Source organism: Heloderma suspectum, chromosome 2 (genome assembly GCF_057233095.1).
Source record: "Heloderma suspectum isolate Gila_16-S chromosome 2, 16-S_ref, whole genome shotgun sequence".
In the NCBI taxonomy this organism is placed as follows: Eukaryota; Metazoa; Chordata; class Lepidosauria; order Squamata; family Helodermatidae; genus Heloderma; species Heloderma suspectum.
The window spans coordinates 105,443,171-105,731,528 of NC_139459.1; the positions used below are offsets into that span (position 1 = coordinate 105,443,171).

The 288,358-nt window shown below is 41.9% G+C and overlaps 5 protein-coding genes across 13 annotated transcripts in view; 3 read left to right on the forward strand and 2 right to left on the reverse strand.

The window, feature by feature from the left end:
• The first annotated feature begins 10,943 nt into the window (after positions 1 to 10,943).
• Positions 10,944 to 35,430, forward strand: LOC146352595 (programmed cell death 1 ligand 2-like). Its single transcript, XM_084834455.1, has 7 exons — positions 10,944 to 11,083; positions 17,735 to 17,803; positions 19,520 to 19,882; positions 21,665 to 21,949; positions 30,442 to 30,573; positions 31,568 to 31,603; positions 33,598 to 35,430. The coding sequence occupies exons 2-6, from the start codon at positions 17,749 to 17,751 to the stop codon at positions 31,585 to 31,587; spliced, it is 855 nt and encodes a 284-aa protein (XP_084690581.1). The 5' UTR covers positions 10,944 to 11,083; positions 17,735 to 17,748; the 3' UTR covers positions 31,588 to 31,603; positions 33,598 to 35,430.
• An 18,288-nt stretch (positions 35,431 to 53,718) lies between these two features.
• On the forward strand, positions 53,719 to 116,087 carry RIC1 (RIC1 partner of RAB6A GEF complex). Of its 2 annotated transcripts, none has more exons than XM_084834459.1 (26): positions 53,719 to 54,337; positions 64,557 to 64,664; positions 72,031 to 72,107; positions 80,925 to 81,032; positions 83,719 to 83,861; positions 84,080 to 84,213; positions 85,586 to 85,677; positions 88,474 to 88,562; positions 94,340 to 94,484; positions 95,442 to 95,490; positions 96,238 to 96,390; positions 96,710 to 96,913; positions 99,468 to 99,506; positions 99,739 to 99,849; positions 101,677 to 101,766; positions 102,534 to 102,694; positions 103,444 to 103,582; positions 105,520 to 105,636; positions 106,455 to 107,183; positions 107,703 to 107,861; positions 109,452 to 109,588; positions 109,855 to 110,141; positions 110,890 to 111,084; positions 113,449 to 113,626; positions 113,778 to 113,966; positions 114,553 to 116,087. In XM_084834459.1, the coding sequence occupies exons 1-26, from the start codon at positions 54,197 to 54,199 to the stop codon at positions 114,839 to 114,841; spliced, it is 4,263 nt and encodes a 1,420-aa protein (XP_084690585.1). In that variant the 5' UTR covers positions 53,719 to 54,196; the 3' UTR covers positions 114,842 to 116,087. The 2 variants fall into 2 exon arrangements, with proteins under 2 accessions (XP_084690585.1, XP_084690586.1); XM_084834460.1 differs by having other exon boundaries at positions 54,096 to 54,337; positions 85,589 to 85,677.
• Positions 116,088 to 125,380: 9,293 nt separating this feature from the next.
• Positions 125,381 to 182,092, reverse strand: ERMP1 (endoplasmic reticulum metallopeptidase 1). 4 transcript variants are annotated; one of them, XR_014787776.1, is made up of 16 exons: positions 181,765 to 182,092; positions 170,386 to 170,687; positions 167,125 to 167,252; positions 165,373 to 165,478; positions 157,125 to 157,271; positions 155,296 to 155,388; positions 154,347 to 154,559; positions 149,569 to 149,786; positions 146,712 to 146,886; positions 145,106 to 145,296; positions 141,158 to 141,310; positions 138,744 to 138,946; positions 138,167 to 138,209; positions 136,215 to 136,330; positions 133,732 to 133,898; positions 130,010 to 131,132 (listed from the first exon to the last, which is right to left on the reverse strand). XR_014787776.1 is itself a non-coding variant. In XM_084834461.1 (15 exons), exons 1-15 carry the CDS (start codon positions 182,055 to 182,057, stop codon positions 130,968 to 130,970), a joined length of 2,670 nt encoding a protein of 889 aa, XP_084690587.1. In that variant the 5' UTR covers positions 182,058 to 182,092; the 3' UTR covers positions 125,381 to 130,967. The 4 variants fall into 4 exon arrangements, 3 of the variants coding, with proteins under 3 accessions (XP_084690587.1, XP_084690588.1, XP_084690589.1); XM_084834461.1 differs by lacking the exon at positions 138,167 to 138,209 and having other exon boundaries at positions 125,381 to 131,132; XM_084834462.1 differs by lacking the exon at positions 138,167 to 138,209 and having other exon boundaries at positions 128,326 to 131,132; positions 154,347 to 154,376.
• Positions 182,093 to 199,486: 17,394 nt separating this feature from the next.
• MLANA (melan-A) lies at positions 199,487 to 216,799 on the forward strand. 4 transcript variants are annotated; one of them, XM_084834466.1, is made up of 6 exons: positions 199,487 to 200,065; positions 208,869 to 209,149; positions 211,188 to 211,282; positions 213,491 to 213,587; positions 214,388 to 214,492; positions 216,670 to 216,799. In XM_084834466.1, exons 3-6 carry the CDS (start codon positions 211,209 to 211,211, stop codon positions 216,736 to 216,738), a joined length of 345 nt encoding a protein of 114 aa, XP_084690592.1. In that variant the 5' UTR covers positions 199,487 to 200,065; positions 208,869 to 209,149; positions 211,188 to 211,208; the 3' UTR covers positions 216,739 to 216,799. The 4 variants fall into 4 exon arrangements, with proteins under 4 accessions (XP_084690592.1, XP_084690593.1, XP_084690591.1 ...); XM_084834465.1 differs by lacking the exon at positions 199,487 to 200,065 and adding an exon at positions 207,765 to 208,019; XM_084834464.1 differs by lacking the exons at positions 199,487 to 200,065; positions 208,869 to 209,149 and adding an exon at positions 207,765 to 208,019.
• A 5,366-nt stretch (positions 216,800 to 222,165) lies between these two features.
• The window catches only part of BRD10 (bromodomain containing 10), a 66,672-nt gene continuing 479 nt past the window's right edge, over positions 222,166 to 288,358 (reverse strand). The window contains exons 1-8 of one of the 2 annotated variants that reach the window (XM_084834457.1): positions 286,792 to 288,358; positions 254,317 to 254,517; positions 243,143 to 244,542; positions 236,843 to 236,919; positions 233,092 to 233,181; positions 227,920 to 228,035; positions 227,580 to 227,758; positions 222,166 to 226,697 (exon numbers count right to left, since the gene is read on the reverse strand). The exon at positions 286,792 to 288,358 is cut by the window's right edge and continues 479 nt beyond it. In XM_084834457.1, coding sequence (XP_084690583.1) covers positions 223,030 to 226,697; positions 227,580 to 227,758; positions 227,920 to 228,035; positions 233,092 to 233,181; positions 236,843 to 236,919; positions 243,143 to 244,542; positions 254,317 to 254,517; positions 286,792 to 287,408 — 6,348 coding nt within the window. In that variant the 5' untranslated portion in view covers positions 287,409 to 288,358 and the 3' untranslated portion in view covers positions 222,166 to 223,029. The remainder of the gene's footprint in view (positions 226,698 to 227,579; positions 227,759 to 227,919; positions 228,036 to 233,091; positions 233,182 to 236,842; positions 236,920 to 243,142; positions 244,543 to 254,316; positions 254,518 to 286,791) is intronic. The other variant, XM_084834458.1, reaches the window with a different exon arrangement.

Here is a 288,358-nt window from a genome sequence, read left to right on the forward strand (position 1 = left end):
CTCCAAACTCAATGGTTGTCAAGGCAGAGCAAGGCAAGACTCTTCGGGCACATTCCGCCCCAACTGACAGAGAAGGCATTGATCTACTTCGGAGGAGATTATGTTCCTCCACAGTGATGAGTCTGAAGATCTGAAATTATCAGGCAGTGATGTCTGGGTACCAGCTATTACTATGGGATAAAGTTGGCCATCTCCTAGACTATCTTCCAGATTACAAGAAGGAGTTAGGTCACCTCTCCCAATCCAAGGCTATGAAGCTGTTGAGACAGCAAATAAATAAGTAATGTCACCAAGTCAACTGTGACTCAAAAGTATTGGCTGGTTCCATCACCCTGCATCACCACGGCTGGTTGAGGTTGGCCGGCCTCTCACATGAGACTAGAGCCCATATTGAAGATTTGCCCTATGATGGACAAAAGTTGTTTAACACAAAAACTGATGATGCATTAGACTCAGTCCAAAAAGCCTGTACCACAGTGCGTTGTATGGGTTTTATATCCCAACAGCCATCCAGAGAACAGCAGTCATTCCAAGGTTCTACCACCAGATATCTACCCCAACGTCGCAGCAGCACCGTTCTCAACATGTGGCATTGGGAAAGTCTTTCTTGATCTTGAAGCTGCACAGCTATTGCTTCAAATCTGACAATAGGAATAGGTGGCGTCTTTGACTCAGACCCACTTCCTTTTCATCTCCTGACCCATCCTCCCATTTCCTTCTGTTCACCTATCATCAGACCTGGCACTCCATCACAGTCGACCCCTGGGTGCTTTCCATTGTACGAGGGGCTACAGAATCTGGTTTCATACCCTTCCTGCTTGGTACGTGAAAGTCACAGCTCTATCTCCCATCCTTCACCAAGAGGTCGATACTCTTCTCAGGGAGGGAGCCATCATGCCTGTGTGCTTTTTGGTGTGCTTTTTGGTTTTAATTTTTGTGAACCGCCCAGAGAGGTTCGGCTATTGGGCAGTATAGAAATGAAATGAATACATACATACATACATACATACATACGAAATGCACAGTAGCTGTTTTGCACAGTTCATACTCTCATTCTGATAAGAATGTTCCTTTCTCTGCTGTGAGAAATGTTCTGTCCTGCCCAGAAATTAAGCCCCCCTTTCTCCTCCTTGGTGAAGGGAGGGAGGGGGATGTGTGTCTTGTGACAACCTGTAACTCAGTGAGACAAATCCTATAAATTCCTGGGCCTATTGGCCTGCTCCCTGTTCTCACCTGGGAGGGAGAGGCACACCACTTGCTCAGGAAAACAGCCCCTGGGGCAACACCTGGTCTTTCAGGAGAACTGGAGCAGCTACAACTTCAAGCTAAGGGCTGTGTGTAAAGTTTCCTTAGCTTTTATTACCTTCATCCATTTTCCATCAATAAACTATCATTCTTTTACACAAGTGGACATGAATCATATTGGTACCTTTGAATCTCTTTAGTGTGGGTCCTGGTCGGATCAGGTCCAGGTTTAAGATACAGGAGGCTCTCCTCTTCAGACAGTTGTTCTCCATGTGCAGAGGGTGACGAAGGCGACGACAGAGGGGGGTGGGACTGGGACACTCCCTCTCGCCTCGTGTTTGCTCTATTCAGGTACAGAACACCTGATGAGGGCTTCACTGTGGGTTGTTTCAGATGTTAGTCCTACTTAGGCAACACCCGTTGAGATGAATGGGACTGAAGTTCAACTAACAGTGAATATAACCCATTGGATACAACCCTATATCTGCATATCCCCTGCCATCTGATTCTCCAGTACCGTTTTTCATCTAGATCTTTTTGTACTTGATCCCACCCCTCTTCCATCCTAGTAAGGGTATGATTGATATGGCCAGAGCTCAGTAAATGCTATAGTTCAGTGGTGGAGCCAATAATTTCCATGCAGAAGGTCCACTATTCAATCACTGGCATCTCCAGGTAGGGCTGGGGAAGAGTCTTGTCTGAAACTTGAGAGAGCTACTGCCAGTTGTATACACCTGCCTTGCTTAACATGGAGTCTTCCAGATGTTCTGGACTATGTTACACATGCTGTCTGGGGATGATGAAAGTTTTAGTCCAGTACATTAGGAGGGCATCAGGTTGGGGAAGGCTGGTGCAGACAATACTAAGCTGGATAGACTGACAGTTTGATTTAGTGCCATGCACGTGAACCTTCTGAAGGCAGATTCTATTCTTTCCTCCTATCTTTGCATAACATTCTATTGTTTAGAGACAGTTTAGAGGAAAATCCATAAAGCTGTCCAGAATCCCTATACACTGATGCCCTTTAGTATCTTTTATCCTTGCCCTGCAGAGATAGTAATTTAAAGTTAGAAATTAGGAGGGCCTTTTCTGTTGTGGCACCCCAGCTGTGGAATGAGCTCCCTAGTGAGGTTCGCCTGGCGCCTACACTGTATTCCTTCTGGTGCCAGGTGAAGACCTTTTTATTTTCCCAGGCATTTTAGCATTTTAGCTTTCTAGTCTTTTAGCTTTGCTGTTTTAAATATGTATTTTAAATCTCTGCATTGCTGCTAGGTTTTATTCTGGTTTTATTCTAGTTGTATTGTTATATTGTGGTTTTAATGCTTTTATATTTTATACTATTTTACTGTGTGCTTTTTGGTTTTAATTTTTGTGAATTGCCCAGACAGCTTCAGCTATTGGGCGGTATAGAAATGAAATGAAATAAATAAATATGGTATCTTTAGCAAAGACATTGTGTCCTTTCTGAACACGTGTACCCTGAAGTCTTGAAAATGTTCGGCGTACCTCATCATGTTGACTCCAAAGGGACTACCTGTCAAATCTATGCAGGATTAAGGTCTTGGCAGTGTGTGTACAAACCTTTATTAACAGTTCTTATTAACAAGTTATGCATACTGCTGAATGAGCTGGGAACACAATACATTTTAAAATAAATAAATGCATAGTGTTAATCTGATGGTAACATTATCAATGTTAACTTGAATGATTTCACACACAAAAATTTCTGTCCCGGCCAAAGCAGTTACTCAGACTGAGAACAAACTCTGGCTTGGGATTCAAATTTGAAATCCCTTTACTGGGCCCTGAGACCAAAGTGACCTTTTGGTCAGGATTTGGTTTTCAATATGCATTGTCAATTGCTTGAGAAATAACACCTGGCAATGAAAGCTGAAAGCCAAAGCTGAATATTCACAGTGTAGTGGGGGGAAGTGAAGGGGAGGCAAATGTCAGTCCATCTGCCCACTCTATCTGAACGAGAAACACAGGATGTGAAATGTAGGCTTCTTTCGGTTTGAGGAGATGGAAATGTGCAAGCAAATGTCCTCTTGTCCATCTCGAAATCTACTTTGCCATTCCTTTTTCTTTTCTTACCCTGGAGCTGCCTTTGGTTTTCTTTGCTGCTCATCACACACACTACCACCTGCTCTATCAGATGCTCTTGTGGGAAGTCTCTTATAGGCAGCAGATCCCAGAGGATCAAGCAGTAAGCCAAGGATGAGCTCACTGTGGTCCTCCAGATGTTTGGCCAACTCCCATCACCCCACCCAGTACAGCCAATGATGAGGGATAATGGGAGCTGCAGCCTGGAGACCCACAAGTCGCCCATCCCTGCACTAAGCCATCATCTTTTCTTCTTCAGCATCTGTCATCCAGGACTGTGTGTTACATACCTCTGCAGAGTGGTGCCCTCCAGGCATTTTGGACTTCAACCCCTACCAGCTCCAGTCAGCACTTATTTATTTGTCCTAAGAGTCAGGGACTGGCCAAAAGACACCAAGTGAGCTTCATTGCTGAGTGGGGACTAGAACCTAGGCCTCCGCAGTCCTAGTCCAGTACTCTAACCACTATACCACACTGGCTGTCATGACTAATGGTCAGGAATTCTGGGAGTTGTAATCCAAAATGCCTGGAAGGCACCAGATTTGGGTATCAGACAAACCAAATCCAGACTCCAAACCCTTGAATGTGCTTATGCGGAAGAGCTTTTGGTTGCCATTATTTTCAAATTAAATACTCTTGCTGTGGAAAAAGCAAGGCCAAATATACTACTGTGTTACGAAGTAGCGTATGGATGTGCATATCACATACATGTAAACCAAACAAACACACACCTGAGGGATCTTTTGGCGTTGAACTCTGGGTGCTTAGGAAAACCTGATACCCCCAAAAGTTGAGAGTCAGAGAACACAACAAAGTCTTTGAAAGCAATTCTTTGATTTATTAAAGAATTTAAAATGAATTAAAATCACACATCAGGGAATTAGAACTATACATACATTTGGGAAATTAGAATCATACATTAACACTCAGAAGGTTAAAGATAAGCATTTAAAGTCAATAGAGTCAACACTTGGATGCATAGAAAATCATGTGCGCACACGTGTGTATGTGCATGTTTAAAAGAGGTTTGATAGAGGTCAAGCGCCTCGAAGACCAGTTTTAACTCCCAGCTACGTAGGTGTGTGTAGCTGATCATGGGGGGGGGGTGTATGTGTGTGTGTGGGGGGGCTTCTTGGTGGCGGCCCCACAATTATGGAATGATCTCCCTGATGAGGCCTGCCTGGAGCCAACATTGTTATCTTTTTGGTGCCAGGTCAAAAGTTTTCTGTTTTCCCAGGCATTTGGCAGCATGTGATGAGTTTTAATTGGTCCTGGATTTGTTTTATGGTTTGGCTGATTGCTCAAAGTTGTTTTTAGATATATGTTGTCTTTCTGTATACTGTCTGTGTGTATCTTATATTTTTACATTTTGCATATTGTATTTTTAATGTTTTCATCTTTGTAAACCACCCAGAGAGCTTCAGCTATGGGGCAGTACAGAAATGTAAAATGATGATGATGTTGTTGCAGCTTGGGCTAATCTGAATGGGGGAGTAGCAGACTGTTTGGGGGGATTGTGAGAGAGTTTTAGAGCAAATGCATGGTTTTGGAAGAAAGTAGATGGAGAGGAATAAAGACAACAGGGAGCTCTAAAGCCAAGTGGTTTTGGAGTTTGGAATGCGATGGACTTTAGGAAAAAGGTAGGAAAGAGAATAATTGGGGTATAGACTACTTAGAAGGAAAACAGAAGATAATGCAAAGATTTACTTCACCATATCAGCTGACTTGTGAAGTGATTGGAGGCTCTGTTGAATTCTTTTCCTGGGAAAGAAGGGGAGACAGGAGGAATGGGGGAGGTGTTTGCTCTCCTGAGCAGAAAGAAGGAAGGAGTCCTCTTTTCTTCTCTCCTTTGCTGAGTGTTCTAAGAATTTGGGTTGCTGTTTTTATCTCTCTTCTGTCAGGATTTAGGGCTTCTTCACATGGAGCTTTTATCCTGCTATTGAGATTGCTCACTCATGCAAGTTTGCAGGTCCTTTAGATGACATCAGCAACCTCCAGGGCATCTCCCTCACTAAATGACCTTTATTCCATTTTTTAAAAGATCCGGAGATAATGGCCTGTCATATTACTGTGCTTGAGTTCACTTGTAAAAAAGGAAAAGCCGCAAGAAGAGGAGCTAGACCACAGCACCATCTAGTGGCTGTATAATGAAACATATGAAAGACTCAGATAAGGGGCGAAAGGAGGGGGAAAGGGGGGAAAGGAAGCATGCAAAGGGAGTCCCTTCTGATCCTGCATTTAAAATGGAAGCAGAAAGTCCTGTTTTAAATGTGGGATTTTAGGCTGGTGTAGAGATGCTCTTAGTTATCAAAATAAAACAAAACAAGTCTTTCTTCTAAGACCACTCATGGATGTTGGAACATGGATTTTTGGTGTCAGACATTAAGAGAAGAAAGAAGACAATTGGCTCCTCTTTCTTTCCTGATATGAGGAAAAGATGGGAATTGATGGGTGCGTATTTCTGGCTTCACAGGTCCAGGTGAGCAAGACAGCCAGGGGGACTTTGGTGATGGTCTTAAAGAAAGGTGACAAAAGTGTCATATAGGCATACACCTTGTGAGCCTCATGTGGCGCAGAGTGGTAGGTGGCAGTATTGCAACCGAAACTCTCCCCACGACCTGAGTTCGATCCCAGCGGAAGCTGGGTCCCAGGTAGCCGGCTCAGGTCGACTCAGCCTTCCATCCTTCCGAGGTGGATAAAATGAGTACCCAGCTTGCTGGGGGAAAGGTAGTCATGACTGGGGAAGGCAATGGCAAACCACCCCGCTATAGTCTGCCATGAAAACGCCAGCGCAAGCGGCGTCCCTCTAGGAGTCAGTAATGACTCGGTGCTTGCAAGGAAGAACCTTTCCTTCCTTTTTCTAGGCATACACCATTGGGTTTTCAGGATCTTATGGTTGTAAAAGACATGGAATTCTTTATTTTTCCTTCTATTTGGCTTCAACAATAACGGTAGAAATCAGTGTAAAGTATTTCATGGTAGAGGCTTCTCTGTTTATCCTGAGGCAAGATCTGAAATTTGCAAGTGTTAACTGAGGAATTAAGGTAATCGGAGCACAATGGTTGGCCAGAAGGTCTGCATCTGCATGTGGGTTGTGCAAGACTTCAATATCCTATATCCAGTATCAAGACCTGTTTTTCTGCTCTTCTCAAGTCCCAAAAACCCGAGTACCCTTCCAAATACAGGCCACAGCTTCCCAGAGTAGCAGAATTTGGGGGCACCTCATAACAATTCTCCCTGTTGTTGAAGATGTAGAACTCACTCTCAACACTAATATCTTTCTGGTGGCTGCCATCTGCATTCCTCTCTTGTGGAGTTTGCACACTTGGGCTTCATCTAGCAGGTCAGATCTATCACACATCCTCCTATAATCACTTGCATAGTCAATAGCACCACAATGGTGTGGAATACGATGCTTAAAAATTCTTCTTGCCATGGGGCTCCAAATAAGAAGCGTTTCTCACCAAGAACAGTTAGCAGCTGTTTCTGCGTTTGCTAAAATTTGATTAATAACTTGATTGACTTCTGACACTGCATTACTTAATTTTTTTACTCTAAGTAGTTCTTCTTGTAAGGAAGAGTGAGAAGGAAATGTTTTAAGGATAGGGATACTACAACTAAAAATACAGGGGTGAGGATGGTGAAAAGAGAGGGAAATACTATCATGTCTAAATAGACACGTAGAAAGAAAACCCACCTCTTTGCACAAAACTAACATTACAAAAACAACATAGTAACATATCTTACTAGTACAATCTTCTTTTTGGATCACATTAAAAGAACAATGAGAATTGTTTGCAGGTAATGGAGAAAAACAATCTTTACAAGTTTGAAAACTATTAGTTTTACAATTTGTTTACATTAATGGTTCTAGCGTTCTTTCTTCGTAATGGTGACTGCGAACATCATTGTCTGGGAGCTGGATATTTTGAGTGTTTGTTGTGAGTCTTACTTGAAGATGTGGTCCATAAGCAAGGCAATGCTATAATTAACTCTTGTTTTGTGGATGTCGAGGCATGTTGTCATGTATGGCACAGCAGTTTCTCATGGTCTCTCTTTTGGGAAAGCAGGTTTAAAAGTTTACATGGGCCATGGTATTGGTATTATATCTCAGCCATTATTCTCAGCCGGCATCTGTCCATGGCACGCTTTTATTTTAATATTCATCAGCAACAATATGGGCTTCTAGTAGGGAGCATCTGCTAGGAAGCAAATAGAGAAAGATGTTGTTTTCCCCACCTCCCCCCATTGTATCCCAACTGGGGTACTTAAGGGAAGTAAAGCCCTGGGTTCAAAACATATAGTGGCCAATGTGATGAAGGGGAAGCAAGATCAGGGGGCTCTTCCTTCCATTCTTTTAATAGGAGTGTTTGGGCCTTCACCATGGCACAAGAAAGGCTTCTACAGTAACAGGCATCTTTGTCTGCTTTCATTGTGGGCCACCAACTCATGTTTTTTTCTTGTTCGTCTTCGTGCCTTGACTGGTGCATCATGTGGTTGTACTCTTCCCATGCTATATCAAGACTGTCCAATGTCTGTAACCATTGGGAGCTACTGCCTTCCAACCTTTTTTAAATTTCGGAATCTGGGGTCTGCATGTAGGATCCTTGCCAGCTGCTGCTTGCAATTCAGCCTTTGGATCTTCTTCCTGTAAGGCATCTGAATTCGATCTGGGGACTCCAAGGACAGCATTAGGAAGAAAAGAAATTGTTAATTCAATTTATTGTTGCTTTTTCTTTCTCTGGATTTCTTTACTGTGCATTCAAAACACAGGAATATTAATGGCATGAGTATGCAGTAATTTAATAGCACTCTTACTGCCTGCTCTGCAGTGGCAGGGAGTTCCATGGGTGAGCATTCTGTTTGCAAACAGATTGCTCTGGATTCTTTTTCACCTGTGCTGTTGGGAAGCAAAAACATTAGTGTTTGTACACTCATGTCACAGATGCACTTTGGTTTAGCACCTTGCTGTTATGTGCTGGCATCTAAAGGGAAAATATTTGGGTTCACACAGACAGGTTGCACAGGATGATAGGCTTCCAGATCTTTGTCTAGAATGTCATCTTTGTCTTTTTTCACAATAGACAAAGAGATATTTGTTTCTTGTGAATGTCATCTGAGACTACTTGATGGTTTAGGAAGAAAGCTATGTTAATTTTTAAAAATTCAGGTTTCAGGTAGACACTTCTTGCAGCTGGAGGCTCTACATCTGAATTTTTTTTTTCTTGTATTGAAAAACAGTTTGTTAGCAAGCAAAATAAACTGTTCATTAGCAGCTTGTAGAACTTGTTTGTCAGTAGGCACAAGAGAAACAATACAGTTACTATTTTCTTTTCTTGGACTCAGAGATTAAGATTTTAAAATCACACAGAGCTCTTGATCTTGGTTTTTAGTAGAATCTTCTACTTGCAATGACATTATTTGGCCATTAGACACAGAACTGCTTCTATATTTGCACATGTGGGTTCTTGTTTACTCACTGAGTTTTTACCCTGCAGCTCAAAGGCACGTTCTTTTCTAGGCTCAATAAATCCAACGAGTTCTTGAGTTAAACACATTTTTTCGTGTTCCACAAAATTAGGCTCAACATTGAGATCATAAACCAACTGTCTAAGGAAAGTTTTCTTTTTGTTGTTGTTTCTATCTGTGGATGGGAGTTTTGTGCCAGGGACATTTGTGTTTAGAAACCCAATTTGAATGTAAACCCTTGTTCAGCATATTTGTTTCTATCATTAATTGGACTAGGTTCTCCGGATATCCCACTTTAGCTCTCTGAGTGAATCTTCTCAAAATACCATGGTTAGCAATCCTTAGGGAAGATCCAAGAGAAACCTGACCTCCCTAACAAGGCTGTTTACCAGGTTCTTGCTCTGGGGAAGGATTTCTAACTGCATCCACAGGTGCTGGAGCCTTAAGGGCTTGTGCTTTCTGTAATTCTGCCAGTGCACTCAGAAGCACATGTGTGGGCTGTAGGTAGTCTTTATCCACATTTTCCTCCACATTACGAAGTTCCTGCCAAACATGATTCCTTAAGGGATTCACACTGGGTCTGTTTAAGGGCTCAAGTGCAGGATGTTGTACAGGGGTGGGGTATTAAATTTCCCATAGAATACCACCCTTAAATCCACCCATATTACAATGGTACGGACTAGATCGACCAGTTTGGTCATGATCAAAGGGGATTACTGCTGTAACAAGGGGTATCTCCTAATCTCAGTCAGCTGTGAATGCTGGCTCATTTATAACTTGCAAAATGATATGGAAGGAAGACTGGGAACAGTAAGCTTCCTCCCCCCTTTTTTAAACAATCATTTATACTTACATTTGCTTGACAATCACAACGGGCAAAAAGACAAGTGAAAAGCAGAATCTTAACATAGCTAATGATATGAATGATGGCAACAGTGGCTCTGATGGGCTGGAAGCCAGGGTCATCCATCCACAGCATCAGTAACAGACAATTGGCTTTCCTGATTTTGGCTCTGTTGTAACTCTGGAATGTGTAGATTAAGGTCCTTTAGCATCTGGACGCCTTCATTTAAATTAATAACATGCCAAGTGTTGTAAGAGACCCTCTGCTAAAATGGGTAGCCCCAGCAGTAGGGCAAGCTAGCCCCTCATAGAATTTTTTGTGATTTCACAAAGCGATGCTCTGCATCTTAGGGTATCTGGAGACAGATCTTGATACACCTGAATTATTTTGTCTTCACATTTAAGCTCTGTACAAGCTCTAGTCGATCTGAGGATGAGATCATTAGTCTTCATGACCACAAATGGGGCTATAAGGTCCATTTTGACTTTGCTAGGGGCTGTGGAAGCCTCAATCTGCGTGCCCAGTCTATTAGCAAAGCATGAGGAGGGATGTCTGGAAAATTCATAGCCAGCCATTTCTGGAGGAAGGGTTCAGTATCCTGCCCCTCCACTCTCTCTGGAAAGCCTCTGAATCATGTAGATTAGTCCTGCAGCCCCAGTCCTCAAGACCTGATATTTTAAGCCTTAGTTCATTTTCTCTTGCTGTTAAGTCTTTAACCTTGCTCTGGACCTGTGTTGCCATGGTAGCAACAGTATTTGCTATCTCCTCCACTCCCTTCATATACTCAGTAATAGTGTCCAAGCGCGCTGTGATAGGGGTGAGACAAGCGTCTATCTCATTTTTAACATCAATCCTTACAGCTCTTAGCTGAGCCCGGATGTCAGCTATGTAGGCCGGAATGCTGGGCATGAACTGGTTAGTTAGGCCTTCACCTGACTGTGCCGTTGCCATATTTTGAATTGGGCCTTGGGGCGCAGACGAAAAAGTTGTAACTCTGCTTTTTTACTTTTGAAGTAAAAGTAATTACTTCAGGTGGGAACTTTACTTTGCTGTGCCCTGTCCTTTCTGGTATCTGGTCGTGACATCCAGAGATGCCAGCAGCCCTTCTAGCTCTCGATTTGACTGAACGACTGAACAACAACAACATTGCTGTCAGCAGAACAAAAGGGTTAATAGTATGCATTGTCCAGAAAATACCCCCACTTCCCAAAATGAAAGAGAAACCGCAAGTCTGTCATTTCCCTCAGAAGGACGCTGGTTAAAGCAGGCTCAGGATTTTATCACAAGAGAAGAAGCTGGCAATGAAGACGCACCGCACCTCCTTCCTCTCTGTCTCAAGCCACATGAGCGGAGCCAGCGCTATTCTGCCTGGGGAAATTCTGAACAAGTCTACTGTGGAGGAGGTCTGACTTCTCTCCTGAGGTGAATATAATTCTGAAATAGGGCTGTGGCATTTCTGTTGTGTTCCAGGACCAGTATTTTTGTCTGAATTGTCAAAGAACTCTGAATAAAAATAATGAGACATGTGAAGGGAATGGCAAATATTCAGAGCTGCTAAGCATGGCTTAGCTGCTGTGCTTCTTTCTTTCCAGGAAAAAAAAGTTGTGTGCCTTTGTTTAAAATATAGGTAATTATTTTACATATTTATTTGCATTATTTAGATGCCTCCCATAGCAGAAGTTCTTAATGTGCCCCATTTCAGCTTTAGCTATGCACAACTAGCTGCATACACCACATTATGGCTCCAGGTGACATAGGATGCACTTTTCCATCCATGTCAGACTATGGACAGTGGGCACATTGGCCAGTTCACTGCTTATCTGCAGCCACATTGTCTGCATGCAAGGAAGCCTGGTGTCTCTGGATGTGCAACAACTTTCTTTAATTCTGTGGGCTGAATTAAATGGATCCGCTATCATGCTCTATGAATGTTTTCTGTGTTCAGGTGATAGTATTGTTGAAGCATTGGGAATGACTGACTTCCCCAGTAGCACTCTGATGGAGCACCTCTCCTTGTATGAACCTATCTGTACACCTCAATCGACATCTGAGCTCCTCCTCTGAGGGAGGTTTAGAGGAGGGCAACAAGGGAAAGAGCCTTCTCTGTGGTGCCCCCCCCAACTGTGGAATGCTCTCCCCAGTGAGGTTTCTCTGGTGCCAACACTGTCATCTTCCCGGTGCCAGGTTAAGACTTTCCTCTGCACCCAAGCATATGACGGGATATGATGGGGCATTTTTTAAAATCAGGTCCTGATAGTTTTATTGTTAATTGTTTTTAACTTGGTTTCTTAAACAGTTTTACATTCTTTAATGTTAAAAGTTTTATATTATGGTTTATCATGCTGTGAACCATCCAGATAACTTTGGCTATTGGGTGCTATAGAAATGGGTATGGGCCCGAAGGGTGGTGGTGGTGAGGTTGCTTTGCTGCATGGGACAGCCTGTTTGCCTTTTTAAAGAGTATATTTTAAAACAACAAGAGTGAAGGAATTGTGGACTGGGGAGGGGAAGCATATATCTTTCAAAGAGCTCATAGGAACATAGCAAGCTGCCTTATACCCAGTTGGATTCTTGGTCCATCTAGCCCAGTATTGTCAACACAGAGGGCAGCAGCTCTCTAGGGTTTCAGGCAGGAGTTTCTACAGCCCTACCTGGAGATGCCGGGGATTGAACCTGGGACCTTCTGCATGCAAAGCAGGTGCTCTACCACTGAGCCATGGTCCCTCTCTTTCTCCATTAGCCCCTCCCCTTTGCCCATTGTCACCTGGCAGCAATGGTTCCATCCAGCAGTAGCAGGGGGAAGCAGGGGTGCTGCATCCACTCTCCTTATAGACGAACTGTCTTTGGCTTCTCCTCTCCCAGCTGGTTATTGTATGAACTTTGTAACATTAAGATTCACCTCAGTCATTGGTTTCCCCTTCTGTGTGGTATTAAATGAGTGCTTGAAGGGCAAAGATGCATTTAAAACTGGGGGGGGGGCAGAGCCATGGAGGGAAGTGGAGGACTTGTGGGGGGCCAGACCAAACTGGGCAATTCCAGATTTCATTTTAAAAAGTAAGTCTCTAGTCCTCCTTGTTTCAGAGATATAAAGAAAATATGCAGACAGTATTCCACTCGAGAATAGGCAAGAGGAAGCTGCAGCTGAATGAAATGAAAATGTCAGTCTAGTGTGCGGCCATTGTAAAAAAGGCAAACTCCATGTTAGGCATAATTTGAAAAGGAGTGATAATCAAACTGCCAATATCATACTGCCCTTATACAAATCTATGGTGCGGCCACACTTGGAATACTGTGTACAGTTCTGGTCATCACACCTAAAAAAAAAAAGATGTTGTAGAGCTGGAAAGTGCAGGAAAGGGCACCTGAAATGGTCAAGGGGCTGGAGCATCTCCCCTATGAGAGAAGGTTACAACAGCTGGGATTGTTTAGCTTGGACAAGAGGAGGGTAAGGGAGACATGATAGAGGTCTACAAAAGTATGCATGTTGTGGAGAATATGGATAGGGAGACATTTTTCTCCCTCTCTCAAAATATTAGAATCCGGGGTCATCCTATGAAGCTGATTGGTGGAAGATTCAGGACAGATAAAAGGAAATACTTCTTCACACAGCGCATAGTTAAACTATGGAATTCGCTACCACAGGCTGTAGTGATGGCCAATGGCTACTAGCCTTGATGGCTATGTGCTATGGCCTATGTACATGGCCTATGTACACCAGTTGCTGGGGAACATGGGGGGGGCACTGTTGCGCTCATGCCCTGCTTGTGGGTTTCCCGTGGCAGCTGGTTGGCCACTGTGTGAACAGAATGCTGGACTAGATGGACCCTTGGTCTGATCCAGCAGGGCTCTTCTTGTGTTCTTAACTGCAAGACAGCTCCCAAAGCAGTCAACCAGTTAATGACTGAGCTCATTCTGATATGCTCTGGTAATTTTCTCTCACTTACCCCTGGACTATTCTCTCTCTCTCTTAATGTCAGTAGTGACCAATGACAAGTGAGAGTATCAGGTAAAAAGTTTGAGTGAGATGTATACTATTTTGGGGTTATCCCTTCTGTTTTCAGTGGAGAATTTGACTAGAGTGTGGGTTGGACTGTGCAAGGGGGAGGCCAGGAGGAGGAAAAATGAGTGTGTCCAAGCTTACTCAGCCTGGTGGTATTCAATTTTAATCATTCATTTCAAGCCACCTAATTGCAACTTGCCTGTGTGAAGAAATACGTGCCTCTGAGCATGTCCACAATGTTTATCTGAACATTTATCTGAACATTGGACATCTGGATGAGATCAGGAGCAGACTTGGGATGTCATTAAGACTACCTTCCTTCTAGCGATGTAGGTTTTCTGGAAAATTTTGAACTGAGAAATTTTCCTATGCAAATTAGGGTAATTTGTACTGGTAATTTTTCAGTGTGGATTGTAAAATTTTCAGCTCTAGTCAGTGATTGAATTTAGCATGTTTACTTGTATTTAGTTAACAAACATCATCATCATTATTATTATTATTATTATTATTATTATTATTTCCCCAATACACCACAAGTATTTGACCTGAAATATCTGAGGGGGGAAATTAAAGCACACAATGTGATTTAGAAGTTATATTACATAGACTTTTTTTTACTGGAATACTTCTAAAAATTTAAAGACAATAGCATGTGTAAACCCTTATATTGTTTAAATTTAAGAAAAGAACAATGCTACTGAAAACCGTGATGCACTTATAAAGAACTGTGCATGGTATGCTGGCCACTGCTCATTTATTTCAACAGAGTTCAACTCTCTTTTCACTGAGGTAGTTGGGCTTCAGTTTCACATGTATAGTATATATATTTCAATGACATATATGTCATTGTCTCTCACATACTTTCTAGGAATAATCTACTGGAAAATATTAATTACAACTTTGAAACTGCCACACTTGCCTAATACTGCTTTTTAGTGCAAGAGTAGCTCGATCGTGTGGTGAGCTGAAGGCCCTGCCTCAGATAACACATTTGGGGTATGATTTAGAGGTGGAAAATGTTGTAAAAATATTCTACCCCGTGGTCCTTAATGCTTGCAGCTCTTGCAGTGGTGATGAGGCTCTACCTTGAAATTGATGTTTAGCATCTGTATCATCCATTTTGTCCAAGATGTCATTACTGCCATCTGTTGATGAGACTTATACCCTGCCTTTCTTCAAGCGCCCTCAAGGCAGCTTACAAAGTAAATCAGCATAAAACATAACAACATGTCCAACTAAGACACTAATTAAATCTACAAATGATAAAACAGCAAACAAACTGCAAGGTAAAAACAGCTGCCAAAATGGGTCAAAAGATAAGTAATACTACTATGGACCCATAAGAACAGGACAGACATTTGCCTATCACCTAAAAGATAGTCATGAAGGCACCAGGCAAACATGTCTAGGGAGAGAGTTCCAGAGTTCGGGCATCACTACAGAAAAGGCCCTCTTTTTAATAGCTATCCACATTACTTCCCAAAGTAGGGTAACACAGAGAAGGGCCTCTGAAGATGATCTCAGTTAATGGGATCCAAACAGCATCGTGGATCCAGGAACAAACTGGAAGCCAATGAAGATCTTTTAACCATACAGCCATGGCAACCAGGACCACTTACCCATCTGGCTGTTGCTAGGTATATTTGAGGAATTTACTCTTGGTGAATTACCATGCAAATTGACCTGGGCCCCATCTACACAAGCTATTTACCCCAGAGCCACTGTGATTCAAGGTCCTTTGGGACATATGACATAGTTGCCACTTCGCAGCCTAACTATGGTTTTCACCCGGAAAATGCGGATTTCCAAAGAGTGCAATTTTTTTGTTTTGCTGCGGATTTTCTGCAGTTGCGAGCTGTCTGTCCCTTCCCTGAACCAACTTCACATTTTGTGATAGGCATGTGGTAGGCATGCCTAGTGCTTCTGTCACTCCGTGATGCCCCTTCACTCTTCCCAGTTCCTTCATGGCTGCGCAGTTACAGAGGCACGGGAAAGCGTGCTCATTTCTTCAACCACACTTTCGCACACCTTCACAGTTTTGTATCTTCACAATGGCTGCTTTGGAGTCAGTGGCCAAGGGCCGGGGAGGTGTCAGGGGAGCAGAAGGTCCAAGACCAACTTCACTCCAGCCATCATTTTGGAATGCTGGGTAGGCACGTACCTCTCATGGGCACACACCTTGGCGTATGCAAACCATTGTGAGAGTCTTAGGCTGGAGAACTGCCAAACAGTTGGCATGGTAATGAAGGAGCAGCCCACCCACATCTTACCAAAGAGCAACAGACAGACACAAAAGAACCCCTAAAATACAAAACAGCCACTAAAACCCAAAGTGTTGCACCCTTACTCTCACATGCCTGTGCAGCTGTGCATTTAAATATAATGGTATTTGTTTAAAAAAGGGCAGTGCAACTGCCGCAATTTACTTTGCTTCAACAACTATGTGTCAGGGCACAGCAGATTTTCCTGCTGGAGAAGTCCAGAGTAAATCGCATGTGTACCACAGCAGCAGCTAATTCGCAGCTGCAATGCTGCGCAGTTATGATGGAGTGAAGCTGAAAGTGGTGCCGTGTAGATGGATCCCTGATCTAAACCTCCCAGACTAATGTGAGGGTCAGAACTTTGTTACCCATCGGCTTTTGCACTTCCCAACTGTTCCAATGCAGTTCTTGGCTCCCAAAATGTATCAAAATGCATTTTAAAATGTGGATATTGAGGGAAAAACACTTAATATGTGTTTGTGTGTGTGTGTGTGTTTAAAGAAAATGCATTTAAAATTTAAACATAGTCTTTTAATTGAAAAAAAAATGATTTTATGGGATATTAATGTGGAAATGGGATGGAACTTACCTATGAATGAACTCATACAAGAGTGAGATGGACAAGAAATAGACCAATTCATCCATCCCTTTCTGTCACATCCTGCATCAGCTGAAGTTTCCAGTTAAGGTTAGTACAGTTCCTATTGAAGTTAGACCAATTGGTCTCAGCGACCTACGCGCAATGCACGTGCCATCTTGCAGCCAGCCACATGTATGTGCGTGGAGGTGTAGGGAAAGGCTGCTAGCTTTGTCACCTTAGTATTTAATAGGGATGGGGAAGAATCTAATTTGGTCCACATTTTTAAGTGAACCAACCTAACTTTATCCCTGCCTGATCTTTGTGATCATCAGAGGGAGCACATCAGAGATGCTACTCACTAGAGCATTAGTGTGGTAACACCCACCTGCTGGAACACTTTACCAATTGACATTAGACAGCCCCCCCCCCCCAGTTATGACGTTTAGACCTCTTCTTAAAACCCGTCTCTTCACACAGGCTTTCCCTGAAGCGCGACCCAGCCAGCTATAATCTGCAGCACACAGAGTGTGCAGTTTTATTGCTGATTCATTTTGTACTGTGTTGTTTTTATTGTTATATTTTATTATTGCTCTGATGCCCCTGCATTTTATGATCACAACTTTGATATTGCTGTGGAAAATGATCTATATATTTGAGTAAAAATATAAAATAATAAATAAATTTGCACTTCCCAAATTAATATGCAGATCACAACACATTTACCCTTTGGATTGTGCAGTTCTTCAAACATTGCAATGCAATGTTTGGTTCAAAAATGCATTCAAAAATACATATATTAGGGAGAATTGCATTTGTGTGTGTGTGTGTGTGTATGAGAGAGAGAGAGAGAGAGGAAATTGCATAAGAAAATATGTGCAAATTTTTGTGCATTAAAAAATACAGACAGATGCAGAAATTGAACAGAACATATTTATGATTGAATAGATACAAAAATTACATGGACCAGATATAGAGTGATTCATCCATCCCTAGTACTTAATTTGTAACCTTATGGCTTAACAGAATTGAATGGTTTGCCCTTGAAAAGCATATCACTACTGAATCAAAGAGTCACTTTAGGTGGGGGAAAACATTTATATGCTGAAATAACAACTGCTGAAACAAAGCCTTAAATTGCTTGCTTTTATTGGCAACAACATTGCAGAGCACCTTCGCATGTGTCAACCTGCAAAGTATCTGAGAATATTTATCATGTTAACATTGTCTTTTAGATACATCTAGAAAAATGTTCAGGCTCCTTTCAGCTCTGCTACTTCAAATCCAGATTCATTTGATAACAGGTGAGAGCTTGTACATAGCTAGTTTTCAGTAAAACTCCCAGAGTTGTATATTTCACTTGGAATTTGCCCAAGAACTTCAGAACTATCTAGAATAGGGGTGCATAACCGCCACCCACAGGACAAATCTGACCTGCAGGGCAATCCAATCCAGTCTACGTTGCCTCTTGGGGTTCCTCCAGGGGGCGGGGCTTTGGTTCCCCTCGGAAAGCATCCCCACTGCTTTTTCTGATCTGAGATGGGAGAGAACAGCAGGGATTCCTCTGCTGCTGCATGTCACCAGCGGAACCCCGTTGTTATCTCCAATCTCAGACTGGAGACAGCAGCTTGGATGCCAGGCGGCCTGGGCCTGACTTGCCCATGCTGTGGAGAGTGACCACTCTTCCCCACACAGGCGAGTCCCAATGCCCCTCAGAAAATCTCCTGAAAAATTTCCAATGCAAATTAGGTAAATTTGCAGAGGAACATTTTCAGTTTGCCTTACAGAGATCTAATTTAGCATGTTTATTTTACTTGTATTTAGTAAACAAAGATAAAAAGGGACCCCATGTTCATTTTTTGTCCCAATACACTACAAGTATTTGACCTGAAATATTTGAAGAAAAATAAATAAAGCACACTTAATCTGATTTAAAAGTTATACCACATAGAAATTTTATTGGAATACTTGTAACAATTTAAAGAAAATAGCATGTAATTTCCCTTACATTGTTTACATTTTAAGAGAAAAAAGGGACTGAAAACTGTTGGCACACTAATTAATTTTAGCAACCCAAAGAACTGTACATGATGTGCTGACAGCTACCCATATATTTCTACAGAGTTCAACTCTCTTCCATTAAGGTTGCTGGGGCACTTTCATTTTCACTGTCATTATATATTAATTCCATTTCATTCTGAGACATACATGTATTTCAGGGCACAAGCCTATTGCCTGCTAGTCAGTGGCTAGATGGCCATAGGATAGGTCAGGTCCTGGGAACCAACCTTGGAGCCTGCTCTCTGAGGTCAGTTCCCAGAGAACCAACCCCCATCCCTCCCGTGCTACCTTGTAGGCAGTGTGGATTGGCCCTGTGCTCCGCACTCGGAACAGCAGCACGGAGTGGTGAAAATGGGGCATTCCTGGGGGTGGGGCAGGGAGGTTGGAAATGCCAGTACAACACATCCTATGTGTCATCCAGCCACTGCTTCTCACGCTCTGAGGTCCTGCAGCTAGACAGCCGAAATCAGCTGTCTAGCCACAATAGCGGGGGGGGGGTGAGGAGGAGATCTGCTCCTCACCACTCCTCCCACCCTGTACTGGATAGGCGGTCACCCCTGGGGTCAGAGGCGACCATTGATTCACATATGATTGTTCCCTCAGTGTCATATATGTATTTCATCTCACATACTTGTGAGGGATAACCACCTTAAATACATTAATTAGAACTCTGAAACTGTCAAGCTTGTCTAATATTGTATCTGTATTTGGCATCCATTCATTGTTACTAATGAACTTATGAAATAGAAAATTTTCCACAGAAAAATAAAGCACTGGAAAATTTTCTGCCCCACATCACTGGTATACCATCCAATGGAAGAGGACAACAAGGTCAAGGCCTGCTATTGACTAGAAACCCCTACACTAAATATCAGTATCTGACTTATTGAACTCTTTCAGCTCCACAAAAATGTCCGTACTTTGCTTGATGGATTATTGTGCTTTGTTCTGTGCCTCAGCTTTATTCATAGTGGAAGTTCTTCAGCCAAGTTACCGTGCAGAGCTTGGGAGCGATGTGATAATGGGATGTCGCTTTCCAGCAACTGACCCATTAAATTTGACACACTTAAGTGTCTTATGGCAAGTGAGACTGTCACGGGAAGATGCAGAAAAGGAAGTTTACAAGCTCACCAAGGGTCAAGAAGACCTCACGCAGCAACACAGAGATTTTTGGGGGAGAGCCACAGTGCTGCTGGAGGAATTAAAAATGGGACGTTCTATGCTACATCTCACCAACATAAAACTCAGAGATGCAGGAACTTATATTTGTCTTGTTGATTATAAAGGAGCCGACTACAAATATATTAATTTCGAAGTTGAAGGTTAGTAGCCACAGAAAAGAGGACAGAAAAAAAGGTTAATGCAATCCCTCAGCAGTGAGAATTTCAGGGCAGACTTTGCAGCATCCATTTCCTGTGGAGGAAAGAGCACTCCAGACTGGGTCCAATTTCAGTGTTCGAATCCCTCCATGTAATTAGAATTGCATGAGAGACACAGAGGATGGGTATGCAAGCTGTGCCCCCTCCATTGAGCTTCCCATAGCTATTTCCTTTGCCCTCTGCAAGGCTGTAGCAGGAAGCTTGCTGTTCTACTTGTGTAGGTTTCCTATGGAATTTAGAGCCCTGGAACATCAGGGCTAGAAATAATGTGGGGAGTCTACACGAGTAGAGCAAGCTTCCTGCTACAGATGTTCACCCTCTGAGGGCAACAGGGGACAGCAATGGAGTGGGTGGAGCTAGTGCGTTCATTCCCTCTTTTTCTCATGCGATTCTAACTATGTGGGGGACCAGAACGCCTGAATAAGACCTGTGTCTTTGTAGCAACTTGTTTTTCAACAAATGCACAGATTAGCCCTTTTCTAAATCAGGACTGGGCAACTTTTTTGGCCCTAAGGGCCATCTCCAGAGCCAGGTGGTTGCACAAAAATATGCAAATACACACAGAACCCCAGATCACATGAAATACCCTAATTTAGTGGTAGGTAATCTGGCATTCTCCAGATGTTTTGAACTATAATTGTCATAATCCCTGACCATTGGCCATGATGACTGGGGGTGATGGGAATTGTAGTCCAAAACATCTGGAGGGCACCGGCTTGTTTACTCCAGCACAAACACATATGTAGCTCTATACACGTAGGGACTTCTTTCAGATCTTCATCAAAATGTGCAGAGGGTAGAGCCAGAGCCCTCTTGGCAACCACTGGAGTTTCCTCCCAACACATATTAAAAAGCAGGCATGTTGAACAAAAAGGCACATTTAATGAGGTGTTAGTTTGGTCCAAAGTCAACACATGGTTGCCTTATTTATTTATTATTACATTTATACCCCGCCTTTTCCCCCCTCTTGCAAAGAACCCAAGGTGGCTTACGTGGTCCTCCTCCTTTCCATTTTATCCTCACAACAACTCTGTGAGGTAGGTTAGGCTGAGAGTCAGTGATTGGCCCAAAGTCTTCCAGTAAGCTTCATGACCAAATGGGGGGACTAGAACTAGGGATAGGCAGATTCCCTACCTGCTGGTCCTCTGGGGAATCCGCCCTTGCGGGGAGGCGATCCGTCCCTCCCCTTGGAATCCTCGCCAGCTGGCTCCGCTCCATGGTGATTCTGCGGAGCTTCCAGCCGGCTCCAGAACGCCAGCGATACGGCCGCCATTGCCATATAGCTGGCTGAGGCTGACTGACTCCAGACACAAATGGCGTCCACTATGCTATTTGCGGCCATAAAGCCCTTAGTTTAAGCTAAATGCAGCCATTTGCGTCTGGAGTCAGTCAGCCTCAGCCAGCTATATGGCAATGGCGGCCCTATCGCTGGCACTCCGGAGCTGGTGGCAAGGGGGATCCAGCCGAAATACTCCGTTCCTCCTCGGACTCTGGAGGCCGGATTCAAAAGAATCCGGCCTCACTGGGGTCTGTGGAGGAATTCTCCGCCATCCTTAACTAGAACCCAGATCTCCTGAGTCCCAGTCCAACATTCTAGTCACTACACCACCACACTATACCACACACGATTAACATGATGACTGTGTGAGCCAGCCCCAAGGAAGAGAAAATGAAATAGTGCAAAAGTCTCAATCTGATTATTGTACTCCACTTCTTTTCATGCAGCACACTACAAGAAAATAAGGATCCAGGAAACAAGAGAAGAAGAGGACATGGCCTTAACTTGTCAGTCAGAAGGCTATCCTCAGGCTGACGTCTCTTGGTACAATGAGAATGATACTAATTTCAGTACATTTGCAAGCACTATATATGAAATGACAGATGATGGTCGTTACAGCATAACCAGTGTCTTGAGAGTTAAACCAAGCATTCGTGAAAACTATACCTGCATATTCTGGAATAAGGAACTGAAAGAAAAAATATCAGCTCACAGAACAGTGTTTCTGTTAGGTAAAAACTTATGTGTGGCTTCATATTAATCTTTTGGGATTTGATTATATAGATGTATACTTGGGGCTATTCAAATTCCATATATCTACATGTATATGGAATCTATATTGTAATATGCCAAGGAAGTTTGCAGTGCTAAAGCCTCTAGCTGTGATTAGCTGAGCTTTGATATCATGGGATGTTCACAAACTTTCTAAAGACTGAATTAACCATAGGGTGTTATCAAACGATTTCATACTCTTGTGAGGAAAGTGAAAGTTTGGTTGGGATAAAACTGTCTAAAAGACCCTAAGGACAGAATGAGTTGCTTTGTGAGCAGACAGGAAAACTGAAGAGTGGAAATACGATAGGTAAGATGTTATAGGAAAAATGCAGTGCCCTGCATTTGGGCCCAGATTGCTCAAATGCAGGGTAGTTAAAAGAAAGGGGCATAGTTGGCAGTGGATTAAAATGCAGGAATATAAAGGAAGAGTAATTGGATAAAATAGAGGCTTGAGGAAAATATGTGTGGAGAGGGTGGGTGGCAACTCTGCAGTCTGAGGCAGACATGGTGAGGAATTATTCTGGTGCAGTCTAATCACCTTGCTCTCTTTCTTAGGATGACAGACCACATCTGGGCCATACTTGCAGCCTTGTGTGGAACTTGTAGATTTTGGATTGCTGAGAATCTCAGCTTTCTTTTTATAAAAGAAAATTTCTAGTCCTTGTGATTGTGGACAGTGCTTTTAAAATATGCTGAGTATCTCATAAGCACTTAAAAACCAAGTATGTCATTGGACAGAATTTCTGTGATCTGCATGTGAATCCCTCTTCCTATAGCTCATTTCCCCAGTTCTTCGCTCATTACTCGTCCCTCGCCTTTCTTTATGGTCTACCATGCCAGCCCTTACCCAAATATTCTTACTTTTGCAAAAAAATGGATTAGGCAATCTGAATGTATCGCACAAATTGTTTGCACATTTCCACGATACATTCAGAGTATAGTGCCGGGATTTCTTTGGAACCATGTTTTAATTTCCATGCCGAGGTAAGTACTGTACCATATGTACTCCAGTTATGGGTATGTTATATGCATTGTGCATGAGCACAAGAGTAGCTAAAGTGTTGGCACACACACCTCAGTGGGGTTTTTTTTGTTTTTGTTTTTTTAATGCTAAGGGGTTCCCATGTCAAGCAGGGCACAGGCAGACAGGACAGCCTCACTTGGACTGGAGACATATGACACCACTGTTTCTACTACGCAGTGCTACCTGGTGAAGCCTAGCAATGGCTAGCTGCTAGCAAGGGAAGACCTGCCTCCTCCAATAAGGGCTAAGTGACTTCTAGCATCCAGCTTCCCTTGTCTCAGTGGTCCGCAGAAGGATTTGACACCTGGGCTGCTTCCACACTGGGCATTTACTGTGGGAAACCATGTACTTTGTTACTTTTTATGGGGCATCTACAAAATGCTGTGAGCAAAACATCCCCCACCCCCGAGTTTCCCCATTGCAGCTTCTGTATTTTCTTCTAGAGCTCAGAAAACCCAACAGCTTTTAACACAGTGAAACAGTTGTACAATCTCTCCAGGTGCAGAAGAACTATCGCACTGCCGTTCAGTAGCTATTTGGGGCCTGGGTTGGGTGGGTGCTGGTTATGACCTGTATAGATTGCTCTCAGTGGTGCAGTTGGTTAGTTTTTAGACTTTTAGGATTTAATGGTCTTTCAGGAATCCCTCTTTAGATGGCCATGTGCGGTACTTCATTTACCTCAAATGGTCCTACTGAGACAGCCCTCCCTTTGGGAATGTGTATTACTTCAAAATGTAGTAAGCTAGCTTTGCTGTATTTGGGAGCCCTCCTTTCCATTCTGCTCAGTGGAGCGCTGGACTTCTGCCCCAAAGTCCCACCTTGATAGCACAACTGCTGTTCTACCATTTACTTCTCAATGGATTGGTTCCTCCTCTCTAGGAATCAATTCTATCACTTTAACACTTCCCTTTCCAAAGAGCAGGGGTGTTGCTAAGCACTTAAAAGAATCAGGGCACAGGCCTATAGGATGCAAATCTGCATAGAATTTGCATATGATAATTTATAACTATATATGCAAATTTAGAAATAATTACTAGGATTTATTTAAATTTCACATAAGGCTAAGCCAGCCAATTAATTTCTCATCCCAAATCACCTCAAATAAAATGAATTAATGAATTAATTTGCATCCTGCCCCAGCTCATCCTAAATCAGTAGTTCCTCTTCAATTAAAATTAATTTGTAGTGGTGTGGGAAAAATGCAAAAAGGAGAGTGACTGGTTATGAGCCCTCCCTCTGTCTCACCCTGCGCCCCATAAAAATAACAACTTTTGCACCAAAATGGAGTTTCAAAAATTAGACAAGCATGCTAATCCAAAAGAAAGCCAAGAGCAAATCAGGGGGTCATTCCCAATTAATTTCCAATTCTTGCTGGGCTACACAATTTAATGAATTCCCCTTCTGCTAATTATCCCATTCATCAGTCATCATTACCTCCATAAATTAGATTCAAAATAAAATAAAGTGGTGCACAATTCCATTTTGCAGGGTTGGGGAAGGAGTGAGAGCTAAAGAGTGGGGTACAGGAGGTAGAGGAATGGGGGCAACAAAGAAGATTAAGAAGGAAAGTAGAGGGGAAGTTTGGAAGGAAGAGAAAGGTTTGGGGGTGGGGATCAGAAAAAAGGGAAGGATGGCACCAGGACTGGGCAGCATGGAGGAGACAGAGGAATCCTAGAGGGAAAAAGGGGAAGAGGTGGCAGAGACATGAGGGCTGTCCTCACAGGGGATTTGCTGTGAATTGGGAGCATTTCAAGGTCATTTGCACCACATGACATCATAACCAATCTGCAGCCACCCCGAAGATTTCCAGTGGAAAAGACAGATTTTCTGAGATTACTTTTACTCCGTTTTATTTCTTTAATTTGGGTTCACTGTGAACCTGGTGCTGTGTTCCCCTGTCCTCTGCATTTACTTCTCCATTAGACTGCTGCCCAGGGGTGTGTTTTTCACCTGGCCGTGACCTCACTGAGCCTTTCCAGACTTCAGAATCACCCTGCACTCCCATTTTGCCAGTAATTAGCCTCCATGATGATGTACTTCTCTGATGTTTGCATTACTTCACTTCTCCAATGTTGTGTTAAATTGCATCTCGGATATTGTGTAAAGTCGCTTCTTTGATGTTATGTAAAGTCACTTCTCCGATGCTAAGAGCTTTATTGCAGTAGCGATCTTGTGAGGTGTTGGGATCCTGTCATTGCAAGCAGGGAGTAAGTGCCCAGATAAGGAGAAAGTGGTGGTGCTAGGAGCAATAACTTCATGACAGTTTGCTGGAATGGTGTCAGGAGCACCTTAGCTGCCTCTTACAGTCCCCTCCAATAGCCAACTCAAGACACAGACAAAAAGGATTCTTTCCAAGGCTTTATTCCTTTTACAACTTAATGATTCTTTCAGAGGCTAATCACCAGTGACTAAGCAAGGAACTGCACTGGGGTAGTTAGCAGAGTAGCCTAAGCTCCAGGTAAGGCAGTTGGTCCCCGTTTGAAGGAGAAGGGCAGGAAGACTCTGAACTTATGGGCTATGGAGAGGTCCTCCCTCTTACCCTTGGGTCCTCGGGACACGACCGTTGTTTTAGCACCAAGCGGGCAGAGTGCCTCCTCTCGGCGCTCTCCATCTGGCGCCACTCCCTGTGTCTGCGCGGAGCGTCCAGCAAAAACCCCTCCCCCGCTCTCTCACTGCCAGGATCACTATCTCTCTCAGGAATGCAGGCAGGAGGAATCTCTCCCTGCTGCTGTGCCTGTGAGAGATGAGTGAGCTCCTCTCCCACGGGTTGTTGCTCTTCCTCAGAATCAGAACTGCTCTGGAGCTCTATGGGCTCAGTTTCCACCCTGACAAATGGGGCAAAATGAGGGGGTGCTCTCAGGGGGAGCCTTCAGATGCTGCACTCAAGAGCTGCAGATTTTGGCTTCTTCAGGGAAATCTACACACATTGGGAAAAATGGGGTGGGAGAAATAACTCCACAACGGTTTGCTGGAATGGGGCAAAATAAGGGTGGTGGGCTGCTCTCATAGGCAGCCTTCAGATGCTGTACTGGAGAATCAGGGATTTTGGCTTCTTCATGCAAAAGGGGGGAGCCTGGATAGGGGCAGGAAACAAGCCTTTCTCATTGGTTGACCAGCCCCTGCCAGGTTGATGATGTGTTCTACTCTCACCAAACCCGGAAGTATGTTCCTTTGAAGCACCGTGTGACCTGTGAAAATTGGATTTTAAAGGTATGGTACACTTGGCTTTTCTTGCTTCATGTGTCCCTGACGGATCAAAGCCAATTCCATGAAACTCTGGATAATACTCCAATGCGCTTCTCATTCCATTGTCGTGAAGATCTCCCCAGGGAGGGTGTGGAAGGAAGGATGGCTTTCTTGCTTCCCTTCTCTGCTCTGCAGTTTCTAGTGTTGTCTTTCTGTGTGGGGTGGATTTATGACTTTTCCTCCAAACCCGGTCACAGACTCATGCACACAGAGGAAGACAGAAGCAGAGGAGGCTAGGAAGCCACACACTACATATCATCTCTCTGTGTGCCACAATGCAGGGCACGCAAAGACCAGAAGGAACCATAGCACACATACGCATGTGAGCACACACACAAGACGATATCTAACACACATCTGGAGAAGGACCTCCTACCAGATTGTTTCATTTTTTAGGAGGGCAACCCCCTCTCTCTCTCTCTCTCTCTCTCTCTCTCTCTCTCTCTCTTTCTTGTCCATTCATTCCCCCCACCCCGCCTTCCTGCACACACATACTTCTCTCCCCCTCTTTTCATCCTGGAGGAAAACTTCTCCCACCCCATGCAATAAGCTTAGGAGAAAAAAACCTATTGACACCACTGGAAGTCCTGCCCCCTCCCATTTAATAGCCATGTGGCAATTAAACATTGAACATTTTTTAAAAAAATCATTAAGGGAGAATATTGTGAAGCACCAACTGACACTTAGGGATCTGGGGAATGGATTCTGATCCCTGAGAAATGGACCTGTGGGGCCCTGAGTCTAGGTCTAGCAATACCCTTGCCAAAAAGTGTTTACTTTACATCTGTTTCTTTCCCCACTTCCCAAATTATAGCGATAAGGCACCAATCACAATTAAGACTGAAGTGAAGAGGTACTGAGTGTTTAAACCTTTCCATCAATGCCCTGGCCCTGAGAAAAATCCCGACCCAGCATTTGGGGCTGAGGAAAGTGGGACTTCCTATCTGGCTGCAGAATTACCTAGTTTACACATAACATTAACCTGTGGTTTATTTAAGCCATGGTTTATGAGTTTCTTTGACAGACAATTGAACAAACCACGGTTTGTTTTCTCAATCCTGGGTTGTTTGTTTCCTTCCTCCGCTCCTTCCCTGTATCCCAAATGCCTTTGTGGCATGTAGAGCAGCTGGGTTTTTTTTTTTTACCACTCCTGTTGGCTCTGTAACCTGGCAGAACAACCCTTGAACAACCAATGGTTCTGGGTTCACATGTAATTACAACAACCCAGAGTTCACAATCCATCAACAAACCATGGGTTCTTTTTCTGGGTTGTTTGTGGTTAACAAACCATGATTTGTTAGCATGGCTGTGTTTGCACAACATGACAACCCAGAATTCAACAACCCATACCATGGGTTAGCGTTGTGTACAAACCCAGCATATGTCATTTGGATACTAGAATTCTGGAAAAAGAACTGCTATTCCACTTGAAGCTTGAAGTGTAATGATTAGGTACTACCAAATCATCCTCATCTGTATGCAATTGGGCATGGGTGGGCAAATTCTAGCTGCTCAGCCCCAACCTCCCTTTCCTCTCAGGTTTTCAGTAGAGGCCATTACATAAAAGGTCATGGAGAAGACTGAGGTGAAGATCCAGGCACCACGTGGAAACCATGTTGTTTCTGTTCCTGGTGCTGGTCTTGTGTGGTGGGTCGTTGGTTTTTTTTGGGGGGGGGGTAAGCTGCTTTGAGAACCTCTTGAGGCTATGAACTGAGATGTATTTTTTTTTAAACTTAAACATGTTTTTGTAAAAGCCTAGAATGTACACATTTATTTACTTATTTTCACTTAAAGTATTTCTTGGCTGCCTTTCCAGGCAGAAGCCCTCCCAAAGTATGGGAGGGCTATTTATGTATTTTATTTTACAGCAATAAAATACATAAAAACAGTTAAAATATTAAAAGTAATAAAAACATAACAACAATAAAAACCAACAATAAAACCAGCAGTGTTAACAGCAGCACATGTTTCTTTTCCAAACCAACATCTGTGGTCAGATTTCCCAGCTTTTTGAAGTGCTACAAAATCCTGCAAAACCTGTCTGACTAGAAGCAACAGCTGAATGGTAAAAGAGAATATATGCATCATGAGCAAAGAGGCCCCACTTTCTGTTGCACCACTTTCAGTGCCCCGCACCCCCCATACTTCTGAAATGAAAAACAGCTTGTGTGTGTGTGGTGGTGGTGGTGGTGGTGGTGGGAGTAAGCAGGCATGCATTTGTGTGTGGAAGGACTGTGAGCTCCATTCAGTTCTGGTACCCAGAACAAATTTCTGGGCTCAGAATTTTTTAATTCCGCAATCTTATATTAACCTGAGAATAAGTCCCATTGAACTCAGTGGGGCTTACCTCTGAGTGGACATGCTTAGGATTGCAGTACATGTGTATGCCTTTTGTACCAGGCTCTGGATCTTGGGGTGCTAGTAAAACAACACTCAAAGTAGATCCCAGAAGCCTGAAGGATGTCCACCTCTGATTACAGGATTAGGTTTCCAAATGCATAATATAAATAAAACACTTAAATGTGTCATAGGTCAATTTCTATTGGTCCTTTATGTGTATTTCCTTTGAAATCTGAAATCTGTTGCTGTAAATTCACTGGTACCTTCTGTGCTTTCTGTATTGGTCAAAGAAGATTATTCTTATCGGGCTGATTGCTGGAGATGTGGAGAGAGAGGCTGACTCTACACATAGCACTTGTACCATTACCATACCGCAGTGATAACTATTGGTGCCCATTGGTGTCATGGGCACTAATAGTTATCATTGCAGTATGATAATGGTAAAACTGCTATGTGTAGATTCAGCCTGAGAGGCTAACACACATATTGAATTTATAGGATAATATGTGGTTTTGGGAATGACATCAGAGACAGAATCAACCACACACTAGGCACAATGTGTGCTCACTTGGTGCTGAGTTACATTCTGGCCCAATGGGTCATTAAAATGCATGTGGTTTGGATTCAGTGTGCCACCTTAGGTTTTAAAGGACCATTTTATGGGTTTGGAAACTCTGCTCTCCACCTGATTGATATTAATGAGTGGTAACAGAATGCCTAAAATTGGCATCTCATGGGTAACATATATACAAAGACTTTTAGGGTGCAATCCTATGCATGATTAGAAAGAAAAAATGGCCTATAACTCCCAGCATGCCACAGACAGCATGGCTGGCTGGGGCATGGTGGGAGGTGTAGGACTTTCCCCCCACCACATAAACATGCATAGGATTGTGCTCTTAATGGTGTACGGAATAACTTTCTAGACTGCTATGATTACAATAGCATTGTCCCAAAGCAGCAATTGTTGTGACCTGGTACTCTGAGTCCTTATTTGGTTGGCCCATGAAAATGTACTCCCATTTTCCCACTTTTCGTTTCCCTTTTATTTTCTTGTTTTTTCACTATCTTCTTATTTAGCTGAATGGAAACAAAAGGCTGGCTTTTAAATCATTCTGCAGAGGCTCGAGACTGTAACAACAAGGACATCATTTATTAGAAAGTAATTCCTCCCCCTAGTTTTGCATCACCCACAGGGATTATATATGTTTCCTCACCCCTGAAAATTTTTGTTGCTATTTCCGTTTTCTCACCCACACATGTCATTTTCTCTCCTTCCTTTCTGTTATTATTCCTTGTTATAGAGAATGAAAAATATTAATGATATGGAGATAATCTGAAGCTTCGAAGGGAATATAAAGAGTATACACAGGCTTTGCTTTCTTTGCAGACAGCTAGAATTATCCAGAGCCTTATTGCACATGGGAAATCAGTTTTGATAACTGTCAGCCCAATTCATCATGCAGAGAAATGGAAGAACTCGGAATGGGAAGCACTGCTTGCTTAGAGCTGCCATGACCACGAGAGTAGTATGGTAATTGTGTGAGATGGCCTGCATGGAACTTTGCATGCACTGATCTTTAGCATGCCCCTGCAATCCACTGGCATCGAGCATTTTCAAGGATGAGTTAAATGCCTATGCGCACCATGTTCTGGGTGTACCACCAACCCTCGCAACTTGTGCTCTTGGTAACATCAGCTCAAGTGGCTGCCACAGTAGAAAAGATTGTGAACATGAATATTTTTACCCAGATTCTTTTGCCTAACTGAGTAATGGATCAGGTTTTGTGTGAAAATCAATAAAATTGTGTTTTTTTTTCTTGTTTACAAATCAAACAGATGAATCCAGGCTTGGGGGAACATCTCCCATTTCATTTATCCTACCAATTTGTCTGCTGGCACTATTTTTCCTAATAGTATTCATCTTTAAAGTTCGAAGGAGAAAAACATCCACAAATGGCATCCCAAAAGGTAAGAAAGTATTGATTTGGTTCTATCTCCTGGTCTTATTTTCCAGTCCAACCATCATTTGATACTTACAGGTCAATCCTATCTATTCAGAAGTAAGCCCCATTGATTTCAATTGGCTTTACTCCAAGGTAAGTGTATAGGATTGCAGCCTTAAAGCGCTGGTTTCCTGGCAGCTGTCTAATATTAACATCCTTATAGGGAGGGTTTAATCAACATATTGCATGAAAGATAAATGTAATATATAATTTTTCATATATTTCAGCTAATGTCCATTCTCTAGGCTGGTGTTCTTTTCATATTGTATTTGTAATTAAATGTTAAAGACTGTCTCCCCCTGTATCAGCTTCTCCATCCACTGCTCCAGAGAAAACTCTGCTCTAAGAAATCAATGAAACCAGTTAGTAATGACTAACTGAAATCCCATTGCTTTTAGTGGAATTTAACGACAACTAACTTTAGCTGGATTGGGGCCACTCCTTTTGATAACAAGTGCTACAATACTGACACTCTAGCAATAGCAGTAGTCCAGGGAGTCCCTCGGAACACACACTTCCTGTTGTGCAGGTTCATAGCTACATTGGTTTTTGACACAGTGGTAGCTTTACTAGCCCGTCTGGATTGGTTTTCAATATGCAGCTTTCAAGTGGTTGGTGTTGAATCTCATGCAAAACCCTGCTTTAGGAAGCTCTCTTAATTTGTTTTTTATTCATTTTGCAAATGAGAATTCAGAACGCCAACAGCACTAGGAGTACAATTAACAGAAGAACGTTGTCATAAGGCAGTTAGTGTTGAGTCAGTACAGCGAATTCTGTAAGGTTGTGTGTGTTTTAAATGAAAGTTACATAAACTGACTTTGTTCAGATAAGTATACCGCTCCAAAAAGACGTTTGAGACTCTGCCTGTACAAATATTGAAATATTTCATGTTTCTGGGCAAGACTGTACCAACATTTTCTTCATTCTTGTTTTGTTTTTGTTTAAACATTCCTTACCAGGCAAAAGAAGAAGGAAATAGTGCCAGTTACCAATGAGTAAGTGTTACAGTTTTGATATACAGTGTTACATTAAAAAAAAAAAATGTTTCGGCAAATGAAAAGCTAGACCTCAGAGGATGTATAAAGAGGTTTTATAGCTGCAAATGATCCTCATGCTACTTATTTGGGAGATGCTGAATGGAGTTGGACTGCTGGAACCTCAGGAATAGCCATTCAGGCTGTGAACACTCAGGCTGTTCCCCTTTCTAAAACAGGCTCCCCACTTCCAGGTACTTCCCTTATATGCTAGTGCTGTTTCCTTGATCTCTCAAGGACTATCCTGACACCCTTTCCCTTGCTCAATAGATCCATTTGAGCAGACCGCCAGGCATATGGGAGCCTACATATAGTACAGTGATCGGAGAACTCTGTAGTACAGGAGTGGGGAACTTACGGCTCTCCAGATGTTGCTGGACTACAACTCCCATCACCAACTATTCACCATGCTGGCTGGGGCTGATGGGAGCAACATCCAGCAAGGTCTGGAGGACCACAACTTCCCCATCCCTGTTCTAGTACATATGCTTGTTCTCCTCCCTGTACTGGACACTTTTAGAAGTTCCTACTGCTCAGGAAATCCTGTCTGTTGCCTCTTCGCACCAAGTGGGAGCAAAGGCCACGTTCCAGTTCCAGATAACTGAATAAATGTATCCAGCAGAAGCAGAATTATTCTTTGCTATATTGATGTGGGTTTTTAAAGAAATATCTACTGAAGTACGTTACAGGCATACAGGAATGTATTTATTACATTTCTGTCTCACTCTTCATCCAAAGTAGCTCAGGGTATAGATGGTCTACCTCTTCCCATTTTATCCACATAGCAACCCTCAGAGGCAAGACAGCAACTGATAAGGAAGGTCACCTAGTGAACTTCATGGCTGAATGAAGATTTAAACCTTGGTCTTTCCAGTCATAGTCCAATATGCTTACCGCTGCACCAAACTGGCTCTGACTGGAAGGAAGATGTCTGTGTTGGTTTGTGTGTTTGCCTATCTCTATTTGTAAATGCTAGTGGAGCTCTGAGTGTGGTTTTCAAGTTTGATTTGATTTACCATAAGGGCCATTGGTCCATGAATCAGGTTCTGCCCATATGCATCCCGACAATGCAACATGGCGTGGGAGCAAGAATGCTTATGCACGTAACGTAAAAGGAGACCCAAGCTATGTGCATAGATTCTACAGATCTTTCTACAGGGAAGGTTTCTACAGATTATATATAGCCCACATCACATCTTACAAACATTTCTCCCACCCACCCACATACACACATATGTATAGAGGGCCCATTCTGCTAAATGTGTGAAATGGCCCTGGTTATTCTGATGGTCTGAAGTGATTTACTGATTGATAGATTGAAGAATGCCTATCCACAATTTAATTCACCTACTCAGGGGCTGGTTGCCACCAGAACTGGCTCCAGCTGAAATAAACTATGGAATGTTTAGAAATATGTCTTCATCACCTGACCCATCCTAATACCGTGTTTAGCTACATATCATTTTTGCTAGGCTTTATTGCTAGTGAAATTTACAGCATTGTTTTCCTCCTACACTGTCACTCTGCTGCTTAGCTCTGGTGACTTCTGAAGGGAGAAAGGGCAGATTTAGCAACTTTCCTCTAAGGACTGAAAATGTGTACATGCAAATGTGTAGTCATGCATGTAAAATGGCAATAGTAATTCTAGTATTTCACTTTTAAGCAAAGCAGCTCTCAAAAGAAACATTTTCTCGAATGTTTCCTGTATTTCAAACCTGAAAACTACAGTTGTGGCTTTGGGAATTACCTCTTCAGTTTGAGAAATTGCAATTCTTCATGTGCTAATTTCTGAAATAGGAAGTGTAATCTGTAACTGTAAAAAAATGACAATTACTGAAAACTTTGATCTTGGGATCTCTGGAGTAATGAGCATCGTATTTATGACAGGAGACTGTAATGTAACACATGCCTATTGGAAAGTCTAACACTTTTTGTCTTTCTGCTGCTTCTCATAGGAGATTCAGCTCTTCGAATGAAGGATTGTGCAGTGACTGTTACACACTGAAGAGCTTGAGCAAAGATAGGAAACTTTTCATCTGTGCTGCTTGCAGTTTTGCACTTTGCATTTATTCCCCTTTTAGAAACATATAAGGAAGTAACAGCACTTCAGAGGTAAATAATGCTGAGGGTTCCGCTTTTTGTCAGTGCTGCACCATGTTCTTCATGCATTTCAGGACTGATTTTGTGCATTTCAGCACTATGAAAAATGTGTTGCTGGTCAGCAGTTTAAAGGGTTTTCCAAGTACATTTCATGTGTTCTGTGACTGTGTATACTATTCATGGTTTTTCTCATTTCCAAGAAACCTGTGTTTATAGATCCAGTTTCTAAATACAATCATTTATGCATTAAATGTCTGATTTTATAACAGCTGGGTTAACATTTTTGCCAGTAAGGCATTCTTACTTAAGGCCTGCCCTAACATTAGACATAGTGAAGCAGCTGCCTCAAGTCGATGGATGTTGTGGGGCAGTGGTGAGATGTTGGAGGACACAGCTGTGTGTGCTGTGTGGTCTGCCCTAAACCCTCTAGCTTGCTGTCCTCAGGTATGGCAGAGGATGCTGTCCCATTACTAGTACTGAAGTAACATCCCAGTCGGCTTCTGTATGTGGAATGGATGTGCAAGCAGTGGTGATAGTGACCCTTTTGACATGTCCTCTACTCCCTCTCCATTGCCTTGGCATACCAAGAGGAAAGGTGTGGTGGCCCATGGGATTTGTAGTCTTGCTAAGGCTACAAGACCCTTCTTTCTGGTCAGCTGCATGCAAGGGCATCACAGGAAGGGGCAGACCTCCATGTTCCTCATGCTCAGCCCATGCTGTTTCCACCACCAGCACTGATGCCAAAACAGAGAGAAGGGGGCTAACCTCTCTCTTCTCCTCTCCTTGCTGTTGCTCATGCCACCATTGGTCAGGCAAGTAAAAGGGAGCTGGGAAACATGTGCAGGAGGGTGCTATTGCACTCTTGTCCTGCTTGTGGGTTTCTTGTGGGCAGTTAGTTGGTTGGCCACTGTGTGAACAGAATGTTGGACTGGATGGACCCTTGGTCTGATCCAGCAGGGCTCTTCTGATGTTCTTATGAAGGGGAAAGTTGTGTTGGGGGTAGGGGAATGATAGGGATCATGTTTTGGGGATGGGAGCTCATGTTCTGAGATTTAAATTAGCTTGGAAAATGATCTGAGTTTTTTCTGGTTGTTGTTGTTGTTGGTTTTTTTTTTAAGAACTTGAAACATTTCTGAATCAGTCCAAGGTGAGCAAGGGAAAGCTTACCCATCTCCGTTTCTTCCCTGAAATGCACCAGCAGAGGGATGCCGATTTGTTTGGAGCTTCAGTGGGGGTGTTCGATCCTTCCAGCCCACATCAAAACTTCTCTATCCAGCTGCGCCAAGCTCTTGTGTGTCTTGTGGAAAGAGAAAAATAGGGACAATTTTGATGAGAAAATAGTGAGGGTGGGAGAAAGGATTAAATACTGTCACCACTGCTCTGAACAAATTGGCATTACCATGCAGCTTGTTCTCAGTTTAAAATGTGTAGCTTGGCCACAAGTTACACCCTGAGCCTGTACATTTGCTTGGCAAATGTGTTCTAATTGAAATCAGATATGCTTTGGAATGAGACAACTCTTTGGTTTCAGGTTAAAAATCCAAATATAAAAGTCCATTTTTAAATAAATGTTGTTTTTAGTGAATTAGGATGTCATGAAATAAAATACACGGCATCACATAAAACTATATCACAATTGTGAACTTGTTTGTTTAGTGATTAACAGCATAATCCTATGTATGTTTACTAAAAAAAAAAAAAACACCTCCTAATGAGTTCAGTGGGGCTTACTCCCAGGTAAACAGGCATAGGATTACAGCCTTAAAGTCCTGTTTGGTTGTTAACATGAACTGCAGGTCATGCTCATTGTGGATGTATGATTCTTTTTAAAGTCCAATATTTTCCAATTTTTTAAATGTTCACTTTCTGTTTGCGAAATGGGAACAAGCACCGAACACACTAATGAAATCAAGCCAACTTCAATTATTACTTAGCAATTACATATTTTCAAAACAGGAGGTTATAAACCATTAAGGTTAGAGGAATATTCCATCTCAGTTTTTGTAATTACACAGTATTTGTATAACCTTAAGGGTTTGTTTATTTTATTACAGTAATTCATATCCTACTTTTCTACAGAAACTATACTCAGGACGACTTACAATTTAAAAAGAACAAAGCTATGAAAAATAGTACATTATTAAAATAGGAGCACATAAACATTATAAAAGAAGTGGTATTTAAATAAAAGGATGCGGAAATAACACAGTATCCACTGCCTTTGAAAGGTGTATGTTCCATTTAGAGAGTAATCTGGTTTTCCATGCAAGACCAGACCAGTGACTCCACAGAAATTTAAGTAACAGGATGACAGCTCCCAGGCACTAACAAGGCATATTTGGAAGATGTGTGTGAATTACCTAGACTTGTGCTCTGCTCCCATCTCCCTACCAGATTCCATAAATTAAGTTAAAGGTGATGCAGAGAGGACAAAGGTCATGTCGGTCCCATCCGTGTAATCAAGGAACAGAGAGACATGGCTGAGAGATCACCTTTGCTATAATCCACATTGCTCAGTCCTTTACAGCAGTCAAAAGAATACAACAGGAGATGCATTTGAAATTATAGCTAGGAATAATTCAGATTGCCTAGATTATGTTCATTAGTGTGTTTGGTGCATGTTCCTGTTTCACATAGCAAAAGTGGAAGTAAACTTTAAAAAAAAAACCTGCCAAATACTGGGACTTTTTAAATGAACCGCATACCCACATTGAGCATAACTTGCAGTTTATCTTAACAACCAAACAGAACAAATGTCTATCCATTTCTTTCAGAAATGATTATTACATTAGGGGAATTCAGAGGAACTCCCTCATGGGAGAAAACGATGCCTGAGGGAACTAGCCCCGCCCTCTTTCAAGTATGTGTTTAGCAAGCGTGAGATGGAGGCATATGCATATATATGGTTGGTCCTGGGAGAACCATATAGGGTGGCCAGATGTCCTATTTTTCAGAGGACAGTCCTCTATCTGAAGAGCTACCAGAAGAGAGCCCTCTGTTTGAAGGTGTCCTCTATTTGAAGGACTGTCCAGCCCAAGTCCAGTTTAAAGATAAAGAACTGTAAGAAGGGACAGCAGAGGACCTGAAGCCACTCACCAAGAGTACCTGGTGGCAGACTAAGCAAGCACACAGCTCAGTCTTCCCCACTATGGTGAGATGTGTTGTACCTCTATTTAAATTATAATTATTATTTCTAAATTTGCATCTATACATATTAATTAGTATATGCTACTTTGTGTCCTCTTTTTTGGCGATGCATTTTCTCTTTTTGGCTATGTGGAAATGGACTCACTAGCCAAAACAACAAGGAATTTGGAGACCCTGGTGGGGATGTTTGGCTTGACATAAGGTCAGAAGTTGAACAGGCCCTGTTTGTTTTCCATGCTGTTTGTTAACTGGCTCTTCCATATAACCCACATGAGCCTATAATGAACCCTCCCTCCGCCACCTGCCAAGAACTAGCAGAATCTATGGGGTATAGCAACTGTATCACAAACACAGCCATGGCAGAACAAAACCACTGTGCTAGCTGGTACTTTCTATGAGGTACTTTTCTTTTTTGTGGTACTTCCGGTTTAGTAGCTGACAACAAGGTATCATCTCAACATACCCTATGGGAGGAGTGGGCAGACTTCAGGCTTGCAGGATCTACTGTGTTTTTCAGTAGAACCTGAAGATCCACCAACCAGAGCCTGAGGCAAAACAGCATCTCAGGAAGGAAGACATATGTTAAGAATTCAGGTATGCCTCTGAGCCATGCTTAGTCCAGGAATTTGAGAACCAGAACCAACTAGGGCTCACAGTCCTTCCCACAAAAATCCACTCCTGGTTATCCCAAGCTTTCTTCATTTCAGTGGTGTAATTAAACAATTGGGAGTCAGAAATCTTTGCTGAACGATTGCAAATCACCCAGAGATCCACCAGTAGAACCCAAGCTACCTTGTGCCCACCCGTGGCCTGTGGCGACTTAAATGCCTTCCAAGTGCATTTAGCCATCAGTGGCTGCTGTACTGCCAGAAGTAAAAAAAAGAAAGAGAACTGTTGTTATTTTTAATTTATTTCTAAGAATAACATTTGCTGCATGAGTTCATTTTGCATCTTTTAACACCCCTGAAAAATGGATGCTGCTGTTCCTAAAGAAGAGTGAAGCAGCTCCAAGTTTTCAGCCACTGGAAGTCCCTATACCACCTCTTTCTGGTTCTGTTGTATTTACTCGGATGTTTGCTCCATCTGCAGTGTCCTGTTACAAGAGGGGTTTACAGCAAGCTTCTGTACTTTCCGCTTCACATAATTTCACACAAGCTGACGCTCTGGATCACCCAAGGGAAGCATTTTCTGTTTAGACCACATAGATGAAAGCCAATAATCACAGGAGAGGTTTTTAAATGACAGCAGATTGGCAAGTCCTAGTTCCCACTGAGATGGGGAATCTCTGGTCTGTACAACTTCAGATTGCAGGTTGGGGCTCAGATGACTGAATGCTCCTCCATACCAAAATGAAATAAAACAAATCCTTTACACAATAGAAAACTAGCATGTCAGGGAGCAGACTAGAACCTGTTTTCCCTAATATCTAAAATTCTACTTGGAGGGATTCCCCCCGCTCTTTTATTTTTTTGGTATGGAGGGCCATTCCATCCTGTGAGAGTCCACCTGGAGCCAGAAATAGGGCAAGCCAACACCAGTTTACCACCTCAATGCAAACTAGGCCTAAGAGGGCACTTTAGGACAAAATTACATATGGCTTGTAGCAGGGGTTGTGGGGTGGTTTAGAAGCCACCCCTGCCACGCCATGTGCCAGGTCCAGACTCTACAGCAACCCATGACATGGTGCGGGTAATTAAGCAAATGCCAGGCACATGAGCAACACACACAGGGGCGGGGGAAGCAACCCACAGTGCGTGATTTCCCTCTGCGACTGTGCAAATCTGGCTATCGTGAAAGACAGGCAGGGTAGAGGGCATTAGCAGTGGAGATTCAAGCAGGCAGGGTGCAGGGAGTGCTTAACCCTTCTCCCACCCACCAATTATTTCCTGTAAATATAACCCCGGCCATTTTATGCTTTTTTTAACCTGGCTAATCTCCAAAACCGGAAGTAACCCAGCAGGAGATGGGATGGGGGGGGATCGGGGGACTGTATTTGCAGGAAAAGCATTAAGCACCCCTTTCTCCCACCTGCTAATGCTCGCCTGGAAGCAACCCTCCCCCCCATCCCTGCATTTGTGTTATTTTGGGCTGAGCTAAGTGAACTGTTAAGTCTGTCCAATCAGGTAGCTCTAGGGTTGCTAGATCAGCCAACTGGGGAAATGTCTTGCTTTTCAATCAGCTGAGCAATAGCCAAGGGACTGGGGGTTGCATGTCCTTATCGGAGGGTGTCTAGAGACAGCAAGGGGTTGCTGGGTCAAGTCCATGCAGGTGCATTACTTATGTAGGTTCTGACTGATCTGGAAGAGCCACTGCCAGTTTCAGCAGAAAGTACTGGTTTTGAAGGACCTACATTCTGCCTTGAAATATATGTACATCAGCTTCATTATAGGTTAAATATAGTAAGGAAGAGGCAAAATGGTAATCGGTTATGGGTTGGAAGCTTCATTCGCTACAGGAAAAAAATCAATTTACCCACCATTTAGAGGCTATCTTGCTGATGTTCACTGTTTTTATATTTTATTAATTTTGTTTTTATTAAGAGATTTTTATACCACCATTCATCAATGATTCCAGAGTAGTTTACCCCCCCCCAAAATCACACATAAACAAACAAACAAACAAACAAACCAATCCTGGCCTTAGTACCTACCATATGAAACTAATCTGGGATCAGTGTTGTTACAATTAAAACACCAAGGACCAACTTTTATGAGCAACTGTATGATTATCTGTACTGAAATAGATGGTTTCTCTTTTACAGCTATGAGAAATAGACTGTTTACAAGCAAATATTTCCTCAGTGCACTTATTCAAAAGCTCCGGGGGTTTCCAGATAGAACATCATGTAAGAACCCCCCCTCATTTGCTACATTGTTGATACGTTGTAATAACATTGCACAATAATTAACCAATGGTCTTTATATGTTCTCCAATCTGAACTTGCAACACCCTTGATTACCTAATCAAAATTCTGAATATCTTGTAAGGTACCAGTCACCTCAATGAGACATTTTTCACCTAAGGAGAATGTGCTTTATTACAAAGTATCATAATTCCCACAAAGTGTAGCTTGAGAGACAGCTTTCTACTCTCTTTACAGTCAACCAGTCATGCTGTCCTCCCTAAACTCTCTCTGTCTCCCTCTGTCTGTCTGTCTGTCTCTGTGTGTGTGTGGTGTGTGTGTGTGTAAGATTATGAAGAAGTGACCATGGTCGTTGGCCTGCAGTTCTTGAATTCTTTCCCATGGGAGAACGATCAACGTCCACAGATATTAAATGATTCTAAGAATGGTATTTCAACTTCCCAAGACCTTAAAACAAATAAAAGAGCCACATAGATCAGAATGTACCGTGATTTAAAAATAGTTCTACAATATCTCAGATTGCTAGGTTCATAAATGTCACTTTAGATATTTGCAACCCAATCCTATACATGATTTCTTCTAAAGAATTTCAGTTGATTGCAGTAATTTCAATGGATTACAGACCTAAATGCTGTAATGGAATTTATAAAGCAAAATAGCCCCACTATTTGTGTGCCATTTAAGAAATCTCTAACAATACCTCATCCCTTTCTATCTTTTCTAAACAAATGCAGTTAGACCTTGAGATGAAATGACATTGGAGAATGATGTTTTTTACTGGAGCAAATTTGTCGGGGGTAAAGAAGAGATACACACATGACTGTGCAGATAGTTTGAGAGAATGAAGTCTGTTCATTTGCTTCAAACACTGTTTGACAACTGGTCCTCCTGTAATCCTAATTTTAAATTACTAACTAGAACAGTTTGTTCATGGGAGTCCTTGATAAAATGTGTCACACACCAAAGGAAGGGATAGGAAGAGGAAGTTGTAAAGCACAGTTAATGCCAAGGAAGTAAAGAGGCATTCCTTGAAATGTGATGTCCCATGGCTGTTTGCTTCTCTTATTCAATCATTTAGCACATAATAACTTGATGAAAATAGATTAATTTCCTTCCTTTCCCTTGGCTGTCTCACATTTCTCACGACCTTGCATTTGACTTAGATAGTTATTCACTGTCAGGCTTCTTATTTGTCAGTATAAATGCATTTCAATCCTTACATATAATAAATGGAGTTACAATAACAGGCATTCAATACCATTGAAGCTGCAGTCCAATACACACTCACCTGAGAGTTGTTCCATTGAACTCAGTGGGGCTTACTTCTGAGTACATGTGGGTAGGCTTGCACAGTAAGGGTGCAATCCTATTGAGATAGACAGTCGCCTCTGACTTCCTCTGAAGTTGGAGGTGACCACCTATCCAATGCAGGTGGCTGAACACTCGGAGTAGAGGATTCCTTCTGTGCTCTGGCTGCCCTGCAGTTTGCCTTAGACGCCTGATTTTGGGCATCTAAGTGCAGCTTCAGGGAGCATGCAGGAATGGGGCTGGAGACTGCATAGGAAGCAGTCTAAAACAGCTTATGTGGACTCCTCCCCTCCCCACCCTGGGAATGTCCCCTTTTCGCCCTGTCCGTACTCTGTGTTACAAGCAAGGACAGGCATGGAGGCGCAGTTGCGGTGGTTCTCTCTGCCCTGGCCTTGCAGGTGAGGGGAGCATGGTTTCCCAGCTACAAGCTCGTAGCGCTGTCTACCACCTCATAGCTGGGAAACCAAAAAATCCACTGTCTAGGGGACATAGGATTGCTCTCAAGGGGTGTATTATGTAGATAATAGCAAATGTTTTTAGGTAGGTGACAAGCACAGGGGAGGTTAAACTTCTTCAGAATGTAAATTTAAAGACATTCCCATTTTCTGGATACTACATGTGCAACATGTTCCTGAATGCTAGTGTCTGGTACAGAAATTATTTTTTTAAAAAGAAACAGGAAGGATCTCTTAATAAATATGGATCCACTGACTTCCGGCTGGGACCGATATCGCTCTGGCAGCTTCCTACGGATCTCCATGGGAGCTTTCTCAAACAGCTTTTTAAAAGGTTGAAAAACCTTTTCATCTCCCCCCTGGAATTGAAAGGGGGGACAAAGCAGCTCTGGACAACATCTTGGAGAAAAGTAACCCGCACGAGATAGTCGGGGGGCTGGATTCCAGTACTATCTTCCCAGAGCTTTACCAATGCAAAAAGCTGTACTGAGACTCCTATTTTATAGGAAAAAACAGGGCTGACGTGTTCCATAATAATATATGCTTTAAGAAATATCAACAATCTCTGAGGGATGATTAAAGAAACTTTAACAATATTTGAGAACATCTGAGGACCTGTAAGATCTGTTTGAAAGAAACATGTCTGCGCCGAGGAGAAGAAGGGAGCTGGCATCTACTCCCCGCACATCCTCTGTGTCAAAAGTGTCGAAAACAGAAGATATAGGGGAATTATTTACACTGATAAAGACTTTATCTTTGCAATTTATGGAACAAGTCAAACGGTTGGATTTAATCCAAAATTCCATCACTGCCCTGCAAGGACCTGTAGATTTAATTAATGCCTCACTGCGAAAAAATGGAGACAAAAATTAATGAGCTTGAAGACCGAGTGGCAGGAAATGAAACTATGACACAAATTTGTTTTAAAAATATCTCTGATAGAATCTCTCAACTAGAGGCCTTCACGAGAAGATCCAATGTATGTATTATTGGGATTAAAAATCCACCTATGATTTAAAATGATGTAAAATTGCCTATTTTTGTGAATAAACTTTTGCAGGAGATACTCCCTATTCCATCTGATTATTTACTTGATATTGAGCAGGCATTTCGTGTGCCAAATGCTAAAGGGGCTGATTACACGATCATAGCTCAATTTGCAAAAGTCTCCACAAAGAATTGCATTTGGCAAGGGAGGCTGGAAGCCTTTCCTGAAAACAAGATAAGTTATGTTATTTCCAGACTACATCAAAGAAGTGGTGAATAGAAGAAGGCAATTTATCAAAGCAAAGAATATGGCAAAACAAATGAATTTACAATATTACTTAAAATATCCTGCTACACTTTGTATTGTGTTTGAAGGTCAGATGAAGAAGTTTCTAAATCATGAAATGGCGGAGGCATGGCTGAATGTAAAAATGTGTGAGAATTCTGTTACAACCCCATGAACTGGAATCTTTAAACAAGCTTTATTAACTGTTTGTGTTTAGTCTACATGATCCAGGCTAATTCAGAAGATAAATGATTATATTTATATAGGTTTACTCTCTTTCATCTTTTATTTTTTCTTGCTTTTCTTTATATTTTTTTATTTTAAAATAGATAATATATCTAGTATAAAATATATTACTGATGGTTGAAGGTTTATATTAAGTTTTATTATTATATAAGAGTATATATTATTATTATTATTACTACTAATAATAATAATATAGGCTTTTGGGAATGAATTGTAGACCTGTTTCTTTGATATAAGATTGATATGATATAGAAATGTAAGGTTGTTTATTAAACTGTAAGATTGTTAAGGTTATATAGTTTTTTAAATAGAATGGCATCAGAGGCCGGGGGGTGTTAGAGTTTAAACTCAGTTCTTTAAGGGGGAGGGAGAAGGAGAGAGGGAGGGAAGGGGAAGGGGAAGGAGAGAGGGAGGGAAGGGGAAGGGGAAGGAATTTTTATTTTTTCTTCACTTCCTTTCCTCCTCCCTTTTCCCTTTCCCCCCCCCTCTCTTTGTTATTGTGGTGTCCTCATCAGAATATTGTACTGTTGGGAAATTGAAGTATTGATTAGGTTGTTGTTAATTTTGGTACTGTTTATTTCATTTTATAAAAATAAAATAAATAAAAATATATTCAAAAAATAATAATAAATATGGATCCACTGAGTTGCTGATTATTTGCAAAAATTATCTATAACAGAGCTGTGAAAAGTCCTGTAATGCTCCACTATGATATAGATCCTGCAAAGAAAGAGAGACTGAGACAGGAAAAAAGAAGCTTAAATATGTGTAGAGAGGAAAAACCATCCATCTAATCAGAGGTCCCCAACCCGGGGACCTGTTAGGACCTGTACTGGTCCGTGGCCTGTTAGGGACTGGGCCGCAGTAGGGGTGTGGGAACACCCCCTTACCTTGGGTCCTCGGGGGGGAGGCGATCCATCCCTCCCCTCCGCCCCGGAATCCTCGCCGGCCCTAGCCAGCTCTGTTCCACAGCGAGTCCGCAGAGCTGCCGGCTGGCTCCGGCCCTGTTTTTTGCAGTAATAGCCTATTACTGCAAAGAACAGGGATGTAAATGGCGTCTGCTATGTGGACGCCATTTGTGTCCCAGCGGCCAGAAATCCTCCCCCAGCCGGCAGCTCCGCAGTGAGTCCAGGGCCGATGAGGATTCCGGGGGGGGGCAGGGACGGATTGCCCCCCCCCGCAGACCCAAGGTAAGGGGGGTTCCCACACCCCTACTGCAGCCCGGTCCTATCCCCCCCCAGGTCCATGGAAAAATTGTCTTCCACGGACCGGTCCCTGATCCCAAAAAGGTTGGGGACCGCTGATCTAATCCATTCTTCTAGATGTGGATAGAATACTGCATGAAATTCAGACCACTGGAGTGAATGGGATTGTCACATCCTGTAGGCCTGCTCCTATGCCATTAATAACTCTCCAGCTGTAAAAATGTAATTTCTTAAATGTAATTTAACAACCTTTTAGTGGAATAAATTCCACTGCCTGACACAACCTCTTCACTTTGCCTAATGGTAGGGCTAACCTGGACTTAGGAGAAAGCTGCTAGTAGTATATTGGGGGGAAAGGATAGGAGCTTAGAAGTGCTTTACAGATAGTTTCAATCTATAAATCTGAAATGTGCATAGCACTTAGTAGAACCCAGTTAACAGTGCAATCCAGTGAATGTCTACTCAGACGTAAGCCCACTTGTTTCCAATAGAACTTGCTCCCAGTTAATTGTGTATGGAATTGCAGCCTAAGTCTGCTTTTTCTTCTACACTCCATCTTAAGACAGTGACTTCATGCAAACCTTTATGGCTTCAACTTCAAGCCAACTTTTTAATCTCCCCCAATTCATTATTTTATTTTTAAAGCATCTCCCCTGCCTTTTTTTCAGTTGAACTCAAGGTAGCTTATAACAATTAAGCAACCTCTAGTGGCATCTAATAGTATTCTAGCATTAGCTTTTGTGGACTATAGTTCACTTCATCAGTTGCAAACAATAACACTTGAAATAACAATGAGTTGTGTGCAATGGTGTCCTTCTGTCAGTGGAATGGATGCTCCCGGTGGATTGAATTTCTCCTCTCCCTTAAAGCCTCCCGTGTGTTCCCCAAATATGCTCTATAGGGTTGGGGGACCCCTGGAGCAGATGTGATGTGCTACAGGGGAGACAAGGGGAGGGGAAACTCTTGTTCCTCGAGCAGACGTCTGCTTATGTAATGCTGGATTTACCCTAATAACAATAAAGCCAATTCTTCTACCAAACAGCACAAAACAGCAATTCATAAAAACCACCACCAAAGAAACAAAAAGAGAACAGCATAACATACCCATAAAAGAGAAAATACTCAGCTAAAACACTCTCTTAAATAGTCAAGCTTTGCTTAACAACTGGGCTGATGGAAAAGTTCTGGAGAACTTGAAAATGTGCTTATTATGTTGTGACCTTTAATAAATGTATTGCCCAAGCATGGATTCTGCAATCAGTAAGAGAAAGCGAAGAGGATCTAAAGAGCCTCTTGTTGAGGGTGAAAGGGGAGAGTGCAAAAGCTGGTTTGAAACTCAACATTAAAAAAACGAAGATCATGGCATCTGGCCCCATCACTTCCTGGCATATAGAAAGGGAAGAAATGGAAGCAGTGACAGATTTTACTTTCTTGGGCTCCAAAATCACCGCAGACGGTGACTGTAGCCATGAAATTAAAAGACGCTTGCTCCTTGGGAGGAAAGCTATGGCAAACCTAGACAGCATAGTAAGAAGCAGAGACATCACCTTGCCAACAAAGGTCCGTCTAATCAAAGCTATGGTTTTCCCAGTAGTAATTTATGGCTGTGAGAGCTGGACTATAAGGAAGACTGAGTGCCGAAGAATTGATGCTTTCGAACTATGGTGCTGGAGAAGACTCTTACGAGTCCCCTAGACTGCAAGGAGGTCAAATCAGTCCATCCTAAAGGAAATCAACCCTGAGTGCTCATTGGAAGGACAGATACTGAAGCTGAAGCTCCAATATTTTGGCCACCTAATGCGAAGAGAAAACTCTCTGGAAAAGACCCTGATGCTGCGAAAGACTGAAGGCAAAAGGAGAAGGGGACGGCAGAGGATGAGATGGCTAGATAGCATCACCGATGCAACGAATATGAACTTGAGCACACTCTGGGAGAGAGCGCAGGACAGGAAGGCCTGGCGTGCTATGGTCCATGGGGTCACGAAGAGTCGGACACGACTGAACGACTGAACAACAACAACAGTTTTTCATTTTGTATCACCTCTTAAATTACAGGATTTTCCACTGCTAAACCCAGAATATATCTCAGAAAACATTTAATTTTGCCAAGGGTCTAATAAAAGCTTTTAAGCTTTTAGCAACTGATGTAAATTGTGACTACTGAAGTGTAGGATGTAAAAGCAAAAATTCAGTAACTTTTCAATTCAGCTGCTACATATTTCCTTTGAACATTTGACTCTCCATCGAGCTCTATAGCTCCCCCTTGTGTTTTCTATTATTTTCAAATAGTGCAGGACATATGTTTTATTGAAACTGTAGACAGTATGGATTGTGATCCTGTTAAAAGGAAGCACCTGATCTCAGAGGCTTCTGAGTATCCTATGCGCTGCTGGGCCGCTGCCAACAGGGTGGGAGGAGTAAAGGAAGTCATTTTCACCTCTCTGTCCTCCTTTTTATGCTGTCCTCTAGTTGGGCTTCTGAGCCTGTCTAGAGGAGCTGTGCTGCCAGAGGTGGAGCTGGGGCTGGAGAGGCCACAGGATACAGCAGATCCCAGTGACTCCTTTCCCCACTCACCAGAACACCCCTTTTTCCTCTCCCTAAATTCACATATGCAACATCAAGAAGCAGCCACCGCAGTTCTTTCTGTGGTGGTTGTGAGGGGGACAGATCAGAACCCAGCGTCCCCTTCCCAAGGTTGAAGCAATCCAAAAACTCCTATGGACTCTAGTATGCTCTCCCAGGGACAGAGGATTGCTCTGTAAATGTCACTATAGCTAATGATGCATTATTTATTCAGTGTAATTTTACTTGGGATATGTGAGAAATTTGCTCTGGCAATTTTTAAACAGATTTTGCTGATCTGCATTACCTGGAAATTGATGCAAACTGGATGCATTTTGCATTCAGAAATCCATGCATTTCTGGACTTGCAGTGTATTGTGCGGAGCAGAAAAAACACATCTGATGAAATGTGCACATCTGAAAAGCGCACAAAGAAAAACGCATACTTAAAAAAAATGTATACAAATACACTTTAGTAAATGGGTGGATAGGCAGAGGAACTAGAGATCAAATCGCCAACATTCGCTGCATCATGGAGAAAGCAAGAGAATTCCAGAAAAACATCTATTTCTGCTTCATTGACTACGCTAAAGCCTTTGATTGTGTGGATCACAACAAACTGTGGCAAATTCTTAAAGTGATGGGAGTACCAGACCACCTTACCTGTCTCCTGAGAAACCTGTACGAGGGTCGAGAAGCAACAGTAAGAACCAGACATGGAACAACCGAGTGGTTCAAAATTGGGAAAGGAGTACGACAAGGCTGCATATTGTCACCCTGCTTATTTAACTTATATGCAGAGTACATCATGAGAAATGCCGGGTTGGATGAATCACAGGTCGGAATTAAGATTGCTGGGAGAATTATCAAGAACCTCCGATATGCAGACGATACCACCCTAATGGCAGAAAGCGAAGAGGATCTAAAGAGCCTCTTGTTGAGGGTGAAAGAGGACAGTGCAAAAGCTGGTTTGAAACTCAACATTAAAAAAACTAAGATCATGGCATCTGGCCCTATCACTTCCTGGCATATAGAAGGGGAAGAAATGGAAGCAGTGACAGATTTTACTTTCTTGGGCTCCAAGATCACCGCAGACGGTGACTGTAGCCATGACATTAAAAGACGCTTGCTCCTTGGGAGGAAAGCTATGGCAAACCTAGACAGCATAGTAAGAAGCAGAGACATCACCTTACCGACAAAGGTCCATCTAATCAAAGCTATGGTTTTCCCAGTAGTAATGTATGGCTGTGAGAGCTGGACTATAAGGAAGGCTGAGCGCCGAAGAATTGATGCTTTCGAACTGTGGTGCTGGAGAAGACCCTTACGAGTCCCCTGGACTGCAAGGAGGTCAAATCAGTCCATCCTAAAGGAAATCAACCCTGAGTGCTCATTGGAAGGACAGATACTGAAGCTGAAGCTCCAATATTTTGGCCACCTAATGCGAAGAGAAAACTCTCTGGAAAAGACCCTGATGCTGCGAAAGACTGAAGGCAAAAGGAGAAGGGACGGCAGAGGATGAGATGGCTAGATAGCATCACCGATGCAATGAATATGAACTTGAGCACGCTCTGGGAGACAGTGCAGGACAGGAAGGCCTGGCGTACTATGGTCCATGGGGTCACGAAGAGTCGGACACAACTGAACGACCGAACAACAACAAAATGGGTGGATGTGCACAAAAATGCAGGGTGTTTTTTTTCTTTTCTTCAAAATATGCAAAAAAAATCTATACAGATTTATTTCTGAGGAAAAATATCTACATGGAACTGGCATGGATGGAACGGACTTGGATGTGTGGAATAGAGGAAGTCCATGGAAATGGACCTGGCAGATCTGTCCATGATTTATTTATTCTACTATCTCAGAAACTTTGTGTTAAAAAAAAGACTGGAAAAGAGAATTCCCTATAGTTTTTGATACAACATTTACTTTTTGTATAAAGATCCAAACCAAGGGAGAATAAATAAAAATGATGAGCAAAATATCTTGTATGCTGAATTTCACTACAAGCATTTGTATCTACAGAATGGGCATCTAAAGGAAATGGGCTGCAGGAAGCTTTGCTGTTTTCAGCAGTTTTCACTGTCAAAGAGTGGAATCTTCCGCAATGAAAGAACAAGCACAGTGTTGGCTGTTCTTACATTAGAAATATATAAAAACCCTTTCACCAAAATATGTAATACTCCTAACTTCACATACATCACTACACTCTAGAAGATACTCTCTGACAATCACCCTACACCCAGGGTCCCAACCTTTTTGGGCCAGTGGGCACATTTGGAATTGTAAGTGTCATGGGCACTCCCATTTTGAGAGCCCTCCAGTGCTGTGAGGGGGCAAAACCGGTCGGCCAGGAAGGTTCTGGCTAATATTATGCCCTTTTATTATACCTGTTTCCCAGAAGATAAACTGGTAAGGTTAAAGAAAAAGTAACCTGTCCAAGAACCTTGTGGTTTTAATGTTCTATATATTTTAAATTGTTTTATTGTGTGCCGTTTGGTTTTAATTTTTGTGAACCGCCCAGAGCGCTTCGACTATTGGGCGGTATAGAAATGAAATAAATAAACAAATAAACAAACAAACTTAAGCACAAGGCAGAAGGGGGGCATGACACCCACCTACACTACACAGCCACATCCCAAAAAACTAAAACCAACCAACCCAGGCAACACACACATGTCCCACAAAAAACTCCACGTAAGGTAAAACACACAGACATAAAACCCAGACAAAACACATACCACAGATACAACAGAGGTGAATAGAAATGGAGGCAAACACATACACTGCATCAAAAAAAGCTAACACAAATACCAAAATGGCAAAACACCTCCCATCACTCCCTGCGACTCTGCCTGCCCCTCCCCCCAGCTGATCTTTTCCTTTTTTTCTGGGTAGCAGGGCACACTTCAAAATGAAGGACTGGGCTGAAGCCACTTGCCAGGGAGCCTGGAGGGCACCAATGGAAGTATCGGTGGGCACACGGGTGCTCACAGGGACCCCAGCACAGATTTAGGCATCAGTGTCATATTTTGTGTACCACAGTACCAGGAGAATTTTATTTAGAAATATTTTTAGGATGCCTTTAAGGGTGGAACTATCCCATAGTAGTATACAAAATGAAAGAAACAATACAACACAATAAAATTAAATAAAAACAGCAATTACAAATAAAACCAGTAGGCCAAAAATTAAGAAAAAAGCCAGCAAAAACAGGCGAGTCTTCAGAGCTTTTCTGAAGACCTGCAAGAAAGGGGCCTGACAAACCCACAATGGAAGCTCATTCCAGAGAAGTGGTGCCACTACCAAGAAGGCCCTTTCTTGTACTTATCAACTTAACTGCCCTTAGCTGTGGGTGTGAGAAGGGCCTCTTTTAATCTCATAGTACAGACAGGCTGGTATTGGTGCAGGCAGCCCTCCAAGTAATTTGGGCACCGTAAACATCAGAATAATTTTGTGCTCTTTTAACTTATTAATATACATGGATGCTCCTGCAAGAAAAAGAAGTAACTCAAAGCAAATGCAGAACAGAAAATGGCTTATGATAAGTTTTCAGACTTTGAAAATTGCCTAATAGGGCTACCAGATTTCAAGCCTGCTGAGAAATATTGCTTTCTAAATATGAAATCAGTACATGCCTGATGAATGAACTTCGTTAGGTTTTCTTGGGTACATCTTGATATGAACACATTTCGTGGTTATGCATGAAAAGATCTTTAATTTATAGTCGAATATGAAGGGGAGTTCATGACAAATCTATCTAGGTGATACCACATGGTTTCCTAAAGTTTATAAACTGGCAGAAAAGCATTATGAAAATCCGAGTGTGACCAGGCTCATTCCACTGGACTTCTCAGCAACCTTGACACCATTGATCATGGCATCCTTCTGAATGAAGGTACTGCGTTTCAGTCATTCCATTCCTACTTAGTGGATTGTCCCCAGAAGTTGATGCTGGGAGGCTTTTACTCAACCCCATTACAATGACTGACATATGTACATGTGAGTAGGCACCCCTTTGCAGACATCGTGCTAAATCCTTCTTCACAGATATGGTCCCACTGCATGTTATCACTTACCATTTACATTGCTGCATTCCTCAGCCATATATGCAAATTTGTAGAATGTGATGAGAATTCTTCACCTTCTCAACTCTCAAGTCTTTCACTCTTGCACCACATGATTGTAAACATAGTTGAGTTTTGTGCATAAATATAGTAAGCATTTGCCAGTCTTCTTCGGGAACAGGATTCAGGATTCATCTTCAGGATTCAGAAATGGCAATACACTTAACATTGGCCTTCAGTCTGTAATGTGTGAGATCTCTTGCTTAAAATAGAAAGTATGATAAAAAAGCCACATTGACTCACATAAAATGCATTGGGTCTTCATCATTAAGTACTTCTGAGATTGGTTTTGACAGTGACAAGACCTTCTGCATGCTGATGCAGCCTAGGGTTGGTGCTTGGCAGCCTTTTTCTTTCATTTGCCAGCACTGGCCTTTCTGAATGTTTTAGCAAACCAAGCTCCTCCATTTTTACCAACCGTAGCAGTAGGAAGCTTTCCTTCTTCATGTGCTTTTTTGCAAGAGGCACATTAGTATCCATGTTTCTTAGCTTCAATAAATGGGGAAAGCTTGACTGACAAATACTGAAAATAGTCTTTTGACTGCTGAGATGCTGTTTCTTTAGTAAATTATTTGTACCTTAGGCTGTTCTGATATAGATACACCAGACCAGTTGAACCTACAGATAATATGTTGTGTGTCTGTGTACGTATATATATGCCTGTGTGTGTGTGCGCGTGTAAGAGTTAATACTGTCCAGGAGCCCTTGGGTTGTATCCAATTGTGTCATTCTGCCAGCAGGAGGAAACCCCTGGTGGAATGGATTTCTGCCCCCCTCTGCAGCCCCCAGTCCACTACCTCGAGGTTTGGAGGACCTTCCGGAGCAGATTTGAGGCATCAGGGAGGGCTGCGGGGGGGGGGGGGAGGATGGGGAAGTCCCATTGCATGAGTGGACTTCCACTCATGTGAGGGCTGGATCCACCTCCTTATCTGCTGTCCCTTTCTTATTGGGGTCAACCGCTTGGGTTCTTTTCCCCCCTTAGCTTCAACAGCCCAGCAGGCATTAGGTATGCTTTGAGACATTTATAAGAACATACAATTAATTATTTAAATAAATGAATAATTAAGAAACATATACACTGTTGATCCACAATCAGTTTAACAGTCTTTGTTTAGTTTCTCCACTGCCTCTCCTGTCTCCTTCCTCCAACTCTCTCAGAATCTTCACCCCCTCCCTTGGGATAGCAGGCACTGGTGCATTGTTTTGCAGGGAGTCTCATCACTTACATGGGTTATACTTATTTTTTGCTCTTGCTCTATTTTTCCTGTGGTTAGTCCTTCTAAACTTTTGAATTGTTTTTTGTCTTTTCATTTTCACTTTGAGCTGGTATTAATACATTAAACATTGTGTTAGCATAATACAAATTATGCCCTAACAAAACACTTTAAAAAATGCTTATATTGTCAAACCTATTATCCTTTTGCATATACACATCTTAACAAGTTGTTAGGAATGTTCTTTATACCAACAAATTAAGCAATAAATGACGACAATGGCCAAACAGGATTTAGAGGAATGAAACTGCCATTTCAAAAGATGGTAAAGCTCAAGATGGACAGTGCCATTTCAGATTGCAGGAGAGTTTCCATTTTTTAAAAGTGTTCCTTCTGCTAAACAATTAAAAAAAAACTTGCCTGCAAATAGAAAACTAGCACATCAGTAAGAGTGGGCTAGGCTTGAATCTTAAAAACTGCAATTGAAGTGTGCATCAAGTGTACATTAGTTGCTGAGAAGAATACTCAACAGCCTCCTATGACAAATGGAACTCTATGGCACGATCTATTAGAATGATGAACGATAGCTTTATCAGATAATTTTTATTGTACTAAATAGAGATCCTGAGTAATCAGAAAGATTGTACAGAAACTGACTCACATGTGGTGTCCTTAAATTTTTTACTGTTCATTGTTGCTTTGAAAAATGCAATTAAAAAGAGGAAAAGTGTGCATTAGCATTTCCATTTCGATTCACATTTTCAACCGGTAAGGGATGTTTTTTCCCCCAGCTAGAAAATGATAGCACTGAGTGTGATCTGTCTGTTGTGGGGGTTGCTCAAAGAATCGTGTGCATCTCTGTGTGTGTAGGGAATCTTCGTTCTCTACTTCAATACTAAAGAGAACTCCCGTTTTACCAAGTTACAGAGAAAAACCGGGTATTTAGATGTTTGCAAACGGGCTCATTTCGCTGTGTCCGTGCGTGTCTAATCCAGTGGAGGCTGGTGGCTCCGATTTCGGTGGGGTTGCGATTCCATTCTGGGTTTCAGCCTGAACCAGCCAGAACGCTAAAGGAGCCATCCGAGGTGCTGGACGCGTTTTGGGGGGGGGGCGGGTTCAGCACCTTGGACAGCTCCTTTAGAGTTCTGACCACAACCCGGAATGGAATCACCGCCCCGCCGAAATCGGAGCCACCAGCCTCCACTGATCTAATCAACCACAGTCACGTTGATAGCTGTGCAGCGACAGAGATCGGGGGTGGGGAAGCAAAGATAAATCTGGCCAGCCCCCGCCTCCCGCAACATTACCCCGTCGCCGCCCCACCAGCCCCACGCTCGGTGGTTCCCCATTCGCTCGCGTACATTCGGAGACACGTCACGCTTTTTCCTCCCTGAACCGTGAAAAACGCCCTCAGCCAGCCCGGAAGCCAGAGGGCGTGTTTCCTCTAGCCTTCATCGGCATCTCCCTCTCTGTGGTCCCTCCGCAACGTCACTTCCGGATTTTCCGAGGACCCCTGAACCAATCGTAGCGCCCGCTGCTCCCCCGCTCCCGCCCCCATTTTCCAGCAGCGCCGAGTTGCCATACTGACGCTGCCGCCGCGGTTCGCTCCCTCCGGCTGTGCGCGCGCTTCTCCCCCCCCCTTCCTTCGCCGCGCTGTTCCAACCACCGGACGCCGACATAGCACCGGGGAAGAGATGGCGGCGGGCGAGGCCGTAGCGGGAAGGGCGCGAGGCGTCCGGGAGCCCGAGCAAGCGCCGTGAGGGTGCCGTCTCGAGCTGTAACCGTCCCTCCGCCTCCCTCCTTCCCATTCCCCTCCGCCAGCCCACCGGAAGGGGAGAGTGGCCCCCCTTCCTGTCCCGAGCGCCCCTCAGCGCTGTGAGGGGGCAAAACCGGCCCGCCGGGGAGGTTCCGGCCATTATTATGCCCGGCTGCTCCGTTCCTCTCCAGAGCGACCCCGCCGCTCGGGGCTGATGCTGAAATTCCTTCTGGCTCCGGCCGCCGCTTCTGGCTCCTAGTGCGGCGCCGGGACAGAGGGTCCGGGCTGCTCCCCAGACATGTATTTCCTTAGCGGGTGGCCCAAGAGGCTGCTGTGCCCCGTGGAGGCTCAGCAGCCTCCGCTCCGTATTCAAGCGGACCCGCAAAGGACTTTGTTCGCCGTGTTGTCCCCGTCTCAGCTCAGCATCTGGTACAACAGGGTGAGTAGGAGCTCCTGCTGAGTTGTCATTCCCTGCTTATCTGCTCCGAGCTCCTCCAAACGCCCCCCCCCCGTTTAAAATCCCCCTGGATCCCTCTGTGATTTCTAACTGGGCTCAGCGAGATTGAAGATCAGATGCTTATCAGATACGACGCAGAGCTCGAAGGCTCGAGGTTCAGATCCCTGCTCTGTCATGATTTCAGTGCGTGGCGTTGGCAAGTCTCTCTCTCTCTTTCATCCTCTGTTATCCAGCAGCAAATTTGGGAGTAGTTGATCTGCCTCACAGGTGTGTTGTGCTGGATTAATAAGAGCTGGGTTCTGAAGTGCTCTGCGCATTAAATTGGCTTTGAAAAGGGGAAAGCGAGAAGACCTGTGGTGACTACACGGTTGGGGTTTTGTTTGGTGTGGAAGGTATAGATCTTGGTTCTGAATTATTGCGGGAGGGCCCTTTAAAATGTGGGCTAGCCTTATTCCTTTAGTCTTCAGGCTGACAGACTGGTTTTTACATAAGTAGCTCTGAGAAAATAAAAAACTTGCATAAGACGATGCTTATTTAAAGGGACAGTGCCCAGTAGTTTTTTTGCAGAACTTTTTTCCCTAGTAGTATAAATAGTTGCTGGAACTGAAATCCTTGTGTTTTTTCCATGTTGTCTCAACCTGTATCTACATTTTTATGCCAAATGATGGCTGCTCTCTATGGATGTTCATTTTGTGTATGTCTGGGTATTGTGATAGCCATTTAGGCCATATACTTGAAGGTTCTATAAGTTTTATGTTCATTAATTCCTAATCCTGTAATTTGTGGATATCTGAATCCTGTGGAGGAACAGGTGTGTTTGTGTAAGTTTGTGTTAAGAAGCAGCTAAGTAGCATTTACTAGATATGAAAGCAATATTTTGTTTCAGTTTTACACAAGGACTCTGTCTTTCCACCACAATTTTGCAATGATGATCCTCATGCCTGTGTCAATATTACCAGTTTCACCATATGGTGTTCATGCCTTAACAAAACACTCTAGCATTAGGATTTCAAAGGCCATGATGCAACGTGTTTTTCCCCCTGACATAGGAGTTGACTTTTAGTCTCCTATCAATCAACAGATTGATTTAGGTTTACATTTTGTCAAAACTTTGATTAATTTTAAAAAGCGCAAATTAGGAAGCTGAATTTCATAGGCAGTTGAATTCAAAATGCTTCCGCTTCAGTTGATGCCTGTGATGCAACATTATTTTATGGTGGCACTCTGTGACCTGCTGTACTGGTTGGTCACCTACAAGCCTTTGAGCATGTTGTCATCAAAGTATAGACTGCCAAGTAGATTGGCATGAGTCTGCCTCTTTCCGATGCTGTCACATTTCAAGGCTATAACCCTTGGTCATTTTGACCAGCGCCCTAATACAAATCATTTGCAATAGTGTGAGACATAATTGCAATTTTTTTTTAATAATGGTTCTGCTTGCTACACACCAAATTTTTTTAAAAAGAAATTACACAGCTGGAGAAGATGCAGGGAATGGCAAATAACATTAAGGCAGATGAGACCCCTTCCCTATTAGGAAAGGCAAGTGGGGCTTTTTAGTTTAGAAAAAAGATAGCGGTAGGAGGGTGTGAGAGAGACTTATAAAATTATAGCATTGGAGAGAATTTTTCTCCCTGTTGCAATGCTAGAACCAGGGAAACTTGTTAATCATAGGTTCAGGATGGGCAAAATATAGTATAACTTCATGCCTTGTATAATGAACTGGAACTTAGTGTCACAAGATGTGATGATGACCAGTGGCTTAAATGGCTTTAAATACGTTTAGGGTGCAATCCTCTGCATGCTTATCTGAGAGCAAGCCCCCCACTGAACAGAATGGGCTTTACTTATAGGTAAATATGGATAAGAGTGTGCTGTTAAATGCTTTCTTGGGCTGTCAATACCTATTGGACATTGTAGTTAAATGTGATGTCTGTTCAGGTGCAGTATATCTGATTGCCAGATGTTGGGGGACAAACAAGCTTATATCATACTTGTGGACCTCCAGTAGTATACTTTTTTCATTTTATTAAAGTTTTGTATGCCACTTTTAAGGTGAAAATTGTCCCAAAGTGGCTTCCAAAGAATGCAGATAACAAAACACCGAAACTATATTGCTGGACGCTACTGGGAATTAAATGCTGGGCTTGATGAACCATTGGTCTGATCCAGAAGGCAGTTCGTATACCAAGTGTAATATGTTCCTTGTGATGAAGTGCTTAGTACAAAAATATTTTGCTTCCAGTTACCAGCTGTATATTGGTGTGCTTCATTTTGTTTACAGTCTTAGTACTGGGCTGCTGGCAGGTGAGTGTACGCGTGTAGACATTTATTTATTTTTTTGCAGTAGAAAGATGTCTAATCTCAGGGCCTACTTGAAAGTCACTGTTAGCCCTGAAATGCATGCCTCTTCTGGGAAATCTAAGCTTTTAGATATGGATAGCCCAAAAAGGAATTCCCTTTTGTGAAAAATCTTAAGGCTCTGTCTTCAAACTGTGAAACTTAGCTATTAAACTTAGTCATCTATGAACATTGATAGCGTTATAATAATTTTCAGCATAGAAGTGGTAGCAGCATTAGTAGTAAGAAACTACTGTTAGCATCAACAAGAAGCATTCCATTTTTTATTATACAGTTGTGAAGCAAGTTTCCTTAACCTCCTTCCACCATATCAGAGACTTTCTTCTCTATTGCATGCGTCTAGCTAGGATATTAAACACTAGCATCCTCAAACTCCTAACAGACCTGAAGGTGTCTTCAGTGTGGTCTCATGCAACAGTGTATGGGGTAGTATCCAGTGGGGGCTGTAAGTACATGGCTAGCTATGTCAGCCCCAGTCCACATGCGCCCAGCCTGCCCAGCCCAGGCCTGTGCGCAGCCACAGTATAGCTCTTCTGGGGAAAAGCGCTGACATGAGCGAAAACACTCATTTCTGGAAGAGGTGTGACCTGCCCCCTCCAGAAATGTGTGTTTTTGCTTGTGTTGATGCTTGCCTTTGGAAGCGCTGTATCACATGGGCCTGGGCGGGATTCATGTGGACTGGGGCCTGCCAGGGCTGGCCACGTACCCATGGCCCCTATTGGATACTGCCCATGATGTGGAAGGGGCCACAGCTCAGTGGCAGATCACAAGTTTTGAGTATTTACAATTCATGGCTCAATCCCAGTTTATCTAGTTCAAAAACTTTAAAGAAGCAGAACAAGGAAGAAACTCTGTATACCTTGGTGAACCACTGATATTTAAAACTGACAGTAGTGAGCTGTATGGTCATTATTCAGAAGCAGTAGGAGCTATTTGGTCCACACATTGGGTTGTATCCAATTGGCATCACTCCGCTGACAGTATGCCCTTTGATCCAATGGAACAAGGATGGACATGATTTTTTCTTATTCCCCATTCTTCCATGACCACCCAAAATCTGCTCTGGAGAGTTACCTTTTGGAACAGTGTGGGGGGGCTGCAGGGTGAAGGGGACTCATCAGAAATCATGTTCCTTCCTGTTCTGCTGACAGAAGCCTCTGCTGGATTGGAGAGCATAAGTAGAGTGACATCAACTGGATATAACTCATGCAAGCAAATCTTCACCTGTGTGTTCCAGTGCAAAAATTCAAACTAGTTCTACATTATATGAACCAGTTTTTCTCGAGTGGTATATCTGCATTGCCCAAACAATTTTGCATGTGTTGTTGGTACCCTATAGCTGGTTAAAGTGTGGCGTGTCCCATGTCTGGATTGCTGGAAGAAACATTGAGGTTGTCAGTCCATGACCTGAAAGCAGAAGAGCAGAGGGTGGGGGTGGCTGTAGGAGCTCAGTGGTTATACCTAATGTGGATTCCAGGTTGCAGGGAGTGGAAGTGCTAATGACTTTGTGGGTGGGCTATGACTTCATAAAGTCTGGTGTGAACTTGGATTGTTTTAGCTGGCATACTGAAGAATGTAACTGGCTTAAGACAACACATGATATTACAGGCATACAGTGACTGCTAATGTGAATATTACCATGCTGCTGCTACCACTCCGTATTTAGATGCTCAGAAACTTTCCAGCCATAAATAATGTATGTGTAATTCACTATACAGTTCATGGAATAGGAAACAGCCACGAGTGGGGAAGCTTATAGACTGATTTCCATGGTTCACTTCAGTTGCAGCAAATAGTAGGTTGGGGGTATTGCAGATAAATCAGCAAGGGAGACAAAAACTTACATCTGTCATACTTGCCTTTAAAATCCCTAGAAGTCCCATAACCCATTCAGTTGAGCTGATATGCAAAGTCACTGATAGCCAGCAGGATGCTGTATATGGGGCTTCATATAGTTTAACTACTCGTATAAGCCTTTTGTGCAGCACAGAAGCATAAATGTAGCAATGCTGGCAAGTGGTGCTGTGCTGGGATCAGAGGGGAGATCAGCTGGCAAGAGTGGGACTAAGTTATATCTATATAAGGAGCTGAAACTTTATCATCAAATCATACAATCTGTTGTGCATGTATGGGGTCCTGTAGGAGTGCTCATAAGCCCTCTGAAACCTCACTTTTCATGGAGTGTTGACTTCAGTGTCTGTTTATGAAACCTGCTGACTTAAAAAAAAAAAAGATGTTCATTTTCTGGTTCTTCAATTAAATAATGTGTTTTACAGTTTTGAAATACTTCTGGCAGATCTTTCAGCAAGGCCAGAAAATGCAAGACTTGGCAGGTTAGGGTTGTATTTAAGTTATCTAAGTATGTATGAGTTTTGAAAGATAACATCAAATTAGTGCAGGGGTTCAATATTCATCATTTAATATTAAAGTGGTTCAGTTGGTATAGCATTAATTATATTGCCTTTCATATGTGGAAATATTGGATCAAAGACTCTATAGACAATCCCTTGGGTAAATGACAAGGAGGAACAAGCTTTCTTGGAAATAAACTTTTAAAGGGGCAGTATATAGAAACAGGTAAGCATGTGTGTTCTTTCTACCCCAGCTTTGTTGCTGAGTGGTTAGTTCCGTGAATCAGAATATAATAGTCTTTGTTTAGAAGGGTTAAGGGTGTGTAGTGAAACATGATTTTAGGTTTACATTTGTAGGTACCTTTAGATGACTTTGTACCTCTACCAAGCAATATTAGCTAGGAAGGTTGATGTATGGATTCCTTGAGGGTTAGAAAAATGAATTAATTATACAAAGGCAAATACTCAGAGCACAGTTCATTTTCTTGAATACCTTGTTAGTGCTGTTTTGGATGGTTTAAATTAAATTTACTGATGCATGAGAATAGATATTTCCATGTATAGCTTTGAGAGCAAACACACTGTGGTAGACAGTGCAGCAAATTGGTAAATCAAGACTGTCTGAAATAACCACAGCCATTCTAATATGGGCAGATTGTAGCAATGACAACATAAAATGGATGTCTTGTTGGCTTTATGGAGGTATAGCCTTGATTTGAGATAGGGACTTGTTCTCTTTTTTTTAATACTTTTTATTCTATTTTTTTACTTTATAAATGAAATAAACAATAAAAAGGTAAAAGGTAACGGTGTCCCCAACCAGTCGTGTCCGACTCTAGGAACGCTGTTACCTTTCCCGCCGAAGTGGTACCTATTTATCTACTTGCAATTTCTTTGCTTTCGAACTGCTAGGTTGGCAGAAACTGGGACTGAAGACGGGAGCTCACTCTGTCACGCAGCACTCGGGTCTCGAACTGCTGTCCTGCCGACCTTCCAGTCTGCAGTTCAGTGTCTTAACCACTAAGCCACCGCGGCCATAAAATAAACAATACCAACAACCTAATCAATAACTACAATTTCCCAACAATACAGTATTCTTAAGAGGACACAGCAATAATGAAAAAGAAAGAGCAAACAGAAGAAGGAGAAGGAAGGGAAAAAAATGAAAAAAATAAAATAAAGGATTATTTAAAGAAATTAAATTTAAACTCCATTACACAGAAACTTCAAATTCCATTCTGCTTAAAAATTATACCTACAGCATTGGCAATATTACACTTCAGTACAGCATAAATAATTAACCTAACATTTCAATATCATATCAGTCTTATAGCAAGGAAGCAGGCCTACAATTCATTTCCAGTAACCATATATTGCCCTTCAGCTAACATATAGTAATAAAGCTTAACAATTTAACCAGCCAAAGATCTTGCTAACCAGTAATAATGGCCATAATGATTAAAAAAGATTTAAAAGGATACATAATAATAATAACAAATCACTAATAAATTTTATAATGTTATATAATAATAAAGCTTAAAATCAACCTCACAACAATCACTAATATATTTTGTACTAGATATATAAATGAGTGTATACATTGTATAGTATATCATGAAGGATTTAAAGAAAAGAGAAAAAGAGAGAAAAAATAAGAAAGGGGGAAAAAAACATCTGGCCTAGCCTATATCTTCCAGACTAAACATAGTCAGTTAGCAAAACATATTTGTAGATTCCAGTTCATGGTGCTGGAACAGAAATCTCACGTGATTTTCCATTTAGCCATGCCTCCACCATTTCATGATTTAGAATCGTCTTCATCTGACCTTCAGAAAAAATGCAAAATGTAGCAGGATATTTTAAGTGATATTGTAAGTTCATTTGTTTTGCCATATTTTTCGCCTTGGTAAATTGCCTTCTTTTATCAGCAATTTCTTTGATGTAATCCGGAAATAGCATAACTTTATTTTGTTTCCAAAAAGGGTTTCCAGCCTCTCTTGCCAAACGCAGGATATAATTTTTTGTGGAGATTCTTGCAAATTGAACTATAATGTATAACGATTATATGATTTGTTTATATGATTATGCCCTTTGGCATTTGACACACGGAATACCGTATCTCATGCAGGAACTTATCTACGAAAGTAGACAGATTTACATCAGTAGGTAAATATTTAATACCAATAATACGTACATTTGCCCTGCGCGCTAACGCCTCCAGTTGAGAAATTCTGACAGAAAAATAGTTGAAAAAAGCTTGTGATATAGTTCCATACCGTGCCAGCCGATCTTGCAACTCGTTAACCTTCACCTCCATTTTTTGCCAAGAAGGGTTAATTAAATCCACAGTCCCTTGCAGGGCAGTGATGGAATTTTGGATGGTATCCAGCCTCTTAGCCTGTTCCGCAAATTGCAAGGACAAAGTTTTTGTCAAAGCAAGTAACTCCTCTGTATCTCCACTTCTCGAAGCCTTTGCCAAGGGAGGTGTGGGGGTGGGTGGGCAGAGATCCTTTTCTTCGCCTTAGTGTAGTCATCCTTCTCTTCAAACAAATCTTGCAGGTCCTCAAATATTATTGATATTTCTTAATCCATTCCTCAGATGTTGTTGGCGTTTCTTAATCCAGAGTACGTCAGCCCTAGTTTCTCCTAATTAATTAGGAGGCTCAAACAGCTTTGAGCGATGATTATTTATTTATTTATTTATTTCATTTCTATACCGCCCAATAGCTGAAGCTCTCTGGGCGGTTCACAAAAACCAAAACCAAACAACACACAACAAAACAATTTAAAATATATAGAACATTAAAGCCACTCTTTTTAAAAAAAAAAGCTCTGGCAGACTAACCGCGGAGTTCAGGCCCCCTGCTACCACGCCAAGAGAGCTGTTCTTCCAGAACCTCATCCAGAGCTGCTCCCACCTCCCCTTTTAATTCCAGGGGGGAGAGAGAAAGGTTTTTCAACCTTTTAAAGTCCCGCGGAGACCCTGCGGGAAGCTGCAAGGGCAACTTTGGCTCCGACCAGAAGTCAAGATAGGAACTTGTTCTGAAAGGATTAATCAGTTTAGGCTATGCCAGGCAATTTGTGCCCCTCCAGATGTTTTGGCCTATAAGTTGCCCACAGCTGAATTGTAAAGGCTCATTTAGAATACTTTTTAAAGATGTACTCTTGATCTAGACATCACTCCTTTTTCTACCTTCCCCTGGTACCCTCTCTGATTGTTGCATTCCAAAAGCCATTATGTTCCTAGTATGCAGAATAAAATCAAGAGGTAATTGAGGCTAATAGTGTAATACTATACATGTCTACTCAGCAGTAAGACACATTGAATTCAATGGGACTTACTCTCCCATGAGTAAATCAGTAAATTCCTCTTGTCAGTAAAATACTAAATGCTTTCTAGTATCTTAGGACCTACACAGTTAATTAATCTACTTTCAATTGTATTTATTATTTATTTATTACAATTATTTATATCTTGCCTTTCAGGATACAAATCCTACCAAGGTGGCTTACAAGTAACAATAAACAATATTAACAGTTTTAAAACTATTGGGATCCTTCTCAGGGGATCTACTCAGTTAGTAGAAGATGGCCCTGGTTGGGGAGAGTCCAGCTGGTACAAGAGCAGGTGTCCAGTGTCCAGTATCGTCATCTACCTCCCTCTCTCCTAGAATCCTTCCCAGAGGGCAATTGGTGGTAGATGGCCTTGTGGTGATGGTGGAGCAGGAAGGCTAGCTGGAACAGGCCCGGAGGTGCCTTGTAATTTAAAAGAGACAAATGTAAACAATTTGCACATACCAGTTATAAGGCTTGATAATTTGATATCCTGAATTGTGGCATGGCAGCACTGTAGTGCTTGATATATTCTTATATATAAGATATATTCTTATACATGATTCTTGCTGTTACTTGTCAGGCAGAAGAGGACAAGTGTTAACATATTCTTGACTTTCAGTGCCACAGTATACTGGGATGAGGTAGTCTGCATAATTTGCTGATTCCCAAGTATGTTACATTTGTTTCTTCACAAATCTTGGCTTTCCTTATGGGGTAAAGAGCAAATATTCTTTGTATGGAGTCCATGATGTTTAAAATGTATGTAAATTATTTTAATTTGCATTAAACTGAATCCTTGTTTTTAATCAGTTTTGAATGCATTTGCCCTCTGAATATCAAAATACCATTTCAGTTACTTTTGTAAATGTGAATTGGATTAAAAGAATAATGTAACTGAGCATGTTGTAAAGGGTGGTGTGTGCATGAGTATATCTGAGATTTATAAATAAATAAATAGATCAGTTATTTCCATGGAACAAAAAAGATTTCTACTTCCATGGGAAGTAGAAGAGCTTTCTACAGTAATATAGGTAAAATGAACAGGACAAAGATGAAAGTGTAAAGGAGGGGGGCATATTCCTGTGTAGAGCCATCCTCATATTTTTCAATTTGCAGAAAGAATTTTGGAATAAAGAATGGTATATGAATATAACAAAAAATATAGGACGGGGTCCCTAATTTTTTGACCCATAGGCACATTTGGTAATTTGGGAAACTGCTGTTGGCACCACCACAAAATGCCCATTCAGTTGGTCACCACTTTGGCATCTACCTGTCACATCTGCCCTATTCGGCAAAAAAAAAAAGTTTTGTGTCTGTTGGACATGGCAACATCTCTTCAATAAGGGATTGTCTAGTTCAGCCAATTGCTAGTGGCGCAATACAGAAAATGCTTTTTTTAAACATATGTTTTGGTAGTGTCCGGTAGTTGCTTCTTTTTGCAGTGAGGTTATTCCACAGAAAGATTTTGTACTGGAACAGTGTTTAATACTCACTGATGTATATGTTCTTTTAAATTATTTCTTTGCTTCATGGAAATTAACCAATAGTCAGTGTACATGGATTCTCTGTGCCCTTTTGACAGCTAAAATTTTACAACATTGCAAGGATAAACATTCATCTCCTATAAAACAATGAATTGAGGACCTTACAACACTTTTGATATTTGAATGGTGGCATATAGACACCACCTTCAAATAGATACTTATTTGGATATTTGGCATGCATTTGTTGAAGCCTGTGTATAATTGCTACAAAATTGTAGGCATTTCATACACACACACACACACACACACACATATATCTATATATCTATATATATTAAAAGGGGGGAATTCAAGTGCCTATGGGCACCAGGTTGGGGGCCCCTTCGTGGGTGCTATTGGTGGTGCCCATGGGCATTGGGGACCCCGGTATAGGATATGTTCAGCTTCGCAAGATAAAAATTGAGAATAGAATGTTTTTTGTCATGTTAACCCCCTTTTTGAAAGTATAATATTGTTTTTGTTTCAGTTACATAGACTTCCTGCAGCTGTTTGAGTTTTATGTATGAAAGTAATATCCAATAGATTTAGGGTTTTTTAAGTTAACTTTTGAAATATAGGGAAATGTAACTGTTGTGTTCTCTCCTTCTGCTACCCCCCCTCCCCCAGCCCAGTGTGTTAATTGTAAGCTACAAAGAATCCCTGAAAGCAGCATCGCAATTTGGACACTATGACCAAACTGAATGGAGGCCTGACAGCACCATGATAGCTGTTTCGGTGAGTAAAGCTCCTGTGAAGGTATTTTATGATGTTAAATAGATAAATGGTTTGGATAATATTAAATGGATCTGCCTTATAGGGATATTTTAAGGATTACTGAAATATATGTGAAGTGCTTTGAACATACTAAAGGCATTATACAGTACAATAATAAACATACAGATGTTTATTATGGTTTTCAGCAGAGGGAGAAATGGTATAGTAGGGCCCACTTCATTGGCTCAGCTGAGAGGTCAGTTACCTGTTGCTCCACATCTCCCTAAACAGTCATCTTTTAGATGCCTTTGATCTGAAAAATACATGCAGCAAGACGGGAAGGGGGGGAGGGAAGAGAGATGGGACAGCAAGGTCCTCTCAGTCAGCTCTGCTGAAAGACCAACTCCATTTGCCTCCTATACCTGAATAGTTTCCATTCAAGCTGGTCATTATACAAACTTGTAAGAACTGGTATCTGAGTTTGCTTTCCTCTAACTTCCCCATCCATCCCCTTTTCCTTTTGTGTCATTCCTTTTAGATTTTAAACCTGCAGACAGGAACTGTCTTTTTTTTAATCTGTGTACAATATTTAATAAATTGTAGGATTATTATTATTGATGATGATGGTACAATAATAATTAATGTTCAAAGGAATCCCGCTTGCTGTAAAAATTAAAATACATATTTAAAGGAAAGCTAGTATTGTACTTTTTCTTAGATGGCTTTGCTGTATGCATTGTACAAGGGCTTCATATTGCTTGGGTATTACATTTTTCTATTTATGAATTAAAATACATGTAGAAAAGTGGCTGGACCCAGAGAATGGTTGAAGAGTCATGTATTTTAAGCATGACCAGACAGGAGTCTGAAGATAAGTGTTTGGCCATGCAGCTTCTATTTGCCTTAGCAAGTACTACAGTTGAACCCTAGAAGACAATAGTATTGATGATTAAAATTGAGCTGTTGTGTTACAGAGACATGTATTTTGAGTCATTTCCACCTGCTTTGTGCAAAAGTGAGTAGGAAAGGGTAATATAGGGAACTGTCCTTAAATATAAAACTATTCTCTGTCCAAGAAATCTTCAAATAAGTCTTAATGGATGGATAAGACTTTGGTGCACTTTGGACGAACATATGCATGTTGTAGAACACATGTGGCCGGGCCGTGGATGCCCTCATGAGATCCTTTCATGCCTCATTTGCCCATCTGGGAGAACAGTGTAGGCAGTGGGGCCTGCAGGGGGCAGTGGTAGTTGGAGAAAATCTCTTTCTTTTAGCATTAGTGGAACTCCACAGAGTACAAGTCTGGATCCATAGAATCATAGAATAGTAGGGTTGGAAGGGGCCTACAGGGCCATAGAGTCCAACGCCCTGCTCAGTGCAGGAATCCAAGTCAGAACATCCCTGATAGATGGCTGTCCGGCCTTGTCTTGAATGCCTCCAGTGTGGGAGAGCCCACCACCTCCCTAGGTAATCCACTTCATGATATATATTTTTTCAAAATTTAGGTGTGCTACTCTTGTCATATGAACTTGAGCACACTTCGGGAGAGAGCGGAGGACAGGAAGGCCTGGTGTGCTATGGGGTCACGAAGAGTCGGACACGACTTAATGACCGAACAACAACAACTCTTGTCATATTAATTTTACCAAAAAGCAGTACTGATAGTAGGCTTGTCATTTGTTGTTATTCAATTGAGTTTTTAGCCAGCTGAAGTAAACAAGAGCCCTGGTGTTGCTAACTCTCCTTAAGATCAGAAATCCGGCTTTGGGTGCCCTGAAATTGGTCTTAAAAATCCATAATGTAGAAGTCTTATGTTCTGGACCTTTGAGAGCATGCTAACATCACACTCAGTTTCCCCCTAAATATGTGGGTTAAAAGATTTCTAATTTAATGGCCAAGATTCTTAGGGTTCTACCAAGAACTTGAGGGCATTACAGAAATGCTTTCTGAAATTGATGTTTACCCTATTCTGAATTGTCTGAAACACACATTTTTTTGTCCCTTGTGTTGGATAATGCACCACATCTGGACTAATGGCTGCCATTACCAGAAACTGCAGTTCCTGTGCTTATTTCAGTTCTGAAGTATGAAGGGATATAGGCTTCACTTCAGCAGGTACATTTACAGCAAAGTTAATACTATGAGAGGCTTCAACAACTGATATTATTGGAAGATGTCCTTTAACATCAATGGTTTAAATATTCACAGAATGCACACAGGCTATTGATGGTTTTACATTAAGTATAATGTATTTTGGAAGATTTTATAAGTAATATTAGCCAATAAAATATAGTTTGCTTTATGCACTCATATAACGGCTTATGGTTAAATCTTTGGAAAGCAAGGAAATCTTTAAAACTGACTGTGATCTTTAGAAAGTTCACAAGCTACCTTTATTTAGAACCAAAGCTGATGCTGATTACATTCCAAAGTACTGTTTTTATTGTTGTTGTTCAGTCTTTAAGTCGTGTCCGACTCTTTGTGACCCCATGGACCATAGCATGCCAGGCCTTCCTGTCCTCCACTCTCTCCCGGAGTGTGCTCAAATTCATATTCATTGCATCGGTGATGCTATCTAGCCATCTCATCCTCTGCCGTCCCCTTCTCCTTTTGCCTTCAATCTTTCCCAGCATCAGGGTCTTTTCCAGGGAGTTTTCTCTTCGCATTAGGTGGCCAAAATATTTGAGCTTCAGCTTCAGTATCTGTCCTTCCAATGAGCAGTCAGGGTTGATTTCCTTTAGGATGGACTGATTTGACCTCCTTGCAGTCCAGGGGACTCGTAAGAGTAGCAGGTTGCAAATTTGAAAGTGCATTTAAAGTTTGGATTGTTTTCTTATAATTTGTCTGGATATAGAACTTTAGGCTAGTTGTCGTCTGTTTTCAACCTTTTGATTATAAAAAATGTGTCAAAAGGCTCTTGCTATTTGGCTTGTGACTGCTGTGCTTGTTAAAAAAATCAGTATTGAGTACTAGATTGGTAATATAGCAAATTCAGTAAAATAGAGGCTTAATGAGGCTGAAGTATGATTTTTAATTAACTTCTGGTAGTTTGTATTTTTACAAACAACTTTTAATTTTAATAGCATAGTAAAAAGTGTGTGTCCTTCCTGCCATGTCAATGTACATTTATTCATGTAGTGGAAATTCGAATCAGTATTAAGTGACTGAATATGGAGCCAGGAACAATGATGACTCTGGATTGATTAATGGAGTACAAGGTTGTGATCATATGCATAAGGCTTGAGAGATGACATAGTGGTCTTTAAACTTTGCAGTATTCAAGCCGTTCCTCTTAAAGAGGTTGAAATTAGCTCCTTCCGTTGTACCTGGAAGACATTGGGGGATCATGTCAGTCATAACAATGGTATGTTGTTAGCGACCCACCTCTTCCAGGACTTGAAGCTTTTGGACAATCTGCTCAAGCAGTTCCACATACAACATATTACAGTTGTCTTGAGGTCACAAATGTATGAATGGTATCTTCTTGAAAGGCACCCTTGGCCATCATTGAAGGCTGGAGAGTTGTTGCGTAAGTGTGAGAAATTGTTCTCTAGAGACTTCAAACCAGTGCGAAATGTTGCATAGAACTGGCTCAGAGAAGTAGACTTGATATCAGGAAATCTAAGGTGACAAACCTTGTTCTCCCATGGACTTGAAACAGGATGCAAGTATATCTTCCTCCACCCTTGGTTGCGGCAGCAATAAAGAGGCAGACACAGTTATTGCATGAAATTCTGTCAAAACTTTTATTAAATCCAATTCGATCGATGTATTGATCCAGTCAACAGACCTTACAGTGTAACGAAGGGTAATTGTGATTGGTGAAAAAGTGAGGGTGAAAGGATGCATGTGCCCTTTGGATGCCATAGTCATATTCGAGGCTAACATTGAGTAGTAAAGTTTCAAGTACCATGTGATGGGCTGCAAGCAGGCGCTGTCTCCAACTGCTGCCAAGATCAGCTGGCCTGTCCTTGCTCTGCTTCCCTGCCCACAACCGAGTGTAGATGTCTTTATCTCCCTGGGGGAGCCTCTCCTGCCTATGGGTTACTAGGACAACAGTTCATGCTTATGATAAAGGTGTTCTATGAATTTAATATCCTTGAGAAGTTTTGCCAAGAACAGTGCAAGTATGAATACAGTTTCGCAAACTGCAAAGGGGGGTATACCACAATCTAGACTGCAGACTGGGAAGAGAGGGGACTCGAGGCTTCTTATACAGTTCAGAGAAAGGCGGTGACATTACAACTCTGATGAGCCAGATACTGCTCATAGGCACTGGAAATGGTGCTACTTACTATGGGATAAAGACTTGAGTTGGCCTTCTATCCCATATAATGAAAGAGGGGAGGATGGCTGTACTTGCTGGAAACAAAAGCCCTACTTACTATCTCTTACTCTTTTAACAAAAGATGACCTTGCATGTTAATGACTGTCTTAAAGACAGATGTCAAGGCTGGAGTTCAACAATGGGAGCATATTGCAAGTAGTTGACTAGGTAATTTACCAGATATCACTCTGGCTGTCAGCACATTCATGTTTTGCTGAATTTTTACCCCCCACCTTTGCCTTTGGGGAATGCATTTTAAGAAGTCTATTAGAAACTGAATTGCTTAATCTAGCCCTACATGATGCTCTCAACCCCATTCCTGTGCCTTTTTCCCACCTTTGCTGAGGCTGGGGATGAAGATGCCTGGCGTTTTGGCTGTGTCTCAAAATGGAGTCAGTACTGTTCACTCAAAAGAGAGCTACTTCATAACAAGGGCGTTTGCGAGATTTCAGCTCTATCTATTATTTCACAATGGTTGGGATCCTCTAACCTAGTATTGTCAACACTGACTGGCAGTAGTTCTCCGGGGTTTCAAGCAGGATTATTCTCTAGCCTTACCTAGAGGTGCCAGAAATCGAACCTGGGACCTTCTGCATGCGATTCACGTGCTCTACCACTGAACTATGGTCCCTCTCCATAAACTGGAAACTAAATTTTCTCAATTGCAAGCTATTCCTCTTCTCTCATAAGTCAATGGAGCAAGTGTGCACAATTTGCTTGGATAGAAGACATTTGGATGAATGCTTTGCTAATTCTACTAACGCATACGGGGATTCGAGGCTTGGCTTTGACATTTGCAGAAGTTAGGTCTTTGACTCAAATTCCATAGTGACTGAAAATTGGGGGCAACTCTACTTAAAACGATTCAAGCTGGTATAAAATAGGAGCATGATTGAACTAAGTTGTCTTCACAAAATGTAGGTTAACAATGGCTACTTCAGGCTATTTTTGATGGCGGTCTGGACAGAAATGAGCTTTGTAACATTATCAACTTATATGAATGGTGGAATTCAAGAACGTCTTTTGTATGCTAATGATAGGACTATCCTTTTGTATAGTGTTGTCTTGCTCTTTCTGCTGGCATAAGGCAGTCAGTGAGTGTAAATTATTTAAAGATGGCTAAACAGTAAAGGAGGCGAGTTAGGAATAGTGTTAAATTTCATTTTATATTTTTTGTTCCGTAAATATTGAAATTAAATGGAAAGTAACCCCCAAAGTGTAATAACAATACTTAATTTGCATTTCCAGAAGAAATGTTAATAAATTATTTGTCTTTGATTTTTAATTCTAAAACTGAAGAGAGAAAAGTTTCTAGGCAGAACAGCTAGTGAAATAGGCTAACAAGTGCATGCCTTCCTTCTGCTTCTATATCCTTAACTGAAAAACAGGAAACCATGCCTGGAAAGAAATCTGAAACCTTTAGTTTTCTCTTTCAGTCTTGCCGCCTTGAGAAGCATACTTGGCCAGTATTAAATTACTTAAATGGAAAAGTCTAGTTAAAATGCACTTTCTCACTTGAGCTGCTCTTGTTTTGGGGTCCACTTCAGAACACATGCATGAGTCTGAAACAAATTTATTTTCATGTCTCATTAATTTCATTGGATTTACTTTCAAGTAAGTGCAGTTAGGGTTCATCTAAGACACTCAAAATCATGATTAAAGTGGGGAAATAGGGCTAGATGAACATAGTAATACAATTTTTTGTAATAGAAGAATGGTTATTGAAAAAATATGTTACTGTTTGAACTATGCCAGTGTTCTTTGTATTTCTGAACTCTTACCCCATGCCTTTCTCTACATTTGAATCTTCTTTGTGGATCTACCCTGCTAGAGGTTTAAAAGTTCTGTTAAGTCATGAATAGAAAGTGTGTGTTCCTCTTCTGAGAACAAATGGTAACATATTTAATACTACTTAACAAACTTGACTACTGTAAGAATGTGTATTATATATAATTTAGATTAGAAGTTAAAATTGTACTGTGTGATATATTTATGAAATTTAAAAGTATAAGTCCAGGTTCAGATGTAATGGGAAACCATAGATTCCTGTATTGTGAATGAGCCATGATCAGTAACGAGCTTTTGCACATCTCCTCTTTCACACACCAGAGAAGAAGATCAGAAGCGTTCATTCTGACTTTAAACAAAGCAGAGTTTCCCATTTTGTTGGAATTGTGATTTTTTTAACCTCAGCCTGTTCTCATGTAACATCAGGAAATTATGGGTTACCTAATGACTTGCCCCAGTGTGAGGCCTCACCATTTTGAATATGCAACCTATAATTGGTGCAACTACTAATTGTAGGAAAATTGTGGGTTGTTTAACCCATGATAATTGGGGGTGTTTGGATGATCATGGGGGTAAAAGAAGCCATAGTGACTTTTCCCCCTACCCCCTTGCATGCTGCAGATGTGACTACAACTTGCGTACCTGTGATGCAGCACGGGTTGCATTGTCACCCAAACCCAGTGTGATTGATGGTGGGGGTGGCTTCTTACGAACACCACAACCCCTACTACAAGCCATGGGTTGTTGCATGGGTAAGAAGCCTCCGCTGCATACAGTGCTGCGTTCGGACAACACAGCAACCTACTCTGCATCACTGGTAATTATGCAAATTGCGGTTTTGCGAGAGGAGAAGCCACAATGGTTTATTTTACCCCCGTGATTGTCTGCACCCAGTCAAAGTATCTGAGTTTGGACATCATGGATCAACCTCTGATCGGGTCAGTTGGAAGTTGCATATTTAAAGAGGTAGTGGCACATAAAACTAGGTCAGTGGAACAAACCAGCATTAAACTACATGTGTCAGGGTTTAAGCATCTAGGTTTGCCATTAAGTAAATGTACTATTATGTACATGTGCTTGTGTATGCATGCTTTTATTTTAACAAATGCCCTTATGTTCATGGTAGTACAGGAAAACACGTGTTGGGTTTTTTAAAATTATTATATTCCATATGTTTTAAATATACAATGCCTGCAACTAGCTCTAGCTCAGATATACGTGAGAATCAATGTTTATACATATGCATCTTTGATTTTGTATATCTTTCAGACTGCAAATGGATACATCTTGTTTTTTAATCTTCCTTCAGCAAGAGACAAGTATCTTTATGAGCCAGTTTATCCCAAGTAAGTCTTGCAATAAATGCTTAATTTCTGTCAGTTGTACAGTGCTAAAAACAGCTTCAGATTTTCTCATGGTAAAATGTTTGCTTAAGAGTTATATAAAATACCTTATACAGTGTTTTGATGTATTATTGAGAACAGTGTTGCAGAATCTGAATAGCTGTTCTTTTGGGAGGTGGGGCGGGATTCAAATAATGGAACCATTCTATCTTGCATGACATACAAAACATGACTATCAGTAATGTATCTTGCAGAAAACATGCTAATAGAATTAAAGTAAGTTTTACTTTATTTAATGCAATGGTATGTGCTTTGTTATAGGAATAAAAAAACTATCCTACTGCTTTCATGAGAATCTTTTCAGCTTGCACATTACCCTGTCTTGAGGTAGCTAGGAACTCTAGGGCCATGTTTGGATAATGTTACAAAGCTCATTTAAGCCAGGGTACTCACAGTAGCTCATTTTTGAAATAGCCCACGGTGCCCTGCCACACGATCGAGCTAAGAAGTTACTCTGCATAGCTTATTGAGCTACTGTGCCTAATCTGACAGTGTCCCTTGTCTGGCTGCAGCCCTTCTGCCCAAGCAGTGGCACTGTTTCACCCATTCATTACATTGCAGCAGGGGCTACAAGGAGCGAAATCGTGGTGAGCACCAAAAAGGGTGTGGCACAAATAAACCCTTGGAAGTTTGCAGGATTGGTACCAAACTTCACACGCAGCCTTTCCTGGCTAGGAGGCACCTGATGCACCATCAAATCCCTGTGCAATTACCCCTACAGGAGGGAAAATCCCAGGTGCACTGAAAAGGGGGTGGCGGCTATAACACCTTGGGGGTTTGCAGGATCAGGACCAAACTTCAAACAGCCTCTCTGAGTCAGAAGGCACGCATTGCGCCATCAAAACCCTGTGCAATTACCCCAGAGGAAAGAAAAACCTGGGTGCACCAAAAAGGGGGTGGCACAAATAAACCCTTGGGGGTTTGCAGGATCAGGACAAAAGTAAATAGGCAGCCTCCCCTAGTTGGGAGGCACCCGATGCACCTGCAAAACCCTCAGTTGCACATTTCCCCCCCATAGCCATTGTTGGCTTAGATTCCCTTTCAAAGCCATCCAAACTGGTGGCCATCACTACTTCCTGTGGTAGCGAATTCCATAGTCTAACAATGCGCTATGTGAAGAAGTACTTCCTTTTATCTATCCTGAGTCTCCCACCAATCAGCTTCATAGGATGACCCTGGGTTCTAGTATTTTGAGAGAGGGAGAAAAATGTCTCCCTATCCACATTCTCCACACCATGCATAATTTTATAGACCTCTATCATGTCTCCCCTTACCCTCCTTTTTTCCAAGCTAAACAATCCCAGCTGTTGTAACCTTCTCATACGGGAGATGCTCCAGCCCCTTGATCATTTTAGTTGCCCTTTTATGCACCTTTTCCAGCTCTACAATATCTTTTTTTAGGTGTGGTGACCAGAACTGTACACAGTATTCCAAGTGTGGCCACACCATAGATTTGTATAGGGGCAGTATGATGATGGCAGTTTTATTCTCAATTCCATTTCTAATTATGCCTAACATGGCGTTTACTATTTTTACAGTGGCTGCACACTGGGTTGACATCTTCATTGAGCTGTCCACCACAACCCCAAGATCTCTTTCTTGATCAGTCACTGCTAGCTCAGATCCTATCAGGCTATGCTTGAAGTTGGGATTTTTTGCCCCAGCGTACATCACTTTACACTTGCTTACATTGAACCACATTTGCCATTTAGATGCCCATTGTCCCAGTTTGGAGAAATCCTTTTGGAGCTCTTCACAATCCCTTTTTGTTTTAACCACCCTAAATAATTTCGTGTCATTGGCAAACTTGGCCACTTCACTGCTCACTCCTAATTTCAGATAATTTATGAACAGGTTAAAAAGCATTGGTCCTAATACAGATCCCTTTGGGACCCTTCTATTTACTTGCCTCTATTGGGAGAATTTAGTATTTATTCCTACTGTCGGCTTTCTGTTCATTAACCAGTTACTGACCCATAAGAGGACCTGTCCTCTTATTCCATGACTGCTAAGTTTGCTCAGGAGTCTTTGGTGAGGAACTTTGTCAGAGCCTTTTGGAAGTCCAAGTAAACAATGTCTACCGGATCAGCCCTGTCTACATGTTTACTGACACTGTCATAGAACTCTAAAAGGTTAGTGAGGCAGGACTTATCATTTAGGAAGCCATGCTGATTCTTTTTCAGCAGGGCTTGTCCTTCTATATGCTTACTAATTTCATCTTTAATAATGTCTTCAAACAATTTACCCAGAACAGACGTTAAGCTAACTGGCCTGTAAGTTCCCGGATCCCTCCTGGATCCCTTTTTGAAAATTAGTGTTACATTGGCCATCTTCCAGTCCTCTGGTATAGAGGCTGATCTTAGGGACATGTTGCTTATTTTGGTTAGAAGATCAGCAATTTCATATTTGAGTCCTTTGAGAACTCCAGGGTGGACATCATCTGGGCCTAGTGATTTATTTGCTTTCCATTTATCAATAAGGTTGAGAACTTCATCTTTTGTCACCACTATTTGCCTCAGTTCCTCAGACTCCCTTCCAGAAAACATCAGTTCAGGCACAGGTATCTGTATTTCAGAAAATAATTGTACCTCCAGTGACAGAGGTTTTGGAAACACTTGTTATAGATATAATAAACTAGGGAATTATACTTAATGAATAGTTTAATTGCACTTAACTGGAAACAGGTGGAGCTCGTGTCAACTTAGGAAATCTTACTTGAACAATTTCTTTTAATTCTTACCCAATTATATTCAAGTCAGGTCAGTTATATCATAAGGGTTACCCATATTTGTGCTTTAAAATGGCAAGTGAAATTAACGTGTTTTGCTTATGTCATTAGCAGTTAACATGAAGTGGAGAAATTTTATTAGTGCCCTTATTAGAATAAGAAGTAATGATAGTTCTAATCATGGCGCTCTACATAAATCAGTGAAGTCCAGCAAATACTGAAAAGCTAGTTCCATAAATGCATTGGTATTATTTAAACAAGAAGGATAATCAAATTATAGTGTCAAGAAATAATTATCCATGAAATACTAAATTTTTCTCCTTTGCTATTTCTGTGTGAGGCAAAATGTAACCTATACATTTTTTTCCTTTAAGCTAAGTTTCACTTTAATAAAGGAAAGCCTTCGCCTCCATGCTAGGCTGTTGGTATAGTCATGTTAGGAAAGGAAAGTTTCCTCCTGTGCAAGCACCGAGTCATTGCTGACTCCTAGAGGGACGCTGCTTTCGCTGGCATTTTCATGGCAGGCTATAGAGGGGTGGTTTACCATTGCCTTCCCCAGTCATGACTACCTTTCCCCCAGCAAGCTGGGTACTCACTTTACCGACCTCGGAAGGATGGAAGGCTGAAGGCTGAGTCGACCTGAGCCGGCTACCTGGGACCCAGCTTCTGCTGGGATTGAACTCAGGTCGTGGGGAGAGTTTTGGTTGCAATACTGCCGCCTACCACTCTGCGCCACATGAGGCTCCTGTAGTCATGTTAACAGTGTGTTAATTCAGCCTTTTGAGTACAACAATAGCATGAGAAAATAGCAAACAGAATTAAGGATATTCTCTCCCGTCCTTCTAGCTGTGGCCTGCTATTTTGAAAATGTATTGTTCAGTCTTTTGCAAAAAGTGTTAAAGTTAAGCTACTGAAGGGAAGTGTACATCTACTCATGTTTTTTAAAAAGGGGTGGAAGGAAGCAGCACATCTGTCCAACTATCATACCTTAGAAGACTATGTCCCAATCTATTACATGCAGGTGGGATGATAATATATTCCCATTTAACAGAGATTTGCGAAAGTATCGTGTAAAACCAGACATCCTGTTGGGGAATGTTTTGGCTGATGGTTTGGAAAAGCCCTCAGACTTGATATAGAAATTTATTTCTTGGAGTGTTATGAAGAAGTGTTGCTGGCAGTTATAGTGTTAGGCCTTAAGAGATTGTTAACTTCTTCAGCTAGACTATTCTACTCAATTCATTGGAGTAAAACCCAGGAATACATAGAACTGGTATTTGAATGGAGCCAAGACTATAAGTGGCACTGCTCCAGCTGCTCAGTCTTTCTTCCATTTCAGAGTGGAACTTGGAACATTGTCAGTGTTGGCCTTAAGCCCATTTTCTGTGATGCTGTTCCCAAGTGCGTGCATAAAGAACACAGTTCAGTCTTCAACCTAAATTTTAGTGTGGTGATGGAAAACTGATTAAAGTGTAGTAAATGAAGCCAAATAAAAATAGCATTAGAAACTAATAAAAAAAAGCATAAAAATGTGTAAGCAGCTGGTATGCAGATTTCCTGTTTGGTATAAGGCTTGTTTTAAGCAAGAATGCTCTGAGTCCAGCATGTGTAAACTTATGAACAATATGTAATATCCAGGTTTTTTAAATGATTTTTATTCAGAAAAGATCCACAGGGATACATTATATTGGAGAAATGTCTTTGCTTTTGTTGCAGTTGTAATGCAAAGTCCTAATTAAGCTTCATTGTCATTATGTCCCAGTTAGTATTACAGTTTCTGTAGATGTCAGCAGCTTAGGACCTTATTTGCCTGCTGTAAGCTTCTTGTTCATGAGGAACAAGACTTGAGACCTTCTTCTTGTCCTCCCTCGCCAGCTTTTAGACAACTTTGAGAAGTATCAACAGTAACTTACTATTTGGACATATTTGGATTTGTATAGCAGTTGCCGATGTGGCAACACACATGACACATTCCTTCCTGCTTCTGTCACCAACATACGTTCATAGTTTAAAGGTCAAAGCAATTGAAATACTGAAACAGGCTCGCAAGGATGTGTGTTTTATCTAAGCACTTTGAATTTTTGTGACCACCTTGCATATGCCACGTGCCTCTCTCCCAGGTGCTGCTATCAATAGAAACTGAGGGATCCCACTTCCTGGCCCATGTATTGCAGCACTACTGTTGTCCAGGGCTGAATTCTGGCTTGGTTCCCTCATAGTCATGCTGTATAGAAAAAGCAGCTGCTTTCAGGCAACTGCTGGACAACAGTGTAAAATAGGTTTGGACATTTGAAGCACCTTCAAGGTTAAGACTCTTAATTTAAGAACTTTTTACAGTTTAGATCTTTTTGAGGTAGACTGCATTTTATCTGGGAGAGAAAATCACTAATTGGACTTGTCAGTAGGTGAAGTGGGGCCTGGGGCTGGAGGGGGTTTTATGAGCAGGGCAGGAATGATTGTTCGATTTGACAACATGCATGGGTTGATAAGCTCAGGAGGCTTTGCAGGCTACAAAAAGAAATGGGAGTTAGGACAAGATGGTGCTTCTACTTAGTTGTATTCTAACTCCACTTCAAGCCTATTGGTCCCAGAAATATCTCCTTTACAAAATAAATGTAAAATCCATTCACTGCTAATCTGGCTACCACAATAGTCTACAGCAATTATGACATACATTGACCCAGGTCGCACAATCACCGCAGCTTAAACAAGCTACAGTGGCTTTGCATAGTAGTATTTGCATTGACTACATTATGGGTAAGGAACTCTTGGTCCATATTAGGCCCGCCAAGCTTCCTCACCCAGCCTCCAGAGGCCCCTTCCCACATAGGCTCTGTGTGTCCCTTGTCTTTCCTGTTTGAAGCATTCCATCCACTGCAGCACACAGCCCTGACATCCCTCCTTGCTGCGATTGTGGCCCTTGGTCTAAAATCTGTTCTCCACCCCTGGACTATATGGTCAATTACTGCTTCTGTTCTATCTCGGAAACTTTGTTTAACTTAACTGCAATTTCAGACATACCTGTTTTCAGTTCAGGTATGGCACTGAGACTGCTTGTGTGACTCTGGGTTTCTGGTTGGTGATGGAGGAAATTAAAGTATCCATCTGCTTGTCCTGACCAACCTGGACAATACTTGTTATCCTAAAAAGAAGTGTGTTCACTTTTTCTACACACTGAGCTGTCTTGTTTCCTTGTAAAGATAATCCTAGAATGATGAAACTAAGGGGCTACTACACATATTTGAAAAAACCTTCTTAACATTGTCACTTTTCTTTTGAAGAGCAACAAATTGCAGTGCAATCTGAGCAATGAAACAGTAAATAGCAATCTCTCCTTCTTTCCCCTACCCTACAGTAGAAGCTGGAAAAGAGCACTCCCCCTCCTTCCATAGCCAGAAAGCTTCCCTGAAATCCACCCCTCTGTGCTGCCTCCTCTTAGTTCTACCACTGGGAGAGGAGGACGGGTGAGGAGAAGTATAGAAGACAGCAGCAGCTGCTATCTCCTCTCTCTTGCTCACCCTCTCTGGGCACTGTGGCAGGATGGATTGGGCTCATAGTGCTACCTGGAGGCAGGGCCTGAGCATCTACTTCTGTCTGCTTACATGCCCTCACTGTGTCCTGTGGAGGACTGAGCTAATTGAGCCAAATTCCCCACCACCACGAACCCTCTGCTACACTACCCAGAGAGAAAGGTTGAGCAACAGAAGCAACCTCTCTCTCTCTGACATGGTTCACATGTCACAGTGGTAGAACTAAGAGGTTAACCCAGGTTAACCCTGGGTTGTTTAACCCATATACAACTTCAGAGTGTCTGGGTTCAGTTGACAGGCTCACAACCTACAACTGGACATTTGTAGGTTGTTCAGAAAGTGGAAGTGGCTTGCACATGGCATGCATCCCAGCTAATTGTGGGTTAATTAACCCAAGATTTGCTGCCGTGATGGCAAACTCACCTGTCTTCTGTCTGTCTCTCTCTTTCTCTCTTTGGGCATCTCTACACCAGCCTAAAATCGTGCATTTAAAACGGGGCTTTCTGTTTCCGTTTTAAATGCAGGATCATGACTCCCTTTTTCACCCGCTTCCTTTCCCCTCTCCCCATTCCCCCTCCTTCTCCCTGTATCTGAATCTTCCATTATCTTTTATTGATCTTGCTCCTCTTCTTGCCATTTTTCCTCTTTTCATGGAGGGAACTCAAGAACTCAAGCAGAACACAACCGGGTAATTTGATAGCTTAGTATCTGCGATCTATTTAAAAACAAAACAAAGGGCATTTAGTGCAGGAGATGCCTTGGAGGTTAACAGCATCATGTAAAAAGCCCACACATTTCTGTGAAGAAGCAATCTCAATTGCAGGATAAAAGCTCCATGTGAAGAAAGGCTTTCTCTTTCTGTCTCTCAGCAGCATTGTGGGCGCAATCCTCCTTGCCATGGTGTCCAGAAAGGATGAGCAAGAGGAAAAGTAAGAGCAGCCATTGGTTTCTCTTGCTTGCACACTTCCCTGCCTGCCCCTAGAAGTGGCAAAGCTCAGAGGAAGAGGAGCTGCTGCAACCAGGGGGTGGGTGGTCTGGGAAGCCCGCGGGCTCCCTCTCTGGAGAGTTCCTCCCCCTACTTTCCAGCCTCTGCTGAAGAAGCAAGGGAGCAGAGGAGAGAGTGCTATTTACTGTTTGATTGCATTTCCTCATCCAGTTGGCTGTTTTATTTTGAAACTAAAAGTGGCACTGTTAAGCACCCTTTTTAAATAAGTTCGATTGTCATGTGTAGTTAGACCCTCTTTCAGTTCTTGGATTCTAGTACAAAGTGATTCATTCTTATGGTTTATCTGACAAATTAGCAGTAAAAGAAAAATGATTATAGTTCACTCTTGACAGTAATTTATTGAAATGCAGTGTTCTTTTATAAATTGTTATAAATAAAAACTGCAAAGTGATTCAAGGAAATACAGTATTTTAGTGCTTGTATGCAATAAAAATCAGATTAAATTGTTGTGGCAATTACTTTCTTCCTTTGAACATTTCTAGACAGTTCTGAGTTACTTTAGTGTCAAATATTGTCTTATAAACTAGCAGGTATCTATAATTCATACTTAAACACAGAGGGATCTTTTTAGCATCCCAAGAACAACATGGAAAGGCCCTGCCTCAAGGTGTGTTTTTTCTAAGAAAGACAAAGTTGCCATATTGTAAGATGAACAATTAAGATGTAAAATGTGGATTTTACAGATGTAATTTTACAATTATTCAGTAAAGCAACATGGATATTTATTGCAACTAGGTAGTGTCTTCTGCGCTTGGACAAACCTGTGACACGATGAAACTAGGACTGCCAGACGACTTACTGTGGAGCTTTTGTGCCTTTGTCAGTAATCTGGGAAGTTTTTACCTTCCTTACTGGTAGCATCATCTTGACCAAATTTCAAGGTCATCCAGATTGAACACATGGCTATTGTTGATTATATGGTAGTTTCTTTCTTAGCATAAAGTAAACTCTGGATCTTTATCATTCTACTCTGCTACCCAGATCATGGGATCAATTTGCTAGTGCTCAGGAGTGAAACTTCATTGTTGATGATTTGAGACCTGCTTTATATAGAATAGCCAGGAGATCATCTCTCTAGAAAAGTCTGTATTTGGTTTTACAAGAAATGTGACAGTTTTGAAGTATCCATGATCATGTTTCACTGTCATTACTAATGATGCTTAAATGCTTGCTTTTGCATAGAAATTTAGCTCCATGCAGGAAAAAAAATCTCCTGTGGCACATAGCCCTTTGGGGTTAAAGTTGGGGTAAATGTTGACTTTCATGCTCTGACAGTTCCCATAGTTTGCTTTTGTGGTTGGGGAAGAGTGGGAGCTAGACTATTAGTGCCCTCAACCCTTCTCTATCCAGGATTTCTATCAAGATCACAATGAGAATTATATTGTGTATTCAGATTATTTTATCACATAGCCTCTCTTCAGGTCAGAATTTGTTGCTTTATTTCAAGAACTGACTAAAATAGGCTGGTAATGTTAGTACATAACACATTTTTTCAGAGGAAGCCCCCATATGAAGGGAACGCCACACTATAAGGAAGAACAGTGTGCCCCATCATTAAATCTTGAAAAGAAGCAAGTGCTGGATTTGCAGGCATCTATAACCAGGTATGGTGAATCATAATTTATAAATTTGCTTTCAGTGCCAGTGAGGAATGTGAGATAGCAGTAAATAAGGAAATTGCAGGTGCAACACTTGAGGCATAAAGAATATGGGGTTGTGTGATAATGTCAAGCAGGAACACAGGGCAGACTCTTTGGCCATCCTCTCTGACTGGCAGCAGCTCCAAGGTTTTAGCCAGAGGTCCTTCCCATCATCTGTTACCTGATCTTTTTCGTGGAAGGTGCCAGGGATTGAACCTGGGACCTTTTGCGTTCAAAGCATGTGCTTGCCCATGGGGTCCCTTCCCCAAAGAAACACGTGTTTCTACCTTTTCTACTGGTATAGAAATGAAATAAATAAAAAATAAAATTTTCATCTGGCATACACATTTTTATATGCATCAGACTCCAAAGGAATTCTGATCTGCCAATGTCAAGATGGGTTTTAGCCATAGGGAGACGTATGTACAGGGTTCTTATATGGTTGCTCACTTGTGGTGGTTGTGTGTTTGTTTCAAATGTAGCAATTAACTTTTGCCACTAAGATGAAATGCTACTTCATCTCAAAACGTTAATTACCTAATTTGGTGGTGTTGATTTTTCATTGAGAAGTTCAGTCTGTTTAACAGACACAGGAATATGCTAATACTACGCAATCTGTAGCTGACTTCTCTCCAAAAATAGCAATACATTTTGATAAATAACAGATCCAAAGCAAAACACATGGCAACATCCAGTATTCATTAAAAGAAAAGTCCCCTTCAAAAAATCATATTTCTCTGCCTAGAATGATGCCAAATTTTGGTTGGAGCAAATGGAAACCCACTGTAGAATTTTAAACAACATTCAGATTAGCATTTTTCAGTTGACAACACTTGCCCCCTCTAACTTGTGTTGTATTTGCTGGTAATGAGGTTTAATGCAGAATTGGGTGAATAAAGTATTTTCCAGCTCTATCATGAATATGTAACTCTGTCAATATCCTTAATTAATTGGCTACTACCTTTCTTGTCTCAGTCGCTGTGTTTAATCAGCTTTAATCAGCTTATTAACTAGGATGTTGTGAACCACACAGCTTTAAACAAATGCTGCTAGTTGGTTCTAGTCAGTGTATTAAAATATAACTTGGATGCCTCCATTTATTCTGCCTCTCAAAAATATTTCCTTCATTCAGCAGAGGTTTGTTTTACCCTGGAAGATAAGAATATCGTGATAATTTTTTTAATTTAAAATATTTTTTGTCACCCCATCTGCTCAGTGAACACTCAAGGTGATGTACAATAAAAACAATACAAAAAATAAAACACATGAAAATACAAAACCTAAAACATTTTTAAAACCAGGGATGATTAATAGAAACAGAGAGCAGCAGTAACTATTAAAAGCTCAGCGGAACAGTATTTAAAGAACTTGAAACACATATTCTTGATATGTTGAGGAGAAAAATGATGTTTTTGGAAGTCACCTAAAATAATGAAGAAAGATGTGCATACAGACCTACATCAGTTGCTGGTTCACCTGGAAATAAACATGTATTGCTTGTTTGCAGTTAGTACAGCACTGGTATCTGCAGCATGTTCTTGTTTGTCATCTATTACAGAATTACTTCACAGAATTACTTCACACAGTAATACTAAGAGCCTGTCTAATAATCATAATTATAATGTTATAATAAACATAATAATATTAAGTTCTGTTCAAATTCTGTAAGAATGCTATAATAAAAATAAGCTTTATAATACCATTGACCATCACTCAGGTTTTTTAAAGTCCCTCAAGCACTATAGTTTTGTATGCAGTGTGAAGCATGAATAATTTTATGTTATATAATACATTATTATAAAGAAGGTTTTAGTAATTCGTCTAAACTTGGAAGTTCTTATATGCATTAATTTTATTTTTAAAATATCTCATACCCCATAAATCTTTGAAGAACCTAAAAAGAGAACATTAGGATTGCCAGTACTATAGATCATAGAATTGTTTGAACTTCTCAAGATGTTTTTCCCCATCATGCTTTCGTCATTTTCACTCACTGCTACTTACAGTTATGAAGAAACACTTATTTAGCTCAGCCTGTATAAAAGTGGCCTAGTACAATCTGATGCTGGTACACTCCTTTGTAGTTCCAGTATTTTCATCTTCCACCAATAAGGTCAGCTCTTTACTTATTACTGCACATTTTTGTGCCATTTTTGTCAGAAAGGTGGGCTATAAATTGTATAAATAATACATAATTTATGAATGAGCAAAACCCCTCTTTCTGCCTTTTGTCCAAACAACCATTCGTTATGGCTTGTTTGGGAAGGTTTAGGGTGCAATCTATCCTTCTGAAGGTATGTGGGAAAAGATATTGGAATAAATCAAAGAATGTTGACAGAAGCAGCTCTTCAGGGGTCAGTGTTACAGTTGGGAGGGACTGATAGTACTCTTGAGAGGTCTGCTCTTAGATACATTCAAGATGATGGGCAGAATCCAACTAGTTTTCCTCTGCTGACAGAAGCACCCCACCCCCCGCCAAAGTCTGCTCTTGTGGGTTGGAGGACCCTCTGGAGAATATTTGGGGGGTGGGCGGGGAAAGTAGAAGGGATGAAGGGAAATGAAAAATGTACTAAAAAGTCTCTGTATGCTGAGCACATTGACCCATTTCTTTTGTCTTCAGCTAATGGTGAGTAATGTGACCTTCTTGTAGTTTACAGTCCATGCTGGAGGATCTACTTGTTGCTACTGCTGATGGTCTACTCCATCTTATTCACTGGGATGGCATGACAAATGGAAGGAAAGCCATAAACCTCTGTACAGTACCATTTTCTGTGGATCTACATTCTTCTAGAGGTATTTCCTACTCCTCTGTTGTGCATAAGGTGATGATTGGGGGAGGGGTATTTTCCACTAAGAGCAACCTACTTTTTCATGTCCTTATGGTTGGCAAGAATATATTTTTTATATTTATAGTCCCACTTGTATGATTTTATTATGTGGAAATAGATCGTTAAAAAGAGGTTGCAATATGACAACGGCAGTTTTTAATAATTGATCCTGTTCATTACCAGGTTCATTTTTGGGATTTGAAGATGTGCACATAAAAGATATGGAATACTGTGCTACTCTTGATGGGTTTGCTGTTGTGTTTAATGATGGCAGAGTTGGTTTTATTACACCAATGTCAAGTGGATTCACAGCAGAGGTAGGATTTCCTAGCACTTCATCAGTTCATAGAATCATAGAATAGTAGGGTTGGGAGGGGCATATAAGTTGCTTATTTGCATGTCCAAAATTGTAACTGAACATCCCCTCCCCTGCCATAGACTATTAATTAACTATGACTGGAAAAATCATGAAAGTTCATATCATTAAACTGGTATAGGGAGAGAGGATTATTTTAGGAGAATATCCATAACAAAATTAGTTCCTTTAGACTGTCCTGTTTCTCATGTTCATCATAGGCTAAGCAAGTCATGGTGGCTTGTTCAAGCCACAGTGCATGCTGGGTACAATTTGCTTAATCACTCACCTGCTTTGGCATGTTGTGTCATCCAAACCTGGGTGGCATGGCTTGTTTAACTTTAAAAGCCAGTAGCTGAAATAGCTTCCACATTTGTATTTTAAAATGCAGTTATGAATTAATAATTCATAACAAATATGAATTTGTACCAAACTGCCATTCTGTAATACTTATAAAATTATACTAAAAAGAAACACAATTATCAGATTATAATAACCAGAAAACACAGTGCAACCAAGTTCAAAATACAACTGTTGGATCTGTGTGGTGCTAAGAGGCATGTTTCTTTAAAGTGTGGTATATATAAATACTGTACAATAGAGGACAAAACATTTTTAAAGTAATCAATTTACAGTGTGCAAAATGTGAGCAAATATACAGCCCCACTGAGAGATAAAGTTGACATGAGATCCCAGATTCAGAAAAATTTCTGAAGAGCCACCTCACATGTTATAATTTTTTAAAATAGAGATAATTTCCCTCTTGAAAAATAGGGAATGTAAAAAGGAACCCTAAATACAATGCAACTTGGTGGTTATGTGTTTTGACAAATAAATATTGTACGTTTGTGTATGATGACTTGGATCCAGATTTAGGTGCATGCAATGACATTCCTTCTCCCTCATCCCCACTCTACCTGATTTCCAGGGATCCCCTTGGTCCTGTACCACAGCCTACCCTATTGGGCAGGGTCCCTGACCTTTGGTGTCACATTTGTGTGTGTGTGTGCAGGGGTGCCATGTGGAGGAATGTGTGGGGAATCCCACGTCTACCAGCCCTGATACACATATCTAAATCTGAGGCCAACCCAATATGTATAATATGCATGCATGTTTTAAACGTTGATCAAAATTAATGACATTAATGTCTTAAATACGGAATATGGGTTTCACTTTTTTTGAGGCTCATATTGGAAGGACCTTATATGTGGGATCCCCAAAGCTTCACTAAACTGAAGAGGGAGTGTACAGTATGCATGGCTTCAAGTTACAGCACAGTTTCTTCAAGACCAAACAAGTATCTTGTATAAATTCCTTTGTAATATGTCTTGCAGCAGCTCCATGGTGTTTGGGCTCAAGATGTTTTGGATGGAACCTGTGTGGCAGTAAACAACAAATACAGATTAATGGCATTTGGATGTGCAAAGTAAGTTAAGTCGGAATCTGAATGGGATGAACTTGATATCTTTATTGTAGTGTATCAGTGCTTAAACCTATACTGAAATTTTCTGAATTCCTGGTTAGCAGTCTTCCTGGAGAAGTATATTATACAGTTCTTTTATATTAAAAAAATCAAAACATGTCCTGTCCTGAGGAAACTCCCTTGGGATGCAGTTATTAATGAAGTGGAGCACTTTGCAAATCATATACTAGACTAGAAAAAACACTGAGCTATCAGTGGTTTTCTGTAGATAATCTGGCCACTGTAACACTCTTAACATTCCTTGCACAGTTATATTGTCTAAACATGTGAAGTATCTGATCTGGAATATAATTTATTTTTTAGTACTGGCAGGTATGTGGCTCTGCTTTTAGTAAAACAGCTTTCTGTCCTTACTAGATTTGTTATTACAATTCTATTTTTAGAGGACATTTCAAGTAAATTCCTCATTTTGTCCTGAAATGTACCTGCCTGAGCCTGCTTTTTTAGTTGTGCCTGAGATCATATCTGCTGTCTTCTCTCTCTGTGCTCTCCTTTCACCCAAAATTGAGAGAAAGCATCTGTCAGAAACATTGTTTCAAGGTTACGTGATGCTGCACTTCTTTCAGATGGGTAAACTTCTGTTCTCAAATTTGCTGACTGGAATTTTCTAAGGACCACTGGTTAGGGTGCAGTCATATTGGGATGCCTGTCAGCCTCCGAACTCAGAAGCTGATGGGCTTCCTATGCAGAGCGGGAGGAGTGTGGAGGCGATCTTCGTCTCTGCGCTCCTGCTCTGCATTTTTCCTAGATGGGACCACAGAACTGCTGCCTTTCCCTCCTCTCTGAGGTTACCTTTAAACATCTTCTGTCTTAAGATGTTCTAGTAAAGAGGTAACTTTGCAATGGCATTGCAGCAGCATTGCAGGTAGATAATTTGGAGCTCTTAATTTCCAAAAAGAGCAAAGTCTTGGTTATTAAATCAAAAAGCAATATGATATTCAAGATTGGTATCAAGTCAACTCCTTCTCTGATAACAAGTATAGTTGAGTGGTGCTTCATATTACATCTCAAGGTAGCATTAACTAGAAAGACTGAAAAAGGGAAGTCAGTAAAAGCTTCAACAGCTTCATTCAGTAACAGACTGAAGAAGGGCAACTGTCAGTACCAGTTTGTATTATTGTTGTATTTTTCAGTTTGCAAAAGCTTGTAAAATCATGTGCTGTTTTCCACTAACTTTGAAAAAGGATAGAGTAGACCCTTCTGAAAATGTCTGTTCTTATTAATAATACTGTTGCGTGGCTTGACATGCCAGAATTTGAATGCAATTGATATAATGGTTATTTGAAGCTGGCATGTGAAACCAAGCCAGCTTTGCTTCTGGAAGTCCAGCAGTGCTTTTGTTCATCTTCAGCTAGTATAGCAACTGCGCCCATTCCTGGAGCAGTCAGATCTGGCCATGGTAGCATATGCTGCAACGTGCTTTATGTGGTGCTGTCTGTGAAGACTATTCAGGAACTTTAACTAGTGAAGGATGCTACTACTAGGATGTTTGCTTCTGCCAAATTTTGGGATCATGTTACTCCCTTGCTGTATCAGTTGCATTGGTTGTCAGTCCATTTCCAGGTACATGATACTTGTTGTTACCTTTTTAAAGCCCTGTATGGCTTCAGCCCAGTGTATCTAAAGGACACCCCCACCCCGAGTCTGCCTGATCTCTGACATAATCCAGTGAGTCCCTTTTGCACATCTTGGGGATGCATGAAAGGATTTCTTCCTCTGTGGCATCCAAGCATGTAGAACTTCCTGTCCCAGGAGGTTAGGTTTTCTTCTGCTTTGTCAATATTCTGTTGCTGCCTGAACACTTTCTTTTCCAGTGAACTTCAGACAAAAGGCCGGTTTGCACAATCAGACAGCCCACCATGGCTTAGTTAAGTGCAGGTGGCTGGCCATTTTGAATATTCAAGCCACGACTATGGTTTGAATATGTCATGAGAATGTCATGGTTAAACAACCTTCACATAAGCTATGACTTATTTTAGCGTTGGGTGAGGGTTGTTTAACCCTCACACAGCCCACTCTGCTGGGTTCAGACAACACGACAAGCCATGTTTGTGGCTTGAAGATTCCAAATGGCCATCCACCTGCACTTAAATAAGCCATTGTGGGCTTGGGTTTGGATGACATGACAAGTGAATTGAATATTCAAAAGCTGCTCAGCATGCACCGCTTAAATCAGCCACTAATCCATCGTGGCTGATTTAAGCCTCAGCGATCGTGTGAACTAAGTCAATAACTTCTGAGTTATCTGTTTTATGGAATCATTTTATTTAGTTAGCGTTCCTTGGGAGTATATCAGTTTTAATGTTTTATGACTGCCTTTTGTATGTTTAGTGATTGTTTTTATTGCGATTATTATTACTTTATGTTTGGCTTGTAAACCAGATAGGACACCTCCATTTTGGAGGGGGAAAGAAACCAATAAATAAATCAGTGCCAGCCAACCCATCCTGACAACTTGATTGTATGCATACTTACTTGTAAGTTAGGTCCCCCTGGGATCTCAATGGAATCTAACTCCTAAGTAATTATATATAGGGTTTTGTTTACTCCTTGAATACAATTCAATCCACCCAGAGAGCTTCAACAATTGGGCAGTATAGAAATGTAATAAATAAATAAATAATGCTGCACACAAACTAACATCATGATTTTGGATTTAGTTTTGTAAATGCTTACTTCTCTGTTTTTACTTGGAAAATACAAATGTCTAAATCTTGATAAACTATGTATTTTTTCCAGTGGTTCAGTGCAAGTTTATACAATAGATCATTCTACAGGGGCCATGCAGCTATCTCATAAACTGGAGCTAACACCTAAACAATATCCTGGTAAGTCTGATCACATTAAGACTGATGCTAAGTTCTGTGTTGCTTTTTGGATGTAGCTCATTCTGTTTTAATATATCAAGTTATACTGAATATAAAGTTTGCTATAACAAGTACAGCAAACAGTGGCAAATGGTAATGCTCATTATCCTTAAGGTTACACCACAGTTCCAGTAATCTAGGTAGGTGACGATTTTGTCATATATGTCCCGTGCACTAATTTGTGTAAATGGAAAACCTGTTGCACATGGAACATGTTACGTGGATTGTGCCTGCAGTGTTCTTGACTTTTCTTTTCTTTTTTTACTATGATTGGCCAGTTTTACATTTTTAATAGATCTCCATTTTTATCACACAATTAAAGTAATTTTACTAAAACACCAGTGATGTGGATTTTCTGGAAAAGTTTGAACTAGACTAATTTGCCTAGAGTCAGTTTGCACTGGAAAAAAATTCAGCTTGCGTCAGAAAACTTTCTGATGCCCTAGAGAGTGATCTAATTTAGCATATTTATTTTACTTGCATTTAGTAAACAACTAAGCTAAAAAAGTACTCCTTGATATTTTTTGTCCTAGCACACAAATATTTGACATGAACTATCTGAGGGGAAAAAATAAAGCACGCCTAATGTGATTCAAATGTTATATTATGTACACATTTTTGTTGGAATACTTGTAAAAAAGTAAAGACAATAGTATGTACTTCATCTACATTGTTTAAATGTAAGAAAAAAACAAAGGTACTGAAAACCGACACATTAATTCAGCCTTCCCCAACCTGGTGCCCTCCAGCTACAGCTGGCTGGGGATGCTGGGAGCTGTAGTTCAAAACATCTGGGGGGCTGGGGAAAGCTACACTAATTATTTTTAGCAACCCAAAGGACTGCACATGATATGCTGGTACCCACTAATCTATTTCAACAGACTTCAGCCGTCTTCCACTGAAATTGTTGTGGCATCTTCAGTTTCTCTGTCACTACTTATGAGTACCATGTCACACTGAGATACAGATATATGACAGATATGTATTCTCTCACATACTTTCTGCTGGGGATAGTCACCTGGAAAACATTACTTATGGCTTTGAAACTTCCGAGCTTGCCTGATGTTTTATTTGAAGTTGGCATCCATTCATTGTTGCTAATGAACTTATGAAACAGTATATTTTCCATGGAAAAATAAAGCACTGGAAAATTGTTTGCCCCAATTCTTGTAAAACACCAAAGAGAAAAAGTGAGCCATATTTATTTAAAACATTATTATGCTAGCATTCATCATGTACAGTATACAGCAATCAAAAATACACAAGGAAGACAGTGGCAGATAAAACTTTATAACAGAGTAAAACATCCTCAGTTAAATCAATGATATCTATTAAAATGCTTGGGTACATTTTTTAAAAATGGTTTTGCCTAGTACCTAAATGATAGTATTGGTGTCAGCTAAAACTTTCTAAGGAGCGCATTCTGTAACGGGGGTACCAGTAGTGTAAAATATTGCATGTGATCAGAAAGGAAATGTGAGGGTATATGTATGCTTGACACACATACGCATTAAAAGACAATGGCTAGAAGGCCCTGTATTGAACAATGACAAAATAACTGCAACACTAAATCATAGGTCTCCAGATAGGTTCACACACACATGTTTGTCACTTGGTGACTGCAACATCAAAAAGTGACTTGCACATAGGAATCAGCCTTTACGGGCACTCTTGTCACCTCAAACATAATGCTGCTCAGTTGAATTAATTCACACATTTATTTTCCAGTCAGGTTTTGAATGAACAAGTGATATATATCCATGTGTGAAACAGCCCTCATAAGCCCACCCCCATACTTGAGAACATACCTATTTTGTGCTGTTTGTGTTTTCCTCTTGTTGTGTGTGTGTGGCCGGGGGGGGGGGGGGATAATTTTTGCTTGGCTTATTCTCAATCAGTGGTGAGCAAGGATTTCGAGTTTGCTAACTATTTAGTACTCTCTTGCACCTCAGGACACTCTTTCATTTCCCCCTTTCCTTCAAAAGCTGGAAGTCTTGGTAGTTTGCTCCTGTTCTTAATAGGTGTATAACCATCCAGTGACCAAGTTTATAAATACTATCAGTTACAACAGTTCAGACATCCTTGTTACATATTTTGATTGTTTGAGTTCCTTCCAGTGGTCTTCTATTCATCTGGACAGCTAGAATCGTCTGTCTGTCTTAAAGACTAGCAACAGATAATTCTGAAGTGGTTTGAATATAGAAGGTTGCTAGCTATATTCTCTTCTTTACTTTAGTTATGTGCACAAGTTCATTGCTACTGCAGATCAGTACAATAGAATCTTCCAGGTGATAGAAATATTTAAGCTTTTAATATTGCCATAGAATTCTGCAGTTCAACATGCTCAAATAATTCCCTTCTACTATTAATACAATATGAATGCATAATGAATATGTTGTCCTTTTTGTCATAAAAATACACAGTGGCTGGTTACCAAGGGAAAAAAATTGTACCTAGCACCAATGTTTTACAAGAATATTGTGTGAAGTTGCAAATCTCATTATGCTCTCCAGGACAGTGTGCTGACTAGGGGCTGATTACATAAATCAAAGATGCCTGGGGGCAATGGTAAACTCTGCTCCTGATGTTCCAAGATTCTTTATTAACCTGAAAGGAATTGTGGCAGGGATCCAAAAAGCTTCTTGAACAGAGCCAAGACCCTTCTGGTATCCAGCACTAAGATTTGTTCTTTCCTTTGAACAGCAGATCCCCGTGCCATATCACAAACTTTTTAATTTGTATGTAGGACAGGGGGCTACTGTTCTAGAAACAAGTTCCAAAATGCCCCTCAGGTGTGGCTTTCCCCCTTTTGATTCTGACCTATATTCTTCCTCTTTAGTTATGCATATACACATAGCCCTCAAATATTTCTGTCAAATACGTACTGTATGGATTTGGATTTAGTGTCTTAAGACCTGGTTTGCACATAATGACAACCTAGACTATGAGCTGAGTATGGTTGTCATTACATGCGAACTTTGCACTATAGGTTGTTAACCACGAACAACCCAGAATTCATAATCCAACAACAAACCCTGTGTTTTCTTCATGGGTTGTTTGTGGTAACAAGAAGCTACCGTGGGTAAATTTCTGCATGGGGCTTCTTGTTGCAGTGGCAGCCACCATTTTGAATATTCAAGCCATGGTAGGGGTGTGCCGTAGCTTGTTACATGGGAACCCGGTGAGGGTGGGTTGTTGGGATGGTTAACAAGCCACCCGCAACCCTAAAACGGCCCGTGGATTCTGGGTGGCTTGTCAAGCATCCCAACAACCCACTGTCACCAGGTTTGCATGTAACAACAAGCTACAGTGCACCCCTGCCACAGTTGAAATATTCAAAATTGTGGCCGTCGCTGCAACAAGAAGCCCCATGGGGAAATTCACCCATGGTGGCTTCTTGTTACATGTGAACCAGGTCATAGTTAAACCATAGTGCTGGGTTTGTGTGTAACAACCCACAATTCAACAACAACCCATACTCCACTCATACTCTGGGTTGTTACATGTTAACTAGGCCTAAGAGTTGTATATCTTCTACTTTTCAGGATTTATTTAGCTGCAGCAGACAGGCACTGATATTAAATACCAAATACATTAGGGATGTAATCCCAAACACTGGGCATGACGCAGTCCACTATGGATGTGTGGCCAAGCATAGAGGATTCTCATTGGCTGATTTCTCACATCCCCTTCTTAAGCATGTTCATGGACTTGCTCAGGCACCATGAGGGGCAGGGAAGTTGCTAAGTCTAAGCACAAGATCTATTTCAGGAGGGACACATCTGGGGAGGGAAGGGCTAACTCTACCCTTCCCATGCACTGGGACCTCCCCTGACCCCCCCCCCCAGCATGGCCATTAAACTTAGAAAACAAGATTCCATTGAACAGGAAGGGAGGTGGAGTTGCACTATATGTTAAAAATACATATCTCTGCACAGGAATACAGGAGGATGAGCTTGGTAGCCCCATCGAGAGCATCTGGGTTAAAATAAATGGAGCAAAGAATAAAAGGAATATGGTGGTCAGAATCTACTACTGGCCACCCAGTCAAGGAGAGGACGAGGATGCTTTTTTGAAAAGCAAATTTCCAATGTTACAAGGAAGCATGATGTAATAGTAATGGGGGCTTCAATTTCCCCGATATTTGTTGGGACACAAATTCTGCAAAACATGGCCCCTCCAAGAAATTCCTGACTTGTGTTGCTGATAACTTCCTCCTACAGAAAGTGGAGGAAAGAACTAGAGGATTGGCTATCCTTGACTTGATCCTAACCAACAGAGATGACTTAGTGGGTAAAGTAGCAGTTACGGGAACTCTGGGGGAAAGTGACCATGTTATACTTGAGTTCTTGGTTCTAAAGGAAGCAAAAGCCGAGTGTAGTCAAACGCGTACCCTGGATTTTAGGAAAGCCAATTTTAATAAACTCAGAATACTTGATGGTCCTGTAGGACCCTCCCAACCCTATTCTACAATTCTATGATGCCAATGGAAAGGTTTTTCTTAGCTTAATTGGCATGCATGAGGAAGATTATCTGGCCCTGCAGCTGGGGAGGGAAGGGCCCTTTACTTCCTGCCTGCTGTATCCTTTTCCTTCTCCTTTTCCTTTTGCTCATTCCAGAGTGTCTCCTCTACACTGCCCAGTCCTTGCTCCATTCTTCCCTCCCTCTGATCCCCACCCCAAAACCTCTTCCTTCCTCCACCTCTACTCCCCTTCCTTTTTTCCTTTCCTCTACCTCCTCTGCCTATTCTCCTGCCTTCATTCCTCCCACCACCCACCTAGCATTTTGATCCCCCCCCCAACAGTTGTGTACTATTTTATTTTGATGTTATTTTTTGGAGGTAATGATGATTGGTAATTACTTGAAGGGGAAGTTGTTACATTTTGGAGAAAGATCTGGGTGGAAATTCAGAAACTGCAGGTGACACCCTGATTTCCCCTTGGCTTGCTTTTGGGCTTAATGCTCTGTAAAAAAAATTGAAGCTCCATTTTTGGTGCAAAAGTTGCCATTTTAGGAGTGTATTTGTGCAATAGGGCTCATGAAAAAATCTACCAGCCATTCTTTTTTGTGCCTGTGCACAGCCACCACAAATGAACTGCATGTGAAGAACTATTGATATAGCATGATCTTGGAGTAGAGTGAAAATTTTAATTGAAGAATTTATTTAAGTTGGGGTGATTTGGATGCAGAATTGGCTGGCTTTACTCTCTGTGAAATTTTAAATATATCTCAGCAGTTATTTCTAAATTTGCATATCTAGATATAGTTTAGCATAAGAACAATGTATGCAGGTTTGTGTCCTATGGGTCTATGCCCCAAAGTATTTAGCAGCATCCCTGATGAGTGACCATTTGTCAGGACAAAGGGATATCTGTGCATGGCTCCCATCTCTCTCCCTCCCTCTCCACTCAGTGAAGTTACTCAGGCTTTGGAGCATGAAAAACTTGTATTGAGGCAAGAAGGAGGGCAGGACTGGGATATGGGAGGCATGCATCTCCCATTCATCCTGGTGACTCCTCTCACTGCCTCTCTGCAGCCATGCATGTACGTAGGGGGAGAGATGGGGCTTTGTTGAGCTCATGGAAATCTTCCAACTGCGACTCCAGTTGACTGGACTGTGCCCTTTCAGTATTAATAATTTATACACCAATAGTTTAGTACCAATCTTTAAAATGGTTAAAGAACTAGTGCATGCTTTTTGATGTGCTTACATTGTGACTTTTTCTGCTTTCCCATAGATATTTGGAACAAAACAGGAGCTGTTAAACTAATCAGATGGTCTCCTGATAGTTGCGTTGTTATGGTGACCTGGGAATGTGGAGGCCTTTCCTTATGGAGTGTATTTGGTGCCCAGCTTATCTGTACTCTAGGAGGGGACTTTGCGTAAGCATTTTTTAACCAACATGGTGATTGAGAACATTTAACAAAATTGTACATCTCCTGTTCAGCTTTTTATCTAGCGCACAGAACATTTTCATAACTGTAATAGCGTTTCTACTGGCTCATCATGTGTCAGCCATAACTTAGTATAGATCTTTGAGTGGACTAGCAAAATCCTCTTTACAGTATGTTAGGCTGCATTTGTTTCTATCAAAACTACCTCTTGGACATTTTTTTTTAATTTGAAGTGTTTATTGACAACTGAGAGTGAGGCTTTGTCCCTGGCTACAAAACCAATTTCTCTTTAAAACTTACTACAGCCCTTTAGTTTCTCTATAAACATTATGTTTCAATGCCATCTACATAATTCCTTCCACTTAACTTCCCTGAACTTATTGTATCCCCGCTGTTCTAAGCATTTGCCCATTTTTTAGCCTCAGCTGCCTCTGTTTGACCCTCTGGAACTTCTGAAAGGGATCAGGTATTTTCTCACCTGAAGTTGGAAAATGTAGGTCTCCTAGGTTTTTATGTGCTTTTTCTACTTTCTAGGTTTGGAGTGGGGAGGTATCTGTGGCTACAGAGTGCTTTCTGGTGGATGTATGCCCAGTGCTGTGGTTGCATGTGGGAAAACATATTCATATCATAATCCTACTCTTTAAGTCTTAGTTGATCAGAGAAAATGTTTCTTGTTGCTAAGAGAAGTATTGGAGGGGGAATATTTGCATGCCTGATATAATATTCTGAAAGTAGATTAAGAGGTATGCACTTTTCCAAAGGCAGGTCATTGCCTTTAGTTTAATATATCTGGGATCAAAAGAAAGCATTTGGAAATCTGGGATAAAAAAATCTTGTTATTACCATGCATGTGTTAAACCAAATCATCAAGGATCTTTTAAAGCCTTGTTAATATCCAGTGCTTGAATCTAATGTTTTGTGTGTGTGTGTGTGCGTTTATTTTAGTCATCGACCTGATGGTACCAAAAAAGATCCTTTAAAGATCAGCTCTATGGTAAGCACTATTGAAGCCCCCCCCCCCCCAATGTACGTGACCATATTTCATTTAAGTACATTGCAGATAAATTAACCTGGGTTTTACTTGTTGTATTCAACTAGTGTCTTTTACTGTTTTAATGGTACAATTCAAGAGTGTTCACGGTTATTTTTGTTACCTAGTTCAATCACGGAAAGACATTCAAATCCATTAAGACTTGCCAAAATGTCGGGGGTGAAGGTGAATTTTTCAAGTCTTGGAAAATGGTCCACTTTAATAAAGTATATTAAAACTATACTTTTAATACCACCCTAAAAGTATTTCCTCTACCTGAAGGAATAGAAGATGGGGTCGTATAGTTGCTGGGGTGAAGTGACGATGGGACAGAGGCCTTCAGCATCTGTTCTCAGCAAGTGCTGCTGATGTTTGGGGGCACGGGACCGATGTATTTCCAGTGGTCCTGCCTGCCTGCCTGCCTGCCTGAGGCTAACTAGTACATGTGAACTCTAGGCCACTGGAGTTGCCTGAAGGGGAAAAGACCAAACAGCTGTGGAGAGGGAAGGATATAGGAATGATGGGAGCAGAAGACAATGGAGGAGGAAGGCAACCGGGTTTCCACAAATTCATACTAGTATAAAGTATTTCTTTGACAGTCTTATAATAAACACCTTTATTATTGAGTAGATATTCACTACAAAATGTTTCTCTTCTTCTAATATTTTTCAGCCATTTTAAATAATTGAAAGTTTTGGTTTTTCTTTCCAGAGTTGGGGATCAGAAGGGTATCATCTATGGGTGATTGATGCAAATAGCTCTGGGAATTCAGTGACTGAGAGCAAGTGCAAAAATGAATCCCAGCACTTTGGTATTTTGCAATTTCAGTTCATCAAGAGTGCACTCACAGTTAACCCTTGCATAGTAAGTATTCATAAATTGTCATATTTCCTGTGTTATAGTTCTAGGTCACCTTTTAGTGCGTCTTTGGACATGTTTTGGCCTAATTTTGCTTACAAAATGTATTCTTTATTTACCAAAATACTAAACAGTAAAATAGCAAATAGTAACACTGCTATGTGAGGACACTGACTACAATATTTCAAAAATGAAGGTGGTTCTGGTTTAAAACAAACTTCCTCAGCAGCTTATTTTCGTTTCCTCCATTTTAATTGAAATTTTATGAATTTCTGTTACTGTTCACTGTTAACTAGTACTATTAATTTTATTCATTTATTCACAGAGCAACCAGGAACAGGTCCTCCTTCAAGGAGAAGATCGCTTGTATTTGAACTGTGGTGATGCAATACAAGCTCAGAATCCTAGAAGTTCCTCAGCACACTCTGAACATAAAGCTCTTAGAGAAAGAGGCCAGTTTTCAGATGGGAGCTTGGATTCTCAGGGTTTAAGCACTTTATTAGGGCACAGACATTGGCACGTTGTACAGGTAAGTTCCCTTCTTGGTATTTTACTGCTTCCTTCATCTCATCTTTGATCTCTTAAATGTTCATTAGCATGTTCCTATGAGAGAGGTGAAAGCTAATGACTTCAAGACTTCATCATGAGCTTTGTATCTGAGTTGGAACTTTCAATATCAAAATCCAGCACACTGTCCAATAGTATTGGCTGCTCCCTAGGAACAGAGTGGACAAAAATGGATGATTTTTAAAATATAAAAATCGGATTTAAAAAATTTAAATTGGAGTTTTTGAAACAAAAATTTAAACATCCTAAATAAAATATTAAGGGCAGTATCTAATGGGGCACTTTCACCCCTGCTGATTCTTCTGCACCCTGCCAATTCTGTTGCGCAAGTCTCTCCCCGCCACACCCCCGCTTGCACGGTAGTGATGTAGTGCTTCCAGGGAGCAACCCAAAACGAGTGGAAATGCTCATTTCTGGAAGGGAGCAGGTCAGCAGAGCTTGCATGAGGGAGCTCCACCAACCTGCCTCCTTCCAGAAATGAATGGTCCCGCTTGTTTCGGTGCTTGCCTCCAGAACTACTAAATCGCCGTTCTATAAGCAGTAGGGACTTCTTGTGGAATGGAATTGGCAGGACTGGCTACATGCAGACCAGAATTGATGGCCAGCTCCACTAGCGGGTAGGCAGCATTGGATTCTGCCCTAAATTTCTCTCTAATTGAAAAAATAACATAGTTACAATTGCATCTCATCATAAACATGCTAAACCTACACTTACAGTCTCATAAAAATGAAGCTATCTACTAATCAAACATGGACACTAATTTCAGTTTTCCATCTCATGAAAATGCTTTGGTTCAATCTAACAAACAACTTTTGCTTCTTTAAAGTTCTGGGCTTTCTCTGACTAAAGTCCCATGTGCAAAGACACAGCTTAATAGTTCTGTGCTCATCTGGTGGTAAAATTGGGCCAAACAAGGCAGAGGACCTAGTTAATTTTATTAGAGAAGTTAGTTTTATTATTGTACATCGCCCAGAGTGGCTGGGTGACCAGCCAGATGGGCGATTAATAAATTTAATAAATAAAAAAAATGAAAACATAGCAGGGTGGATAAAAATTGATTTTTAAAAAATTGATTTTTAAAAATTTACACTGGATTTTTTTCAGCCCAGTAATTATCAGACTTTGCTTTGGCCTATCAGTCATGGGCATTTTGGGTGTTTTGGTTTTTGTGGGGGCAAGGGTGGGCCAAGACAGAGTGAAGCAGAAAGGAGTGAAGCAGAAAGGAGCAGCACTAGAATGAAAGAGAGGAGACAAAATTGTCCAGTGTGCATCTTCTGTATTCTCATACAGGAACTGCAGTCCTATACCCACTTACCTGGGAGCAAGCCCCACTGAACTCAGTGGAATTTATTTATGAGGAGAGATGTAGAGGATTGTGTCATTAACCTGAAACTGTAATGGGTGCTGGTCATAAGAAAAGCTCTAATGGGAATATATTAGAGACATTCCCTCTACAGATAAAAAGGAAAGCATGCAAAATATATAGAGTGAGGCAAAGAGATGCAAAGCCTGCTTATAAGAATGAAATAGTGTAAATAATACTCTGGTTGTAAATTAACATGGATTAATAGTGGTCAGATTTGCACCATTGTTCAGGAAATATATGAAAACTTTAAAACGAGCTTATCCATTCCGATTCTAAAGATTGGGTTGGTTCACATAGAGGGGCTGTTCACTCAACACAGTGATTGAGTGTGGGTTGTTTTGAACTGTGGGTTGTTTGTTGAACTGTAGGTTAGCATGTTGTCAGAACGCAGCATATTTTCCACAAGGTGAGTTATTGTGTTGTCTAAACACAGCCAGGGTGCCTGGTTAAGCATGCACTGTGGCTTTTTAACTGCCCGGAACAATCCAACAACAAATCATGGGTTCTCAAGGTGGCTTGTTTGAGAAACCATGCACTGCATGGTTAACAAGACACCTTGGCTGTGTTCAGACAACACGACAACCCACAGTTCAACAAACAACTCACGGTTCAAAACAGCCCACACTCAACCACTGAGTGTGGGTTAGAGTGTTGTGTGAACCACCCCAATGAATGGGCTGCTTTGCACGACATGAGGGTGCTTAATAAGCTGTGGTGGCTTGTTAAACACCCTGCACATGCTGGTTGCGTGCTGGCCCAGTTTACATAATTACCCTTGCCGGGCACAGCTCCACATGTCATCGGAATCTTATTGGAGTGGTTAACAACTGCCCAGAACCCATGGCCTGATGTAGGGTTGTTTATTAACCACCCCAACAAGGCACCCTCATTGGGTTCAGATGACACAAGAAGCCATGGTGGGGTGCTTGAATTAGCAGGTGTTGCAACCCAGCTTGGCTTAAATAAGCCATGGTGTCTGCAGTGATCGTGCGAAGTAGGTCGATATCTCCAAAACAAATTAGAAATAAGTTTGCACTTAAAACCATGCAAGACTTTATGACATAGAAAATGGAAATACTTGAAAGAAAAAGCACTGATTTGTAGCAATTCTTAATTGCATTAATCCCTTCTTTTGTTCTGTATTTTAAGATTCATAGTACCTATTTAGAGATCAACTGGCCAATAAGGGTAAGTTGTTCTAAAATCTTAATGGTTTACCACTTTAGATTGCATTTAGATGTAAACATTAAATGTTATAGACATTATTAGGATGAAGTAAGTAGCTGCCATTAGATGTCATTAATAAACTTTAATATTTGGAAATGTTACTTCTGTTAAATGGGGCAAACACTTAATTAATACCTCACTTTTTATTAAGAGACTCTGAGAAGTTATACTTGTTTTCTTTCCCCATGAACAGTTTTCAGCCATTGATAAGATGGGACAGAATGTAGCTGTAGTTGGCAAGTTTGGTTTTGCACATTACTCTTTGCTTTCCAAAAAATGGAAACTGTTCGGGAACATTACCCAGGTGAGTAGCTATACTTGGTGAGAGAAGGAATACATACTGTATGTTACTGTTAAAAATAATACTTTTACCAATTCATAAAATTAAGATTATGTTTTTATTATAAACTGCTACTTGTTCATTGTGTGTAATTAGCTTTCTCAAATGTGGATTGTTCAGAATTATGAAGAAAGGGCAGAAGATGCAAGCTGTTTTCAGGACAGATAAAAGGAAGTACTTCTTCACACAGCACATCGTTAAACTATGGAATTCGCTACCACAGGAAGTAGTGATGGCCACCAGTTTGGGTGGCTTTAAAAGGGGGCGGACAAATTCCTGGAGGAAAAGGCTGTCAGTAGCTACTAGTCTTGATGGCTATGTGCTACCTCCAGTACCAGAGGCAGTGAGCCTATGTACCTCAGTTGCTGAGGAACGTGGGTGGGAGGGTGCTGTTGCACTCATGTCCTGCTTATGGGTTCCTAGTCAACAGCTGGTTGGCCACTGTGTGAATAGAATGCTGGACTAGATGGACCCTTGGCCTGATCCAGCATGGCTCTTCTTATGTACTTAAAATAAAGATTCAGGGGTGGTTAGAAGTATAATTTACCATGTTTTATTTTAAGACAAGGGGGAAACCCATTATGAAATAGAGTTTTCCTATAATAATTTCGTAAAGGGCCCCAAATAAGTAGCTCTTTGCAGAAACACAGAACAGTTGACTACTCTGAGAGCCTCTGTGTGGGAAGAGAGCAAAATTGTCATTGAGTTCTCCTCACTGATACACTTGTTATTGAAAGCGGCACAGGTTCTAAGCAGCTAATAGGGCCAGGGTGTCATGCACCTTGCTATTTGTATAACTTTGAATCAACTGATAGTTACGATGGAATTTTGTTTGGGAGGAACAGAGATGACGAAAAAGCCTGATTCCCCACCCCCACCCCTGAGGGCCAAACCGGACATGCACATGTTTATTAAAGACACACGTTTGGCTATAAAGCAGGGATGAGGTATACTTTTAATACTAAAGTGAGTGTGCAAGGAAGGAAGAAAAACCTGTCGCCCTTCCCCACCTTACCTTGCACACTCGTTTTCTTCAGGCCATCTCCAAATACCAGAAATAACCTGGCAGGGAGGGAGTTGTTTAAAGCAGCAGTGTGCTGAAGTAGAGCGGGGAGGTGGTGGGTTTTTCTCCGTTCTACACACGCTCAGTTTAGTATAAACTCCCACCGCCACCCCTGCTTTATAGCTAAACTGAGACTTCTGGTTTGGTTCTTAGCCAGGCAGTCACACTCCCTGGACATTGTGGATGCTGCTTGTTCAGTGGCAGAGCACCTGCTTTCTGTTCCAAAGGTCCTAGGTCACACTCCCTGGCATCTCCACTGAAAAGGGCGAGGTGGCAGTTGATGTGAATGTGCCTTGCATGAGACCATACTAGGCTAGATGGACAACTAGTCTGATCTGCATAAGGCAGCTTATAATGTTGGCTGCTGTTGCTCTTTTCTTTATTAGATGCTATTAGACCGAGATGAGGGACCACTTCACTTTAGAGACTCACTTTGTCTTGATATAGATGTTCTCGCTGGACATATGTAATACGTAAGACTATGAGCGAAACAGTGAAGTGATTAGTGTAATCTTCATGTCCCTATTTTTTAAAAAAATTAATGCACACTTTACAAATTGTATTTGGGTTACAGCTTTCCCGTTGTTAAATAGAAAAGCAACGATTAACAATTTATCAATGTCTTTCTAGTTTTTACAGTGTCTTTTTAGTATCTATGGATAAACTACTGGAATGAAAGTTGGCATTTTTGAAAAGTTGGTTAATCCTTGCCCCTTCTTTACTTTAAGGAACAAAATATGACTGTGACTGGTGGCTTAGCATGGTGGAATGATTTCATTGTTATTGCATGTTATAACTTAAGTGACCGCCAAGAAGAGGTAAGGCATGGGTCTTTAAAACCTTGGGAAGTTCCAATATTAGTCCTACTTAGAGTAGATCTATTGAAGTGAATGAAACTTAAGATTGACTGACTTTGAATACAACGCCTTAACTACAACCATGTGGTTAAAATTACACCCCTGATGCACTTTTTGCTGCAGAATTTACACAGAAGTAGACCTACAATATAGTCCTCTTAGGGCATTGTCATCTGCACAGGAGTAAATAATGTTCACATATTTCAGCATTTACTGCTTTCTTTCTGTATATTTCAGCATTTACTGTTTTCTGTCTGTATTTGCATGGTGCACATTGAGTTTTCAGTGAGTGCAGAATGAGGAGGATTAAAGAACATGCATGCATTTAATAGTAAAAGAGATGGGAACAAGGAAGAGGGGCTTCTGGGGAAGGTTCTAATCAGTTTTTCAGAGATGCCTATGCAGAAGAATGGGGCAAAGGAGGGCTTAATGTATTCAGACCATAATGTAGTAGAAGAGAGAATCTAGTTACCCTGTGGAAAGTCAGGGTGAGGAAGAAAGCACAGGTGCCTTTACAGATTTCCGGTAGGTAAAAAGGGAACAGTGATAGAAATGTCAGGTTGCAGGTGAACCATCCTCTGTATCCAAAGGTCTGGGAAGGCCATGGGCTCTGCTCACTACCTGGGCTGCTTGGCATGTTTCTCTTCAGTCTGGGAGAAATTCATTTTCTTCTTACAGATTCACGATCAATAATATTCAATTAATATTCATTTTTGTTGTTTTTTCAGCTAAGGGTATATTTGCGAACAGCCAATCTGGACAATGCATTTGCTCATATCACCAAAGTGCAGGCAGAAACATTATTACTCAGTGTCTTTCGGGACATAGTAATTTTGTTCAGAGCAGACTGTTCTATTTGCCTTTATAGTATTAAAAGAAAATCTGATGGGTGAGTATGGTATAAATCGGTTATTGTATAATCTGGCTTCTTTCATTATTGCTTTTAGTTTGCATGCATATATGGAAGAGAAAAGCAGGGGTAAAATTTAGTATCTTTCCTGCAACATCTTAGAAAGCTGGCAACCTTTCCAAGTTCAGTTGGACACTGTGGGCAACATCCAAGCATGCGAGCAGACTTCCACTCATACAGCAGGACCCCCCTTTCCTACCCTCCCCCCCTGCCCTCCCACTGTGCTCTAGAGCAGATTTGGGTGTGCAGGGAGCTGCAGGGGGAGGGAGAATTCATTCCTTGAGCGATGTCTGTTCCACTGGCAGATGGACATGCTCAGGTACAACCCCATAGTTAACCTTGATACAAAGCATGGTATCTATTTGTGGCCATTTCTGTCATCATTATGTGAAGTTTGGCTGTGCAGGTTCCTCAGCAATCGACCTCAAGGAAGAAGACCTTGAACATTAGGTCTTGTCTCTCGGTTTCAGTAGCTTATCATAATAAATGTTTAGTTAGTGACTTAAGTTGGTAGATTACTGTACTCAAACTCGCCTATCAATTCTACTTTCTGCTAGAGAACAATTACCTAGAATATTTTTAGCACTGGTATTAGTGATTATATTTTGAAGAACATTGTATTATCTTAAGATTAGCAAACTGCTAAATTTAAGTTGTTGGACCTCTAAATTGGATGGCTATTGTGTACTGTTAAAAACATTGTCACCATTTTTGTCATTGCCTTTCAGCCCTAACCCTACGACCAGTATTCAGGTTCTTCAGGAGGTTTCTATGTCGCGTTATATTCCTCATCCTTTCCTTGTTGTGTCTGTTACTTTGACATCTGTGAGAACAGAGACTGGCATCAGCTTGAAAATGCCACAGCAGGTATGTACAGATGCAGTAATTTTTAAAATGCAGAGAACAGACTTAAAAGCACTGCTTTGTAAACTGGTGAAGCTTTAGGACTGTTCCACAAGTCAGAAGACTTAGTACTACACTTAAGTATACAAGTTAAAAACTAAATAAAAGTAGCTGTACAGACTGAATGGTATTAGGGGTGCATCCAGAGATGCATGCACTTTATAATTTCAGTAGCATGTACAGTAATTTCCTTCTGTGTTGCACATCTGCTAATTTCAACAATCTGTTTTATAAAACATTTTGCTCACCAAATCTGACCAGACAAATAATCTTGCCAAACAATAGGCTGCATATCTTGCTTGGATGATTTTCAGTTGATTTCACCCAGTGATGCAGACAAGGTACCTGGGGAAGTCTGCATCTTCTCAGCCTTTGTCCTCCTTAGCTGGTGGAGGCCAGTCAAACAATGTTGGCCAATCTAGTTGACCAGAGCCGCTTAGAGATTATGTTACATTGAGCAGTATAGAAGCATCATAAATAAATAAATAATGATCAGCATGGTGATTAATGCATCTTTGTTGGAGGGGACATATTCCAGCCTCATTGAAAGAGGCAAGTTAAAAAAAGGCCAGTCAGCTCCAGGTGCTTTGGGATGAAAATGATTTTCTGGAACCATTTCAGTTTAGTTTAGACCTGGCTTTGTGACTGAGACTGTTTTTGGTCACCCTGATTGACTACCTTCATTGAAAGAAGGGGGGGGGGGCTTCAGGCTCACTACTTCATTAGTTAACATTAGCTTCCTTACAAATGCAAATTCTAGGATATTCTCAGACTACAATGAAAACAGCTAATCCACACAATTACGAATATCAATAGAGGAGCCAAATTGGAAGTTAGAGAAGTTGCCAGCAGTCTAAACAAGAACTTCTCAGCCAGAGTCAGACTGGCTTCAGAGGGATGCTTCTCCCTTACAGTGGCTCCCTCTTACGTAGGCTTTCATGCGGCTCCCTCTTACGTAGGCTTTCATGCATAACCATCCTGGTGGACTGCCTGAGCTCCGCCTCAGACTTTTCCCGCTTCGCTCCACGATGGACCCTAGCATCCCTCAAGCCACACCCCTCACTCCCCTCCTCCCCCAAAACTTGGGTTCTCATGGAGGAGGAAGAGGGGGCTGTTCAGGCTGAGCCATCTGTGAGTCAAGGTCTTGGGAAGAAGGCCTTGCCATATCTGAGCTCACTAGGGAGGGAGCCTCCCCCTGTTCTGGCTGTTCCCATTCTGAATCTGAGCTGCTAGACATCTCCACATGCTCAGATTCATTCCTGACAGGTATCTTTATGGCCTGCTCTGTGGGAATAGATGTTAGAGGGAGGTGTTTCTGCGCTTTCCTGAGGATAGTTTCCAGAAGATGGTGATGAAGACTATTTCTGTTTCCTATGGAAGTTATCCTGTGGGTCTCCCTGGGGTCCAGAACTAGGTTCCATTATGTTTAACATTTACATGAAACCACTCAGAGAAATTGTCAGAGGGGATAGGATTTGGTGTCATCTGTATGCTGATGACACCCTGTCCCGTTTCTCCTTTTCATCAAATCGAGGTGAAACAGTGAGGTCCTCAAATTCATGTCTGTGATCAGTGGTGAACTGGATGTGGGTGAATGCTTTTATAGATGTGGTTTTGGTGATGCATTTGCACTTCATCATGAACATGGTGAATGGAATCCAATGTCATGGAACTTTCTCCTCTCCAGCTGTAACCCACTGTGCCCCCTCCCCCGAAAATCAGCTCTCCAGTCCTCCAGAGCACATTTTGAGGGTGTATGGGGCAGTGCAGGGGAAAAGGGGAATCTCCCCTTTCTGATTTTGCTGACAGAAGCAGTTCCGTTAGCAGGAAAATGTCACTGGATTCCATCTGGCAGATCTTGCAGAGCTGAAAAAAGTAATACAGCCCTTTCTTTCTTTAAGGCCTGCGAAGCAGAGAGCATTATGTTAAATCTAGCAGGGCAATTAATTATGGTGCAAAGGGATCGATCTGGACCACAGATACGAGAAAAGGACAGTAGTCCCAACCAAAGGAAACTTGTGAGTTAATTTATGAGAATATCAGTATATCTTTTAAAACAGTAGAAGGAATGTGCAATGTAATGATATTAGTTTATCATGCCATGTGTACCTTGTAATTAAAGCAATAGTAATTATTTGTAGATGAATGGCTACAACTTTTAAACGTTACTGAATTATTTACAAGCAAATTATCTGTAGGTACTTTTGGCTCTGATTTTTATTGTAATCTGTTTTAAAAGTTTGTGTTTTCATTGTGTGTATCTAATGACCGAAGCCACTTATGGGTACTCTGACTCTGATTAACTAGAGCTGATCAACTAATGTACAAGGCTATTTATTTACGAATACCTTTGTCACAAATACCCTTGTCACAAAAACACAAATAATTGTGTGAACCGGGGCAGTATCTTCACAAATGAAGATGGAAACGGGGCTAAAAATGGGAATCTGATATTCATAGCCGGTACTTATATAGAGCTACTTGTTTTGTAGTTCTTTACCAAATCTAGCCTTCACCCCTAGCTTATGTAGCCACCATGTTAAAATGGAGGTTAACTATCAGGTGAAGAATAATAGAGGATGAACTCTGCTATTTCTTAAATTGTGTAAAATAATGGTATGGAAAAATATTTAGGGGTAACAGAGAAATGTGAAGACTTGGGGAGGGGGGCTGGGAAGACTATATAAATGTTAACACGTGGTCATGTTTATGGAGGGAAAGAGATGGCAGTGGAGGTATAGCTTCTGTGTGCCTTATACACAACTTATAGAAGAACTCGTGTGGAAAGATAGGAGAACATAGTCTAATGCACTTACTTTTGTGTATGTGTTTGTAGCTGCCATTTTGTGCTCCAGTTGTACTTGCCCAGTCAGTTGAAAATGTTTGGACTACATGCCGTTCTAACAAACAGAAACGACACTTACTGGAGGCTTTGTGGCTCAGCTGTGGTGGATCAGGTATGAAAGTCTGGCTTCCTTTGTTTCCCAGGGACCACCGCAAACCACATTCATTTCTGTCAAGACGGATCATGCTGCCTTTCCACATTAACATATACCCCTTGGCTGTTCTGTTCGAAGATGCCTTGGTTCTTGGTGCTGTCAATGACACTGTGCTCTATGACTGTTTATACACTCACAGCAGTGCTATAGAACATTTAGAGGTTCTCTTCCCTTTCTGTATTGTTGAGAGAACATCTCAGATCTACCTCCATCACATTTTACGCCAGCTTTTGGTGAGGAACCTAGGCGAACAAGCCTTGCTTTTGGCTCACTCCTGTGCTACGTTACCGTATTTTCCTCATGTGCTAGAACTGATGCTTCATGAAGTGCTGGAAGAAGAAGCTACCTCACGGGATCCCATCCCCGACCCTCTACTTCCCACTGTGGCTAAATTCATTACAGAGTTCCCCCTCTTCCTGCAGACAGTTGTTCATTGTGCTAGGAAGACAGAATATGCCCTGTGGAATTATCTCTTTGCTGCTGTTGGAAATCCAAAAGACTTGTTTGAAGAGTGCTTAATGGCCCAGGACTTAGACACTGCTGCGTCTTACCTTATCATTCTGCAGGTAACTGTATTCAGTCATTCTGTTCCAAAAGAGATTTGGTGTAAGCGTATTCCACAAAAGGACAAAACTATTTTGCTTTCTGTAAAAAAGTATGCTTTTATTACTGAAGGACTGAAACAAAGATTTCTGAGAGATGGGAGGGAGAGGATTTTAACATCTGTAGCATCTTGCCTTTCAGCAATCAAACTTGCTTAGTGGCTCCCATGCAATCACCTGTGGTAGTTCTCCTGTGGAGGCACTAGTTGATCTCCAGGCCACCTGAGGTGGCTCAAAAGCCCACTGGTGGCCTTGTGCATTCCCACTGGCAGTCCTGTGGTAGCCGTGGAGCGTCTGGGCCCATGGCCATTAGATTCCTGCAGTGAAGTGGAAACAATGTAGTCTGAAGTGTATTCCACCTGTAATTCTCAGGTTTGGGGCTTCCTTCCATCAGAGTTATATTTTTTGGACATAGTAAGAGAAATGAGGTATCAACAAATACATTGATGGCTTCTCTTTGAAAGTGCTTTGTGTTCCTTGTAGAACATGGAAGTTCCAGCAGTTAGTAGACAGCATGCTACTTTGCTATTCAATACTGCTTTGGAGCAGGGAAAGTGGGATCTTTGTCGGCACATGATCAGATTTCTGAAAGCCATTGGCTCTGGTGAATCGGAGACACCTCCTCCTACACCAACTACTCAGGTATGCTAAGAAGGTGATTAATCTGCCATAGATAGGTTAAGTAATCATCAAGAAGTAATTTCATATATAGTCACAGCTGAAAATGAGCTAAATGAGCGTTGAAAAGCATTATCTGTTCCATCTTTAGATGAATGGAAGAACAAGCTATATAATTATGTTATGTCAAACTAGAAAAGCTACATTAAAGTGAGAGAAGAAAGTAATAACATGGTTCAAAATCCTTACTGCTTATATGATTGCGAACAGTCTCCCATATTTTGTTCACTTACAACTTGGGCTTCGTACACTCACATTTTTTCTTCGTCTCTCAGCCCTGGTCCTCTTCTTCTGCAAGTTGTGAGAAACACTGAAGCTGCAATTAGTGCTATGTCAACATTTAATAAGCTGTGCGTTTGTAAATGCTAAACCTTTAATTCTGACAAAACTCCAGTTGGGAAGTTTATCTTCAGTGTTGTGCATGTTTAACCAAAAGTAAAGCCAACAAAGCAACTATTTTCTTATTATCAGAACACAAGACTTGCTCTGCTCTAGTTGTAAATCCTAAATATTTAGTTCATTTTAAGCAGAGCCAGTCTCTTGCAAAGCACAGTCATATGTGAAACCTGCGCACCATCACCAAGTTGTCTGTCTCACAACAATAGATACTTGCTCCAAGGTCTGGCTGCCCCCCAATCCTGTTTCACTCTTTGTTCTGTGTGAACCAACCTCATCCCCCACACATGCATCCTGTCACTGCTCACGTGTGCCGCTCTTCCCAACTTGGTTAAAGCCTACATGGAAAGCACTGTACAGCTGGGTATTTATTGCTCCTGTGGTGTGCTTAGCTTTAGTGTTACTCCAGACTTGGAGAGGAAGAAGATTAGGATTGAAAGACCAAAGGGATGTGTGGGTACTTGGAGCTACGTTGTAAGTGAGCACGATATGTGAGATTGTAGGATACCTTAACTTCTGTACAGGGATGGATGGATCTGTCTATTTCCAGTCTGTGTTATTTTTGCATGGGTTGAATCCTAAATCCCGTAATCCTATTTTCTGTATTTAAAAAAAAATCATTCAAGAATTTTCATTTAAATTGTACACACTTCTGGTAAAATATGGATTTTTGTACCAAAATGCATTTTTTGAGCCAAGAACTGCATTGCAAACTTCAGAGAAGTGCATAATCTGAAGGATAACTGTGTATTAGTCTAGGAAATCCACATTAGGTTGGCTCACTTAAAAATACAGACCAAAAAAAATTATCCAGCATCCCTGCTTCTCTGCCATTTAAACAGTACAGGCAGGAGCTTTAACTTGAAATTTTCATGTTTAAGTCCCTAAGTAAATTTGTAAGAGTCTTAATTTGCTTCTCTTAAACAAGGGTGTTTTCATACTAGAAGGTTTTATGTGTCTTTTTTAGAGGCAAGTTCATTAGTGATATATCTAGCAAATGACTGGGGGGAAAGCATAGATATAGATTATCAATAAATTAATTGATTTATTATCTATTATTTAAGTTTTAAAAATCATATGTCTGCTCTCCGAGGTTTCAGAGATCATTTCCTCCTGTAGCTGTTTCATAAGCTTTTCTTGTCACTTTCTTCCATGTAGGAACCTAGTTCAAGTGGTGGCTTTGAGTTTTTCAGACATCGCAGCATTAGTTTGTCGCAGTCTGGAGACAGCCTTCCAGCTGGCAAGTTTAACTTGCAAAAAGCCTTGAGCATGCCATCTGGTCCATCTGGCAAAAGGTAATTTTGATACTATAGTTTATCGTCTGTATTATGGTAGAAATATGTTCTCAGTATCTACAGAACAGGAAATGGTCTCTTCCTGGTTATGTTTCAACAGAGGCTAGTTATATTGCACAACAGAGTTTACACTTCAATACTGATGCTATATTTGATGTCGAAATCTCATAGTAGTCCAGCAATATTCTAGAAAGATAAGGCAATCCAAAGTAGAGCAGAAGTTAATTTGGTTTGAACCATCTGTCCTGCTTCTTTCTCTTTCGTAGGTGGAGTAAGGACAGTGATTGTGCTGAGAATATGTACATTGATATGATGCTCTGGCGACATGCTCGACGCCTTCTAGAAGAAATCAGGCTTAAGGACCTTGGTTGCTTTGCTGCACAGCTGGGCTTTGAGTTGATCGGCTGGTTATGTAAGGAGCGTGCCAGAGCTGCCCGTGTGGAGGATTTTGTTACTGCTTTGAAGAAACTGCACAAAGATTTTCTTTGGCCATTTCCAATTATTCCAGTTTGTTCCATAAATTCTCCTCTCAGGAATGGAAAGTACAGGACAGGTATAATCAACTCTTAAGTCACTCAAAAGTGGAAGTATCTCTAGGTCTGACATAAATGTGGATAGAACAGAAGTGCTGTTGCCCTGTGCTTCCTATTCCTTTGCATCTCCAAGTTGGTTGCACTTCCTGTTACTGCCATATTTGTGTTAAATCCAAAGTTGGTATCACTAGGCAGATAACTCACATGCAAACTGGCCTCTAAAGCTATGTTGCACTGAAATAATTAGATTAAAAATATTTTAATTGGTTTAGAGCTTTGAAACTCCTATAATCCTGCACTAATCTGCACAAGAGCTTTAAAAATAACATAGGCAACCAATATAAAAATGCAACAAATAGTTATTGGAAGAGGTTAATGCAAGGCTTATAAATGTTGCACAATTAATGCATAGAGCAGGGATGGACAACTTCTGACCTCCAGATATTCTAGCTTACAACTCCCATCATCCTCACCATTGGCTATGTTGGCTCGGGTTTATGGGAGTTGTAGGCCAAAACATCTGGAGGGCCACAAGTTGCTCACCCCTGGTGTAGACGAAAGAAAAAAGGGTGTTCTGTTTCATCATGGGACACATGGGCTCTACTATATGTGGCATTGTTCATGTATAGTGAGGCTGTACTACTACTCAGAGGTTGTATCACTTGATTCTGAGTTCTCCAGGACTTTCTATGAATTAGGCATGAAATCTTAGACAAGATGTTTCTTGGCTATTGGAACTATAGATACTTCATATGCTTTCACTTCCAGTAATAGGTGAGCAACTCTTAAAGTCACAGTCTGCTGACAGCTTTTTGAACATGGAAATGGACACTGGCATTCCAGATATGCCAAGAAGTCACAGCTGGCTTGGTACCATCAGTTCCTCCCAAAGAGAGATGGATGCAGCATCGTCCCATGGACCTCACATGCAAGAGGCATTCCTCTCACCTCTATTAAATAAAGGTGTGTGACTGCTTCATTCCCATATTTGGCTTTCTTTTGAGTCATCCTCTAAAAATGCATTTAAATTCTATATTTTATTTTAAAAAGATAATCTTATGACTGCTGTCTCCTTTCTATACTTTCTCGGGAACTCAAAATAGACCAGGGAAAAAATAAATGTCAGAAGAAAACAATACAAATGATATGTTGGCAATTATAAGCAGGATGAATTCAAACTAGGAACGTTGTAGGCAGCAACAGAACGGAAGGGGCAGGTCTCCCTCAGAAACAACACAAAATTTAGAGTAATGTTTTAAAAGAACAAAATATCCAAAAAACGGATCCATGTTTGGAAAAATCCCAGTAGGAAAGGACTATTCTGTCGTCTGACCAACTTAAATGCCAGAGGAGGAAATGATTTATGAGAGATTTGAGTTCTTATTTCCAGGATTATTTGCCAAAAATGTTATCTAGCCCTGACATGAGAAAAATTGGGAGAACTATCCTTAAAAGACAGAATATTAAAGGGAGAATAAGGGAGAAAAGTACGCAACAGTGTTCTCCATGGATTCTTTAATGAAAGAGTAATGATGCCACTCCTGGAGGTAACCTAGAAATCTGCATTGCTGTGGCCAGTAACACAGAATCTGGTAGGAACAAGAACCACAACAGTCTTAATTTTTCTGTTAAAAAGCCAGGCAAGCTTCTAGCTTTTGTGTCAATAGGAAAACATCTGAAAAACCTGGTTAAGTGCTTTGATTTTAGAAGGTATCAGTCAGCAGAGTAGTAGCTCTGTTTCACTGAACAGAACTACAAGCTCACTTCTTAACATTCAGCCACCATCCTTGAATACTTACATATCATTCCTAAATATTGTGTGCTTGTCACAATTCACCAAATTGTGTACTTGAGCTATATGCATTTTGCATACATGTTTCTAATCTGCATAACATTAAATCAGACAGTTACGGCTGTATGGGATTTATTATTTAGTAGGAATAAAGGAGGGGGTTGCATCAGTCTTCAGACGACGAGAAAGGAGATGGCTGTCAAGAGGTGCTAAGGAAAATTTCTTGTGTGTAGAAGCAATCCAGTTTCTTGCCTAATGCATTTTCAGTGTATCACACAGCATCATCAGAGTCTGTAGTCATTACTTGTCTCTATGAGATCCTTTATCTCTTTCATATGTAATCTGTTTGGCTATCCTAGACCTGGTGAAAATATAATTGTTTATGAACATATTGTAACATGTTACTTTTGACTGGGTTTCTGAGAAGCTAAAGAAGAAATAACAGTTTGTCTTTCAGAAATAGTTTTAACAGCCTAATTCCACAGGGAGTATTCAAGATATTCTTCATTTAATATCGTAGATTTGTGTTGGCTGAATTCTAGAATAGCATCCTGGGAATCCCCAATCCATTCTTCTTATTTAAATGTGCTGCTTCTTTTATCGTTTTGTGCCAGTCCAATTGTCTTGTACAGCTAGACTTCACAGGCAGTGTTGTTGTCAGCGTATGTGCTGGAGAACCTCTGCATGACTGCCATAGAACCTCTGTATACTATCGACGATTCTAGGGTGGTTGCTGAATTCACTTGGGGCATTGGATAGGCTTACTGGGCCTCACTGTCACCCTACATAAACTGTGAGCACACCCTAGAACAGGAGTCCTGTGGGGACCTCCAAGGGAGCACACAAGGCACTCCACTCCCTGCCCCCTTCAAAAAATGCTTTTAATAAAAATCTTGGAAAACATTATGGCATTCTTTTTTCTCTCCCTTTCTAGCCTTGCTATTTCTATCCCCTCCCCATCTCTTTAGCTCGCTATTTCTCCCCCTCCTAACTGCTGTCCTTGGTCTTTCTCTACCCCTTTGCCTTCATGTTTCTCCCAGTCTCTAGCTTCACTATTTCTCTCCCAATCTTTTTACCTTGCTGTTTCTCTTCTCTCCAGCTTCTAGTCCTGCTCTTTCTCTCCCCTCTACCCCTTTGTCTCCTATTTCATCTTCCCTCCCAGCCTTTAGCCTCACTATTTTTCTCTCTCCCCTCTTCACCCTCCTTAGCTCACTTTTGACTAGCCAAATATTGAATAGCCACTGCAGCCATTAAGTGACTCGCCACATCCACTTAGGGAGCTATTTTGTGGCAGTTTCTCAAATTCCCAAATGTGCCCTTGGTGCTGGAGAACTCCCCTTGACTGTGTATTACAGGGAAATTTAGTAGTGGTGGGCAAACTTTCTTTCAAGAAAGTTGTCTGCCATTACTGATCTTCTCATTGAGCGGAACCCCCTGGAACACAGTTTGAAAACTGAGGACCTCGTTCTGTTGGGTTTGCTGTACAAATACATCATTTTTCAAACATCTACATGCAGTTTAATGTATTTTGACAGGTGATGAATGCAGTATTGGGTCAACAACAGACTTGACAGAAACAAGTTCTATAGTGGATGGAGACTGGACTGTGGTGGATGAAAACTTCTCCACATTAAATTTAACACAATCAGAGTTGGAACATATTTCCTTGGAGCTTGCCAGTAAAGGGCCACACAAATCGCAAGTTCAGCTGCGGTAAGTTAGGTTGGAATTTGTATTCAAGGGATGAGTATTTGAAATGTCCCTTGAACCATTCTTAGCAGATCAGGACAAAGGAAGGACAGCAATCATATGGGAGGGTACAGATTTCTCTTGCCTTTAAAAGTTACTTTTTGATTTTCTATAGGTATTTGCTTCATATTTTTATGGAAGCAGGATGTCTGGACTGGTGCATTATTATAGGCCTTATTCTCCGTGAATCTTCAATCATCAACCAGGTTTTTAGCCTAATGCAGTCTTCAGAGGTTGATGGCGAGATGTTGCAGAATATTAAGACAGGGTTGCAGGCAGTAGATAGATGGACTACTACAGACTGGTAAGTTTTGTGAGCCTGTTGTCTGTCTGCCAACTAAATCTGCATACTGCTTAGCATAGTGTTTAAGTACACTGGATTGTGAAGTAGGTATTAAAAAAAAATTACCCCATAATGTTGAAACTGTTCAAGTCAGGAATTCTGTATGTTGAAGTACAATGCCTAGAAAGGCTTTACAAGGAATAATATATTTTCAAGCCCTATTTCAATTGCTGACACTTTCTGACAGCACAATGCTTGTGACAGCTTTTTAAAGTATACATTAGTGTGAAAACAGGGTGTTATATTTATCCATAGAATAAGCAGTGGCATGTGTGTCCATCAATGGTATCTTGCAGTGTGTGTTTGGGGTGGGGTGGAAGCACAGTTCCAGTTTTTATGGTAACAAGGATGAGTTAGACACCATATGGGTAACATAAAGGACTTCCATTGTTCGAAAGCTTTTTGCAATCCTTAATTTTATGAGCACAGCTTTTGGGTTTGCTTAGTCATTGCACACTGAATCTTGACCAGGAAATGGTTAAAGCCTGGATTAGAATTTTAAGATAATTAACTAAAATAGCTTTTTTCTGTACTTGATGTTCTTTAGCCCTGGGTATAAGCCATTTTTAACTATCATCAAGCCACAACTCCAGAAGCTGAGTGAGATAGCTGAGGAACAAGTGCAACCAGAAGCCTTCCAGCCTGTGAACCTATCAAGGGTGATAGAACAAGCCAGTCCGAGGGCAGAAGAAAACAGAAGTTCAGCTAGCCACAGTGCCAGTCCTCAAAGTGAAACTAGCAGTAGCACCACGATTCGGCATGATGAGGACATGATTGGACTGGAGGGGGAGGAGGAGCCACTCCAGGAAGGCAGTTATGACTGCACAGTATCCTGACAGCATTGAAACTTTTGGCTGATCATATTAATAAGAGCACAGCTTCATAACAATGGCATTTAAGAATATTGCTTTTTTGGAAGAGAGTAATCAGAGCCTTCAATAATACTTCTTTTTTTTAATGCTGAATTTTTAGTATGCATTTACTAGAGAACCTCCTTAACTCTGTGAATGCTTCCCAATAAGCAGTCTTGGCTCTTTTGATTATAAGATTGTTATATGGAAAGCAACAACACTGTAGTTTGCATACCAAGATATTTTATTTTGAAAATATTGTCGTTCAGACTATTCCCCTCTGTTCCTCAAAGTTTTCCTCATGTTTTGAGTTCCTGATCATGCAGAAGGACATCTCTATCAGTGCACCAAATCATTGTTGGGTTCCTTTAGGATGCAAGAAAGCTGCAACCTAATGTTGGGGGAAGGTTTTAAATTAATCAGTCCCCTTGGAAAATGAGGCAATACTTAGAGGAGTGTTTGTCTAATTTTCAGCTTGCCTGGTTTTTGAACCAAACTTTGAAAATTCGACATTGAAGCTAGTTAGGATGAAAACTGGTACATTCTGTCTAGCTTGATTGCCTAAAGGAAATGATGGCCTGATTGAGCTAGGTGCTCTCTGTTCTGTAGATTATGCTGTTTGATATCACTAAATATTTTGTATTAAAGAACTGTAAAATACATTGTACGTTTTGTGAATACTCTTGTATATTTTCAAGGTTACTGTTTATGCTTTTGGTGCTTGTACCACAGTGGAGGGGTGCCCCTCTTGATCGTGCATGTTTGTACCTTTAACTCCAGGAAAACTAAAAGCAAAGTTGCACTTCCGTTAGGATGCGGCAGACTTTCATCAGCTCTTTATGAGAGTAATATCAGTTGCTCTGGGCTTCATTTTGTTAAGGACCTATTCAGATGTATTCTAAATGAACTTTAAACAAATTACTGAAGATTCTTATTTATTTCACTTGTAAATTCTTTTCTCAAGACTAGTTTTTATGTAAATACAACCACCTTATATACTCCTGCCACTGAGGCTTCATAACGACAATGTACAGTGTATATACCACTTTGCAAATATTTTATAATGCATATACATGTAACTAATTACAAATGTTTATTTTAACTTTCATACAACGATGTTATGAAAAACTGGCTGCAGCAGTGTCTCATAGTTGCTTTGAGGTACTTATTTTTTCTCTCTGCTGTCCCCAATATGTGTAATATTAAATACCTGTAACAGTATTAAAATTTAGACATTTTGGTTGGTTTGTACTGTACAATTTGGAGGAAACACAACACTTCTACTTTTTATACAAAAACTAACACTTATTTTTATAATGTGGGTGTAGTGAATAGTGACATGGACCAAAATCATTTATACAGGAGTTGGGAGCGTCACTGTCAGCAGCCTTGGTACAGTTACTCAATTTGATCATGCAATTCTCTATATGAATTCTGAACTTCCAAATGGGGCAAAAATATTACTAGTTATCACTTTGTATCTTTCTCTAGAAGACAAGGTTAAATTGTCTTTTAATGGATAAATGTAACTGGATACGTTTTATTGCTGTTGCTTAGCTCTTACTGTTGGTAAGATCATTAGTGCTGGTACATGTGCAATAACTTCTAAATAAAATGACAAAGGGTGGAAATGACCTAGACATACTTCTTGTTAGTTTGACATGCTGCTTTGTGTTTTACTAAGAGTATAGGGTTTTTTTTCCATTAGGAAGAAATATTACATCAATTTTATACTGTTTCTTAACCACCTCAGGACTAGGAACATAGGAGTACTGCTGTGCCCCTTTCTCGCATGGAAGACAGATCCTGGATCCAACCTCACGGCTTCAGAGTGTGAACCCTCAAGTATTTCTGTCTTTGCCCAGCATCTCCAACAGCAACAAAGGCTGAAGGATCTTTGCAAGTTTTATTTGTAACTTGAGTGGAAACTTAACAACATAATGACCTCAAGGTCTCCCACATGGTTTGTCATCCCATTTTTCTCCTGGTTTTTTTTAATTCAGAGCAAAAAAACCATATCTAATTCTGGTAGTTCTGAATTTGTCAAGAAGAGAACATGTTTGTTTGTTTGTTTATTGTATTTTTGTCCCATTCCTCAGCCAGAAAGGGTCCTGGAATAGCTTACGTGCAATCAGTAAAACAAGACTGTCCCTGCCTTCAAGCTTACAATCTAAAATGACACAGCACACAAAAGGAATGGGAAAGGAAGAGGAAACATGTAGTAGTTTTCAGCAGGGCTGTGGAATGGCCCTGCTTCTCCTCTCCCTGTCTCCTTTTTCATCTTGGTAATAAAACCCACATGGATGCTCCCATTCTTTATAATCTGTCTCAGGGTCTCTTACTACATCCTGATCCAGCCTGGCTCTACTTTGCTGGGGCACATCCTGGAGTCTTTTGGCTATAGTAATAGAGTAGCGGACACACTTACAGGTCCCAGAAGGATTCTTCCATTTTCCCTGTTCATCTGCTAGCTGGCAAAGCAACATGGCTATGCTGATCCACATCTATTCCTAGAGAGGCCTATCCCTCTACCTATTCTTCCTCGCCTTTGTCCATGCCTCAGTTGCCACCTTCATTTATAAGGTTGAGGCTTCCATTACTACATTCCTTATACCACCCTATTTCTTCTACCCACCCACCCTGTGGAAGTATTTATTGAGGAGGGGCTGGATCCAGATTTAAGCTGGATCAGCTGCACTAGCAGGTGAAATTTCCCACCCCTTCCTTCTCATAGCAGTCCCTCCACCCCCCTGAAAATGCTGCACAGTTAGATCTTGTTGAATGGAGTGAGCTGTGTCGTGCGAGGAAAGGAAAATCCCAGAAAATCTGGCAAAGGGATCTTCTGTGAGCGGAGCCCTTCCTCTCGTAGAAGGCAGATCCTGGACCGAACCCGTTATGACTAGTCTGCTGTTCTCACCTACATGCCCACTTGATCATATTCCCTTCCGAGTCCTAATTGAAATCTGCCCCGTCTACCACTTCATCAACCTAGCCCTCCTCTCTGGCTCCCTTGCTACTGTATTCAAAGATGCCACCACCTTCCCCCAAATTCTAAAAACACCACCTACTCTCCTTTATCCCATACTCTTACTGGCTGATTCCTCCTCTTTCCCTCTAAACTCCTGGTGTATGCTGTTCAATCTTCAACTTGACTTCTCTTCCAACTCTACTCTTGCTCCCTCCTAAAACTGCCATTGCCAAGATCACAATGATCTTCTTGCTGACCAATCCAAAGGTCTCTGCTCCTATCCTTGTTAACTTTTGCTGCCTTCAATCAACTCAAATCTCCATCTCCTGCTTCATTCCCTTCATGCCTTAGGTTTTACGGAACTCTTGTTGGCTGGTTCTCTGCCAGTTTGTGAGATCACTCACTTGTTTCCACTGAGACGTAAGGTTTTTTTTTTCTCTGCCTTCTGTCTCTTTGTTGGGAGTCCCCAGTGCTCTGTTCTTGGTCTCTTGCTGTATTCTCTCTACACTGTCTCCTTCAGTGACATCAAATCCCCTGGCTTTTAGTACCACCTATATGTTGGTGATGTCTAGCTGTACTTCTTGAGTCCAGTTCTTTGTGGTCTCTGTGCATCAAATACACAGGCTCTGTGCCTGTGCAGAGCCTTGATTCAGGCAACTTCTATAACTGAGGAATTTTGGCAGGAACCCTTCCTCCACCATCCCAGTGCACATGTCCCTAGTGGGTTCCTGCTTGTTCCCTCAGTTCTCTTTTGACTGACATTGTGGTAGCCTCATGAGGGAACATCTCTTGCGTTCAGTTCAATCTGAAAGCATTTCAAAGCGGAGGTTTTATTCTACCTTCTTACCTATCAAAGTATTTCTTTAATCTTTGTGTTTTTATTTCTATTTTGTTTTTTGCGATCTCGCGATCACTCTCACAACCATATGGCCCACGTTTAGAAAGTGTGGGGCTAAATTACCACCATCTGACGGGCATTCTCTTTGCCTTTTTTGCCTCAGAGAAGGGCACGTTGTTGAGGCTTGTCCTCATTGCCAAGGCTTTTTGAAGCAGGCAAAGAAAAATCATTCTGATGGATTAAAAGCCACTCTTTGGAATCAAGCATTGAAAGCAGTTGAGGGGCGAAAAGGTACGGTGGAGAAGCCAACGCAGGAGCCTGCCCCAGTGCTACGGATACCTTTCCTTCAACATTGTACTCGCCTAAGTACACAAGATCCTCCTGCTCTGGGATGATCTTTGACATTCTCACTGGCTAAGGAACTAACCAAAAAGGCTGAATCTTCAAAATAGGATGGTCTGTCTTCTTTAGAACCTAAAAAGAAGAAAAAGACTTCTAAAAAGTTGGGTGACTACTCGGGATTGAGTGTGCCCCTGGAACCCCACCGCTCTTCCTGATCCTGCCTAGGCAACTTGACCTCCAGCATCAGCCATGTCTCCCAGCACCCTACCTTGGGATCAAGCATGTTCTTCGCTGCCAACCGCTCATCCCGATTGTGGCTCTGCATCTCTGGATCGACTGACCTCAGGTGTCAGCCACATCTCCCATTGCTCCACCAATGGCTTGGGACTGAACGTGGTCACCTATATCGTTGACCACTCCTCCTGCTCCACCAGCGTTATTCTCACTGATTCCAATAGTGAACCCAGTGCCTCTGGTACATCGGAGGGTGATATCAGGAATCAGTTCCCAAATGGTCCATCCACTTTGCCACCTCGTCTGTTCTGGGCACAATGGTACGGGACATCTCAAGACCGATGTCAGAGATCTCCAGATTTACTATACTCAGTTGCCGCCTTCAACGGATATCATCCCCCTAGTCTTTATGAGCGGAGCTGGGATAGAGATCAGTCCAGATCACCTTTCTCTGATTGGGAGAGACATTTGACATGGGATTCTCGATACAGGAGACCCCGTGATTGGAATGAGGATCAGTATGATCCATATGATCCATACGACACCCCTCACCATCCTGACTTTCCATATTGGGGTGGGAGTCGCTACCGTCAGCATCCATCAGCTGCCTTGTCAGGACCTCTGGATTGAGAGGATACCTTTTGAGTGCCTCCTTCAATCTCTAACCCATTCTGCAACCGCAGCAAGGAATCCAGGTACCAACACCCTTGCTTTGCAACCAACTGCTCCACGCTACAGCCACCACTACAAACACTGGCTACATTACAGCCATTGCTGCAACCACTGGCCACACTACAGCCACAGTTACAGCTTAACACTGATGACGAGTCTTCACTTCCCTGCAAGGAAAGCGACAAGCAATCTCCACCACAGGCACCGCTGGGGAAATCGCCGTTCTCCAGTATGGAAGGCTATCAGTCTGACACCATGTCTCAGTCCTCCTGTCCCACGTCCATTTCCTCACCTGATGCTGTTGTTGGGTCAAATGATGTCATCTCACCATGAGAGGACTTTGGACAATTTTCTAATCAGAAGATGAGAGTGGCTCAGGCTTTCAGTTTGGAAACCTAACCAGTAACCTCCGCAGTGCAGGATCCAGTTTTTTATGTGGTGAAGGCTGCATTGTCTCAGCCTATTGCCATACCCCTCCTTCCTGCCCTGGAAGAGACTATAAAACAGTCTGTGAAAGCCACATCCACTGTGCCACCATCATCAAAGCAGTTGGAATGTATAATTTACAAGAAGCCAGCGCAGAATACTTTCCCTGCCCCAAACTCAATGGTGGTAGAGGCTGCATAGGGGAACAGCACATTCTTCTCCAATTGATAAAGAAGGCAGACACCTTGACCTACTTGGGAGAAGCCTATCTTCCTCCTCAGCAATGGGCCTTAAAATCTCAAATTACCAAACAGCAATGTTGGGGTATCAGCTACTATAGTGGGATAAAGCTGGCTGTCTCTTTGAACATTTACTGGATGATAAGAAGGAAGTAGGCCTCCTTTTCCAGGCCAAGGCAATGAAGTTGTCAAGGCAACCAATAAAGACATCTCACCATCAAGTTGATTGCAATTCAAGGTCCTCATTGTGTCCTTCGCTCTACGTCGCCACACCTGGTCAAGGTCAGCTGGCCTTCCTCAAGAAACTAGATCACGCATCAAGGATCTACCCTTCGATGGTCAGGGACTGTTCAGTGCAAAACCTGACAGTGTGTTGGAGTCAGTACAGAAGGCCCATGCAGGGTGTCAAGGTGTACCTGTATATCAACTATTGGTTTCTGGTGGTGCTGATGCAGAACTGTCTTATTTGGTCGATAGAGGTGACCTGCAATCTCCTTCAGAGCCTGGGCTTTGCCTCAGTCTTGAGAAGTCTCATCTGCAACTGCCCCAAGCTCTACAGTTCATTGGGGCACTGTTAGACTCCCGCTTGGGCAGACCATTTCTCCCCCGGGATCAAATGGAGGTGCTGATCTTGTTGGCAGCAAAGCTAAATCGCTACAAGTCCATTTCAGCTCTCAAGATTCAGTGGCTGTTAGGCCTTATGGCTATGATGACATCTGTGGTCTGCCTCACTTGGTTGAATATGAGGCCTCTTCAGAACTGGCTCATACGCAACTTCAATACCAAGTGCGACGCCCGCCAGACCAAACTGCAGCTTCTGTGGGACAGTAGGAACTCCTTACAGTGGTGGATGGTGCCAGCCAACCTCTCAGAGGGCATGTCCTTCCTTCAGTCCTCTCCATCCCAAGTAGTAACTACGGATGTGTCGCTCTTGGGATGGGGAACCCACTGCTCGGACCTTATGATCCAAGGGCAATGGTCAGCCTCGGAAACAAAGCAACATATCAACCTTCTAGAACTCAAAGCCATAAAACAGGCTCTTTAGGCATTCAAGCTGGACCTGGTGAACAGACTGGTCCAGGTCACCTTGGACAACACTACAGTTGTTGCATACCTCAACAAGGACAGGGGTTCAAGATTGCTTCTGCTCCTCAACCTAACACTCTAGGTCTTTTGGTGGTGTTCACCTCATCTGATCGGAATGGTTGCAATCCATGTTGCTGGAGTGGATGCTGTTTTGGCCAACCAACACAGCTGGATCAAGCTGACCTCCCACGAATGGGAATTGGATAGGTACTGAGGGACTTGTTTCACCTCTGGGGCACACCGGAGGTGGATCTCTGCCATGCAACACAGTGCTGTTTGCCAAGCCTTCTGCAGTTGGGTGGGCCACAGCAAGGGTTTGTTGGGAGATGCTTTCATTCTCCAAGGGATGGGAGTGTTGTATTACCTTTTTTTTCTTCTCCTTTTCCCTTGATTACAAGGGTTCTGGCAAAGATCAGGATGGATGGTACCAGGTGCATCATCTGGATGCTGTGGTGGCCTCGCCAACCATGGTTTGCTCCGCTACTCAGAATGGCTCAAGGACTATATCATTGTCTCCCATTGTGCCCATCCCTCCTCACAAGGGAGAATGGGAGGGTCCAGCATCCAGATCTTGTGACTCTTCACTTGATGGCCTTGAAGACTGGGTGACTCAGACTGATTCCGTTCCTGCATCAATACAGAGAATCCTTGATGCTGCTTGGAGGCCTTCTACGCAGAGCTCCTACACAAGGAAATGGGCTGCTTTCTTGTCTTTCACTCAGGCTCAAGGTTTTCACCTGGTCTGGTGCTCCTTGCACCAAATCCTCCAGCTTCTTCTGACCCTTTTTGAGAAAGGAGTTGTCATGTTTTAATAGCTTATCTGTCTGCTGTCTCTGCTTTTCATCCTCCCATTGAGGGGTTTTCAGTCTTGCATCAACAGCAAAGAGTTTTCTAAAAAGGATTAGGAATCTGGCAGCACCTGTTCATTCCATGGTACCTAACTGGAGCCTTTTTGTGGTGCTGAAGGCGCTATCATCCAAGCCTTTCAAGCCCTTGGCGACCACAGACTTGTACCTACTCTCCTGGAAGGTTGCTTTTCTGGTGGCCATTACATCTGCATGACATGCTAGTGAGCTCTGTGCGCTCAGGGTACACCAGCTGTACCTTACCTTTCATCAGGACAAGATCATCCTCAGACCAGACCCTTTCTTACTGAAGTTGTATCGGAATTTTATTTAAATCATGACATTATTCTGTCTGCATTCTTCACTTCTCCATCTACATCCTCTGCTTTTGACTTTGCATTCATTTGATGTTTGATGCACACTGGCCTTTTACAAGGACGGAACAGTTTCAACTTTCACCTCACCTGTTCATCTGTCATGGGGGCAAGTGTAAAGGCCAGCCACTTTTGACTCAGCACTTTGCTTCCTGGGTCATGAAGAGTATTGAGTTACCATATGAACTGACTGGACTCAAAATGTCTGCCCCAGTCCGAGCTCACTCTACTTGTGTAACAACAGTCACATTCAACAGGGGGTTGCCATCCTTGAACTGTGTCACACTGCAAGCTGGTCGACACACTCGACTGGATGTTCGAGCAAGAGCTGACTGTACTTTTGGTCGTGCTGTCCTTTCCTCTGTGCTGTTATAGGACACCGACCCACCTTCTTGTACATTAGTTTGCTACTTGTCCATATGTGTGATACACAGAGACCACAAAGAAAGACAAGTTGCTACCTGTAAATAGTTCTTCAGGTGGTCACCTGTGCATTCACACAACCCACCAACCATCCCCATTTCGGTGTCATACTTGTGTACGATGTTGGGTACCGAAGGTATTTCTTTTCGGTTCTGAGGCCACAACGTTAGTCTTAAGGAATGGTCTCAAGGCTGCTACCACAATGGCAGTCGAAAGAGAACTGAGGGGATAGGTGGAAACCTGCTAGGGACATGCGCACTGGGATGGTGCAGGAAGCGTTCCTGCCAAAATTCCTCAGCTACAGAGGTTTTCCGAATCGAGGCTCTGCGCAGGCAGAGGGCCCATATGTGTGAATGCACAGATGATCACTTGAACTACAGTTACAGGTAGCAACCTGTCTATATCTTCCCTCTGCCAGTCCCCCATTTCCAATGGCCACCGGAAAAGCAACCTTCCAGGACAGAAGGTGCAAGTCCGCGGCCACCAAGGGCTTGAAGGGCTTGGATGACAGCACCTTCAGCACCACAGACAGGCTCCAGCTAGGTACTGTGGAATGAACAGGTGGTGCCAGATTCCTAATCCTTTTTAGAAATCTCTTTGCTGTTGATGCAAGACTGAAAACCCCTCAATGGAAGGATGAAAAGCAGAGACAGCATACCTTGGAGGTATGTTCACCATCACAAATTCAACGCATCCAAGATTGAACTCTCCTCCCATGCCTTCCTCTCCTCAAGCCCTTTTATCAATCAACATCACAATCCACCCTGTTGACAAGTCACACAACCTTGGCTTTAACGTTGAATGTGAAATGTGAGAAAATTGCCCATGTTAGGTCACTTCTCCCTATATAACATTGCAGAAATCCATTCCTTTCGATCTTCAACGTGAAATCTGATAATCTCCTACCTTGACTAGTGATAACTTTGACCCTCAACCCTGTCACCTCTATCCAAAACTCACCCAGCTCTTGCTCGGACAATGCAACACCCTGTTCCCTGAGCCCATCACTAGCCTACCACCCTCTTCCATATCCAGGACAAGCTCCTTGTCCTATTTAGAACTCTCCATGGTTCTACCCCCTGCTTTTCCTTGTGTCCCTGCTTCCACTCTCCAATTCTATCATCCTCAGTTGACCAAAGTCTCCTGTTTCCTTAAATATCTCTGCCTATTCTCCCTTGCAGAACCCTATGCATGGAGCTCCTGCTGCCAAATAAAGCAGTTACATAGTGCCATCCCTCTCCTGAGACCTCCCTTCAAAACCAACCTTATCCACATGACTTCTGGTTTAAGATCTTAATCCTCATTCCTAATGGCAAACAAGCTTCAAAGTACATGTTAACAGTCCACATTCATCCCTCCCTGTTTTCCCCTCCTTGTCAATTTTAGATTGTAAACTCCCTTTGCTTGTGTAACTTCAAGGTCCCATGTCCACTGATGGTACTGTATAAATAAATAAATATATGCTCCAAGACCCAGGTATAAGAACTATTTAAATGAAGCTGCTGCCAGTGAGCTATTTCCCCACTAATACTCATTTCCCTTTAAAAACAGCTCTAATGACAACTGCCCTCAGGACAGCTTAAGGCAAGGCTGGCAAACCTCTTTCAGCCCTAGGGCTGAATACCTTTTTGGAGGTGCTCTTGGGGCCTGCATTCCAGTGGTGGGTGAGGCAAAAGGGTGGGGTCAGAATACAAAACCCCCAGCATATTTTAGCGCAATGCTCTCACTGCCAGTAACCAAGCCTTCGGAGAAGCATTTCAATCTTTTAGAATGGGGAAAAACCTGCAGAAAAGCCAGGAAACCACCAAATGATCAGTGGTTGTGGGAAAGAGGGTAAGGCCAGGACAAAGGGGGTATGACCATCTGAGGAATCAGATGGCTGGATTGAGACCACAGGTGGGTCACATTTGGTCCCTGGCTCTGAGCTTCTGCACTCGTTTTAAGCAGCAGTTTGTGCGAGTGTCCCATAGCAGGGGCCACTAAGATGGAAACCTAGAAAAATTCAGTTGTGTATAACATGCCTGATTCTAGCTATAGTAAAGTTACCTAAACAGCAGACTTGACCACAAACCAAAAATTATTCATAAAATCACTTTATTTAGCATCAGTTATCTTTTACATACATTCCATTTCCATTTTGGCCTCTTGTGTATTTTCCCCAAAACTGTTCCAGTAGCATACTTCTGTATGCTATGGCCTAGTTCTCAAACAGAAGATGGGTTAGTAAGCCTGTATCTCTTAATATCCAACAACAGGTGAAGGCTCACAGGTGGAATGCTGCTCTACAAAAAATGATTTGTGTACACAGAAGGCTAGCACTGCTGAGAGATGGCTAAGGTAGGCTAAGCTAAGCCCCATCTCCCTGCTGTGTTATCTATGTCTTCAGTGTGGAGGAACATTTATGTGAGCTTCTAAATGCAGTCTGAAGTGGTACAGTCTTAAACTCAGTTTTCCTAGCTCATCTGCTATTTATATAAGCCAGACCCATAGTTAAGCTACATTAAAGCAAATGGCTTTGTTATGCAATAAGCTCAGGATTTTGATCACAGAAACTCATTTCGTCATTCAGAACTTTATGCTGAACAGCTCCATACTAGGGAATTCAGTGCAATGCTAGAACAAAGGAAGACAAGATAGAATTGTCAATAACAGAATTCACGTGCTGAACAAGTATTTTTGTGTCAAAGGCAGGAGTTCACAAAAAAAGGCGACCTACTATTTCATTCTGCTACTTAATGAAAGATACAACCTGAGTTGGGCAAAGCTGTGTTTTTTTCCAAGGAACAAAATAGTTGTTATTTGCCCTGATGTTCCTAGCATGCTCTTAGACATTTAAGTATTTTTCATTGCTCCCTATATACATCATGCAGAGTCATTTTTAAACATTACACAAGTTTAGAGGCACAATGTAAATCAGTTTGGAAAAGGCCTTGTGGATTTCAGATGTACAGATTTAAAACTTCTCCAAATTGCTTTTGTTGGAGAACACAAGCTGTATAAAAAAGTTCACTGTGAGATTTTTAAACACACATTGCAAGAGCAATACGTTACGATGCAAAATATCTGTAACTCTATGCTTCTTTCCCTAGAGAAAGTTTCTAAATTGAAGGGAACATACTACATGCAAGACCAGTTGCTTCAGGGCTAAGAGTTCACGCGTATCTTATCAGAGACTATGTCCTAAAAGATGATGCTGTTAAAGTGCTGCATTCAATATGCCAACAAATCTGGAACACTCAACAGTGGCCACAAGACTGGAAAAGGTCAGTTTACATTCCAATTCCAAAGAAGGGCAACGCCAAAGAGTGTTCAAACTACCGCACAATTGCGCTCATTTCACATGCCAGCAAGGTGATGCTCAAAATCCTACAAGCTAGGCTTCAGCAGTATGCGAACCGAGAACTACCGGAAGTACAAGCTGGGTTTAGAAGAGGCAGAGGAACTAGAGATCAAAACGCCAACATTCGCTGCATCATGGAGAAAGCAAGAGAATTCCAGAAAAACATCTATTTCTGCTTCATTGACTACGCTAAAGCCTTTGATTGTGTGGATCACAACAAACTGTGGCAAACTCTTAAAGTGATGGGAGTACCAGACCACCTTACCTGTCTCCTGAGAAACCTGTACGAGGGTCAAGAAGCAACAGTAAGAACCAGACATGGAACAACCGATTGGTTCAAAATTGGGAAAGGAGTACGACAAGGCTGCATATTGTCACCCTGCTTATTTAACTTATATGCAGAGTACATCATGAGAAATGCCGGGTTGGATGAATCAGAGGTCGGAATTAAGATTGCTGGGAGAATTATCAACAACCTCCGATATGCAGACGATACCACCCTAATGGCAGAAAGCGAAGAGGATCTCAAGAGCCTCTTGTTGAGGGTGAAAGAGGAGAGTGCAAAAGCTGGTTTGAAACTCAACATTAAAAAAACTAAGATCATGGCATCTGGCCCCATCACTTCCTGGCATATAGAAGGGGAAGAAATGGAAGCAGTGACAGATTTTACTTTCTTGGGCTCCAAGATCACCGCAGACGGTGACTGTAGCCCTGAAATTAAAAGACGCTTGCTCCTTGGGAGGAAAGCTATGGCCAACCTAGACAGCATAGTAAGAAGCAGAGACATCACCTTGCCGACAAAGGTCCGTCTAATCAAAGCTATGGTTTTCCCAGTAGTAATGTATGGCTGTGAGAGCTGGACTATAAGGAAGGCTGAGCGCCGAAGAATTGATGCTTTCGAACTGTGGTGCTGGAGAAGACTCTTACGAGTCCCCTGGACTGCAAGGAGGTCAAATCAGTCCATCCTAAAGGAAATCAACCCTGAGTGCTCATTGGAAGGACAGATAATGAAGCTGAAGCTCCAATATTTTGGCCACCTAATGCGAAGAGAAAACTCCCTGGAAAAGACCCTGATGCTGGGAAAGACTGAAGGCAAAAGGAGAAGGGGACGGCAGAGGATGAGATGGCTAGATAGCATCACCGATGCAATGAATATGAACTTGAGCACGCTCCGGGAGAGAGCGCAGGACAGGAAGGCCTGGCGTGCTATGGTCCATGGGGTCACGAAGAGTCGGACACGACTGAACGACTGAACAACAACAATGTTTGGTCAGCTTTGCTGGAATGTTTGGCTTCAACGCGTAGAGCAATGCTGCTAAGGCCAAATGACATATTGCACTAAAGATGCAGGCGCACCACAGCAGCCATACACTTGGGTCCCCTGTCTGTAATGACCAGTAGAACGCCTCGTGTCCCGATGTCAGGACAGTCTGCATTTACTTGCTATTGGCAGCCAATCATGTGGAGCAGAGAGAGTAAAGTGCAGGCTATGATGTCACACTACAAGGCAAATTGTAGCACCCGTGACAGAGGGGGTGGGGGAGCTAAATGCACAGATACCAATCAGGGGGGGGGGGCACTCATGCATTTAGTGTAACTTTAGGTTTGCATTTATCCGAACCCATTTGTGAGTTATAATTATGCAACATTTCCCACACGGAGGCAGAACAAGTCAACAGTGATGCAATTCAGAATTGCTCCTGATTTATTTAAAGTGACAAGCCAAATCTTCATTTTGAGAATTTACCTGTATAGTAAAATTGAAAACTATAGACCACTTGACAGTCAAGATGAAGTACTAGAGGTTTAAGATAATATCCTGATCACCATTACTAGGAATCCAGTGGCATGAATGGAACTTGCTTCTGAATAAAACATGTAAAGGACTGCACAAAGTCTCACATTACCTTTTGCATATGGTTTAATCGCAATCCCCTGTGAAAGGCCCTACATCCCCTCATGGTTTGGATCCTTTATGCTTTGGCATCATGGCAGCAACACCACAGGCCTCAGTCTCAATGAGCTCAAGGGGGCAACAGAAACATAGACCCTGCCCCTACAGCTTAACGAAAGGCCATGACACTACCTACCCAGCACTGCTTTCCTCCCCACGCACTACAGACTTGTTCACAGCAGTATAGCTTCTCTATAGGAACTCTTGTACAGCATCTACAAGAACTTCTCTGAGCATTTTGGCAAGAGCTGGTTTTACACTTTATATGGTAGAGGAATAGTCCAGCCCCTGTTACGCTCATGACCTGAACAGCAGATACAATGACACGCTCTCCCTCTTTAGATGTGAAAATGAATAAAATACAATGAACTGAAAGAGGGCGAAAGAAAGGCTGGGGTGGCTGCCATTTGAGGTACTTCGTGTATTCTAATTTTTTCCCCTAAAGATCCAAGAAAGCACTGCTTGACAGGATCTGAACCTTCTGTCCTCATTTGTTATTTTATGCGGACAGCAAGTACTTGATTTCAAACAAGTTGTCTTATGCTTTTTATATCCCTTCACATTTTGCTCCTTTGACCAGCAGATGGCTCTCAATTAAAGAAACTTGCTTACAGCTTCCTTTCTGCTCTAGGAGTAATGAAAGGGGGGGGCAGGGGTGTCTTGCAAGCATACTCTCCTTTCGAAACACATTTTCTCCAGGCACTGAAATCTTGGGGCTTTGAACATTTGGGTCATTAACAGAGGAATCCTACAACACAAGGGAGGGAAAACCCAAGGTGAACAAGCTGCCTTTGCCTAGACAGAAGAGAAGGAGCATCTGTTTACCTTTTCTTGTCTTCCTTTAGTTCCCACATTGGGCTCCCTTTCCCACCTATCCTCCTCCCCCCACCGGAGCCAATGGTTCCACTGGGAGGAAAATTAACTATGCCGGCTCCAGGGTTGGTTGGCAGAGTTTTGCTGCATTGTTTCAGGGAACAGGAAGGCTTTGGATCTTGCGGCCTTGTGCACATCCCCTTTTTGCCCTCTCAGACGCTGAAGCTGCAAGGACTGCAGAGGTGTCCACACTCACCATAGGGAAGCTGGCAAGGGCAGACCTCCTTCTCCAATGGTAGATCAACCTCTGAGAGGGAGATCTGCTCTGTCCTATGGCCCCCAGGATGCCCTCCCAGGACCACAGGATTTGAGCCTTAGAAAATCAGTGGAAGAGGAAGAAACAGAAACTCAGTTATTGGAAGCAAACCCTACTCTCCAAGTCTCTGGTTCAACTCCAAATCTTCGATAAATGCACATTCTATACATTCAGACATGGAATCAAAGTACTAATGCAAGTTGATTTCCTATCGAGTTTTTCCATATTTCAATAAAAGCTCACAACTTCCACTGAATTATGAAAAAGCACACAGGCAGTCAAATAAATAATAAAAAGGTTCATAATCAATAATTCAGCAACTACCAATCAACATGTAACAACAAAAACACACGCATACAGAAGGCCAGAGTGGTGGCTCAGTGCTTAGAAATACACAAGACGGTGCTACATGTTTGCATTGGATATGTATGTTGTGTCTGCCTTCATGCTGCTTGATTGCCATAGAGCAGTGAGCAGAAGGTGGGCTGATCCAGCTTCTACTCAAGAAGACACTGCAATACAGCATTAGTACAAGGATCCAGAGGGAGATACACAGAGTTTAGACAGAAAAACAGTACAACCAGGACAGGTAAAATTAGGAATCAAAGAGATTGATCAACAAGTTCTCTGGTATCACAATTTAACAAGTTTTGACAACAGGTTGTATCCAAAAAGGGCATCGCTATGGCAGAACTGTGATCCCCTTTAACACTTCTGTATCCTCCATGATATACAGTCTTAAAAGTATCTGAGCTAAAGCCTTACTTTAGCTGATTTACCAGATCAAATTAAATTTACCAGATCAAATTTACCAGATCAAATTAAAATGTTAAGGGTGGACAGCACTTGTGTTACTGTGAAATATTTTACATTGTGCTTGGAATTCCTACACAAAGCCCCTTTTATTGCAAAATGCCCAGGAGGGATACTTCCAGGAGGGCAGTTTTCATCCTAAGTACACAGGTGAAGTGGCCATTCAAGTGGAGAAACAGGAGATATTTTGCATAAAAAACAGGCCCCTCTTCTCCCTCCCTCCTACACCCTCACCACCCAAAAGAGGATGTACAGGAGCATCATCTTTTTATTTAAGTCAAACTGCCATAGAAACACACTTGTGGCAAAATTCTTTTTATAGCATTTTGTCAATAATACTATGTCTTCCAATTTGCCTAAACTCCCTATGAACAAAAGGTGCATCCAACAATGTAGGGACAACAATTGACCTTTCTGTTTCTTCTGGTTTAAAAAATAAATTGGTCATAAGTGGAAACCCAGTCTGAAGGAAATGTCCAGTTGGGAAATCGTTCCATTAAGGCATGTAACTGAGGAGACTTCTGATCTTCCCCGAAGAAATAATGGGTAACTATAGCAAGGGTGACCATCCCTTTAGCAGGCTCATCCGAAGCCTGGAAAACAGAAGGCCAGAAGCAGATTAACCAAACATTGTATTATCTCAACCCTATTAATCATTTCTAGACACAATTCTAACAACACTTCCAAGTCAGGTATTAGCTACACAACAATTATGCAGCAGACTCGGGGCCTGCAAACTAGCTAGAAGCCAATATGGCAACCATAAGAAAAGCAGAAATCAAGTTGTACAGTGGGAAGCACACTAAAATCTGACCTAAAGGGCAAATCGAATTGATAAGGAAATGGAATAAATGTGTGCAAAGAAATCAGAGTTTAAGGCTGCAATCTTATATATACTTACCTTATGAAGGGTGGGACATCATTCATTCATTCATTCATTCATTCATTTAATTAAATAAACAATTTTAAGAGAGCTGCTATAAGGGTATCAATGGAACACTGACAAATAGAAATCCCTTCCTTCCTACTATAAGCAGATGACAGATTTCTTAATTCAAAACTGAAACAAGAAGCAAAGGCAACATATATCCAGTGATGCTTTTAAAAAGCAGTGATGCCCTTGGTTTGTCCTTTTCATTTTTCTTCTTTTGTTGCTTTATACCCTAATGAAGGATGTCAGAGCTCTGAGAACTGAGACTGTCACTAGGATATTGCAGGGTCTAAACTGAAATACACAAACCCTGCATTAGAGAGCGGAGGGAAAGTTACAGACTGGTTCATTACCCTCAAGCAGGCAGTCTTTGTTTACTCATGCTTCTGGTAACCAGATGACCAAGAACATTTTCTACTTAGGTGAAATGTAATGGTTGGCAAACCATGACATTCTAAGATCGAGGTCAAAGAACATAAACTGTACAATTTAAGGCACTGGCTTTTGAGCTGGCAAGAGTATTTTCCCAGACTATTCTTTACAGGTAAGTTTAGACACTGAAGAAACGAGAGCACTTAATGCTACTAGAAGAAGAGTGGATAGAGAACAGAGCTATGGTGAAAAGCAGTCAGCAAGATAGTCTAGACTGCTGGGATTGATTAGACACATATTTTGGATTTGGCCTTATGAGACTTGAAATCACATACATATTTTAGGATTGGCTGGAGTTTCCAAGGACACAAACTAACATACAGCAGATGTGCATTTTTGCTTCTTGTTGCTAGTTGAAAAGGAAAATTAGAATAAAGAAACAAAGTATTCAGAGAGCAAGTCACTACATGTAACAGGAGGATATAGAAGCAAGCCATTTTCTTGCTATTACATGTCTAAGTAGGCAGAACAGTAATTAAAACAAGTTCAGTAACATGCTTATTTGAACATTATTGCTAATATGTATCAAGATTTCTTGCCAATTCCGGCCTACATCAGCACATAGCCCAGGTATGTCAAGACAGGTTGTAAAAGCAGTAGGAAAGCCATCCCTACATTTTACAAGCAATGGAAAAGCAATAATTTGGGATTTCACAGTAAGGTCCAGTGCAGACATATGATCTCCTCCACATGCTTAGATCAAGACAGTGCTCAAGGACTTCTCTCCACTGCAAATCTGCTCACTCCCTTCCATGATTTGCTTTAGCCATGGTGTAGAGCTACATCTGCACTTCTGCTAACCATGATTAATGCTAACCAGATCCCTTCATAGATGGTTTGCTAACCTTGCTTTCATACTCTGGTTACAAGGGCAATTGTGGTTAGTGCTGAAATAAACTTAGCAAAGCAGATTTTTGGCAAACACTAAATTCCTCTCAGGTTCCTCTCAAAATTTAAGCAGTAAAAAAACCCCTATCAGCCCACACACATTCACTCTCACAGAGCACGAAGAAATGTATTGTAAGTGGTATCGTAACTACTTTTATTTAAAATTGTTTGTATTTAAATATGATTTTATTAATATGTTTGTTGAATTGTATTTATGCTGTAAGCCACCTTGGGAACACTGGTCCTGAAAAGTGGCTAAGAAATGAATGAATTAAATAGATAAATAACTAAAGAAAATCCTCTCCCATCTAGTAATCTAACAGTAGCAACAGCTAATTCCCTTTCTTTTTATGGCAGCCAGCTTGAGAAATACACATGCTTAGCACTGGATAGGCAACATAGGGCACAATCCTATGCAAGTCCTACAACTCTCAGAATCTGTCTGTCCAGCCAAGCTGCCTGAGATATACTGGGACTTGTAGGACTTTTTTTGTCTAAACATGCATAGGATTGCACCCTTAGAGTGCAATCCTATGCATGTCAATTTAGAAGTAAGTCCCAATGAAGCTCAGTGGAACTTACTCCCAGGTGAATGGGCGTAGCATTGCAGCCTTAAATTTCCACCCTCTGGTTTGCTTGCATGCAACAACTTTGATTCTACTGCAGGTATGTGTTGGAAATGAAAGTAAAAACTCTGCATGTCAAGGACACTTCAAGGCTTAGACTGTTTTCAAGGAGCAGCACAGTCTAATTCACAAACCAGGGGGAAAAGTCTGAGTTTCGAAACACACAGCATGAAAAGCAACATGTGTTGTATTTAAAAGACAAAGATAAATTAATAAAATCCACTGGTAACTCTGTCCCCAAAAGACAAAATAGTTTAATGGAATAGGAGATCTAGTTCTAAGAAATACGTTTTAGTGTTTATTATGTAGCCTTACCTTCAACTCTATCCAGAAGTGCCACGGCATGGCCTGGAGTCCATGTGAATAATACACAAAGTAATCTCCGCCTACAGTGTTAACAACAGGAGTCCCATCTCCAAGAGACCATCTGGACAGCATTGAACCTTGATGCGGACGAAGATATAGTGACATGTGGCTTGGACCTAAAGCACCAATCAGACAAAGATTTCTACATGAACGTAGGATAAGAAAGGAGGAGTCTTTTCAGGTATACTAGCTCTGCTATGAAACTATTTTCAGCCCGATCCAAACTTTTTCATCCTCCAACTGCTTGTGTGCTACACACTGAAAAGTAGACCAATACGACAATTTTACAAATGTCTACTCAAGGGTGGGAATGATATTAAAGGCAAAACTGAAGTACTTTGGCCACATAATGAGAAGACAGGACACCTTGGAGAAGATGCTGATGCTAGGGAAAGTGGAAGGCAAAAGGAAGAGGGGCCGACCAAGGGCAAGATGGATGGATGATATTCTGGAGGTGACGCACTCGACCTTGGGGGAGCTGGGGGTGGCGACGGCCGACAGGAAGCTCTGACGTGGGCTGGTCCATGAAGTCACAAAAAGTCGGAAGCGACTGACCGAATAAACAACAACACTCAAGGGTACGCCATTGCAAGGACTTACTTCCAGTTAAATGAAAGTATAGGATTGCAGCTAAAATGGAACTGAGCATATGTCTACACTACAAATAAACTAGTTCACTTACCCCAAGGGCAACTAGAGATTGTAACTGTGCAAGGAGACTAGAATTTTCTACTCAAGGAGGGATGGGGACCCTCAGGCCTGTACAGGTTCCCTATCTGGCTCACCAGCTGCTTATCCAAGCACCCTGCCCCATTTCCCAGCTGTGAAAAACTCTTATCTCATCAGCAGCTGATGCTGCACCATGAGAAAGGGAGCATTTGCCACTGTGCAGCTGAGAAAAGCTCTCATCCCCAATTAGCTGCTTTTCCCTGTAGGGGAAAGACGGTGGGGCCTGAGAAGACATTGCTGAGTGATGCAGTTCTGTTTACTTCTGAGGCTTGCCCTGCAGACAGTTGTCCTTCATCCTTGTGAGCAGAAATGCAGAATCTTGCTCTGCTTATTCATGACTAGACATGCTGTTCATGCTTACTTCTGAATAGACAGAGGTTTGGTATTGGGATGCTATTTGGAAGTGCTGCTGATTCAATCCTGCTTACTTTTGAGTAGACATGCAGAGGCTGTCCTGCTTACTTCTGAGTAGGCTTAAAATCAGTAATCATCTCATTTTGGCCTGACCCACTTTGCCTTTGGCCCTGACCACACATAAAATGCAGCCTCCAAGACCTTTCCCAGATTGGAATTTGCCCTTCGGGCTGAAAAATGTTCCCCACCCCTGTACTAGAGAATTCTCAGCAGTTTCACGAAACTATTAACTTCCAGGTTTCCCTGTCAAAAGTTGCAACATCTAAAAGCATTTAGATAGAAGTTTAAGTTTACAGAGCAGACATGAACTAAGCAGCTGACAGTAGAAACTGAAGAGCAAGCGGGTTCCAAACACCATGCTGTCCAAGTCTTTCCAAAAGTGCACTAGTGTAAATGAGTAGTGTATATGAGCCAAGGGCTTATTTAGAAAAGTTGTATATTGACCCTTTCAGTTTGTGGCTGCCATATTCTTACACCCCTTTTGGGATTTCATTTTCTTTTTAGTCTTTAAGGGTGCAATCCTATCTCGATAGGTGGCCGCCTCCGAACTCGGAGGCGACCGCCTATCCAAAGCAGGGCAGGAGAAGCATGGGGGGCATCGTTCCCTCGGCACCTCTCCTGCCCTGCTTTTTCTGCTAGACAGCTGATTGCGGCTGTCTAGCCTCAGGAGCATGGTGCGGGGAAGGAGGCTACTGTACGACACATTGGATGTGTCACACAGGCAGCTACGATCTCCTCGCCCCGGAATGCCCCCAGCCATGCCCCTTTCCGGCCCCTTCGGCGCCTCTTGTGAGCATGGAAGACAGGGCTGTTCTGCGCTGCCTCCAAGGCAGCGTGGAAATGGGGGGAGGTCGGTTTTCCGGGAACCGACCTCGGAGCGCGTGCTCTGAGGTCAGTTCCCGGAAAAAAGCATATCCTATGGCCGTCTAGCCGCTGTCTAGCGGCCATAGGATTGCTCCTTAGGTTGCTTTGAAGGCCCTGGGGCACAAAAACAACCTAGAAATATTAAAAAATCCCCATAGGGCAGCCTGTTAGTTAGTTGCTTGCTCCAAAGACAAGAAAGTCTTGTTGCTGTTGCATAACTTTTCATAGGCAAGGGTCTATTTCAGGTACATAGTATCACAGTCATGTTGTGATGCTTCTGTGATGCATTTCCTATGGCTAGGAACCTGGACAGGGTAGCCCTGAATTTTGTGTAATGCACCTTCCTCTTAGTACCTTAGGCATGGCATTGCCTTTGCAAGAACTGGAATATTTCCTATTTAGGTCACAGGTCATGCACAACTCACCTGATACTTCGAACGTTAACTTTGTAGAATCCCAGGGCATTTGCTCTTTGGAGAGAAGCTGAAACCAAACAGGTTTTTGGGGAGTAACTGCTGGAGCAGGAAGATACCAGTTCTTTCTGTAAGAAAAGAAAAGTTCATTCTGTGTGTTTTTAAAGATCAATGTGAGACTTCCAAATAGTATTTTAAAGTACCTTAAATTACTGCTTAGGATCAATTCTATTAAACTAAAAGGCTTCTGTACAGTATGAATGGGCATATTACAGTGGGAAATGCTGATTTGAAAACAGAAGTTAAGGGGTTCAGAGTTAGCCATAAATATGCAAGTAACTAACCATCTCTTTCTTTTTAACATAAAAAACAAAAATGGAATACACCTATAACAGCAGACATAAGAGAGAACAAAACCAAGGTTCAGATGTCAGATCCCCCACAGTCTACTTTGTAGAAAACCATTATAAGAAATCCAAAGCTTATAGGCCCAAAGACTTCTCAAAGTGAAACAACAGACTACAGACCTAGCTTGCATAATCAGGAATGTTGCAAATTAAATATTAAATTTACGTTTTAAAGAAGGAAGTGGTAAGATAGTGTTTTAACTATAAACCATCAACCATTAATAAACTATCAACCATTTATGGAATGCTTTCCCTGACAAGACCCGCCTGGAGCCAACACTTGTCATCTTTTCGGCACCAACTTAAACCTGCCCTCTTCCCTCAGGCATTTGGCAGCATACGAGTCTTTTTGATCAGGTCCTGGAATGTCTCTGGCTGATTGTTTTAAATTGTTTTAGATAAATGTTGTTGCTGTTCACACTATCTGTTCTATTTCCTAACATGAAGGGTTTTTTATACTTTATGAAATGAAACTAGGGTTGCAAGCTTTGGGGCACAATCCTATGTGCCTTTAGAAGGAATAAAGTCCTACATCTCCCAGCATACTCCAGCCAGCCATGCCCTTAACTGTGCCCTTAGTTGACCGATATCATTTAAGTTTTACTTATAGGTTATAATTAAGCTCCTGATTAATTGGTGGGGCTAACAACAACCACAAACTCCTAGATGTGGGCCTCTGTTGATGTTCCATTGCCATATAGCTGGATTTCTATACTAAATTTGGTTGCAGGGGGAGGAAAGATGCATAGTGCTATTGTATGCACACTTACTTGGAAGTAAACCCCACTGAAAGCAGTGGGGCTTATTTCCAAGTAAACATGCACAGGATTGCATTGCTGGAGATATATTTTCATTCTGGCCTTTATTCAAAGCAAGCTACCTTTCAGGGTCAAACTAGTCTGGCATTTCTTCTAATAAGAACCAGGGGAGACTAAAGCTGGCAGTGGAAATGAATACCATACACCTTTTAAAAACTTGAATAGTGCACAGTACTGATGTACTGACCTCTGCCTGAGACCGTGGAGAGACAATGCCAGTCAGAGGAGGCAACAGGAGGCTAGATGGACAAAGAGTGCTGGTGTAAGCCAGCTTCCTAGGCTTCTCTATGCTAAAAAGAAAATTTGTCCTTCTGACAACATTAATGCACATCCTCACACTTTCCCCTTCCTTCAAGCACACTTTTGTTGGGTTCAGCAACATCGTAATTATTCCCTCTAATACCTAACTTCTGTGGTCCCACGCCTATCAAACGGGGCCACCCAAAAATAAGATAGAGGTTTCTGTATACTCAGGGGATTCCGTAGCTACGCAGATGTACATTAGTTTGCAGATTAAAAGATAATGGATGACATCTGATTGTGTCTGTCCACGGACAGAATGGCATCTGCCACTGGGGTGGATTCTCCCTTCTCCTGCAGCCCCCTGTACCACCTCCCACTGCCTCCGATCTTCTCCAGAGGGACTCTCCATAGAAGATTTTGGAGGTGCACAAGGAGCTGCGGGGCAGAAAAAGAAATACCTATCAGCCCAAAAAGGACAGTGTGTTCCAAGACTTACTGAATGTTGAGGGCCTGCTTCATCCCCAGCAGCTTACATTATCCTGGAGATGTGCATTAGAGTTGAGGGGATAAGAAACACAAGGTTAAAAACTGCCCTCCATTCAGGAAGCTTTCAGGAGAGAGGAAAGGAAAGAGGACCCCTTTCAACTTCCCCACCCTCTGCTTCCCAATCCCCCCCCACACACACACACACACACGAATATACCATCAAAGCACTAAAGTTTGGGCCTAGCAGCCAATCCTGAAACAGAGTCCTTTAGTACTATACAGCACAACAAGTGAAGGTTTCAAGAAGGTGGCCAAAAAAGTGTCCTTTTTCCTTTTCCCTCTCCTGCAACACTTTCCCTACTTTCCTGTGAGCCTCAAATACAAGGCTTCTGCTCCAGGCTGGTTCAGCCCAGAACAAGAGCACTCCTCTCTTAGGGGCATTGCAACATTTCTTTAAAAGTCCTCACTTTTATCCATTTAATGTGTTAGCTGCTTAGCTTTGAAGGCATTCACTGATTTTTAAAAGTCATTTATCAGTTGATATTCCTACTGAACACTCAATGGTTCAGGGAGATGTTACTACCAACCTGAATAAATAGTCCACAGGAAGGATCCACGGTAAGCCACAGAAAGGCGATTCTTCCTCACATTTCGTTCTAATAGAGTCATTGAGTTCAGGTATGTGAGGAGTAATGTGAGACATTCCACCATAGTCAAGCCCATTAATCCATATTCCAGAATCACTTTTTTCCAAGTGGCCATCCAAGTTGTGAAATCTTCTGTTCATGTGCTGATAAAGTGACAAAAAACTACTAGACAATCGGCAGAATTTGCCCTGATATCTACTCAGATGATGATGCTTGGAGTTTGCCCAGAGAGACTATGGAACTGACTGACTGAATTAAGGCCTGCAGATCATGCTTCAGGTTTACAGGTTTCACTCAAAAGAACTGCAGCAAATTAGATGTTATAAGTACCCAACTTTGGGAGGAGTCAATAAATACTTCCAGTTCAGAAAGAAATGGAACTCAGACTTTAAAGTGTGGAAAATGTATATTTATAACCTACTGAAGGATATATCGAGGAGGAAATGCTACTTCAGACGGAACCACCAAGGCTAATTTCTGATTTCAAACTACTGCAGTTTGAGCATGGAACCAAAGAAAGTAGATGAAAGCCCCCAATGTCCATTATAGGAAGAGCATGCCAACCAGATGGCGTGCATGCATGTATGTGTATAAACCTCACCCAGAAGAATCCATTAAGTTGTCAGGTACAGCGTCAAGCATGGCTTGAGAGGTGGGTAGGGGAGTAGCCTTGGTCTACAGGATTCCATCTTTCCTGGTGAGTGTCTGTGCCTGGTGTTGGGAACTCAAAACAGGACTGGCATTCTGTTGTCGTGCCGTCCACACTGCTGCCGAACACGTCTGCCTGCCTGAACTGTGAGAGGTGGTCTTCAGAACAGTCTTGAGAAGACCAAGGCTGATGGTCTTGGTGGACTTTAATATCTACACCAAGGCTGCCTTTTGTGGAACAGCTCAGGATTTCATGGCTGCCCTGAAAACCATAGGCCTATCCCAAATAACACTGGCCATAATGCACGTGGCAGGACATACTCTGGATCTGGCTTTCTGTACTGGATCAGTGGGAAATGATCTGTGAGTGGAGGAACCAGTGACAGTTCATGGACAGATAATAAACTAATGAGTAAGAGGAGAGCTTGTCATGATGTCCAAACCAAGAATCCTGGCTTACTCTCCCAAACAAGACAGAATTCACAACCCTGGTTTTGCCCTAAAAGGTGGAACAGAAATACTTGGGGCGCAACCCTATCAGGTTGATGCCTGCTAGAAGGAAGCCGGGCTGCTGCCAACAGTGCGGGAGGAGCGATGGATGTGATTTTCATCTCTCTGTCCTCCTTTTAATTTTTTCCACTAGACAGGCCTCTGAGCCCCTCCAGTGGAGTCATGCTGGTGGGGGCAGGCCCAGGGCTGGAGAGGCCAAGGATACAGCGCTTCCCGGCCTTTTCTCCTCCCCGCCCACTGGCATGCCCCGCTTCCCCCTCCCTGTCCGTGTCCAAGGTCATGAGGCTGACCTTGGAAGAGGAACTACTGTAGAGCTTTCTGCAGCAGCTGAGAGGCGGGCGAGGATGAAGATCGGAGTGGGGATTTTCACCTCCAGGGGTGAGGCTCTGTCTCCCAGAGGTGAAAATGCCCAGAATCCTATGGCCCCTCAGACAATGTCTAGGGGACACAGGATTGCATCCTTTAAGAAATAAATGTATACGCAATTTGCTCTGTAAAGTACACTGTCCACTGGCAAGCAGGAGACATGCTTTGTTTTTACAGATCTAAGTTACCTTGGTGAAGAATTTTAATTCCACCATCACCACTGCATGCAGTGTGCGCCCCGAACCATCCAGTGCAAAACCCAAGTTTCACGAAGGTGGGCAACCTCCTAATATGTTCTGTGGGCTAGTAAACTATTAGTTCTGATCTGCATGTTCCCTATCCCCGTTTCACAAAAGGGAAACAACTCTATAAATTATATAAGTGACCAAAAATCAGAAACAGAGTCTACGGCCATTGAGTTCCAAGCGCTTAGGCTAACCATCTTCTGCTAAGCTCAAGAGAAGATACGCTGCTCAGAAAATTTACGATCAGGACATGCCAGAATCGGTCCCAGTGCAGAGGTATCACTCTCCATACTGTCCTGTCCACCTGTCACATCCTCATTCTCCCTACTTCAGCTGAAGTGGGAGTATAACAAAGGTTCAGGGCTGACATGGTTCAGAGGTCATAAGCCCCAAAGAGCTGAAAGTAAATATGGCAGAGATTGAGGGCCAGTGAAAATAAGACACATATGAAAATCCCAAGGAGCTGGGTGTTAATTAAAGAGATCAATCTCTTCTTAAAGCTTCTGCTATAAAGAGGTGGCCAAAACAAAACCTTATTTAATATTTACATGGACCCTCCTCTGCAACATCAAAAGTCTTTCTTACCTGAAGAAAGATTCGCTTAGGCCTTGGGTTTGCTGAATCTGAACTAAAAGGGAAGAAGATTCCACTGCAAACAAGAATGAATGTGACTGCAAAAACTGTTGTTAAAGTTATTATTGTCTTCTTTGTGCTTCTGGCAAGATAGATGAACTTAAGCTAAAGACAGAAAAAGAACAAGCATGAGAATATTTCCTTTATAAAAACCGTAATTAGAAAACATTTAAAAATAAAACTAAATTTAAAAAAGGGAACAGCTTACAATTCTATCCGAAGGATTTCTTCTTGCCAAACACAGGTCTATGTAGCAAATCAGGCTGAGACTGGGTGAAACAGTGACCAGGTTTGGACAATCCTGAACATACAGGGAGAAGCCATCGTGGCTTCTTGCTGTGTGCACAACCGCCGTTTGCATAATTCCCCGTGTTGCAGCACAGGTTTGTTTGAACCTGGCGCACATGGCTTTGCGCCCACCCTACAACTCATGACTTGCAGCAGGGATTGTAGGGTGAGTACGAAGCCACCCCTGCCGCGCTACAAACCAGGGCTGGATAATATGCCAACCCGTGCTGCACCACGGGGAATTATGCAAATAGCAGTTACATGCAGGGCACATGCGGGGGGAGAGCCACGCCGGCGCCTTCTCCCTACGCAATCGTCCGAACACCCTCCGTGATTTGCCAAGGCCACCCAGAAAGCTTCACAGTCAAGCAACAATCTGAACGTGGGTCTTTCATGCCTGTCCTTTTCTAAGGTCTGGAGTGAGCACGTGCTATGGAGCACAGAACGGAACATTCTGAAAATCTGTTTTTGTTAGAGTTAACATTTTTTTTTTTTTTTTTATTTACAGCACAAGCCCTCCCAAGGCGGCTAACAACAATAAAATTAAACGTTTCTATCCCTTAAAGTTGGGAAGATGTCTGCTGAAAACTCAGAAGCCAGAGGGGGTCTGTGCAGAATTTCCAGCGATTCAAAGATGGGGCTTTAGTGCCTTTAGAGCTCTTTCCTCGTGTCTACCAGAAGCAGAGTGAACTATACCAAATAAGCAGTTAACCATGCAATTCTATACATGTCTACCCAGAAGAAAGCCTAATTGCATTCAATGGGAGTCACTTCCAGATAAATGTATACAGGAGTGCAGCCCAAGAGGGCCTACATAACTTGCATGTTATTATGGCAAATCTTTAAAAAAAAATCTTGGTGCACAATTTTGATTTCATCCTCACTCCCGTACCCCAATGTAGTGTGATGAACACAGCTCTGCTGACCACCCAACCACCGCTGCATAAGCCTAGGCTCAAGAAGGTGGGTGACCTGCTAATATATTTTTGTATGGGCTAGTAAATTATTTGTCCTGAACAGCAGGGTGTTACTACCCCCAATTCAAAAAAGGGAAACCTCTAAATTGTCAAAAGGTGAAAGATCAGAAATGGAGCCTACAGATGAGTCTTTTAATGTGCAATTGCTGTGCCCCTTTACATAATTTTACGGAGTTTCCAGACGATGTCATCCAGTTGTAATCTTCCCATGTTTTCCCACCGTTTCTTCCATCTTTTTTCTTACCACAAAAAAGACATTAAGGGAGCAATCCTACGGCCGCTAGGCAGCAGCTAGACAGCCATAGGATATGTCGTTTTCCGGGAACCAACCTTGGAGCCTGTGCTCCAAGGTCAGTTCCCGGACAACCGACCCCCCCACACTTCTGCGCTGCCTCCGAGGCAGCGCTGAACAGCCCTGTCCTTCACACTCACAAGAGGAGTGCGGAGCAGCCAGAAAGGGGCGTGGCTGGGGGCATTCCAGGGAGGGCGGAACTGCCTGTATGACACATCCAATGTGTTGTGCAGAAGCCTCCTTCCGTGCTCTGTCCTCCTGTGGCTAGACAGCCGCAATTGGCTCGCTAGCCGAAAAAGTGGGGCAGGAGAAGCGCGGAGGGAACAATCCCCTCCGTGCTTCTCCTGCCCTGCTTTGGATAGGTGGTCGCCTCTGCGTTCGGAGGCAGCGGCCTATCTAGATAGGATTGCTCCCTAAGGGTCCAATCATATGCACTTTTAGACAGAAAAAGGTCCTACAGCTCACAGCATGCCCTAGCCAGCATGGCTGACTGGGGCATCCTGGGAATTGTAGGACTTTTTTCTGTCTAAACAGACTGGCAGAATATTCTGCTCTAAGGAAAGAGCAGAATAGCAGATCAATATTTTTACAGATGTGGATTAGAAAATGGAAGATGCACAACTGAGGCACAGTGGGAAGGTACGTTCCTCCTTTCTCGGTCACTTGGTTTCCATTACTGATGGCCCAGCCACTTCATGTGCTGCACAGCAAGTCTTTTAAAGATCTTCTCTGCATGGCTCTCGACAATCTCTGAATTAATTGCTTCCTGAACCTTTATTCTCTCCTGGAATGATGAGCCAGTTGTCCTATCCCCCACATCCCTCACTGCAATTAGCCACTTAATTAGGGAATTCTACTATGTCACATCCGTTCAATTCATTGATTTTGCTCCGGGAAAGAGCGCAGGACAGGAAGGCCTGGCGTGCTATGGTCCATGGGGTCACGAAGAGTCGGACACGACTGAACGACTGAACAACAACAACAAATTCAAATTGAACCAAATAAAAGTATTGGGAGGAATTAAACGGGGCTGCCTTGTGCTCTGAGTATGGCAGAAGGGCGCAAAGGCTATCTGTAAAACACGAGTTTCAGAGTGAGCTAAGAAAAAAATCAAACCCACGTTGCAAAACCGTACTGGGTTGACTGATAAGATCCAGTTGTGAAACTGACTGAACTATAAAATCAGGCATTCTCTGGGGAAATCAGTGGGAGTTGCAGACGACTCGTTACCATGTTTACTTGGAAGTAAGCATGCTTGCAATCCCTGTGCTGCAGGCATTATTTTTTAAGTTTGTTAAAAATATATAGTGGATTAATGCTATGATGAAGTAGCACAACTAATCATTACCAAATATATATTATATAAAGGTCCATTTATGCATTTTTATTGGAGCACACCAGGGACAGCAAAAGATGAATGCTGTCCTTTGCCTGGGCTTCTTGTTTGTTGAAAGATGCTTGAGCAAGCAGGCAGCACCTTCAAAACATCAGAAGAGGGCGGTGGGGAAAAGGGAAAGCAGGACAGGCGTTGCTCAGAAAACACTGCAGTGTGAATTGTTCTTCGCCTCCCTTTTCTGACTTCCTTTACTCTGTTTTCGCTGCTGCATACCTGTTTGGCCCCTTAATTACGAAGGGCAATTGCTCTGACTGTAAGGAATCCTCTGTATTCAAGTTGTTGTTTTTAAGGGCATGTGGACCGGAGGGGCAGCCAGGGAATACTGCTGGGTTGAGAGAAGACAGCTGCAAAAGGCGCCTCCGGCAGAGCTCTCATTCAGTCCGCTGAGAATCAAGCATCAGCAGAGTAGGGCACATTGCCAAGTTTCAGACCTTTGCTCCTGAAGTGTTCCCTCTAATTAGGCAACTGCAAGTGATGTTGATGGGATTTCCATAAAGACGTTTACTCAGAAGTAAGGCTTCAAAGTGTGGGAAGAAAGGGTGTGTAGCAACCAGGAGGGGTGGGGAAAGGAGAGGAGAGAAGACTGCACACTTGGCTATGTCCCGCCCACTGTGTGGCTGGAACACAGATGGATGGAACACATCAAAAAAACATTAGACCCCCTTAAGTGTGAATGATCAATTGCAATTCCACTTGCAGCTTATAGCAGAAGAGCAATGATTTTGTAGCAGCAGGAGGCTTCTGTCTGGAAGCACCTGTAGTCACACTGATGGAGACTCTTCTATACCAGACCAAAATTCTGCACGTGGGTGATGGTATCATTTTCTCAGACCAGAAAACTGTCTGAGGGTACGTTACGGCATTTGTTAAACCTACAGTTGAAACTTTCCTAAATCGGTTTAATTTGTAGACTACAAAGCATGTGCGTCTTTTAAAGGCATCCTTACCAAGTAAGATGACAGAAGTATAGATACTATGACAATAAAAACAGCCACTATTATATCAGGTGGAATTTCTGAACCACTGCGTCCCATGATGGGTACAACCATTTCAAATACAATCCAGTTGAGGTATATTAAATAGAGGTGTGGAATAAACATCCCCAGAAGGTAAATTGCAACAAATTTCATTGTGGCACCTACAAAAGAGAGAGACAGAGAGAAAGAAAAGCAGTCTGTAGTATAGAAAGTCTAGACCTTTACATCATCTATTGCAAATATAGATGTTATATGACATAGTGAAAAAACAATGCACTGTATGTAAGCAAGGGTCTATCAACACATTCTTTTTGATCCATCGTAACTCTAAACAAAAAGCAGGTAGAGCTCATTTTCTGGCAATGTGCGCTGTCACAGTAATTACCATTCTTTTCTTTTCTTTTTTTAATGTAGCTATTTTGCAAGCCTGCTGAGCAGGACTTGCACACACAAGAGGGAGGAACAACAGAGCAAATCTGGAGACTGTGCTTCCTTCAGGTTAAGGTGGGAAAGAGGGAGGCAAGCATTAAATGTGTGAAAGAAGAGGAGGATGGTATTTCAGGTTTGGACAGGTTGAACAGTACACTTTGATTGATGACTATGCCAGGCATGAGTTGACAATGTCAGGTGGGAGTCTAGTAAAACGCTCTGTAAAGAGCAGCATGTCAAGGAAGTATACTTTGAACAGTACATATTGGCTGAAAGCAGGGATCTTATGAAGGCAGGAGAAACCTAAGAGAAACAGAGTCTGAACAGCAGTGAAATGCCACGAACCTAGGAATAATCACACATAGATATTCATCACTTGGCACCTCTGCATAATGGTGTGCACCTCCTTCCAATCCACATACCAAGAGAACAGAGACTCAGTGTGGTGTAGTGGTCAGAGTGTTGGACTGGGATTTGGGAGATCTGGATTCTAGTCCCCACTTGGCCATGAAGCTCACTGGGTGACTTTGGGCCAGTCACTGGCTCTCAGCCTAACCTACCTCACAGGATTGTTGTTAGGATAAAATGGAGAGGAGGAAATCCAAATCCAAAATCTGGATCTATAGAAGAAATCTGTTAGCCCTCTGTTTTTATTCAAAGTAAAAATACTTTTTGGTTAAGAAAAAAAGTTATCTTAACAAAATCAGTCATTATTACCTAACTGTAAACATCCCCACTAGAATTCCGGCCTTAATAGTAATAATACTTTGCATTTACATAGCAATTCAGAGTGTTCAAAGTTCTTCAACATACATTGGGTTGTATCTAATTGGTGTCCCTCTGCTATTGGAATGTCCTTTGATCTAGTGGAGGTTTCTGTCAGAATAGAATAAGGAGATTTCTGAGATTCCACCTCCCTCCTACAACTTCCATGCAAACCTGCTCTGGAGGGCTGGAGAACTGTTTGGAACCGCACGGGGCATGGGTGGGGGAGCTGCAGGAGGAAGGTAAATTGCCCCAAATCACCTCCTTCTAGTGATGTAAGCCTTCACTGGATCAAACAGCATTCTGTCACTGGGGTAACACCAACTGGATGCAACATCGTAATCCTTACAAGAACCCTGAAAGCTGAGTATTATTATCATACCTTTTTCTTTCAATTCCTTATAAGTCATTAATTTTGTGATTAGAGGAAAGGCTACCCATATTGCACTGACAAAGGCCGAGGAAACTCCTAGGTAAGTAAGTAAAGCCAATTTAATTGACCAGAAAAGCACTGGAACATCAAAGAAGATCTCTCCAAGGAACTGTTCATTTGTGTTCTGGGAAAAGAAAATGAAAAAATGTTTACTCTGAGGGGTCAATGTAAGTATCCTAAAAGCAGTGCAATCTCATGCATGTCTACGCAGAAATAGGTCCTTCTGTGTTCAAAGGAGCTTACTCCCAGGTAATGGGATATAGTACTGCAGCCAGAGCCAGGTGGCAGTGGTGGCCAAGAGTGCCTTTGCCCAGCTTTGGCTGGTGCGCCAGTTCCATGCCTTCCTGGGGAAGGTGGATCTGGCCACAGTGATCCATGCCTTAATCCATGTAAATTACTGTAATGTACTCTACGTGGGGCTGTGCCCTTGAAGAAAGTCCAGAATGGTCAACGAGTGAAAAATGCAGCATCCAGACTTTTGCCTGGTGTGTTCTACAAACTATATAACACTGGTTTGCACTGGTTTCCAATTCCAAGTCCAATTCATGGTGCTGGTTCTTACCTATAAAACCCCAAACAGCTTGAGACCAGGGTAAATTAAAGACTGCGCCCCCCCGTATGAGCCTGCACAAAATGTATGTTTATCATCTGAAGCCCTGTTGCATGCCCTGCTTCCTAGAAAGGTTGATGGATACTCGAAACAGGGCCTTTTGTGTAGCAGCACCCCAGTGTGGAACCCCTTCCCGCGGATGGTTAAACTAGCTTCCTCTTTAGTGTACTTTACACTGCTGGTGAAGATACTATTGTTCCACTGAGCTTCTAATAGTTAATTCCACTCTGTTTTTATTATTTTAAAATGTTTTTAAGTGTTTTAGGTTTTGTCTTTATCTTTGTATTGTTGTTATTGTACATCGCATCAAGCACTCACTGAGCAGAGGGGCAATCCTAAAATATTATAAATAAATAATTTTTCTGTGCTTTTCTTAATTTGTTGCTAATGTGGCCTGGACAAACTTGATACTTTATTTATATTGGTGATGTGTGAGGGCATTCGCCTTAAGCTAGCACAGGACGAGACCTAATGGGTTTAAGTTACAGGAGAATGGATTTTGGCTGAATATTAGGAGAACTGCTATAAAAGCAGTTTGACAATAGAACCAATTACCTAGACCCCACTGGAAGTCTTCAAGCTTCAAGCTACTGGATAGCCATCTGTTGGGAATGCGCTACCTCTGGAGTTCCAACATCAAGCAGATAGCCTATAAGATCCCTCCAACTATATGACCCAGTTCACATGTAACAGCAATCATGGGTTAATTAACTCACAAACTGCTGAAATCTAGCGGGAGCAAGTGAGCACGTGGCCTCTGGTGCGCTCGGTGCTTCCGCTATCAATTAACAATCTATTTTCACCCTGTTTGTACATTGTTAGTGTGATGTCCAAATCCAAACACTCTGGATTGTTTAGGGGTTAACCGACCCAAAGTTAACCCAACAACATACCATGGGTTAAGTCTTAGTTGTTTATCCCTAAAAGAACGCAGAACGAGGTGACTGTAGGTTGTTAAATGAAAGTGGAAAGAATGAGCATGCCAGAGGCAGTATGCTTGCTCACTCCCGCTAGATTTCGGCAATTCATGCGTTAATTAAACCACGGCTATCGTTACATGCAAAATGGACCTATGATCCCAAGAAGAACCAAATGGTCTATTTCTTGCAGTTCATAATGCTATTATTATTTTCCACTATATTTATTAACAGGGCCATTATTTGTAATAATTAGCTTTAACTGATTGAGAAGGCAATTCCATACACACTTCCCCGGGAGTAAGCCCCACTGGCTTCAATGGCACTTGCTTCTGAGCAGACATGCACATGTTAATTAGTACAGTCTTCTTCAGTATAGATAAGCTGTAGTTGCCTATCTAGAGTTACTCCTCCACTTCAGAGTGAAGGATAAGGGAAGCACACAAGTTGCCCTGCCAACACATTTCCTGTGGTTTCTGTCACCCCACCAACCAAGACAGGAAGCAAGCCAACCTGGAGGTTTGGGCCAACCTTAGCTAGGCCGATGGCTGCAAATATGTAGGGGGAGCGTGAAAGGAACTTGGCCCGTCACTCCTGTCCCCAGGACAAGAGAAGTCCAGAACCCAATCTAGTGGACAACCAAATACAGGCATGAATGAAATGCCGCTACCAATTTTGTATCAGTCGACACTTTAAGGGACAGGCCAAAGCTCGGTGTTGTGCCACACGCCTTGCATGCAGAAGGAGCCAGGTTCGATCCTCATCATGTTCGATTAAAAGGATAAAAGAGGTGATGGCAAGAACTCTGCCTCAGATCGTGGAGAGCAGCTGCCAGTCATTAGACAATGGCTGGCTTCAGAAAACACGACAACCCACACTCAGAGATTGAGTACAGGTTGGGTGAGGGTTGTCATTGAACTGTGGGTTGGTGGTAAACCCAGCCATGATAACAAATCATGATTTGTTAATCATGAACAACCCACAGTTCACAATCCAACAACAAACCATAGGTTCCCTTCATGGGTTGTTCATGGTTAACAAACCAAGGTTTTTTAGCACGGCTAAGTTCAGACAACATGGTAACCCACATTTCAACAACAACCCACAGTTCAATGACAACCCATACTCAACCCTTGAGTGTGGGTTATTGTGTTGTCTGAACCAAGTCAACATTGGACTAGGTGGACTCAATTTAAGGAAGCTTTATATGCTTATAATGAGAAAAGAAAAACAAAATAATTATTATTTTAAATCATATAGTTAAAAACACAATACTTACTTTATAATAATATGTCTTGGCTAATGTATGTACAAGAATTAGTTTAGCCGAAGCTGCGGTTCCATACAGAAAAATTGAGACATGGAAGTGGGTATACCAAGAAAGAGAGCATCCAATGAGAGAAATAAACACTGCTACAATAAGGATGCCAACCAAAGTGGCAAGCCAACTAAGGACTGTGAAGCCAAACGCAATGGCAAGTTCCTTCAGATAACTAACTGCAAAAATATAAGAAAAAAAAATACATTAATGCCTAGATTAATACATTTCTTCTAAAACTCTTCTTCTAGCTGGAACTGCTAAGGCTACAGAATCCAACATGGCAACAGCTAGTCTAGGAAACACTGGACTGTCCTTTTTCAGGATTGGGGTGTAAATGATTATGCTTTACCTTCTTCCTGATAATTCTCGAATAGTATATTCCTCACCTAGTTTAATTCAGATATTTAAAGTTGTCATGAAGGCTTTTTGAGGTTTACCTCCTTAAGAAAATGGGAGGGGGAAGAATGTTTATATTTTTAGTTTATACATTTTAAATATTAATAAAATAACTGCTTACATACAAGTAACACAGACTGCAGTTTTATGTCCCATTAAATCAACAGCATGCTTACCTTCATTTAGACTGGTTACATAGGCCTCAATTCAAAGCCTAAAACATGCACCAGGAATGAGTTTGCATAGCTTTGGCTAGTATGCCAGCTACAACCCTTTCCGGAGAAGACAGACCTGGCCACCATCACACACACTTTGGATACATCCAGGCTGGACTACTGCAGTGTTCTGTGTCTGGGGCTGGTGTTGAAGACTATGTGGGAACTGTACCTGGTTCAGAATGTTGCTGCCAGGCTTTTGATGGCCATTATTTGGAGCATGTGACTCCTTTGTTATTTAATCTGCATTGTGAGTGGTTTGGCTGACCCTGCATAGGGCTGAAGAGTGGCACATAAATATTTATATAAATAAGTAATTCATTCACTGCATCAGTCTTCAGTAGAAAGTAGCTACGGCACTCAAAACAAGATCTGTTGTGACATAACAGAGGCTGCTGAAGTCAGAGATGTAAAATTTCTGGAAATTTTGAAGCCATGGAAAAAAAGTTTTTTTCTGGAGGGGGGACGGGACAGGACAGGATGGAAATTTGGGTTAAAAGTGAAAAATAAGCAATACTTATATTTTTTAGCATTCCTTACAGATCTAAAGTCACTGGGTGAGTTTGCACGACATGACAATCCACCCTGGTGAATAAGCCATGCAATGTGGGTTGTCGACAGAACCCACTGTGAGCCCGACAGATGCTCGGGCTTACCTTGGGTTGTTCTGCCTCTCCTTCCCCCTCGGTCCTTCAGCCAGCTCTGGCAGGTATCCCAGGGGACTTGGCAGCACAACCTGTCTTGTCTGCCACCAAAGTCCCCCTCCCTGCTCCGATCACACCCCACTGTTGAAGGAACTGTCAAAGATTGCTGTGGTTAGTGTGAATGGAGCGAAAAGGGGGTGGCATGTAGATCTCTGTGAAAAACACTTGCTGCAGCCTCGGGCAAGTGTGGATTCAAAGCAGGGCACCCTCAAGCATCAGGGCAACACTTAAAAGCCTGGGGATCACCTGGGTAAGAGGGTGATCTTGATCCCTTTTCCCCACATGTCAACTGTCAAAGGCTTTAAAATCAGCCTATATACAGCCTCGTCTTGTCAGTTACCTTGTATATTTGACAGGAGAAACATACAAGGTAGCAGACAAAGCAAGCCTATATATTTTTGACCAGGCAAAAAAACCCTGACAAATTTAAAACAAAAACAAAAAAACTAGAGACATTTGTTAACATTCCCAGGGCCAAAATAATAATAATAATAATAATAATAATAATTTAAAAAATCAGCCCCATTTGCATAAACATTGGGGACTTTTTTTTTTTTTTTAAGGGGTTGGCGAATGAGTGACAACCCCGCCAAAATGCCACTTGGGGAACGGTGGAGGGGCTATCACTGCGGCATGGGTGAGAACGCTCAGTAAGAACAGCAGGGGTTTCTGCCACTCTTGGCAAGCAGCTCGCTCAGCAATGCCCACAACCCATGATGGGTTGGCAGTGCCAGGTTCAGATGACATGCCAACCTATTGTGGGTTGAACAACCCATCCAACAAGCCATGAGTTGTCAGGGTGGCTTGTTGCCTACAAACAAGCCACCCTGTGGGAAGTGGTCCATGTTTGCACAACATGGCAACCCACCATGACTTGTTCAAGACAACAACCCACGGTGAGTTGTTGTGTCGTACAAACCCAGTCACTTTGTTGCTTTAGGACAGCCTTCCCGATTGTGGTACCCTCCAGATATTTTGGACTTCAGCTTCCGTCAGCCTCAGGCAGCATGTCCAATGGTCAGGAATGCTGGGCAGTGTAGTCCAATATATCAAGGGCTACAGGTTGGAGAAGGCTGCTTTTGTAACATAAAGCAGCCTTTATGTTCCTAAAGTTATATTATGTATAATGAGGTTTGCTCATAATATTAGCATTCTATTTAAAAACTTTAAAAAGTAAATCTGGTCATTAAATTTGTAATTATTGTCTGAATAAACTATACTTTTACATTTAATATACCAAACATAATTTTATGACCAAACCAAGTTATACATAACATATTTTAGGCACCTATTTTATGTCTGACTAGAGGGAACTTCAGCAAGTAGTCCCTGAAACATCTGAATCATCCTAGATGCCAGAAGAAGCAGAAAGAACTGGAAGCAGAGGAAGACTGGTATAGAGCATCTGTTCCTGTTTGTAAGGAAGTTCCTGTTTGTAAACTTGTTCTTCTTTGTGGGGTGAGTTTAGGGAAATCTGGTCTGAAGGAAAAGCTATTGCAATTTTATTTACCTGGGAAAGACTCAGCTAAGGAATGCAACCATATTTAAGAACCTTTAAGCAATCTCAACCTATTATTTGAAGAGTGACATTTTATTCACTTTTGTATATAATTTCTGTTAATGAATACCTTAGTTTTTGTTCAATTTGAAAGTTTGCCTCTAGTAGTAGTGTCAGTCCTATGCCTACCCCATAAGAACCACGCTACTGAGTTCCTTTTAGGTAGACTGGGTTGATTCTAGTGGTAGCAGTTAAAAGGTTTTATAGCTGAGGCAGCATTCCCTAGTGGTGAGGTCTAACTGAGAACTTTATTAAAAACTGTGGAGTGAGTTCTACAGACCAAAGCTACAAAGCTAATTTTTAAAAAAGAAAAATAGATAGGATAACCCACATGCTATTCTGTAGCATCTGATGACAATGACAGGATAACCTACAGTATTTCTTTCACATGTGGGTTTTAGATTAGAACTATATCGATTGCTACAGCATCTAACCAGCACAAGCCCAGAAACACAGGACTCAGAAGAACAAAACCCAAACTGTCAAGAATGCACATTTTCTTCCATATTATGATATGGTGATTCTACCCACTTGCTGGGAAACTGAGCATGATTTGGAGCATCCCTAAAAGTCTATCAGTAAAAGACACATCAGATCAATAATTTTAATAAGGAACAGAAAAAATAATTATGCTGGGAATCTTACAGAGAGGATTAAAAAAATTCCCTCCCCCCATCCCACGGCTACATTATTTCCAGACATTTTACCTCTCTAGCCTTTCTATAAAATCTTCTTATTGCATAGTTTTTAGAAATTTTTTTTTTGGGGGGGGTAGTAAAGGCTGGGTAACAATATATAAACACCTAGTCCTAAATTCTAAAAGAAAATACTTGATACCAAAGCTGTTCAATTTTTCAGAAAAAAAACAAGAACGGTCCTTAGATAAAACAGAGAACCCCCAGGTTTTTCAAAATTGCCATTCTTTTCTGGGCCTTGACATCTCTAGCTGAAGCACGAATCACAGCTTTTACAGTCCCATAAGTTTCCTTATAATATACAGTACAATTATTGCTCCTGAACTGGACATTGAGGATTTCTCATATCCTCAATGTATCATAAAGAGGAGATATTCTAAAATGTGTTAACTACACTTTTTAAGCTAAAAGATACTCACTTGGAAGTAATCCTCACTGAAAACAGTGGGACTTGTTTCCTAGTACACATTGTCAGAACTACATTGTTAAGATATTTTCTGCTAATCCCAAAGAACTGTCCAATGATTTGAGATAACGTGTGTTTGAAAATGATCCTTTTAAAGAACTTTGAAATTAACTCAAAAAGTGTAGGCTCGTAAACATTCCACTGCTGTCACTGTGCAATACCCAGAAATAAAATAGTTACATGTTTTTAACAGAGAGAAGGAAGTGTTGCCAAACATTTCCTCTTGGGTGATTTGCCAAACTATTTAAAAACTCTACAGGCAGGCCTTGAAGAGACCAGCAGGCATGGCTTCTGAGTATGCACCACTGCTTCCACAGGGCCCTCTGACCATTACCCACAAGCCACTGCAGACAGTTAGGAGACCCTCCAGAGCAGCTGAAATGCTATGCAAGGCACTGCAATTGGCAGAGGAAATTCAAAAAGCCCCCATCTGTGCATAGGGCTTTTTGGATCTCAGCCTAGATGTGCTGGTTTCCTTTTTAGGGGGGAAAAAAAGTAGCAGGTTCTCTTTCTTTAGTTCTTGCTTCCCATCTCTGACAGTTTAAAGCTGATCAGCACCTGCCTTTGTAGGCTATAGGAAACGCAGCAGCAAAAACTAAAAGACAAAATTCTGACTGCATAAGGGGCTCCTTTGTCTATGCAAAAATAGGATTCGCCATAAGGCCCACTATGTCCAAAAGCCATACATGGAAGTGAACTTACCTCTTTTTCTTGGCTGCAGTGTCTTTTTTCCTAGATAAAGAATGGCAAGTGCTGTGATGACATAATTTATAATGGCTCCAACACGAGCTGGGTAAGCCAGAACAAACATGCCAAACACATCAAAGAAGACAACATTTCCATGTCGATATTCATGAGATCTGGTCAGTCTATCCGACTTTGCCAAGTATTTTATGACACCTAAAATATTGTCACCTTTGGAAAAAGATAAATGCATATTTTGGATTTGCCTTTTCCTCATCATTTTCACTTATAATTCTACAAAGCATACGACATCACAAAATAAACCTTAACACAATGGATTGATGACCTTACAATGCTTTCAACATTTGAATGGGTGGTGTACAGACACCACCTGTGAATGGATACTTATTTGGCTATTTGGTCGGCTTTTGTTGAAGTTTTTATATGAAAATACAGGTTTCTGAGAACAATACATAAACATTTCATATGCATAGATTGAAAATTATATATTCAAATCTATACAGCCACATTTTTTCTTCTTCTATTCTTTTTTTGGTTGAAATTTTATAATTAAAAATAAGTTTAAAAAAACCTTAAAGAAAACGTTGGTTCATATTGCAAAAATATCTGGTTCATGAGTTGTTGTTATGTGTGAACCAACTCAAGTTTTAATCAATCTGATTACAGTTCTAGTAAGAGTATAAAACCAGGGTGTGAGATCTATAATTACTGCCTTCAGCAATTAAAGTAAATTTACTTTACCCAGCCCACATAGCATGGGCTGAACAAGACATATAGCCAATGTATTTTGATCTTTGGATTTTCTTCACACAACTTTATTTTATTTAGAATATGCTGTAATTAAGATACAGATCCAGAGGTTTTGCATTATCATAACCACCAACATGGAAAGTAACATTTCAGGTTTGCACTGCTCTAAAATTCACGAACAACTTTGAATACCAACCTGCCCTCTGAATAGAATCTGTCAGAATTCGGTCTGCTGTGTCATATTTCGTATGATAGATGTAACCATTTTCAATGAAAGCCAGATCTATTCCTATCAAAACAATTTGAATTAAATTATGATGTTATCTAACTAAAAATATTCAAGATGTTAACTTAATCCATTCACTTTTAAGCAATGCTGATATAAATACATCATCATACTACAATATTTATATTCCACTCTTCTACTAAATAGCCAGATTTGGATGTTGGCCCATGGCTTCCCAAAAACTTTGGCCGGATGCCCTTCCCCGACCCTTTCTTGCTCCCCTTTCATGCTGGTTTGAGCACAGAGATCCTGGCTGGCATTAAGCCAGAGTTCCCAATTACATCTAGTCAGGGGAACTCTGGCTTTATGTCAGCTATGAGGATAATATGCCTTTTTATGCATACTTTCCTGAAAATGTTTCAGTGCATTTGCTTACGCTCCAGGTATCCCCCATGCCTTTACTCATTCATTCTAACAGTTGACAGTGTCCAAGGAAGTTCTGGAGGCTTTATGAATTCATAAGGGACCTCAAGTATTCCTGTATTTCAAATGTTCATGGAGTATTAAGGTGGAGCCAGTTTTCTGTGTTGGAACTTGTACTTTATTTTGACAGATATATAGGTTGCGAATTACACTGAAGTTTGAACCAATAGGGATTTTGTTTCATATATTATATATTAGCAAATAGACCTAGCTTTGCATGGGTTGGAATAGCCCTTAGTTTGATACAGCAAACCCTTCAAGCAAACTTACACCACATCAGGGTTGGACACATTTTGCCCACCCTATGACGGTGCATCCCACAGCCCCTTGAGAGAAACGTTTGTCCACTCCATTCCACTGAGAGAAGGGCTGCCCCACAGTATGGGGAAAGGGGCAGGTGTACAACTGTCTCCCTTGGTCTACTAAACTCCCATGGCTTCCGACTGTATGGACTGCAAGGCTATGTGCTGGTTAGAGCAGTCTGCCCCTGGTGATTGAAGATGGTACTGCAGACTTCAACCACATGGACAATTTAAGGCACAATCCTATGCATGTTTAGGCAGGAAAAAACCCCTAACAACTCCCAGCATCCCTCCAGCCAGTCATGCTGGTGGAGACATGTGGGGAATAGTAGGACATTCGTTCTTCTATCTAAACATGCAAAGGATTACACCCTTAAATTAAATAAAATTAATGTGCCTTTAAAAAAAATAACCCCAAGGTGCACATCCCTAGGGGTCCATTAGTATGCATGGTAAGTTTCAGGTGTCTAGGTTTTATGGTTTTGGCACCATGGCGCTGATGGACAGACACACATCCTCTTTTATTATTATAGATATAGCCAGTACAAATCTTGTGCCCTATTGAAATCCATGGCAGACCCCCACAGACCCACCACTGAAGTAGAGAGAACCAATATTTCACTTCACTTTTTGAAAGAAATGCTGCACTTTTATTTTAGAGTGTTGTCAATCACTTCTAGCTAGAGATCTCACCCCAAAACGTTAATACACAGCTTGATTTGTAACAGTCAACAGCAAAATAGTCAGAATACTTTCAACTTACAGTTTATTGTTGTTGGTTTGAAATCAGTGCAATAAACGCATCTCAACATTACTTATATTGTCCCAGAGGAGAAATACTCAACACTTCTCCTTGGTTGCTCTGGATAGCAAAGCACATGAACTAAAACTTCCGATCACAAGATTTTAATTGCATTCACGGAGACTACAACCTTTCTATTCATTTTCCCTTGTTCTCCTATCCATCCAAGTGAACCAAAATAATGGTCCTACTACAACTGTCCAAACACATACCTGGAATGTTGCCAAAGTCTCTGTAAATACGGAAATCAGTTTCTGCAGGAATTATACCACTCTGAAATATTTCTTGGGCCACAACACAACCGAATGGGTGCTTTGCGGCAGCGATGTATGCTTGTACTAGCCAGGGGTTTTCAGGACCTGTAATAATGAGAAAACAATAACAAAATAAAAAGTCATTCAACTTTACATTTGTTTTAAGTATTAATTTGCAGTTTACCCTATCCCAAAGACAAAGGCTTGGATCCTTAGTAAGGTAAGTTAAAGAAGTTCCCAGAAGGAAAGTTTCCCACCGACCCCCTCCCCGCTACAGTCCCACCCAATATTTTTCAAGAGCCTCTGCTGCCCAATACTCCAGAGAGGCTTTTCAGGATGTGCAGCTGGCTGCATGGGTGAGGAGGGGACCAGAAACTTTCATGAAACTCCTTAGCTTCGGTGATGTTGTGTGAAGTTGCTTCTCTGATGTCTCATAACTTTGCTTCTCTGTGATGCTTGCAGTAAGGGCTTAAGGGAATAAGCCCTGATGGAAATAAGGGCTTTATCGCTGTAATGATCTAGCGAGCTCTCGGGAACACGGTTGCTGAGAAGCCCATCACTGCGAGCAAGGAGAAGTGCACAGTGAAGGAGAAAGGGGGGATGGAAGCTATAACTCTGTGACGGTTTGCTGGAATGGGGCAAAATTGGGGGTGTGGGCTGCTCTCAGGTGGAGCCTTCAGATGCTGCACTCAAGAATGAGGGATTTTGGCTTCTTCAGGCAAAAGTGCACACAATGGGAAAAATTGGGTGGCAGCAATAACTCAGTTACAGTTTGCTGGAATGGGGTATAATTGGGGGGCGGGCTGCTTTCAGTGGGAGCCTTCAGACACTGCACTGGATAACTGGGGATTTTGGCTTCTTCACTGAAAAGTGTGCACATTGGGGAAAGAGGGGAGCAATAACACTGTGACAGTTTGCTGGAAGGGAGAAAAACTGGGGTACTGGGCTGCTTTCATATGGAGCCTTCAGTTGCTGTACTGGATAACTGGATTGTTTCAAGCTATCAGCATTGTGAATTAGTTACTATCCATTCATAATAATCTAATAACAAGGAGAAGCCTCGACATGGGCTGGGAAACAAGCCTCTCTCATTGTTTGAGCAGCCCCTGCCTGATTGATGACGTTCAGTTCTATTCCCCCCACCCGACCCGGAAGTATGGTCCTTTGAAGCGCTGTGTGACCCATGAAAACTGGATTTTAAAGCTACGGTACACTTGGCTTTTCTTGCTTCATGTGTCCTTGACGGACCACAACTGATTCCATGAAAATCCGGATAATACTCCAACGCGCTTCTCATTTCATTGTCGTGAAGATCCCCCCACACATACTGCCTCTGATACAGGACATTTTTTTGTTTGTTCAGTCGTTCAGTCGTGTCCGACTCTTCGTGAACCCCATGGACCATAGCATGCCAGGCCTTCCTGTCCTGCGCTCTCTCCAGGAGCGTGCTCAAGTCCATATTCATTGCATCAGTGATGCTATCTAGCCTTCTCATCCTCTGCCGTCCCCTTCTCCTTTTGCCTCCAATCTTTCCCAGCATCAGGGTCTTTTCCAGAGAGTTTTCTCTTCGCATTAGGTGGCCAAAATATTTGAGCTTCATCTTCAGTATCTGTCCTTCCAATGAGCACTCAGGGTTGATTTCCTTTAGGATTGACTGATCTGACCTCCTTGCAGTCCAGGGGACTCGTAAGAGTCTTCTCCAGCACCACAGTTCGAAAGCATCAATTCTTCGGCACTCAGTCTTCCTTATAGTCCAGCTCTCACAGCCATATGTTGCTACTGGGAAAACCATAGCTTTGATTAGACGGACCTTATTTATTTATTTATTTTATTTCTATACCGCCCAATAGCCGAAGCTCTCTGGGCGGTTCCAACCTTTGTTGACCTTTGTCGACAAACCTTTGCCGACCTTTGTCGGCAAGGTGATGTCTCTGCTTCTTACTATGCCGTCTAGGTTTGCCATAGCTTTCCTCCCAAGGAGCAAGCGTCATTTAATTTCATGGCTACAGTCACCGTCTGCGGTGATCTTGGAGCCCAAGAAAATAAAATCTGTCACTGCTTCCATTTCTTCCCCTTCCATATGCCAGGAAGTGATGGGGCCAGATGCCATGATCTTCGTTTTTTGAATGTTGAGTTTCAAACCTTTGCTCTTTAGATCCTCTTTGCTTTCTGCCATTAGGGTGGTATCATCTGCGTATCTGAGCTTGTTGATAATTCTCCCGGCAATCTTAATTCTGACCTGTGATTCATCCAACCCGGCGTTTCTCATGATGTACTCTGCATATAAGTTAAATAAGCAGGGCGACAATATGCAGCCTTGTCGTACTCCTTTCCCAATTTTGAACCAATCGGTTGTTCCATGTCTGGTTCTTACTGTTGCTTCTTGACCCTCGTACAGGTTTCTCAGGAGACAGGTAAGGTGGTCTGGTACCCCCATCTCTTTCAGAATTTGCCACAGTTTGTTGTGATCCACACAATCAAAGGCTTTAGTGTAGTCAATGAAGCAGAAATAGACGTTTTTCTGGAATTCTCTTGCTTTTTCCAGGATCCAGCAAAAGTTGGCGATTTGATCTCTAGTTCTTCTGCCTCTTCGAAACCCAGCTTGTACTTCCGGTAGTTCTCGGTTCACATACTGCTGAAGCCTAGCTTGTAGGATTTGGAGCATAACCTTGCTGGCAGGTGAAATGAGAGGAATTGTACAGTAGTTTGAACACTCTTTGGCATTGCCCTTCTTTGGAACTGGAATGTAAACATAGCATATAGCAATCAGGACTAGTAGCCACTGATATCCTGATCCTCCAAGAATTTGTTTAACCCCCTTTTAAAGCCATCCAAATTGGTGGCCATGACTACATCTTGTGGTAGTGAATTCCATAGTTTAACTATGCGCTGTGTGAAGAAGTACTTCCCTTTATCTGTCCTGAACAATGTGGGAGGTGGCAGGGAAGACCATGTGGAAGCTTCCACTGGATCACAGCCTCTTCTGTAAACAGAAGAAGCCTTTCTGCTTGCAAAGGGCTGTGCTGGATCCAGCCCTTTCAGTTGCACCCAAATCAGTGGTGAAACATGCCAATGCAACACTTCGAAGTACATTCCAAGAACGATAATTTTTAAAGAGCTTATTATTTTTAACTTGTTATTGCTTGAGGGTGAATTGGCTATATCTATCCCAGAGCAGTTGACAAAGTAAGTTAAAACAACATTAGCAATAATAATATACAACAACATTAAACCAATAGAACAAATACACATTCAGTAATCAATGTAAGCAATTCAATTAATACATAAAATCATCCAACAGCAAAGTAAGGCAGAAAAAACCTTAGGGATGTCAGAGAATTTCTCCACGAATCTCCGGGAGGCCGAATGCCAAGGCTCCCCGAAATTGGTGGGGAAATTCTCCGACACCCCCCGCCCCCCCCCCGGGATGGGACTTAACTCGCGCGAATATCCCTCGCGGCAGCAGGTCCCAGCGGCGGCAGCCGGTCTTCTGACTGGCTGCCGCCGCCACCATTTCCAAGTAAAGTGTAAAAAAAAAAAAAAGTGATAGGCTATGTAAAGATTTATGTAGCCTATCACGGCTAGATTTTCAAAGTCAGCCATGATAGGCTACGTAAAGATTTACGTAGCCTATCACGGCTGACTTTGAAAAGAAAAAAAGAAGCGTGTACGCAAATGGCGGTGCCCATGGGCGCCGTCATTTGTGTTCCTTATTTGGGCACGGGTAGTCTACGTAAAGATTTACGTAGACTACAGCGAAAATAAGGGCAACGCAAATAGCGTTGCCCTTATTTTCGCCGTAGTCTACGTAAATCTTTACGTAGACTACCCATGCCCAAATAAGGAACGTAAATGGCGGCGCCCATGGGCGCCGCCATTTGCATACGTGCTTTTCTTTCTTTTTTTTTTGTTCCAGTCAGCCGTGATAGGCTATGCAAAGATTTACGTAGCCTATCACATTTTTTTTTTTTTTACACTTTACTTTTTTCTTTCGCGGCCGGGGAGACGGGGCGCTCCCCCCCGGCCAGAATTTCGGCAGGGAGGGATGGGGCGCCTCCCCCCTGGCCAGAATTTCGGCCAGGAGGAGCGGGGCACCTCCCCACCCACCAAGAATTTCAGGGGGAGAACCAGAGTGCCTCCCCCCCCCGAAAAAGCTGCGGGACCAGGTAAGGGATTTTCGTCCATCCCTAAAAAACCTCCTTTCCAATTATTAGAATACTATTTACTTCATTATTTATAATTCAATTTGTTAAAATACTTGAAAGAAAACATCGTAGCATAGCACTTAAATGATAACAAAGTTATTGACTGGGTTCACACAACACAATAACCCACACTCAAGGGTTGAGTATGGGTTGAGTGTGGGTTGTTGTTGAACCACAAGTTGTTGTTGAAAAGTGGGTTATCGTGTTTTCTGAACCCAGCCATTCTAACAAACCATGATTTGTTAACCACGAACAACCACAGTTCAGAACCCAACAACACACCATGGGTCCTCTTTATGAGTTGTTTATAGTTAACAAACCATGCTTTGTTAGCATGGCTGAATTCACACAACACAACAACGACTGGTTTAACACCAACCCACAATTCAACAACAACCCAGCTGATGAGACAAATGTGTGCAGCTCATTGGGCACGAGCACTGGGAAAATGAAAACTGAGGAAAGCTCTGGGTGTGTGCAGGTGATTCACATGAATAGTTTCTGTGGGTCTTGGCTCACATCCACATTGATAAAAGAAGTGTTGCAAGGAATTTGGAAGATCAGAGGCAGGCTCTGTGGAAGCCCATCTTACAGGTTTGTTTTTGTTGTGCAAACAGCAAAGCATAAGAATAAGCTATATAAATTGTTAAAAATAATTGAACTGCAGAGTCCACACATTAAAATCCTGGATAATGATACAATTAAGGCTAGAAATGCATGTTACTCCCATTGTTGGAAATATAAAATCCAGCAGTTACCCGGATTTGTATCTAGCTTTAAGCAAAACACATAGTTTCCTTGTTAGGTAGAGTAGTAAAAGGAAACATGACAGTTTTTACACTAGCAAAGCTGGAGATTCTTTCACAAGTGTGCAGATCCGTCTTTCTGCTGTGTGTAATCTTGCCGTATCAATTTCCTTGTATGTTACAGCTGTCAAGCAAAGCACCAAGGTGCAGTAGATAATGTACTAGGAAATCAACACGATGAGACTGCACAAAGGCTAATCTATGCACACATGCAAAGGGCTGGAGAAAAAATAAGACTAAGAGAAAGTATGAACCCATTTGCGCAATTCAGAAGCACTGAAAAAGGAAATAAAAGGCGAGAGAAGTAATTGCTCCGAAAATAGCACCAAATGGGGATGGGGGGGGGCAATAACCCTCATTTGGCAATGTTATCCTCTCGCTATTATGCCTTAAACCAATAGTTTTTTAACTGTGTTTCAGCATATTTGCACAAATCTCCCCAACAATTTTTTTTTTTAAAAATAAAGCCTTATAAGGTGGCTGCATGGGATGGAGTAAATCAGGCCTCACTGGAGTGGGTGGGTGTAATTATTGCTGGTAGATGTGCCCCATTCGGTCTGTCCTGTCGGCTGTGTCTTTTTAAAAAAAACTGTTGGGGAGATTTGCACAAATTCACTGAAGCATCATCACCCCAGCAATACCTTCTCTGAAAAGGAGCCTCAAAAACTGGGGTGAAGCCAGTAACTCCATTCTATGGTCTTAATTGCGACCTGGGGAAGTGTCAAAATGGTGGAAGACACTGACAAGTATCAGTTCAAGGCGTAATAGTGAGAGGATAACACTGCCAAATATCAGCTGATCTTACTTCAATCCATTTGATTCATTTTACTTTCATTCATGACACTTGCTTAAGCAAATACAAATCTGAATATTTAAATATACGTTAAATGCACCTGTTAGAAGAGATTACAACCACTTTTTTGCTTTTTGCTCTATCTTGGCGAATACTGTATTTGGTTGATCAGGAGCAGGATTTAAAACTAGAGGAAGATGATTTTCTACCACGTGAAGATGGACTTTGCTTTTTGAGGGTTACGTTCCCTCCTGGTTAATGCTACCCAGTTTGACATCTACTGATATTTTAACATGGTACACCACCAAAAATTAATCTCCAGCTTTGCTAGTGTAAAAACTGTCATGTTTCCCTTTACTTCTCTACCTAACAAGGGACCTATGTGTCTTGCCTAAAGCTAGATACAAATCAGGGTAACTGCTGGATTTTATATTTCCAACAATGGGAGTAACATGCATTTCTAGCCTTAATTGTATCATTATCCAGGATTTTAATGTGGACTCTGCAGTTCAATTATTTTTAACAATTTATATAGCTTATTCTTATGCTTTGCTGTTTGCACAACAAAAAGATGGGCTTCTACAGAGCCTGCCTCTGATCTTCCAAATTCCTTGCAACACTTCTTTTATCAGTGCAGATGTGAGCCAAGACCCACAGAAACTATTCATGTGAATCACCTGTACACACCCAGAGCTTTCCTCAGTTTTCATTATCCCAGCGCTCATGCCCAATGAGCTGCACACTTTTTTAAATGGCTTTTTTAAATGGCTTTAAATTTCAGCTGGGAAATTTACAGCAGTGAAAAGTCATGACAAAACCTCCAGCTACAGACACACATACTTCTTGTGCACATGCTTAAATGGTTTCTTTGGATCATGACTCTGAACTGGACCCCTTCCTGACCAGTAAGAGGCTACTCATCTGCCCTGATCCCACCAATTTTTTGTAAAGCAACCAATGACTAAGAGCTTCCCTTCTATCTCTAAGCTGAAATTGTTCCTCTTCCCTCTTTCCCAGTCCATCTTATCCAACATCTTGGCTACAACTAGTCATATCAGGGAAGAGTCTGGGTAGGTGGAAGCTGCCACTCTTCAAGACCACCAATGCAGAACAATATTATGTGACAAAATCCAAAGCTAACTATGACAATGGATAGTGATCAATTTCCATCAGCTTACACAGGTCTTTTGCAGAAATTCATTCCGCTTTCTTCATCTTTTAAGTATGTTCCATTTAATACCGACATTACATCAGGTCGGTTCATCTAAGGTTGTTAAATCTGTTTAAATACTTCTTTAATTATCAAGAGATTAATTATAAGCAATTTTCTCCTTCAGAAGAGAGTTGGCCTTCTCCAAAACCACATTAATAGGATGCATAGTTGTATTTGCAAGACCCTTTATTTGTGAATTTATCTACATGTGAGGCTGAATAATTTTTGTCCCAATCTGTCTAACGGTACTAAAATAAGCCATTGGCAAAGATGAACACAGACTTGTGGTTCTAACAACCACTCATTTCCATAAAGGTAAGTATACAGATTCCATAGTTGCCACAGTTGAATTCAACAATATTATTACCCATCATGCTATCCATTATGCCTTACTTATGGTTGGTTGATACAACACAGATTTGTTGGGGACGGGATTCGTATATCTGAACAGTTCCAGCCATGTGTTCATGTGCACAAATGAATCAGGCAATAACATGTACGATTGCTAGCACACAGGCTGAAACAAGTGCTACTGCAAATCATGGAAATTGCAGTTAGACATGTTCCTGATTTTCTGGTTTATGTATTATATTTCTCAACATGACCATGAGCCCAAGGACATCTAGGCATTGCTCACATGAACAGAATAAGTCTTGTGCGAATGAGTGCGTAGACAATACATGGACACCTTCATTCTAAAGTGCATTTTGGTGGGTGGGGGACAACTATACTACCATTAGCATTTATAAACACTGCACTTTATAATCGTTTGCTATCTAGGCAGATCTTAAGATCTAACATCCACATATGAGGTGGCAAAAAATTATAATCTATTGCTTCTTAGAATCCTTATCTAGGCCAACCTTTTAAAAAATAAAATAAAGGTTGTAAATCTGGAGGACAAGTTAAGAACAAAGAATACGTAATTGATTTCTTAGCCAACAATTATTCTGATTGTGAAAAAGCTGGTTTTAATTTGATACCATCTATTTGCTTTTGGCAGGGCCATAACCAACGTTCTTCTGTACAACAATATGTTAAAGTTACATAATAACACATAGGGGTTCTGTGTCAGATATGAAAATTTACCCTTATCTTCAACATTCTATTAGAAAGTTCACTCAAGTGGAATGTTTTGTTTTTTAAAGAAAACTATCCTGGGGATATACGAGAGGTCTAAACATCTTACCTGTCTGAAACACAAGCTCTTTTCCTCCAACTCCAGCAGCCTCCAGATTAATAAATGCTCTAACTGATTTAGCCCAATGGTGTTGTGTAATGAAGCCATGACTAGCCTTGATGTGAAGCAAAGATAATAGGCATCAAATATCACAGTACCTTTAAACTCAACACACAAAAATAATTCTGGTTCTGATGAAAAGTTAACAGAACATCTCTGTTGCAGGGCAAGCAAACAGCTTGAGAGCACAAAAAAGATTATCTCTGTTGTATTTTATCAAGAGGGTAATTACAGTCACATTCAACAGAGGCTTGTCACATAAAATTCACTGTTCAATTCTTCCCCTTTCTTAGGAACCATCTACAATCACACTTCCTGGCTTAGGTCTAGAACATGGAGTGAGTAAACCTATGTCTGAACTGTCCCACTTTAGGCTGCCAGTGGGGGTCACATAACAGAATGCTCCTCCCTACAAAAAATCTTGTCCAAAGAAAACAAGTGTCAGGAATAAGGGTTCTATCCTAACTTCTCCCTGACATGTTTACATGTAGTAATATTTGGGTGGGAGTGGGCAAAGAACAATTTACTATGTGAACCCTCACTTACAGTCTGAAGTCATACAACACAGATACAGCTTTACCGCCTCACTGAGAACTTGGCTAATATTAGAGCCACAGTGGTATCAGACAAGCCTCTCCCATACGTAAATCCACCAGTTATCTTAACTGTCCTCATATGTTCCTGTTCAGTGGTCATAGCAATCCATGCCCTGACCAGGATGTTTCACTTTAACAGTGAAACTCCCTTGCTGTGCAAACCTTTCAAACCCCTTCAGAGACATCTAGCTATTACAGTATCATGATGTGACAAACAAACGACACAACCAAAAAACCATGTTCATTAAGTGATTGACTTTCAAACATGATTTTCCTCATTCCCCTATTTGCTGTGGAAACCTGGAGCGGACACACCAAAATCATGGTCTTAGGTGGTATAGAACCCACACTATGGTTATTCGTCATATTCACATAATGGCTGCCACAGTTGCCCAAGTAGGACTGTGTGGGACTTTTAAGTATGTTGTTCAGATCAAGCTGCAATTATGTACCAGATTTCAGCATTTTTTTTTTTTTTTCTGGGTCAAACCCTAATGTTTAAACCTATAGGTTTGAGACCAGGCTATCTGAAAGATTACTCCACAAACTACACACTGTGGTCATCACAGAACGTCCTGCTGTGTGTCCTACCACCTTGTGAGATGTGGAAGTCAGGAACATGGGATTAAGTCTTCTCTGTAGCAACATTAGAGGAACTCACTGCCCCAGAGGTCTGATAGTTTAGACAGCAAGTTAAAACAGCCTTCTTTAAACGCTCTTTCCTGCGTACTGCTTTTGCCCCTTGATTTTATTTGCTTTTCATGATTTTGCTGCTGTAAAGATTACTGTCCAGTATTGTTGCTGCTGAATGAATGTTGTTGTTTTAATATGAATTAGGAGCTTAGGAAATTGCCTTATACCGAGACAAACTATAGGTTCATCTAGCTCAGCACTGACTATACTGACTGGCAGCAGTAATCTAAGATTTCAGACAGGAGTCAATCTCACTGTTTTTAAAATATATTGTTAGCCCCTTTTAGGGGATTTTTTAAAGGATGAAGATGCAGGATATAAACCACCTTATAAATAAATCAAACAAAGTAGCTCTTTGGATCCCTTCCTTCAATCCATTAAAATTTTATAAATCTACCTATGGTATTCTTACCTGCAAGATACTTTCCTCTGCACCATTAAACAGGAATATAACAGCATGCTGTAAGGATTCAGGTGACTTTGAAAGAGCATGCAGGATCTCAAGCATCACAGAACAGCTGACAGCATCATCACTGGCACCTTAACATCATAAGATATTTAGCATAATAAGCTCCTCTGACTTGAAACACAATTCTTCTACTGAAACACTTAAAAAAAAAAAACCTCACTGATCCATTTGGGTAAACGCTTACATGTTTAAAAGCTCTCTTTCAAGCCTATATTGTTTCATGAAATACCAATGAGGATTATGGAAACATTTATTACCAAAAAAAGAAAAAGGAAGGAATTTCCTCTCCCCTATCCAGGTTTAAGTATTTGAAAGCACTTGGCATAAAGCCAGTTCCAGTACTTCCTTCTATTGGTTAGCTTTTCAAAAAGAAATTGGAAAAGGATTGTAGGCAAGCACAAAACTATCAAGAGTAGTCTGAGCTGGGATAGTCTCTGACATTTTAATAGTTTAAGAGCACAGCCATATGGATTGTGCTCCCAATGGATGGAGAGCTCCGAGATTGGAACCCTCTGTTTCTCCAAAGCCCTCCCAGCAAGAGCCAGGCACAGCAGCAGAAACAATGGAGGCAATTTCACCACTTGCTCCTCCTTAAAAAAAACACTGGCCTGCGGATCCATACCTTTCCTATCCTCTCCCCCACGTCCCCACCCACTTTTTGCCCTTCAGAACAGCAGCTGTCACAGTGATTTCCATGGCAACTGTGAGGGGGTGGGGGAGGGAGAACGATCCGATCTCGGATTCCTCCTCCCGAGGTCATAGCAGTATTTACTACTATTTACAGGGAATCCACCATATCCTATGGTCCCTAGGACACTCTCCCAGAGACCATAACATTGTTCTGTAATAAACAAATATGTTTTTAAAACTACTTCAGCAAAATTTAAATGCCAGTCATAATAAAGATTCAGAAATGTTTGTGGGATAAGCCTTTATAGGTAGGTGAAGTCTGCTGATGAGAATTTATTTTAGCATTGTCATATCCTGCAAGTAAAATAGCATTTAGGTCTATATGTTGTTGTTGTGTTTTAAGCTGAATGGATAAAACTTTTTGATTAACCAGTAAACTAAACTGACTAATTTTAAACTGCATCTTTCAGAAAAGAAAATGTGAGAAAATGTGTATACATTATTAGAGTAAAAAGCCTGCTAGCAGATATATAAAGATGAGGCCTTCAGTCCTGAAAATACTGCACTTTATTCTGAAGGTATCTTATTACTGTTTTCACTAATCTTCAGGTATGTCAGTAAATGAAGCCATTGCTTTAAATATGGTTGTTATCATGAACATAAACAAATAGCATTAACTAATAACAAAGTTGAACAGATAGTGTATCTAGGAAGAGAAGCTACTGAATTGTTTCTCTGGCACCCTAGTCCTAAGCACCATTACTTGGAAATGTGTTCCACTGACATTAATTGGAGTTGCTTCCATGTAATGGCCAAGAGTGTCTAATGTTAGTCCTACGTTGAGTAGACCCATAGAAATGAATGGGATTTAAGTTTATTTTATTTATTACATTTCTATACCACCCAATAGTCCAAGTTCTCTGGGTGGTTCAGCACAATTAAAACCATAAAATACAACTTTAGAAAACATAATATAAATGTTTTAAAGTTTAAAACTACAGTATAAAATAAACACCAAAATGACTAACTTAAGAACCATTCATTTCAACAGATCTACTCTAAGTAGGACTAACACTGGATACAACCCCAAGGTTCAATCATGTGTAAGGAGTTCCACAGGCCTAAGTGGACTTTTGTTTCTCAAACAACAGACCACCCCCACCCGCATGTCACATAGCAAGGTATTTTTGAAACTGTGGGTGTTTCCAAACTGTTGTCTGCTGTTCAAAGTAAAAACACCTCACAGGGTATTTGCAAGCCACTGGGCTCACCTAAAATATAGTTCTTCAGATTCTAGGCAATATGTTTAGAAGATGCAAGAAAGAAAAGAGAAACTCAAGAAATGAAACACCTGTGTAGTAAAATAACCATGCCAGCTATTTCTTGCTTTGCATAGAGAGCAATCCTAGGCCATGTGATTTTTCAGTTTCCAGGAACCAAGCTCAGAGCCAGAAACTGCACTCCCCTCTCTGTCCCCCACCACCTCATAGATGGCACGATTCTTCCCTGTCTCTGCGCTCATAAACGCAGCGCAGAGCGGGCTAAAAGGGGGTGTTCCTGGGGGCAGGGAGATCACAGAAGCATCATTACAATGCATCCTATGCACCATGCGCCCTCCCCCCATACTGCTCTGAAGCTACACACCCCTGAGCTACACAGCCAAAATCGGCTGTCCAGCCACAAATGCAGGGTGGCCAGAGTGTGGTGGAGAGGATCCCCCCCCCCGTGCTCTGCCCACCCTGCAAAGGATAGTCAGATGCCTTTAAGTTCGGAGGGGGATGACTATCCCAGGAGGATTGCGCCCGCTGTGCACTTCTGGAGAGGTCTAGAACCAAATGTATAAGAAGCAAGAGCAGATTACATTGAGAAGATTATTTATACATAGGTATAAATAAATGCCCACCTTGTAAAATTTTCTGAATGGCAATGCTTGTTAGCAACAACTGTACTTTAAATATCACTCATATCATAAAAATATCTATTAATTAATTTATGTTCTTTATATCCCGCCTTTCTACCGAGAAAAATGACACTCACAGCTGCTTACAATCAGAAATAATATGCATTTCTTCAGCAATAATAGTTTGATACTGATTAACTATTCTACAGCAAATGGTCATTACTAAAATTTTTAACAGCTTGAATTACATCAACTTTCAAAATTTGTTAAACCAGTCAGGCATGAAATTCAATGTTGATTACACCAGCATACATATTATCTTTTCTACAAAGCACAGACCAAGCAATTTAATATATACTAAAAGTAAAATAATCAGATTCCTTTTGGTCTATATTAAATAGAAAATTTAAGTAGTTAACATTGTTTCACTTAACAATGGCAACATTTATAACTGTCAGCTTTTGCTAATCAGGAAGAACAATGAAAAGGACAAAACTAGTATGTGACTTGCAACATAAGATTTCTTCTGAGTGTGTTGTTGTTTACCGAAATTTCCCATGGGGGACAGTATTCAACTAACTTTTAGGTGAATTGCCTAAACAGAGGAGCAAACACACACTTCCTACAAAGTTGTGATTTTTTCCCCATCATACAAAATTTTCTGATGGACCTACCTAGAGTATTTGGTACGGAGTCAAAGTGACAGTTGGACAGCACAGCATGCTCAGCTCCATTTTTGGGTTCCAGTTTAACCACAACATTGGTAATATTGTCATAGTAACTGGTGAACCCTCCAAGAAAGTCAATACTGAAGGTGCCCGTTGGTCTCTGTATATCTACAGAGATTGTGTGGGCATGACTGCTTTCAATTTCAATAGCTTTAACTTGTTCCAAGAGGTAGTTTACTGTGAAGATTTCATTTTCTGGACTTCCAACAGCTCTTGGACCAACTGCAGTAATATTTTCTAGATATGCCCTGTAGGAGACAATATAAAGCATTAGAAGTGTATCTTAAAACACACATCCATTCAAATTTGGATAAAACTTGCAGCTCCTCAAATAAATTATGGGTCAAGGAGAGGGTTAAATCTGTTGCTGTATACGATTATATAATTCTAATAACATTCCTTATGCTATTAGGGTCAGGGGGCAAAGGTCCACTGTTTTAACATTCCACTGTCTACCAAAAGGTTACTGAACAAGACATCAATACAGCAGCCTATTGTCCGTACAGTTATGTACACGTTACTGATTTGTATGGTTCAAAATAACATTTACAGTTATGATGTCTAGAGATTCCGAAAACCTGCACCCTTTCATGTTACATTACTGAATGAGTGTACCACTTTTCTTTCAGCACAGCATACATTCGGTTCTTTTGTTTATCCTCAAAACAATCCTGATAGGGACTTGCCCAAGGCCACCTAGTAAGCATCACAGCTGACTGGGGATGTAATCTAGATCCAGCACTCTGTTATAGGTGAGTACGTTTCTTGAATATGTTTTTATTTGATTTTGTATTGTATCCCCTTTGTATGGCTTTTACCTTGCATCCCACCTTGAGAGGGTTCCACCCTTAAAGATCGTGTAGAAATAATTTTGGATATAGAGGTAGATGATACAGCAACTCTACTGCAGCAAAGCAGGTTTGAATATAGTCAATGCCTGGATGGGACACTACTTGGGAAGGTGATATATGCCATCTAAGTTCTATGAAGTAAGAAAGGCAGGATATAAATGTAATAAATACAAGTTTACACTTCAGTTTCTCAGATGTTAATATATGCTCTAGACACCATATATTAAATGCTGCAAATATATGATGGCCTGCAATGTTGTGCAATAACATTTAGCCACCCATAGTGCACAGAGACCACCATACAGCAAAATAATTAATCTACTGCGTTTCCCCTGAAAATTAATTTGTAATCTTCCACCCATTCAATTAAACATAAGCCCCACTGAAATCAATATGACTGAGCTGAGGCAATGCAAGGAGCATTGCTGCCAAAGGCTGCAATTCTGTGCATTTGCACTTCAAATTAAATTGTATCAAAATCAATCTGACCTAATTCCAATGAAATGGGTTTAGAATTGAGATGCAGAGATGGATGTCGCTGACAGTGAGGACGAGTGATATATCTACATTGTGACAGAACTGAGAAAGAGGAAGTTCCAGAAAAAGCCAACCTCAATGAAGGGAGATAGAAAAAAACAGACAGGACCTTAAAGAACCATTTAACCTAAAAGTTGATGGAAAAAACAGCAACCAAATCTAAGAATTAGGAAGCGTTTTAGTAAGTTTCACTTCTCAGCTCAGTTTTAAAATTCAATAGACTCAGGTCTCAAGGAATGAAAAAATTAGCTGTAGGCCTAGGAATCTAGAATATTTTTTTCTTTAGATATTTTTTTTTTATAATTCTGACAAAAGTATATAAAAGTATACAAACAAATAATAAAACCAAGTATTATCATCTATTTAACAATAGAGTATAATCAAATTTACCAACAAAACCAGCAAATATCACAAGGTTCCCAACAACACAAAAGGCTGCACATTCTCTTTATTCTTGTTACACCAATACATTACAAATAAGGACCACTTTTCTATAAATCTATTATTTTGTTGTCTTCCATCCCTAACCCTTACTATGTTAGCTAACTAAACCATATATATTATTTCCCATAATTTGATAATCCAGTCATCAATTGTGGGGGCTTTCATTTTTTTCAAGTTTGCTGATATCAGTGTTCTGGCAGCAGTTAATAAATGCACTGTCGTCTCTATGTCATCAGATAGAACAACTTCCTTTAACCAAAGCGAATAACTACTGGGTCCAATGCTGGTCTATATTTATTTATTTCATTTCTATACCGCCCAATAGCCGAAGCTCTCTGGGCGGTTCACAAAAATTAAAACCAAACAACACACAATAAAACAATTTAAAATATATAGAACATTAAAACCACAATATAACAATACAACCACAATAAAACCTAGCAGCAGTACAGGAGTTTAAAATATAGATTTAAAACAGCAAAGATAAAAATTTAGAAAGCTAAAATGCTAAAATGCCTGAGAAAATAAAAAGGTCTTCACCTGGCGCCGAAAGGAGTACAATGTAGGCGCCAGGCGAACCTCACTAGGGAGCTCATTCCAGAGCCGGGGTGCCACAACAGAAAAAGCCCTCCTCCTAGTAGCCACCCGCCTCACTTCCTTTGGCAGGGGCTCACGGAGAAGGGCCGCTGATGATGATCTTAAGGTCCGGGCAGGCACATATGGGAGGAGGCGATCCTTCAGGTAACCTGGCCCCAAGCCGTTAAGGGCTTTAAATGTTAACACCAGCACTTTGAATCGGGCCCGGAAATGGACTGGCAGCCAGTGCAGCTGGAAAAGTACTGGCGTAATATGAGCTCGCAGGCCAGTCCCTGTTAACAATCTTGCTGCCCTATTTTGGACCAGCTGAAGTTTCCGGACCGTTTTCAAAGGCAGCCCCACGTATAACGCATTGCAGTAATCCAGACGAGAAGTTATCAGAGCATGGATAACTGTAGCCAGGCTATCTTTGTCCAGATAAGGGTGTAGTTAGTATACCAGCCTAAGCTGATAAAAAGTGCTCCGTGCCACTGAGTTCACCTGTGCCTCAAGTGACAGTTCTGGATCCAAGAGCACCCCCAAACTACGAACCTGATCCTTTAGGGGGAGTGCAACCCCCTCCAGAACAGGTTGAATATCACCTAGCTGGGCAGACGAACCACCCACTAACAGTGCCTCCATCTTGTCTGGATTGAGTTTCAGTTTATTAGCCCTCATCCAGTCCATTACCGTGCCCAGGCACTGGTTCAGAACAGCCACTGCCTCACCTGGTTTTGATGAGAAAGAGAGGTAGAGCTGGGTGTCATCCGCATATTGATGGCACCTCAGCCCACACCTCCGGATAACCTCCCCCAGCGGTTTCATGTAGATGTTAAACAGCATGGGGGATAAAATAGAGCCCTGTGGAACCCCATGGCACAATTGCCATGGCACAGAACAATAATCCCCCAGCACCACCTTCTGGAATCGGCCATCCAAGTAGGAGCGGAACCACTGTAGTGCAGTGCCTCCAACACCCAACCCAGACAACCTATCCAGAAGGATACCATGGTCGATGGTATCGAAAGCTGCTGAGAGGTCCAGGAGAATCAACAGGGTCGCACTCCCCCTGTCCCTCTCCCGGCAGAGGTCATCCCACAGGGCGACCAAGGCAGTTTCCGTTCCAAAACCAGGCCTGAAGCCCAATTGAAATGGATCTAGATAATCCGTTTCATTCAACTGTGCCTGGAGCTGTCCTACAACCACCCGCTCAAGCACCTTGCCCAGGATGGGGATGTTGGCCACTGGCCTATAATTGTTAACATCCTCTGGGTCCAGGTTAGGCTTTTTCAGGAGTGGTCTAAATTACTGCCTCTTTTAAAGTGGCAGGCACCACTCCCTCTCTCAAGGAGGAATTTACAACCTCCTGGACCCAGCCAGACAACCCCTCCTTGTTTGATTTAATAAGCCATGAAGGGCAAGGGTCAAGCACACAAGTGGTTGATCGGACTTGGCCAAGCACCTTGTCCACATCCTCAGGCCTCAGTAACTGAAACTCATCCAATAAAACTGGACCAGACGGTGCTCTGAACGCCTCTACCAATGGAACTGCATTAATCATGGTGTCCAATTCATGACGAATCTGAGCGACTTTATCCTCAAAGTGCCATGCAAACTTGTCACAGCATGCTACCGAGGGTTCCACCGTCTCTCTCCCTGGCCCAGAATGTAACAGGCCGCGAACCACTCGGAAAAGCTCCGCTGGACGACACTGAGAAGATGCAATGCTGGTGGAAAAGAACTGCCTCTTTGCCACCCTCACCGCCACAGAGTAGGCTCGATAGTGGGCTCTTACCTGTGTTTGGTCAGACTCAGCACAAGTTTTCCTCCACCTGCGTTCTAGCCGTCTCCCCTCTTGCTTCATTGCCCTCAGCTCAGGTGTATACCAAGGAGCTGGCCGGGCTCTGCTCAGAGGGAGAGGGCGCTTGGGCGCGATCGTGTCAACCACCCGAGTCATCTCTGCATTCCACAGAGCGACCTGGGCTTCGACAGGAGCACCAGCCATACCAGCAGGAAAATCCCCCAGAGCCCTCTGGAATCCATCGGAATCCATTAATCTCCGGGGGCGGACCATTTTAATAGGTCCCCCACCCTTGCAGAAGGGAAAGGCTGCCAGAAGTCTAAACCTCGGCAGGAAGTGATCTGACCATGACAAAGGGACAGATGTTAATTCCTCCACTTTCAGATCACCATCCACCTGCCCAGTCGAGAAAACCAGATCAAGTGTGTGTCCTTTTATATGCGTTGGGCCGATGACATGTTGGGACAGCCCCATGGTTGTCATGGCGGCCATGATGTCCTGAGCCGCCCCGGATACAGCGGCCTCGGCATGGAAGTTGAGATCCCCCAGGACCATCATCCTGGGGGTCCTCAACACCAAGTCCGAGACCACCTCCGTCAGCTCAGGCAGGGAGTCTATTGACAGCGGGGTGGGCAGTACACCAACAGAATCCCCAATCTGTCCCAGGTACCCAACACAAGGTACAAACACCTATACCCCAATATAATTTCAATTTCATCTAATATCTTTAGCCAGTGGTCCTTAATCACTGGGCAAAACCAAAAAACATGGGCCACATCTGCGCTAGGTATTTTACATCTCCAACACCTGTTATCAACCTTATGATAAATACAGTTAAGCCTTGAAGGCGTTAAAACCAGCAGAATTTTTTTTTAAAAAAATCCAGATTTGTGCTAATAGTCCGCTGTGATATATTTATCATTCCAGATTCAAATCCAGCTGCTTACTGGAATCAGTCAAGTTTGTTCACTTTCCCAGCTTTTCTGGATAAATGTTAATGTAACTCTAAGATCTAACTCTAAGAGAACTTTATAGATCGTACTTAGTAGATTTTCCTGATTTGGTATCATCAAAATTTCAAAAGTGGCTTTTTCCCGAGGAAGTCCAAATTTCCTTAGTAACCTTAAGGCTATGCTTCTAAGCTGTAAATACTGAAAAAAACAATGGTTGGGCGTATTGCATTTCATTCTGTATTTGTTCATATGATTTAAGTGTTCCCTTGTCTATAAGTACAGTTATTTCTATTAGCCCGTGATTAGACCATGAAGATAGACTGCCTAATTGCATTTCATCTGTCATCTCTTTGTTATATCTAATAGCTGTTAATGGTGATAAACCCAGACTTAATACTCTTTTAAGTTTCAGCCGGTTGCTAAACAGGATTTTGGTACATGGGTTCATTCTTAATATATTTTTATCAAACTTATTACAGAACCATAGAGTGTTTTTCAACTCTCTTGAGACATTATGATGTTCTAAATTCAGTTGCTCTATCTGGGTTAAACCATATATTCAAATGCATAAGCACAGCTGCAACGTAATAGTTTTTTATGGATGGGAAGGCTAGTTCACCATTTTTTGTTGGTTTTATTAAAGTTTTGTTGTTGTTGCTACTCTTGGTTTTTTCCCATTCCAGAAAATGTTCGCCAATCTCCTAGTATCTTTTGTGGGATCTTTAACGGTATGTTTGAGAACAGAAAATTTTCGGAAGTACCACCATTTTTAAGGCAGATATCCTGCCCATCCATGAAGTATGAAGCTGGTTCCAGCGAGCCAAGTCATATTTTACTTCAAGCATAACCTTACGATGATAATATTCTATTTGAGATATCAAGATTTTGTGTACTTCATACTCATAAATATTTCACCGGAGTATTTTTCCAAGGAATTTTATATTTTTTTAGTAATATTAGTTTTTGTAAGATTATCCATATTAAATCCAATCCACTCTGATTTTGTAATACTAATTTTATATCCTGATACTTGACCATATTCCTGCAACAGAAATAAAAGTTTATCCTAAGTGTTCATGGGATCATGTAAATAAATAACTGTATCATCAGCATAGAGACTAATTTTGAACTCTTCTCTGACAATCTTTACCCCCTTTAATGCGTTTTCCATTCTAAAGAGCTTGAGCAAGAGGCTCTATAGATACCACAAATAACAAAGGAGATAGTTCAGGAGTGTTCTTAAATAGAAAGTATTCACGTCAGATACAATTTCTTGATTTTGCAAAATAAAATTGTCTAACCGTCATTTCCTACTTATTAACTGCTCTTCTCCAGACAACCATTCAACATAGATAGGACTGTGGTCTGCATATATATATATATATATATATACACACACACACACATACATATATATACACGGTTTTAGTGATACAGATACTTGTTTAATTATATAGGGGGAGGCAAAAAACATGTTGATCCTTGAGTAAGAATTGTGAGGAGAGAAAAAAGTATAATCTCTCTCCTGGGGATTCAAATGTCTCCACACATCAATAAGATTTCGTTTTTAGAGGGTTTTTTTATAAAACAATCAGGGAGTTTACCACTATAGACTCTTGAAGGTGATCTGTGTCATTAAAGGTTGACCATACTGTTAAAATCCCATCCAATAATGACTTCTTTGTCTAAACTGGCATTTATTATTTCTTTGAATTTTTTAAATAAAACTCTTGATTGTTATTCGGGGCGTACACACATCCTACTAAATAAATCATACTTCCCCAGTATATAGTACCAAAAATGAATCTGTCCTCTGGATCAATTTTCTCTTCAGATAATTTAATATGAGAGGAGTTTAGACTATAATGGGCACTCCCTTTTTATTATTAGCTGAAGCAAAATAAACTTCCCCTAGATTTAACTTCTTTAATAATTGTTCATTCCCCTTTTTAACATGAGTTTCTTGGAGAAATATCAGATCTACTATTTTTTCAGTAAATAAGTAAATTTCCTCCTTTTAGTGGGGGAATTTAATCCTTTTACATTCAAAGATAAGATTCTAAATTTGTCTGACATTTTTATTACTTGAAAGAAAAAAAAGAGAAAATATCAATACATCAACAGTGTTGAACAGGAAACAAAGCAGAAAGCAACAGTTGAACTATGAGGGATTTACAGAAGCCCTTGGTAAATCCCTAATGATGTCTAAAAGTTATTTTGCCTCTTCCACTGTCTGGATCACAACCCACTCTCTTCCCATCCAAATATTTAATTTAAATGGGGTTCCCCAACTATATTTAATTGTCCTTTCTTGTACACAGATTGTCAAAAACTTCAGCTCTTTCCTTTTTTTCAGTGTCTCAGGGTATAGATCAGAGAGCACCTGAATCTCTTTGTCATCAATTTTCAAGGGGTTTCCCAACCAGAACTTTTTTTTCAATGGATTCTTTAGTTTTAAGACTGATAAATTTAACAAAAATATCACAAGGTAATTTCTTACAGATTGCATAGGCTGAGTTGATTCTATAGGTTGATTCTATTCCTACTGCACAACCAATATCTAGTTCAAGAAATTCTTTTATGCATTCCTCTAAAAAATTAGTAAGATTTTGTCCTTCTAGATCTTCTTTTATTCCTCTAAGTTTCACATTACATTTCTGCATTCCATAACCTAATTGTTCTAATCTTACTTTTAATCTAGCTAACTCAGTTTTAGAATCATATTGTTCAGCAGCTATTTCCTGAAGGAATTGTTTCTGGTCGCTTATTGGGTTTTTTTAATGCCACAAGTTCTTTGTTACAGGTTTTCAATTTTTTTTTCTATGTGTACAAAATGTTGCTCCAAACCCTTGACTGCAGTAGACATCTCATTTATTTTAGATAATACTTCTTTATCACGTTCTTTAATCAAATTGGTTAGTAACACTTCTCCCTCTTTCGGTTTCTCTTCTCTCTTTTTCAATAGTGTTTGCTCAGTTTCCTTAATTTTTTGTACTTCATGTACTTTGCATGTACTTCAAATTCTTTAAATTCTTTGGTTATGAGTGCTTTGATTTCCTCTGCTAATGGACTAGATGTTCCTGCTTCATCTTCATCCCTTTCTGTTTTTTTGTCCTTCCTACCCATCATAAAGAATACATGATTTTCCCAGATGTAGGACCTGTTTCCATTCAATTTGTAAGAACTATAACAGTAATTCTGCGGCCAATTCATTTAGCTACAAAATTAATCAAATGTGGAAAATATCAAATGTAGAGAATTTATTAGGGAGTAGAGTCTTAAATAATAACAATTTCATTATTTTCTATCAATCTTACAAATGTATGAGTCTTCAATAATAAGTCCTACAAAATTTCATGAACCCGTTTGTTAATCTTACCAGTTCAATGTGCAGCATAAGCTAATTTAAGGTCAATCAGTTAAGCTCCCAGCTCCAGTTTGGCTCCAAGTGTGACGCTCAGTGCGCTGCTGCACTCAGCACCACTCTCCGCGTTGCCGAGGCGCGCACTGAGGCGCTGGCCTCAGCTGCAGGTGTTGCTTTTATGAGGGGAGCGACCCGGAAGTCGGCTTCCCCTCCAGCTGGTCTTGCTGCTGGTGTCACACTCTCTCTTCACCCCTTCCTCTCCAAATGGAGTTGTGGGGCTGCAGGTCCTGAAGGTGGGATGGACGAAGCAGCTTCGGCGTTGGCAAGGCTCCCAGTGCGTTCTCTCCCCTCAAGAGAGAATCTGGAATATTTATTTACCCAGATACATGTGCAGGATTAGCTCAAGAATATTGATGCCACCATCTGACAGGCACTGGGAACCTATGGTTAGTTATGGCCCACGGAGGTTCCCCATTTAGCTGCCAGCTTCTTCCCCAGACCCTGCCTGCTCTCCTGGGCAAAAGGTCTTATCTCTGATCAGCAGCTGATCAGATGTAAGACCTTTTCTCTGCCCAACACTGAAAGAGACTCCCTTTCTCAAGTGCTGAACAAGGAAAATGCCCACCCAGCTGATAATGCATGGATCAACTGGAGGGGGTCTAGAAAGGGTTTATGAATGGTGTGCGAGAGAATAGGATGGTCATACCCACTTTGGGTTCTGGTCACGCTCACTGCTGGCCTGCAGTGCCTGGAGGTTTCCTGGCTGGCAATCTGACCCTCAACTTGAAAAGGGTTCCCAACCTTGTGATACGGAAAATATAGATGTAAGTGCATGGATCTCCTGAACTGGACTGGAAAAACAGCAGTGAAGTTGGGGAATAAAATGAAGGGGGAAATACCTCCTCTTGGACCTGCCCCTTCTTTTCTCACTCTGCAAAATGTTGTCCTGGGCCTCACACAAAAATGTAAGCAAAAAATTAGGACCAATATATACAATCATTACATTTTCCATGGGTCTTTGCTTGTCTATGCCAATTCTGAATTGCCAGAACAGTCTCTGTGTTTGCCATGTCAAGATAAGGCTGCACGGCTTCGACTGAGATACAAATGTTGGGTGTGACAAATGCCTGCTAAAGGTGCCCATGGTGATTAATACTTGGGTGTAGCCTTGCTTCATTTTATACAAATTAGCATGAGCTGACTTCAAGCTTGTCCACAATAGAATAAATGGCTTTGTACGGCAAAACATATTGACCTGTACAGAGAAGCATCTACTCCCCACCAATGCTTTTAAAGTAGGCAGGGGAGGGTCTGGCAGAAGGATGCTCTCAAGTCCTCCCACTCAGATGCCAGTTTTTGCTAGGATTGCTAACCTATCAGGAAAAAAAAATGGTCTGGCTAGGTTTTTTTGCTTTTGGACTACTTTCCAAGGGGGGAATTGGTGAGAAGGGCTTTGCACTGTTTCTGTTCTTCTCTGAAGAGTGACAGAAAAGATCCTGCCCCCCCCCCTGTCTTCTACAAAAGCCCAAAGCAAAGTGAGATAGATGGATCTCACTTCTCCCCAAGTCCCCAGGCATGTGCAGCAGACCTGAGGGAGAGGTCAATGGTGAACCTTCATATAATGGCTGTCTAGCGAGCCAGTCCAATATTTGTGGATCTTTGGATCAGTGGAATTGCATGGTGTATCTCTAGTATCTTTGCAAGTCTTAGCATAGGAAACAGATTCTGGAGCTCAGCCCTATCTCAAATTAAGCCAAGTAACCCTGCAGGTAATTTTTAAAAATTTATGCATTACATTTCATTAAGTCTTTCTTCACTTCCACACCTTAATGATCTACTGCCATGACTAACATAAGCAATGTATATACAAATATAACAGTACTTGCTCCCAAGAACAAGAATCAGCCCATATGCTGATGCAACCTTACGGGAGAAATAGTTCATTTCCAGACCAATTAGTAACTGTGAAATTTTATAAAGAACATAATGAAGGCACAGCAGTCAGAGCAGTTTGGATCACCATAAGGTGTGGTAGCACAGTCCATTTGGAAATGATAGTCAACATCATTGTCAGGCCGTACAAGTTTGCATGGGCTGTGGAATTAATTACACCATGCATTGGGGGTGGGGCAGATGCCAAGGAACAATTTTAATTCTAAGGTTTAAAAAGGTCTAGATGCCAAGCCTAATCCGCCTGAAGAGATCAACCAGCAGCCTGAAACTAGCACAGCGCGGAGGCAAGCAAGTCTAGGTAAACCTTTGTTTTGCAAAATTTTGAAACGGGGGTGGGTGAGTTTCCCATACACAGGAAAACACTCTTGTGCTCTGATGATGATTAATCTCGAAGACCACCCTCTGGTTCCAAACTCGCAATTCCTAAGGCGATTTAACAGAACCTATTCCCCCCTCCCCCAACACACACACACACCTGCACTGAAAGGACAGGGGAAACCCCAACCTTTCTTTCACCCAACTGCGCATAAGAATAGAGGGTGGCTGCAGGCTAGCAAACGGAGGGGCCAGAGATGCAAAAGACGGCCAGGCTCGCGCTCCACGCGCAGAAGGCGGCATTTCTGCAGCAGCAGCAGCAGCAGCAGCAGCAGCCTTCCTCATCCCCGAGAAGCGCCACCTCCTAAATGTCGCCCTTCTACGCCACTAAAAGTGCTGGTCCGACCCCAGGCAGCAACGATGTAGCCCACTGGGGCGGGGGCACCTTCTCCATGCTCCCCTGCCGGAGCGCGGGGGGGCCAACTCCAGCTCGGCGAAGGGGGCGCCGCCGACCCAGCCGCGTGGATTTACCTGGCGCGAGGGGCGTCGAATTCCCGGGGGTCGCGCGCCGGCTGCACCAGCTGCCGCAAGGACAGTTGCACGAGCCCGCGGAGCCCGAGCAAGTAAAGCAGCAGCACCAGCGCGGCGCGCGGCTCCGGCAGGAGCCGCGGTCTCGCGGCGGCTGCACCAGGCTTCTTCCAGTCTCGCCCGTCTTCCTCCTTCCCCGGGCGCCGCCGTTGCTGCTGCTGCGGCGGCGGCGGCGACGGCTGCGCCTGAGTACGCAGGCGCCTCACAGCACCCACCGCTGCCGAACTCCGCTCCATGGAAGCTCCGAGGCTGCCCTTGTCCCAGTCCGCGAGGGCAAAGAGCCGGTGCTGCTGCGGCACGGCAGCAGCGGGACGCCCCGTACGGCAGCGGCGAAGAGCCAAAATTGCGCAACCGGGACCAGCCCACCTTGGCTTCGCGAAAGAGAGGGAGAAGCGGGCGCGGGAGTCGCCTGGTGAGGTCACATGGCCAGAAAATGCCACACGTCCCTCCCCGGCTCCTTGCCCGCCAATCACCAGGGTCGCGGTGTCTTCGTAGGCTGGGCAGGAAGGTGGCCTGTGGAGGAGGAGAGGAGGAGGAGGTCCTCGCACCCCGCGCCTGATCATCTCCGGGCGCGGAAGGCTTAAGTCTGCAGAGAGTGTTTGACTCGTGTATGGCGGGCGGAGAAGGCTCTTCCGAGTCCCCCGGACTGCAAGGAGGTCAGATCAGTCCATCCTAAAGGAAATCAACCCTGAGTGCTCATTGGAAGGACAGATACTGAAGCCGAAGCTCAAATATTTTGGCCGCCTAATGCGGAGAGAAAACTCCCTGGAAAAGACCCTGATGCTGGGAAAGACTGAAGGCAAAAAGAGAAGGGGACGGCAGAGGATGAGATGGCTAGATAGCATCACCGATGCAATGAATATGGGCTTGAGCACGCTCCGGGAGAGAGCGCAGGACAGGAAGGCCCGGCGTGCTGTGGTCCATGGGGTCACGAAGAGTCGGACACGACTGAACGACAACAACGCTTTACAAAGAACAGGCATGATGAGGCTCCACCCCAGGGGGCTTAAAATCTAATAGACACAGGGAAACAAACACAGGAAGGGGAAGGAAATGGAGGCAGGAGAGAGAGCGCTTTGGTTATTGGGCAGTATAGGAACGCAATAAATAATAAAAATAAACAGGAGAAGAATATGCAAGTATTGCAATTACATGTACTTCAGCGTAGTTACAATAAGATTCTGAGACTAAGAGTTTGTTCCTAAGGCTTCCTGGAAAAGGTGCGTTTGAGGGATGTGAAGGTACCAAGGGAGGTGGCCACATGGAGGCATTATGGGAAACAGTTCTTGGGGAAAAGGAAGTGTCATTTGAGGGTGCATGAGCCAGTCAAATGGCTGCAGGTGCTGGAGTTGGACAAGTCAAACATTCTCTCGAGCCAGATTGTCCATCCAGCAGTCTGTTCACTTTGAGTGCATGCTGTGGCGATTGGGTGGCTGGGACACGGTAGGAATTCTTGCTGGTGTATCATTCACCCCACAGTTCAACGGTCTCTCTTCTTGAGCTCGCTGGGGTGATTTTGGGGCTGTCCCTGGATCACCCCAGTCTTCTTGCTCTGTTTGAGGTTGCTCAGGCAGGAGTGGCTCAGGATTTCATATCCACCGTGGCAACCATGGACCCGTCCCAACTAGTATCTGACCTTATGGATGCAGCAGGGCACAATCTCGATATTCCTGGGGTCCTCAACATGGCACCTGCAAGCACCGTATTGCCTACCGGCACCTCCAAATGGCACCTGTGAAGGGGTTCACCAACAGGCATGTACAGTTTTTTTTAAACACATTAATCCCTTTTTTAATGGATTTGTATACATCCATACCAATGAATAAATATGAAATGTGTACTATTTTCTAGCTATTATACAGAGGCTTCAAGAAAACTGGACCAAATGTCCAAATAAGTATCCATTTGAAGGTGGCGTCTATATGTCTCCGGTTCAAATATTGATGGCATTGTAAGGTTCTCAATCCATTGAATTATAGGAAGTGAGTGTTTATTCTTCCACTGTTTTAATAACAGTCTTTTGGCTGTCAAAAGGGCTCAGAGAATCCATTTAAGCTGACCATTTGTTAATTTCCACGAAGCAGGTAAATAATTTAAAGGTATATTAGTATATATTAGACTGTTCCAGTGCAAAATTTATCGGTGTAATAACCTTCAACCAAAAAGAAGCAACTACTGGACATTGCAAAAATATGTTTAAAAGAAGTATTAGCTGTATTGCACTGTCAGCATTTAGCTGACTGACAATCCCTGATTAAAGACACATTGTGGTGTCCTATAGACACGAAACAGTTTTTGCTGAATAAGATGCAATCTAAGTCCATAAACATGACGTGTGACCCCGGAGACCCCCCAAAGCTGTCCCCGTGCACTAAACACCCTAATCCTGGTGGTTTCCAAGAGGATCTCTGACCTATGTGGGACCACCAGGAGTGCCTCTTCAGAAGACCTCTTCAGGCAAGATAATAAGGGAGAAAGTGTGCCCTCATGTATTATATGGACTGGCTGTACATTAACTGACATCCAGTCAATCCAGGGAAAAGTGCACAGGATCGAACTTCTCAGAGGCATCTGGTTGACCACTGCAAAACTACATAAATATTTCTTCCGACCCAGCAGGGCTCTTCTTTTGTTCTCAACCTCTAAAAAGGGTGGTGTGAGTCTTCAAGCTGCCTGGTTCAAATACTGCTCTAGCATGTAGGATTTATGCATAGAGGTGTGTGAGAGAGGGCTGCAGTCGCATGCATCTTTCTCTACCTTCAGTATAAACTGGACCTATACACATAAATGCTTAACGCAAGTAGGCCCTGCTCATGCAATCCAAGTGCAGGAACAGGCTGCTGGTGGTGTAGTGCCCTCGCTGTTTCCCCCTGCTCTGAGATGCCTTGCCGTGGCAGCAGGCGGCAGTGCTGGGATCCACCCCCACCTCAGAGTGGTCCCACATGATGCTGCCCTGATGTTTCTGTGGAGGCAGAGACTGCCTGCCTTGAGTCTCGGGGTTCACCATACGAGCAGGGGGAACAATGGTAGAGGGGTTGGGTGCTGGAACCTCTGTCTGCTGCTCGTCCTCCACCACACCCTGGAGGATCTCCTCCTCTTGACCCTCCAGCTCCACCATGCTGAGGACATCAGACCCCTCTGACGTAATGTCCATCAGTGGGCTCCCCTCTTCCACTACACAAGGAGATGCTGCTCCTTTGGCAACAGTGCTGCCGCCGCCGCCTGCACCACCCTCCTCAAACAGTGACCTCCGGGCCCTGCAACTTGCCTCTGCACTCTGCTGCCCTGCTACACTTGTTGTTGTTCAGTCGTTAAGTCATGTCCGACTCTTCGTGACACCATGGACCATAGCACACCAGGCCTTCCTGTCCTCCGCTCTCTCCCGGACTAGGACGCACTATCTGGAATGGGAGAGAGCCAGCTTCCCCACCAGTGCCGCGAGTCCCAGTGGCACTTTGCCCACCTCTGCCCCTGCTAACAAGACCCCAAAGGTGCCTCTTATTGGGCTTGCTTGCTTTGGCATACAGTATAGTATTGTATTATTTAAATAATAGCTGTTAATGTGTGTGCAGTGCATTGCTCACTGTTTTTTGAAATGTGGACTGCTTTGACACACACTGCTTGCTTGTCCACACAGCACAACTGCACGCACACACGAGCAAAAGAAAAGCAAACACTGAACTACCTACAACTGGGAGTGGGGAGAGACTAACTATAATCCTAACAGAAGAGAAAATGTGTTTTTTTATTTTTTTTAAGGGAAAAGAGATAAAAAATGGGAAGGGAATACAGGAATTGAGAAGGGGAGGGTGGAGGGGAGGCAAGAACAAGGACAAGAAAGTACTCTGTGTGTGTGCGTATGTCTGTATATCTATATATCTAGAGAGAATGAAAGTAAGGGCAAACTAATGGTTGGGAGAGAATTGAGAAAGTGGGAGGGGGAAGCTAAAGAATGAAGCAAATCTACTAAAGTGATATTTTCTGTTTTTTTAAATAAACAAGAAGAATGAAAGGTAAAACCTCTTACAGAAGGTTGGGGGAAGACTAAGAACCAGGGAGGTACTAAATGTTTGGTTTTTAAAATGAGGAATCTATAGAAGAAGGAAAGAGAATAGTTGAATTAATAAAGAAACACAAAGCTGCACACACAGGATCTCTCTCTAACAGCAAAACCACCACCTAACCAGCGCACACTCTCTCTTGCAGTGAACAAACACAGGCTGATCTCTCCACTCCAGTATTCCCCCCACCACCACCGTCACTGACTGGAGACTACTGGGTTCTGTTCAGTTCTATTTTGGCAACTAGAGTTGCCATTTACCAAAGCTCATTCTGTCCTCCTCTCCCCTTCCCCCTCCCTCCTCCACTTTTCCCCTTCCCGGATCTCTCTCAAGTTGATACATTTGAAGCCAGACTGTCTGGGCTGCTCAGAAAGCACCAGAAAAGCTACAAATCTCTGAGGCACCTCATCGACAAGCTGCTTCAGGGCACCTCAGTTCTGTTCCTATCCACTTCGGATCATGCCGAGGCATCTCTGAAGCAGCCTGCTTCGCCTTGTTATTTGGGATTTGGACCGAAGTGGTGTACAGCCCTATAAATAACAAGAACTGGGTTAAAAGTTAATTACAAAATCTTCACATTTCCTAGGCTGATTTTTGTTCTTTCACTTCTCACATTTGGAGAGAGGGTTGGAGGGCAGAATAGCCTCTGGAACCCCGACTTGTCACTCTTCCTCATTAATGTCATCCAGACTGTCTAGTCCAAAAGAGAGACTACCATCTTCTTCACCTGCCACCTGCTGGGCCCTAGCAAGTCTTGAGATGTTATTTATTTCCATCCTTGAGAACAACAAAACCTCCTCTGATGTTAACAATTTATCCAATCTGTATGAGACGTGAGACACAGAGGATCTGATCACACAGTAGCCTTCTTGCAGGTACAGCTCGTTGTGTTCTGTTTTTTCTATAAAAAAGAAATTAATGGTATCTATCCAGTATGTATCACAATTTCCCATCTGCATACTTACCTCTCATCCCTCTCCCCTGCAACCTCTTCCCCACCCCTCCACTACCATTTCCTCCCTCCCTCTTCTGTCGCTCTCTGTGGGCAAGTGTGCAGATGGCTCAATTCACCTGTGCTCCCACTTTTTAAAAAATGAGGAATTGCACAAGACTGCTATGGTGGGATTCTGCAAATCTGTATTTTCAAAAGGAGATGACTCCAGAAGTGCACAAGTACTGTTCCATCAAAACAGAACACAAGGGAACAAATACAGGCAAAGCAAAGGGAAATCATGGGGTGGCTGCAGGACCATGACGATGCCATATGGACAGCTTGCAAAATTGCACAAGTGGAGCAAGGTGATGGCACATTAGACCTCATCTGATCAAGCTCAGAGTCCCCTTTCTAGGCTCTGAAGGGTGCTTCACTCATACAAAGTTTCCAATATCAAGTTTCTGAGCTGTAGCCTCTTTCTTTTGATCTACATACTATTTATATTTCTTTTGTTTGTCTTTGATGTATTCAGAAAGTGCCAGAACGGGAGGCTTGCAAGCTAGGTTTTGAGCTGGATAGCATCCCGTTCAGGCTGGGCCAGGCTCAGCATCAAGGTAATTGAGGGGCAATTTCAAAGGCAGGTCAATAAAAAGACAAATGCCAAAGGCACAGTTTTACCAGGCAAGTAGGTGGTTTCCAGAAGAGAGGTCAGAAGCAAAGCCAAGGTCAAAATCTAGGAGATCAGTCAAGCTGAAACACAGTCCAAAAACAGACTCAGGCAGAGGTCAGTAACACAGAGGTCCAAATACAAGGCAGGGTCAAGGAAACAAGAGTACAAGACACTGAAAGCTGAAGTAAGGTGTTTCCAACAGTTCTCAAGTTCCAACTTGATATAGTCAGCTTCCAAAGCCCCACCAAGACTCAGCTGAAATTAATCACACGCTTGTGTAAAAAGTCCTCATCATTTCAGGAGCAAGCCTCATTGAGCACAATGGGAGTTACTTCTGAGTAGACTCACATATGCTTGTGCTGGGAAAGAGCAGAGAACACAAAGATGGAATCCAGCCCCCCATTTTAACCTGAAGGACCCCATTTACCACAATGGGAGTTACTTCTGAGGAGACACTAATGAGTTTGTTGTGGGAAACAGAGCAATAAACAAGATGGGAACCAGCCCCCATGTAACCCACAGGATATCTATAACAAAGCTGAGATGAACATACTTCCTAAGGCAATGAATTGGAGCCTCAAGATTGTGCTTAATTGCACTTAAGGAATTGGGCTTCAATGTGTGCCATTTCAATTGAGGGGGAACGTCCGTAAGTTCTGATGTGGGCATTCCAAGGCAAGCCTCATTCAGCACAGTGGGAGGAAACACCCCTTGACCGGGGCCACAGTGAAAGGCACACCCCTGGGCAGGGCTAGCATACCCGAGCTAAATGCAGGGGTCGGGGCACACAGCAACTATATGAGGCTGACTTAAGGAAAAGAATCAGACTTTAAGCTGTATCAGGAAATCCAGTTTTTCCCTGATAAGCTCCGGGGTGGGTGCTGGATGGCCACAACATCATGTATCCCTAAGGACCTCAACATGCAGCCAGCTCAGAGTAAATCACTGGTGGAAACGTACATCTCTGTGCTCAGAAACGGAGCATGGAGACAAGGAAAAGGGGGCAGTCCCAGGGGTGGGATCTGAGGATACTGTGGAAGCTGCTCAGGTCTCCAGGCCCCTTCCCTCCCTCTCCCTGACGCTGTGGCTAGATGGGTGAAACCATCTGTCTAGCCAAATTTCAGAGGCTGGTGACTATCTGGATAGGATTGCACCCTAAATTTATGGGGATTTTAATGCTAGTTTGGTGAAGCGGTATTAACACGCCTAAAGCCCTTGGATCTGAATTGGAAGAAGATATGAATATCTGAACAGTCTTCTGTGACCAAACCATTAATAAGAGTAAACATTTACTGTATGCCCTTTAAAAAAACTTATTTCCTTTAATGGGAGCCCCATGGATCAATCAACTGCTTACTTTATTTATCTGACAATGGGACAAGTGTAATTGATTACATTTTTGGATCTCCATCTTTAAGTCCATTAGTGCAGATGTTTTATTTAGATGGGAGGCCAGAAAGTGATATTTCTCCCTTTTTTTGACATTTGAGCTCCCAAATGAACTACCTGGGGTGGCATCAGACACCAATATGGAGGGTCGCTTACTAGGTAGCAGAATGCATAAGTGGTCCCTACAAATTGCTTCTGATATTAAGAGCTTACCAAGTGGTGATAGATGGCAAAAGATTAGATCTCAAGCCCAGGAGAGTATGTGAAATATGGATTTCAATTTACCCAGGACCACCCAGTTGATCAGGCTGAGAGGTTTGGGATCTTATGAGGTGGAGAAGAACACGCACACAACCAATATAGATGAAAGAAAAGGAGATTTATTGAAATAAAAGAAATAAGCACAAGTAGAACCTCCTGAGAGAGTTACACGCTCTCTGAGGCTGAAGAGGTTACATGCCTCTCAGGTACAAACTTAATTACGAAGAAATCTCAAAGAGTTTCAGGCTCTCTGAAGCTCAAGAGGTTGCACGCCTCTTAGATAACAGCCCAAAACTAACAATCCTCAAAAAGTTGCATCCTTCTCTGAGGCTTAAGAGGTTGCATGCCTCTTAGATAGAAACTTAGTTACCCAAATGTGGTGCATTAAATGACTAAATATACAGTTAGCCCCTGTCTGTTGCTCAGCTCCAGATCAGTCCTCACCGCAGATGGCCCACTGAAGCAATGGTGATACACTGTCAGCCAGGACCAAGACTAAGCCTGCTGTCTTATATCCTAAACCCAAACGGTTAAGTATGACAGAACAAAGATAACTGCGCCTTATCTAAGCCCTGGACAGTAAAATCCTTTCCCTGAATTTTACCCAACACATACTAACCACAACGCTATCAAGTACTTGGCCAGAGCACTTGATATGTGTCCTGTGGATCGAGGGTACTGTTGGTATGTGCACATACAAACGATTCAGATGCAACCACACCCCTCCTGAACAATGGCAGATTCAGGGGTTTTATACCCTTTTCCCTTGTTGGGGCTCATGAGATCAAAGAGGGGTTCATTTTGTTCTTTGTTGAAAATTCATCATGTTCCCAATTTCCAGGATTGACGTTTGTTGTAGACAGCCTGGCACCTCCTTCCGACTCCCCAACATCTCTCAAGTTTGCTTCTGTGGTCATAACATGCCGTCCTCCTTTTTTATTGGCCCATTTCCATCTTCTGTAACTGATAATTTGGCAATCTTCAGCACATACCAGTGTACCCGCATTTGGCCCTCCTGCAATAAAACCATTCATTCTCCATTCACACCTCCCCTTCTTGACCTGGGCTAGAATACTTCATATGCTCATGACATGGAATGGTTAAGAGTTCGCCTTTTCACATTTCATGATGTTCTCAATGGACACTTAAATGTTTTGGGTTACAAGGTACATTCACAATGTTTACAATTCAGGCTTGTATTCAAGGTCAAACTCTGCATTTGATTTCTTTTCACACCACATTTGTTACATTGCAGAGAAAACAAGAGTACATTATAGTGCCTGAAGTCTACAAGGTTATCTACTAGGAGCAGGGACAGAAGTTATAGAGAGAAGCAATCATTATTGACAAAAATCAAGTAAAGGTGGCTTTAAGAAATAAGAGAAAATTAATAAAAGCGATAATATAAGATATAAAGGAACTATAAGTGGATATGAGGAGACATTAGAAAGACAACTTGAAGAAAAATAGGAAAAATAAAATCACACTGTGTCAAGTATGCAGGGAATTTGGGATATTTATCATAGATAAATTTGGATATATTAAATGTTTTGAGACCTATTTTGACTGCAACTCTAAATAGCAAACCTGCAGTGACTGTGCATACCTGGTTTGACCAGGACTGCAAATGGAAGAAAAAGGAGCCGGCAGAGCTTATAAGGGAAGCCAGAAATAGTCGAACTTACAAAGCAACCCTTATTTCAATAGGGTCTCAGAGGGAGTATAAGAACCTGCTTAGACAGAAGAAAAAAATCTTTCCGTACTGAAAATGGGAAGAGCCTGAGGCGTTAATATCCTGAGGAGCATTGATGTACATTTTGGACTCTACTAAGTAAACGGGATTTAGGTAATGGCAGGAATGGCACAACCCCAATTATTCCCAGTAGCTGGATTTTGCATTTTAGTGATATTTTTAGTCGAACTTCAGTTTCACACTCATCACAGTTTTTGAATGCCCCACATGATTTACCTGAATGGCCACCTGATACTGTATTAGAAATAAAGGATCTGATTTCCTCTCTATGGAGGGGCAAAACCCCTGGAGAGGACATGATCTTTTTTGCTTTGGATCCTGATTGGTGGGCTCCAATTCTAGCCAGGTTGTTTACTTTTATGAATACATCTGGTATTTTTCCTCATGGACATATTTTGTCTTGTGCTTATTAGGGTAAAGAAGACACACACACCAGCTTGCAAGGTGAGCTAACAATGAACTTTATTCCTCCCAGTAGGCAAATATATATACAGGCACTACCACTGCCATCTGGTGGCAGTGAATGAACTACACTGCTTTTACATACATTACAGGACAGATAGCAGGTATTGTTATCTGCATTCTTTAAAAAGGAGACTCTTCAGACACGAAGAATTATAGGCCTATTAGCCTGTTTGATGTGGCTTCCAAGATACATACTTGACATTTAAATTGCAAACTTGAGGAAATGAACATTCTATTATACATGCACAACAGGCTGGTTTTAGGAAAGGCAGGAATACAGTTGACCAGGCTTTCATTTTAAATCATTATTTCAAAATATACAAAAGCTCCAGATACACAGATTTGTATCACTGTTATAGACTTTGCATCCACTTCTGATTTCCTGGATAGGGATCTGTTATGGCCGGGGATCTCCAATGGTGCCCATGAAGCTCTCCACTCCCCGCTCCCTTCAAAAATGTATTTTAAATAAAAAGACATGAAAACTTTAGGGCACCACGTTCTCCTTCCTGTTCCTAAACCTGCCACTGATCAGCTGTTTGGGGGGCAGGAAGAGAAGGAAAGAGTTGCTTCCTGGCCTGGCCCAACCTTTCCCCTTTGCTCTCTCTATCTCTGCTTCCAGCCTTACTCTTTCTCTTCTCCAACCCCTTTTCTCGCTCTTGACAGAATCAATTCACATTAATAGAGGAATTAAACAAGGTTATATTCTAGAATAGACCTGAGGAGAATACTAGCTAGTTTGGGGGTTTTATGCAAACAGGAAAAGCTGTCTGTTAATTATTCTAAATCCAAAGTCATGGTGTTTGAGAACAGACCACAGAATATTAAATGGGCCTTGTATGGGATTGGATCCCTTCATGGATCACTGCCTTGTTGTGGCGAAGGGGCTTCCATAACTCAGTGAAGCCATAAGCTATGCCGTGCAGGGCCACCCAAGATGGACAGGTCATGGTGGAGAGTTCTGACAAAATGTGGTCCACTGGAGAAGGAAATGGCAACCCACTCCAGTATTCTTGCCAAGAAAACCCCATGGAATGTATCACAAGGCTAAAAGATATGATGCCGGAAGATGAGCCCCTCAGGTTGGAAGGTGTCCAATATACTACTGGGGAAGAGCAGAGGGAATTTCCAAGTAGTGCCAGAAAGAGTGAAGCGGCTGGGCCAAAGCCGAAAGGACACTCAGCTGTGGATGTGTCTGGTGGTGAAAAGAAAGTCCGATGCTGTAAAGAACAAGATTGTTTAGGAACCTGGAATGTCAGATCAATGAATCAAGGTAAGCTGGAGGTGGTCGAACATGAGATGGCAAGATTGAACATCGACATCTTGGGAATCAGCGAACTAAAATGGACAGGCATGGGTAAATTTAATGCAGGTGACCATTATATCTACTACTGTGGGCAAGAATCCCTTAGAAGAAATGGAGTAGCACTCATAGTGAACAAAAGGGTGGGAAAAGCAGTACTGGGGTACAATCTCAAAAATGACAGAATGATCTCAGTACGAATCCAAGGCAAACCATTCAACATCACAGTAATTCAAGTCTATGCCCCAACCACTGAGGCCGAAGAAGCTGAGGTTGATTGGTTCTATGAAGAACTACAACACCTTCTAGAACTAACACCAAAAAAGATGTCCTCTTCATCATAGGGGATTGGAATGCTAAAGTAGGAAGTCAGGAAATCACCGGGATAACAGGCAAGCATGGCCTTGGTGTACAAAATGAAGCAGAACAAAAGCTAATAGAGTTTTGTCAAGAGAACACGCTGATCATAGCAAGCACTCTTTTCCAACAGCACAAGAGGCGACTCTACACATGGACATCACCAGATGGTCAATATCGAAATCAGATTGATTATGTACTTTGCAGCCAAAGATGGAGAAGCTCCATACCGTCAGTAAAAACAAGACCTGGAGCTAACTGTGGCTCAGATCATGAGCTTCTTATTGCAAAATTTTGGCTTAAATTGAAGAATGTAGGGAAAACCACTAAACCATTCAGGTATGACCTAAATCATATCCCTTATGAATATACAGTGGAGGTGAGGAATAGATTTCAGGGATTAGACCTGATAGACAGAGTGCCTGAGGAACTATGGATGGAGGTCTGTAACATTGTTCAGGCGGCAGCATCTAAATCCATCTCCAAGAAAAAGCAATGCAAGAAAGCAAAGCGGCTGTCTGAGGAGGCTTTACAAGTAGCTGAGGAAAGAAGGGAAGCGAAAAGCAAGGGAGAAAGGGGAAGATATACCCAACTGAATGCAGAGTTCCAGAGAATAGCAAGGAGAGACAAGAAGGCCTTCTTAAATGAACAATGCAAAGAAATCGAGGAAAACAATAGAATGGGAAAGACTAGAGATCTCTTCAAGAAAATTGGAGATCTCAAGGGAACGTTTTGTGCAAAGATGGGCATGATAAAGGACAAAGAAGGCAGGGACCTAACAGAAGCAGATGAGATTAAGAAGAGCTGGAAAGAATACACAGAAGAACTATACAGGAAAGATCTGAATGTCCCTGATAGCCATGATAGTGCGGTCACTGAACTTGAGCTGGACATCCTAGAGAGTGAAGTCAAGTGGGCCTTAGGAAGCATTCCTAACAACAAAGCTAGCGGAGATGACAGTATTCCAGCTGAGCTATTTAAAATCCTAAAAGATGATGCTGTTAAAGTGCTGCATTCAATATGCCAACAAATTTGGAACAGTCAACAATGGCCACAAGACTGGAAAAGGTCAGTTTACATTCCAATTCCAAAGAAGGGTAATGCCAAAGAGTGTTCAAACTACTGTACAATTGCGCTCATTTCACATACCAGCAAGGTTATGCTCCAAATCCTACAAGCTAGGCTTCAGCAGCATGTGAACTGAGAACTACCGGAAGTACAAGCTGGGTTCCGAAGAGGCAGAGGAACTAGAGATCAAATTGCCAACATTCGCTGGATCATGGAGAAAGCAAGAGAAGTCCAGAAAAACGTCTATTTCTGCTTCATTGACTATGCTAAAGCCTTTGATTGTGTGGATCACAACAAACTGTGGCAAATTCTGAAAGAGATGGGAGTACCAGACCACCTTACCTGTCTCCTGAGAAACCTGTACGAGGGTCAAGAAGCAACAGTAAGAACCGGACATGGAACAACCAATTGGTTCAAAATTGGGAAAGGAGTACGACAAGGCTGTATATTGTCGCCCTGCTTATTTAATTTATATGCAGAGTACATCATGAGAAACGCCGGGTTGGATGAATCACAGGTCGGAATTAAGATTTCCAGGAGAATTATCAACAACCTCAGATACGCAGACGATACCACCCTAATGGCAGAAAGCGAAGAGGATCTAAAGAGCCTCTTGTTGAGGGTGAAAGTGGAGAGTGCAAAAGCTGGTTTGAAACTCAACATTCAAAAAACTAAGATCATGGCATCTGGCCCCATCACTTCCTGGCATATAGAAGGGGAAGAAATGGAAGCAGTGACAGATTTTATTTTCTTGGGCTCCAAGATCACCGCAGACGGTGACTGTAGCCATGACATTAAAAGACGCTTGCTCCCTGGGAGGAAAGCTATGGCAAACCTAGACAGCATAGTAAGAAGCAGAGACTTCACCTTGCTTACAAAGGTTCGTATAATCAAAGCTATGGTTTTCCCAGTAGCAACGTATGGCTGTGAGAGCTGGACTATAAGGAAGGCTGAGCACCGAAGAATCGATGCTTTCGAACTGTGGTGCTGGAGAAGACTCTTACGAGTCCCCTGGACTGCAAGGAGGTCAAATCAGTCAATCCTAAAGGAAATCAACCCTGACTGCTCATTGGAAGGACAGATACTGAAGCTGAAGCTCCAATATTTTGGCCACCTAATGCGAAGAGAAAACTCCCTGGAAAAGACCCTGATGCTGGGAAAGATTGGAGGCAAAAGGAGAAGGAGACGGCAGAGGATGAGATGGCTAGATAGCATCACCGATGCAATGAATATGGACTTGAGCACACTCCAGGAGAGAGCGCAGGACAGGAAGGCCTGGTGTGCTATGGTCCATGGAGTCACAAAGAATTGGACACGACTGAATGACTGAAGAACAAATGGGCATTTAAGTTGGCACTTTTAAATATTTACAGTTGAACTACAAACCTCCCATGGAAAAAACATTTAGCTGCTATCCAATTGAGTAATAGTAAAATTATCACTCAGTTGCAGAGGGTTTTTTTTACTTCAGAGGCGGCCAGTCAGTTAATCCTGTCCTTAAGTTTTTTATAGATAAAGTCAGAACCCACATGCTGTATGTCGTTGAAATTTGGGTTGGAAGAGTCAAAACTTTTTTTAGAGACCCTTCAGAATAAGTGCATGAGAATCATTCTTGGCTTCCTCCTGGTGTGCCACCTGCCCTTTTTAAGGCAGAATTAGAGTTGCCATATATTGCTGCCAGGATCAACTTGTTACACTTCAGTTATTGGTTGAGGTTAAAGATAATGGGTTATACTAAGTAGTGCCGGCTTGAACAGCTGAGGTTTGGAGGCTGAGCTCTGAACTGTCAAGAGTTGGCAAGCAATTACCTGGTTCACACATAATAACCCATGGGTTATTTAACTGTGGCTAGCCCATGGTTTATTGCCCTACTCAGGGTTTGTCTGATAGATGATTGAACAAACCATTGTTTGTTTTCTCAAGCCCTGGGTTGTTTGTTTCTCTCCTTCTCTGTATCCCACATGCCTTTGCGGCGCCGTAGTACTGGCACGTAGAGCAACTGGTGTTTTTTTTTTACCACTCTTGCCTGCCGCCTTTGTATCCTGGCGAAACAACCTATGGTTTAAACAAGCCATATTTTACAACCCAACAACAAACCATAGATTCTCTTTCTTGGTTGCTTGTGGTTAACAAATCATGGTTTGTTAGTGCGGCTACATTTGCACATCATGACAAACCTGTCGTTGAATCGTGCGTTGTTGTTATGTGCAAACCCTGCACTATGGTTTAATTATGGGTTGTTAACAATGAACAACCCAGAGTTCATAACCCAACAACAAACCATGGGTTCTCTTCCTGGGTTGTTCAAGGTTAACATCCCATAGTTAAACCATAGTGCAGGTTTCACACATAACGACAACCCACGATTCAACAACAATCCATAGTGAACCTGCACTCTGGGTTGTCGTTACATGCAAACCATGTCTCCCCACGGAGACCTTGCTGTCTTTATGTCCTGAGGAATTGGGTTTTTGATCAGGATGCAGGTGAACACAGGGAAGTTATCAACTATACTTGCTTCTCACCTTGGTTTGTTAATATTAAAAGAAATCATGCTAGGGCAACTTATTTTCAAACACTGACTCATCCTCAGATTCATAGGGCTTTCACTGAACTAAGGTTCCAGGTGATGCCCTCTGCCTATTTGGAGAGAAGATATTTGGGTGTATTCACTGTTGGAATGGACTTGTGTTTACGGCTGTGGCCTGGTTGAGCACCTTGCACATTATATACTGTTTTGTCCTTTGTATGTGGAATGAAAGTGGAAATTCCACTCGTATATCATTACCCAAGCTAGCAACCTCAGGGTATTATAATGGAACTTTTGTGTGATAGCTTATCCTTCGTAAGTGACAGAGTAGCGCTCCTTACTATGGCTGCAAGGAAATACACAGCTGTTTTCATGAAGATATTTAGCCTAAGATGTTTCCCTTATTTTATTCTCTACTTTAATTGTGATGGCATATGGCTAAATACAAATAAACTGCTCCCACTCTCACTACTACAACTAGATAGTATTCTTTTGTTTAGTCACTAAGATGGTGGTTGACTGTAAACACTGAAGAACTGAATGTTATCTTTTCAGTGCTTTACCGTTTGTTTTTGTTTTTTTAAGTAGCTAGATACGATACTCTTTCCTTATGGAATTTTATGCAAGATTTCCCAAACAATAAGGGTGCATTTTTTTCTCATTTGTTTTATACAATCTATACATCTTACATCTAGGTTATACTTCAGGATATTTTAAATGCAGGAAATTTGAATTTGGAAATGCACCTCAGAAGGTTCATTCCTTGTTCTTGCAATTCCTGTGTGAAATGTGGTGTGTCTTATTTGATATTGTTTATAATGCCATGAGCAGCGAGGGACACAACTAACTCTCCCCCTACCTGTGCCATTTTGTGAAATTTCTTTATTTTCCCTTTTGAAAAGTCTTCAAAGGCTGTTCACATTCCACAGTGTACAACACCAGAAGAGAAGGACGTATTGAGTGATGTGTTTTAAAGTAGAAAACATTAGCAAAGCTAAGTCCTGCACAAATGTTCCCCCCTCCATTTGGAGGTTAGTGCTCCCTCTCTCCTGTGCTGTACAACCAGCTAAATTTTTATTAAGGGATGGGGAGACAGCAGGTAACCCCCATTCAAATCCATTAGAAGCATTTTATGCTGATGGCATTGAAAGGGGACTGGCACTAATATAAGGCAAAGGCTATAATGTGGGGAAGGCAACATGGTTTACAACAACATTTATTGTATGTTAGAATTTGAATTGGGTTTTTTTTCTGGGTGGGCAGGAGTGCTTCAAAGGAAAGCACTGACCTTCAGCCATCTGCCGTCTTTATTCCCCAGAGACACTCATAGGAAGCAAATATGGTGGCTGGTAAGGGGGAAGGCTTGCGGATGGCATCAGAGCAACCAAGGAAGGGCTGGGGGTGACCTGATGTAGTGGGAGGAGGAAGTGGGGAGACTGGGGCTGAAAGAGAAATGGGTGGCTGCAGTGAGTGAATCTTGTGTGCTGAGACTGTGGTGTGTGTGTGTGTGTGTGAGAAAGAGAGAGAGAGGGCAGGGGGGAGAGAGAGGATTTCTGGGAATGATCCTGAATGAGAGAGGGAACTGTGGATTCAAAGGAGAAGGTTTGTGTTTTGGGGCTCAGTCCCCACCTCTGCCACATAGTCAGGATCTTAGACAAGTTATTTGTCTTTTAGCCTCAAAAAGTTTTCCCTTCTGTGAAATGGCAGTTGTTGTATGAATAGGTACCCCCATGGCAGCCATTTTGTGATGGTGCCCATGCCACTTTCATCAACATACTGAATGTGCCCATCAGCTGAAAAAGCATAGAGACCTCATTATGCAATTAGATCATAAGATCACATGCTACTTAGTGTCTGTTGCAATCATTTCTCAAATATGAAAATCTCAAGGAACGAAGCTTATCATTAAATAACTTCTCTGTGGTGTTTGAAGTCTAATCAGCATGGGCAGGATAGTAAATAAAAGGCAAGTGTAGTACAGTGACATGTTACTGGAGCTCCCTCTAGAGAGTATAAAAAATAATAACATTTTTGTATCAATTAAAAATGATGCACAGTACAAGAGTTAAAAGGAGAAAAGCCCTGCCCATAGCCTCATAATCAAGTATGATCAGAAGAATTAAACAAAAGAGAAGCGAAGAAACACACAGAGGTGGCTTGCTCAAGCCACAGCAAGCATGAACAAGCCACAGAATGCCTTGCATATCCCCCCTCCCCTTTCTTCTCCAGTGCTGCTGCAAGGAGGCATTTGGAAGATCTCAGTTCTGTTTTTGATTATCTACAGATTGTCATGTTGTTTGAACCCAATGAACTGTGGTTAATCTTAACCATGGGTTATGAAGCTGGCTTGTTTGAACAAACCATAGTTAAGATTAACCACAGTTTAGGATTTGGATGACATACTAAGCTGTGATTAACCTAAAATAGAAGCAGAAGCTTCTGATGTCTTGTCAGACATGCCAAAAGAGGAGAGAGGATGGGGAGCATGCAAGTCTGAGGCATATAATGCTAAAACCATGGTTTAGCATTAAAACTTTCCTACAGGATGTCCTTCCACTGAACAGGGAAGGTCAAGATACAGTAAGATACTACATTTGTGAACCACATTAAAAATTGATGAAGCTCTCCAAGTTATTTCCTCTTTCAGCACAACTATTAAGGGCTCTTCCAGATGGGAGTTTTAAGGTGCTATCAGCTTGGCTTGTTAGCATGAGTTTTTGAACTGCCCACACAAGGTCGTTATTTTCCTGTAGTCGTCCTGGGTCATCCTGTGTTTTCCCTTTGTTTCTCCCATATTTTCTCAAACTGGGGAAAATTCATTCATTATTTTCTGGGCTGGATCTACACTTACCACCTTTTTTTGCTTCCAATTAGGTTTCACCGCCCGCCTTTCACACTATGCAGTACCCACCTCGAATTGGAACTGGAATTTCCCACTTCTGTGCTCCCACTTTCAATACCCTAATATCCCGGTATTTCCCCTTAATGTGCTCTGATTTTCCGCCTTCGCTATCATAACCGGCCATAGTCCCCTCCCCCGCCTGTCCATATACGGCGGTGTTTGTATTTCCCTCCTGTCCAATCACAGCTCTCAACAGCCCCATGTCAAAGTTGTGAAGCTCCACAACTTCGAAGCTTCGAAGATCATGCCTCAATTAGAAAAAAGAACATTGCGGAGAAGCCCCGATTCTGCGAGGATAACGCCTTAATTTAAAAAAAAACATCCGGAGTCGGGAATAGAAGGGGGTAAAACTTAATCTCATTTGAAGGGATAGAATAACCCCCTGCTCAGTGCAGGAAGCCTGATTCCCAGGCGGTCGCCCATCCAACTACTGACTTGGGCCGACCCCGCTTAGCATCCGAGATCAGACAAGCGCACGCAGGAAAACAGCAGGATGCTCGAGTTTGAACCGAGCTCACACATTTGATGAAGCACTGCAACGGAGAAAATGGGTGAGTGTGAATAATCACGTTTTAATGCGAGAGCGTTTAACCCGACGGGACACCGAATTCATTGTGATGGTGGGCGCAATGTAGATTGGCCCCTGGTGTGCCATGATCCATAAAGAAATAGTGGTGTGGCTGCCTGATTTCAACAGCTTGTGGTGGTTGGGAGCGGCATGGAGTCTGTGTGATGTATAAGGGGACGTTGATGAAGGGTGTTTTCTTGGCTTCAAGCTGGCCAGACAGCTGCGTTTCTCCCTCACCCAAGAAGCGGATGGCATCCCTCCCCACTGCTGCTGTCCTTTCCTTCTTTCCCCCTCCTCCGCAACACATACAATGAGCTCTTGTTTTAGCAACAAAATAAAGGGTGGTGTGTGTATGTGAGGCAACTAGTCATATTTATACCGGGGGGGGGGGGTGTTTCTTCTTTGCCAGAATCGTGCAATTCTCAAAGTTTGAAGGTTCATTGCTGTGTTTTTACTCCTGTTAGAGAGGTAAACCTTTCCCTACCACCACCAGTTTTCCCCTGGAAATTTTAATTCTGCCCCCCTTCCCCTATGAGGGTTAAAAAAGAAAATGACTAGAATGGACACTGTTTATATAAAACACACACACATTGGGGTAGTGGTGGTGGAATGTCAGAGAAAAAATTGGTTGTATTTGGAAGGTTTTCTGCTCCGGGTAACACTATGATCCTAATCAGGGCTGGATCAGACCAAGAGTCCATCTAGTCCAGCATTCTGTTCACACAGTGGCCAACCAGCTGTCAACCAGGAACACACAAGCAGGGCGTGAGCACAACAGCACCCTCCCACCCATGTTCCCTAGCAACTGGTGTACATAGGCTCACTGCTTCTGGTATTGGAGGGAGCACATAGCCATCAAGACTAGTAGCTATTGATAGCCTTTTCCTCCAAGAATTTGTCCAACCCCCTTTTAAAGCCATCCAAATTGGTGGCCATCACTACATCCGGTTGAAGCGAATTCCATAGTTTGACTATGCATGGTGTGAAGAATTCCTTCTGTCATCTGTCCTGAATCTCCCACCAGTCAGCTTCATAGGATGATCCCAGGTTGTAGTATTTTGAGAGAGGGAGAAAAATGTCTCCCTATCCACATTCTCCACACCGTGCATACTTTTGTAGACCTCTGTCATGTCTCCCCTTACCCTCCTTTTTTCCATGCTAAACAATCCCAGCTGTTGTAACCTTCTCTCATAGGGGAGATGCTCCAGCCCCTTGATCATTTTAGTTGCCTTTTTCTGCGCTTTTTCCAGCTCTACAATATTTTTCTTTAGGTGTGGTGACCAGAACTGTACATAGTATTCCAAGTGTGGTTGCACCATAGATTTGTATAAGGGCAGTGTGATATTGGCAGTTTTATTCTCAATTCCTTTTCTAATTATGTCTAACATGGAGCTTGCCTTTTTTTTTTTTTTTTTACAGCAGCTGCACACTGGGCCGCACATTTTCATTGAGCTGTCCACCACAACTCCAAGATCTCTTTCTTGGTTGGTCACCGCTAGTTCAGATCCCATCGGGTTATAGTTGAAGTTGGAATGTTTTGCCCCAATGTGCATCACTTTACACTTGCTTAGATTGAACTGCATTTGCCATTTAGAAGCCCATTCTCCCATCTTGGAGAGATCCTTTTGGAGCTCTTTACAATCCCTTTTTGTTTTAACCACCCTAAATAATTTGGTGTCATTGGCAAACTTGGCCACTTCAGTGCTCACTCTTAATTCCAGATCATGTATGAACAGGTTGAAATTCCCCTCCCACGCACACCACTGCTTACCCCATTCGGCAGGGACTCCTGCCTGCCTGTGCAGTATTTTCCAGAGGCTGGAGGGATTATTGTGGGAAGGAGGGGACAGAGAAACCCACTTCCATCAGTGCAGTTAATCCAGCATAAATCTGGACCCAACCCTATATTTATTATATTATATTTTATTTTTCCTATTTTCAGACAAATATTTTCTCACAAAGTAGCTCCCACAGCATTACCAATTCAATATGGTCCTGTTGGCACTGCAAGCACTGTTCCTAAATGAAAATGAAACACAGGTCTTGCCCTCAAGCTCTCAAACTAAAAAAAAAAAAAAGGGGGGGGGAGACACACCAGAAGGGGAGTAGTAGAGGAGGGCATGAGTTCAACAATGCAAGAATGAAATGGTCAGTTGTAAACAGGCACATCTGTTGATTTATTTATTTTCATTCTGTTTGGTGATCCACAGGCTAATAAACAAACAATCAAAACAATGATATACATCATTGTTCAGCATCACATCATTTTTTAAAAAATGAAGAATTAAGAACAGAAATGGCTGATAAAGCAATCCAAAGTATTCATTTAGAAGAACATATATCCAGTTGGAGCCAGTATTAGGCCATCCTATCTAATGTGCTACAGAATACCAACAAAGGTATGCATGCAAAAGTGGGCTAGTACGAATGTTTGTGGGCTAGTACATTAGCAACATAGCTCAGGTTGGGTTTGTGCATCACCTTAAGCCATGATGGTTTATAAGCTGCTCACAGTAGCCTATAAACTACTGCATCTGCCACACAGACAAATAAGCTACTACTGTGCCTAGCATATTTTCCCCACACTCAACCCTCCTCCCTTTACAGTCCTCCCACTCGGCTGGGATGGTATACCAGCTTCCTTTGTGTTGGAAACCAAATCCCAGCATCCCTTGCACTGCCTCTCCATCCCTTGCATCTCTCCGATTGGCCTGACTTGCTCTGGAGCATATTCTTTTGTCTCCTGTCTCTGCCGGATCCTTGCATTGCTGATTGTTAGCTGCTTTTCCGCTGCCCCGCCCAACCAGCAGTGCCCTGATCCTCAAGGTGTTCCTTCCAGCGCCGCCCTTCAGTCACCACCAGCTGCTTCCCAGCTGGTTTTCAAAGACGTCCCCTTATCCCTGTGTGCAGCAAAGAGGGTGGGGGCTCTAACTCCTTCACAGTTTGCTGGAATAGAGCGATATTTTATACGTGTGCTCTCCTCATGGGGAGCCTCCAAATGCTGTACTGGATAATAGTGCTACTTTCCTTTTTCATGGAAAAGTGACCAGAAACCAACTGCTTATTACCCCTTCATTCCCTTGGCTTCCCCACCTCCTTCCCTTTCCCTTCTCAGAGCACAATCTGTTGCTAGGCAGATCTCGGAAACTAAGCTCAGCCGACTGGAGCAGAGCAGCAGCAGGGGTTTGACTGCTCTTGCCAAGCGACTCTGTAGGTGATCTTTAAATCATTCTTTAAGCCACCGTGGAGTGCCAGATGACACAATAAGCCATGATGGTTTAAATAAACCTCACTGCAGACCATGGCTTATCAGGGTGGCTTATTTTGGCTTAATAAGCCACCGTGGTTGGGGAAAACCACTTGCAGACAACGTAAGCCACTGTGAGTAGCTTATAAACCACCATGGCTTAAAGTGATGTGTGAACCCAGCCTCAGTATTGTCACCACTGACTGGCAGTGTCTCTCCAGGGTTTCAGATAGGAATTTTTTTCAGACCTACCTGGAGATGTCAGGAATTGAACCTAGGACCTTTTGGATTCAAATCATGCACTCTTTCACTGAGCAGTGTGCATGCAGCCATAGTGAAAATAAAGACTCTGCTAAACATATCAGGCTGCAGCTCTGGGCACACTCACTAGGATGCACATAAGAACATAAGAAGAGGCCTGCTGGGTCAGACCAAAGGCCTGTGTAGTCCAGCTTTCTGTTCCCCTCAGTGGCCAATCTTAGGGTGGTCCTGTGTCCTACTTTGCAGAGGACCATACTCTATATGAAGCCCTGTCAGAGGGAAGTCCTCAATAGAAGGCATCCTGTATTTGAAGGGCCATCCGGTTCAATGATAAAGGACCATAAACAAGGGGGGGGGTGAGGGGTCTTGAAGTTGCCATCAACAGTTAGCACCTGGACAGCACACTGAGCAGGTCACACTCTTCCCCACTATGGTAAGATGTACTGTATTTCTATTTAAATTAGATCAGTTATTTCAAAATGTGCACCTATAGTTATAAATCAGTATATGAAAATGTTATGCAAATATGTGTCCTCTTTTGTGGTGATGCATTACCTCTTTTGGGGTGATAATGCCCACGCTAAGCCAGATGCCTGTGGGAACCAAACAAGCAGGACATGAATGCAGTAGCATCCTCCCACTTGTGTTCCTCAGCTACTGGTAATCATACTGATACTGGGGACCAGAGCCTCTGATAGCTTCATCCTCCATGAAAGTCAGACCCATAGAGATTGATGAATTTATTACTGAATAAACAATCTATTAGTGTATCAGTCATTACTTCTGGTTACGGACTCATGCTTGCATGCCTCACATGTGCACCTCGCTGCATCTAGGAATAATCTGGAATGGATAGACCCACCCTAGTGTGCTGGAAGCACCAGATGTCAACAACAACAAAATCTGGATTTATGTTTCATTAGATCAGTCAACTTGAAACTCAACATTAAAAAAACGAAGATCATGGCATCTGGCCTCATCACTTCCTGGCATATAGAAGGGGAAGAAATGGAAGCAGTGACAGATTGTATTTTCTTGGGCTCCAAGATCACCGCAGACGGTGACTGTAGCCATGAAATTAAAAGATGCTTGCTCCCTGGGAGGAAAGCTATAGCAAACCTAGACAGCATAGTAAGAAGCAGAGACATCACCTTGCCCACAAAGGTCCGTCTAGTCAAGGCTATGGTTTTCCCAGTAGCAACGTATGGCTGTGAGGGCTGGACTATAAGGAAGGCTGAGCGCCGAAGAATCGATGCTTTCGAACTATGGTGCTGGAGAAGACTCTTACGAGTCCCATGGACTGCAAGGAGGTCAAATCAGTCCATCCTAAAGGAAATCAACCCTGAGTGCTCATTGGAAGGACAGATACTGAAGCTGAAGCTCAAATATTTTGGCCACCTAATGCGAAGAGAAAACTCCCTGGAAAAGACCCTGATGCTGGGAAAGATTGGAGGCAAAAGGAGAAGGGGACGGCAGAGGATGAGATGGCTAGATAGCATCACCGATGCAATGAATATAAACTTGAGTACACTCCGGGAGAGAGCGCAGGACAGGAAAGCCTGGCGTGCTGTGGTCCATGGTGTCACGAAGAGTCGGACACGACTGAAGGACTGAACAACAACAACAACAAAGATCAGTCAACATAGGGGAACTGCCAGTTGCCCAAGAGTTTTAAATGGGTTGTAAATCAGTAGAGAACATTTGAAACTCTTTAATGTTGTATCCTAGCACAACCAAGATCAGGATCAAGTCCATGTTTCAACTGGTCAGTTATTAATATTACTTTTCTGGAACAGTCTGCTCTGAAGGCATTTGTTAATAATGCTGACAGTGTTCACAAGAATAACAGATCTTTGACATCTGGAATCTTAAGTCATCTGAATGTTAAATCAGCCCATTGCAAAACACAAATGTACTGGTGTTATCATCACATGGGCTATTTGTGACTGCTGAGCTGATGGAACTGACAAAGAACGCCTTTATGTAGCACCCCCTTTCTACAAGCAATTGATGCGTTCTTTTTGAAGAGAGAAGAAAATATACCTGAATGCAAAAAAGCTTCCCACTGAATTTGGGTCCTTGCTATATTTTTTCCTTTCCGTGCATGCAGTTCTTTACAGTATAAGGGACATTTTACTGCTCTTTCTTTGCTTTGCAGTCTATGTGGTGTTTTCAGTGTGTGCATTTTAAAATGAAGTAGCATGTGATTATGTGCTAACTAGAAGTTTTATACAACTCTATGCAACTCTTAACACGAGCTTAATGGTGCAATTATGCAGTCAGAGGTAAGACCCATTGAGTTCAATTAGTGTTACTCTCAGATAAAGTGTGTATATAGTGCCATCCAGATTTTTGGACTACAATTCCCAGCAGCCCTGACCACTGGCCATTCCGGCTTAAGGAGGCCATGTATCCCCTTTTACAGAGGATGGTCCTTTATTTAGAGGGCTGACAGAGGACTGCCTCTGTTTTGAAGGTGTCCTCTATTTGAAGGATTGTCTGGTCCAAGTCCATAAAGAATCATCAGAAGGGAGGGTTGGGCCTAGGAACTGCCCATCAGTAGTGCCTGAAAAGCAGGCTGAGGTCACCTGGTCACAGTCTTCTACACTAAGTTATGTATTTCTGCTTAAATTATTATAATAATTTCTAAATTTGCATAAAAAGGTAAAGGTAAAGGTGTCCCCAACCAGTCGTGTCCGACTCTAGGGTGCGGTGCTCATCCCCGTTTCTAAGCCGAAGAGCCAGCACTGTCCGAAGATGCTTCCGTGGTCATGTGGCCGGCATGACTGAACACCGAGGCGCACAGAACGCTGTTACCTTTCCCGCCGAGGCGGTACCTATTTATCTACTTGCAATTTCTTGCTTTCGAACTGCTAGGTTGGCAGGAGCTGGGACTGAAGACGGGCGTCGGGCGCTCACTCCGTCACGCAGCACTTGGGTCTCGAACTGCTGACCTGCCGACCTTCCAGTCTGCAGTTCAGCGTCTTAACCACTAAGCCACCAAATCGACACATGCAGATCTTATGCAGATCAGTGTCCTAATGTGTCCTCTTGTTTTGGTGATGCATTTCCTCTGCTTTGGCATTTCATAAGTGGCTGTCCCATGATGGCTGGGGCTGATGAGAGTTAGAGCTTTTCTATACAAGGGTGAGGGTTAGGGTCCATATGATATCATCTTCCACACGTAATCATGCTGTGTTTTTCCACTACTTCTTCTGTCTTTTTCCTTACCACAGAAAATCTGTTAAGGAGGAAAAGGTAGCTGGAATAGCTGTACAGTGTCTTTTGGGTAGAACACTAGGAGCTGTCTGCTTGGAAGCACCCTCAGCCTCTGAGTGCAAAGAAAAATAAACCCATTTAGAGAGCAATCCTATGGTCCTCTAGACAGTGTCTAGAGGGCCATAGGATATGCTGATTTCTGGGAACCGACCTTGGAGCCCGCGTTCCGAGGTTGGTTCCTGGAAAACCAACCGCCCTCCTCATCCGCACTGCCTCAGAGGCAGCGCGGAGAACTCCTGTCCTCCATGCTCGCAAGAGGAGCATGGAGTGACTGAAAAGGGCTGGGGCTGGGGGGTGTTCTGGGGCAGGGAGAGCGGAGCTGCGCATATGACATATCCAGTGTGTCATACGGCAGCCTCCTCTCCCGGTCGCCCCCCGCCCCATAGCTAGACAGCCAAAAACGGCTGTCTAGCGAAAAATAGCAAGGCAGGAGAGGCGCAGAGGGAACGCTCCCCCCGTGCTTCTCCTGCCTTTCTTTGGATAGGCGGCCTCCTCCGAGGTTGGAGGCAGCCGCCTATCTAGTTAGGATTGCACCCTTAATATTTTAAAAAAAGGTATCCAAAATGGCTCCAACATGGCGGGGAGGACAGGCTCTGTGGATTGTCATTAGTGATGTCATAGAAACTATCAGGTCCTCATGACAATTGCACACAACCACATCAAACTCATGGCCCTAATGGAAGCACTAGTTTGGGGCTGGAACTTTTCCCAGCAACAGCAATATTCAAGAAAGTTGTCGTACAGGACAACTGAATAAGAATTGCAGTGCTTTCTTTTTTTTTTTTTAAGTGTTTGCATTGCACAAAATAATTGAACAACACTTACTCTATATTGTTTGCATAAATCTTTAGGAGAGGTCCCAAGATGTTTAGTCTACGTGCAGGCCTAGAAATTCAGTACCAAGTTGTTCAAGCTACTGGGGGAGAGGTTAGGAGTGGAAATGGTGGAATCAGGAAGAGCAGAAGGCATTTCTTTGGTTTTAATCTGTCACGCTAATTAGAGTGATCAAAACCTGCACCGCCAGAAACTCAAACTCATGATAGTCATGAGGGCTCTCTAGTCTTAAGAACGAAATTTTAAAAAATAAAAAAGAGATGAAACAATCTGATTATACATTTTGCACTCAGCCAGAGTCTAGGTCCTTAAGAAGGTATGTCTCATTTCTTTCTTTCTCTAGATTTTCACATTGTATTAGGTTTCAGCTTTACCAGGGTTATTATTTCTGAAAAATATATTTGATGAAGAAATAAAGGTCTTAAACTGCAGTACCTTTAAAACAGGAGTTTTTTTCTTAATGAAAAGCGGTGGTTGATTCTTTTAGTTCACAGAAGAATTTACTGTTCTGCTGCTTCGCTGAAAGCAAAGGCTATGACCCTGCACACTTAGGCTGGTTAAATCCTATTGCATTTAATTGGATTTGTGTAATTGTGAGTAAAAGCCAAAGTGTTTATCTGTGTTTTTTCTAACAGCGAAGCCGGATAAATTAAACTATCCACTTTGCTTGATATGGAAACTTAGTTTTCCTTGCGTATTTATACAAATGACAGTGAGACAAATCAATTAGAAAGCTTTGATAATGACATTAAGAAAACTTGGACACTTACAGGGCAGCAGAAACTCAGACCATCTTTATTATAATGAATGTTGGTTTACCCCGTTTGCAGAGCTATCTTCATTACATAACTTAACGAAAGCTATTAAGCAAAAAAGAAAGAAAGAAAAAGGTCACAGTATGTTCCACTGTTTCCTTTTTCTACATTAGGGATGAACAGTGTCTATATTTGCTGGAGGTTTTGTGCCTACTAAAAACATACTTTTTCCAACAGGCGTTTCCAGGAAGGTAATCTTCTCTGTACATCGCTTAGAAATTTCCTTAATATAATCAATTCATAAATATTGTTAAATAAATAATCAATATTTTGGAACTACTCAATTTTCAGACTGGTTCTGATACTGGAAATTTATTTTATTTTTAAAATATGTATATTTTATTTTTCAGTACAGACTCCCCTCACATGCAATGAGTGTTCAGATTCCATTAAAATTTGGTGCCATCTCACTTCAAGAGCACCACAGTGTGGTGTAGTGGTGAGAGTTTTGGACTGGGAGCCGGGAGATCCAGGTTCTAGTCCCCACTCAGCCGTGGAAGCTCACTGGGTGACCTTGGGCCAGTCACAGACTCTCAGCCCAGCCTACCTCACAGGATTGTTGTTGTGCGGATAAAACAGAGAGGAGGAGGACAGTGTAAGCTGCCTTGGGTTCCTTGCAAGAGGAAAAAAGGTGGGATATAAATGCAGTAAATAAAACAAACAAATAAATAATAGTCATGGAGGGTGCTTCCAGACAAGGCTAGTTATTGTGCAATTGCCCCGTCTCAAACACAGAATTTTAAGGGGAGGAGTCTAGGTGCCACCATCTCCCACTTGTAATCCTCCTGTGTTTGTCTACTACATCTTCCATCTTTTTTCCTACCACAAAAAATCTGTTAAGGTGGGAAGGATGGAATCACTGCCCATGCCTTTTGGTTGGCAGTGCTAGGAGCTGTCTGTCTGGGAGCACCAGATTGCATGCGCCACGGTTTAGCCAAGGCATTAAATACAAAATCTAGAGACAGAATGCAGGATTAAAATCTGGAATCTCTCCATCACTTAGGAATTGAAAAACCCCTTTCCTTTTCTTTAATTAATGAAAGTCTAGACTTTTTTATTTTTTATTTTACCACACCTTTTTTGAAATCTGATAGAACTTGAAAGTAAAAGTTCCGAGCCAAATCTGCCCTGCAAGCCGTTAGCCGACTCTTTGATATATGAAGTTGTATTGCCAGGTTAGAGTATTTGTCTGGCTAGAATTAGCTCTGAATTGTCTCAGGGTCTCCAGGCCTTAAAAAAATAACCTGGAGATACCAGGGATTGAACCTGGGACCTTCTGCACCCAAAGCATGGGATATACCACCATATAATATATAAATAATAATATTAATATATCCTGCAGATCATGCTCATCCTAAATATTAAAAAGCTTTTCTTCTCAAGCCAGAAAATAAAAGGCCAAAGTAATAATGTATGTGGAAATGAGCCAATTTCTGTCATCTACCTTCCTCACTTGCTGGACTTAAAAAAAGCCCACCTTTGAAAATTTGATGATACAAAATCAGGAAAACCTATTAAGTAAGCTTTATAAAGTTCTATTAGATTTAGATCTTACAACTAATAATTATCAGAAAAGCTGGGAAAGAGAACTAACTTGTCTGATTCCAGTAGGTACCTGGACTTGGATCTGGAATAATATATCACGGAAGACTACTAGCACAAACCTGATGTTTTTTTTCCAAATTTATATTCCTTTGGTATTTAACGCCTGTAAGGCTTAACTGTATTATCATAAGGGTGGTAACAGGTGCTGGAGATGTAAAATGGCTAACGCAGATATGGCCCATATTTTTTGGTTTTGCCCAATTGTTAAGGACTATTGGCTAAAGATAATAGATGAAATTGAGATTATATCAGGATATAGACTACTTTTGGATCCAATAATTATTCGTTTTCGTTATGTCAAGGAAGTTGTTCTACCTGATGACATAGAGATGATAGTGCATTTATTAACAGCCGCCAGTGCTGGTATCGGCAAACTGGAAAAAAACCGGAAGCCCGTACAGTTGATGACTGGATTATTAAAGTATGGGAAATAATATATATGGTTAAGTTAACTTAGTAAGGGTTAGGGAGGGAAGACAGCAAATTAATAGATTTATAGAAAAGTGGTCATTATTTGTAATGTATTGGTGTAACAAGAATCAAGAGAATGTACAGCCTTTTGTGTTATTGGGAACGTTGTGATATTTGCTGGTTTTGCTGATAAATTTGATTATATTCGATATTGTTTGAATTGTTGATAATATTTGGTATTATTATTTGTTGTATATTTTATATACTATTGTCAGCACTGTAAAAATAAAAATGGAAAAAAAATCTGAGGCTGAAAGGCAAAAATATTTTAATAAACAAATGGTTCATTCAGTCATTTAGATTTCCCCTTTGGTGTTTGACACAAACATTTACCTTTAAGGAGTTAGTGTTTAATAGTTGCCCCATCATCCCTTATTTTGAAGGATTACTCCTTGTTTCAAATCTTCACAATAGATTTTTTTTTAACTTCACCCCTTGTACCATTTGAGAGTTTACAAAGGCAACTTTAAAATATAGTAAAACCCAGCAAATATAAATAATTTCAGCTGTACAATAGCCCTGTTCCTACAGTTGTGATGTAGCAGTACTATTAAACGAATGTCACTTTGGGCATTGCTTTGTTCATTTTGTAGGTGTGACCTGAACCATTCAAAATGCCTAAGGGACATCATAACCTAGATGGCAACTTTGGTCAAGGGAAGGGATACGCCTCTCTTTCTGCAGAAGAGTAAGCTGAGCATCTAATTTAAGGACAAACAATTCCAATTCAATTTCAAACATGCATTTTTAGTTGTGAAAGAGACAGCAGAAGAGATGTTATCCATCTTAGTCCACACTAACTCCTCAGTAGTTTATGCCGTAGACTTGGGGAATTGCAGGATCAGTGTGTGAATGACACATTCTCAATGGGATGGTGTAGAGTGGGAAAAACATACAAAATATCACTTGCTGAAATAAGACCATGCAAAGCTCCCCTTTGGATATGTTTCAAACTATTCCGAGTTCAGGAAACTCTGACCTGGTTCTTGCATAACACTAACCCATGCATTGTTGCACAACCCAGGGTTTGTCTGTCAGACAAACTGTGGTTTGTTTTCTCAATCCCTGGGTTGTTTCCTTTTTCCTTCACCTGCTCCCTCCCTGAATCCCAAATGCCTTTGTGATGCTGTAGAACTGGCATGTATAGCAGTTGGGTTTTGTTTTATTTTTACCACTCTTGCCCACTGCCTTTGTTGCCTGCTGAAACAACCCATGAACAACCCACAGTTCTGGTTTCATACATAATGAAAACCCAGAGTTCACAACTTAACAACAAACCATGGGTTCTCTTTCTACATTGTTTGTGGTTAACAATCAAGAGGTTGTTTGTGTGGCTGGGTTTGCACAACACAACAACCCAGAATTCAACAACCCTTTCCATGGGTTAGCATTATGTGTGAACCCAGCCTATATGTTGGTTGGGAGGATGTGTTGAAAGTTCACTTTAATTTATAACTTCCCTTAGTGCCACTGAGGTCAATTGGACATACAAGTGAAATGAGATAAAATGACATTTTTATGGTGAAAATCCCATCAAACGTGGGATATGAAACAAACACATCTTCCCAAAGCATTTTTACAGGACAGACTAGACAGATTCCATCACTCTATTATTTTCACAGGCATTACATATAGCACCTACCCTAATGTGGTGCCCTCCGGATGTTTTGGATGACAACTCCCAGAATTCCTGAACATTAGCCATGTAGGACTGGGCTGATGAGAGTTGAAGTCCAAAACATTTGGAGGGCACCAGATTGGGGAAGGCTGACATATGGCATTGTGGACATCACTTTCAAATGTAAGAACAACTCCGTGGGTAATTTTATCCTGATAAAGAGATGGGATAAATACCCTCTCAAAAGGGGCATGACTGGTGCTGACACTGCAGTCCTTTCGATATCAGTTTAAACCCTTTTTAGTTACCCCAACATTTTACTATCAGTCTATTTTAATATTTTTATGTTGCTCAATTTCTTTATAATGTTGTTGTTTTATTGTTTTGCCATTTATTCTATTTTGTGTCACCAATTTTGGTCATGCTGTTCTACACTACCCTGGTATCTGCAAGGATGAAGGGCGGTTTAAAAACATTTCAGTAAATGAATAAAACTAGTGAAAAGGCTTTGTTAAAAATATTTCATTTCCAGGGACCAGTTGCATACTGCAGGTAGAAATTGTATGCATATTTGCAAATCACCCATAAGTCTGTGGGTGTAGACCACCCTGATAGGTCTACTACCCCTGTGGAGGGGAATAGCAAGTGTCCATTTAAATGTAATCAGGAAGAGGACAGACCATGACAACAGGGTCACCTAGAACTAACTCTATGGGCCAGTTTGCACATCATGCTAAGCCATGGTGGGTTAATTAACCCAAACCATGAGCTGTTCTAGGGTTGTAGATGGTTTGTTAACCAACCAACAACCCACCGTTGCTGGGTTTGCATGGCATGACAAGCCATGGTTGCAGCCTGAATATGTAAAAGTCGCCCAGCACACTAGTGCACACCACAACACACTGTGATTGTGTGAACTACGTCAGTGTGTCAGTTTCATTATAAGGAGAGTATTCCCTATCAAAATCCCGTTAAGTGGAAGCTTTGTGCAGTGTGCCAATTGTACTATATCTTGTAATCAAAAGCCCATCTCTGTCTTTGTTCCCAGCTGACCATGTGTTTCCTGCATGTATGATAAATTCTATCTTGAATATGTAGAATTCCACTGAACTTACTGAACATGCTTACTGCCTTTCCTACAAAACTACATAAGCATCAATAGCAGCTATTTTTTCCATCTTTTTTAAGACTGCTTTTTTATATAGGAGATGGTCATGTTGCCATTTCTTTCCATATGTTCCATGCTCTTATGAATAGACTCATTTTTCTTTTTCAAAGGGCTGCAGGTATTGGAGTTCTTGTTGTGGTTCTTGCAGCTTTACTGATCATTGGCTGTTGGTATTACAAAAGGCGCAGTGGTTATACAAACCTTCTGGTAAGGATAAATTGACGTCCTACTAAACTATTAGGGATAACATTTGCTACCCACAAGATTTGGATGGTGTTTAATTTCTAGAAAAAGATGCTGAAGCTCAGGTCTGCCTGGAATCCACACTCTCTGATCCAGACTTCCTTCCCCTTAAAATCTGATGGGCAAGGACACTGTTCAGTTAATAGTGGTGAGGTAAATACCCTCTGTAGCCGCTCTGACATACTTTTGTATGTGCTTACTACATATGATCTAGGGTTAAACCTGGACATAGGAAACACTTCCTGGGGCTGAGCACTGGCACAAATTAAGCTCTGGATTGAGCTGTTAGACAATGTACACGATAGTCTAAAAAAACAAGAAGTATTTTGCACGAATGTAGTGGAGAAGTGTCACCAAAAAAAGAAAAAAAAAAGCTTATTTATTTAGTACATTTATAATCTGCCTTACTTTCATAATGGAACTCAAGGTGGTGTACATGGGGTTCCCAAGTGCCTTCCATTCAGGCACTCACCAGTCCCAAATCTGCTTAGCCTCAACAGGTACCACATCAGAGCAAGGGGAACCCCACTTTTCACTCATGACATAAAGAGCACACTTGTGGTACTATGTGTGGATGTTAATGCAGGAACAGAAACTGAATAGAAAGACTGAACGAACATTCTAGCATGTGTAGATTTACACTATTGTTATAGACAGATGTATGCACTGATGCAAGCCTCAGGTGCAACACCCTGAAGGTCAGCTCTCATTCCTAATTTTTTTAACACGTTCCAATTTTTCTACCCTTTTTCACTGCACTGCAGAGTAAGAATTTTCGAGTGGCCACCATTAAGACCTCAGAAGGCAAAAGTGCCTTACTGGGCTCCAAATTGCCCCTGCAGGAGTACAACAGCAACTGTAACCATGTGGTAAGACTATTGTTTCTGTTAACATCTAGTAAACCTTTTCAATTAGTCAGAGAGTACAATTTTGCTGAAGAATTCACATTACTTTGTTAGAGAGTTGTAGGAGCAGCTTTATGGTTAAGGTGAATGGCCTTTTCCAGCATGTGACCAGGATTAAGCCTGAAAATGATAAAATCAAGACAATTTGTGCTACCACTAGGAAATTTGGCACACAAAATTTATCTTGAGACCAAATTCCAGAAAGCTCATGAAGAATAGTTGAGTTCCACTATTTTTAAAAGTTTGCACTGAAGGACAGGCATCCTTTGTTTGCAACAATTTGTGCTCTCCCAAAACATATGGGAAATTTCTCCTTTGGGCAGTTTAGATTATGTCAGAAATTCAAAGGGATATTGTAAGAGTGTGCCTTTAGCGTTGCTGAAAATCTGTTCAGTATTTCCAAAGTTGTGAGATTTCAAAGTTCCTGTAATGCCCTTAAGATTTACAAAGTGAAAGCAATTATAGATCTTTGCAGATCTACAGTTTGACACATTTAATGCAAGTTTATAGATTACAGGATATAGCTCTGCTGCTAAAACAATCCGTGTAACTAAATCCAAATCTCAATGTGCTGTGTACTTTTGTTATTCTGACCGCAAATTCTATTCTGACCTCTTTCAATCTGGTTTTCATCTTCTTCACTCCACTGAACCTGCCTTCATAAACATTTCTAATAATCCCCAAGTGAAAAGCAAAGGCGTCTTTTCTGATCTAATGCTTCCAACTCTGCCAGCTACTTCCAGAGGGAAGCTCTGTCACAGCAAAACAGCAGAGATTATTAACACATCTGATCATTCCTTTCTCTTTTAATTGCTCCCTGCTTTGTATTTTCATTATGCTGTTTTGTGATGAGCTGTTAAGCAGTGAAACAAGCCTGCTAACAGTCCCATCCCTCAGCTAAGATCCAATAGGAATTTAGAAGGCAGGGCCCTGGACTAAAGTTGTATTTGCTGGTGTTGTTGAGGGGCCTCTTCTTCAGATTCAGGAAAATTTAGGTCCATCTTAGGGGCAGAGCTTTGCATGTAGAAGGACATTGGTCCAATCAGTGGTATCTATCATTATGCCGTTTCTGCTTGGATGACCCAGCAATGTCCTTGAGTAAACACAGATAAACCCAAATTTATTGTCCACCCCCCAAACCCTTTTCACATTCAATTATTTTTTCTTAGTCTCTTAATGTTGATTGTCCATCCTTTTTTCCATGTTTATAGTGTGTCACTCTCTTTTCAGATTTCTTCTGTTGCTAAATTGTGCTTGTTTTTATTTTTACCATCACCAACATTTACTCTTTTCTGTTGCCTAATGTGATATTCTGTTCATTGGCCTTCCTCTCCCTCACCATAAGCCTTTAATTTCTGGTTTGTATTCTGTCTCCTTTATTATTTGGTTCGCCCTTCACTTTAATCATGTTTCTCCACTATAATTCCCATTGTCTGCCAATTGTTTTTCACATTCAATTATTTTATTTGTTACATCACCATCCCAGGCTTCTTAGTCATTTAATTCAATTAGAAGTCATTAATTTTAAGCATTTTATAAACTTAGATTAATAATCAGTTATGTAATAAATGCTAAAGGAAATTAGTACTGAACACTACTTATATGAACCAGAAAATGCCTATGGGTTGAATCCAACATTGTGCAAATTGACTTCTGCTCACACAATGGCACTTTCCTTTCCACCCCTTCTCCGGAACAGATTTGGGGGGATATGGGTAGCTACAGGAGGGAGGGGAAGTCCGTTGTGCCAGAAGTTTCCATTCGGCTGGCAAACAGCTAGCATTGGATCCAACCATATGTTTTGTCTTCTTGAGCAAATATCTGCCTCCATAAATTTAATTAAAATTGTAATGGTATAGATGATTAGTCCATTAGATTTGGTAGAACGTATTTGTGAGTAAACATGCTTAGAGATCAGCTTGGCCTTAACTTAGCATACACATCCAACATAAAACCAAACATACTGTTTAGACTTAAAGGTGTAAGAGATTTCTTATTTTTAACATAAGAATGCTTTATTATGATGATTATGGGAGATCCTTTAATGAACATTTTATGTATTTGCATAGGAAATTATAATGCTTTAAAAGAATTCTGTGCATATGATTAACTTTTCCTTCACCCAACTTTCATTAACACAGGTGCCTGATGCTCCACCAGCCTATGACAAAATCTCTACCAGCCCATTGCCCCCACCTTATGCACCATGAATCAGAAAAAATTAAATGGAGTGCTTGCTTAAATACATGTACTATCTTTACTTTCTAGCAGTACCTGAGGAAAAAATGCATGCTATCGTGAATGGTTCCAGAGGCCATTGTTGTTTAAGAAAATTCAGTGGTTCCCTATTGCATAAGATGTTGATGTCACAGCCTTTTAATCTTTATTCCAGTTGTCTGGAGTCATTCAGCATAAGATATACAAAGAACATTTTTTTATTCCAGACCTACCAAGCATAATAAACATTGAAGAGCAATAACCAGTGTTCTTGAAATCTGAGATTTTGTTAAACAAAAACACTTAGGGTGTATTACTTTACATTTTACTAAAATGCAGTGTAGTTTTCTCTTTGTTCAAGATCTGTCCATCCATCAGATAGTGATCCTAGAAATGTACCTCATCATTAGCCTCTTGTGCTTCAGTTTCTCAGCTCTGGCTGCTGGCAATCCAGCCATCCTGCAAGAAAACTCCCACCCTTCTCTGCAAAAATGAAGAACCCTGTCTCTACAAGCCAAACATTATTTGAAGGCAGTATGGCCCATCTCAGATCTTGCTCAATCTGCATAGTGTGGGCATTTATGTCAAGCATACAGATTATCACCCCAAACCATCTCTTCCTAGTTGCTTCCCCTCTCCCACTCTGGGCTCTATTGGGAGAAAGAACAGCTGGGGAAAAGTAGTTTCAGGGGGAAAAGGCAGGTGTGGGGAAATTCAGTAATTTATTAACATCCTGTTCTTCTGCAGTTGTAATGTGGCTTACAACAAAACATGGATGTACAAAATATGATTAAAAACAATTGATCACATTAAAAACAAGCAATTCAAATACAATAGATAATAAGCAGCTAAAAAACTGAGGTGGTAAAAAATTAATAAGATGTTAAACAATAGGTTTTCAATTTTTGTTGGAGAGTTTTGAAAAGGGGCCAAACACAACTCAGTTGGAAATGTGTTCAGCGTCTAATGCTCTTGAAATAAATTCTGGTCATTCTGATTTTCCAGGACTTGATTCTATCCAGGGTCTCATGCTGTCACCTCTAGTTTGGCCCTCACCCAGTAGTAGCTTCCAGCAAAGAGGTTCCAGTCACCTGGATGGTTCTGTTTCACATATGGACAGATGCAAGAGGGCAGGGGAGGGCAAACTGGGAACATCTAGGAGCCAGTCATCAGTTTGAAGGGTGAGAGGACTAAAACCAGGCACCCACACTATCCATAGGTTTATCAATATTGGCCTGACAATGCAGTTTGCTGGGGAGAAATTATCCTAGCACACATGTCCAGCAAGTCTAACTCAAGTTCTGAATCTCAGGCTGCAATCCTATACACTCTTACCTAGGAGTTAAGTCCACTGGATTAAATGGGACTTACTTCTGAATAGACATGTATAGAATTGCTCCATCAGTTTATTTGATTGAGGGTCTAACTAGATGTGGGAGAGCTACGATCACTTTTGCTTTATTTGAAAGTTGCCATGGAGGATTTTGATTAGGGCCATGACACACGGGGGAAGGGTTAAACCCTTCCCATTTACCCAATTTAAATCACCCCCCTGAAGCTATTACCTGCAGATGAAATTTGCATTGAACCCATGTTATACTAGTCTTTCTCATCTTCCACAGCAAACAGTAACTGTGGGGGTGGCGGGTGGGGACTTAAATCAAGGAAACTGTTGAAGGAGGAAAGGGTTAAGCTATCCCTCCCCCAGCACTACAGTTCCAATTCAAATAGCCCCATGCATGGCTGCTTTTCAGTGAAGAAAAAGATATCAGAAGATCCAGTCATAGATCTCCTATTTCATGTCTTGTATGAGTACAAGTATTTGTAATATAACAGTATGTTCAAGTTCAGCACAGCCTTACCCCTTATCATTGTTCCAGAATCCGCATTAAGTACCGTGCCTGTTGTGATATAAGCACTGGGCATAATCTATGCACTTGACAAGGAAATAAAATTGACAAGGAAACTTACTTAGTACACAAAAGAAACCCAGTTTTCTAATCCTGAATACATTTTCTTAATTTGATTTTTGCAGCTGTGGAACATACTGAAGATGGTTCTGATAAGCAGGAAAGAGAGGAGGGTTCAAAGTGATCTTGACCAATTGAAGAATTGGATCATAATCAAACACAGGCACGATTGTTAATCCAATTACATTTTTGAGTGCACTGTATTGTTTTTATTGTCAACATAGCACTGAATCTGCAGATATCAGGCTGCCTTTGAACCGTCCTCATCAGTTTTATTTGTAGGTTTGTTTTTAAAAAAGAAAAGATTGCAGAAGCAAAGGCTACCCCAGCAGAAATTATACCGCACTTGTAATCAGGTGGAAGACATGAATCAATCAAGTCATATACATAATGAAATTAATATTGGTGTAACTGAGCTGAATTACATAGGTGGGGGGGCAACTTGTAGCCCTCCAGATGTTTTGGCCTATAACTCCCATCAGCCCTCACCATTGGCTATGCTGACTAGGGCTGATAGTTGTAGACCACAACACCTCGAGGGCCATAAGTTGCCCACCCCTGCCGTAAGTTTGGTTGTACATATATCCTGATCACAGTAATTATGAAGATCAGATGAGAAGAAATAACATGAATCTAAAGTAATGCTGAGCTGAAGTGGGGCAAGAGATAATGACCAGGTTTGGATAACACAGCATGGCTCATTGTGGATTATTTAACCCACAAGTTGCAGCACCCATGAATGCCAAGTTCCATATGCAATGCCCACTTGGAGGTTGTCATGTTGTGCAAACCTGGCAAGCATGGGTTACGCAAGGATTAACAACCCTCACATAACCCTAAAGCAGACCATGGGTTATGCAAGGGTAGTTTAAGCCTCACATAACCCACACTCTTCAGTTTGCATGACACGACACCCCCCAAGTGGGGATTGCATATTCAAAATGGTGGCTGCACACACCCTACAGGCTCACTGTGGGTTAAATAATGCACAGTGGGCTGTTGTGTCATGCAAACAGCCTCAATATATTTTGCAAACATTTTGACCCTTGCAAATCACAACCTCCAGTTTTGAGGAGTCAGCCTGATTGCCTCAGGAATTTTCATGCTGCTGCTTCTTATTTGGCATTGGGTAATAGGTGGACTTCATTCACCCACATCATCGTGTAGCCAAAATCAATAGGTTATATGGCACAATGAAGTCATGTTTACTATGACTGCCTGATTTTGGGGGGCAGAGGGGCGGGGGGGGGACAAGCAAAAGCATCAAAACAGCAGCAGATAAAGGAGGTATGAAAAAGTAGGTAAGTCAGTAAGTAGGTATGTAGGTATGAAGTAAGTAGGTATGAAAAGTAAGTAGGTATGAAAAAACAGCAAGTCTCATACTGAAAATGAAAACTCATGACAAACTGGTACAGGAGTATTAACATTTCTTTGGTTATGGATAGCCACCTCTGTAGTAACCGCAGTGCACTTGTGGGAGTGTATTGGCATCAACATTTCTGGGAAGGCAGGGATATCTGCAATATCAGTGTATAGCTATAGCATAATTCTGACCATCCCCCTTTCCCACGAATGAAGACCTGCTAAAGTTGCAAAATAGGAGGCACCTCTCAGTTTCTTCTCCATGATCCAATGACTGAACAGTTAAGAATAAGAAGAGACCTGTGTGAATCCAGGAGGTTCTCCTAGACTTGGCTTAATGTCCACCTGAGTGGGGGCTCTAAATCTCACTTCCCCATCTATAAAATTGAAAGTTTTAAGGGTCTATATTACACTCCTATTTAATTCACATCCCACCTTTCTGCCAAAATATGATGCTTATGGCAGCTGTTCTGGGGACAAAACACTATAAAATCCTAAATGTTCTCTAGAATTCTTCATCTTCAATAATATTCAACAACAAAAAACATTTGACAGTCACCTAACCACACCATGAACCTCTGTGCATAATGCTCCTATCACTAACTAAAAGGGAAATCCTGGCTATTGCTCATTGCCTAGTATGGCATCTGAGGTAAAAAGAAAACCAGCTAGAGAAAAAACTGTTTAGGACAATCTTGTTGAGATTCCCAGTTAAACTTTGCTAGTCTACCTCTACAAATATATAAAAAAATCTATTCAAACTTTAAAATTAAGTGAATTATGAAGCACTGATCACATTTTTACTTTTCCTAAATTGTTTAAGACTTGTATTTATTAACTCAGGTTCACAGCTAAAGAAGTCACATTTCAAATCAAGTGTTTTATGAAGAGAAAGGTTCTTGTGCTTGCTGCTTAACTCAATTCCTTACATTCAGATTCTTGAATTAAGGAACATAATTTCCTTCATTTTTAAATGGCCATCAGACAATCCAGTTCTTTTGCTCATCTTCCCTCAAATTATCAAGTACAGCCCTTCTTCGAAGATTGTGACTAAGAAGTAGTATTTTGAATGTCAGTAATTGCTCAAATAGGACTAACTTTCAGGGAGAACAATCCTATGGCCCCTAGACAGTGTCTGGGGCACCATAGGATAGTTCGGGTTCCTGGATCCAAGGCTGGAGTCAGCGTTTTGACTTTGGACCCAGTAGTCCAAGTTTCCTGCCCCCTCCCCTTCACAGCCAGCTCAGAAAGAACCACACAGGGTGTTTCTCAGAAGTCGCAAAAGTGACCTTGGAGGAAAGGTAAAGGGGGTGTTCCTGTGGGCAGGGAGGGGACTGGGGAGACCAACTTACAAAAAATCCTCCAGCCTCCCCAGCCTCCTTCCCTCCCACACCGATGCCTCAGCTAGACGGGCAAAGAAGCCCGTCTAGCTGAAATGCAGAGGGGGAGGAGCGCAGAGGCGAAGCTCCCTCCCACCACTCCTCTCACTCTGCACTGGATGGCCGTAAGCCTCCGAGTTCAGAGGCTTATGGCCATCGATTGCACCCTAGTTCTTCTACTTCACAACTACAGTGATCCATCCCATCCTATTAGCTATCTTTGTTAGTAAAGCTCCATTTTTAGAGTTTGGGCTTCTCTACCTTCTTATCAAAGACAAAAAATGAAATACTGAGAATCTTTTAGTAACCCCTGCCCAATTTTCTAAAAAATGAACAGATCTTCAAATTTGGTAAATTCAGATAATTAATGTTATTTTTGTTCATATCTCATGGTAACGGTGAAACTAAGAATCTAGTGTACAGAGTTCTGATGGCCACAATTTTATAAGTATGGAGGAGGGAGGGAGGGCTTTAGAAACCATGCAGAGAAAAGCTGCAAGAAAGGCTAGAAAATCATAACTGTAGGCACATTTACTTGGCAGTAAATCCCAATAGTTTGAATGGAACTTATGTCTAAGTAAGTGTGCTTAGGCCCACATTTTTGAAAACCCCAATATCTTTAATTTCTTAATGCACGTACATACATAACCTTGTGCTATCAAGTACCCCTTCTCCACAATGACATTGATACAGTATTATCAAGCAGAAATACAGCAACTTAGTTTATTATTACATGCAGATTCTTCTGCATTATTGCTAAACAGTACACTTGTCCAAAATTACTAAAATACTTAAAAAACTATACATTATGTAAACAAAACATAAATAAGACAGAGTAGTTCTTTTTACACATAGTTTAGTACATACTGTTAAGGAATCAGGGATATGTACAATTTTACACCATAGCCTGCATTTTTAAATGCATAAACACGCTTTTTATTAAAAAAACATAAAGAAAATTTTGCCCCCCAAAAGTGTACTGTACTGTTTATAAACAAGATGGGGAAATGTCTAAATTGTGAGGAAAAAACATCCCTGTAAATGTGCTATGAGTCAAACATTGCTTTCTACAACATGTCTTTGATGGATGTCTTCAACCACTTTAATAATAAAAAAAACTCTTTGAAAACACAGGTCTGAAAAGTATTTAAGGAGATGTTTCCTTATCACCTTTAAAATGAAAAAATGAAAGCAGCTGCAATCTACTATGAAGCAATTTTTTAAAAACCAGTTATGGCCTTATGCACACAAACCTTTGGGCACATGGTAGGTATTTTAAAATTTGAGCATGTAGCAGCTCCCAGTTAATGGCAAACTGGGCAGGTGATACATGTGACATGTGCAGAATGCTGAAGCTATTCAACCCATGAGTTTCCAGTGGCATGGGAATAGTCCAGTTCTCTTCCCAGCAGTTTCCACCTGCTCAGAAGTGGCCATTACATGCCTTGGGTTCATGTACATCAGCCACATGTGTGGTATATTTCAAAACAGCATAAGAAACTCTTAACAATTATAAATTAACTTCATACTCAAAAGAATGCCCCAACATTTTAACGGCTCATTTACTTTAAATTCAAGATGCAGCTGTGTCAGGTACACCTATGGTGGACTTCAGAAAATTAGGGAAGACAACAGCAGGATTCCTGGTTGTGGAAACTATGTCAGGAGAGAAGGATGAAGGCAGAGAGGAAGTTTTAGATGTTGGAGTCTTTATAGCATTCAGAATGGCTCCTTCTGGGCTGACCATCAGTTTTTTGATAGATGTATCTAGATGCAGTACAGAAGTACTGTTTTGTAGCTGTGAGTTACCAGTCTGAGTTGCACAAACCAAAGTTGTTTTAGCTAGAGTAGTAGATGGGGTGACTGTTACCAAAGATGTAGACAGTGTTGTTGCAAAAGATGGAGTACTTGGTTTTGTAGCACTGTTTACTATCTGTGGTGTTGCATGTACAATAGGCAGAGGGTTTGCAGTTCCAAGAGAGTTTACAATTTTGGTAGAGCTTTTCAGAGGCTGTTTTGATGGCTGCCAGTTTGATGCATTGCTTGACACTTGTGTAGTCTTCTGGGGAGCGGGACCAACATGAGAAACCGTTTGAAACCCATTACCATTGCTAACAGTTAAAAGAGGCCCAAGTTTTGGATTTGCAGAGATGAGAAGAACATGACTGCCAGCTCCAAGGCCCTGAGGTGGAACAATGAACCGAGTACCGCTGATCATTATCTGAGTTCCAGGAGCCAAAGGGGTACAAGTGTTAATAATTATTTTCTGTTGAATACAGGATTCATTCAACTGTCCTCCTACATTACTAGCTATAGATGGTGAAGCTGGAACAGTCTGAGTTGTAGAGGCACCAGGAGCACAACTGAAAGCTGGCATTGGCTTTACAAAATTAGGGGGCAGTGGATGGGAAGGTAAGGGAACTAAATTAGAAAAACTAATTACTTTACCTGTATTTGGTGCATTAGGAGGCAATACAGTTTGCGGCTTTTGAGCACTTCCATTTGTTGGCACTGCAGATGAAATTCCTGGAGGCTGAAACTGGACCAGTGTGGAATGCTGATCTTTTGAAAGGGGCATACAATGTGCAGCAGGTGGAACTGCTGGCAATTGAGGGACTGTGTGTATCATTTTAGGGGCACCATTCACAGGTCCAGGCAAGGCAACTGTAACTGGTAACTGAAAAGTAGATGATAAACTGGCATGAGAAACTGTTGGTTGACTGGTTGAAAACAGTACAGATGAAGCAAGATGCCCCGTTTTCACAGTTGATATAGCCATAGTACTTCCAACATTAGAAGTACGCATTCGAGGAGTTAAAACTGGTGAAACTTTTGTCAAAGTATCGATTCCACCAGCCAAGAGAGTAGGCCGTGTCCCAGTAGTAGTTCCAGTCAATGCCATAGAAACAGGATCTAAACATGCATTTGGTGTTACTGTAGGTATACTGACAGCTCTTGTTGCATCACTCAGAGACTCTTTGACAGGTGCAATACTCTGACAAGGCAAACTTGAACATACAGAAACCAAACCACCACTTGTGGATAATGGCAAAATTACACCCTGTCCATTTTTTTCTTCTGCATCCTTTGGAGCTGTAGACTGCATAATGTTAATTGATGCAACACTCTGAGCATTACCTGTGCTATTTATAATGGCCTGACCAATGTTAAGTCCTATTTTCACATCTTTTATTTGAGAAACAGTTGGTGGCGTATTTACTTTTATTGATGCTCCCACAGTAGATGGAATCAGGACTAACTGAGGTTGCTCTGTACTTTTAACGTAAGTTTTGCCCATGGATGAAGGGAAGGTTTGTTTAAATGATTCTGCAGTTAAACTGGTGTTTGATTGAATATTGGCAAGTGGGGTATTAATGAAAACCAGTTTCTGTGCTGTAATGCCAGTGGATGTTGGCGCAGGGATTAGGTTGACTCCTGCAGTTCCACAGGCAGGAAGAAGGGGGGGATTTGTGACCAACATAAGTTTCTGAATTTGAGCGCCACTCATCACATTTCCACTAGTTATGGGTGTGGCCTCAGGCTGTGTAACAGGGTATTTTGTACTATTTACGTTGACTTGATTAATAAAAGGAGCCTGGGTAGTGCATATGGTACTCTGCCCAATGTTTCCTGGAGAAATGCTAATTGCATTAACTGAGCTGTTTGGTGGTGCTGGCATGACAATGTTAGATGATATGGGAGACAAAAAGGTAGGGGAAGGCACATGTACAGTTTTTTGCATTCCGTGACCCACAGTACCACTGTTATGAGGCTGCCCAAATGCAAGTGTCATGTTTTTCCCCATTACCTGATTTACACAAGCAGGAACAGTTGGAATGGAAGCAGAAGTTCCTGGAGAGGATTGGACAGGTGTCGGGAAACTAGGTATGGCTGTCGTTACAGCTGAAAAGGTAGAGGTTGGCAATTGTGTAGATTTTGGTACTAAAAATGCCTGAAGCTGAGGTGCATACGTGAAAACAGAACTTGGAGATAAGGTACTGGGGGAAATCTGCTCTGAATTTGTCTGCACCTTAACAATGCCTGTGTTCCCACCTCGCGTTCTAACAAGGATAGATTGTGAATCTCTGATACAGATTGTTTTTAGTTCTTGCTTAGCTTCACCAATGTCAGCACTTTTTGGGGGGGATGCTAGTCTTGGGGAGGAACTTCTGGTGCAAGCAGAAACACTTTGTGGTAGTGCTGTTGTCAGTGTCTGAACTGCTGAGGAAACAGTGGGTGAAGCAACACGGGATGAGGCAGCTGAAACGACAGTCTTCATTTTAGTAGTCTCACTTTGGCTCATTTTCACCACTGATGTTAATACATTACCTGTGGGAATTACGGAGGGCAATGTTGAAAATCTGTTCACTGCATTAGCCCCTTGTGGCAAATGTGTAGTATTCTTTTTAAAGTTTGTACTGGGCAGAAATGCAGTAGCAGCATTTATCGATGGAAGGGCAGGTGCTAAAGTAGTGTTGATAGCTGTTGGCTGTGGAAGAGAGATACAGTGCTGCTCAGTAGTCTTTTGCTGCAATGACTGGATTTCTTTTGTCCCACTTTTAGTTTCTCTGTGATGGATAAGAAAATTTTTAGGCAAAATAAGGACTTGCTGCATGATTTTCTCTCCTGTGGTTTTCTCTCCTGATTTACAGTCAACCACAGGCTGCATCTGAATCTTCATTGAATTGTTATGCAGGTCTATTGGCACACAGTGGCCACCTGGCATTTTGTACAATACTTGTAAAGGACTCTTTGAACTGGTCTGGCAGGGCAACACTGGTTTAACTGGGGAAGAGCCCATAGTTGACATAATCAGCTTCTCGGAAGTAGAAATGCTTCTACCTGCTGTGGGTGGCAGCTGACTTGTTAAGGTCACTTTGTTCCCAATATTCTTAGCAAGCAAGGCCTGGATGGGCTTGGTCCCTTTTATTACGTTAGATATAGATGCTGGAGAGTCTGTCATATCCAACGATTCTGAAGATGAGGATTCTATTTGCTTATTCAAGCAACCATCAAGCGACAGGTCATTTTCTATACCATGGACTATGGTATCAGTTGTGCTTAATTTGAGCTTTTTCCTTGGTGAAAACTCATTTGTGCTATCATCTAGGTAACTGTTTTGCTTGGACTGGCGTTTAATATATTTAGGCACTGCCTTTTGCATTTCTCTACAAGTCAGGTCTTTTCTTAGTGGTCTGGATTTTCCTGCAGCAAGATCCATTTCTGACAGTCTCATGTCCTCTAGAGACAAAAGAAAGCAAAGAAAAGGCAAGTGTTTTAAAAAGCAAAAATTGTAATCCATTTACTGAAGTTTTAAAACTAAAAGATATGTACATTGCCATTCCAACCAATAAACAAGATTAAGATTTCATAACACGACTAATGATTTCATACAAGAGAAAGCTAATTGCATAGGTTCTGTAGTCACTTAATCTACATCCAGTTAAATTTGACCTCATTAGAAATTCATTAAGAATCAAAATTGTGAGGGTTTGTCAAAGTGTGAAGTTAATACACATGCATTTTATCTGACAAAGTTTCTGCAGTACACGGTAACACTACTTTAGTTGGAAAGTCTTTTACTTAACTACAGTAGGAATGTACGAATATCCCACTGTCTGCCCTAGAAGGTCAGGTTTTTGCAAGTTTTCCCGTTAAATGCTTGAAAAGACTACAGGGTTCTCACAAACCACCTGCCCCTCACTGCCACCTTCCCGTATCCCCAAACCAAAAGCTCACTTGTGGGGAAGGAGAAGGGGAAGAAAGCAGATGATACAAGAGCCCTGGCTAAGCATTTTTTCCCAACGGGCCTGGGACTCCCTCTTCCACCTTCTCCTGCCCCAAAGGTAAGTTCTTGGTTTCGGGGAAAGGGGAAGCAGTAGCCGTTCCTCACAGGATTGAGCAGGCTGTGTTCACCTTAAAATCCTGCTCAAATAACGCCCCCAAACTAGAGAAACGTCAGCGTGTGTGTGCGTGCACGTGTATGTGTGAGTGTGGTTTGTTTGTTTTTACAACAACGGTAACTACTACACAAGTTTGATGTTGGTAACATGGTTAAAGTTTCCTACATAAGAATTGCTATAACATGTCTAGGCACTCACAATAACTAGCAAAAGCACCTACCTGCATCTGTATAATCCCTTTTCAGAAACTCAGTTTGCTCTGAAGATTCACTGGTTAATGCATTAGAAACTTCTTTGCCAGCATTCACTTCACTATCCTCATTAGTCCACTGTTCTCTAGTAAATTTATCATGATCTGGCTGCCTTTTGAAGTCATCATAATCCTTTTTTAATCTAGACCTTCAAAAGAACATCAGAGGTAACCATTAATATAAGTAATTCTGAATAATTCTTACTAGGAAAACAGAGATCTGGCTATACATTTACTACATCCTTTCCTTTTAAAAGTTGGAGGTACTGTGGAAAGTCAAGCATTTTGTCAAAAGGATCCAACTAATTACCTGTTTCTTTGAAAAGCCTTCATTAGTTTTGGTTCCCATGGTAACAATTCATTTAGCAGACGTATTAGAGTACAGTGTAATTCCTTTACAGCTTGCTTTCGGTGATACCACCTTCCCTGTAAATATGAAAATACCATATTTATTATGCTACATTTGTCTAATAAAGGTACACTCTTACACTAAATAAGTACACTAAGAAGGATTGCACTGTATATCTATAGAGTTTTCTCTAATTCATTTTCATATTAGTCAATAATGCCTTTTCTCAGGTTTCATATTAATTCATTTTTGCAGGAGATTTTTAGTGTTCCCACTAAAAATGAAAACATGAGAAAAAATACATCATAGATAAACGGCTGTGGAATTATTCCTCTTTTCAGCAAAGTAAAACGCTAGATGTTCCTGATTGTAAACACAGCTTTCCATTTAGTCACATTGGACTACCTATGAATACTTGTGTATAAACTGCACACAAGCTAATACATATGCTAGTTTAAACAAAAATATATGAAGTATCATACACGAAAAGTTAAATTGAGAACAATTATACTTAGAATGTGAAGAGCTTAGAAATGCCAGATATTCCTCAACTTTCAGCTGCTGTTCATTCCTAACAGACCTTCCTAGGACAAAGCAGGGTCTTTCAGACTGCCTACTGGCCTGATGATTTACTTAAAGTGCAATCCTATGGCTTGTGAGAAGGCATCCCAGGGGCCACAGGATATTGCGGAGTGCACTCTCCAAGGGTAGAGAGAGAGGTCTGCCCCTGGAATTCTCCTCATTGCCTCAGCAGAAACCTCCACTGCTGTCCTTTCTCCACCATAGGTGCTCTGGGGAAAAGGGATGTTTCAGGGGCAGATCAAGGGAGGCTTTGCATAAGCAGGATCCAAAGCACTCCCGTTACATGCCTTCAAAACGAAGGAGGGAAAATATGCCAGCCTTGGAGCTGGCATACTTGTTTTCCTTCCACCCTCCAACATACTTTCTGCTCTGGCTGGTGCAAGCCCAGTTCACCGCAGATCCTTGTTTCCTTGACCCCGAAGGATTGCTCTATTATTCATTTAAATTCAATTTCTTTCATGCCCCATTCTCTAAGGCTCATAATGTCAATTTAAAAATAAAATACAACAGCCATGCTCTTAATATTTCTAATAGCTATATTTTTCCTATTATTTCTGTTATTTTATTTTGTTATTTTAAAATTAAATTAGGTTTTCTTGTTATTTTAATTGCTACGCTACAAAGAGATAAAGGAGTCAGCAAGCAAGCCAGAAGAAGCCCATCATGATTTATACCATGTGACATGGTCATTTAAAAAGAAGACGATTTTATTAATTTTCCAAATATAAAGACAAACATACAAACAAAATAAAATGAAATGACATCAAGTTTAAATCTAGCTGATAACAGAAGGTAGTATGTTTAACATATTTTCCCCCTTTACAGGAAAAAGGTATGGGTGGAATCCATTGGCTACTTGATTTTCTTTATGATTGTTCATAATAACAAATTATATTTAGTCTCTTTTTCACAATCTGAGGAAAGGCTTTGATAGATGTTGCTGAACATGTCCCTGATTTGTATATGAAATACGATCATGCCATATTATATAAAAATCAGGTATTTTAACATTTGCCTTTAAGTAATTTAAGTTGATATGCTATTTTTTTCTCCCGAGGCTATTTCCCACAGCTCCATGTACCAAGACTTCAGTGTTAAAAGTTCTGCAGTTTTCCAATGTTTAGCTATTACTCCACATGAACACAATTCCTTAGATGTCACTTTTGCATTTTGCTCTTTCAATATTGTTAATAGAACCAATGCTACTGTGACATATACAGTTTCAGATGTGTAATGTTTGCCATTTCTGAAAATATCATGTACCGTGACATCCTGAGAAGTGTGTTAACCCTGGAAACAGTGATTACTGTTATCAATTTGCAGATACCAAAAATGTAGGACAAATTATTAAATTATAATAAGATATAAAGATGATATTGAAAAAAACGAGGGTGTCAAAAGCAACAGAGATATAGATACCTCTATTCTCAAACTAGCATACATTTCCTTCCCCTTGCCCCATACTCCTTACTCAATCAAATCCATTTCTAAAGAATCCGTTTCCTGGAGGATTTGGAGACTGCTGCTACGAAACTGAAAGGAGTATAATTTTCTAGACATACTGTTGGCTATTATTCCCAGAAGAGGCCTTATCCACTCTTCAGAAGAGTTTATGAGAGTTTGTAAACCTGCTGAATGGTCTTTAGACTTCATGATTGAAACAGTAGGCAAATTTGCATGTCATGATAAGCCACCCTGAAAACAAACCATGGTGTTTGTTTAATCCATCATTAATCCACACTGCTGCCGACAAATGATCAGAAACTTTTTGGTTTGCCATGATTTGTTTCTCCCTTGGTCCTCCTGCTCCCTGCATATATCCCAGTGTCCTTTGTGGCACAGCTTTTTTTTAAAAAAGAATAAAACTTTCTTAAATCTGTTCCATCTGTATTTTGCAGATTGTCAAACATCTTTTTCTTTTCTTTTTTACTTTCTGGAATTGTATACAAATTTAGTCAGGGGGAAAAAAGACCAAAAATACGGATTCTCCACCCCACGCCCCCACGCCAATAGGCTAAAGCGTGAAAATGCTGATTGGCGGGGGGTGATTTGCACCTTTTTAACTTTTATTTTTTTAAACTTTGCGCATTAATTCCTCAGACTGGATGAGTGGAATTCAACCTGCTCTAGAGGGAGTTGCACTCCACCTGAAAGATCAGGTATGTAGCTTTTGGGATGCTCTTGGATCCATCTCTGTCATCATAGGCTCAAGTGGCCTCTGTGGCATGAAGTGCCTTTTACCACCTTCGGCTTACCCAGTTACAACCCTATCTGGAGGTGGGAAGCATAACTGAGGTGATTCATGCCCCCTTAACCTCCAGTTTGGATTACTATAATGCTTTGTATGCCTTTGAAGACAGTCCAGAAACTTCAGCTAGAGGAAATATGGCCGTGAGAATTTTAACTGGGGCCAGGCACTATGATCAAGTCCTTCTACATGAGGCTTTTATTGTGCACTCGTGATTGCTCGCTCATAGTAGTTTGCGGGTCCTTTACATAATGTTGTCAACAGCCAGGGCCTCTCCTGTGCTTTGCAACCATTATTGTGTTGTTGTTTTTTCCTAATGAGGAAAGTCTGGTATTATTTAGAAATGGTGGAATTAGAGTCTCATGTAATTGGGCAATTCTGCTATATCATAGCTCCATCTAGTGGTTGTATAATGAAACATGTAGAAAGGCGGAGAAAGAAAACCCCTGGAAAAAACACATCTAAAGGACCTGCGCTTAATCCCACAAAGAATCTGGAAGCAGAAGCCTCAGTAAAGGTCTGGGATAAAAGCCTCATGTAGAAATGCCCCATATTACATTGGTCCTCTCTCACCTGCACTGGCTCCCAATTCATTTCCAGGCCTGATTCAAAGTGCTGGTTTTGACTTATAAAGCTTGGGAACTTGGTACGTGATGCAATACTTCATCCCATATATAACAGCCTTCACTTTAGAATTAAATGGATTCCACATCCACAGAAGCACTTTTTCAAGTGCCCCCTCATTCTAACACTCAGAGGGTAGGAACAAGAAAGAGGCTTTTTCGATGGTGATCTTCCAGCTCTGGAATGCTCTCTACCAAGGGAAGTTCGCCTGACACCCATGCTGCTACATTTTCAGCACCTGGCCAGGACTTTCCTGTATTCAGACTTTTAAAGTATTTTTAAATAAATTAATATTTTTGTGTTTTATTATTTTAGTCCCTGCAATGTGGTTTTACCTCTTATAGCTGATATTCTATTTTATGCTGTATTAGCACACTTATTAGTTTTATATTGTTGATTTTATTGCGATATTGTTGTTTTAAATTGTAAAATGCCTATATAAATTTATTTTATGAGGCATTTAATAATTAAGTCCCATTGAGCTAACTCCCAAGTAAGTGGGCATAGGATTGCAGGAACAAATTAATTAAATGAAATGGCCTTTTAGAAAAGTTCTGAACATATATTAAAAACCTAATGAGAGCTCCTGGAGACTTAGCAGAATTTATTTAAAATAGTGTTTTGAGAAAATGTATTGTGAAGAGAGATGCCAAATTCACAGAAATGCAAGGAAGAAAAACATGGGCTGAAGCTTAGATAAAAGATTTGGTGTGGAAAACAATCATATATAGCTATTGTAGGTGAATATTTAACTAGAGTGAGCCTGCTTGAAGTTTATATCACCCTGTAAACAGAAAATAGGCAGACACAGTATGTACAGATTCCAAAGTACTTAGAAAAGAAGAATACCATAAACACGGACTGAAATACACTTACACTGAACTCAGTGGGACTTACTTCTAAGTAAACCTGCATAGGAGTAGACTGTTAACCTACAACCTAACAGAATGCAAAAACATGGCAAGATATAGAAATCTGTACTGTGATTTGTCAGTCTTATTTCATATCTTATTACAACCGCTAATTCGTGAGTGGAATAAGTTCCATTGTCCATTTCAATTATTTACTTTTCCAGTTCTATCCTGTGAAACTGTATGACACATATTCAAGATCATTATATACAACTCAGAAGCAAATTAATTTCTATTTAACAAGTGATTTGGGGAGCAGTTCCAATCCATCCATCCATCTTTGCCCCAATCAACAAATCTCTTCGAGCTTAAACAGTGAAGTAGTAGCAGGAGTCTCTGTCTCTCTCTGAAGCTGTAACTATTAAAGAGTTGCAGGAGGCTACAGCAGGGGTGGGCAGAAGGTAGATCCCCAGATGTTTTGGACTTCAACTCCCAGAATCTCCTGCCAGCATGGCTATGGTCAGGAACACTGGGACCTGAAGTCCAAAACATCTGGAGATCTACTTTCTGCCCATCCCTGAACTAGAGCAATGATCCATATATGCCCTAACCCCAACCCTGCATAAAATATGACTGATAGCATGATTTGCAATTCTAAAAGGTATTCATAGCTGTGAAAAGTTACTCATCATGGACATTTTTCAACATTTTCCATAATTCATCTAACTTCTGAGAAGGCACAGGTTAAATACCTATAACAGGTAATCCTTACAAAACAGCTTTAAGATATTACATTAAACAAAAGCAAAATAAACTTCAAACACATACCGATTTCTTTTTAATATTCTCCACATCTTTGAGTTCTGTCTCAATTTTTCTAATTAATTCCCTGAGTTCATCAAGATTAGTGCAAATAAGCTGAAATAAGAAAAAATATCATATTTAAAATCAAGAGGAGAGGTGTTTTGTTTTTGTTTTTTAAATCAGATACATGCAGCACAATCCTATGCATGTTTACTCAGAACTAACTGACACATGGGGTTTACTTCTGTAGTAAGTATGTAGGACTGCAGCCTAACATACCTTCTCACACCTCTTTAATACCGGCAATGGATTTATGATAACATCGTCAAGATGCACCAGTATTTATGTATGCTTCTTCTATAGTTTATTTATTTTATTTATTTATTGAATTTCTTAATAGCCCATCTGGCTGGTCACCCAGCCACTCTGGGCGATGTACAGCAATACAACAGTTTTAAAACAATAACATTCTACATTAAAACATCATATTTCTAAAAATACCCTAACTCACCCCAAATGCCTGCCTGAACAACCACGTTTTTAATGCGTGGCGGAAGCTCATTAAAGAGGGGGCATGGCGGAGTTCCCTAGGGAGGGAGTTCCACAGAGTGGGGGCCACCACAGAGAAGGCCCTCTCCCTCGTCCTCACCAGCCTAGCTGTCCTGGCTGATGGGACAGACAGAAGGCTATCCGACGCTGATCTTGTTGAGTGGCCTGTCTGGTGTTGCTGGAAGCGCTCCTTAAGATAGGCTGGGCTGGAACGATATAGGGTTTTAAAGGTCAAAACCAATACCTTTAATTTGGCCCAGTAAACAACTGGTAACCAGTGCAACTCCTTCAGCACCAGAGTGATGTGATCACACCAGCGGCTGCCTTTAACCAGGTGAGCTGCCACGTTCTGTACCAGCTGCAGCTTCTGAACCGTCTTCAAGGGTAACCCCATGTAGAGAGCATTACAGTAGTCTAGACGAGAGGAGACCAGGGCATGTACTACCGATGGGAGCAGATGGTCGGAAAGGTAGGGGCGCAGCCGCTGTATCAGACGCAGTTGGTACAGCGCTGTCCAGCTCAATGCAGACACCTGAGCCTCCATGGACAGCTGGGAATCTAAAATGGCCCCCAGGCTGCGGACCTGGTCTTTCAAGGGTAGCCGTACCCCATTCAACACCAGGTCAACATCCCCCAACCTCCTCTTGTCTCCCACCAAAAGTACCTCGGTCTTGTCAGGGTTCAGCTTATTCCTCCGCATCCGGCCACTCACCGTCTCCAGACATTTGGACAGGGATTCTACGGCCAACCTTGGTGAAGATTTAAACGAGAGGCAGAGCTGCCTGTCATCCGCATATTGATGACACTGCACCCCAAACCTCTGATGATAGCCCCTAGTGGCTTCACATAGATGTTAAATAGCATTGGGGAGAGGATGGAACCCTGTGGCGCCCCACAAGTGAGCGGCCACGGGTCCAAAACCTCCTCTCCCAATGCTACCATCTAGTACCTGCCAGAGAGGAAGGAATGGAACCACCGTCTCCAATGCCCAACCCCTCCAGGAGGTCGAGGAGGATACCGTGGTCAACGTTATCAAAAGCTGCTGAGAGGTTGAGGAGAACAAGGAAGGAGCATTCGCCCCTATCCAAAGCCCTTCTCATATCATCCACCAAGGCGACCAAGGCCGTTTCCGTCCCACGCCCAGGCCTGAAGCCCGATTGAAATGGATCTAGATAATGGATATAGTAATTGGTTACTCCCATATACATTCCCTCCACCCTGCCCCCAGTAATACCAGCATATCTCCAGACATTCTAAACCTAACACCTACAAGTCAACAGAGTAAGTTATGTGCTATTACACTGGGTCAGTAAATAGATTAAAACAACAGAGAAAGAATTCATGAATTTGCTTTGTTCAATTCAATGGTGAACTTGAAAGTGCTACTTCTGGAACTTTCTTCGCTTCAAACTTCAGCCTCAGTTGGAATTTAGAATGGCACTTAATTACATTTAAAGTGTTTCTAATTGTTACAGATAAAATCTTGACTACAAACTACAAATTTATCATTTGAAAAATAAATATATAAAAGATCATCAAAATGTAATGCTTTTTGCATATCTCATTATTTTCCAGCACCTAATGCCTTATCTTTAATTTCATCATCACTTCCAATGGAGGGAGCAATCCTATGGCTGCTAGACAACGGCTAGATGGCCACAGGGTATGCCGTTTTGCAGGAACTGACCTCAGAGCCTGAGCTCCAAGGTCAGTTCCCAGAAAACTGACCTCTCCCCACCCCCATCCTCCGCACACCCAAGAGAAGCGTGGAGGGGCTGAAAAGGTGTATGGCTGGGGGCATTCCAGGGTGGGGAGAGCGTAGTTGCGTGTATGACACATCCAGTGTGTCGTACAGCAGCCTCCTTCCCTGCTCTGTGCTCCTGCAGCTAGACAGCTGCAATCAGCTGTCTAGCCAAAAAAGCAGGACAGGGGAAGTGCAGAGGGCACAATCCCCTCTGTGCTTCTCCTGCCCTGCTTAGGATAAGCGGTCACCTCCGAGGTTGGAGGCGGCTGCCTATCTCAATAGAATTGCGCCCTTAGTCACTGAGTTGGTCAAAGGATATGAATCTCTTTTATAGCCCAATCTTAAACCATTTTACTCAGAAGTTCTACTGATTTCAGGGATACTTACTTCCAGCATAATAATTTTAGGATTGCAGCCTTAGCCTTCCCAAATGCTGCTGTTTTTATTCAGTATTCTGATTTATGCAGAATGCTGCATAAAATCTGAATAGCTTCATTTACATCATGTTGAATGAAGGTATAAGGCACAACATTTTACATAACTAAGACTCCAAATAATTCTAACCCCCCAAAAAGTGGGTGGGATTTTATGTGTATGATTCATCCGAATTATTTTTTTCTCTAACCAGGTGAAAGGATGCGCCTTAAATATTTTCCCTGTAATTTCAGCACATGAGTTATGCGATCTGCAGTATGAGTTATGTGATTTGCAAGTCACATAAACTGATTTGCTGAGTTACTATTCTCAGTTGCATCTAGCCAAACAAAATGCACATAAGAAAATATCAATAACTCTTCTCCAGATCTGCCAATACTGACTAATCTTATAAAGCAACTTGCTAAGAAAACAAAAATGTTTTGTGTCATACAAAACCCATAAACTTTAATGCCACAACCATTTTTAAAACATGGGTGTTTCTAACAATTATGAAGGAATAATCTGCATTCCGATGTCTGAGACTTAGCAATGAAGTCACGAAAATTGCCAAAAATATATGTTTCAATAATATGCTTGACTTTACTCCAACTTTCCCTATATGTGAAAATACAAAATGCAATCTATAAGGCTTAAATCCAGTGTCACATGAGGAACTTCCTTTGCTCACCTTACATGCCTTCCAAATCTGATCCAGAGGGTCCCCCAAGCCTCCAGAGCAGATTTTGGGAGTGAGCAGGGGGCTGCAAGGGGAGGGAAAAACTGTTCTGCCAGTGGTTTCCGTTCCACAGGCAGGTATTCAAGGTTGTATACAACCCTAAACAACATAATTCAGCAGATGGGTATTCTAGGACAAATTCTCATGTTTTACTATCAGTATCAACATATGAATATGGAGTCAGCTTAAATCTACTCATTTGTTCCATGAGAAAATAGAAAATGCTTCTTTCTTTCTTTCTTTCTTTCTTTCTTTGCAGCCTACCACCACACAAGGTAAAAGCTATTAAATCATTTAAGTGTTGAACTAATTAAAACCAAAAAGGTTACCTGAAATTCTGGGACAGGAGGCTTTGTAACAGATTTCCTTTTCTTTGTAATTGTTTTTTTAGATATGGATTTCTTTCCTGGAAGACAAAAAAGAGAAAGATATGTTTTGTAAAAATAAAGATTAATGCATTAATAAAATCAAATTATATATAGATTTAAAATTAAACTATAACAAATAGTTTATAGCAAGAAACAAATAGTGTTTCAGAGCCATTAATAAATAAGAATCTCTCTAGGTAGCTACTTGAGTCCATGGTAGTAGTATTTGCATTTTTATTTAAAAAACCCCCAGACATATAAGTTATTGTAATATTTTTATATAACCTTTCACTCATATCCCAGGGTGTGAACCAAAAAATAATGAAAATTATTTCTTGTATAATCTCTCTATATTTTTAATATTCCCAAGAGGCCATACAGGACAGACAGACTGTTGGTTCTGACAACTCTGAAGACACTTTTAAAAAGAAAAAAAATATTCTAAAAATGACACACACACACACAAGCTGCAGTTGCACTTCCCAGTCTCTATCTGGTCTAACTGCATCAAACTGGACAGCTTACTTCTCAGAAGTCAGTGCCTAAAAGCTTTACAGAAAGCTAACACTTTACAGAAAGCTAACATCCACAGCCCTCTTCATTGCACAACTGAAAGGAGCAGAAAATCTTTATTAACCCTAAAAGCAATCACTTACTTTTGAGTCATCAAAAAGAGCAAATAGGAAGTATTCAACAAAAACAACCAGCCATATAGAGATACAGAGGTAGCACGTGCCACCAAACCACCCCCTTACCCTGCCAAACCCATTATATGCAGAAAGATATCCATCCTGAATGTGAGTAGAACAGGGTAGCTGAAGGGTGCTTGTGCTTCAGTTTTCCATTAATGATATTAAGCATGCACTCTCTGCAACAAATTCAACAACCCTGTATTAAAGGTAATTTCACTCCCATTATTACCTGTTCACTGGTCTACCTCACAACAGACTAGTACAGAATTATTTATTTCTTGTAAAACTCTTAGAGAGAATGGATACCAACTTCAATTGCTCAGGGAACACAGAAAACGGATTACCATCAAAGAAGAAAAATGCAGCTATTTTGCCAGGATGAACCACCAGTCAGTTAAAAAACAATGGGCAATATGAATGACTAATTAATGAACATTTCAGGTACCAGGGTGAGGATGCAGCATGGGGACCAGGAACAGAGGAAAAAACATGCATGTGTAATTAATTGCAGCCAATACAGTTGGGAGCCCTAGGTAGGAAAGCCAACTGATTTTATGTTTTTATGGAAGCTGCTGTAATAACATGCACACACACCTGGGTCTTTTGGAGGTTCTGTTAACTGTTAGAACTGAGGAAAGAACCACATCTACTGATGTCCTTTTATGTGAGATCCATAACAGAAGGCCTTTAAAAGACTCTGCTCCCCAAATAGGGCAACATTCTCGAAAGTGATACATGCACACACACACACACACACACACACACACACACACAGCAAATTCAATTATCTGAATGCTAGTCCTTATGCAGCCAGAATGGCACCATTCATGCACAAGAGGGAGGTATCAACAGACTTGGGGGAATCTCAAGTGTTACAGAAGTACACAAAAATGTAAGGAAAAACCCCCTAATGGGCAGGTGGTCCCAAAATAGTCGAATGAGGACCCAGTGTGCTCAGTAGTGATGGAATACCAACTAAATATTGGGAAGAGAGGAAAGCAGAAAACTGGGGGAATGGAGTAGCTTGAGTCCTAAACAGGAGTGCCCCGCACTGCAACATTTTGTTGCAGGACCCCCTTTTTGTTTTAATAACTTTGGATAGTAACTTCAGCTGCAGAGGTTGATGGATATACTCTACACTTCTTCCTTTGGTGTCTATCTCATGTATCCCAGTGCCCTGTAAACCTGTCTTTTGAAAGATGTGGGAGATGATGCCTGAAAACAAATATATAAGATATCAAAAAAGGCATGTATATCTCTCTCCTTTAGTTAATACATGAAATGGAAACATGATATACTGAGATACTCTTAAATACAGATTTAATATATGTGAAAGGCATTCTGGCATATTAATTGCAATGACCAGTCAAATATTTCTTTACACTACTACAGCAGTTGAGAATACTGTATTGGAAGCAGGCAGAAGATACTTTGAGATCTACTGGTAGATCCCTGTGTGAATTGTAATAGGTCAGCAAGGATTTTTGAATTCTAATTGTTTAACAATAGCAGCAACAAAATGATTCCTCCCCCACTCTCCCCAAATTAGCCTGCTGAAATGAAGATTGCTTGGGGTGTTGATTACCCTCTAAAGGGTTAATGTTTTCTTAGGAATGTGAACTGAAAGTCATGTGATGCTTTTGGTAGTAGTAGTTAGGCCTTCTCTCTGTCAGTTGTATCAGCAGAAAGTTATGCTCTGTTTGTTGCTTGTTTAAGTTTGATATGAAATAAGAGAAAAGGAAAAAAGTCTCCAGAGTCCTCATCAAGGAAGCTGTTCTGTTGGATCTGTTCTGCAACATGGGGTGACCAGGAATGGTCTTTTGTATAGAAGGACTTTGAGGTCAGCTCTGTTTTGGTACTCAAAACAAATTCCTGTGCTCAGCAGCCGCTCAGGTGCACCATGTTCCTCATTACCAAAACAGAACATGTAGTAATTTTGAGATTTTTCTCAACTAGCTTTTTCAGGTTAGGTTTATATTATCTCTACTACAATTAATTCAGAGTGCCTAAAAATAATTTCTCTACAAATTATGCAAACCAGCCCTCCCCAAAAACAAAAACCTTCTATATGAATCAGGCAAATTTCAGGAAAGCAAAAATGGGAACACTGCAAGTGTCAGAGCTTTGTTGATTATCAGGAAAGAAGACTTCAGCAAGTGAATCAGTGTTATAAGCAAATCAAGGTAATTGATGCAACTAATATTTCTGAGGAAACTGATTATGGGGATACATACTGCTTCATGTCTCATCACTATCCTTATTTCAAGTATAAAGAAAATGAAGTAGTCCCCATTGCTTTATTCTTCAATGACTTAGTTGTTAGGCCTATTATCAATTTGTGTGAAAAATGTTATATTGTGACAAAATACTGGAGGTGTAAGAATACATTGTCACTCCTAAATTGACAATGGACATGAAAAATAGAGTACACAGAAGTTTCTGAAGATGCTTTGAAGTAGAATATTTACACGATTCTCTGATTTTTCTAGTCTTGTTATACGATCTTAAAATTAATCTTCTATGTAAATGAGTTAAACAAGGCATACATGAATTAAACTCTGATACAGAGTATGTTAAGATACCTTGTATTGGTCTTATGCAACAGAGGAGAAGATAAAGCTTCATACAGATCTTCGGGCAAAAGTGACCAGAGCAAAATAGTTAAAGAGTTGGACTCTGGTTACATTTAGCAAGATGGGCTGAGTTCACTTAACACATCAAAGCCTCTGAGACAAAGTAAAATCTACAACAAAAGAAGCAATGTCTTGTACAATACCTATCACACTATTTGTGCTAACTAAACATTTAATAGGAGTATTTCACCCTTGCTTTAATTTGCTACAGCAGAGCTCTCAAACATAAACTCTGCAGGCTGTTACCAAGTTCACATGGGATTCTGGGGGTGGAGGGGCTGGCTTTGGATAGAATGTTCTGTAAATATTGAAGGAGAAACAATCATTCTTTTAGGCAGAACTAGAAAAGGAGGCTCCAAAGGGCCAGAGAGGCCAAGACATGAGGCAGAAACTAACAAAGCGTGTACAGACATTGCACGTTAGGTAGGGAATGGTAGATAACAAAGATGAATAGGGCAACTTGTAGGACCAAAAGGGCTGGAGGCAAAAAAAAGGGGAGAAAAGCTCATATTCTAACCTCTGTGTTAGAGACCCAGTGAGCTACTGCCAGGAAACCAGGTAAGGCCCTGCGGTAATTTAAAGGCTTATTCAAACTGAAGTTTCATCAGCTCTAGTTTAACCTGGTAATGCTAAGAGGCGTTAAAGGAAAAGTACTAATTAATTCTAGTAATGTATGGCTGTGAGAGCTGGACTATAAGGAAGGCTGAGCGCCAAAGAATTGATGCTTTCGAACTGTGGTGCTGGAGAAGGCTCTTACGAGTCCCCTGGACTGCAAGGAGGTCAAATCAGTCAATCCTAAAGGAAATCAACCCTGAGTGCTCACTGGAAGGACAGATACTGAAGATGAAGCTGAAATATTTTGGCCACCCAATGCGAAGAGAAAACTCTCTGGAAAAGACCCTGATGCTGGGAAAGACTGAAGGCAAAAGGAGAAGGGGACGGCAGAGGATGAGATGGCTAGATAGCATCACCGATGCAGTGAATATAAACTTGAGTACACTCCGGGAGAGAGCGCAGGACAGGAAGGCCTGGCATGCTATGGTCCATGGGGTCACGAACAGTCGGACACGACTGAACGACTGAACAACAGCAACTAATTAATTCAATGATTCCATGTAACTATTGATATTTTGAACTGTGCCACCTGTGCCAATTCTGCCTGTCCCCAGTCTATCATATAAATTAACAGTATAAGGGTATGGAATCATCACATTCTTGTGAATAAGCACAATTAGATTGTCACCTAGAAAAGTCTCTGCATGGAAGCAAAGCTTCAGAATACAGCTGAATGTCAGCCATAGTGTTTCTTGGTTATTTTACCTGGGCGCAGCCAAAATCTTAGACAACACTGTCTCTATCAAGTAGACAGAGTCAGATGAAGCTCAATACTCCAAGTAGACAAATACTAATTTGAAAGCAACCCCAGATGGAGAGAAATTATGTTGCTAACACACCCTGGGGTGCTGCTATAATGGTTTGTTAGCATTTTGTAATGACAGCTTACCAATTTAGAAACTCCTCCATCTTTCCTGTTGAAATCTGCTAGTTTCAAATATCCAAAGCATCAGCCTCTGCTTTGATGCATTTTCATGCTAAATCAGAGGAAAAGCTGAGATTTTCCAAATTTTTAACACTGTTGCTCCGCCTCTCTATCTCCACGTGGAAGAGATAACTACTAACATTCCAGGGTTATTGTTTTTTCATGAACGTAGAAGAGCCCTGTTGGATCAGACCAAAGGCCTATCTAGTCCAGCATCCTGTTTCCCATACTGGCCAACCAGACACCCCTTGGGAAGCCCACAAGTAGGACGTAAGTGCAAATAAGCCCTCTCCTGCAGTTGCTCCCCAGCCACTGGTATTCAGAGGCATCAGAATCAGGAGCTTCCATGATATGAAAATACACACTGGATTCTGGTAATGAAAGAGATATTGTGAATAATCTATCATTGCTTAATAACTAGTGATTAAAACCAAGGTTACCTGCAAGGAGAGAATTATAACTTCCCTGCATTTGTGCATTTTACTGACAGGGCATTTCTGACTCCTGCAACCTATTCTTCTTTCTCAGTAAGCAGCTACTGCATTCTCTACCCCAGCCTTCCTCAACTTGGTGCCCTCTAGATGATTTGGACTACAACTCCCAACATTTCTAACCACTGGCCATGCTGGTTGGGGCTGACGTGAGTCACAGTCCAAAGCATCCAGAAGGCACCAGGTTAGGGAAGGTTACTCTACCCCTTGTAACTTCTGAACAACATTCAAGGGCTGAATACACATAGAGCACACTAAAAGGATTTAGTTTTAAAGTTATGAAGGATTTCATCATCATTACCATGTTTATATTTGACAGAAATCATCCCAGTCTCCCTTTCTACACTGCTAACAAATCACTGAAATGTACGTTACACCACACTGCAAATGGCTTAAGGGACATAGAAGATAATATAATGGAAGGTCTTCTCCCATAAAAAAAAAGTCCCTCTTTTAAAAAATTCAAAGCTGTTGCAGGGGATGGTAAACTGGTTCAAGGAAGGGCACTGGGGGAACAGGGTGTTTATTCCCCTCTACCAGTTTCCAAACTAAATTGCTCCTCCCCCTCAAAGTTGATATTTGCACTGTGGGAAAAACCATACAGATTGTTATGAGTAACAATATCCAACCACAAACTAAAGAACTCCCTGATGACTTCCAGCTGAAGAAGCTATAATATTCCATTGCAGATTACCAGTTTTTAGTCTTACTTCACTTTTTCAGTGGCTACTGCTACAATTGGGACTGGAAAAATAATTCAAATTCCTAAGTATTGGAACCATTCTTTTTAGAACCAGCATCATTTCATTTTTTTTTTAGTACAAGGCCAACCAGCTCAGATGATTCTTCTAGGTCTGCACAGAAACATGCATTGTGAAAATCACCTTCCCATCAAATCATCTTACCAGATTTGTGCTTCTTGTGTTTGGCTTTCTTTTTCATCATTAGCAATTTATTCTGAATTTCAGGTTTATAAGATTTGAATGAGTGGAGGTGAATCTCACGTTTTCTCTGAAGGTTTTCATTCAAAATATCTTTCAGTTTCTTTTTTTTCTTTTTCTTCTTCTTTGCTCGCACTTTACTAAACTGTAATGTTTTGTTTTCTACAGAATTCTCTGAAGTCATTTCTTTAGCAATTTTGTGGCAATTACTGTCTGGATTGTCACTGTGATTCCCATTCACATGCATCTGGCAGGTTTTAAGGGTGTTCTCCTTTAACGGGGTGGTCTCTGTTTTCACTACTGAAGACTCACCACATTTTTCTCCATTTTCCACAATCCGGATTTCTCCTGGGCTTAGAGGTACCCCAAAACCAACAATTTCTCCTGGAACAATTGCCTTATCCCTGTTTTCCTTACAGCAGTCTGTTGTAAAATCACAATCCTTATGAATTCTCTCATCATAGTTGGATTTCATTTCTTTTTCTGGCATGACATTCAAGAGGTCCAAGTGGATTTTTGTTGAGCAAGGATTTTTTCCTGGTTCTGCCTTTGTGTGAGGCAAAAGCTCTTCTTTAGCACGAAGCCTAACTTCACCATTGCTTTTGGTGACATATTCACATTTCACTTTCTCCAGTTTAATCCGTGGTACTCTTTTTACCTTAATGGGAGGAACTGGAAATTCAGGGGCATGAAAAGGCTTCTGTTTGTAAATCCGTACATCTGCACCACAGAATTGTGGGAAGTGAACATAGGCATGTTCTAGGTAATCATAACCTAGAATCACCTCCCTGCATTCATGGATAGGCTGGCCAAGTACTGCATCTTGTACATCCTTTTGCGTCTCATATACAAAGTCACAGAGGCCTTTTAGCAGCCATACTTTCTGACAGAATGGGAGCTCGTGAAATGGTTTTTCCTCTAAAGGATTAACGTCTCCAAGGACTTTAAAAAACTGAGGACAAAGTCCAAGTTTTTCTGCACAACTGTCGGGATTGTCAGTTTGCCCCACAACTGTATACCACTGCTGTACTTTCTGCTTAAGTGCTGCTTCCCAAGTTCTGTAAGGAAGAGTTGGCCTTCGATGCAAAGTAGATCTTCGATGAGGAGGACTTAACAAAGAAGTCATTATTTTAGATAAAAAAGCACTACACTGAGGCATCAAAAGGCAGCGTTCTAACTCATAAAAGACTATTTCAGGCAAGTTTAAAATATGTTGTGCTAAACAAAGAAAATGGCCAATAGCTGGAATTTCCCACATGTTTTCCATCCGGGTAGGTGCTGCTTGAGACAGGAGAGACTTCTCCCATTCTTCTATGTCTTTCTGACTAGCTTCTTCTGCCTCTTTTCTTTCTTGTTCTCGAAGCCTAATAAAGTAAAAAAAAAAACAAAAACAATTCAGATTTAATTTTAAAAGCAGCAAGAACAAATGGGATACTTATTTATTATATTTCTATACTGCCCATTAACCAAAGCTGAAACAAAACTTGTATCTAAAAGCAAGAGAATGCATGTTTGTAGAAATAAGCTTTTTTAACTGAGTATTAGATAACTCAGCAATATTGAAATATAGAAATCCAACAAGTAATAGCAAAATGGAAGACATTCACATTTATGTTACCCTGTTGCCACACTGCAGCTGTCCGTCAACTAGAATAGGGAACAGCAACACAGTGCCCACAAATGCCAGTGCACCCTCAGACATGTCCTTTGGTACTCACTGAGGCACCCTACCCTGGTTTTTTTTGTAATACACACACACACACACACACACACACACTTGTTCACAATAGTTGAGACTGCTTTCAAGCAAAGTGAGGGCATTCAGCTGGCACCATCTTCATTTCCCATAAATGCCTCTGGGCACCATGCGAATTTATGCCATTCCAGAAGCCCCCCAACTCAGGAGCAGCTTTTCAGAAGGCAGAAAACAGGGGGCTGCAGGGGAGAAGAGTGTAGGAAAGTTCTGCTGAGCAAGCAGAGTTCCACTTTTCTTTGGATCCAAGCCATCCAACTGTTTGTTACACTGTAAATATTAGTATAGCTAAATACTTTATCCATTTGGAAAAATCTCCAGATCAGTAAGCTAGTCAAAGCACATGTATAAATTGCTTCCACTGAAATTAATGGAAATTTTAAAAGCTTAACTCTAACTTGGTCATAACCCAAATTCCCAACATCACACCAAATGTTCTTCCATTTAAAATTATTGAATACTAAATCTTATTCATCTTCTCCACTGCTTTCAGATTTATATGCTTTCAGATTTATTTTAATGTCATCTTAACCAAATATTTCAGTATAAACTCTCATTATAGTTAGTACCTCTTTCAATTAGAGAGCCAGTGTAGTGTAAAGGTTAGAGTGGACTTGGAGTTGGGAGATCTAGGTTCTAGTCCCCACCCAGCCATGGAAGTTCACTGGGTGACTTTGGGTCAATCACAGACTCTCAGCCCAACCTACCTCACAGGGTTGTTGTTGTGAGGATAAAATGGAGAGGGCCATGATTATGTATGCCACCTTCCTTAAGGAGGAAAAAAGGCAGGATAGAAATGTAATAAATAAATAAATAAATAAATTTATGTAGAGGCTTTTTTTTATAAAGGCATTCTTCTCTCACCTCGAATAATTCATCTGGATTCACTCACCCACCCACCCACCCCTCACACACACACAAACCATTGAAACATAAGAACATAAGAAGAGCCATTCTGGATCAGACCAAGGTTCCATCTAGTCCAGCATTCTGTTCACACACAGTGGCCAACCAGCTGTCTCCTGGGAACACGCAGGGCATGAGTGCAACAGCACCCTCCCACCGATTTTCGCCAGCAACTAGTATATACAGGCTCACTGCCTCTGGTACTGGAGGAAGCATATAGCCATCAGGACTAATAGCCATTGTTAGCCTTTTCCTCCAGGAAATTGTCAACCCCCTTTTAAAGCCATCCAAATTCGGGGCCATCACTACAGCCTGTGGTAGTGAATTCCATAGTTTAACTATGCACTGTGTGAAGAATTTCTTCCTTTTATCTATCCTGAATCTCCCACCAATCAGCTTCATAGGATGACCCCGGATTCTAGAGGCAGAAAAAAATTTCTCCCTATCCCCATTCTCCACACCATGCATAATTTTGTAGACCTCTATCGTGTCTCCCCTTCCCCTCCTTTTTTCCAAGCTAAACAATCCCAGCTGTTGTCATCTTCTCTCATAGGGGAGATGCCCCACCCCCTTGATCATTTTAGTTGCCCTTTTCTGCACTTTTCCAGTTCTACAATATCTTTTTTTAGGTGTGGTGACCAGAACTTGACACAGTATTCTAAGTGTGGCCACACCATAGATTTGTATAGGGGCAGTATGATATTGGCAGTTTTATTCTCAATTCCTTTTCTAATTATGCCTAACATGGAGTCTGTCTTTTTTACAGCTACTTACACTGGGTTGACATCTTCACTGTGCTGTCCACCACAACCCCAAGATCTCTTTCTTGGTCGGTCGCCGCTAGCTCAGATCCTATCAGGCTATACTTGAAGTTGGGATTTTTTATACTTGCTTACATTGAACCTCATTTGCCATCTAGATGCCCATTCTCCCAGTTTGGAGGGATCCTTTTGGAGCTCTTCATGATCCCTTTTTGTTTTAACCACCCTAAATAATTTGGTGTTATCCGCAAATTTGGCCACTTCACTGCTCACTCCTAATTCCAGATCATTTATGAACAGGTTGAAAAGCATTGGTCCTAATACAGATCCCTGTGGGATCCCACTATTTACTTCTGTTCATTGGGAGAATTTACCTACTCTCTGCTTTCTGTTCTTTAACCCGTTACTGATCCATAAGAGGATCTTGTCCTCTCATTCCATGACTGCTAGGTTTGCTCAGGAGTCTTTGGTGAGGGACCCTGTCAAAGCCTTTTGGAAGTCCAAGTAAACAATATCTACTGGATCACCCATCTACATGTTTATTGACACTCTCAAAGAACTCTAAATGGTGAGTGAGACAGGACATACCTTTGTGGGAGCCATGTTGATTCTTTTTCAGCAGTGCTTGTCCTTCTATATGCTTACTAATTTCATCTTTAATAATGCCTTCAACCAATTTACCTGGAACAGACGTTAAGCTAATGGGACTGTAATTTCCCGTATCGCCCCTGGATCCCATTTTGAAAATTGGTGTTACATTGGCCATCTTCCATGTTGCATATTTTGGTTAGAAGATCAGCGATTTCATATTTGAGTCCTTTGAGAACTCTAGGATGAATTCCATCTGGGCCCGGTGATTTATTTGTTTTCAATTTATCAATTAGATTGAGAACTTCATCTTTTGTCACCACTATTTGCCTCAGTTCCTCAGACTCACTTCCTGAAAACATCAGTTCAGGCACAAGTATCTGTCCTATATCTTCTGCAGTGAAGACGGATGAAAAGAATTCATTCAGCTTCTCTGCAATCTCCTTGTCCTCCTTCAATGTTGGTCTAATTCAGTGGTCTAATTGCCTCCCTAGCTGGTTTCCAGCTTCTGATGTATTTAAGGAATTCTTTACTGTTGGTCTTGATGTTGTTAGTGATATGCTTTTCAAAATGCTTTTTTGCATCTCTTATTGCCTGCTTGCATCGCCTTTGTGCAAACTTGTGCCGAGTTTTGTTTTCCTCACTTGGGCAAGACTTCCATTTTCTGAAGGAAGCTCTCTTTTCTCTAATAGCTCCGTTAACACTGCTCACTGTGGTTAATTAACCATTAACACTGGTTAATGCCAGCAACCTCTTGGCCTTGGTGCTACCCTTCCTAACCTGTGGTATGCATTTTAGCTGGGCTTCTATTATTGTGGTTTTGAGTGATCCCCAAGCATTTTGAAGGGATTTAATCCTCGAGTGCCCCTTTTAACTTCTTTTTCACCAGTTCCCTCATTTTAGGAACTTTCCTCTTTTGAAGTCAAATGTGACTGTGTTGGACTTCCTGGGCAATTTTCCACTTAAATCTATATTAAATCTGATAGATAGCACTGTGATTGCTGTTTCCAATTGGTTCAACAACATTTACAGAAGATAAGAAATGTTTCCTTCATCAGGTCCATACCTAAGTAATACAATTATACAGACTAACTTACTTCTTCACAAAATAACTATTTAAGCATGTCACAAGAAAAATCAAGCTGCTTTCACAGCTAAAAAACATGTTAAAAACAAACATACATCAAAGCTCTACAAGACCTTATTCCCAGACGAATACAATCAGTTTCTAAATTTGTTCAACAAGCTGAAGCTATTCCTGTTGTGAAACCAGGCATGCTGTGTTATCATAATGTCTGATATACATGTAATTCTACCTAAATGCTAATCGTGGCTTAATGAGTGGCCAAAGGATCCAATGGTGGCATTCCACTGATGGAAACTGTTCTGTCAGAATAACCAGGGGGGCTAAGATTCCCTCTCCCCCACATGGCCATCTACACACCCTAAAAAACTATTTTGGAGGGCTGTGGAACCTTCCTGAGCAGATTTTCCAGTGGCATGGAGAGCTGCACGGGGGACGGGAGGATAAGAAATTGTAGATTTACGTCTGGGAGCTCCCTCCCCACTTGCACCCAAATTTCTTCCAGAACTATGCCTCAACCATGGTTTCTATTACTACAGGTACCACGCACATCTATATTTTTGACCTATTAATGTAGGGGCAGGCAGAAGGTAGATCTCTAGATGTTTTGGACTTCAACTCCTGCCAGCATGGCCAGTGGTCAGGAATGCTGGGAATTGAAGTCCAAAACATCTGGAGGTCTACTTTCTGCCCACCCCTGTATGTGTAGCCCAGTTCACATTTAACACTAAACCACTGTTTAGCATTATGGGAATGAGACTCCCCCTCCCCTCTCCTCATCTGGAATGTATTAGGGGAGGAGATTGAAAGCATTTAAACCAACTGTATTTTGCCTTTAAGCCAGATAGTAGGCTAGTTTGCACAATTGAATAGCCACGATGGGCTGTTCTAGCATTATGCAAGGGCTGATTATCCCTCGCATAAGCCATGGTCCCCAGGTTCGCATGACACGGGGATTCAATGTTCAAAATGGCTGTGTGGCATGCACTGGCATGCATACAGCCCACTATGGCTTAAATAATGGTGGGCTGTTTTGACCATGCAAACCAGGTCAGTGACTATTAACTGTGGTTGTTTTAAACTACAGTTTAGTGAAATAAGCCAAGATCAACCCATGGTATCTGATCCTGAATTGTTTCAATACATTATATATTAAACTAACTGCAGTTCCTGATTCGAATGTAATGACAAAATGGTGTTAGTTTATATGCTTACAATCTTCTCTGGTGTGTGCCAGAGGACAAGAAGAGGGGATAGAGATATGAAGGCTTGGAGGGATGGGACAGAAATTGGGGAGAGGGACAGAAATTGCGGGGGAGGATCCCCCACCAAAAATGTTTTTCCCAGTTTTTCCAAGGGATTTTTTTGAAAATTTGGGGGGAAAAGCATTTTAAACATTTTCCCTGTTTTTTCCCCAAGCTTTCACATCTCTAGGAGGTGGAGTGCTCGAGCCTGAGACTTGAGCAGATTCATTCCCATAATTCTATGGTTATTGTTATATCTGAACCAGATTACTTACACATGGCATATAATTAACATACTGTACTTACTTTAGTTTTGTTAGTAAATATGCCAGGCACACTAAAACTGATTCTGGTGGATTTAGTGCATAGGAAAGTTTTCCATATTAGAATTTCTTCCAGAAATCCTATTTTGCGCCCCAGTCAATCATATCGACGGTTGAAGGCCTACATTATACAAGGTGAACATAATCATCCGCACACTCCCTCTGGGTCATAGCCATTGCTGAGTAAATTCAGGAAGACAACTGAATGCTACGCACAATGTGGAATACTTAAAATTATGCTGTCACATATGATCACGCAAAAGAACATTGGCTGCACCCCTTAGTTCCTTAGCTCACATGATACTCACATCCCAGAGCATAATTTTTCCATCAAACTTTTCAGATTTCTGTAACAAACTATAAGATTTCCAAACAGGTGACCAAACTATAATCAATTCTAAAACCCTGAGATAATCTCTGTTTCAGTAAGACATATTCCTTTTTCAGTCAGATATTAACTTCTCCTAAACTAAGATGATCATATTGCTGCAAGACTCCATTTTAAACATAAAGCCATTCTCAAATGCTTTACACCATTTTTTAGAAGGCTGACACACTGTTACTAAACAAATTCAGTTAGAACAGATCACCTGTGTAGTGTAATAATTGCCTTTGGGCTACCAGGCAGAGAAGCATTTGAAAAACTAGAACAGAGTTGTCTCTTTCTTTCAGGCAGCTGTCATGTCAAATATGAGTACTATGTTTGCAGGCATACAAGTAAAAAATTCTACATGCTAGTAACTTTTGCCGATGTATTTGCAAGAGTGAAAGAATTAAGTTCCTTAGGGTACAATCCTATTGATGTTAGGCAGAAACAAGTCCTACAACTCCCAGCATCCCCCAGCCAGCCATGCTGGCTGGGGAATGCTGGTAGTTGTAGGACTCTTTTCTGTCTATACATGCATAGGATTGTGCCTTTTAAGTATAAAAATCGCATCATAAAGGCCAGAATCCATCTGGCTCCATAAACGTGCATGAGCATTTTCACATACTTGTCCGGACTGCCCTCTGTTTTTGGCTGCAGGTCTTTGCACTGTCCAAGGCTGTTCTCCAAAGTTTTGTGAGTTGGGGGCATGTAAGGCTGAAGTCACCAAGTTGGGATTGGGGGAAAGAGAGCTTCGGAAACAGAAGCTCCCTGGACAGTCCTCTGCATTCCAGCCTACTTTTCATTCTTAACTTGTATTCGCATGAGCCATTGGCAACTGGAAACTACATTGCCAATTCTTCAAACTATATGAAGTGACGATACTTCCTTAGGTTAGTCCAGCATTCCCGACCCTGGTGCTCTCCAGATGTGTTGGAATACAACTTCCACCATCCCCAGCCAGTATGACCATGTTTGTAGTACACCAACACATTTGGATGGCACCAGGGTGTGAGAGCCTATTCGTCACTAAAACAACACTTATAAATGTATGGACTATTTCCAAGATAGAAAATGATTGACATTGAAAGCCAAACACACACACCTTAAAGATGCCCTTCACAGCAAACATTCACGCCAACTGTAACTCACTCCAAGACATTACAAGAACATCATTGACAAACACATAACCATCAATCATCAAGGAGGAAAAGTTTAGGCCTCATGGCATAGGACTGATATTTCTGAATTCTTTCCCATATAATATAGATAAGGTGACCTATTAATAACACAATAATTAAAAGGCAAGATACAAGCTGATACATATTTAGCATTAAAATAGCTTTAGCATTTGCTGAAGTTTGAATTTTAATTTCAGATGCTGATTTGAGAGATATTCTAAAGTTCTAGATTTGCATTAAAATTGTAGTACCTCACATGGTTAACTGACACATGGCTACTTGTGTAACCAAAGCTACTTACTTCAGAGGCCCTCAGCAATGCTCTAAATATTAGAAAATATGCAATCAAATGAAAATCTTCCAATTCATCATATAGGCCTGGTTAACACATTACACTAAACCATGATTTAGCACTATGTGGACAAGCCTTTGCAAGCCCGAGCAAACCCTTGGAATCAAGTCCTCCCCTCGCCCCCTCTTCTCCACTTCCTATGTGGCTGGGAAAAAGATGTAGCTTAGAATCAGTTTCTATTATTCCTGACTGGTCATTACAAATGAACCAGGAACTGTGGTTAAAAATAAACCCTAGATTGTAAAACAAGCCAGCTAAACAACCCATGGTTTAAAGTTGGCTTGTTTAGCAATAGACTAGTTTGTTCTAAACCATAGTTTCTTGTTCATATGTAATGACAAGCCATGAACTATAGAAACTGAATCTTGGTTAAGTCTTTTTCCAGGCCGTGTGGGAGGTAGAGAAGGGAGTGGAACTGTATGAACCTGAAGCTTCATTTGGGCTCACAGAGGCTCATTGTGTTACATGTGAATGCTAATACGGAGATTCTTTGCTGCTCTTCAACATATCATTAAAGACAGGAACACACTGAGTGCACAGAACCTTTCCTTTCTTCTCCTCTTCCCCCACCACTCCTTTCAGCATACTATACTTGGCTTTACTGTAAAATAATTGGTGCTAGGTTGTTAAAATGTCAAGCGTACAAAAATGTATGTTTGAGAACCAAAATTCAGCACAAATGTATTTAATAAACTCTGTGCTGACATGACAGTGCTTTGTGAAATGTCCTGTCCTTGTACAAACTGAATTTCCCCTACACAGGTGCAATTCCAGCCAAGCACACTAAATCATTACCTGCCTCAAAGATGCAACAGACATCCACCTGCTTCAGTGTATGTACAGTCTGGCCATCATCATATTTATGATTCTGATTTATGAAAAGCATAGACAAGTCCACACAAGAAATAATTACTTGCACACCATCTAAGCACACAAATGATGCATCACTCCAAGTTATCATCTAGACACCAATGTCTTGAATGAGGGGTGTGCAACACGCAGCCCACATGAAGCCCCTGCTGCCAAATTTGGCAGTGGCAATAAAAATAAATAAATGGCATCTGTAATGCTATGGAGCACTAGAAGGGTTAAATTTCGCTTGTTTGCATGCTAGCTAAATTTAACCCTTGTAGCACTCTGTAACAGTTCGCCACTGAATTTTGGCAGCAAACTGACAATTTTTTTTTTTTTAAGTTTTTTAATTGGAAGTGCTGCCCATGGGGAGGGAGTCTCCAGAAGGCAAAATGGTCCCCAAACCTACCACAGTTGCCCACCCCGGTCTACATCAACAAACTAGGCACTAATGTAGAAGTTTTTTATTCACTTTCAATATTTGACCAGTTGGATTTCTGCCACTCCTTCAAATTCCAACAACATTTAGTTTTGAACAAATGTCTGCACGCAGTCTTCGGGAGGTTGGAGGAAAGTGACAGGGAGAAAAATGTGTGGGAAAGCAGCTTTTTATGGGCATCTAAGGTACATTTTTGTCATTCTGTCAAAGTTCCACACAAGGTGAATGAATCAGTGAGTGACAAGAAGAAACTTCTGTTACAGTCAGACCACTACTACTAGAAAAATTGCTAGAAAAAAATTCTCCAGTTTCTCCCTCCACACATACTAATCGTGAGTACTAACATTTTTTTTAGTATTAAATGCAAACACAAAATAAAATTTCCCCTCCAAAAGGAAAGAAAAAATACTTTCAGCAGAAATAAATATTTTAAAGTATATTCAACTTCTTTAAAAATAGCTAGCATAGGCAGAAAACATCCATTTCTGACAACATCTTTACTAATTTCCCATTAGGTCATCAGATCAAAACAACTATAAATAATTAAATCAAATGGGAATTGTTGCATGCCAACGGTCAGAAGATGACAGTGAAAGCCAAAAACGTATTTCAGAATTAGGAGCAAAACTCTTCATTAAGGTAAATTTTGTTTAATGGTGGAAGCTTTACAAAGCAGGCCAGTCCACCCAATCCATAGCTTCCCCAGTGCTTCAGGTTCCTTCTTTCCTTCCCTATTTTTTCCCCAGTTGAAGCAATCTCTCCCATACATCAGTAATATCTTAAACGTAAGTGGATATCCATTCACTATATTAACAGAAAAAAGTGATGATTGTATGCTGATATCAAATGAAACTGAGGAATTAAAATACTCTCCCAGTAATATAAACAAAGCTGTAATTTCAACTGTTACAAAAAGAAATATGTTTCAACATCTACAGAAATGTGTTAATGAAATGTAAAGTAAAACATGAACGAGCAGACACAGAACCACTAGACCATTTTTATTCTAGATTATCAATGCCATACCTAATGCCCAAGGCATTACGGTTAAAACATGTTTCAAATGTTTCACTGCTTTAAAAATACATTTTCAAATGAAAAATAAATTTGACAACAGACAATAAATACCATAGCATGTATACCAGACTACCTAAAACTGTTGTTTAACTATGTAGAAATCCTAGGTTGAGAAGTCCATTTTGAGCCAAATGTGATGGGCAAGTGACATCCCAGAGGAGCAAAGTTGGGGGGGGGGGGGAATAGCTAAAAACAATCCACTTTTGCCTTTTACCTCTTTTCTTCTTTTGCTCTCAGTTGCTCTTCCTGTCTCAGAACCTGAACCATTACGGATTCAAACACGCCTGTGGTCAAGCCTGCTAAACCGCGTGGTGTAGAACGACGCCTTGTTGAAGTACAAGCTGTTCCCTTCTCATCTTCCAGCCCATAGAACCCTTTAGATGTTACTGCTATTGCTGTCTTCTCTCTCAAATGCCTTGAAAGAAAAATCAAATCAATGCACAAGAATATTTTTCCTGACCAGCAGTAATCCAGCAGCTACACTTACAAAAACGTATTAAAAAGGCTAAGTAAAATAAATAAGGCTACTTTTCAAGTGGTACTGCTGCATGTATTCTTCACAGCAAAACATGCTCTTCACTTTAAGTCTGGGGTTTATGCTATCATTTGATATTTGAAAATAGATTCTTTATTTACAGTAGAATAATTTTCTTCTGAAGTGTCAATTTGGTTTTATAAAGCAGGTTTCATTTATGCCTTCTGAACATTAATATAGTAAGTATATGCTTCAAGAAAAAAAATACATAAAATACTCTGAAACATGAAAACATCTGAAAAAAGTTGAAAAGCCAATGCAGTACTGCTTGATCACATTTCCCATATTTTAGTATTAATTACCAAGTGTCCAACTGAAACAAAGCCTAAAACTGCAATCCTACACATGTTCGCTTGGGTGTAAGTCCCATTGAATTAAAATGAACATGCATAAGGTTGTGCCTGTAAGTAAATATAACTACACTTGCTCATATTTATCAGTTAATACTTGTGCCTCTCCATCATTCTCTCCCACCCAGTATTTCCCCTGCTGAAATTTAGATTGCAAGGACGCAAACTTAAGCATAGTTAGACAGCAAAAAAGTCCCACAACTCCCAGCATGCCCCAGCTACCCACACCTCATGCTGGCTGGGGGATACTGGAAGTTGTAGGACATTTTTCTGTCTAAATGTGCATAGGATTGCACCCTAAATTACACAGGGCAGGGATCAGTCCTTATGTCACTCTGTACTTTGATGATGCTAAATTAAAATAAATAAGAAAAATAAGTAGGTACTTAAAACAGTGACTGCCCGCTTTCTGCTACACTGGCTTTTGCAACACAAATATTAACAGCAAACTTTTATTTGTATTTTGGTCCAGCTTCACATCAATCTGAATGATTTCAGTGAAGGAACAAAATTTTGTTTGGTTACAAATAAGGAGTTTCATTAAATCAAATCCAAGACCACTTGTTCATCTAGCCCAGTTCTGCTGCTTCAAACTGGTTTCAAATTCTGGGTTGGAAGCTCTGTTTTGTACTAACGAAGGTTTGCCCAATTTACATGTCATGGTAAACAATAGTTATGCAAGCCTGAAAGTGACATAGAGAATCAGAGTGTATGAAGAGAGGGGGAAGCGCCCAAGTTCAAAGCTCATTCAAATTATGGACTGGCCATGACAACTAAACCAAGCCTTTATCTGCAAAATGCCTTCCCTGATTAAAGTTTCTTTGATCATGGTGGATTAATTTTAATTAGTAATCCATCAAGACCTATAAGCAACTACCATTCCTATTGTTGCTGCTAGAATTTTTGCATTGATTTTTACAATAAAGTTGAATATGGGTACTGCCCTTTATGTATTATCGATAGGTGAATATGGTTCCTGACTTGTGGATTGGCGTAATGGTTGTCTGCTGTACAATATTAAGCAGACTGCCATTCTTTTATATTTCCTGTTAAGACCAAGTAATTAGTACTTTGAACAGAAACTATTGGGGCCTTGGTGCTTCTCTGCACAAAAGCAATTTATACTTTTTGTCATCTCAGTAAGAAGCACTGGGTTTGGAGAGAGGTCTTCCTATTCTGTTGGGAGCATGAAGATGGATTTTTCAGTTTTTTCTGTATTTGATGGGCACACCGTACTGCGAAGATCATAACTTTCCATAGTAGTTTTTAAAGTCCTTTGGAATTCATTGTTAATTGATAGTTTAGTTAATCTGCAAATTTATTCTTTGTGCCATTCAGTTGAGCATGTGGACAAGAGTTTCATTGCCTTATTTCCCCTTTTCACAAGATGATCCTTTTTAAAAGCTGCAGGTATAAATTCATTTTATCTGGGAACAGTGGGTTTCATCCAACTAGCAGTGTCTCCCACCAGAACAAGGAGGAGTCCCCCTCCCCACTGCAGCTATCCCTCCGCACCCCAATCTGCTCCAGAAGGTTGGGGGACCATCCAAAGCAGATTTGGCAGGGTTTTGCAGGGGGAAGAGGGAAAGGGAAAATCCCATTGTGTGAGCATGATACTGGAGCCCAGTCATTTTATTCCCATCTGCATTTTATAAAAGGCTATAGCACTTTGAACTTCCTTCTATATTTTAAGTTATTTTTCAATAGTAAGAGATTATTCTACTGCCTCCGCCCCCTTGAGATTACTGGGAATATCAAGAAGTTAGCCACATCACACCTGATTTTTAATCAACTGCTTTACATAGATCTTTATTTCTTCTTTAATATATCTAATTATATATGGACTATTGCTATACAGACCCTGCTTTCCTCCTTTGAAGTCTGACATAACTATATTATTATTCTTGACTTTAGTACCAACTGCACACATTCTTTTCTACCAAAACAAAACACTAAATAAGAATCTCAAGAATAATCTCTTCCTTCTACCTTCACTCCCTTGTAGTTCCTGTCATACAAAAGCCAATGGTTTCAGGAAGCTTCTATTTTACAAACGATCTCTTTGCGAAAAGTGACATCACTAACATAGGAAAAATCTTCCTTCTGTGAATGATTACTCTCCTTTTCTTTTTCTTATTAGAGGTTATAGAAAAGCTCATCCATCCCTTTCCCTGCTTCTGAAAAGTCCATTTGTTGCATGCCTACAATCTCTGGTTTTACATTGTTATGCCCACTGACCCTTTTATGGACACTTATTACCCTATTCATATTCTAAGTAGGAATCTTATTAATGTCCAGCTTGGACATTATTAAACATTAACTGCAATTTACTATTTAGATATAAATTGAAATCAAAATACCATTACAGAACATAACAATATTTTTTATGAAAAAGAGGATATACACACTAAGGATACTGCTGATAATTTCCATGTTTATACCTATTACAAGATTTCCCATAGCTTGTGCAAGACAAGTAATCAGTTAGTGCACACATTTTTAATTCCCACCTCTTCCTTTTTGCAAGACTAGAATGAAAATATGAAAGTTTTAGGAGACTCACTAAGGAGAGGTACACACTTACTACAGTGTAAACCCCATTAAGATAAACTTTTAAGTAAACATGCTTGGGATTACACTGTATTATTGAACTAATAATGGTATTTTAAAGTCACTATGCCCCTTGTACCAGCAATTCATTATGGTCCTGGATGACGACTATTGGCAGGGATTGTTTAATGTCTAGGTTGCTGGACTAGGAATCACTATGGTATACTAAAGTGTGAAGAAGTTTCTGTCTTATGGGTTACACACGTTTGCATTTATCATGAAACTTTAACTGTGCTCAACAGAGAAAAGCAAAGGAAACCTCTAACTTGTTTAATCTTCTTGTAAAAGTGGGAGAAAACGATTATTTTCTCAGTGACGCCAAGCATCCAGGAACAACAGTATCTTGATGTCTAGTAATATAATTTACTTCTTCCTTGCCAACAATTGAATTATCGGTAATTTACTGTCTGAGAGATTTTAGATTTAGACCTAGAATGATCTTCTGGAGAACATTTTGGTACATGCTTCTATATGCTCTATCAGTCTGGAATGGGGTTATCTGGAACCAAGATGTTTTGGAATAAGAATTCCCAATTTCCTTTTCCATCCAGAGTTTCCCCTAGCGTTGGAAGCACATTGAGGATTAGTGTAAAGAGGTATAGTGAGATGAGGGAAATCCCCACACAGCATTTTTTATTCCAGTTTTCTTCTCCACTAGTACATCTTTCAAGTGTAGGATTGGACTCCAAGTCTGATTTTTACATTTACCATACATTAGGCAACATCTGCTTATACACAAGGATTTCCCCCTTCCTCCCCTCCCCCCTGCACTTCTTCAAACCTGCTTCAGGGGGTCCCCCAACCATCCAGAGCAGATTTGAGGGTGCACTGGGAAGGGGGAATCTGTTCTGCCAACAATGTCCATTCTGTGGCAAATGGACAGTTGGACAGAACACATTATCTTTATGTCATCTTCTTGTTTAGTAACTTCCATCATGGTTGGAGCTTCTCTGATCAAGATTATTTACTCTGTAGTCCACATTCACAAGCCTTTTTTGACATAGCGTCATATTAGATCGAATAACGTTTACTGTCTAATGCACACTAGTGACTTCAGAACAAGCTCCACTGCTGGATATATAAAACATGCAACTTGTCTTGTTATTTATAGAACACAGAGCATCTCAGGATCAGCACCTATCCTGAAATGAGTCTGTGGTAATTATTTTTATGCCTAGACATTTTCAGACATTTTGATAGTACTTCTGTGTAATCATAAGCTAGGCTGTTTGAACTCTCTTTTGAAGATACTGGACTGCAGTAGCAGTGGTGCAGCAAGATTTCAAGGGACAAAGAGAATCCTTCTGCTATTACAAAATTATACTGTGGTGATCTGTTTTCTCTCCTGCTGGGGTTTTTAAATACAAATAAAAAGAGATCCATCCCCTTCTTTGGATCTGATCAGAAATCCAGCAGCCCTTCAGTGTACATACATCTTGCTTGAGAAGGTGGGGAAGCAGAAGCAGCTTCCTTACCAATCCTATGCATATTTACACAAGAGAAGCCCAGTTCGTGCATCAAGATAAGCCACACCACAAACAAGCCACAGTGGGTTGGTTAATTGATCGCTAAGCCACACTGCTGCTGATAGACAATTAGGCGCTCACTGGGTTGCCATGGTTTGTTTCCCACTTCATACTCCCACCCACTCCCAACACGTATCCCAGGGTCCTTTGCAGCACAACTTGTCTATACTTCTGCTGTGATGAGATTCTCCCCCACTTCTTGCTTTGTGAAGTACCTGCGCTGACATATATATGCCATATCTTCAGAGCTTACCTTACTTGTTAGGACAAGGTGGCTGAGGGTTTTATTTATTTTCTTTCTTTAACACTTAAAAAACGTCTCCTTGGCTGCTCCTCACAGCCCGTTCTTATTCCTAGAACAGCTATGCATGTGTGTGTGATTGATTTACCTCTGGGTAAGCATACACACACCAAATTCGGGACTATGGTGATGGGGGGGGATTTAGCTTTCCCCCTCCCGTTTTTATGCTGAAATTCTCCTCCTCCGTATGGTTTAAAAAAAGGGGGGGGAGATTGTTTAAAAGAAAACCATGGGGGGAGGGAATTTCAGCATGAAAACAGGAGGGGGGAATTTAAATCCCTCCTCCCAAATTGTCATGGTCCCAAATGGGGGACATGTGCACTTGCTCAGAAGTAAGTCAATCACACATAGCTGTTGTAATACAGCTCACAAGGGGACAAAGCCGGTTGCTGTCAAATGAAGAATCAAACTGGAGGGAGAAGGCAGAGGTCATTGTGAGGAGCAGCGAGGTTTTTTTATCGCTCTTGCCAGGTGGCTCTGTAGCCCTTTCTGACAAAACATGCACAAGCCACTCTGCCAGGTTTGCACATCACGACAAGCTACCCTGAAACAAACAAGGCTTACAGCCCACCATGGTTTGTCATGTTGTATGAACCAGGTCAGTCGGCCAGTTCTCATGATCACAGGGTGGTTAACAAGCCACAGTAGCTTGTTAACCACCCTTTGTGTGCTGGTCATATGCTGGCTGATTTGCATAATTACCCTCCCCAGGTGCAACTTCTCATGTTGTCCAAACCCACTGAGGTTGGCTTTGTTGGGGTGGTTAACAAGTCACCCAGAACACATGGCCTGGGTTAACCACCCCAACAATATACCCTCACTGGGCTTGGATTACATGAGAAGCCATGGCAGCAGGGGAGCCTGAACTGGCAAGCTGGAGCCCACGGGCACCGCAGCCCACTGTGGCTAATAAGCATGATCATACAAACTAGGTCAATCCCACCACATTCAGTGAGACCTAATTCTAAATAAAAGCAGAAGATTGCAGTCTTTAAAATGTAATTACAATAATTAACAAAGGAGAGGGTAGATTAGAAGTTATTGTGCCAAAAGCTTGTGTATTTCAAGCAGTGATTTCAGAGTTTCAATTCAGTATGTGCATAACTTTTTCTCCTGTCAGCAATCAGGTTTCATTAATTCCAAGGACATGTTTAACAGTGAGGGTAATACTGCCAGGTACACATGAGCGGGGAGGCTCCCCCTTTAGCAAGTACTGGCAAACAAGGGCTCCATATCCAATTCTTACCCAGTACAACATTCTGCCTGCACTTCTTGAGGGATGCATTTGACCCTGATTGGAATACTGGTTTGACTTCAAAAGTTTATTTTTCTGGCTTTCCTGAAGCACTTGTCAGGTATCATCAAACTGAGATGTGAAGATGGAGGCAAAAACATTAAATAGGATCCCTGTGTACCTAGTTGGATTGCCAACTTCATACCCTGGTCAGCCAGTGAATGTCTTTAATTCCAACACATCTAGGAACTTGACAAAAAAACATTTGAGTCTAAAGGATAACATAAGTAAATGTATATGATCTAAACAAGTCTAAGGCTAGCAATAAACTCTAAGAATCAGTACATATAACAGATTTTTCTAAATCCAGGAGTTTAATGTAATTCAAGGCCAACGCATAGCAAACTGTTCTGCGGTCAGCATAGACTGGCAACAAATCATTGCTGTATTGCTTTCTATTCAGAATTCCAGCTACCCAGCCATGGCCTTTTCCAGGATACTCCATGCTGCTACCACCCATCCCCCAGTTATTCATTTTCCCCTCCCAACCATCCATCAGTGCTCTGCGCTCAAGGGGTATGCCCAGTCCTTACACAGTGGTTTTGGGGGCTTCCCCCACCCTTAGGGCTTTTTCCCTTAAATGGTGTTGTTTTGATTTTTTTTATTTGGTATTCTGCAAACATAAGGAAACATACTCAGAGAATGAGTCCACTAGTGCTATATAGGATGATTCAGCTGGGAGCTTTTTAAAAAATTCTAGATGAATGCCTATAGACAAAATCTGCATTCTTGAGACTTAGAGCCATCAGTAAAAATTACAGTATAATTGTTGTAGAACAAACCATGGTCATCATACAACTGTTGGTAGCATGTTGCAGCCGGTAGAAGTTGGCCCAAAGTTAAAATCCCACGGGTGGGTCCTCCTGCTTCAGGGTGGAGAGGGCATTACTAAACAAATATTGTTCAGCAATATAATTAAGTCTCTCTTGCAACAACTGGAACAAAGTACAAATGTTGGAATCTAAGAACTCTGAGCAATAAACCAGTTTTCACACCATTATGTAAATACACTGTCCCAAGTGGGGTAGGCAGATAAGGCTTGCAGTTTAGCAGCACACTGCACAGTGAGTTACTCATGATGTACACTGAGTGGTGGTTTGAATGCACAATGATGGCCAAATTTCCTTTCACTCAGTTTGGGATTCACTTGGTATTTACAAGCTGTCTCAAGAGAGCACTTAGGAAAACAGCTCTCTTTTCACGCTCAAAGTGTTAGCAACCTTATTGCTTTATCAGCCTTAAACTTAAGTATTAAATGCAAGTTAGCTATTTTTACTATTAGAGCTATAGCAAAAACAAAGAAACAGATTTTAAATGTAATGGCTGATTTTTCCCTCTCTAAACTTTCCATGTAATCGCAGTTCCCTTATGGTTTAAAAACTACCCTTTGGGATTATCTGTTCAACTGTCTGAGTGATGATTAGCATGCAGGACCCAAGCAAAAATTAGACTAACTAAAAACACTTCCTGTACATGTACAGGATCTCATTTCACACTGAACTGTACAAGAATTTCTCAGGGAAATTATATTTAATTCATACGACATCTAAGCATTACAAGAAGAACAAGTTTGCATACGGAATTAATTATGGACATCAGCAGTATCACTCCATCTGCAGAGGTGAGTGTGTTCTGGATTATGGATAGGGCCCAACTTCATGGCAGATGACCTTGCAGAGTTGGAGACTATGGGGTCATAATTCAGTTGATGTAAAATCTATATTTGCAGCATGGTTGTGCAGTCTGTTCCCATGAGTTGGAGATAAGCGTTCTCAAAACATTTAACAACTTTGTGCATTTCACCTTTATCAGTAATGTATATGTATTAGAAATAAGCTTCTTATTCAGCCCATCCTCAAGAACATGTTGGCCACTACTGACATACCCCCCTGAAACAATTCCAGTTCCAAACCATGATGTAAGTATGTCTTTGGGCGGGGGGGGGGGGGACTGTCGAAAAGATACAATCTGAGAAAAGACATGATCATTTAACACTGCCCATTAACATATACTGTTAGCCGTTTGCTCAGCCCTAGGGGCAGGCTGTACACCCTCCATGATACTAGCAGTGATAAACATGGTGCCTTTAAGAAAGTTTGGCTGCAGCCAAGGCCAGAGATTTGGCCTTAACAATGGAGATTACTCAGCAGCTTTAGGTCACGTATACAAGGCTAAATCTGACACTGCCAAATCACTCTAAGCTGCATATATACAAAAAGGCTCAAGGCAGGCAAGAAGTAAAATTAATCAAATGTGCAGAGAATTTCCCCCTCCTGGTTAGAGCCTTCCAGGTTTAAGGAAGAGAAATATTATAGTTTATAAAAGTTTCAGAATTCTGTATTGTTGGGGCACAACTACATAGGGATAGAACATCCATTTCCAAGAATCACCCACTTTTGTGTTTACTGATGACTCTGATAGTAGGGTGATTATTTTCAGTCATGAACTTTGATTCTCAGTAAATGAGAATCTTCCTGCAACTTTTGTATTTTTTTAATCATGACGACAACGTTTTTATGCAAAAATGTGTTTTCAAATCTGTGTTTTGTGTACCAAGTGTGCTGTCTTGTGATCGATTCCAACTATAGCTGATGTACCTGTAACATCTGGGTCCTTGTTACTAGATGCTTTGTACTCTTGGCCCACCCACATTTTTGGCAAGAATTCCAACCATCTCTCTCACAGAGACAGACAGACAACCCCCAGAGTCCTGCTACCCTTGGACAAACCTGGAGAGAATGGCCTAAAGGGTACTGGACAACGTGGTTCGTCCTTCCTCCACTACTTATTTTGTCCAGACTAAGCCTAAGTCCTCACCTCACCAAAGGTGGAGGTCTACAAAGGCCCCTTTGTAAATTGACACATTTCTCCTTTGCCGCAGACTTGGGAGTTTTAACACGCCCCAGTCTTCAGTTACAGGAACAGGTCAGACTAATCCAGGGAGTGCTATCTTTAAAGCCCTATCCTATTTTCAGGTGGTCCTTCTGTACACTGAAGCCTCTTACCCTATATCCGCTTTTCTGCACATGTGCACACATGCATGTGTCTACACAGTGACTGGATCTACTTTTAGAACTGGATTTGGTCAGAGAATCCTGGCCAGTTAGTGGAAAGCAGCTTTCCCCCAACCTGGTATCCTCCAGATGTGTTGGATTACAACTCCCAGCATGCCCCAGGAAGTTGCAGTCCAACACACCTGGAGGGTACCAGGTGAGGAAAAGCTGGTGGAAAGGATTGCAGCAGGGCCCCCGTTTGCTTCCACCTATTTCCTCTTCATGCCCCACCTCACTTGTCCAAATTCTCTAGAAGATTTGATCAAACTGAGGGTGGTCATTTCAGGGACAGGACTAAAGCATTATAAACTGGAGTGAATGCATTTTTAAGCTTTAGACAACCTCCTTCCCCCATTCCCTCTTGTTATTGTAACCATGCCTTAGGTCTCAAGATTTTAGCATCAACCTCCCTAAAATCCTTTTCCTTCTCCACACTCTCCCCCTACCTTTCTTTTCCCAAGAGTGTTACAGACTCAGGTTTACTTAATCTCTACCTCTTTGACCTCTCACACTGACAAGCCCATCCTATTATATGCTGAACATGAGTGTGTTTCCACAGCCAGTTCTTGCTTATGTTTAAGGAATTTCCCATTGTTTGAAGAAGCTTGTGTGTGCGCGTGCATTATGTGCATGTATGTATGAATTAATACGTTCTGCCTTGCTAAATATGCATTATTGTTAAAGTTTAAAAGATTCCTTTATTATTCAATGGACAGAAGACCTCACTGCCCTTTCTATATTTGAATGTGCAGCTTACTACAGACAGCAGTCTCCAGACACATATTTGGTCATCATATACTGATATATATGTTTGAGTATCAATGACAGTTCATATATTTCTTTGAATGTGTTCCAACTTAGTCTCAACTCCTCCCCCTATGTTATTTGCATTGTGTAAAAGAGAAAAAATCTCATAAAAATATTAATAAAATCCCTTTAGGAATGCGTATCTTGTGAACATGAAACGTTTGTACACTTGTCAAGAGGGCCACATTTGGTAAGAGCCTGATGCAGTTATCTTTCAATAAACTACATTCTATATGAGACATTTGCATAAGGCAGTTTTGGAAGTGATGCAGCAAAGCCATAGAGAGAAGAGTGTAATACTGACAGCACTGCGTTGGGGGGTGGGGAGAAATACCATCCTCCTACACAAAATACTTGCATAGACAGAGCCAATGCAAACTGGGAAAGTACAGTTCAAGACATTTTGTATGAAGATATGTATGCTGCCTGTTAATGTAAAGTTAGGGAAGTCTACAAGGATCCCATATTTCCATGGAGCATCATAAATCTTCAAGGTGAAACAATAAGTATGGTTCTAGACAGAGGGCTACTAGCGCTACTAGTATTGTGCAGCTATTATTTTTTTCTTAACTTATTTTCTGCACTAAGAAAAAGACATGGAAGTAGTGGTAGGAAAATACGGGAGGGTTACAAGTGGAACATTACACCATCAGGGACCCCACATAAAATTCTATGTGTAAGACAGAGTGATGGTGTGATAAAAGCCTCATCTGGAAACACCCTAAGATGCTCTCATTTCTGGAAGTTTTCGAACTGAAGCAGGTTATCAATATATGTGGATCCTGCATGGGGTATTTGCTAATAGATTCCAATGTTCAAGGAACTAGGCCAGGACAGCAATGACCATGTATTCCAGATGTTTGAAAATATAGCATGTTAAAGGAGTGGGCTGTATACTGGATTCTTGAATATCAGTCCAGCCTTCAAAATAGTTATAGCGATGGCAGTCCACCAAAACATGCTCCTGCCAGACCAATTATTGTGGGTCAACAACAGATTAAGCACAGCTTGGGGTAGTTGCTACATCATTTCATAATGGATATTTTTTGGCTCTATAAATGTTACCAGATGAGTGCAGCACCTTCTATAACTCTAACAGTGGAAAAGGCAAGTGATATCTATCCTGTTAACAGTCAAAGCAAACTGGGAAGGCTTCTGCCGTAGTTTTGACAGAGAAAAATTCAGCAGTGTTTGAGACACATGAAAAGTTCTCCCTAATGATATTTAACATGGCTGACAAGACCAGAACCTTCACCCCTCTTGTTACAAGGTGAGCATCAGAGGAGATTACAGTACAGGGAGGCTGTGGAACTCTTGAACCAGTGTCTGGAGTGGGATGAATGAGGGTGAACAAGCTGAAACTTAATCCAGACAAGACGGAGGTACTGTGGGTTGGGAAACCAACTACTTCGGATGGAGGTTTACAACTGGTCTTAGATGGGGTTGCACTCCCCCTGAAAGACCAAGTGTGCAGTTTGGGAGTCCTCCTGGACTCTGAGGAAGACTCTGGGGAAGCCCAGGTGGCTGCAGTGTCCAGAAGTGCTTTTTATCAGCTTAGGCTGGTATGCCAACTGCAGCCCTACTTGGAGAGGATGGACCTTGCCTCAGTTATCCACACACTAGTCATGTCCAGGCTGGACTACTGTAACGTGCTATACGTGGGGCTGCCTTTGAAGACGGTTCAGAAACTCCAGCTTGTACAGAATGCAGCCACCTGAGTATTGGTGGGGGCGAGGCAATTCAATCATAATGCCTATACTGTGCCAGCTGCACGGCTTACCAGTGCATTTCTGAGCCCACTTCAAAGTGCAGGTTTTGACCTTTAAAGCCTTAAATGGCTTGAGACCAAGTTGCTTGAAGGACCAGCTACACCCATAGCAGCCTGCCCACACTTTAAGATCAGAAAGAGAGGCCCTTCTCATTTGCCCACCCATGAGAGTAGTCAGGTGGGTGAACACACATGAGAGGGCCTTCTCTGCAGTGGCCCCACATCTTTGGAACAAGCTGCCATCGGAGGTCTGCCATGCTCCGTCATTACAGACTTTTAAGAAGGCCTTGAAAACATATTATTTTACCTTGGCCTTCTATTGATATGACTGCTACTGTTGCTGCTGTTAACATCATTCTTGGTTTTAATTGTTGTTTTAATTGTTGTTTTTATGTTTTTAACATTTTTAATATTTTAACTGTTTTTATGTATTTTATTGTTGTAAGCCGCCTTGGGAGTGCTTCTGCCCTGAAAGGCGGCCAAGAAATATTTTAAATAAATGAATAAAATACTGAGAAACTATGTCAATTTTATTCCCTACAGCTGTCAAGCTAATGGCAATGATAATACCATTAAGGAAGGAGGAGACTCACAAAGTCCAACACTGAAAAATTAGAAGTACTGCACTGACTCAGTAAAAGGGGGTGGGTGAGGTGGTGGAATACATTGATAAAACTCCTCTTACAGCCTTCCATACCATGTGTAACCACAAGTTACTATGTATATTTGATAGTCACACTTTCCTATATGCAGCTGCTTAACACTGAAGCAGCTCTTATTTTAGCAAATGATCAGTTTTTGTACATGGTGCCACTTCATTTCGTATTATGTCCTGAGGTGAAAGTGGAGCTGGTCTGGGATAAAGGAACCCCACTTTCTTGGAGAGAAAGTAAATCTTTAATGGGCACACCTTACAAGTAGCAAGGCATAACATAGCATATAGGCGAGGATCCAGCTTCTGACAATTTGCATGTTGTCAGAAAATGCATGGCTTAGCCCAGCTGCTGCGTTAGCCTGGAAGGGGAAAGCAAGAATCACTAACAGTTTGAATCATTCTGGTGACTACCGCCCAAACACCCAAAGGTGTGGCGATGGGCTTTTGACTCCAAGGTGGACCAGCCCATTTTGCTACATCCCCAAGGCCTCATGAAGTGCCCCCTCCTTTGTGTGAGAGGGTGGGGAAGTCTCCTCCACTCACCTCTCAACTAAGGATCCTACCTGTTGCAGCAGTTACCAGGTGAAAATAATAGCAACAGTTGTGATGTAGAGGTGAGCAATTTGTGGCCCTCTAGATGTTTGGGGCTACAGCTCCCATGATTCTTAACCATTGGCTATGCTGGCTAGGGCTGATGGGAGTTGTTGTCCATCTGGAGGGCTGCAAGTTGCCCAACCCTGTCATAGGGGAAACTACAGAGAATAGTCAGGAAACGGCCACGAGGAAGGCAAACACCAATTGAAGTTAAGTCCAATGTGATTGCAATTATTTCATATTTAAAAAGTAGGTAACTTCAAAAAGTTACAAAAAGAAGGGAAAAGAAGGGAAGCGAAAAGCAAGGGAGAAAGGGGAAGATATATCCAACTGAATGCAGAGTTCCAGAGAATAGCAAGGAGAGACAAGAAGGCCTTCTTAAATGAACAATGCAAAGAAATCGAGGAAAATAACAGAATGGGAAAGACTAGAGATCTCTTCAAGAAAATTGGAGATCTCAAGGGAACGTTTTGTGCAAAGACAGGCATGATAAAGGACAAAGAAGGCAGGGACCTAACAGAAGCAGATGAGATTAAGAAGAGGTGGCAAGAATACACAGAAGAACTATACAGGAAAGATCTGAATGTCCCTGATAGCCATGATAGTGCGGTCACTGAACTTGAGCCGGACATCCTAGAGAGTGAAGTCAAGTGGGCCTTAGGAAGCATTAGTAACAACAAAGCTAGCGGAGATGACAGTATTCCAGCCGAGCTATTTAAAATCCTAAAAGATGATGCTGTTAAAGTGCTGCATTCAATATGCCAACAAATTTGGAACACTCAACAGTGGCCACAAGACTGGAAAAGGTCAGTCTACATTCCAATTCCAAAGAAGGGCAACGCCAAAGAGTGTTCAAACTACCGCACAATTCCGCTCATTTCACATTCCAGCAAAGTGATGCTCAAAATCCTACAAGCTAGGCTTCAGCAGTATGCGAACCGAGAACTACCGGAAGTACAAGCTGGGTTTAGAAGAGGCAGAGGAACTAGAGATCAAATCGCCAACATTCGCTACATCATGGAGAAAGCAAGAGAATTCCAGAAAAACGTCTATTTCTGCTTCATTGACTACGCTAAAGCCTTTGATTGTGTGGATCACAACAAACTGTGGCAAATTCTTAAAGTGATGGGAGTACCAGACCACGTTACCTGTCTCCTGAGAAACCTGTACGAGGGTCAAGAAGCAACAGTAAGAACCAGAGATGGAACAACCGATTGGTTCAAAATTGGGAAAGGAGTACGACAAGGCTGCATATTGTCACCCTGCTTATTTAACTTATATGCAGAGTACATCATGAGAAATGCCGGGTTGGATGAATCAGAGGTCGGAATTAAGATTGCTGGGAGAATTATCAACAACCTCCGATATGCAGACGATACCACCCTAATGGCAGAAAGCGAAGAGGATCTAAAGAGCCTCTTGTTGAGGGTGAAAGAGGAGAGTGCAAAAGCTGGTTTGAAACTCAACATTCAAAAAACTAAGATCATGGCATCTGGCCCCATCACTTCCTGGCATATAGAAGGGGAAGAAATGGAAGCAGTGACAGATTTTACTTTCTTGGGCTCCAAGATCACCACAGACGGTGACTGTAGCCATGAAATTAAAAGACGCTTGCTCCTTGGGAGGAAAGCTATGGCCAACCTAGACAGCATAGTCAGAAGCAGAGACATCACCTTGCCGACAAAGGTCCGTCTAATCAAAGCTATGGTTTTCCCAGTAGTAATGTATGGCTGTGAGAGCTGGACTATAAGGAAGGCTGAGCGCCGAAGAATTGATGCTTTCGAACTGTGGTGCTGGAGAAGACTCCTACGAGTCCCCTGGACTGCAAGGAGGTCAAATCAGTCCATCCTAAAGGAAATCAACCCTGAGTGCTCATTGGAAGGACAGATAATGAAGCTGAAGCTCCAATATTTTGGCCACCTAATGCGAAGAGAAAACTCCCTGGAAAAGACCCTGATGCTGGGAAAGACTGAAGGCAAAAGGAGAAGGGGACGGCAGAGGATGAGATGGCTAGATAGCATCACGGATGCAATGAATATGAACTTGAGCACGCTCCGGGAGAGAGCGCAGGACAGGAAGGCCGGGCGTGCTATGGTCCATGGGGTCACGAAGAGTCGGACACGACTGAACAACTGAACAACAACAACAACAACTTCAAAAATACATTTTAGAAAATTAAAAATTACAGTTAAAATTCCTTGCTAGACCTGTTAACTAGTGGTTAACACAGGTCTATAGTGATTTGCAGCTTGGCTTAAAGCTTATTGTCAAATACACCATGAGAACATGCAAGAAGATAGTGAGCCATCAGGGCAGAAACACAATGGCTGGTTCTGTGGAGAGCCTGCCTATTTATAGAGAGTAGGCCAAAAGAGAGAGGATCCTCCATTAGCCTGCTCTGGCTCAGCATCACTCTTCTCCCAAGCTCTGATCCAATTGGCTAGGGGACAAAGGAAGCTGGCTGGCCTAAGGCAAAGGCAGCAGACTACAGGCAGCACTGTAATCTCTCAGCCTCCGCCCCAGCACATGGCACAAAAGAGTCCTCCCAAAACAGGCAGTGGGATCACTGCTTGTTTTGGGAGGACTTGTGCCATATGCTGTTGAAATGGGGAAATGCTCATGCTCCAAAAGCATAACACTCAAACCTCAGATGGCCTATACTTCTGTGCTAAGAAGAAAACACCCCACCACTGTTCATGCAAGTCTCCCTGCATATGCACAGTTACTTTGTATTCTGTTCTGCAATATCCACCTATACATGACAGATACACTATGCCACTTGCTTGATAGTAAGGACTAACAAGTAGTCTGGTCCTAATCTGTGACAGGATCAAGGCTGTGGAATGGAAAGAACAGTAATTCCTCATGGTGGTGGCCAGAGGTTTATTCAAAGCAATGCTGGAGAGATGCAGGCAAGAAGATGGGAACAGAGAGGATAGAGAAGAAGTCAGGCAAGTGGGGACCACAGGAAGTTCATTCTCACCAGAAAGAAGACTTAATCAAATTAAAGAGCAGGACCAAATTCAGAGACTTTATGATGACAGGTGAAGCATCAATGGCTCCCAGAATCACAGACAGACTGATGAGCCAGCAGGGCTCAGTTTGTCTATGACAGACTGCAGAGGTTTAGTGTGCAATCCTATGAAAATAGTCACCAGCCTCTCAACTCAGAAGCTGGTGACTATCCTATGGCAGGGTGGCTAAAGCATGAAGGGGATCCCCCCCCTCTGTGCTCCGGCTGCCCTGCATTTTCAGCCAGGCACGCAATTTTGTGTGTCTAGCTAGGGACGTCGGAGCGGGTGGGTGAGAGACTGTGTGGTGTATAGGAAGCCTCATAAAGAGGCTTCTGTGGTCTCCTCCTCCCCTCCCCCAGGACCACCCCCTTTTTGCCCTCTCGGTGCTCCATTTGTGAACGTGGAGAAGCAGCCAGCGTGGAGAGAACTGTGCCAGCTACGAGGGGGCAGGGACCATGGTTTCTGGAAACTAAGCTCGGAGCCTTGGCTCTGAGCTCAGTTCTCAGAAACTGAAAAATCCTATGGCCCTCTAGGCAGTGGCTAGTGGCCATAGGATTGCTCTCTTACTGTGTCAGTTTCTCATCAGCCATCTCAGCAGTGCCCAAGAAACCTATAGTTCTTTCTTCAGTTAACTGCCTTGATGGCACAGAGAACAACATTGATGTCAGGATCCCAGCTTTAAGACTTCAGGTCCTTTATAATTCTTTAAAAAGGCTGACTTAATCAAGAGAGCCCAGCTGTTTAAATATGTTCTCAGCTAATCCAGTAATTTGCCAAATCATTTACTGCATACATCACATAATGTTTCATCACAATCTAGAAAGCATTCAATAAAGGTCCTCAAAACATGTGGCAGACCTTGGCTGTGTTTCTGCCAGCAATTTACTCCAACCTGGCTGCACGGTGAGGTCTCTGTTTCCATGACGTCGTGGCCATTCAGCACCAGCCCTGCATTTTATCACTGAAAAACCACTTCTCTGAGATAGCTTACAGTCCGACTTTTCCAGCTTACTACGGCTCCATTACTGACCTGTTTCCACAATCACACAGAGTCCTGCCCATGGGGCATGTAGCCCAGCCTCTGTGGGTGTGTCGCTCTGACCTCAGTGACCCAACCCTTTCCGTCCCTGTTTTCTGGAAGCCTCATCGCTGTTTTGGAGCAGGATGCTGAGGAGCCAACTTTTAAAACATCATTGAAAATAAGCACTAGAACACAACCCATGACCCCGGTCAAGGGTTGTTTTCTCCCATTGTGCTGAATGAGGCTTGCGCTCTCAATGACCACAGAAATAACAGAGAAGCCCCTCAATTGACAGCGCACATATCAAAGCCCTCAATTCCTTAAATGCTATTAAGCTCGATCCCAAGGCTTCGGTCCACTGCCTTAGGACGTAACTCATTCACAGCTTCCATATAGAGATCCTGTGAGTTAAAATGGGGGCTGGTTTTACTCTCTTTCCCACAACAAACCCATTAGTGTCTCCTCAGAAGTAACTGCCATTGTGGTGGATGAGGTTGAGACTCCCCCTCAACTGAAATGGCACACATTAAAGCCCAGTTCTTTAAATGTGTTTAAGTGACCAAGCGATGCGCCAATGAATTGCCTTAGGAAGAAAGTACTTCGCAGCTTTGTTATAGCTACCCTGGGGGTTACAATCTTTACTACTCTCTTTCCCACAGCAAACCCATTAGTGCCTCCTCAGAATGTTGAATACATTGTACTGAATGGGGCTTGCCTTTGAATACTACATCAAAACTTACAGAGATACCCCCTCAATTGAAATGGCACATTTTTAAGCCCAATTATTTCGAGCCTTCGGTCCATTGCCGTAGGACGTAACTCATTCACAGCTTCCATATAGAGATCCTGTGTGTTAAAATGGGGGCTGGTTTTGCTCTCTTTCCCACAACAAACCCATTAGTGTCTCCTCAGAAGTAACTCCCACTGTAGTCAATGAGGTCCTCTGGGTTAAAATGCGGGCTGGTTTTCCTCTTTGTGTTCTCCCCCCTTTTCCCAGCATATGTGTGTCTACTCAGAAGTAACTCTCATTGTGCTCAATGAGGCTTGCTCCTGAAATGCAGGTGCATCTGGACTTTCAGGGGAAAGGAGAAAGTGGGGGAGGGGGGAAGCCTCTCTTCACAGCAAAGCTGATTTCTTTTTTAAAATCCCATACTCCTCCATTAGCTTCTCCTTCTGTTGTCCTGGAAACACGGCTGAGGAGGCAAAAACTAGGGATGTTTTGGTGGCGAAACAGTCTGCCGAAATTGGTGGTGAAACAGTCTGCCCCCCCACCCCCCCCCGGGACGGGACTTACCTTGGGCGAATCCTCCTGCCGGCGGTGGCTCCGGCGGCGGTTTGGTAGCGGCTCCAGCGGTGGTGGTTCAGCAGCGGCGGCTGCGGCAGCCGGTCTTCTGACCGGCTGCCGCCGCCATTTCCAGTAAAAAAAAAAACATGATAGGCTACGCAAAGATTTACGTAGCCTATCACGGCTGAGTAAAAAACAAACCACGCGTACGCAAATGGCGGCGCCCATGGGTGCCGCCATTTGCATTCCTTATTTTGGCACGTCTAGTCTACGTAAACATTTACGTAGACTATGGCAAAAATAAGGAGAACGCAAATAGCATAGCGTCTACGCTATTTGCGTTCCCCTATTTTCGCCGTCTTAGTCTACGTAAATGTTTACGTAGACTAAGACGTGCCAAAATAAGGAACACAAATGGCGGCGCCCATGGGCGCCGCCATTTGCGTACGCGCGGTTTTTGTTTTGTTTTTTTACTCAGCCGTGATAGGCTATGTAAACATTTACGTAGCCTATCACGGCTGACTGCAGGGACGCAAACGGCGGCGGCTACGGCTGCGGCCATTTGCGGCCCAGCCGGCCAGGATTCGGGGGTGGAGGGACGGAGCGCCTCCCCCCCCGGCCAGAATTTCAGGGTGGAGGGACGGAGCGCCTCCCCCCCCGGCCAGAATTTCAGGGGGAGGGATGGAGCGCCTCCCCCCCCACAAATCAAATTTCGTTACAGGTAAGTGACTTTCGTACATCCCTAGCAAAAACACTGATGAGGTAATCAGATCCAACCCAGACTCCACTCAGGCTCCACCCAGTCATCAAGAAAATAATTTGAGTAGAGCTCAGTGGAAACAGCAGAGTCCCATGCTACAGCGACGATAAACCAGGACTTTAAGCACTGTGGAAACTGGAAAAGGAGAAGATGCGATTTAGGAAACATCGCAACAAAATTGCAAACAAACTGAAGCCGATAGGGTAGAAACTCACCCCTTCTCAAACAAAAAGCAGTTGCTGCAGTAACATCTTCCTCATCCTACCTCATCACAGATGTTAGACTGAATGCCATTTGAATGCCTTATCTACACAATAAAATTTCTGGATACTTTAAAACTGACAGTATTGAGGCTACTTTTGTTGCTATGTTATTTTAAAGTGACTGACATGTTACAAGTGAAGCTTCAACAATTCAATTGAGCTCTTACAGTCTTCTTCACTTAACAATTCCTCCAGCTTGCGATCCTCCATCTCTTCCTGGATGTTTCCACATACCTGTACATTTTGTTTACAAGGGTTTACCTTTCCTTCTACAACAATTTGCAGGTTTTACTACTACATCAACTAAGAATCAGAAAGCATGTTACAAGCCGTAGAGCTTTTGCCAACATGATTTCATTTCATTTCAAAGTTTGTATTGTCTCTACAGCTGCAAGAGATTACTGTTATTGGAATTGTCTTCTGGCCAATGAAAGCACTATTAGATCTCAAACACCAGCTTGAACTCTGAACAATGGTAGCCTAGAATCTTTATCAATTCAAGATCAAATGTTTAATACAAGTGTTTTAATTCCTCTAAACAACTGGTTGATCTGGCAGATTTTCTGGGGTGGAAGTTTTAACTTCAAACCAGAGCAATCAAAACAGTACAATTGTTCTTTTAGGTATGATTTAAAAGGGTAGTAGAGGATACTGAAAAATGCACTAAGGCTGTAATCCTATACCCATTTACCTGAAAGTAAGCCCAATTGAACACAATGGGACTTACCTTTGAGGAGACATGTATACGATTGTGCTGTGATTTATTCAACAACATAATGGGTAATTTCAGTGCACATACTAGTGAGGATGAAAGAGAATTATGACTAGATTGATAGGAGCAGGGGATGTGGATACCTTTTTGTCCACTCTGTGTATCTCAAAGGCAATATTCTATACTGCGGCTGTGCTCCTGCTGACTGAGTTGCACCAGCGGGAGTCACCACTAGTGCAACAGGAAATTAGAAGATCCTTAAGGATCCCAGAAACTAGCAGAAACACTCATTTCCTGATGGGGACAGATCAGCAGAGCTCCCTTCCAGTGATGTGGGCCGGAAAAATGTTCCTATGCAAACAACCCTATGCAAATTAACCTAAGCTGCATTGGAAAATTTTCCAGAAAATCTACATCACTCCTCCCTTCTGTGAACTCCACTAATGAGTATTTCCACTCATTTTGCTTTGCTTAAGTTAATTCCCGCAAGCATGTGAGTAACAAAGGATACTTCCCAAAGGATTCTAAACAACAAACTGAGCTAATACCAAATATTTGAAGTCTTTGTATAGGTCCTGTTACAAGTAAAAGAGCCTCTTTATATTTAGAGGGCAACTATACATATATGTCCCAGAAAAATATTAAAATGGACAGTAAGCAAGACGATATTCAGGATAAATTGTCTTCCACTTATTTACAATCCATACTTTTGGAAACTGAAGCGAGTTTGGTATTATTCAGCAGCTAATTTGGTAGAACCCATATCCCCCATGAACCTGAGCACACTCTGGGAGAGAGTGGAGGACAGGAAGGCCTGGCATGCTATGGTCCATGGGGTCACGAAGAGTAAGACACAACTTAACAACTGAACAACAACATATCCCCCCACCCCCGGGCCACACTCCAGGAAGCACCATGCAGGCTGTGGGACACCCCCCAGGATTTCATGAAAGAGAAAGTTGTCGGTTTGCTACCGAAATATGGCAGCTCTGTACTGGTCCATAGTGCTACAGAGCACTCCAAGGAGCACTTAAAATCAGCTTGTTTCCAAGCTACATTTAACCCTTTTGGTGCTCTGTAGCCACTACAGATGCCATTATTTTTGTAAAAGCATTTTCTTGTTTAATTTCGGTGGTAGTGGGTGTCACATGTGGCCCATGTGTATTAGAGCTATGGTCAAAGGTCCCAACTGGATTGATTTAGATTGCAATGAACCAAGAAGAGCTGTGAAACAGGCAGCCAACAAGCTTAAATATGCCACCCCAGACAAGTCTGTATACACCCATAGATAGGAAGAGATAATGCAAGGTATTAGTTCAGGTTAAGTCTGTAACCAAGTATAAATACATGCAACTGAAAGAGCAGCACATTTTCCCCTATTTACGCCTGCCTTTATTTCCCCTTCCCTTCCTCTGTTGTTTCCGCTGTGTCAAAGTTTATATTGTAAGCTCCTTGGGGAAGGGACCTGTCCTCTTTTACTCTGTAAACTTTCAGCGTAAAGTGCCATTAGGGCACTATATAAATAATAATTGCTTAAGCAGTATGTGCTTCAGAAACTCAATTCAACTGCATGAATTGAAGGAACTCAATTCAACTGCATGAATTAAGGATTATCTGGTTTTCTGAAAACAAATTAAAAGAAGCCTTGGCCACAATAAGCACTTGTTTAATCTCTAAAGTTACAAACTGCACTTGGGAAAATAGTATTTTTCAAAGTCTAAGGATTCAATTAGTATAATTGCTAGTCAAGATTGCTAGTGAGGACTTTAATACTTTTGTGGCTAGTGGCTACTAGGAGGAGGGCTTTTTCTGTTGTGGCACCCCGGCTCTGGAATGAGCTCCCTAGTGAGGTTCGCCTGGCGCCTACATTGTACTCCTTTCGGCGCCAGGTGAAGACCTTTTTATTTTCCCAGGCATTTTAGCTTTCTAAATTTTTAGCTTTGCTGTTTTAAATCTGTATTTTAAACTCCTGTACTGCTGCTAGGTTTTATTGTGGTTGTATTGTTATATTGTGGTTTTAATGTTCTATATATTTTAAATTGTTTTATTGTGTGTTGTTTGGTTTTAGTTTTTGTGAACCGCCCAGAGAGCTTCGGCTATTGGGCGGTATAGAAATGAAATAATAAATAAATAAATAAATAAATTTTGGACCCTGGCCACTAGTAGCACAAAGTAAAATTAAGCAGGGTAGATAAAAGTCACTTTTAAAAATAGTTGATTGAAAGCTTTTTTTAAACTTCTGTTATTAGGGAATTATGTTTTCTGAAACTGGTAGGTAGAGGAATTGTTTGCAAATTATTAGACTGAAAGCAGACCAAGCAGCAAATGGGATCATAAATTCTGGAATTATACCTGGAGGCAGGGGAAGACATATTTTCTCAGAATTAAGAATTTGGTTTGGTATTGAAATTTGGGGACATTACGACTCTGTAGAATTGAAAAAACCTCAGAACAAAATATTTAGATCTATCTCTGTTACTTCCCAAGGCTAGTTTTATTATTGTTCTTCAGTCAGAATTGTGTATCATTCCTGCTAGGTATATATCACATATATATTTTCAACTATTAGATTAGAATTTGGTGTATGAAAAGCAGACTGCCTAAGGGTGCAATCCTATGGCTGCTAGTTAGCAGCTAGACGGCCATAGGATTGGTCAGTTTCACTCCAAGGTCAGTTCCCAGTAGGGATGTACGGATTTCCCACCATCCATTCCGTTGGGGAATCCGTGGGGGGGGGAGGCGATCCGTTCCTGCCCCCCCGGAATCCTCCAAAGTGGCTCTGCTCCACGAGGATTCTGGGGGGGGGGGAGCCTGGCTTGGGGGCCACTTACCTTGCCACCTGCTGGCCAGAACCGTTCGCCTCCTCCCTGCCAACTGCCATTTCTTTAAAAAAAGGCGATCGGCAGGATGTGCCCATAGACTTATACGCAAATAGAGCCATGAATCTTGCATATACGTCTATGTGTCCATAGGCTTATACGCAAGATTCACGGCTCTATTTTGCATATAAGTCTATGGGCACATCCTGCCGATTGCGACTGCGATTTTAAGAAATGGCAATCGGCAGGGAGGAGGCAAATGGCTCTGGCCGGCAAGAAGCAGCCGAGAGCCTTTCTGCCTCCAATCCTCCTGGAGCGGAGGTAAGTGATGCCAATCTGCCGCAGATTCCTGAGGCTGGATTCAAAAGAATACAACCTCATTTGAATCCGCGGCAGATTTCTCCAACATCCCTAGTTCCCAGAGAACTGCCTCCCTGCCCCCACCCCCTCCCCCTCATAGGTGGCTCAGGTCATCCCCGGGCTCCAGGCTCAGAAAAGCAACATGAACAGGGCAAAAGGGGGTGTTCCTAGGGGCAGGGAGGGGCTGGGAGTGCAGAAATGCCAGTACAACACTTCCTATGCTTCCAGCCTCCCCACCCTGCACTCCAACGTCCTGCAGCTAGACAGCTAAAATTGGCCATCTAGCCGTGAATGCAGGGTGGCTGGAGCATGGAGAAGAAGATCCCCTCCACGCTCCTCCTGCTGTGCATTGGATAGGCGGTTGCCTCCAAGTTTGGAAGCAGCCACCTCTCCATATATGATTGCTCCCTCCATTGTGTTTGAAGAAACACTTGGCTAAGGCTCATCACTAAAGGTACATAGTACTTCTTTAAAAAGGTTTAATTCAATTCTATGGTTTTTTCCCCCATTGGTTTATTACAGAAATGTTTCAAGCCCATTTTAAAACTAGATCAACACATCGATCTTGTATATGGTAACTCTGATTTATTCAGTGGAACTGACTTCTGTGTGCAAAGGCTTACAGCCCAAATAATGTTTTTGTACAATCTGACTTAGTTGAGCTTGCTGCTATGAAGTTGTATTAAAATTTTCCAATGAATTTTAAAGTTCCCTATCAGAACTTTCCTGGTACCCTTCAGGTGAGTTTTAAAATTACTTTATTTTCAGTAAATGACTACTGATCACTTGAAAGGACAGTATAAAAAATGAGGCACTGTATTTGTGGGAAAGACTAACTGAAAGACTCACAGCATTATTTATTGCTATGTTCTATACAAAAGGCCTTAAGATCAAAATACCTGGACCAGTTATAGTAAGGATGAGACCACTGGTCACCTTAACAAAATAATGAATTTTTACTAATAGTAATAATAAGTATAAGGAAGAGTTGTTTCTTTTTGCTTATGTCTCTTTGCTATAACAGAGAGATCTGAACACATTATGATAAAAGCATTATCAGTTTATTTTTATTTGTTATTTTAGAATGTATATGATATACAGATTTATTGTGTTATTGTTCAAATACTTGTGTTCTATCATGACAGTTGATTTTGTCTAAGTTTTAGACAAATAAAACTTTAATTTTAATTAGATCTGACCATCCGATTTAGAGTAATTACTGATAGTGTTATGGCAGGTGCCTATAATTAGAGAACAAACTACCAGAAGATAGTGAGATAACAGCGCAGTCAGATGTGATTATTAGTATATCTGTTATAGTATTCGACTTTAGCCTAGAGCTGAAATCACTGATCCTCAGATAAACTAGGTGGCCTAAGGCAAACATTTATCTCTCAACCCCCCATCTGAGGCATGGGAACAATACAAACCTAGTTGTTAGGGCTATTATTAAGAATTACTGAAGTAATGGGCTGGATGATCCCGATATCCATTTGTGGAAGAAGGAGGACAGAAGCTGACTTTCCTATCCCCTCTTCTCCCTGCCATCCCCCAAAGCCTGCCAGAAATGCTCCTTCAGGGGTCAGCAGGAAGAAAATTGGGCAAACACACCTTCTACAAGGAACAGAAGACCTCAAGGGAGGTTTTCAGGGCTCTGGGGGCTGGTGGGAAGAGGAGGAGGGGGCAGGGAAATCAGCTCTCATCTGCCCTCTTCCCTGAGCAATGTCTAGATGGAATCCAATTAATGTGAATGGTTTTAAACAAAGGGCTAAATATCTGAGGAGACACAACTTTTCAATCCCATATAAGAGAGCTACTATAGACAACAGAACTTCATCTATCCCTCAAACAGCTCCCCGCCCCCGCCCCTACAGTTACACAATTTTAGAAGGAGGAGCTCAATGACTGATTACAAAGCATTCTTCACTAAATTACCAGTCTTGATCAAACACCATACTTCTTTTCTACAGCTGTATTTATAAATTGTTTAATTTATGCTACATATTTCAGGTACAATGAACAGTTTCTATTTAGCCCATACATGCCAAATACACTAGCAACACTCTCATCCATGCATTTAGTGAGGGACTGGTGACTGGTTTTTGTGTCACCGGTACACTAAACTAGTTAACAAACCAATGTCTTTTCATCTGGTAGTGACTTCCATGTGAATTATCTGTCCTAGGAGGAGGTGGGAAAAATGAGTTAATCTCAAAAGGTACTCTTGGGCAGCCCACAGACACATTTCTCCATTTTGAGAAATTCAGCTGACTTTGAAATAAATTTTTAGCCCCAATGGCTAGAGAAAAGTTATGAATTAGAAATGGTCTAGCAGCCCATCCCTGAACAAATAAGGGTGTAATCCTATGCATGTTTAGATAGAAAAAAGTCTTACAACTCCCAGCATTCCCCAGTTGGCATTCAGCAACAAGACTCATGTGTAGGCAGTGATCCCAGTCCACAGAAGTTTGCATGCATACTACTGTATGACTCAGTCTGCATGTAACAACTATCCATGGGTTGTTTAAACCAGCGGTCCCCAACCTTTTTGGCGCCAGGGACCGGTCCAATTTTCCCACGGTTTTATTGAACTATTGTAAATATTTTAAGACATGACAACTTAACAGCATACAGTTCCTTTACATTATTTTGATTTTAAGGGGGGAAATGGAGGCACTGAACATGTTTAATAATTTTTAGCATGCCCGAAGTGCTGGGCACACAAATACACTTCCTAAGTGTATTTATCTGAAAACAGTTAATTACAACTGTATTTTTTATTTAATTCATATTGTATCCATTGCAGTTGCTCAATTTGCTTTGTATTGTGATAATTGATAAAGGCTGCAATCCTGTAGCCACTTGCCTGAGAGTAAGCTCCATTAAACTTATGTCTGAGTAGTCATGTATACATTTACAGTATAAGCTATTAATTATTTTTCATGAAACAATGCATTTCTAAAAGTGGAAGTATTTCCACAGAAAAACCTAGTCATGGAAAATGTTCCACCTGACATCAGTTCTGACCACATCAACCCTGTGTTACAGCAGTGATTCTTACTCCGAATGTCAGGGATCCCCAAAGTTTGCAGTATATTAATAGTGGTCTGAAAGTTCACAACTAACTTGAACTCTTACTACAGGAGGGAAATTACGACTTGATAGGTGTAAATGAAACTTGGTGTGATGACTCCCATGATTAGAATACAATTGAAGAATATAACTTGTTCAAAAAGAACAGAAGGAACAGAAAGGGAGGTGGAGTCGCATTATATGTTAAAAATACATATCTCTGCACAGAAATACAGGAGGGTGAGCTTGGTAGCCCCATCGAGAGAATCTGGGTTAAAATAAATGGAGCAAAGAATAAAAGGAACATGGTGGTCAGAGTCTACTACCAAACACCCAATCAAGTAGAAGATATGAAACTTTTGAAAAGCAAATGTTTCAAAGAAACAGTTGCCAATGTTTCAAAGAAGCACGATGTAGTAGTAATTGGGGAGCTTCAATTTCCTTGATATCTGTTGGGAGACAAATTTTGCAAAACATGGCCCCTCCAAGAAATTCCTGACTTGTGTTGCTGAAAACTTCCTCCTACAGAAAGTGGAGGAAGGAACTAGAGGATCAGCTATCCTTGACTTGATCCTAACTAACAGAGATGACTTAGTAGATAAAGTAGTAGTTATGGGAACTCAGGGGGAAAGTGACCATGAGTTCTTGGTTCTAAAGGAAGCAAAAGCTGAATGCAGCCAAATGTGTACCCTAGATTTTAGGAAAGCTGATTTTAAGGTCCCATGGCAAGTGACTCTAATGAAAAAAGTCCAAGATGGGTGGGAGTTTTTAAAAAAGGAAAATCTAAAGGCACAATTACAAACAATTCCAACAAGAAACAAAGGTAGAAGACTACAGAAGAAGCCAACACGGCTTCACAAAAAGCTTAGAGATGACCTGAAAACAAAAAAAGGACACATAAAGGAATTGAAAGGAAAGCCAAGCTACAAAGGAAGCGTACAGGCACGTAGCACAGAACTGCAGGGATGGCATCAGGAAGGCTAAAGCTGAGAACGAGCTGAGGTTAGCGAGGGATCATAAAGCAACAAAAAAGGCTTTCTTCAGATACATGCATAGTAAAAGACTGAGGAAAGAAATGGCGGTTCAGCTATTAAATAAGGATGGCAAAAAGATACCAGATGACAAAGAAAAGGCAGAAGTGCTCAATTCCTACTTTAGCACAGTCTTCTCCCGAATGACGCCCCCCCCCCCCAAGCCTACAGGCTGAAGGGGCAGGATTGCAGCTTGAGATTGATAGGCATATGGTCAAGGAACACCTAATTACTTCGAATGAGTTCAAATCTCCAGGGCCAGATGAACTGCATCCTAGAGTAGTAACAGAACTGGCAGAAGAACTCTAAGAACCGCTGTCTATTCTCTTTGAGAAATCATGGAGGATGGGTGAAGTGCCAGATGACTGGAGAACTAATGTTGTCCCTATCTTCACAAAGGGCAAAAAGGAAGAACCCGGGAAAGCCAGACCAGTCAGTCTGACATCAATCCCTGGGAAAAATCTGGAGCAGGTGATAAAGCAATCCATCTGGAAGCACCTTGACAACAATGCCGTGATTACTCAAAGCCAACATGGATTTGTCAAGAACAAATCCTGCCAGACGAATCTGATCTCATTTTTTGATCAGGTAACCTCCCTTGTGGATTGTGGGAATGCTGTGGACATAATAATACCTTAACTTCAGCAAAGCTTTCGACAAAGTGCCCCATGATATCCTGATGAGCAAACTAGCTCAAAGTGGGCTAGATGAAACAACGATTCGGTGGATCCACAGTTGGCTACAGAATCGGACTCAAAGAGTGCTTATCAATGCGATCTTCTCTAACTGGGGAGAGGAAACGAGCGGGGTGCCTCACAGCTCAGTCCTGGGCCCAGTGCTCTTCAACATTTTTATTAATGACTTGGAGGAGGAGGTGCAGGGAATGCTGATCAAATTTGCAGATGACACAAAATTCAGCAGGATAGCTAATACCTTGGAAGGCAGAAACAAAATTCAAAGTGATCGTGATAGACTGGAGCGCTGGGCAGAAAACAACAGAACTGAATTTAATAGGGATAAATACTAAGTTCTGCACCTAGGAAAAAGAAACCAAATGCACAGTTACAAGATGGGTGATACTTGCCTCAACAATACTACAAGCGAGAAGGATCTTGGAATTGTGGTAGATCACAAGCTGAATATGAGCCAACAATGTGATGTGGCTGAAAAAAAGGCCAATGCTATTTGCGGCTGCATTAATAGAAGCATAGCTTCCAAATTATGTGAAGTACTCATTCCCCTCTACTCAGCACTGGTTAGGCCTCATCTGGAGTACTGTGTCCAGTTCTGGGCACCACACTTTAAGAAGGATGCAGACTGGAGAGGGTCCAAAGGAGGGCAACAAAGATGATCAGGGGACTGGAACCAAAGCCCTGTGAGAGACTGAAATAACTGGGCATGTTCAGCCTTGAGAAGAGAAGACTGAGGGGAGATAGGATAGCACTCTTCAAGTACTTGAAAGGTTGTAGCAGAGAGGAACGCCAGGATCTCTTCTAGTTCATCCCAGAGTACAGTACACAGAATCATGGGCTCAAGTTACAGGAAGCCAGATTCCACCTGAACATCACGAAAAACTTCCTGTTAGAGCAATACGACAATGGAACCAATTACCTAGGGAGGCGGTGGGCTCTCCCACACTAGAGGCATTCAAGATGAGGCTGGGCAGCCATCTGTCAGGGATGCTTTGACTTAGATTCCTGCATTGAACAGGGTGTTGGACTCGATGGTCTTAGAGTTGGCCCTTCCAGCCCTGCTATTCTATGATTCTATAACAGAAATAAAAATAAATAAAAATACTGATGAATTGCTTGGATATCTAATGGATATCTAATGCCATGAGGTGTTGGCAATTCTTGTTAGCAACTCCCACATTACAGCCACCATGTGGAAGACTTTCAAGCTCTTTCTATGTAACACTGCATATAGGGAACTCTGATGTTTGCACAGTATCATTAATTAAGATGTTAACTGGAGTCTACAGTGTTTGGCTGCCCTGCAGGAAAGGCAGGAAGGGAGAATGCTGGCTTTGGTCAATGCCCAGTGGAGGGACTAGAACACCTCTGCTAAGCGCTAGCATGCTAGAACCTCTGTCAACTTCTCCTGCAGGAAAGGCAGCAGGAAAGTATGCCAGTTTGGCTGATGCTGGATGGCATTGCAGTGATTAAGAATGCTACTGAGGAGCGACCAAAGATGCCCCTGCTGGCGTGCTGGGGCATACAGGTGTGGGGACAATCTCCACCAACTTCTGGAGCTTTGAAGTTGGGGGAGACACTTGTCACACTTACCAAAGGGCAACTATATACTTGCCATGGCAAATGAAAATATCAATGCTTAGATGTGAGTATGCTTAATTAATACACCAGAATGAGGGTATGGGACACTCATAGACTTTAATCCACCTGCAGCCACCAAAACCATGATCTTTTAGCCCTCCTAAAAGCTGCTTTTTGAACAATGACAATTCTACTGTCAGACATATCTGACACTTCCAAATACAGAATAAAGATTTTTGTTTGCATGCAGTATCATAAAGATTCTAGTTGCAAAGAAAGCAAATGGTATTTAACTCTAAGGGCAGAACCACCATAAGGGCGCATGTTATCTGTTGGAAACTGCTGCATGTATTGGCTATATATCAGCAGTGAGCTGGTCACATACAGGTGCAATCACGTAGAGGAGGCATGGGAAACATGCGGCCCCCCAGATGTTTTTGGACTGGAACTTCCATCAGACCTAGCCAGCATATCCAACAGCAAGGGATGATGGAAGCTGCGGTACAAAAACATCTGGAGGGCCAACTGTTCCCTATGCCTGATGCAGAGGACCAATTTCACACACTACTGCAATCTATTCTAAATGTGGGTTAGTGGTGGCACACTAAAAGACTGATCTTGTGTGTTGTGGTACCTGCATCCAACCAGCTCAACAAGTGATAAACAAGGCTGTTTGCAGCCATCAAAATTACAGATGGCACATGCGAACCAGCCCTAAGTACCTTAAATAGATACTATCGATTTGACTACCAGTATCCCTAACTTTACCAATTTATTATAATTATTAACTTTATTATTATTATATTTATATCCCACCTTTTTCCTCTTGCAAGGAACCCAAGGTGGCTTATATGGTCCTCCTCCACCTCTCCATTTTATCCATACAGGAGACCACACAGTACACCTGTAGTTTCTAAGGAAAACCATACAATTGATCCTCTTATATACAAAACAGTGGTCTGAGATTATAAACTAACATAACTCATTTATTAGCACCTCAACAAGCCCAGTTCTTCAAATGCAGTTACTTCCGTTCCTACATACTTTTCTAGGTATTAGCATCACTGGGTATGTAACTATGTGGTGATACTTGCTCCTGACTGCAGCAGCAAACTAAATACAAGGGGGAGGGCTAATAAGGAAAATATTTGTCATTTTTGGAACACTTGCTTTCTCAACATCAGAACAGGAGGTAAATCAAATTGTATAGTTCAGCGTTGTAATGAACTTCAAAAGTGTCTTATGGTATTCCATTACACCACAACATATGATCACACCCTTTTACTCAGGGGTATAACTTCTAAGCCCTTGTTCTGTATTTACAATTAATGCAGATTAGAGTTCCCAACCCTTCTGTTATGTTTCTATATTTAAAAAGCCCTGGACAAGCAAATCCACTTTCCAGTGCAATCCTCTGCAGACTTAATCTAAGGTTTGATATCGTTTTGCACTTTAACCATTTTTCTTATGGAGATAATTACAATTATTCAAAATTACAATAATTCAACGTCTCGAATACCGCAAGGTATTGCTACCTCAAGCAAGTACAGGGCTTAACTTGAGCAAGACTTTGGCCCTGCAAACCCAATTTTCAACCTGGTTCACACAATCACCATAGCCGTGGTGGGTTGTGGCATCCATGGGCTCCAGGTTGCCAATCCAAGCCCCCACTGCCATAGCTTCTTGTGTCTGAACCTGGTGAAGGTGGCTTGTTGGGGTGGTTAATCTACCACCCCAGAACCCTACAAGAGGCCATGGCTTCTGGGTGGTTTGTTAATCAACCCAACAAACCACCCTCACCGGGTTCAGACTACACAAGAAAACACACCCAGCTAGGTTACTTATGCAAATCAGCCAGCACATGCTGGGTAGTTAACAAGCCACTGTGGCTTGTTAATCACCCTGTGATCATGTGGACTGTAAGAACAACCAGCTTCCCCACATCAGGAATAAGAGAATGGGGCTTTCAAAGTAGAAAAAGATGTACTTTGGGAATCTTACAACCCAGTACCTCTCTTTTTAGAAGTTAAGCAATGGTTGTCTCTTGTGAAATATGGCTGTTTTCTGTCACGATAAACAGTGTGCTAGAAAAAACTTAACATGCAGCTAAGGATTTGAATTAATGCTTCCAATACTACATATTAACACCACACCCCTATGCACATGTATCCTCTGGGACTTACACCCAGGTATGTATCTATAGAATTGCAACCTGAATGCAAGTTCTACTAAACTTCACAGGACTAACTTCCGAGTATACACACACAAGATTGCACTCTAAGTGAGACACCACCTCGGATCAGTTAGTAACAGATCAGATTTGCAGCACAATCTGAAACATGAGTCCTCAGAAGTAAGCCCCACTCAGATCAATAGGACTTACTCCCTAGTAAGCATTCCTATGACTGTAACCTTAGAAACATGAGTTACACGTACCCAATCAAGAGGTCTATAAACATAGGTCTCTACAGGCCTCACACCCTGTATCATTTCACAACAATTACGACCAGCGCCACTTTATGTAAACTTTCCTCCTTGATGTCCCAATACAGCGGAAGACTGTATTACACCTTCCATTACACATACCGAGACAGCAGCGCCAGCTTTTGCTCGAGCATCATCTCCAACTTCTGAGCTTGCTTGGACAGCCAGTGATCCACCCCGTGCAGCCGATAGCAAGTCTCTAGCATCAACCGGAAATCGGCCACGAAATCTGCGATTCCCCTATACTGCCCGGTAGAAAATTTATCTTCCATTTTCAGCAGCCACATCCCAGACAGTTGCTGAGGTTCTTGGGAAGGCTGATGCCCGCTACTTTCCTGGGGGGAGGAGGAGGCGGCGGCGGCGACTGCCGCGCCACTTTGCCCATCTTCAGTTTTTTGGCCTCCTAACGGTCTTAGAAAAGGCGCAGTCAGGGGCCGGTGCTTTTCCAACAGAAACTCCCTCAAGATCCGATAAGCCTGTTGCAGCTCCGGGCTTAGCTTTTGCTCCCAACTGTGGTGCCCACCGCTGCTCGCTGCGTCGTCGTCGTCTTCTTTCAGCAGGCACCCAACGAGCGCGGGGCCCGCGGGAGTCTCCACTCCGCGCTCCCCAGCCGCGGCCGTCGTGGCGGCGGCGTCCTCCGGCGGCTGCTCCATGTCGTCTTCCTCTTCTTCGCCACCGTCGCCCTCCTCTTCCTCCCCCTCGGGCTGCGCCAGGTTCATGCCCCGCTGCGGCTGTAGAGGACGGAGCGTGCGAGAGGCACCCTCGGCATCCAAGAACTTGAACCCACGCTCCCCTCAGCCGGCCTACGGCGCGCTGCCTGCCCCGGCGCGCTAGGCCGGCCGCAGCCGAAATAGCCACAGCTGCCGCCGCCTCCCCCTCCTGCCGCTTCTCGCCTACTTTGCACCTGGGATGCGGCGGCCTCTCATCGCGGGGAAGGAACGTAACCTGTGGCGGCAGGTGGGGGCCCCTTTAACTCGCCGGGCTGGAGAAAGCGGCTCGCGGTCCCCGGCAGCCAGTTCAGGGGGAGCCTCAGAAAGGGCTGCCCGGAGTCTCTTGGTCCTCACGCCATGGGGAGGAGGAAGGAGCGAGACACGGCCGACACCGCCCCCCTACACCTGCCTGCCTGAGGGACCGGGTTGTTCCCGGTCCCTGTCTCGTTTTCTCCCTCACCACTTCGGCTAGAAGCGGCTGTCCGGCGGCGAGGCCTGCGCTCCTGCCTCGCCTCACAGCGCCGGACCCCGGAGAAGCTTCTCCGGACTAGCTCGCTGTATTTGCTGAGGGACGCGGCCGAAGCCGGTCGCGCTGTCAGTTAAAGGGAGCGGGGGGGGGGCTGCGAGACCTTAGCTGTCCCCTCCCCCTAGACAACAGACAGCGAGAAGGGGTGGGGGAAGGAAAGAGCGCCTTCTCCGCCAACTGCGCGTGCGTAGTACTGGCGGCCGAGGCCCGTCGCGTTGGCTGCGCATTTTGTTTTGGACACCAGCTGGAGAATTCGTCATCAAGAAGCGACGGGGAGAGGAAGGGGGTTGGGGCAGCGCACTGTCGCTGCGTTGCCCGAAAGGAAGAGCCTAAAGAGCTGCTGGGGCCGTGATTAAAAGTAGAAGCGTCATACCTGTTATTCTCAGTTTAAACGCCGCCAGGGTCTTTGTACAGATGTTGTGCTGCGGTTTCT

Bases quoted from the DNA above. Each gene is read 5' to 3' on its own strand.
- MLANA (XM_084834466.1), top strand. From the start codon at position 211,209: ATGCCTAAGGGACATCATAACCTAGATGGCAACTTTGGTCAAGGGAAG. The intron at 211,283-213,490 runs GTAAGCTGAGCA...TCTTTTTCAAAG, and splicing joins GCCTCTCTTTCTGCAGAAGA to GGCTGCAGGTATTGGAGTTC. The intron at 214,493-216,669 runs GTAAGACTATTG...TCATTAACACAG, and splicing joins ACAGCAACTGTAACCATGTG to GTGCCTGATGCTCCACCAGC.
- ERMP1 (XM_084834461.1), bottom strand. From the start codon at position 182,057: ATGGAGCGGAGTTCGGCAGCGGTGGGTGCTGTGAGGCGCCTGCGTACT. The intron at 167,253-170,385 runs GTAGGTCCATCA...TATGATGTTAAG, and splicing joins CTCCGTACCAAATACTCTAG to GTGCCAGTGATGATGCTGTC. The intron at 146,887-149,568 runs GTAAGTATTGTG...TTCTTTTCCCAG, and splicing joins CCAAGACATATTATTATAAA to AACACAAATGAACAGTTCCT.
- LOC146352595 (XM_084834455.1), top strand. From the start codon at position 17,749: ATGTTCAGGCTCCTTTCAGCTCTGCTACTTCAAATCCAGATTCATTTG. The intron at 19,883-21,664 runs GTTAGTAGCCAC...CTTTTCATGCAG, and splicing joins TATTAATTTCGAAGTTGAAG to CACACTACAAGAAAATAAGG. The intron at 30,574-31,567 runs GTAAGAAAGTAT...ATTCCTTACCAG, and splicing joins CACAAATGGCATCCCAAAAG to GCAAAAGAAGAAGGAAATAG.
- RIC1 (XM_084834459.1), top strand. From the start codon at position 54,197: ATGTATTTCCTTAGCGGGTGGCCCAAGAGGCTGCTGTGCCCCGTGGAG. The intron at 96,914-99,467 runs GTAAGTTCCCTT...CTGTATTTTAAG, and splicing joins GACATTGGCACGTTGTACAG to ATTCATAGTACCTATTTAGA. The intron at 113,967-114,552 runs GTAAGTTTTGTG...GATGTTCTTTAG, and splicing joins AGATGGACTACTACAGACTG to CCCTGGGTATAAGCCATTTT.